This window comes from Pteronotus mesoamericanus, unplaced genomic scaffold (genome assembly GCF_021234165.1).
Source record: "Pteronotus mesoamericanus isolate MK-2021 breed Mesoamerican mustached bat unplaced genomic scaffold, CSHL_Meso_final scaffold_31, whole genome shotgun sequence".
NCBI lineage: Eukaryota > Metazoa > Chordata > Mammalia > Chiroptera > Mormoopidae > Pteronotus > Pteronotus mesoamericanus.
Window position 1 is genome coordinate 5035044 of NW_026555312.1, and position 266763 is coordinate 5301806.

The 266763-nt window shown below is 36.5% G+C and overlaps 1 protein-coding gene and 1 pseudogene across 4 annotated transcripts; one reads left to right on the forward strand and one right to left on the reverse strand.

Moving 5' to 3' along the window:
* Positions 1-13850: 13850 nt before the first annotated feature.
* On the reverse strand, positions 13851-234793 carry EVI5 (ecotropic viral integration site 5). 4 transcript variants are annotated; one of them, XM_054592134.1, is made up of 20 exons: positions 234518-234793; positions 202822-203051; positions 171267-171456; positions 170400-170624; positions 169518-169592; positions 163504-163629; positions 161424-161567; positions 160388-160477; positions 160175-160272; positions 150590-150650; positions 141936-141989; positions 139870-139902; positions 139179-139325; positions 113756-113890; positions 112043-112183; positions 110808-110966; positions 100144-100290; positions 93085-93180; positions 64282-64377; positions 13851-16965 (listed from the first exon to the last, which is right to left on the reverse strand). In XM_054592134.1, the coding sequence occupies exons 2-20, from the start codon at positions 202968-202970 to the stop codon at positions 16651-16653; spliced, it is 2481 nt and encodes an 826-aa protein (XP_054448109.1). In that variant the 5' UTR covers positions 202971-203051; positions 234518-234793; the 3' UTR covers positions 13851-16650. The 4 variants fall into 4 exon arrangements, with proteins under 4 accessions (XP_054448109.1, XP_054448110.1, XP_054448111.1 ...); XM_054592135.1 differs by lacking the exon at positions 234518-234793 and adding an exon at positions 233976-234103; XM_054592136.1 differs by lacking the exon at positions 139179-139325.
* Positions 229221-230445, forward strand: LOC129085760 (elongation factor 1-alpha 1-like; annotated as a pseudogene).
* Positions 234794-266763: the final 31970 nt, after the last annotated feature.

A 266763-nucleotide genomic window follows, 5' to 3' on the forward strand; every position in this document is an offset into this window, starting at 1 on the left:
AATAAAATGGCAATAAATATGTATCTATGAATAATTGAATCTAAAAGACAAACTAAGCAAACAAGAAGAACAGAGACAGAATTATGGATACAGAGAGCACTTTGGTGGTTGCCAGATGGGGTGTGGGGGAAAATGGGTGAAGAGGTGAGGAGATTAAGAAGTGCAAACAGGTAGTTACAGAATAGCCATGTGGATGTAAAGGACAGTATAGGAAATGGAGTAGCCAACGAACTTACACGCATGACCCATGGACATGAATGATTATAGGGGGATTGTCTGGGGGAGCAGGGGGTGCTGGGCAGAGAGGGGCAAGGGAGGGAAACTAGGACAACTGTAATAGCATAATCGATAAAATATAATTTTAAAAAAAGAGAAAAAAAAGCACACTCACAGACCACACACATTCACATTCCTATACATGACCCCCAATCCCTGTCTGATGAAAGAATGAGCAGAGCTTCTGTGCAAATCAGGGATTTGCTTGTGCACCTCACAGTCTTTTTGTTCACTAGTGGGAGAAAGAATGTTTGGGCGGCAACAAGGAAACGCAAGGAACAGCACCAGAATGAACTCTGCCCCAGGCCGCAACCCAGTGACCACCAAGGAGGTTGAGGTCAGAGGCAGCCGCTGAGGCCAGAAGGATGCAAAGGCCTGGTGCTGGCACTCCGGTCCCACAGAGGGAGGCGGCGTGTGGACTCCATTGTACAATTCATTTTGTTTCAACAAATATTTACTGTACACTGGTTGGACATCACATGCCATGCCTCATGTGGGGTACAGAGATGGATATGGGGGGGGTCTCTGCTTTTCTTCAACCAACCGAGAAATGAATACAACAGGAAGGTGCAGAAAGGAGACAATTAATGAATGAATAACATTTTTCTCCAATCCCAGGCCTCTGAAATGCCATCTGACCTGACATACAGGCACTTTTGACCAGTGTGATGATTAATTTTATGTGTCAACTTGACTGGGAAGGGATGTTCAGGTAGCAGGGAAAACATTATTGCTGATTGTGTCGGTGGGGGTATATCCAGGAGATATTCACATTTGAATCAGTAGACTGAGTAAAGACGATCTGCCCTCACTAATGTGGGCTGGCATCAGGGCTGGATTCATCCAATCTATTGAAGCCTTAATAGAACAAAAGGAGGAAGGTGAATTCATATGTCCCACTGCCCCTCTTGATCTGGGATGTCCATCCTCTTTCCTGCCTGTGGACATTGGAACTCCTGGTTCTGAGGCCTTTGGACACCCCTCGCCCTCCACCGCTTGCCCTGCCCTCATATGCCACGGACTGAATTATACCACTGGTTTCCTAGTTCTCCAGCTTGCAGATGGTGGCACTTTTTGGCCTCCATGACCACATAAACCAATTCCTATCATACACCTCCCTCTTACATACAGGGTCTGGCATGAATAATGTCCCCTTTTTTATTACAAAATCATAAGCATATAATTCTGTAACATAAAAATATCATTCAAGCACACCATATAATATTTTAGGTGAACTGTTCAAATTAAAACTATAAATTATCATGATATTATTACCCTACCAACCACACTCAAGCAGGCCTTACTTTCTGCCAGACCCTGTGTATCTATACCCTGTTGGTTCCGTTTCCCTGGAGAACCCTGACTGATACAACCAATCAGCACAGTTTCTGCTACAGACCTGAAACTCATGTAATATGAGGCTGGGGTTAGGGTTTTGGAGCATCAACATATTCTACCAATTGTAGAAGTGGTCTGTCTGCTTTTTGCACAAAGACATCTGCTTCCAGTTTGGGAATCATTTTGCAGCTTGGATTGAAGAAAAAGGCATTTGATTTTGGGATATCCCATTAGTTTTCTCTACTGAAAACTTCTGCTTGGCTTAGGATTCTCTGAGAAAAGAAGTCAGAATGGGTAGGTGGGAACGTTCTCTCTTCCTCCCTCTGTCCTTTTCTCAGTCTCCCTTTTTCCCTTTCTTCCTTATCACAAAGTTGAGACTAACTATTACCATTAACTACTCTTGGTACCAAGAGTAGATACAGTATTTCTCTCTGGAATCCTAAAAAGTGCTATTGTGTGAAAGAAATGAACAATGTTCTCATACCTCCTTAAAATAAATGCAACAAAAGTTGCTGTTTCTTATAATACTCAATATACATTGTTGACATTCATATGAAAATACAATTTGGTAAAAATTATACTTTGGGAAACTGGCACTATCTAGCAAGATACCAGCTGTCTATTGATCTGGTTCAATCCATGGAATATGTTTTAGAGTAGACTGCCTGAAAAAGTACATAAGCTGATGTGTGCTTCAAAAAATCATTCCTAAAAATTGCTTCTCATTACTGAGTTTTAAAAAATAAATATTGGATGACAAGATAAGATTATACTCCTGGCCAAATCCTGGAGTGCAGCTACTCTGAGTTGCCTGAATTCAGACCCATAGCTCTTAATAGACAATGTTTTCTGTTCCAGTTGAATGTGTATTTCTTCCTTTTGTTCCAAATTGTTGATTTGAGTCCTGGCTTCCTTCCCTTAACTGTTGGTTCCTTGTATATATATATTTTTAATTCACTTAGTATAACCTTCACTTCTTCCTTTATTTTGCAGCCATACTCAACCATTTCTGTGAGCATCCTGATTACCAGTGTTTTGAACTCTGCATCTGATAGTTTGGCTATCTTCTCATCACTTAGTTCTTTTTCTTGAGTTTTGATCTGTTCTTTCATTTGGGCCATATTTCCTAGTCTCCTCAACTTGTCAGCACACCTATTATGTTGTAAGGTGTGGAACCTTAGGTATTCGTCAATGTGGAGCAACTTGCTTCATTGTGCTGTGGTGCTATTTAGGGGGAGGGGTCAGAGAGGGAACAATGCCACTTGCTTGTCTCTTGCCCTGCTTTCAGTCACTTCCCCCACTTTCCACAAGTGACTGGTACCCTTCCAATTGCTGTCCTGGTGCTAATTCTTCAAGTGGGTGGGCTTGTGTATGTTCTTAGGATCCCATGGGCCCTTCAAACAGACTCTTCTGAGAGAATGGCAGTTTCTTTCTCAGGCACAACCGCCACAGGTTCTTATAGCCAGAGGTTATGAGGTTTTATTTTCCTGGCGCTGGACCCCTGGGTTGCACAGTCTGTCCTGGGCTGGGATTGCTTGCTGCCGGTTTTTATCTGCACACAAATGTGGGACTGCCCAGGCCACCAGCTTCTATCTGGCTGCAAGTCCTCTCCACCCCTGGCTGCCTGTCTCTGCCCCTCCTACCAGTCTGGATGAATGTTTCTTCTTTAACTCCTTGGTTGTCAGACTTCCATACAGTTCAATTTTCTGGCAGTTCTGGGTTTTTTTTTTTTGTTTGCTTTTAGCTTGGTTGTTATCCTTTTTTCCATTGTGCGAGGGGGCAAAGCATGTCTACCTACACCACCATCTTGACCGGACTTAATTTATCATAACATTTCTTAAAACAGCTCTAGAAATAGTCTTGGGTGTGTTATTCTCTTTCATAAACTTGTACTGATATATAATTTATATACATACAGTAAAGGTGCATAAATTTTAAGAGTATATCTTGGTTAACTTTTTGACAGATATTCACCAAAGTTAACATCTAGAATATTTGTAGCACTCCGGGTGCTTGATTGAATTTGTATTTTTTAAATGAGTTGTTTAATATGGGAGACCATTGCTGAGCTCTGGTTAGAAATTGGCTTGGGAGCTATAAAAATCTAGGCCATTGATCATTTTTTGTAGAGTCAAGTGAGCCTTCCATGTGCCAACTCAAAAATGGGATGTTATCTGGCCTTGGAGACTGTTCAAATCACCAGATCTAAGGGTCTGAATCCATTTTCCCACAAGTTCATAGCAACAGAGGTTTTATTGTTTTTTGTTGTTGTTGTTTTCCTGGAAAATATCAAACATACATAAATAGAATAGCAAACTATACCCCGTGTACCCATCACCCAGCTTCAACAGTAAATCTATGGCTAAACTTGTTTCATTTATCTCTCTATTCACTACTCCCTTCTTCCACCTGACTATTTTGAAGAAAATCCCAAATATCACATCATTTCTTTTACAAATATTTCAGAACGTCTCTATAAAGAATTAGGACTCTTGTTAGCAACAGCTTTTGAGGCAAAGAAAAATTATAAAAGATTTTAATTTTATAAGGGTTATGTGGCCGTTCCAAATTTTTCATTATTCTTACTAAGGTTTTCTTGGCTACCCAGCAGTCCTTTACAAATCAGGTATTAAGAAGGTGATACCTTCATTTTCAGGAAAAACTGGTAATGAGTTTTCTACATTTAAAGCAGCTTATTTTAAAGTCAGCAAATGATAAATCACCGGGCCTTTGAAAGCTCTCAGCCACCCTACTTTTCTCAGTGCTCTGACCACCCTAACCTACCATGTGTTATGGCTTTAGGACTGGTAGGCCCTTAGGTAAGTCAGAGAAAGTATAACTCTGTATGTATTCCAGACTGTTCATTCTAAGGATGGTTGGAAGCATAATAGCAAAAATATATGAATAATATACATGAATGTGATAATATACGAAGCTATCACTTAGATTAGAGAGGACAATTCCCTCATACGTACTTGATATCACAAGCTTCCATTTGTAATGACATACATCTTTAGTTTAGATTATTTGTTTCCAAATGTATGTTCTATGGGAAAAAGAAGTCTTTTAAATTACTAATGGGAATGTTAATTTGTGGAAGGTATATTTTAAATATGTATCAGAAAAAAGTATTTAAAATATATGTACCCTCTGATTTGGGAACTCTACTTTTAGTCATATATCATGAAGAAATAAGGATGTGTGTCACAATAGTGAACACATTGCCAACAGTAGAATACTGGTTAAATATATTAAAGAATGTCCATATAATGTACTGCCATTAAAATATGTAGGAAAGAGTAAGTTCAAAAAAGCAGGCCACATAACAATGTGTACATATATTCCAAATTTTGAAAAACTAAATAAATAAACAGGTAATGAAAACAGGAGAGCCCGGGCAGAGCGGCTCAGTTGGTTGGCACGTCATCCACGATGCCCTGGGACTGCAGATTTGGTCCCAGTTGGGGCACACGTGGGAATCAGCCAGTGAGTGCACGTCTGGGTGGAGCAACAGTCGGTATCTCTCTCTCAAACCTATTAGTCAATTAAAAAAAATTAAAAACAGGAGAGAAAAAGACAAAATTGGAGGAGCAAAAATCCAGGGGACCCAACATTTCACTAAGAGGATGAGAAAGGAAATAATCACAGAAATAAAAAAATATTTCCAAATCTAAAGGACATAAATCACCCTGTTGAAAGGATCCAGAGAAGGCCCAACCCAATGAGTAAGAAAAAGCCCTATGAAGGGACATCATTGTGAAATTTCAGAAGCCAAAGGTAGTGGGGGGCATCAGGCAATGTCTGCCATACTGTCTGAACTATTGATAAAATAGAATAAAAACATGTTCAGACTACCAACATATCACCATATTTAACTCCCATGTATCCTCCTTGGGAGGCAATAAGAGGATGTAGTGGAATTTACCTAAAACTTGGGATTATTGATGAGATAAGAGCAATTCCATCACTTACTGGCTAAGTAACGTTTAGCAAGTTACTTAAACTCTCTAATGCCTTAATTTCCTCATCTGTAACGGAAAGATATTTATATTGTTGTGAGAATTAAATGTTTTAATATATAAAAAATACCTAGCTAAATGCAATGTGGTATCCTGGATTAGACACCGGAATAGATTAGTGGGAAAACTGTTGGAATCTGAATAGAGTCTGTAGTTTAGTTAAAACAATAGTACTACTAATAATTTCTTATTTTGACAAGTGTACTATGGTTATGTTAGACATTAGGGAAGTTAGGTGAAGGGTGTATGGAAACTATACAATCCTTGCAGCTTTTCTGTATGTCTAAAATTATTCTAAAATAAAAATTTGTAATGTACTTTGTCCCTGTCTTACACTGTATTAAAAAAATGGAGTATTAACCTAAATGTAAAAGTTAAAATTATAAAACTCTTCGAAGAGCCCTCTGGGGAGCAGCCTGCACTGTTCCCTTTCCCCGCTTCTTTCCTTACTTCCTCTTCCACTTCTTCTCCCACGGGCACACATCTCCTAAACTCTAAGGGCCCCCACAAAACTTGCAACCAGGGGAGCAATGTGCAGTGGCATCTCATCCTTGGCTGACTTGCTGAACCAGTGTCCAAAGCCCCCCTTTTCTCTGACTTCCAAGTGAGCTAAGGTAGCCCAGCCGAGGCTCTCCTGTTGCTTCTTCTATGCTAAGCCCTCCCTTAAAAAAAAAAAAAAAAAGAAATATAAATAAAACTCCTAGAAGAAAATATAGTGACCTTGAATTAGGCAATGGATTCTTGGATGTAATACCATGTGCACACGCAACCAAAGGAAAAATAGACAAAGTAGAACTTAGTCAAAAGTAAACACTTCTGTGCTTCAAAGGACACCATTAAGTAAGTGAAAATATAGCTAATGGAATAGGAAAAATATTTGTGAGTCATATATCTGAGAAGGGACTTCTATGCAAAATACCTAAAGAATTCTCACAATTCACCAATAAAAAGAAAACAATTAAAAATGGGCAAAGATTTAAATAGGCATTTCCAAGGAAGATATGCAAAGGGCCAATAAGCACAAGAAAATATGGTCAATATTGTTAGTCATTATGAAAATGCAAAACCACAATGAGATACCCCTTCACACCCATTAAAATGACTAATATAAAAGGACAGACAATATTAAGTGTTGATAAGAGTATGGAGAAATTGAAACTCTCATACATTGTTGGTGGTATTTTAAAATACTCCAGACACTTAAAACAATTTGATCATTTATCATATGAAATTCTACTCCTAAGTACACACCCAAGAGAAGTGAAAACTTATGTCCACATAGAAATGTGTACACAAGTGTTCATAGCAGTATCATTGGCAACAGCAAAAATCTAGTATCAACTCAAATGTTTATCAATTGATGAATGGATAAACGAAATGTGGAATTCGCATATACTGGAATATTATTCATAAAAAAAAGGAATGAAGTAGTAATATGTGCCACAATGTGAATGAGTCTCAAAGATGTTATGCTAAGTGAAATATACACAGAGGTAACGAGTCATATAATTCCATATATATGAAATGTCCTGAATGGGCAAATCCACAGAAACAAAGTAGATTAGTGGTTGCCTAGTAATAGTGAGAGCTGCGGGGAGGAGAGAGAATGACTACTAATGGATATGCGGTATTTTTTTGGGGGGGGTGGTGATGAAAATATTATGATGTTGATATGAATGGTGTGAACTATTATCACTAACAGTGATGGCTGCACAATTCTGTGCATATACTAGGAATGATATAGTCATATATCTTAGAAGGCTGATGTTATGTGAATTATATCACAATAAAACTGGAATTTTAAAAATGTACTTAGAAAAGTTAGTTATTGGCACAAAGTTAAGTACCATGTTTCCAAATATTCATTTCCTCTCCCTGGAGCCTTAGTCATGTGACACACCTCAGCCAATGAAATGGGCCTGGAAGTGATGTATGCACACAAGTTCCTTGGAGCCAGCGTGCCATTCAGCATATTGCTTTCCCTTCTGCTATAATAATCAGCAATGCACTCAATGGGTTTCAGAATAAAAACAATGTAGAGTAGAGCAGCCTCCAACTTTTGATGGACATGTAGCATGAGTGAGAAATGATGTTGTAAGCCACTGAGAGTTAAGGATATATGATGATAGTAACAGCAGCTTGGGCAAGTCCCACCACTGGCAGAAATTAGGGGCTAGATACTGTCGTGCCATCCCCTCAGACAATATATTTATGTAGAAATACCATGTAGACAGTGGAAATATAGGACTGGAGTGCAGACGAGAAGTTAAGGCAGGAGAAGAAATATTCGAACCAGTAGCCGTTCGCCGAGTGGCCTGGACTGGTTCTGGGGATTCAGAGGGGCAATGCACAAGTTCTCTGTTAGCTAACATTTATTGAGCACTCACGAAGTACCAAACCCTTCCGTGCTCTGGTACATGTGCTGTCTCTAGTCTTGCCAAAGAGCGGTTTGGTGATGAACAACAAGCTTCTCCAATTTTGACCCACAGATAAACAATTCTATTTTAGAGAAATTAGTGAAGCAAATGAAAGGCTGTGGGATCCGTTTAAAATAGCTACAGAGTGTCAAGGGCTGTGAGCCAGACCAAACAACGCAGGGACCCACATGCCCCAGTTGGGCCTGCGATTACTCAAATCCCAGCACTGGCCAGGGGGCTGCCGGCCAGGAACATCCCTCAAAGAACACAACTGGGAGGCCACTGGCCAGAGAAGGGGAGAACTGGGCCTGGCCTTAGTCTTTGAATTGACTCAGACTTACCTGGGGCGAAATGTGTGCTATTTTTCTTTGTATTTATAAATTGATGTTTTATACCATGACTCCCCACCGTTTGGTTTTCCGGTTCCTCACCTGGAAGTTTGCTTTTGCAGTTTTGGTAGCAGCTCAGCCTGGCTCAGGAGGCTGGGGAGAGGGATGTGGCTCAGAGTCTGCCTTAGGCAGAGCAGCCTGAACCTGGCCAGCAGCTTATCTCGTAGTAAGGAGGCTGCAGAGACAAACATTTGTTCATGCACCAGAGGTTTTAAAATTCTTTGTAAGTAGAGCGTGATTGGTCCACTCCTGAGCTCTAAAGAAGGGCACGGGGACAGAGGCTGGACTTTGGGACACATAAAACAGAAGGGATTATGCAGGGCCGTGGGGAATAGATGTCTCTTCTACCCACTGGGGAATCAGCCTGGTCAGGGGTGGCAGGTCCACACACAATTGCGCCCCGAAGGCAGTACAGCAAACACCCAATTGGGGCACCCAGCCCAGTCTTAGAGTGTGAAGAGCAGAGGTGACACCACTGGCCAGAAAAGCCTCTGCCTGGAGAGGAAGAAGAGCCCTTGTGGGGGAGGAGACGAGGCTGGAGCTCAGTGAGTTGACTGGCTGCTCTGCGGGGAGGGCCGTGTGCAGCGGCTGCCCCTGCCACCCCTTGAAGCAGAGGCAGGGAGCAGTTGGGGCTCCCAGGTGCATCTCAACGGCCGCAGCATCTCTCTGCCTTGGAGTCTGTCATGTGTACAGCATGCATTTCCTTTAAAAAAAAAAAATCATAGAAACAACATCTTTAAAGTCAACTAGTCTCTTCCCACCTGCCCTGCTCTCTCCTGTTACTGAGGGCAGCCTCAGAGAAGACCCTTTCCAACCTCCGAGAAGGTGGTCAGCCCCGGCTGACGACAGGGCGAGGACACAGTAGCAGCGACCTTCTAAGAATCAATCCAGGAGGATAGAAAAAGCTTCTTCTGGCCTAAAATCCTACACACTGTTTTATGATGCTTCATTTCTAGACATCTTTGGTAACTTATAGAGTGATGGAGAGATGTAGCCTTACACCCAAATCAGGAGACATTAGCGCTGTGTAAGAGCAGGCCATTGGGTAGGAGACAATGGGGCAGACAGAACGGTCAGACGGGGTCACAGTCCCTGCCCTGTTGCATGGTGGGCAGGGAAGAGGGAAGGGGACAAAAGAGGCCCTTACCCCAAGCTGAATATAATCTCTGGATTCTCACAGCATTGCATCTGTGTCCTGTATGTCTCATTCCATGTGTGAAGAAAGGAGTTGGCCTGGTCCATCTTCGCCACCTCAGCAGTTCCTGGTTGATATCTTGTGTCAAAGCAGAATTCAGTAATAGAGGACTCTGGAGCTAGATTGGTGCATTGAGAGTCTAGGTTTTCCACTGACATTTGCATTTCACAGATGTTGTTTATCCCATTTTAATGGTGAACAAACCGAGGTACAGTGATTTGTTCAACTACTCATTCACTCATTCAACAAATATTTATTGTGAGCTAAGGCACTGTTCTGAATACTGCTGGTAGAGACAAAAATTTTAATGCCTGCATTCTGGTGTGGGTAGACAAAAATAAATGAAGATATAAAATGCATAGCCTGTCAGGCAGTCATCAATGCTGGGGAGAAAAATAAAGCTGGGTAGGGGCTTTTTAAAAGGAAGGGTCAGCCTGCCCAGGTGGCTCTGTTGGTTGGAGTGGCCTCCCGTACACCAAAAGCTTGCACGTTCGATTCTGGGGCACATACAGGAGGCAACCGATCGATGTTTCTCTCTCACATTAATGTCTGCCTGTCTCCTCCCTCTAAAATCAATAAACATATGTTTAGGGACAACTGTAATAGAATAACAACAAAGGATTTTAAAAACATTTTTAAAAATTAAAAAAGGAAGGGTCAGAAAAGTCTTCCTGTGCAGGGGATACTTGTGTGGAGACCAGGAGTTGGGAGCTCACCTAGTGGGAAGGTGGCGGAAGGCCTTTCCAGGAAGGACAGGGCCCTGGGTGGGAGTCTGGTGAACGAGGAGGAGCGAGGAGGCCATAAAGTTCTTCTGTGACTTGTCCAGGTTTCCTCGATACAAAGCTTGAGTCCCAGTCTAGTGCCAGAATTCTAACCACCCCCAACAAAAAACTGTTTTTATTTCATGACCAAATACAATGGGTATATTTTACAACTTTTTGGGTTTTTTTCCTTTTATATCTTTGTTTGAACATATTTAATTTATATGCTGATGCTAAGTTCTTAACATGCCTTTTTTTCTTTAACCATTTTTAAGTGTGAAATCCAGCAGTATTAAATACATTGTGTTGTGCCACCATCCTCACTATCCATTTCCAGAGTCTCTTTATCATACTGAATAGAAGCTCTGCATCCATCAAACAATAACTTCCTTTCCCTTACACCCTAATTCCCCGCTAACATCTACCATATATTTCTGTGAATTTACTATTCTAGGTACTTCCTATCAGTGAAAACATACTCTGTCTGGCTTATTTCACCTAGCATATTTTCAAGATTCATCCTTATTGTAGCATGTATCAAAACGTCTTTCTTTTTCATAGTTGAGTAATATTCCATTACATGTACAGGGTGGGGCAAAAGTAGGTTTACAGTTGTTCATATGGAAAAAAACACAATAATTAGTAAATAATAATACAAGAATAAACCGAGTTTTGTGTACTCAGAATTGTAAAACTCCTTTGCCATACCCTGTGTATACTGCCTTGTATTTACCCATTCATCTGTTGATCATTTGTTGCTTCCACCTTTGGCTCCTGTAGTGCTATTATGAACATTGGCATACAAATATCTGTTTGAGTCTCTGCTTTCTTTTGACTATATATCTAGAAGGGGAATTGCTGGATCATACAGTAATTCTATGCTTGGTTTTTTTGAGGAACTACCAAAACTTTTCCACAGTGGCTGTACATGCCCCGCAGCAATGTACAAGGTTTCAATATTTCCATTATCAATTTTTACTTATAAAAACTTGTCATTTTGTTTTGACTAGCCACTCTAATAAGTGTGAAGTAGCACCTCATTGTGGTTCAGGTTTTACTTTTCTCACTGACTCCAAATTCGTGACCCATCTTTAATAGGTATATGCATTCTTAGTTTTGGTCCTACTGGCTCTTTGGTTTTCTGACCCATTCTCAATTTGTATGAGATTCTCAACCAGGGGCAATTTTCATTCTCAGTCCTTCCCTACCAAGGACATTTAGGAACGCCTGGAAGGAGACATTTGCAGTTGTCATGACACAAGGAGGGGGCACGACTGTCACCTGGTGGGTAAAGGCCAGGAATGCTGCAAAACATCCTACAATGTACAGGACGCTTGCTATCATTTGCAATAATTTGCAACAATCACTTGCAATAATTTGGCCCCAAATATCAGTAGTGCCAAGGTGGAGAAACCCTGGATTATAACTCTTGTCATATTTCATGTACCTTTATAAAATACCTTAAATTCTTTTGGGAATAAAGCAGAATATATAGTGAACTACTGCTTTAAACTAAATGATACTAACATTGTGATAAAGATGCAGAAGGCATGAATTTCTTTCTATAGTAGCCTCTGTATGTACACTCAGAATATATACATTTGAATATATTTATTGAATTGGTTGCTAATTCAGTAACCTAAAATACAGTGAGATGAAAATATTGCCATTAATATTTTCAAGAAATTGGTATGTTCCCAAAGGAAATAGCAAATTTAGATATCTGGCCTTTCATTAAACTGCAAAATATCACGTACCAGCCTCACTGTTTGGCACTAATTACACATGGCTGGACCAGGTGGATATGGTCCCAGTACCTATGGAGCACAAACCTCACTCTATGAATATCTGATGTTAGTAGGCTAAGCAATTTTTTATTGTTTTTCATCTTGTTGAGTGTTTTTCAGAACTGCAATCTTGAATTCTCTCATTTAAGTCACATATTTCCATATCTTTGAGTTTATTTTCTGGAGGTTTTCCACTTTCTTTCTGAGATGCCTCTTACCTTGGTTATTCATGGTATTTGATGGATTCCTTCTCTGATTAGGCATCTATGTATGAGTGGTACTTTTATTGTAGAAATGTTTTGATGCATCTCCCAAGTTGAATAGTTTAAGGAAACAAAAATTCTTATAAAATGAAAAACTTTAATTGTTTAAAGCAAAGGCACAAGTAAATATTTCAGGTTATCATGTAACAATAAGAAATTCCAACAGTAAAATGAAATACATTATAATTTTGCATCTCATTGGATACCTATTATATTATTCTATCATTTATTCTTTGGAGAGAAAAGAGAGGATAGGTAGATTGATGGATATGACGTAAAAACTTGGATTATAGTCTCCATTTTTAACCAGGAATTTTATTTCAATAGAATGAATTAAATTTAAATTAATTTAAAAACTTACTGCTTTGATAATGACAGAGCAACATAACTTTCTTGCTAAAGATCATTGTTTTAATAAAGTAAATCATTGATTTCTGAAATGTTATTTGTCAATGTCTGGTACTGCAATAATCAAGCTGGCCGTAACAGGGCTTTACCAAAACACAATTCATATACTTTCCTTATTTAAATCTGGAAATTATACTTCAATATGTAAAAGGTAAAGGAGAATGAGGAATCAAATAATTTCTAATGTAAAAAAAATACTTAAAAAGCTCTAGGCCTTGTTTTCAATCAAAGGCACTATCTGGAGAGTAATAAGTTGCATCATGAGCCAAGAAAAAAGTTTTTTTCCTTCCAAAATAGCCAGTCAGTTAGTTGGGATTTGATGTCTCAATTAGTCATCAAACATAGAGTGCCTAGTATTTATCAATAAAAAGGGTAGAAATTGTGTAAAGTTACATCTTTGATTTCTTTTTCCAGGATGAAAAATTACCACTAATTTTTAAAAAGGCTGTTGAAGTATTTTCTTGATCTAAAAGGTCTGTTTCATTACTTCAATGCAATTTCCATTTTATTCAGATCACTAGTAAGCCTGTACTCTGAGCCTTTCAATCCAAGAGGGCAACGGCACTAAGAAGGTGACTTGCCCAAGGGCGTAAGTTTTTTGAGTTTTAAAAATTTCATTCACTTCCTCCCTGCTCCAATATTCCTCAACTCTATTTAACTAAATAACATTTGAATGACACAAAATACCAGAGACTAATTCAAATCTATCAAGAATACATTGTCCAATGTCTCAAAGTCTTAATTTGAATAAAGTGGAATATAACCAGAGCATAATATCCTATTGTATCCTAAAGGTCAGGAAGATTTTTAACTGTTCTAAGGAGTGTTTGAATCAAAGATGTTGAATGAGAAGATTGTTTCTTGTTTTTCATTGTCCAAATTACAAGAGTACTGATGGATTAAGGTTTAGTTACCATAATTCTTTTAATAGCTAATTAAACAGTATTTAGGAAATTCTCTTAACAATATTTTTAAAAGTTTAGAATTAAAACACAATTATAGAAAGACATTCTTTCTTTTAAAGTCAAATTATAATATTGATTCAATAAAGCATGCCCAAAAGGTCAATCCTACATACTTTAAAGAAAAGTGCTGTGATTCTGGAATTCTTTCTTTCTCCATGTCCAAAGGTACAGATATCCTTCCAAATTTGCCTATGGTGTCAAAGACTTCATGATATAAAATAGCTGGCACACTTTCCATTTTGAATAGTTCTGAGCACGAGATTCACCAGGAAATTTTAGGTTTCCAAACTATTAGCTCAACAGCAAAAACAAATGGTTCAACCTTCCACTGAGACAAATTGAAGAAGCAAGCCTACATTTTAGAGTATCTAAATCAAGGGTCAGCAAACTTTTCCTTTAAAGAGCCAAACAATAGATATTTTAGGCTACTTGACTTTGCCACTGTAACACAAAAGCAGCCATAGACGATATAATGGGTAAGCATGAGTATCCAATAAAACTTTATCAACACTGAAATTTGAGTTTTATATGATTTTCATGAGACAAAATATTCTTTTGATTTTTTTCCTCAACTATTTGAAAATGTGAAAAACACTGTTGGCTTGTAGGTCACATAAAGACAGGTAGTTGGCTGGAAACTGGCTCATGGGTGTAGTTGGTGACCTCTGGTTTAGATCATTCAGATTTCTTGATGTGGGTGTCAAAGCAATCATAAAACCATTACTCATCTCATTTCACTTGGGCATCAACAGCCTCCCAGGCTGACAGTACGGAACCCCCAAAGCACCAAACAATTCTGGGAGTAGTATCTACGCCTGTAAGCCATGAAATGTGATTTAAACTTACTTAAAATCATATTAATGGCAAGAAAAGGAGGGCATTAAGAAATTCGTTAGCTGAAATTTTTTCAAATGCTTTGGTGTCAGAAAGATCTGAGTTAAAATCTTGGCTCTGTTACTTACTAACATGTAAGTTACTTAACCATTAGCATTTAGCCTGGTGCTACGGACAGGGCAGGCATGTTTTCAATCTCGTTTCTCAAACAGCTACAAAGGGCTTGCTGGAAAGGCCTTGTCCATGGAGATGCATAAGGCTTAACTCCTGGTTTTACTTTTTATATATTTCAAAATTTTTTTGTCCTTACCCAAGGACATTTTTTCATTGTTTTAGAGAGAGAAGGAGAGAGAGAAACATCAATGTGACAGAGAAGCATCGACTGGTTGCCTCCCATATGTGCCTGGGCCGACCCAGACAGGGGATCCTCGGGACCCCGGGGATCATACGTATCCAGACCCAGGGGTGCACATGTCCACACCCGGACCAAAGATCAAACCCACAACATATGTATGTGTTCTGACTGGGAATTGAACCTGTAACCCTTCAGTTATGGGATGATGCTCCAACTGACTGAGCCACACCAGCCAGGGTTCCTGGTTTTAGATAGAAAACTACTTTTGTCTCTTCTTCTCCATTCTGTAGTACATATATTTTTTCATGCATGCAAAATACGCTGCAAAATTGTATCTCTATATATACTGAATGTACCTTCCCTTCTTATCCTTGAAGGCTGTTGATGAAAATAAGAGTGGAAAGCATCCAGTCAATGCATTCTTGCTGTTTTTTCATAGTGTAAGTGTAATTTGGGTGTCTCCTCCAATTTATCAGTGATAGATACTCAATTTCCAAGGAAAAATAGTCTAGATGATAAAAAATGAAGAACTGGTAGGAAAGAATTCTTGTGGCTTCATAGATTAGTGATTAGAGAATCTGAAGATAATGCTCATAGATTTATTTGCAGATATTGTTGTGTATCTTGGACTTAAGTCCACTGCTTAATTTATATTAAGTAAAATATTAGCTCTAAGTAATGTGTGCTATAACCTTTTGAATCATGGACAATTTATTAGTTACATACATATGAAGCAAAAGATCTCACCAATAGTATTTCTGAACAAGCATCAGTAATGAATTTGCTAGTGGTGAATGCTAAGCAAAATACTAAAGCTATTAAAATATTAGTGTTTGGTTTTATTTTCAATTTCCTTTTAACTTTTTATTTACAGAAGTCCTGTTCAAATGCTGAAGGCAGTCATTTTGCAACATGTACATTCTCCATATAAAATGGTGTTTGATAGTGGGTGAGGCTTATTTATAAATTATGTACAAAAAACAACATATTTGTAGTTAACTTACTTCTCTGACTGGTAAGCAATATATGGAAGTATCATATGCACATAAAAATTAATTCAAATAAAACTTAAAACTCCCAAGAAAGATAACCATTAATTTGTATTTATAAAATTATATGGGAAAAAAAACCCTACTGTGTTTGGGAACTTTCAGTAGCCCACTAATAAGGCAGTGATTTCAATTGAAAAAAAAAATACCTCAAACACAAAAGAACAAGATAAATCAGATGCATGTCTTGGTTAAATGTTTGTAGACAGCTGCTCTGATAACAAATTGATAAACATAAATATACAATTTGTTTACTGAGCATAAAATATTGCACAAGAGCAGTTTTGTCAGAAGAAAATTAAATTTTCCATAATTTTGAACTTCAAAATGGTTCCCACATATAGATATAATTGTATTTTCTACACAAGAAACATTTAATATTCAGTAATACTGTTAGAACCTTATTTATCATGTTAACCATATTCCAGTCTACTTTATGGCAATGCTAAGTTAGCAGTGAAGGTTTGGCAAAGATAAAAAGGCAGATAAGATCGAAAAATATATATATGTACATATGAAACAGATATGTCCCCAAAACCCTTAATTATATAACTGATCCCTTAAAAAAATCCACAGTCTAGTTCACAGTGATGGTCAGACAGTGGTTGAGTACGATTCTCTTTTCCTTGGGGGTCGGTCCTTTCGAGCCACTTGATTGCTCTCTCTGGTCTCCATCACACTGTCCTCTGTTTCACTTTCACTACCATCTGCCACAGCGGGGTCCAAAGACATGGGGCCAGATTTTCTGTGCAAAGGGAAACCAATGCCGCTCTCCTGTAAGGAATTATCTATAAAATCTTCATCAGAGGAATGGAATGATTCGTCATCTCCTATCAAATGGTTGACAATGTGGATTCCATCAAAAGGGGGTTGGCCTGAGAAGCCCCTCTGGCCTTTTAGGCACCTGAGCTGTCAAAACAAAATCCAAGTTAATATACTCAACTGGGGGAAATACACACACAGCCCCACCAAGAAAGTAAACATTTCACGTTTAAGGAAGATGATACCTTGATTTTCCCATTTATAGATATAATAGTAACAACCAATTTTTGAGTGACTCCTGTGCATTATGTAATAGACACGTTATTTTATTTTAATCATCACAACAGTCCTGTATGGTAGATTTTATTATCCTCACTTCAGAGATTAGGAAATAGACTCAGGTAGAACAACTTGCTGAGGACACATAGCTAATAGTAAAGTTTAAATTCAATGGAACTTTCAGGACATCTGGCCAAGACGGAGGCATAGGTAGATAGATATGCTTTGCTTCCTTGCACAACCAAAGTAAGGATAACAACCAATTTAAAAACAAAAAACAACCAGAACTGCCAAAAGATCATACTATGGAAGTCCGACAACCAAGGCGTTAAAGAAGAAACATTCATCCAGACTGGTAGGAAGGACAAAGATGGGCAGCCGGGACAGACAGGATGCTTGACAGAGTGGCGGCTGGTGGACCGGGATATCCCACATTTGCATGCAGATAAGCCGGGAGAAACAACTGGGGAGTGAGACAAATCACGCAACCCAGGGTTCCAGTATGTGGGAAATAAAGCCTCAAAACCTCTGGCTGTTAAAACCTGTGGGGGTTGTGGTGGCGGGAGAAACTCCCAGTCTTACAGGAGAGTCCATTAAAGAGGCCCACCAGATCCTAGGACATACACAAGCCCACCTACCCAGGAATCAGCACCTGGAAAGGCAGAGTCTGACTGTGGGAAGCGAGGGAAGTGACTGAAAATGGGGCAAGGGCCTAGCAAACTAGCAAGTGGTATTGTTCCCTCTCTGACTCCTCCCCGACATATAATGCCACAATTAGCAAAGTGGGTTGCCAGCCCTAGCGAATACCTAAGGCCCTGCCCCTTACAATATAACACAAGTGCAGAGACAAAGAAATATGGCCCAAATGAAAGAATGGATCAAAATTACAAAAGAACTAAGCGACAAAGAGATAGCCAATCTATCAGATGCACAGTTCATAACACTGGTAATCAGAATGCTCACAGAAATGGTTGAGTATGGTCACAAAATAGAGGAAAAAGTGAAGGCTCTACAAAGTGAAATAAAGAAAAATAGACAGGGAACCAACAGTAAAGGGAAGGAAACTGGGACTCAAATCAACGATTTGGAGCAGAAGGAAGAAATAAACATTCAACCAGAACTGAAAGAAGAAAAAAGAATTCAAAAAAATGAGGAGGGGTTTACGAACCTCTGGGACAACTCTAAACCTTCCAACATTCGAATCATAGGGGTGCCAGAAGGAGAAGAGGAAGAGCAAGAAATTGAAACTTACTTGCAAAAATAATGAAAGAAAACTTCCCCAATCTGGCAAAGGAAATGGGCTTCCAGGAAGCCCAGGAAGCTCAGAGAGTCCCAAAGAATTTGGATCCAAGGAAGCACACACCAAGGCACATCATAATTACATTACCCAAGATTAAACATAAGGAGAGAATCTGAAAATCAGCAAGAGAAAAGGAGATAGTTACCTACAAAGGAATGCCCACAAGACTATCAGCTGATTTCTCAAAAGAAACCTTACAGGCAAGAAGGGGCTGGAAAGAAGTATTCAATGTCAAGAAAGGGAAGGACCTAGATCCAAGATTACTCTATCCAGCAAAGATATCATTTAGAATGGAAGGGCAGATAAAGTGCTTCCGAGATAAGGTCAAGTTAAAGGAGTTCATCATCACCAAACCCTTATTATATGAAATGTTAAAGGGATTTATCTAAGAAAAAGAAGATAAAAAACTATGAACAGTAAAATGACAACAAACTCACCATTATCAATAACTGAACCTAAAAGACAAAAACAAAAACTAAGCAAACCACCAGAACAGGAACAGAATCACAGAAATGGAGATCACATGGTGGGTTATCAGCAGGGAGGTGGGGAGGGAAGAGAAAAGGGGGAAAGGTACAGGGAATAAGAAGCATAATTGGTAGGCACAAAATAGATGGGGGAGGTTAGGAATAGTTTAGGAAATGGAGAAGCCAAAAAACTTACATGTACAACCCATGGACATGAACTAAGGGGGGAGATTGCTGGTGGGAGGGCGGGTGCAGTGTGGAGGAGGATAAATGGGAGGGAAAAAATGGGACAACTGTAATAGCATAATCAATAAAATATACTTAAAAAATTGAATCTTCACTTTACTAGAGGTAAATACAATGAGCCCTATGTACCCATCATTTCATTTCAACAACTAACACATCATGGATAATCTTGTTACATTATACCTCTCTAGTCCCTAGATTATTTTGAGGTAAATCTCAGACATTCTATCGGTTCACCTATAAATACAGGGTCTGGCAGAAGTACTGCCACTGAGTGTGGTTGGTAGGGTATGTGATTGTCTCACACGAGATGGAGAGCAATTTGAACATTTCACCTAAAATGTCATATTGTGTGCTCGAGTGTAATATTGTTATGTTACAGAATTACATGCTTATGATTTTTGTAATAAAAGATTTTTATGTAATAAAAAGGGCATTATTGTTCCGGACCCTGTATTTCAGTGTTCATCTCTAGAAAGTTATGGACTTAAGGACCATACTCCAAACTATCAGATACACTGTCTTAAGAGTATGTCTCCCCAATTCAGTGAATGATGAAAATGATTTATAAATCATTAAAATTTATTTTAATGTCTTGTTATAATATTCTAAGAACCACCATACCACTATCACTCTATGAGGGTAGGAATGCTTCACTCAGGTCATTTCCTTCAGCAGTGCTTGACATTTTTGCCTTCTCTCCCCTACTCCTTCCCAGGAAGCGTGGCTTCTCTCACCACGGCACAAGAGAGAGGAACTGCATGTAATGCTCAGCTCTTTCTCCCTCTCTGTCTTTGGGAACCAGGCTTTGATTCTCTATCCCTGGAGGTTTATAGGTCATGACCCTCAAGGGGGAAGGGCTGTGGAGATCAAATGCTATGTTTCACTGTGTGGGCAAATCTGCCTAATTCTAGAATTAGGTATTGGAAAACCCATTGTCATATATCTAAGCCATATTCTCCAAAACCAGTTTTATCAGAATTAAGGTTATTTATTTTCATCATTTGTCACTTCTTTGCCTAAGTTCCCTCAAATTCCCAAACCTACCACCACGAATACCGCTACTTGCACTATCGTATAATTAAGACATTAGCCCTGTCCTATGGAGTTTATATTTTAAATATAAAATTTAATGTTGATATTGTCAGGTGTTAAAGAATACAAAACAACAAAAAACAATTACCAAAATCTGCTTTGATTATGAAGAATTTTGCTGAAATGTACCCCATGTCTCCTACTCTTATCATTACTATCAATCTTCAGTTTTGTTTCTCAGGGATAAATTCACGTACAAGCATTATCTTTCAAATCTTGAGATAAAGGCAATGTGAAATATTCAGGAAATATTACATACACTTTCAAAACCAACGGTTGTGGAGTAAAGACATTACAGCTTTGCTATAACACCTCCCAGCCTTCCTACAGACTTCCAGGAAGACGTGAAGAAACCTTAACACTTCCCTGCTGGTGTGACAACAGGAAACAAGAGGGATGCTGGGACGTACTTAGTACCATGATGTCTGCCTGAGGCAAACTTTCAACCATCAACCATAAAGAAGTTCCTGTGCTGTAGGCCAAGAGAACAAAATTATAGTGAGGTACAATGTAACTGAAATGACACCCTTCTCCTTGGCAGGGCAAGAAGGGACACAAACTTGGAGTTGAATCTTTAGGGAAAGGACACAGAGCACCACAAAGCCTCCCCATGATTGTGATACCCACTAGCATTACAACTGCCACGTTCTGATGCAACATCCTATCACCACATTGCAACACATAATTTATAGCTCCAAGTGTCAAATTATGTCAGTTAATCTCTTCCTTTCTCTCTTTTCCCCAGGCCCTTTAGAAGAAATGATATGGAACACGTGCCTTCCTCTTTCCTGGCTGTTCTAAAGGAGGACAGCAGAGGAACCACAACTTCCCAATTGCTTGGAAAGTTATAGCTTTCCTCTGCCCTAACAAAACTTACTGCAATTAAAACCCTGCAGCCTCATATCAGATGTTAATAGCAACCTCAAATATTGCATAAAACTATGAGTTGAGGGGTCATTTCCTCAATGTCAAAGGAGATGCAATTAATGCTTCTTTATCTGAGAAATAACATAGAGTGGCAAAGGCACAGAGGAATTTTTTGGTGGATAAAAGAAAAAGTTGAAGGTAAGGGACTATTTAGTAAAGCTGAAGCTATTACTGAGTCATCCCCTGGACCTAGGAGGAAAGGGGACACTGGGCGAGAACTTCCGGTGTACTGAGTACCCAGAGTATGATCTGGCAGGGGGCTGGACTTTAGGCAGGCATGTCCTCTGGGGCTACTCATCCTGTGAAGTGGGATTTGGCTGGAGGAAGACCAGAGCTGGGACCTCTAAAGTACAGTCTTGGAGCCTAGATTGAAGAGCTGTACTGCTTACTGTTACTACTATACTTTTAGGAGCTAATTATATTTTAACAATCACAAAATGCAGATAATTAGACTTCTCAGCCCAACCACCCCCCAAAACTTTCAGGCATATTATTGAGAGTAAACTTAGAGTAGCATATCTCAAAAGATGGCCACCTGATCACCTGCATCAGGATAACGGAGGATGCCTATTAAAAATGTAGAATTGTTTCCCAGGTCTAAGGAATCAAAACTCAAGAGCAAAATCCCAGAATCTACATTTTTAACAAGTATCTTAGGAGATTTTGAAATCCTCAGTCTGGTGACCACTGCGGTAGAGCCTCTGTCCCAACCAAGTGGGACTGAGTCAGAAAGGAGCTGACTTACCCGAAATGGAACACTTAATTATTTAGGACAAACATGCTTTTGAACTAAGAACATGTCCTTACAAATGTGGTGTGTGGTATATACAAATGGACGCCATCTTTCAGCAGCACAACCAAGCTGGACTAACTCCACCAACCAGTTGGGAGCAGTGAGTTTAAACATCTTTTCCTGAAACTTTCTCCTGGTTGGGTCTAGGAATGTGTTTGTTCAAAAAAAACTGAACAGTTTTGATGCACAGCCCAGGGTAAGAACCGCGGCTCTACGAAGTGTTTTGTTAGTTTGTTGGGTTTTCTTTGCCATCCATTTTGTGTCAAGCACAGGAGCAGAAATCTGACAAAAGCTACTAACTCTGTCTTGAAAGGACACATACACATTTTGGTGTACCCTTTGGGCTCACTCGGTTAAAGACTATAGGAATAGCTTCATGACACTAACAATGACAACTTTGTAAAATGCTAGCAATAAATTCAGATCATGGAAAAGAAAAAAAAAAGTACTGTTTACCCTGGTGAAATCAGACATAGGTTTTAAAGTGACTGAATGTGCCCAAAGTACTTTTGAGATTCACCAAGGAAACAAGAGGCACCAGGCCTTTCTGGAATTGTAACTGAAGGGATTCTTCTCTGGTGCATATTGGAATTCCTTACAGAAAGATCTCAGCAAGACCACGCCACAATGACAATCACAGCACGCCCTACCCAGCCATTCAGAACTTCCTGTGAGCTTTGTAAGTTCTCCACTCAAGGTTTGAGTAGAGTCCAATATTACCAGACACTTGAGGAAAGCATCCAGGAGAAGCCAGAAAAAAGGCGACTAGGAGGAAACAGACTATCGAGGGAGAAGAAAACTTTAAAAAATCATTTATTCTCTCTGAAGAGACTGCATCCACGTAAAAAGAACAGGACACTCTAAAAAAGAGATCTTAAAAAAACAAAACAAACACACACACAAATAAAAAGATATCTTAGACATAAACTTCTCTAATATGAAAAACATGAGCTTTGAGGTGAAAAAACCTATGAAGTATCCAGCACAATATATTAAAGTGAACCTATACCATGTTATATCACAGTAAAATTTCAGGACACTGGGCACAAAGAACAAAGCATCCAGCCCAAAACAAAAATATGTTTTTCATTTTATATAAAATATTAAGAACAGACTTCAAAATTCTGAAAAAAAACAATTTTTAATCTAAATTAAAATTATAATTATCTTAAAATTCTTTATTCTTACTCAAACTATCAAGTAAGTGTGAGGCTAAAAAGTGGTTCAAAGCTGCAAGGACTTAATATCTCCCCCTCAAAGACAACCCTCTTTTGGGTGAACCATGAGAATCAAAATCAGATACAACCTTTTTATGGTTTATCTCCCATAAATCTTTCTTTCTTTTTTAAGAAAGATAGGTGATTGGCTCCACCAAATTAGAGTACATCAAGAAGAAAAAGGCATCCTTTTGTTTTTGATCCAGGAAAAAGAAAGTCCAATACAAAAGTGAAGCAAAAAGAATTGCTGTGAAGATGAAAAAGCTCCCAAGATGACAGCTATGCAGGAGGCCTCGGGGCACCTCGTGCTCACCAAAGTAGACTGGAGCATGATGGAAGATTTCTTCAACAAGGTGAAATTAATAGTACGACTAAATTGTTTGAATAGAAGAGATGAACTCATAATGGGATTTACATGAAGCTAGGGGAGGGTTACACAGAAGAAAACACATCCTAAGAGAAAATGGAAAAAACAGGCAATCATTTGAATAAATGTGTCATGTAGAATAATCACATTAAGACATTCTTGCCATACAATTGAATGCTATTTGGCAATAAAAAGGAATGAAGTACTGATACACGGATGAACCTCAAAAATATTAAGTGAGTCGAAGATGCCAGATACAAAAGATGACTCACTGCATGATTCCATTTACATGAAACGCCCAGAATGGACAAGTCTATAGAGACAGAAAGTATATCAGTGGGTGCCTAGGACTGGGGGAGAAGGGAGGATAAAGGGAGTGACTGAAAATGGACATGAGGCTCCTTTATGGGGTGATGGAAATACTCCAAAACTTAGATTGTGGTATGGTTGCACAAATGCACCAAAAGCCATTGAATTTTACACTTAAAATGGATGAACCTTATTTGTAAATTTTATCTCAATAAAGCTGTTTCAAATAGAGTCAGAAAAACAGATTACTTACTTCATTGTACCCCGCCCCCCCCCCCACATTATTTTCCAAACTTCCCTGATAAGACCATCTTGGAAACTTATGAAAACCAGACTTCCCAGGCCTGCCTTCGGTCTCCACTGCAGAGGAGAGGCCTGAGAAGCTGCACACTTAAGCACCTGTGTGCTTGATGTTTCACTGTAAATTTATATAGACTTAATAATGTAAATGAAAACGAATGGTGTTTATCCTGAATACTAACACAACCAAAATCCTTTGCTTTATAGCACTCACAAATACTGCATTTTTTACAAATCAATGGTTTGTGGCAAATCCTCAGTGAGCAAGTCTATCAGCACCATTTTCCCAGCAGCATCTGCTCACTTTGCGTGCCCGCATCACATTTTGGTAATTCTCACGATATTTCAAACTTTTTCATTACAGCCACGTGCTGCAACTATGTACTGCATATAAATAGGATGGAGCTGAAAAATTCTTATCGCCTAGTGTATGTTGTAGTCACTGTAATGCCGTAGTGCAATACAATACTTGTGTTTGTGGAATGCTGGTGTACAGTGTTTATATAAAGTTTACAGTAGTGTAATGTCCTAGGCCTTAACATTCACTCACCACTCACTGACTCACCCAGAGCAATTTCCAGTCCTGCAAGCTTCATTCATGGTAAGTGCCCTATACAGGGGCACCATGTTTTATCTCTTATACTGTATTTTTACTGTACTTTTTCTATTTTAAGATATGTTTAGATACATAAATGCTTACGCTGTGTTACAAATGCCTGTGGTATTCAGTACAGTAACATCCTGTACAGGTTTATAGCCTAGGAGCAATGGGCCATATCATATAGCCTAGGTGTGTAGTCAGCTCTCCCATTTAGGTTTGTGTAAGTGCACTCTATGATGTTTGCACAAAGACAAAATCACCTAAGGATACATTTCTCAGAAGGTACCGCCACTGTTAAGTGATGCATGATGCATTACTACATTTGTTGTGGTGATCTTCGATCAGTAATTTTTTTTTAATCTTCACCTGATGACATTTTTTCATTGCTTTTAGAGAGAGAAAGAGACACAGAGAAACATCAATATGAGAGAAACATTGACATGAAAGAGAAACATGGACTGGTTGACTCCTGTATACACTGTGACTGGGGACTGAATGGGCAACCCAGGCACAGGCCTTGACTGAGGATCGAACCCAGAGTCGTTCAGTTTACGGGACGATGCTCCAACCAACTGAGCCACATTGGCCAGGGCTGTGATCAGTAATCTTTGATATTACAAGTAATTTTTGGGGGAGCCATGAACCACACCCATAATTGGTAAATGTTGTGTGTTATGATGGCTCCAACTGGTTGTGCCTCAAACCACTCCCCCCAAGTTTCTCTCCCTCTCCTCAGGACTCCTTATTCTCTCAGACACACAATATTGAAATTAGGCCAATTAATAACCCTACAATGTCCTCTAAGTGTTCAAGTGAAAGAAGTGCTGCATGGCTCTCACTTTAACTTGAAATGTGGAAATGATTAAGCTTAGTGAGGAAGGCATGTTAAAAGCTAAGACAGGCCTTAAAGCTAAGTCTCTTGCACTAAACAAGTCAGTCAAATTTTGAATGCAAAAGAAAAGTTCTTGAAGAAAATTAAAAGTGCTACTCTCATGAATACACGGATAAGAAAGTGAAACAGCCTTACTGCTGATATGGAGAAAATTTTAGTGGTCTGGATAGAAGATCAAACCAGCCACAACATCCCTTTAGGCTAAAGCCTAATCCAGAGCAAGGGCCAAACTCTCTTCAATTCTATGAAGGCTGAAGGGGGAAGGGAGCTGCAGAAGAAAATTTTGAAGCTAGCAAAGGTTGGTTCACGAGGTTTAAGGAAAGATGCTGTCTCCATAATATATTAAGTGCAAGGTAAAGCTGCAAGTACTGATGCAGAAGCTGCGGCAAGTTATTCTGCAGATCTAGCTAAGATAATGAAGGTAGCTACATTAAACAACAGGTTTTCCATATAGACAAAACAGCCTTGTATTGTAAGAAGACGCCATGTAGGAAGGACTGTCATAGCTAGAGAGTAGAAGTCAATGTCTGGCTTCAAAGTTTCAAAGGACAGGCTGACTCTCTTGTTAGGGACTAATGCAGCCCATGGCTTTAAGTTGAAGCCAGTGCTCATTTACCTTTCCAAAAATCCTAGGGTCTTTAAGAATTATGCAAATCTACTTTGCCTGTGCTCAGAAAAAAAAATATCTTTCAAAATATTACTGGTCATTGATACTACACCTGGTCACCCAAGAGCTCTGATGGAGCTGTACAATGAGATTAATGTTGTTTTCTTGCCTGATAACACAACATCTATTCTGCAGCCCATGGACCAAGGAGGATTCTGACTTTCAAGTCTTCATATTTAAGAAATACATTTCATAAAGCTATGGGTGCCATAGACAGTGATTCTTTTAATGAATCTGGAAAAATAAATAGAAACTTCCTGAAAAGGATTCACCATTCTAGATGCCATTAAGAACATTCATGATTCATAGGATGAGGTCAAAATAACAATATTAACAGGAATTTGGAAGAAGTTGATTCTAAACCTCTTGGATGACTTTGAGGGATTTAAGACTTCAGTGGAGGAAGTAAATGCAGATGTGGTGGAAAGAGCAAGAAAGCTAGAATCAAAAGTGGAGCCTGAATTGCTGCAATCTCATGATAAAACTAATAAATGAGGAGGTGCTTTTTATAGATGAGCAAAGAAAGTGGTTTCTTAAGCTGGAATTGACTCCTAAAGATGCTGTGAAGATTGTTACAATGACAACAAAGGATTTAGAATATTATATAAACTTAGTTGATAAAGCAGTGGCAGAGTCTGAGAGGACTGACTCCAATTCTGAAAGAAGTTCTATTGTGTGTAAAATGCTATCAACCAGCACTGACTGCATGCTACAGAGAAATCATTCCTGAAAGGAAGAGTCAATTGATACAGCAAACTGCACTGTTCTCTCACTCTAAGAAACTGCCACCTCCGCCCCAACCTTCAGCAACCCCCAGCTGGTCAGTCAGCAGCCATCAACATCAGTGGGCTGCCTGCCCAGCGCAGTCCCCACCGTCAGCAGCCCCGTGGCTACTGCAACCACATGGCTGTGTCCTCAGCAAGTTCTACCTGAGTCTCCACACTTCCATCTGATACTGAATACATTTTTGTGTGATAATAGTAACTCTGATTTTATTAGATGTTGCCTTAAAACTAATTCTTTTAATTATTATATCAAACCCCATGATATTGCAATTTTTGTAAGTGAAATTCAAGTATCAGCAATTTCACTTGATTTAATTAACTTAATATTACGTTATTTTTGTATTACAAGTATTCATGCAAACTCCTTCAAAAATCTGCGGGAAACAAGGCAAGATATAAACCTGAAAACAAACATTTCCCACTATGCCTACTGAGTTTCTGTTATTTGTTTAGTTGTCTCACAAGAATAAGGTCATCAATAAAACCTCTAAATTGTGCTTCCAAATTTATTTGTAGCTCAGTCAGTCATTCTGATAATTAAGTAATTACACTCACCAGAATAAAACCCCCACCTAATCCAATAACAACATAAAAACAAAAAATTAAACACTTCTTCCTTTACTTTTAAAAACATTTTTTGTTTTTTAGTATTATTTTGATATTAATAGTTTAAAACATTAGCATTTTAATAAAACTTTTTATTAAATGTTATATAAAATGTTATATAATTTTTATAACATTTTAAATAAATCAACAGCCATAAATAATTTCATGAATACTTTAATATATTTTATTGATTGATATACACATATATGAGGTCTCTCCAGAAAAAGTCCAACCACTGTTAATATAATGAGAATGGTTTGTGTGACATCGACACAACCTGGCAGCCAAGGCGAGTGAACTGGGATGCACATATGTGAACAATGATGATTTCATTGTACTAGTCAGTGGAGGGGGTAGATATCACTGAGTGAGCAGGTGTACTGTGTGGCCTTCACATTCAAAATGACTAAGTGAGTAGGGCAATGAATCTGCATCAAATTTTGCTTTAAGCTTGAGCATTCGTCTGCGGAAACTATTTGGATGATTCGGAAGACCACAGCTATGGGCAACTGGTGACTGGCAGCTTCATAACGATAATACACCTACTCTTGCATCACGTCTTATGCAGAGTGTTTTGGCAAAACACCAAATCACCCAAGTGACTCAACCCTCCTACAGTCCAGATTTGGTGCCCTGTGATTTCTGGCTTTTCCCAAAACTAAGATCACCTTTGAAAGGGAAGAGATTTCAGACTGTCAATGAGGTTCAGGAAAATATAATGGGGCAGCTGATGGTGGTTCAGAGAACTGTGTGAGGTCCTAAGGTGCCTGCTTTGACAGGGACTGAGGCATCATTGTCCTATGTACAATGTTTCCTGTATCTTGTATTTTTCATAGTACATGGCTGGATATTTTCTGGACAGAGCTCATATATTTGAATGTATTATTTATAGATAGGTTTTTTCAAATTATATGATTTAACACTGGAATTAAATATTTAAAATTAGCACTGCCTGGAAAAGTACGGAACAAGTGATTGCTGTACATATACCCTACTTCTTCTTTTAGCCCCTGCTGGTGGAAATTGTTTCTTAATCATTTCTGTATCCCAGAACTTAGCATTCTGACTTGACAAGAGTTGGAACATAATAAAAATTGATGAACTACACTGAAGAGATGGCAGGATTCGTGAAGAAAGTCCTCAGGTACTGATTAGTCATCCCATCCTCTTAAATGCTGAATCAAAATATTAATAAACAGACAGATGGGAATACTAACATATATGTAAGATCCAAATAATGTTCTGTTTCTTACCTGATGAGGACTGCTTCATCATGTTATGCATTAAGAGACAGTAAAAAAAAAGTAAAAACATGTAGAATTTATTTAGATAATACTGAAGATATTCTAACATAGTCATTACAATTTAACAAGTTAACAAAGTCATCTCACTATCAACAAAGAGATGAGACTTTAGGATTTTTCTGCATGGATAAACAATGCTGACCTAAGAAAACATTTAATAAATAGAAATGGAAAGTGATAAGCTAAGATATTATGTAACTTTAAAGAATAAAGCACAAAATATAGTATAGTTAATAAGAAAACAGGAAACTGTCATGTTCATAGTCTGATGAACATAGGTTTTGACAGGAAACAGCAGAGTTTCTAACTGCATGATGGTAAAATTCAAACACTATAGAAGAGCATTAAAAACTATTACAGCTATTTTACAGTAAAATTATCATTAAAATTTTAAAACAGGGAGAACAAGCAAGGATGAATATTCCCAAAAGACTTCATAATCATTAAGGGTACATAAGTGTTGAAAAATTTCTTTGTTAGTCTACTTCATTAGCTAACCTAAACCACTAAAGGTAAATACAGAATTTTCTTTTCTAAAACAGAGAAGCGTCATAGTTTTGGAGATTTAATGACTTTAAGTATAACTTAATAAATAATAGAGAAATCTATGCTAAAAAAGTTGATCACCTGAGCTAGTGTCCATGTGGACAGAGGACAGATGTTCTCTATGTGTTTGCTTTCTTTCAGCACATTACAGAATACTGGTACTCAAAATTAAGTTAGGGTTGATCTTTAAGTTGGTTTTAAAGAGACACAACAGGTTATTCTTCCTAAACTTTAATATGTTAGGGTACTAGAATTAATAATAAACCCTTAGATATAATGTTAAATGAAATAAGCAAGTCAGAGAAAGACAAATGCCGTATGATTTCACTTATATATGGAATAAAAAAAATATAAATGAACAAACAAAATAGAAACAGACTCATATATAGAGAACAGACTGATGGTTGCCAGAGGGGAGGGGGTAAAAGGTGAAGGAATTGAGAAGTACAGATTGGTAGTTACAAAACAGTCACAGGATGTAAAGTAGAGCATAGGAAATACAGTCAATGATATTGTGGTAATTATGTATGGTGCCAGCTGGAAATATGAGGGGGAACAGTTTGTAAAGTATGTGATTATCCAACCCCTATGCGGTACACCTGAAACTAATACAAAATCATATCTAGTGTAAACTGCAAGTGAAAAATAAAATTAAAAAAATAAACCCTTTGATTTACATGATGCTTTACAGTTAAAAGTACATCCATGCATATTCCTTCAAGTTAACATTTTTTAACATTCTTCTATGTGTGATCAGAGGTTGAATAGTGCAACTATTACTTTCTCAGATTCAAAAGAGTAAGAATAAGAACTGCACTGAGTGTTCTGAAAGACTATCAATCCACAACAAAGTGGAAAAAAATCATCCACACACCAAAAAAAACCCCTAACCAAATGAACTTTGATCACTACTAGACAGGGTTTGAACCACTGAAGTGAGTCATGTGATACCACCAAGCAAAGTGCAAAACAGTTGCAGTAAGTTTCCAAGACTGAGTCATATCAGATTATAAAAGCTCCTACTTGTACACTGAGGTTTGTAAAATCAATCTGTAAAATACAGAGTTATATAGCTTTTAAAGCTAAATGTAATATTTTTGGTAAGTACTGTACAATATATAAAATTGTTAAATAACTAAACACTATACTTTATATGGACATGAAGTCCAATAATCATCTAGATTTGTATTTCTAAGTTCTAGAGGCTTTATTTTTCCTCTGAAAATTTAATCAGTAATTTTCTTGAATTCTTTACAGAATAGTTTTCTCAGTTTTAAAATTTAAATAAATGAAAATGGGAAGTGATATGCTAAATTTGTTCTCAATTATCAGCTTCTTTAAAAACGAAATTATACATATGATGGAGATTAAAACAAGCACACAAACCAAAAGATTTCCAGAGAATCAGAACAGGAAACCAATAAAAATGATCAATTGGAGGTCATGACTTTTTGATCACTGCATTACATAGACAAGAGCCAAAAATTAGACCTACGGTACTTAAAAGGTTGCTTAAAAATTCAAGAATTTTATTGAAATAATATAAAATAGAACATGCTAAAAAATGTTTCTGGCTTTAAGCTAAGTAAATCAATCTTTAAAACCTGAAAATACAATTAAAAATTTTTAAAAAGTATAGACTCTATGTTAAATGTATAAAATGCAACAATGCAAAATGTATAAAATTAAAAACTAATTTTTAGAAGCAAAGGAAAATATATACCCACATTAGTAAGTAAAAAAAGGGGGAAAGGAAAGTTTGAAACTGAAGAAACTGACACTATCCATTTATTACCAGAGAAGAGGAGAGGGGAAAGAAAGAAGTCATTTACAAAGAACTCTTAGTCCTTCTATAGTGCATTTTTAGATTTATCCAGTATACTTGGTCAAACAAATCAAGCTACCATTGTCCTCTTTCTGGCAGCTGACATATTTTGATAAAATTGAAACCATTAACACTATTTAGATGATAGTCTAATGTCAATGGTGATGAGGTTAGGAATATATGAGGCTCTATGTAAATTTATGACCAATTACAGGAAATAAATCACTTCACACTTGTTTCACTCTGAACTTGTAAAGCTACATCAAAGCACCATGTACATTTCATCTGATTTAACCTTTAGCCGAAGCACTGAAAAAATTCAAACCTTTACAACAATATCCTCATGAAAATGAATCATAGGTTTTATCAGTTCATCCAATCACTTAACCAAATTTTAAATCATTTACCTGATAAAGGACTTGAAGCTAAAATATATAAATACCTCTTACAACTTAATTATAAAAAGACAACTCAATATGATGTGAGCAAAGGATTTGAACAGATATTTCTCTGAACATATAAATGGCCAATAACCATATGAAAAGTGCCCTATATCAGTGGCCATCAGGAGAATACAATTCAAAACCTAGATGAGGTGACGTTCACACTTACTAGGATGGCTACAATAGAAAAGAGAGATAGTAACAAGTATTGGCAAGGATGTTGAAAATTGGAACCTTTGTATGCAGGTGGTAGTAACGTACAATGATACAGGTGCTTTGGAAAACAATATGGCAGTTCCTCAAATGGTTACACATAGAGTTACCACATGACCCAGCAATTCCACTAAGAATATATTCAAGACAAATAAAAACATGATTAAAAAGAAATCTGTACATCAATGCTCACAGCAGGATTATTTATAATAATCAAAATGTGGAAACAAAAGTCCATGAACTGATGTATGGATAAATAAAACGTGGTATACCTGTATGACGAAATATTACTAGGAAATAAAAGGAATGAGGTGCTGACACATCCTATAACATGGATGAACTTTGAAAATATTATGCTAAGAAAAAGAAACCAACCACAGATGACAACATGTCATATAATTCCATTTCAATGAAATGTCCAGAATAAGGAAGTCTATAGAGATAGAAAGTAGATTTTTGGTTGCTTAGGGCTAGATGAAGGAGGTTTGGGAGGAAGGAGGAATGGCTCCTAATGGAAGTGGGATTAATTTTTAGTTTGATAAAAATGTGAATATACTAAAAACCACTGAATTGTACACTTTAAATGGGCGGGCTGTACTGCATGTGAATTATATGTTAATAAAAATATATACTCATATACATATGTGTATATAGCTATTCTGTGGGTATATTTCCGATGAAGATATTATAAAACTGAAAATAAACAATTTTCTATTTACGCAATGTAGAAAATTTAATTGAATTTTAAAAAGGCACCAATAATGTTAATTTTCAACATCCAGTTTTTTCTTCAAGAGAAAAATGGTGGCTACTGTCTACAGCTTCATTTAAATAGGCAGAAAATATTCATAATAAAAATGTAATGTTTTTGATTAAGTAAAAAGAAGATAGATGCATTGTAGTATTTACTCTTTTCAGAAACTAACTCCTGCTAAAAAAAAAAATTTAAAAAATGCATAACATACATATATAACCACACACACATTGTGTCAGAGAACACAAAATAAACTTTCAAACAGACAAGGTCAGTATCCCCCTCTTCCTCATTCTGAGTGTTCACAGGCTGCTTAGTTAAGATTGGGCACTTGCAAACCACACGACCTAATGAATGCTATCTTATCATATCACAGGTTCCTCAGACTGACCACAACCACTTAAATCAGGCAGCAAAGTAGCACTAAGTCTTTGACATGTATTACTGGTATGACACTTCAGCTGTCCAGCTTGTAGGGAGTGAAAATCTGATTATCTCATGTCCAACTGCATCTGTGAGATATGGTTCATGAAAAGCACATGATTTACTGCACTACAGACTTCCAACCACAGTGTAAAATTTTTAGTATTTATAAATCTGAGAGAGCTAGCTATTCATTTTTTATCAAATCTCCTTTAATTGACACAGTAAATTTGTGGAGCACATTTTCCAATGTTCTTACTTTGAATATTATGTTACTGTTTCTTTTTTAAAAAAACCTAGCATTTGAGGATTGCATTACTTGATGCAAAAAAATAAGGTTGTTCAAATGACTGACTATATTTCAAAATCCTGGTATAGTTGAAGAAAATGGACTAATATTTAAGAATATATAGAACTAAAAAACAAATGTTAAGTGTTGGGTAGCTTGGTAAATAACAGCAAAGGAATATCTAAATTAGGCTGAAAAGATTAAAATTGGCTCTGAGATGTATAATTTGGACTCAGGCTTTAAAAGGAATAAAATTCAAAATATAACCAAAGACAATTATATTTTATCAATTTTCTCTTGTTTAAGAAAGCTTTACCCTCATTCATCAGATCAATCTCTATGAATGCTGTTTTCAGCAACATACACTACAAACGACCTGATCAGGAAAGTCTCTCTGGTTTCAGAGATGCTCCCCTCTACTGATTTCCCTCCTACCTTTTACAGCTGTTCCATTTTCAGTTTCCTTTGTGAGCTCCTAACTTGCCTCCAAACCTCTGCATATGATTGCCTCTCTCCAAATACCCTTATACTCTCTTTTTTCCTGGCTATCGTCTATTTCTTCAATACACACCAAGAGACTTTTCGACATGTTTCTAGGCCATGGTGCCATGTGGTTCTACCAACAGCACTGCCCACACTGACTGCCTCCCCCTAGGTTAGGTCTGAATTCCTTAACAACTGGGACTATTAATTTTATATACTTAGTACAGGACTGGGATGGACAGGGCTCAGTTTCTGGAATGCAGAAACTGAGGCAAGGCCTTAGGATGCTGGGAGCTAAAGGATGTTCAAACGTGCGCTGACTGAATTAATATATGAAGTAAACTGGCATCCTGAGGTTGCAGCTAATCAGGGGCAGAACTAGGCCCCACTTGAGGTTCCACTCTTCTGAAGATGATAGTTTCTCAGCCACATAGACACAGACACAAAATCCAGAAACAAAACTAAACTCTTCAAGAGAATAAATAAATGAAACAAAACAAACAACAACAAAAAAACCTCAAAAATCCAGAACTGTTTTATTAAGAACCTCATAAATTACACGGATATCTACTTTCCCCCCCTCTTCTCCATTCTATGGATGTGTTTAAAAGTTCATACTGGTATGATAATGAAAGGAGAAAGGCAGAAGTTAGGAGTTGGATGCAGATAATCAGGTTTTAAATAAGTAAATTTTAAAAATAAATACCCAATTGAAACCTGAGTACATGAGTAAGTTCACCAGACTTTAAAACTGTAGCTTATTTTGATTGTCCATATCACGCTAAATGAAATCTTCAAGCACATCCTGGTAGTTAAATCTAAGAGTATGCTATTAGATGGTCTATTCACGGGAATGCTAAAAAAGAAAAAGCCTTTTCCACCTTTACTGAGTTAAATTTGCCTAAGAACTACTATAAGTCATTATAAAACCTGTTGCTATAGGCTTTATCATTACCTCCATTTCCTTTTGACGATTATCATCTGCCTCTATTTCTTATAACTCAAGTGGTATTTGGCCCCTAGTTTCCCTTGAAGTGGTTATTTATGACTTCTGTTTCCAATCTAATTGTCATACAGTAATTGTTGGGACCATTTATGAAGTACTTTGTAAGGTCAGTACTAATAAGCACCGTTTTACTACTGTACTATTGAACATCTAGGTATACTCATTTGATGTCAAGTACTATTAAAAATTTGTCACCCTGTCCTGGCAAGGTGGCTCATGTGGTTGGAGCATCATCCTGTAAACCAAAAGGTCATATGTTCGATCAACTGGACAGGGTGCATACCTAGGTTGTGGGTTTGATCCCCGGTTGGCGTGCATATGGGAGGCAACTGACTGATGTTTCTTTCTCACATTGATGTTTTTCTCTCTCCCTCCCTCCCTCTCTCTCTCTCTAAAAAAGAAACAAAACAAAACATAACCTCAGATGAGGATTAAAAAAAAAATTGTCATCTAGTGCCAGAAAACACAGAAATGCTCAAACTACTTAAAGAAAAAAAAAAATTGATGCTAGCTTGAAATGAGTTCCCACTGGTCCACCTGAGGACAATTTGAACACCAAGAGAACTGATTGAATCTGTGAGTTTATAGGACTGAGGACTTTGGAAAGACTCTAAGGAATATGAGGCTAAATAAGACAACATTTGCCATCAAGACATTTACAGGTTAGAGTGTTCCTAAGCATCAAGGAGAGTATAAGAACCATTAATTAAAATAAATGAAATTAAGTGCTATGTTATCTCTCATTTCTGAAACACTAAGTACTCACTATCAGTAACAAGTATATAGCTTTTATTAAATTAACTATTACATTTTTCCCCATTAGATTATGAATTCCTACAGTGTAGTGACAGTAACTACACTGTACTTTCAACAGTGTCTGGCACAATCTCAGAAAAAAATCCTTTGTGGCACAGCTTAACATCTAAATCTGACTTTCCAGTTCCGACTGGTCCTGTTCCTTGGCCAGGGTGATATTATCTCCTGAAGGTATTTACTTGGTCCTATACGTCTGAGCACCAATTCCAAATCCCTAGTTTCAAACTGATTCTGCATTCTTTAAATTGGCTGCTCACCCAGATTTTATCCTAGAAATCCCTTAATAAACCTTCTTTAGGTATATACTACCTTAGTCAATATTTCTAAGAGGCTTCTTTCCTTGGTATCTTGTCTTAAAGGTTCTAATTCCTTTCCTCCTTTTGTTTTTTATTTTTTACTTTTCTAAGTGATTTCATTACTTCACCTTACCTTCTCTTTCCAGGCCTTTTGTGCCATAGTCTCATGATTCAACTCCAATTCCTTACTGAAATTACCATTATTAGAAACATATATTTTCACTAAGAAATTAAAAAATCTTTTTTACTTATAGTAGGAATAGGATACATAGATGCATATACTGGGTAGAACACCCATTTTTTTTTATCAATATGACATCAAACTAGAAAGTGGTCTAAAAGTCTTGAATAAAAGTAATGTATCCTTTGTGGTATAACTGTAGTTTTTCTTTGAATGTGGCATATTATATATTCTTTTTGAAGGTAAAGAATGAATGGAAAGAGATATAGCCCTGGAGATTAAAAAAATTAATCTAGAAACAATTGCTGGAAGTTTGGTAACCAGTTAAATAGTGAACTCTTGAAACAGAATGTATTTAATAGTTGAGCTAATTTATGTCATCTGGTAAGTTTGTATTTTTTTAAAATAAGAGGTATATATGAAATTGAGTTGACTATTTTTATCTAGTTTTGTTTCTGGAAAAGTCAAATTTGGCTAGAACATCTCAGTTGACTATTTTTAGAAAATTATCCAGTACTTAAAAGCTAAGAATTTAGAAGCATAATGTGAAGGAATAAGACCAATTTCCCAGCTTCAAATAGAAAAGATGTCCAGAATCTGTGCTGGCTGATGTCGCTCAGTGGATTGAGCCCCGGCTGGCAAACCGAAGGGTCACCGGTTTGCCAGTCAGGGCACATACCTGGGTTGTGGGCAGGGTCCTGAGTTGAGGACATGCAAGAGGCAATCGATCAATGTTTCTCTCTGATGTTTCTCTCCCTTTCTTTCTCCCTCCCTTCCCCTCTCTCTAAAAATAAGTAAATAAAAAAATCTTAAAAAAAATAAAAAAGGAGGTCCAGAACCTGATGCTGAAAGAAAAGTACAGAATACTAGGTTAGAGTAGATTTTTAGTTACTAGACATTGGGTTTTCATCTGACATAAGTAGTTAATTTTGATTCAACTAAGCACTTTATGGAACTCCTACTATATCTGGCATGAGACAGTTAAGTGGGTTGGCAGGATTGTGATAGGGCAGTGGGATATAGTACATCAGAGGACAGAATGCCTGGGCGGTAGTTCCGTCTCTGCCGCGAACTAGCTGCGTAATTCTGGGTAAGTCCCTTAACTCCTGGGCCCTCAGCTTCCTCATTTATCAAGTGAAAAATTAGATAAAATTTAAGAACATGTATAGCTTTATATATATATATGTATATCAATATACATATATAAAAATATATATTGATATACATATATTTATATATGTATATTTTTATATATATCAGATTTAATTCTTTTACATAGTGATATTATTCCAGATACAAAATATTGTACATTGTATAATAATCGCATGACTTCAAATAAGATAACTGCTTATCCAAGATAAAATGGAACATATAAGAGAAAGAGAAGTAATAACACTCATTTAAATAAGTCATTAATGGAGGTTGCAAAATTAAATAACAGTGCTAGACATTTTATTCAAGGGCCTTAAAGCAATATTTGTAGTTGTACAAAGTAAGACCTCTCATTATGTACATGGGACCTTTGGGCAGCAAAGGAAAGCACTTTGTACTGAGGCTTCTGTGAGCTCTAGCACGGTACTTTACATTTCTCTAAGTAGAAAAAGAATAAATGTAAAGGAATGACTTAATTTGTTAAGAATCTGCCACTCAGGGGAACCAAGCAGTCTATACTGTAGAAACGTATATGAAAACTTATAACTCCATGTATTGAAATTTTTCTTAAATAATTCTAAAACTAAAGTTCAATTATCAACAACCATCAGTACAATTAGAAAACACTACTTTTGATTCTTATATCTGTCTTCAGACGTAGGCTGTTGCTATCAATGCAGTTTGTGAGTAAGAATGTCAGTTCTATTCTAGGTTACCACTCTGTGAACTAGGTAATATACTTGGAGCACTGCAAGATTTAAAACAAAATAAAGAATAACAGTCAGTTAGAATAAGCATCCAGTTAAAAAACAAACAAACAGAGTATCATTCAGTTTGAAATAGAAAAATTAGCTGCCAATAACTTCAGAGCCAAATGACTAAGTTCTTTTCAACCTTTAATACTCTGGTTTTTGAAGACCAATGTTGAATGAGTCTTTATAAGTTTTCTTTAAAAAAATTCAAGTTCAAATAATTTCATTAACTACTTTTAAAAATTAAAAAAATAATCTTCACCTGAGGATATGTTTACTGACTTTTTAGACAGAGAAGAAGGGTGTGAGGGGGGCGAGGGAGGGAGAGTGAGAGAAATGTCATTCAGTTGCCTTCTGTACGTGCCCTGAACCAGGAACTGAACCTGCAACCTTTTGGTGAATGGGATGACACTCCATCCAACTGAGCCACCTGGCCAGGGCTATTAACTACTTTTAAACTGAAGAATATAATTTCAAGGGGGAAAAAAAAAAGATAGCCTGTCATTTGATTCTTAAAGTTCCTTACTTCAAAAATTCTAATTTAATAACAAAATAAGAAAAAAGTATATAAACACATTAAGAATATTTAGGACACTAAAATACTTTTTTTGCTAGATATTTAATTAAATCCATAGCTCAGGTATGCAGAAACAGTTATCAGAATTAACAAGCTTAAAGAGTACATATATATGTGCTCCGGCTGGTGCAACTCAGTGGATTGAGCACCTGCCTGCAAACCAAGGGGTCCCAGGTTCGATTCCTGGTCAGGGCACATGCCTGGGTTGTGGGCCAGGTTCTGCAGTTGGGGGCGTGCAGGAGGCAACCAATCAATGTATCTCTCACACAGTGATGTTTCTTTCCCTCTCTTTCTCACTCCCTTCGAAGAAAAAAGAAAGAGTACATATATAAATATTTTCTAAACCAAACTTCAGTAAGGACTTTGTCCATATTTCCTTTTATTTACTCAAACTCCTAATTTTGTAATTGTTTGGTAGAAATAAGATTCTTGTGCCATGTGATGACAGCTTAAGAGTCTGCCTCCTCAACAAAGGGGGCAGGATGACAGAGTTTCCGAGTACTGGGAACCAGCAAAATGGCTATCTTTAGAAAGAAAGTTGATTTCACCTACATGGGTTGCAGATTGTTTACAGCATCCTCTAATAGGTTTTTGTTAGTTTGTTTTGTTTGTTTGCCAGTCCTGTCCTGATATAGCTTACATTTCTCTAATTTCTTAGTGCAGGGGTCTCAGTAATTGTTAAGTGACAGACCATACCTCCTTTCAAATTCTTTCATAAATCATCCACCATCCTCTGACAAATGGCAAAAAATGCTGAAGAAATCTTTTAAAATAAACTTGTCCTTCAGAAAGATCAGGGAAGTGCTAAGTATAATCAAAATAAGTTGAAATGTTCCCTTCTTGAAAGTCTTCTTGCTAGGGGCTCCTGTGTCTCTACACTTGCCAGTTTCCTTCCTATCCCATTGGTGGTTTGGTCTCCTTCACTGACTTTAAGAGGTCAGGAGAGCCACAAACTTGCCCTGGACCCCGTTGTATTTATCCATGTATGCCATTTATATGCCAATGACAACTAAACTTATTTTTAGCCCTGAATTCTTTTTAGAACCCTGTACTCACATGTCCATTGCCTACCTGGTATTTTCGTTTTAATGTTTAACAGAAATCTCAACTTTAACATAGAAAAAAGCTCTTGATCTCCTACCCTTCCCCAACCTCAATAAATGGCACCAATCATTCACTCAATTGTCAAGTCAAAAGTCTCTGGAGTCACCAGTTTGGTTATGCCTTCTTTTATATACCTCACACAATCCACCAGCAAGTTCTCTACCTCTAAAACATCTCTCTAATACATCCAGATTGCTGACACTTCCACTTCTCTCATCCTTCTAAGCCACCTTTGCTCTTACTTGGATTATTTTAACAGTCCCCTAATGAGTTTCCCTGTTTCCATTCTTGCTCTCCTACAACTAATTCACCATACAGCAGGCAAGGCAAATCAGATCCCATCACTCTTTGCTTAAAACCATCCAAAGACTTCCCACTAAACCAAGAATTAAATCCAAACTACCTATTCTGGCTTCCAAAACACTATGACCCTGTCTACTTTTGTAGCATTTATGCACACCATTTCCCCCACCATCCACTCTACTCCAGCCACATTAATTAGTATGGTTTCTCAACAAGTCTACTTCATTTTCTTCTAAGTTCTTTGTGCTAGTTCTTTCTTTTGCCTAGAATGTTCTTTTGATGGATTTTTGCACAAGAGGAAGCTTCTTAGCATTTAGATCACAGCTTGTGTATTACTTTATCAGCAAAGCCTTTCACGATTATTTAGTAATTAACACACTTTCATGGAGTGCCCTACTACATGCTGACACTGTTCTAGATGCTGGGGGGAAGGTACACAATCTTATTAGTAATAAGTGAAATACACATTAAAAGTATAATGAGAAATCTCTTCACAGCCAAAGAATGACTAAAATTAGATATGGACTGACAATTCCACATGCTGATGAGTATGTAGAACAGTAAGAATTGTTTTCGCAGGGACCTAATGCCAAAGATTGATATCTTGTTTGTGAATATTATACAATCTAAGCATTTCCATGGCCTCTAACTTCTTGAGGTCATTGTTTTGCTTAATATCAAAATGAAATGACTTAAGTAGTCATAATAACAGAACCTAGAACCTAGAAGAAGGGGTTTGCTTTCTTTTCCTCAGTGTAACCGATGACTGTCCTCTGACTTCAAACCACGACTCCTAGCTCTACGTTAGCTCCCCTTGCTTTCCTGAAATCATACAATATGAACGTCTTTGTTCCCCCAAAGAGCTGCTGGTGTTACAAAGTTAAGGAGTCACAGAAGGCATTACCATATAATTTGCAAACACTTCACATTTAATGTCAGACATCAATGCTCCCTTAAAGTTCCATTATTTGCCACACAAAAACTGTTTTATAACCAGGTCTCTCCATAGGGCTGGCTTTCTATCATGTTTCTAGCTAGCCCTCCCCATCCTCACCTCTCTAGACCCTTCCATTTCTTTCTTCAGGATCCCATCCCCCCATCCTGAGATGCCAGGGAATTACTCCTATTCCTGTATCAGGCAGAATAATTTCACTTTTTTAAAAAAAGTTTATATTTCTTCCATCTCAAGCATTCTGAGAAGAAAGCCTGGCCTTTCAAAACCAAATGGGCCGATGGATGCTGATTTTCAAATTCAAATTCAAAATATAACATTTTCAGCATATTATGTTTTATTATTTCAAGAAAGATTTCAAAACTGAAACAAAAAAAAGATTTGTGCAGTGTATGGAGAAGGTGCTGCGACTGACTGAAGGTGTCAGAAGTGAAGGTTTGTGAAGTTTTGTGCTAGAGATTTCTTGCTGGATGACGCTCCATGGTCAGAAAGACCAGTTGAACTTGATAGTGATCAAATCGAGACATTAATTGAAAACAATGTTATACCATGCGGGAGACAGCCAACATACTCAAAATATCCAAATCAATAAAGTTATTGGTGAAAATGAAAAAAAAAATTGCTTTCGTTCCTCACAGGAGTATAAATTGTCATAACCACTTGCAGCAATGTTCATAACCAAACTGGAAATAATTCAAAAGTCATCAAAAGAAAAAAACAAATAAATTTTTGTATATTTATACAAAGGAAATTTATACAACAATGAGAATGAATAACCTACAGCTATATTAAAAAAATGGTTAAATCTCACAAAAGTTTGGCACAAAGGAAGCAAGACATAAAATACATACTATAAGAAGCCATTTATATAAAATTGAAAAACTTAAACTACTGTATTAGAAGTAGAGATCATGGTTATCTTTGAGGAGGAGGGAGTGAGTAGAGACTGGGAGAGAGAATGAATGGCGTTCTGGGGTCTATTCCATGGGTGTGATGACTTTGTGATATTTATTGTGCTGTAAATTTGTCACCTGAGCACTTTGCTGTGTTACATTTCTAGAGAAAAGTTTCTACACTTCTACAGAAGAGTTTCTGTTCTTTAAATTGTTCAATTTTTATGACTATGAACCCATTCTATTATAGAATGTTAAAGATAATAGCTGGTGAACTCATACTAGAGGGTCTCCTTTATGAAAAAGCAGTGAAGAAATTGCTGTTTGGTTTTAGTACCAGGAATAGTTGTAGCTACTCCAACCAGTTGATGTTTTTATCACATAGACATTCTGAAATGCTGAAAGTGATCAGGTTTCCCTTTTGTGTTGACTGTTGACAACCTTAGAGCCAAGTTTGAGGCCCACTTACAAGAAATATACAGATACTTTGTGGTATGCATTTTTATATTGGAATATAATATGGCTCCACATTATATTCCTATAGTTTTCTTTCCCTTTTCTCACAGAACTGTAGTTTGCTATTTAAAAAATATATATTTTTTATTTATTTATTTTTAGAGAAAGGGGAAAGAAAGGGAGAGAAACACTGATCCGCTGCCTCTCGCACATGCCCCAACTAGGGATGGATGCACAACCCAGGAATGTGCCCTTACTGGGAATTAAACCTGCGACATTTCCCTTTGTAAGAAGATGCCCAACCAACTGAGCCATACTGATCAGGATGCAGTTTACTATTTTGTATCATTTGCAAACTTCTCTTAACCTGTCTGGAACAAGGCAGGGTATTAAAGAATAAACATGCTAAATCTTCACCCAAGGATATGTTTATTGATTTTAGAGAGATGAAGGGTGGGAGGAAAGAGAGACTGATGCGCGAGAGAGAAACATCCATTGGTTGCTTCCTGTATGCACCCTGACCAGGGATCGAACCCACAACCTCTTGTATAGGACAATGCTCCAAATAACTAAGACACTTGGCCATGGCTCCCTTTTTTTCCCTTTTAAAAATACATAGCTTGTTTTGGTTTTACTTCATTCTAGTTTAGTGCACTGTAGTTTGACTGAAAGTTCTGATCCTACATTCCAGCTTCTGCCGCTTACTAGTTATGTAACGTTGGACATATTATTTAGCCTCTCTGAACCTATAAAATGGAAATAATAATTTTCATAGGATAATCGTGAAGATTAAAATAATTATCCAAAAGATCTACATGTGATTTAGCAACTACTGCATAAAAACTTAATAAAAGCAAGAAAATTTTGCTCTATTTAGAAAAGACACTGGTCTTCCAGTCAAGGTGGTGAGTGGGTAAACACTGTATTGACCCCCTCCCATGACCACATCAAAATTACAACTAAACTACAGAACAGCTATCATTGAGAACCACCTGAAGACTAGCTGAACAGAAGTCCCATAACTAAGGATATACAGAAGAAGCCACCTAGAGACCTGTAGGAGGGATGGGATACAGAGCAGGCAGGCCCCACACTCAGGCTGAGGAGGTCCAGCCTCCCCCCACCTTGTGAGTGAGGGGTGCCAGCTCCACACCAGCCTCCCAGCCCAGGGTTGCAGTGTCAGGAAGATAAGTCCCCATAACTTCTGGCTGTGAGAATCAGTGGGGATTGTGGAGGGCTGCTGGAGTTCCAGACATTCCCTTAAAGGGCCCACGCAAGGACTGATAGACTCATTCTCTCTGAGCTTCAACTCTGGAGTAGCAGCTTGAAGTGCCAGGAACTCCATATGGGAAGGCAGTGAATTGTCTGGCTTCAGAGCCCGGACTGGAGGGGCAGCTTTCTCTCAGACAGAAGTGCCGGCAGATGCCATTGTTCCTTTGTTGAACTCTCCCCCCACAGAGCTAGTGGGCACAGGCAGGTGTCAAGTCTGAGTCTTGTTCAACCTGGTTTGTACCACCCTGGTGAGACCCAGCCACACCCAACTTTGGGGCCCAACCAAGCCGCTTACAGTGACCTTGTCTTGGCTCCCACTATGGACTTTCTTAAAATCTCTCAAAGGTTTGCAAACTACAAAGAGGCAATGTCTACCTTCAGTGTGTCCTGTACATGCTAAGAGGTCCCAAGCCCAACACTAGTGGCAGCCAGCTGTTGTTCACAGCCTAGCCTCCCCAGGTACCTACAAGCCCAGCACAAGTGGCAAACATATGAAAATCACTTTGTACCTCATACCAGTTGTCCCCAGGCCAGGCACAGACAGTAACCGACCTTGGCATGCACCAGAACCCTGTCAAGAGGTCCTAGAGCCGATATACCCAATGGCCAGTTTCAGAGCACATCAATGTACTACCCAATCACCTCCACAAACTACATACCCAAAGGGCAGACTTGGTAGGCACTAGAGCCCTGCTAAAGTGAACCTTGCTTCATGGAGTCAGCCCCTGTATAACAGCTCCTCTGCTGTAGTCACAACCAGTCCTCACACCCGATCAGCCTGAGTGTCAGTCCCTCCAAATGATGTGCCAACAGCAATCAAGTTCAGCTACAAGAGGAGAGCACAAACATCCCACATAAGGGACACAATGAGAGTCGCCTGCTTAGGTAAACAATGAGACTATGCCACTGGGCCCCATAGGGTACTTACTACATAAAGCTGCCCTCCCAAGACTGGGAAATGCAGATTTACCTAACACACAGAAACATATACAGGGAGTTAGCCAAAATGAGGAGACAAAGAAACATGTCCCAAATGAAAGAACAAAACTCCACAAAAAGAACTAGACAAAATGGAGATACGCAATCTACCAGATGCAGAGTTCAAAACACTGGTTATAAGGATGCTTTATGAACTTAGAGGAAGGAGAGATGAACTCAGTGAGAACTTTTTAAACAAAGAGAAACATAAAAGCTGAAATAGAAAACAATAAGTAAAATGAAGAATGCATTAGAGGGAATCAACAGATTAGATGAAGTGAGGATCTAAGCAGTGACTTGGACAATGTACCAGAAGACAACCAACCAGTACAGCAATAAATACATAAAATAAAAAAAAAAATAAAGAATATGAAAATAGTTTAAGGGGTCTCTGGGACAACATCAAGCATACCAACATTAGTATCATAGGGGTACCAGAAGGAAAAGAAACAGGGCAATAAATTGAAAACCTGTTTGAAGAAATAATGACAGGAAGCTTTCTTAACCTATTGAATAAAATAAACATAAAAGTCCAAGAAGCGCAGGGTGTCCCAAACAAGATGAACCCAAAGCAGCCCATACCAAGACATATCATAATTAAAATGACAAAAGTTAAAGATGAAAAGATAATCTTTTTTTTTGAGTCATAGTCTTATTACACTGCACTGTACTTAATTATTTTTTTAAAATTTATTGGGATCACATTAGTTCACAAAACTATACAGGTTTCAAACATACACTCAATAAAGCATCATCTGCACACTCCGTCATGCACCCATCACCCCAAGCAAAGTCTGTTTCCATCCTCATTTTCCCCCTACTTTGCTCACCTTCACCTACTCAACTCTCCTTTCCTTTTGGTTATCACCACTCTGTTGTCTGTGTCTTTGTGTGATGTATGTATGTGTGTGTGTGCATGTGTGTATTGTGTATTTGCTTAATCTCTTCACCTTCTTTTATCAAGGTCTCTAACTCCCCTCCCCTCTGTACTGTGCAGCTGCCATCTGTTTCCTGGGACCATGCCCAAAAAGAGAATCTTAAGAGCAGCAAGAGAAAAGTAGTTAGTTACCTACAACGGAGCTCCCATAAGGCTGTCAGCTGCTTCCAGCCAAGGTGGAGGCATAGGTAGATTCACTTTGCCTCCTCACACAACCACAAGAAGGACAAAAACAAATTTAAAAACAAAAAACAACCAGAACTTCCAAAAAAGTGAACTGTATGTAAGTCCACCAAGGAGTTAAAGAAGAAACATTTGTCCAGATGGGTAGGAGGGGCAGAGACAGACAGCGAGGATGAAGAGGATGAGCAGCAAGGTGGTGACTGGAGGACTGGGTGAGCAAGATGATGGCTGGCGATACCACATTTGCATGTGATAATCTGAAAGGAACCACTGGGGAGCAAGACAGACGGCGCAACCCAGGGATCCAGCATGTGAAAAGAAAGCCTCAAAATCTCCGGCTGTAAAAATCTATGGGGGTTGCAGTGGCAGGAGAAACTCCCAGCTTCACAGGAGAGTTTGTTGGAGAGACCCACAGGGTTCTGGAATGTAAACAAACCCATCCACCCAAGAATCAGCTCCAGAGGGGCCTAATTTGCTTGTGGATAGCAGAGGAAGTGACTGAAAGCCTGCCGAGAGCCAAGCAAGTGGCATTGTTCCCTCTCTGACCCCTCCACCACATATAGCACCACAACGCAGCAAAGTGGGTTGCCCCACCCTGGCAAATACCTAAGGGTCCTCCCCTTACAATGTAACAGGTGTGCTGAGACAAAGAAATATGTCCCAAATGAAAGAACAGATTGAAACTCCAAAAAAGAACTAAGTGACAAAGAGGTAGCTAATCTATCAGGTGTAGAGTTCAAAACACTGGTAATCAGGATGCTCACAGAAATGGCTGAGTATGGTGTCAAAATAGAGGAAAATCCAGGAAGCTCAGAGAGGCCCAAAGAAGTTGGGCCCAAGGAAGCACACACCAAAGCACATCATAATTATGTTACCCAAGATTAAAGATAAGGAGAGAATCTGAAAAGCAGCAAGAGAAAAGGAGACAGTTACCTTCAAAGGAGCTCCCATAAGACTATCAGCTGATTTCTCAAAGGAAACCCTGCAGTCAAGAATGGGCTGGAAAGAAGTATTCAAAGGCATTAAAGGGAAGGACCTACATCCCAAGATTATCCAGCAAAGCTATCATTTAGAATGGGAGGGCAGATAAAGTGCTTCCCAGGTAAAGTTAAGTTAAAGGAGTTCATCATCACCAAACCCTTGTAAGAAATGTTAAAGGGATTAATCTAAGAAAAAGAAGAAGATCAAAAACTATGAAGAGTACAATGATAACAAACTCACAACTATCAACAACCTAAAAAACAAAAACAAAAACAAAAACAAACTAAGAAAACAACTAGAACAGGAACAGAATCACAGAAATGGAGATCACGTGGAAGGTTATCAGTGGGGAAGAGGAGGAGGAGAATGGGGGAAAAAGTACAGGGAATAAGAAGCATAAATGGTAGGTACAAAATAGAGGTTAAGAATAGCATAGGAAATGGAGAACCAAAGAACTTATATGTACACCCATGGACATGAACTGGGGGAGGGAGGGGATGGTACTGGTGGGAGGGTGCTACTGTAATAGCATAATCAATAAAATATACTTTAAAAATGACCAAAAAAGACAGTCAACTGATTTCTCAACATTAACTATGCAGACCAGAGGACATTGGCACGAAATATTCAGAGTAATGCAAAAGAAGGACAAACAACCATGATTACTTTAACCAGCAACGGTATCATTTAGAATCGAATACCCTTTCCAGATAAGAAGTAGTTAAGGAGGTTGTCACCACCAAAACAGTATATTAAGAAATGTTAAAACGTCTTCTTTGAGAAAAAGAAGAAAAAGATACAAAATATGAATAATAGTCCTGGCTGGTGTGGCTCAGTTGTTTGGGCATAGTCACACAAACAGAAAGATGGCTGGTTCAAATCCTGGTCAGGGCACACATGCCTTGGTGGTGGGTTTGGTCCCCCATTGGGGCACATGCAGACGGCAACCAATTGATATTTCTCTCTCACATTAATGTTTCTTTTCCTCTATTTCTCACTCCCTGCCCCCAAAATATGATTAATAAAATGACAATAAATACATATCTATCAACAATTACTTTAAGTGCAAATGGATTAAATGTACCAATTACATTTTATTGGTACACAGGGTGCCTGAATGGGTAAGAAAACAAGACCCTTACATATGCTGTCTACCAGAGACTCACCTCAGATCAAAAAACACACACAGGCTGAAAGTAAAGTGATGGAAAGAGATATTTTATGAAAATGTACATTAAAAAAAAAAAAAGCTTGGGTAGCAATACTCATGTCACATAAACTAGACTATATTTTTTTGGAAACATTGTTAAAATAAAGTACAAGAGATATCCATTAATAGATATCTCAGTAATATAAAGTAGGTAAACTGAATTTTGACATTTAATAATTTTTATCTAACTTAGTAAAATCTAAAGTTTTAAGTTACCAAATGATTTTGGAAAATTATGTTTAAGCGCGCGCGCACACACACACACACACACACACACACACACACGCTACATAACATATAATTATTACTAAAAATTTTTACCTAAAACTTTTTGTTTAACTCTATGAGATTTTATTTATTTATTTTTTATTATGTTTATAGATTTTAGAGAGATAGAGAAAGACAAACGTCACTGTGAGTGAGAAACATCAAGCAGCTGCCTCCCATATGCGTCCAGACTAGGCATCAAACCCGCAACTTAAGTACGTGCCTCAACTGGGAAGCAAGTCCCCAACCTGGAATTGAGCACCCAACATTAATGGTGTATGTGGACAACGCTCTAACCAACTGAGTCACACTGACCAGGACAACTCTATGAGATTTTAATGTCAATTGTTATCCAAGCTATTTTCCTGAAAAATTTGTAACAGAGATAACATGAATTTATTTTTGTAAACCCAAGTAGAACAAAAATATATTTAAAGTTAATAACTTTAAAAGACATGTCTATAAAAACTAAATTTAAACTAACTTTAATATTAAATATTTTCCTAGATTCACATGATTCTGAAAATAAGGGGTTAGTTTTTAATGTATTTTTAAGTTTATATAAGGCAATTAAATATTAAAATTAACAATACCTTCTGGAGGTAAAAATAGAAAACTATACCACATATAAAACATACAAACACTTTTTAGTTTGATGTAGTCTCATTTATTTTTTCTTTTGTTTCCTTTGCCTGAGGAGATATATCAGAAAAGATATTGCTACAAGCAATGTCCAAGATTTTACAGCCTATGTTTTCTTTTAGGATTTTTATGGCTTCAAGTCTAACATTTAAGTCTTTAATCCATTTTGAATTTATTCTTGTGTTTGGTGTAGTAAGAAGGTGGTCTAGTTCCATTTCTCTGCACATATATGTCTAATTTTCCCAACACCATGTATTGAATAAACATTCTTCAGCCCACTGTATGTTTTTGCCTCCTCTGTCAAATATTAATTAGCTATAAAGCCATGGGTTTATTTCTGGGATCTCTGTTCTGATCCACTGACGTATGTGTCTGTTTTTATGATACATCAAATTAAAAAGCTTTTGCACAGCAAATGAAACATCTACAAAATGAAAAAACAACCCATTGAATGGGAGAACTTATTCACCGATACATATTATAAGGGGCTAATCTCCAAAATCTGTAAAGAACTTACAAAACTCAACACCAAAAAAAAAAAAAATCCAATTAAAAAATGGGCAGAGGACCTGAATAGATATGTCTTCAAAAGGGACATACAAATGGCCAATACACATGAAAAGATGCTCAGCATCACTAATCATCAGAGAAATATATATTAAAACCACAATGAAACCATCAGAGAAATGTATATTAAAACCACAATGCAATCATCAGAGAAATGTATATTAAAACCACAATGAAATCATCAGAGAAATGTATATTAAAACCACAGTGAAATATTACCTCACACCTGTTAGACTGGCTATCATCAACAAATCAACAAACAAGTGCTGGCAAGGGTGTGGAGAAAAGGGAACCCTTGTTCACTGTTGGTGGGAATGCAGATTTGTGCAAAGCAGTATGGATGTTCCGCCAAAAATTAAAAATGGAACTCCGTTTGGACACAATGATTCCACTTCTGGGAATTTATCTGAAGAAACCTGAAATGCTGATTCAAAAGAATATACGCATCCCTATGTTCATTGCAGTGTTATTTACAATAGCCAAGACTTGGAAGCAGCCCAAGTGTCCATCAGTAGAGGAGTGGATAAAACAGTTATAGTAGATTTACAAATGGAATACTACTCAGCCATAAAAAAGAAGAAAAATTTACCCTTTGCAACAGCATGGATGGACCTGGAGAACATTATTCTAAATGAAATAAGCCAGTCAGAGAACGACAAATACCATATGATTTCACTTATATGTGAAATCTAATGAACAAATTGAAGTAACAAACAAAATAGAGACAAACACATAGATAGAGGGTGGGATGACAGCTCTGGGTACAGAGATTTGGGAGGTGGAAGGATCAAGCTAAAAAGAAAAAGAACTCATGGGCACAAACAACAGTGTGGTGAGTGTGTGGTGGGAGGGAGAGGGGTGAGTGGAGGTTGATGAGGGTATAAAGGGGCTAAGAGGTAATGGAAATAAAATACAATAAAAAATAAATTACTCAAAAAACATACAAACAAAACCAGATCACAGAGAGATCAAAACATCAAGAGAATTACTAATAATTATAGAAAAGACAAGAGATTTTAAAATTTTCTCTTCACAATTTTTTTTAAATTTTATTTTTAAACCATGTTTATTCTATTACAGTTGTCTCATTTTTACCCCCTTTGCCCTCCTCCACCCACCCCACCCCACCCCCCTCTCCCACAGTCAGTTCCCACTACGTTGTTCATGTCCATGGATCATTCATACATGTTCTTTGTTTAGTCCCTCCTCCTTCTTTCTACCATTGTCCTCCTTCCCCATCCCCTCTGGTCACTTTCAGTCTGCTCCATGTTTCCATACCTGTGGTTTATTTTGTTCATTAGTTTACTTTGTGAATAGATTCCACTTAAAGGTGAGATCATACGGTAATTGACTTTCACTGACTGGCTTATTTCACTTAGCATAACATTGAGTTCCATCCATGTTGTTGCAAAAGGTAGGAGTTCCTGCTTTCTTTCGTTTTTCATTTTATGCAGATTTAATTAATTAATTAATTTAAGTGTCAAAATCCATTATAAAATATTTAAAAATTTAAATCCATTATAAAGTCTCAGCAATTAAAACATGACACCAGCACAGAAATAATCAAGTAGATCAATGAAATATAATGAGCATTCTAGAAACAAACATACATATCTAACAATGTAATATATGATTAAATTGGCATTTTGATCAATGGGGAAAATAAGGCTTATTCAACAAATAAGGTGCATGGGCCACTGTTACTTGAAACAAAACAAATAGAGCCCTATTTCATACATTAGACAAAAAATACTCAGGTGAGTTAAAAATCAATATGTAAACTCTAAGGAGTTTTAGGAGAAAATACAAAATAATATTTTTCTTACCCTGAAGTAACATATTCAAACACAGAAGCTATAAAGTAAAATATTGACAATATGACTGTATGAAACATTAAAGACTATAATGTAATATACATATAAAAAAAAGTTAAAAGACACGTATTAGAAAAAGAAAGTATTTGCAACACATCTAAAAAAGGGTTAATAGTTTTTTTTTTTAGAAAAAATTCTACAAACATTTAGTTACAAAATGGATAAAGAATACCGGGAAGTCATTTAGAGCTTTTTAAAAAATAGTAGAAATAGGCAAGAAACAAACAAAACAAGTTTAGTTTCAACAAATAATAAAGTCAATTAAAATAACACATCATTGTCACAATCAGATTATTAAGTATTAAAAATATTGGTAATATCAAGTATTGGTGACTGTGAAAGGAACTGGGTATTCATAGACTCTTTTTCTTCATCTTCTTAAAGCAGTTCCTTTAGCATATTTTGCAATGTTGGTTTGGTGGAGGTGTATTCTTTCAGACTTCTTTTGTCTGAGAAGTTCCTAATTTCACCCTCCATTTTAACTGAGAGCCCTGCAGGGTAGAGAAGTTTTGGTTGCGGGTCTTCACTTTTCATGACTTGGAATATTTCTTGCCACTCCCTTCTGGCTTGTAGTGTTTCTGTTGAGAAGTCAGCTGCTAGCCATATTGGGGCCCCCTTGTATGTTACTACCTCCTTCTCCCTTGCTTCCTTTAGGATTCTCTGTTTGTCTTTGATATTTGCCATTTTAATTATGATGTTTCTTAGAGTGGGCCTCTTTGGGTTCCTCTTGATTGGGACCCTCTGTGCTTCCTGGACTTGTATGACTTTTTCTCTCCTCCAATTAGGGGAAGTCTTCCATTATTACTTTTTCAAACAGGTTCTCTATCCCTTGCTCCTCTTCTTCTCCTTCTGGTATCCCTATTATATGGATATTATTATGCTTCAGGTTGTCCTGCATTTCCCTCAATGCCTCTTCATTCTTTTTGAGTCTTTTTTTATTTCATTTTCTTGCTCTTTCTGGGAGCTCTTTTTTACCTTATTCTCCAGCTTGCTGATTCATTCCCCTGCTTTATCTAGCCTGCTTTTGATCCCTTCTACTGTGTTCTTCAATTCAGAAATTGTATTCTTCACTTCCTCTTGTCTCTTATTGATAGTTTCTATGTCCTTCTTCATGCTGATATAGTTGGCAGTAAGTTCCTCATAGTTTCCCTGTAGTTTTTGGTAATTCTCCCTGAGCTCAATGAGTTCATTGAGCTTCCCTAGAACTGTTGTTTTGAACTCAGTATCTGATAGTTTACTTGCCTCTATTTCATTTAGTTCTCTTTGTGGGGATTCCTTCTTTCCCTTCGACTGAGGGGTGTTTCTTTGACTTCCCATTATTTGTGAGACTCTTCTCTTTTGCTTCTGCTTGTTAAATTCATCTGTCATGATTTCCTGGCTTTGTGGTATGAACTTCTATTGTAGGAGACTGCTGGGTTTTTTTTCTTTCTGGATCTGCCTCTGATGAAGTCAGATGTTGTCCCTGTCTGACCTTAGGCAGTCTATTAGAGACTTCCAGGAATCTACTGTGGCTGTCTCCTTCATTTGTTGACCTAGTCACTACACTCGGCAGGCCAGCTTAGAGACAGAACAGGGTGGGGCTTAGTCCCTGCTTAGGGTGGGGTGGGAGTCCCTCCTTGGTGTGTCCTCTTACACTGCTGCCGCTCAGGGGAGTGGTCTGCCTGAGCCAGATGGCTGCTACCATATGGGGGACGAGTCAGCACTATGATCCTGCCAGCTACTCTCTCCCCAAAGCCTCCATCTCCAGTCTCTCCTCAAGTGTCTCTAGACCACTCTGCGCCCCCGTTAGCCTGGGATTTACTATCTGTGTCTGTCACTTTGTACTCAGCCATCAGGCTTTAACACTATCAGGCCTGGGCAGAGCCTCCTGGCAGTGGGGCTATTGAGTCCTCTCATGCTGTTGCTGCTCAGGGAAGTGGTCTGCCTGAGCTAGCCAGCTGCTGCCATTTGGGGGATGAGTCAGCACTGGGATCCTGCTGGCCACTCTCTCAGTTCTCTCCCAAAGCCTCCTTCCCCAGTCTCTCTTCTGGCGTCTCTATTCCACTATGCCCCCACCTTTGCCGAAGTCCAAGGTAAGTGGCTGCAAATGAAAATTCATGTGTTGGCCCTTTAAATGGCTCTTTGCATCTCCAGCCTCCTGTCTCTGGCAGAGAGCAACCCTGTCACTTTTCACAGCTGGCTGTTATCAGCGTACTTTTTGGGCTCTGGTGCTGTAGGCTGGAGATCCCTGTTTATGGTTTAGACCCCGCTCTTCTCAGGGGAATCCCAGTGGCCATTTCAATATCCTTCGGGTGCTGCCACCCATGGGTGCCCCGCCCACCTTCTGGAGTCTCTACTGCACTCCTTACCAGTTAGGTTGTGGTAAAGCTGATTTTCCTGTCTGTCCGAGGTAATAAGGCTCCTCTCTCACTATTCTTCAGTTGTTTGTTCGAGGTGATCTCTCCACAATTTAGTTGTAATTCCAGGTTGGTCCTGGGAGGAGGTCAGTGTGACTTCCACTCACTTCTCAGCCATCTTGATTCTCTCTCTCTTCATAGTTTTTAAGGAGTCTTAGGTAAAGGGTTATCAGGCATGGAAGACTTGAGACACTTGTGCAAAAAAGACTTTGAAACAAAGGCTGTATCAAGAGGTAAAAAAAGGACCCAGCGCATCCACTTCTGGGTGTTTATCCAGAGAAACCCAAAACACCAATTCAAAAAGACATTTGTGAGGAGATTCAACATGGCAGAGGAGTAAATAGAAGCTACACTAACCTCCTCCCAGGACCAAGCTGGAATTAAAACTAAATTGTAGAGAAATCATCCTGAATAACCAACTGAACACTAGCTGGAAAGAATCTTACAACCATGGACAGAAAGAAGAAGTCACTTCACCACAAGACTTCTTGGTAGGGAGAGTGACAGTGACATAAGAGGGCTGGTTGGGCTCCCATGGGCAGCAGCTGAAGTCCCAGAGGGATATTTTGGCAGCTGGGGTTCCTCCTGAGAACTGTGGTGCCTAAACTCCAAGCTGGGCTCCCCGGTCTATAGCACCAGAGCCAGAAAGGAACCCAGGTAGCATCCAGCTGTGAAAAGCAGTGGGTTTTCTGTTTGTCAGGGAGAGACATAGAGATTCAGAGAATCTCTTAAAGGGCCAAAACAAAATTTTGTTTGCAGCCACTTACCCTGGGCTCTGGCAAAAGGAGGACAGAGCATACTAGGGACCCTTGAGGAGAACCTGGGGTTGGTGGTTCTGGAGAAGGAACTGAAGGCATAGCCACCAGGATCTGTGTGTTGAGCCATTCCCCATACTGCAGGAGCCATCTTTCTCAGGCAGAATACTCTTCTCTTAATGGCATCAAGCTGGGGGGAAGCAATAGCCCTGCCTACAGGAATTACTCTGCCCCACCCTGTGAAGCTTAAGCAGAGCTGCTGATTACAGCTTGAGACTATATCACTAATTAGTTTAACAAGTAAGGCAGATCTTTGAGACTTCCCTCTGGAAGCTGACCCTCCCTGGGCCTGGTGCTGATAAAAGCTGAACTTGGTGTGCACCCTGGTTCTTTCTGTAAACACCCATGCCCAGCAGAGGGAGCCACATGCAGTGGATCACTGATAACTCAAAACAGGTTGCCCAGGGCCAGTCACAAGCAGTGTCTGACAAAGGCCCATTCAAGTGTCTTTGCAGATCTATCTAATATAAAAAACAAATAACGAAGAAACAGCCAAAATGGGAGGACAAAGAAACAGGTCCCAAATGAAAGAACAAGAGAATTCTACAGAAGAAGAGCTAGATGAAATGGAGGCAAGCAATTTACCAGATAGAGAGTTTAGAATAATGATTATAAGGATACTCAGCAGCATGAGAAAAAGACATAGAAAACAAAAAATAACCATTCAGAAATAAAGAATGTAATATCTGAAATAAATAATATCCTGGAAGGAATAAACAGGTTAGATGAAGCAGAGGACTGAATATGTGATTTGGAAGACAAGGTAGAAAGAAACACCCAGACAGAGCAGCAAAAAGAAAGAAGAATTTTTAAAAAATAAGGAGAACTTAAGAAACATTTTGGACAACATGAGGCATAACAATGCCTGCATCATGGAATACCACAAAGAGAAGAGAGCAAGCAAGGGATTGAAAACCTATCTAAAGAAATAATGACCAATAACTTCCCTAATCCGGTGAAGGAAAAAGACACACAAATCCAAGAAGCTCAGAGAGTCTCAAAGAAGTTGGACCCAAAGAGGCCTACACTGAGACACATCATAAGTAAAATGAAAAGCTTTAAAGACTTGTCCTTTTAACCCTAAAAGCCACAAGAGAATCCTAAAAGCCACAAGAGAAAAGCAGGTAGTTACATACAAGGGAGCACCAACTAGACTGTCATCTGATTTCTCAACAAATATTTCAGGCCAGAAGGGAATGGAATGAAATATTCAAGGTAATAAAAATCAAGGCTACATTACACAACAGAATATTATTTAGAATTGAAGGAGAAATAAGGAGCTTCCCAGACAAGAAAAGCTAAAGGAGTTTATTAACACTAAACCAGTACTGCAACAAATGTTAAAAGGCTTACTTTAAAAAGAAGGAAAGAAAGAAAAAAATAGAGGAAAATAATCTAAAAATAAAATGGCTCTGAATACATATCTATTGATAATCACTTTTAAAGGCAAATGGCTTAAATGCTCCAACCAAAAGACACAAGGGAGCTGAATGGATAATAAAACAAGACCCATATATATGATGCCTCCAAGAGACACACCTCAGATTGAAAAATACACACAGACTAAAAGTAAGGGATGGAAAAAGACATCTCATGCAACTGGAAAGGAAAGAAAAGCTAGGGTAGCAGTACTTACATCTGAAAAAATATACTTTAAAGTCAAGGCTACAGTAAGAGACAAAGAAGGACACTATATAATGATAAGGGAACAATCCAACAAGATGACACAACCCTAGTAAACATTTACGCATCCAACATAGGAGCACTTAAATATGTGAAGCAAATCTTGATGGACATAAAGGGATAGATCAACAATAGTTGGTGATTTTAATACCCCACTGACTTCAATGGATAGATCTTCCAGACAGAAAATCAACGAGGAGACAGTGGCCTTAAATGACACACTAGATCAAATGGATTTAATTGATATCTTCAGAGCATTTCACCCCAAAGCAGCAGAATATATATACTTTTCAAGTGCACATGGAATGTTTTCTAGGATAGACCACGTATTAGGACACAAAACAAGTCTCAATAAATTTAAGATTTAAATCATTTCAAGCATATTCTCTGACCACAATGCTATAAAACTAAATCACAAGAACACTGAAATACACACAAAGACATGGGAGCTAAGTAATATGTTGTTAAACAATAAATGGGTCAACAACGAGATCAAGGAAGAAATCAAGAGATACCTAGAAACACATGAAAATGAGGACACAACAATCCAAAATCTGTGGGAAAGTAATCCTAAAAGAAAAATTCATAGCATACAGGCCTATCTCAACAAACAAGAAAAATCTCAGATAAACAATCTAACTTTTACACTTAAAGGAACTTGAAAAAGAACAACAAACAAATCCCAAAGTGAGTAGAAGGAAGGAAATAATAAAGATCAGAGCAGAAATAAGTGAAATAGAGTCTAAAAAAATGATACAAAGGAAAAATGAATCCAAGAGCTGTTTCTTTGAAAAGATAAACAAGATTGGCAAACCATTAACCAGACTTATCAAGAAAAAAAGAGAATGGACCCAAATAAATGAAATCAGAAATGAAAGAGAAGTACAACTGACACAAAAGAAATACAAAGGATTGTAAGAAAATATTATGAACAACTATTTGCCAACAAACTGGACAACCTGGATGAAATGGATAGATTCCTAGAAACATACAATCTTCCAAAACTAAATCAGGAAGAATCAGAGAACTTGAATAGAGAAGACTACACCTACTGAAATTGAAGCAGTAATAAAAAAACTCCCAACAAAGAAAAGCCCTGGACCAGATGGCTTTATAGGTGAATTTTACTAAACATTCTGAGAAGAATTAGCACCTCTCTTTCTTCAAATATTTCATAAAATTCAATAGGAGAGAAGGCTCCCAAACTCATTTTACAAGGCCAGCATTACCCAAAACCAGATAAAGATACTACAAAGAAAGAAAATTATAGGCCAATATCCCTGACGAACATGGATGCTAAAATCCTCAACAATATGTTAGCAAACCGAATACAGCAATACATCAAAAAGATCATACACCATCACCAAGTGGGATTTATCCTAGGAATACAAGCTTGGTACAACATTCGCAAATCAATAAATGTGACAGACCACATAAACAAAATGAATGATAAAAACCACATGATCATTTCAATAGATGCAGAAGAAAAATTTGATAAAATCCAACACTCATTTATGATAAAAACTCTCAGCAAAGTGGGATTAGAGGGAATATACCAAATCATAATAAAGGCCATATATGACAAACCTGCTGCCAGCATGACACTCAAGGGGCAAAAATTCCAAGTGTTCAACTTAAGATCGGGAACAGGACAGGGATGTGCACTTTCACCTCTCCTATTCAACATAGTATTGGAAGTCCTAGCCACAGCAATCAGACAAAAATAAATAAAAGGCATCCAAATTAGAAAGGAAGAAGTAATACTGTCTTTACTTGCAGATGACATGATACTGTACATAGAGAACCCCAAAGATTTCACCAAGAAACTACCAGAATTGATAACTTAAGCGAAGTAGCAGGATACAAAATTAATATCCAGAAATCAGCTGCATTTTTATATGCCAATAATGAACTAACAGAAAGAGAAATTAAGAAAACAATCCCATTTGCAATTGTTACGAAAAGAACAAAATCCCTAGGGAAAAAACCTAACCAACAATGTAAAAGACCTGTACTTGGAAAATTATAAGACACTTAAGAAAAAAACTGAAGGAGATATAAATTGGAAGCACATACCGTGTTCATGCACAGGAAGAATTAACATCATTAAAATGTTCACACTACCCAAAGCAATCTATAGATTCAGTGCAATGCCAATCAAGATTCTAATGACATATTTCACAGAACTAGAAGAAATATTTCAAAAATTTGTATGAAACCACAAAAGCCCTCCCATAAAAATAGCAATCCTGGAAAGAAGAACAAAGTTGGAGAAATCACACTACCTTATATCAAACTATATTATAAGGCCATAGTAATCAAAACAACATGGTACTGGAATAAAAACAGATACACAGATCAATGGAACAAAATAGAGAGCCCAGAAATAAGAGCCCACACCTTTATAGTCAATTAATATTTGACAGAGGAAGCAAGCACATACAGTGGGCTAAAAGCAGTTTATTCAATAAATGGTGTTGGGAAAATTGGACAGATTGTGCAGAAAAATGAAATCAGAACACCTTCCTACACCACACACAAGACTAAATTCAAAATGGATCAAAGGCTTAAACGTTATACCAAAAACCATAAAATCGTATAAGAAAACATAGGCAGCATAATCTTGGATATTGTTTGTAGCAGTATTTTATCAGATATATCTCCCCAGGCAAGGGAAACAAAAGAAAAAATAAACAAATGGGACTTATTCAAAAAATGTTTTTCTACAGCAAAGGAAATCATCAACAAAATAAAAAGACAACCTACAGAATGAGAGAACATATTCACTGGTACATCTGATAAGGGGTTAATATCCAAAATTTATAAAGAACTTACAAAACTCAACACCAAAAGAATAACCAAATTAAAAAATGGGCAAAGTACCTGAACACTCTCCAAAGAGAACACACAGATGGCCAACAGACATATGAAAAGATGTTCAACATCACTAATCATCAGAGAAATGCAAATTAAAATCACAATGAGATACCATCTCACACTCATAAGAATGGCTATGATCAATAAATCAACAAACAAAAGTGTTGGTGAGGGTGCGGGGAAAGTGAAACTGTTTACACTGTTGGTGGGAATGCAGACTGGTATAGCCACTGTGGAAAGTAATATGGAAATACTTCAAAATATTAAAAATGGATCTGCCTTTCGACTCAGCTATGCCACTTTTAGGAATATATTTGAAGGAACCCAAAACACTAATTTGAAAGGGCATAAGCATTCCTATCTTCATTGAAGCATTATTTATAATAGCCAAGATATGAAAGCAGCTCAAGTGTCCACCAGTAGATGAGTGGACAAAACAACTATGGGACATTTACACAATGGAATAGTAGTCAGCCATAAAAAAGAAAATTTTACCATTTGCCACAGTATGGATGGACCTGGAGAAAAGTATGCTAAGTGAAATAAGCCAGGCAGGGAAAGACAAGTATCATATGATTTCACTCATATGTGGAATCTAATGAACAAACTGAACAAGGAAAATGTAGACAGGTTCATAGATGGAGAGCAGGATGACAGTTGGGAGGGGAAGGACTGAGCAAAAAGGAAAAAGGACTCATGGACATGGACAAGAGTATGGTGACTGCTGTAGGGAGGGCGGTATAGGAGACTAAATGACTATGGAAAAAAATACTATAAAGAGTAAATTTTTTAAAAAGCCATTTGCATCCCTATGTTCATCTAGCATTATTTACAATAGCCAGGATGTGGAAGCAACTTAAGTGTCCATCAACAGACAAATGGATAAATAAGATGTGGTACATATATATAATGGAATATTCCTCAGCCGTTAAAAAAAAAAAGAATGAAGCCTTGGCATTTGCAAGAACATGAAAAAAACTAGAGGGTATTTGCTAAGTTAAATATGTCCACCACTGAATGACAAATGCCATATGATTTCACTCATATGTGGAATCTTAAAAAAAAAAAAAGAATAAAACAGAAACTAACTTACAGATACACGGAACATTATGATGGTTGCCAGATGGGAGGTGGGAGGTAGGTGGAGTGGGTGAAAATGGGGAAGAAATTACTATTGTACATTGTAAATTACATTATAAAAACAGTCATGGGGATATAGAGTACCACAGGGAATACAGTCAATAATATTATATAATAACTACGCATGGTGTCAGACGGTACTAGATTTATTGGGGTAATCACTTCCTAAGTTATATAAATGTCTAATGACTGTGTTGCACTCCTGAAGCTAACATGTGTTAACTGTAATTGAAAAGTAAAAAGTTATTGAAAAAAAAAAAAAGCTAGGGAAATCCAAGATGGCAGCAGACGAGGTGGATGTTACACTAACCTCCCCATAGGACCAAATTGGAACTACAGCTAAAATATAGAACAATGAACCTGAAAAGCCAACTGAAGACTAGCTGAAAAGAAGTCTTATAACCAAGGAAAAAAAGAAAACCTATTAAGCAAATAGAACTAGAAATACATTTCTAACCTTTTAAGAACATAATGCACATTAAAATTATTTTATTAAGATATCATAACATTCATCAAAACCATTTAATGGAAAAATTTATTTTTTAGTATAATTGAACTATCTTTAATCTGGAATAAATTTACCTATTCCTAGAAAATCCATCAGAACACATCACCACATAGAACAAGTAAAAACAAATAATCTGTATTCCAAAACATTTTTCAATCAGTTATTTCACATGCAATTTCCCATGAAACACTACTGTAAATAGTAGCAAGGCTTGAAAGGACCCAGAGAAGTTTCGTCAACTGGTAATTTGGCTGAACTATAGAACCATACTTCTCAATATGTCTTGCATGATTCTTGCATGCATTTCTTTTGGCTTATAAATGAGAATAAGTTTCTACCTCCTTCTGTCTCCCTTTCCTGGCATTTAGAAAATAAATATTCTTTGTCTTCAGTGGTTAGCAGCAGTGAGAAGACAGACTTATGCTGTAAAAGGAGATGACAGATTATTTATTCCTGGTACCTATAATTGTTTGTTTAGATGTTCCTGATGCTCAACTTGCCTGAAAGTTTTTTTCAAAACCCAGCCCAGATGCTGTTACCAGCTTACATACCCCTGTATGTTTCAAAGGAGGCTATATAGCATGTGGTAGTTAAGTGCATTGGATGGGCTTGGCGTCATATGCCTCTGAACTAGCATCCTCCCTCTATCACTGTCCAGTGTATGACCATGAGGAATTATTTAATACTCAAGAAGTTCATTTTTATTATATGTAAAATGTGAATAATAATGATGTTACCTACTCATAGGACTGTTGTGAAGCTTAAAAGAAATAATGGAAGTATAACTCTTAGTACCGTGTCTAGCAGAGAATGACTGTTAAATGAATAATAGCTACTATAATGCTGTACTTCTCATTATAGACTGTAAGCCCCTTAAGGCTATGGATTATGTTTCAATCTTCTTTATCTTCAGTTCAAACCCCAGTGCCTAGTATATAGTGGGTCCTATGATAACAGACAGGTAGGAAGGCGGGATGTGGAAGATGGGATAAGGAAAGCACTTGAATTGGGATCCGGGCTCTTTTCTATGTATGCAACAAGGACAGGATGTAGAGGGGGGAGGGTTTAACCACAGCTTTTGCCAGGTCTGGGGCAACAAAGATTTCCAAAGTGGCTTCTGTGAAGATCTTGGCAGTATATAAGAAGCTCCAAATTAAAAAATTTCTATGAAAAGGAGGTATATTAGGGACAAATTAGTTAGGTGATGAGAGTAGGAACTGCAGAGCTTGGAAGTTGAAAGCCAAAGATTTTGGCAAAATCTAGCATATGGGCAAAAGTTATGTTGGAAATTTTAGACTGATTTTGGTTATATATATATATATTTTTTTATTGTGAAGTGCTGTATTACAAGAATGGGGTGGTCATTTTTGAAAGTTATATAAATATCTAATAACTATGCTGTACACCTAAAACAAACATAATTTTGTATGTCAACTGTGAAAAAAAATAAATGAATAAAATGAAAAATGTGGCCTTATTTAATTAACCCTCTTAAGAAGCTGGTCTAACCAATAGTAATTTTCATAATACTGCAACCAGTATCTTGGATTAAACTTTCACTTGTTATCAATTATCCTTTCTTTAGTACTAAAGCTTCAAAACAGGTAAATGTAACATTTGCTCAGAAAACATAATAAAAAGGAATCTCCAACTGAAGACCTATAATGATTTCATATTATTAAGTAAATTTAATCTCTTCTAGCTTTGAAGATTCACCATAAACTGGTTCTATTCAATCTACTCTTATTTCCCAGAATTTAGTCACGTGAATTCTTAATCAAATCTGGTCTTCCCTGAACTCCCAACCTCTGCACTCTCAGCTCACTCTCACCTCCGAGCTCCTGGGGTCCCCAGCTGCACTGTACTCACACTTTCCTCCTTCCATGTTTTCTAACTGGCGCCTGCTTAAGCCCAGCACTTTGGCCTACTCTGAATCATACAATTAGCATTTCATCACGAACTGTTTTAGCTTTTAATTTGCACAATCTAGCTCTTTAACAGTAGAAAATTCAAGCTGTTGATTAATTTTCTTTGCATGTTTGTATAACATAAAAGATTGTTTTCACAGGCCACACATGAAAAACTGATGTTAAAGGTAAGCCTCCCCCGAACTATTTTCTGCTAATCCTGATGAGAGTATCATTTTTTGTCAAGGTACATGACAGGCAAATTTAATATTCGCTGACTGATTTTTAGGCTAGTTTTAGAAACAAACTCAGTCCACATACAAATTTTTTATTTCACCAACATTAAGGCCTCCTTGTCACTAGAAGTCAAAATTATAAATGGAAGATTGTTTTATTTTAGTCATAATTTCCTTGAGAATACCTTTTCAATGCAAAGAATAATACTTGGGTTCTCAAAAGAATACGGATTTCTGGAACAGGCTTATTTGTAACTTGTTTTTTTCATACTTGGCTATTAGATGAGAAGAAATTATTAAAAAATGCACACAAATAAGTAAAAATTATACATAATCCTGAATCCCTCAAATGGTATTATGGCTGAAAATCAGTATTTACAGGAATGACCCCCAACATTTTTAGACAAATTAAATTAAACTATATCTAAGATTCATCATTTTTCTTAGTGTTTTGTTTCTTCATTCAGAATTTACTTAGATTGACTACCTCCAGGAGGTATTATTCAAAACACTGAGACTTTAACTGAAGAGTGTAATACCACAAAAGGGTAATGTCCAAACTTTTTCCTTTGAGGTTTTAATTAACTTAGTGGCCAAGATGAGTTTTTGCCTTAACAAAGAGGTTTATGTTGCCCATTCAAATCTCATTTACTCTGAATGAACATTATTATACAAATAATTCAAGATAAGATAAGAAATGTGCTTTTCCATTCATGTTTAGAAAGGTATTTATCATTAGAAAATAATAGAGGACAAGGAGATTGACCTAGAGCAACATTAACAAAAAAGTATTTCCCTAATCAAAACACATTGGTTAAAATTAATTAATTACTTAATATAGCACACTAGTAAAACGATCTGAATTTCATGAGTCGAATCTTACAGATTCAAGGTGGTGCCAGTTTAAAAGTATTCAGATACTAAGAAATCTGTTAACTGATATTAGGCAAGTATCCTTTTTTGCAATCTCAGTAATACCACCATGCAGAGAAAAAGAAGAATAAAAAAAGACTTCCCTCTCTCCACAACGGTAAATACCACAAATTTATTGGTATAAAAAATTAGTTTAATTGAAATCACTTTGACACTTAAACTATCAGGGGTTCTTAAATTATAATAAAAAATATTTTTATGCAAATATTAATTGACTATTTTAGATCATGATTAAAGAGGTTTGAGGAAAATAAATCCTCAATATTGGAACAGAAAAAAATCTTGTTAAAAAAGGACAATCATTTAAAATAGAATTATGATCAAGAATTTACAGAAAACATTTACCATGAAAGAGTCAGTCACAACCAGTAATAAAGTGTTGTTACAATACAGAGGAAGGAAGAAAGAAATATGTGAAGATCAAAATTTATCACTTACCTCATGATTCAGCTCTGCTATCTGATCTTTCAGTTCCCTAATATACTGGTTAGAATCAGACTTGTTAAGCTGTCCTTGAAGCTTTCCTTCTTCTTTCTGTTTTGTGACAGCAAAGCAAAAACAAAAGAATTTTCACAGAATGTACTCAAATATTTGAAAATATAGGACAGCATAATGGCATATCCTTTAATTGGCTAAATTCTGAACAATTTTTTTCTCAAACTATGTCTAAAAAATGATTCATACTAAGCTATACTGAATTATTTCTATATAATGCTTAATGGAACTGTTTTATAATAAATACAATTTATCTTTTGAGAGGCTCTTACAAATCAAGAGTTAAGTGGATCTACTAGTGAAAAAATTACCCTAGAATTTCAAAGCCATTTATCTAGTTATTTTGAGGGCAAATGATTTTCTCTCTATAAGAGATTCAATGCTTAACTTGAGAACACGGTGAGCTTCCTATATCTAACGTGGGAATCTTCTTTTGCTTAGGGAACAGAAAAGGAGAGAAAAAAAAAAAAAGGTCTCCAAATCACGCTTAACGGGGAGGACAGCTCGTAATCTCTTCTGTTCGATTAGCTGAGGAATGTGTGCTAGGAGTCCTAGATAGGGCTGATTAAATGTGCACTCCTAAAAGCTAGTTCCAGAACCTTGTAGGGACAACTTTCCAGGGATATGGGTTGGGAAGGGGAGGAACTGCCTCTTTCTTATGTCACCTGAAAACAAATGTGAACTTTTATGATAAAGGGCTTACTAGAGAATGAAAACAGGATTGCTTCTTATCTCTGGATTATTTCTAATTAGGAAGGCGCATGTGATGCTTACAGTAAGACGCTCTGATCCAGAGACATGTACTTAAACTACGAGTAACTCCTGAAACCAGAAAAGCACTGGGTTACTTTTAGCAGTTACCACTGCTCATTTCCTTCCACAGAGACAACCACTTGTTAACAGATTTTTAGTGTAGTCTTGCCATGATATTTTGTACACACATAATCAAACATACATGTATACACATACTTCTCCTTGTACTATAGATACTGTACACACTGTTCTACACTTGCTATTATCTCTCAAGAATGCAATTTGAAGATCACGCAGTGTCAGTTTCTGTAGAGCAGCAAGATATACATTTTGATTTGAATTTTGAAAATCCTCTAAAATGTATCTTAGCGGTATCTGAATATTTATAGGATTTTTTAAAAAGTAGGTTCTAAAATGTACTTTAGGTCCTGGACAATTACCTTGAGAGTAAGGAGTTGCGGTGAAGAGCATTTTTCAGTGCAGAGACAGCTACTGCTACCTTTCCATTTACAGGAAGAAGGGCCTTAGACATCACCTGGCTTTGTCCTCTGACTGCAACCAAGACTCCCCTCTACTTTCGTTCTACACACTTTCCCTTAACATCCGTGTCGGAATGAGGAACTACTTAGAGCTACTCCAGCAACAGAACGGGTAGCTCCTCTAATGTAGTCGAGGTGTAATTCCAACACGAATGCTCTTCTGCACTAATTGTCCTTGCCATCTCAACTGAATTCTTATGTACCCTGCCTATTCCTCAAATCCTTTCATCAAGTTACTGCTATGAGCCAGTGACTTTCAACCTTTTTCATCTCATGACACACATAAACTAATTATTAAAATTCTGCAGCACACCAAAAAATATTTTTGCCAGCCTGAGGAAAAAATAGGTATAATTTTAATTTATTCACTCTAAACTACTATTGCTGTGTTGGCTATTGTCATTTTCTTGACAAAGGGAAAAGAGGTCAGTGCCCCTGACTATATAGTAGGGTATCGTATGTTTTAAAAATTCTCGCAGCACACTGGCTGAAAAGTTCGCTGCTATAGCCCTTGCCCTTGTTGTTGTTGTTGTTGTTGTTCTTCTTCTTCTTCTTTTGGCAATATGCCTTAAAAACCTTTTGTGGAATATGGCCTGCTCAAGCAGTTTGATGTAACTAATATTGTATAGCAATAAAAGAATAATTATAATTTCTACAGGCTCTAAAACTTTTCTTATATATTTGAAGACATATATATCACCTAAGCAAAGATCCGTTTTAACAAGTTCTACATTACAAATATGCTAGGCTTCTTAAATATATATAAAAGATACCTAAGAACTTTAACCAGAAGGCTGTATTTAAGAAAAAATATATTTTGAAGTTTAGTTAAAATATTATTTGTTTGGTCAGGGAAGGGCAGAACCAACAGAAGAGTAGAGATACCACGTCAGAGTACCAATTAAATCATCTCTGAAGCCTTTGCTATCTGTTTTTTTTATCTGTATGAACCAATTAAGTCCCTTTATTATATGAATCAGTTTGCACACAGGTTTCTGTCAGTTGTCACTATAATAGCTTGAATATTTTGAACACTTATCTGACCTCCTGCATTGAGGTTCCCCAAATGAGTTGAGCCCTAATTCCTAAAAGCATCATTATATGTAATGATTTAACTATCCTCCCAAATTCAGTCTGTTTCATGACTATCTCATCCTAAGATGTTCCTTGGCTAAACACTTATTCCATCTAAGTCCTGTAAATCCCAAAGTGGGAAAGGATGAGTGAAGCTGAACGGGGTAAGTAGTGAGTGAGTGAAGTGAGAAGAACAAATGTAGGAAAGAGAAAAAAATATATGAAGGAGACTATTCATTGATGTAAAATAAATGAAACCATTATTTTTATAAAATGTATTTTACAAGTACCATATGTAACACAAGAAATGTCAGCAGCAACTGAGTAAGTATATATACTCCCAAAGAAGACTAATTTGATAAGAATTACTCATTTGGATACATGTGTTCAGCTGTCCTTTTCGATGGCTTTTAATTTTAGCATCACATCATAGCAATTCCCTTGAAACGGTTGATTAAATAGAAAGTGTAATCTACTACTAGGAAGAAATCCTTTAGGATGAGATGGAAAGGCTAGATATCTGCAGTTTGGAATCAGACTTGGAGAAAGATACCTTTAAATCTCATCCTCAATAAAGGCAAAATTCTTGAGGATTTGGAACATCCCATAGCAATGATGTCATATGGGATACAATAAAAATTTCAGGACAAATATTGGATTGGCCAAAAAGTTCATAACGTTTTTTCCACAAAATAAAAGACACATTTTTCATTTTCTCCAATAACTTTATTGATTAGGATATTTTGAGTATCTCCTGATATTGGCTTCTAGTGGGTAGAGGCCAGGGGTGCTCCTAAACATTTTCCAGTGCATAAGACAGCCCCACAGCAAAGAATTATTGGCCAAAATGTCAATAGTACAAAGAAACTTCACAAACCACTTTTGATACATTTGATCAATCACAGCACCTTCTCTATACGCTGCATAAATCCTTTTTTGCGTTTCAGCTGTTTTTACCTTTCTTGAAATAATAAAGCATAATACACAAAAAAGTTGCATATTTTCTTCCATTGTCAATATTAAAATGGCTACACACAAATTCACCAATTTTGGTAAGTTTTTTTTAAACACACGCTGATGTGACAGCTGTCACAATACAATGTAACAAAATTGTTTCGAATGAAGTTCAAGACAACTAAGTGTCAATAAAGCCATTTTATGGAAAAACCAAACTAACTTTATGTCCAACCTAATAAAATGACAAAGCCTGGGGTAAGCTCTAATGTTGTAAGATAAAGTTCAACAATGTAGAAATACTAAAGTTTAAAGAATATAAAATAACTAGTAACAATAATTAATACCAATTCTTTACTATAGGGAAACTTGCATGAAAAAAGAGTTTGTCAAGATAGGAATCAGCCCTGGCTAGTTTGGTTGAATAGTCCTGTAAACCAAAAGGTTGTGGGTTTGATTCCCGGGCAGGGCACAAGCCTAGGTTGCAGGTTTGGTGCCGGTTGGGGCATGTGCAAGAGGCAACTGAGGGATATTTCCCTCTCACATTGATGCTTCTCTCCCTCTCCCCCTCCCTTCTCCTCTCTCTAGAATCAATAAGCATGTCCTTGGGTGAGGATAAAAAAAATTTAAAAAACACAGGAATCATTAAATCTGTTTTTGCAAAAAGCGAGCAAGTGACTCCAAAGAGCTGTTTCCTCCAAAGCAGGTCTTAGAAAGGTTTAGCTAAAACCTTTAGGCCCTCTTAGGTTTTATGACTAAAAAAACCCCAGATGTTCCTTGAATTTCCATTAATTATAATAAAAGGTCAGAATTTCAGAGAGAAAAACTTTATATATTTGATTAACTCCAATTGTATATAATTGTTCTTTTAAGATTTCAATATAACTTTATAAAGCTTAATACTTGGTTTCTTCTGCAAAACTTTTACATACAAGAAGTCAGACTGATGCTCATTAAATCATTGTTTCTCTGGATTTAACCCTCCCTCCTCAAATAACAACTTGTAGGGCACACTGGCTACACTGAGGAAAGAGGAAGGGTGATTAAGCAGCTCCTCCCTCTAGCAGTGACCCCAGAACAAGACAATCACCACTCCAGCACACTCTTCATCGTACATTAGTAGCATATCAGTGTGACAGACACACCAGCTGGAAAGCTCTGCAAGGAGTTATTCATTCTGATTCAACAGTCTGCTTAAAGGGAAAATAGCTATTTCAAAAATAGAAGTGAAAAGTGAGAGATGTTGTAAATACTACTTAATAAATTAAAATGTATAGCTGACTTTTTATCTAGAAGTCTGGGATTTTTATGTTCTACAAATGGGCTCTCATTAAAATGTTAATTCAAAGTCTTTCAAGGACCCTCTTTAAATGTGAACTGGCCCTGGCCCTGGCCCTGGCCTGGCTGATCAGTTGGTTGGAGCATCATCCTGATATAGCAAGGTTCTGGGTTCAACCTCCAGTCAGGACTCATACAAGAATCAATCTATAAACGCATAAATCAGTGGAAAAATAGATCAATGTCTCTCTCTCCCTTTTGCTTTCTCTCTCCAAAAAATCAATAAAAATGTAAAAAATTAATAACTATATATTTACCATACCCATAAAATCTAATTAACTATTATATTCTAAGAAGTGGGTATCAATTTAATTTCACTTGTGAGACAGCTCATTCAATTATTTAATATTAAGATTTTTTTGCAAGTATTCTTAAGCTTTCTATTTCCAGGCAATGTCCACATTGTTCTTTCTGATAAGCAGGTGGGAAAATGTCAACTACACTAATAAATTACCAGGGACCTGAATTTTCCTAAGTTTTTTTTGGGGGGTGGTGCTAGCTGATAACAACAGATTGCCAGTTAACAGGTTTCCTAAGCAAAACTAATTAGGTAAGTAACAAACTTAAAGAGCTCCAACATATTAACAATTTTGGTATTCCGTAATTTCACTGAAAAGACCTTAAATACATTCTGTTTTGGCACACAATAAAAGAAACTTTATATTTAGAGGGCATAAAGTAACATATGAAAAAGGTCTAAAGTACATTTTACCTTTGGATCTACCATTGAATAATTATTTTACCAATTACATTTTGATATCTATAATAATCTAATTCATATTAAGGCCTTAAACCATAGAGCTTTGTACATAAGCCTCTTAATCAAAAGTTCATCATCCATAACTCTAGTTAGTAATATTCATGTTTAAGTGACTATGGGTAAAGTATAACAAGTTTGTTACTACGAAATGCATAAAAAAATAAGGTAGCTAGAATGGTAGATAGGTGAGTATCTGATAAAGCAATACATAAAACACATCAAAATACTAATTTTAGAATGGAAGTGGTGAGTTTATGATGTTCACCATATAATTCTTTCAACTTCTGTATGTTTGAAATTTTTCATAGAGAAATGTGGGTGGGAGAAGTCATCAGTAAGAACAATTCATTGTCTCTCCCTCCCATAAGCCAAAAAAGTAAGCACTTGGTCCACACCGTACTTCATTTACATATGCGAAAAGGTATCTATGACCAAAGGTTAGTGATTCTTCATTTAAAGTCTACCTTTTGTTGTAGGAATGGTTACAACTTTCTTCACATTTTATTGGAAACTTAAGAAACTAAAAAGTAATATGGTTAAATCATAGAAATTAGTACCTCATTAGAATATAATTTTAGAGAGGGCAAAATATCTCTATAATATTTTGGAGTAGATTTTACCTCAAGAACCATTCTCTCTCCTTCCTTATGCAGTGGTATTAGGATTGGTATTATCCCCATCCTTAACCCCATTTGTAGGCCCTGATTGTTAGGGTTTAAAACCAACAGGATAATCACACTTGTGTTGCACAGTGATTGATGCAGGGGTTGTTCAAACACTGTGATTTTCAAAAATTTTTGCTGGAAATTATGGGGTACGGTATTTTATTCTGGAAATTATATGTGGGTATAAAGCTCACCTGCTAGTCATTTTAACCCAATAAGGAAAACCTCCTGAGGAGAAAAATGATAAGGACAGAGCCTTGGGAATCACGGTTAAATGCAACAAGTTCGAACCCAAATCAAACTTCCTGCAGCAATCATACTTTTGACCTTTTCAGGTACATGAGCCCATAAATCCCTTTTGTTATTTAAGCCATAAATAAATTCAGAATTAGGTTTTCTGTTATCTGTGAAAACATCCTATTTTAAAATATTTAAAAATATGGCTAAGTAAATAAATACAAAAAATATAAACAACATAATCTAGGAAATGCTTAAAACAATAATTCCCAAAGATGATTACAGAGAAAAATCACTTTGGGAGTTTTGTAAACAAGTAGATTAAAAGAACCCATTTCTGACCTACTGAACTGGTTTCTTGTATCTGGGAACGGGGCTTGAAAATCAGTATATTTTGAAAGCTACAAAGTGGTGATTATGATATAGCTAGTGTGTAGACCTATACTTAAAATGCCCTGGTTTGAATCACCTTTGAAAATTAACTATTTTTTTAACACAAACTCAAAAGTCTATGCATGTGATAATTATAAATTACTTTAATCTTATTTCCTAGGGATCTCAAATATTTTATGAGTTTATATTCATTATAAAAATTACTTAGTATAATCTTACATATAAAAAAGAGAAATACCACAATAGTAAATGTGGTAAATGACCAAGACTCATAACCTTATTTACAAATAGTCTCTACATTTCCAGAAAGAATATATTTAAAAACAAAAATAGAGGAAAATTGTCAAGGGTTTTTAAATTAATGTCTTTCAATTCTGCTATCAGTTTCACTTCACATTATTTCTATGTTAGTTTCAGCTGGTCAGTTCCCTGTCTACAGAGGTTGGTTCAATTTTGAACTCAAATCCCTTTCTTGGTTAACCTAGCTCTCAAACAGAAAATAATATTTTAAAGTCTAGTAATATATGATGAGGAACTAAATAAAATGTTCAGGATCTGAGAAAATTCCACACGTATGACCCTGTGACTGAAAACTAAGATAACTGTTCTAAAGAATAAAGAAACACCAAATATTTGAAGACCAGCAAAATGATTCTTTAAAAACTTAAAAATATCAACGTCTATGAGGAGATATGGCAATGAATAAGGGAAATAGGAAGTCCAATTCTCCAAACTTTTTATTAGGTTACAGGTTGATATAATCAAACAGCTATGCCCTTTAATATAACATATAAATGTGTGGAGAGAAATATTTTACTAAGAGCAGTGATTCTGGTATTCAACTACTTACAACAGTTTATTAATGACTTTATGTATATACACTCACCTATTTTCTCCCTGCTACCGTGGGAGCTGTAATCAGAGAAAGGATGAGGTAGAGATGGAATGAGCCACATATTCTGTTACAGGATATGCCACATATTCTGTTACAGCTGATTGAAAAATCAATAAATGCTGTAGTCAGTAGGAAAAAATGACTATGTATTTGTGCAGTGTGTAAAATGGTCACTGTAGACAGTGGACATTTTAATCAGAGATATCTCAACGACATCTACTGTATTCCCATATACCATTTAGAAAGTTGAATAATTACATGTGGTTGTTCCTCAAGCCAGGAACTTGAAGAGAAAATGTGAAATGCCTTCTCCATAGCTCTAAGCAGCATGTTTTTACTTGTTGCACTAAAACTGAGATGAATACATTGTTAAATTGCTTGGAACAAGTGTTTGGGAGGAAACTGGGGTTTAGTAGTATATAATCTTTAAAAAATATTGTGGAGGTGAGAGAAGAAGAGACAGGGGCCAGGTTTGTTTAAACTCACGAATTTAGCCTCATTTTTTTAAAAAAAATATTGTAACAGGCATGCCTAGAAATCCATTCTTATTTCTTTATCTATGCTTTTAATGCTGGTTATAACTTACCCTATCGTGCCATATGAAGGACACTTCCTTAGACAGGAAGATAGCAGATTTTAAAAGCCATTGTTACAAGCCATAGGCATTTTTTTTTAAAGATTTTATTTATTTATTTTTAGAGTGAGGGGAAAAGAAGGAAAAAGAGAGGGAGAGAAACATCAATTGGTTGCCTCTTGCATGTACTCCGACCAGGGACTGTACCCCACAACCCAGGCATGTGCCCTGACCAGGAATTAAACCAGTGACCCCTGTGACCTTTTGCTCTGTGTGAGGACACACAACCAACTGAGCCACACCAGTCAGGGCTCAAGCCATAGGCTTTTTAATACTCTCTACAACTTGATAATTTACTTAGAAGTTCTTGGGGTTTTTTTTCAGAAAATTTAACCAATTAACACCCAGTTACTGTACTACATAGATGGATGAGGTAGTTGCAAGCACCCTAGATCAGGATGCAAATATAAAAGCATCTTGTATATTATTTACATCTTACAAAATATTTCTCTAGCCTTTTAGTTTTCAAAATTTTCAAATTTGCAGATCTAAAATAACAGTGCAATATCCACATGCCCTTCAGCTATATTCACCAATTACTATATTTTGCACCATTTGCTTTCATTCTATTTATGTATATCTTCTGAAGCATTTGAATGTAAATTGCAGATAAGACATTTCACTTAACTATTTTAGTACACATCTTCTTAGAATAAGGAATGGTCTTACATTACCAAATTCCATTATAACACCTAAATTAATACTAATTCCATAGTATATTCATTGAACATGTATAGTTCCTATTCAAATTTCCCTAAAAAGGCCTTAAATGTTTATTACTGTCCAGAACCAAGGTTAATAGTTACACTTGGTTATGTCTCTTTAGCCTTTTTAAATCTGCAATAGTCACTCTGCCTTTTTTTCCCATGACATCATTAATATTTTTGAAGAGGTCAAATCTAAAAGTTGTGTTATTACTCCAAGTAAAGCACTGTTTTTATTTCCTTTTTCGAACCAAGGAGGCATTAAGTAAAACTAATATAATGTATATTTAATGGGTGGTTGAATCAAGGGAGTAAGTATAGACTAAGACATTTTTGCCTCTTATTAACGGACTAACCCATAGGTTTAACCATGAGGTGCAAAAAGCTCTCTCTATATTTAACATCACTTTAAACATACACAAAGCCTTTTAGTCTGTCATTTGTCTCTTCACAAAAATATTCTAAAAAGTAGGCAGATGACTTTAAATTCTGGGAAAAGCACAGGGTTAGTCACAAGGAAATCTCTAAGAAGGAGAAAAGACTTATTAAAGAAAGCATCAAATAGTCACACATTAAACTTCATCTTGCTCATTGAGACAGTGCTCAGAGCTTAAAAAAAAACAAACCCAACTCTGTAGCTAAAGAAAATGTGATTAAGTGATTCATCTTCTGGATAGCTGCAATGGTCCTATTTAACATCCTCACATTCCATGTCATAGGGGGTCATCATCTCAGTGAAAGGCTCATCTCCACTTTCTTGGCTTTGTTTTTTATGCTATGAACTAAGCTATTTAAGGGTGCACTGTTTTTTTGGTTTTGATACCACAAAATAAAAACTCCAAATAGGTGCTCTTGTGTCGTGTGCAGCAGCTTTTGCCTCACTTCTTCCCCTCTGAGGAAAGGGCAGAGGGCAATACATCCCATTTACTAACGATAAACAGTGTCATTCTAGGCTGAGGTAACACCCAAAAAGACCTTTGGGGAATGCTGCCTTGGGATACCAAGACTTTTGAAGAATTAGTTCCAAAAAGCCTTTCTAGACCTACATAAACACTATTTCATCTTTTTGTCATTTTAGTACCCATCACTGTTATTTTCCTAGATCCTCTTCTCCCAGCTTGATGATTATTATGGTCTAGACCTACTGTTTCCATACTCTGGATTCTTACCATCATTTGTTTCTCTCTTAGCAGGATTCTTCCTACTTTGATAAGCTAATAATAAGTTCTCTTTTTTGGCATAGCCCCTTTATCTGGGCTGTCCTCATAGATGGCTTGACCTAAGCCCAACCTGGCTCCAACAGCACCAGAGGATTAAACCAGACCCAGTGGCTGGCTAACTTACCAGGGGTCAAATGACTAGTTAGGAAAAAGCCAGGAGTAGAAGTCATCTTAGTCCCATACTTGTGAGACAAATCACAGCAGGTTATGTGCTAAAATTGTTTTTCTAAAAATGGTGTCACTTCTTTTACATTACTCATGTATCTTTCTCTATTTTAATTTATTCAATATTCATCACCCATCTTTTCAAAAAGCATCTACATTTCTTAGTTCTTTATTTTGACTTGTTTTAAGCTGGATTTCACTATCTAGTTGTTTTTTTTTAAAAAAAGGATCATGAGAAGAGTATCCCAGCAGTCCTTCCACACTGGAAAATGCCAACGCGTTTTTTCAATATATTATTTTAAAGATATCTTTGGCTATAATACTTTTGGGTCACACAAAGTCAAACTTTTGTAGACTAACACTAAGAGAGCTTTCTGTGATAATGGAAATACTGTCTACCTGTACTGTCTCATATGGTAGTTAGTAGCTACCATATAATATGAGGCTATTGAGCTACTGAAACTGAAGAACTGATTTAGATTTTGTTTAATTTAAATTACAACATGTGGCTAGTGGCTATTGTATTGCAGAGTGCAGCATAGCCATTGCTTCACTGTCTCTGGCATTGAACATGCTATGAGAAATCCTGAGGACAACTCTTTATCTTCCCATACAAGTTTGTAAGAAATTTGTTCTACGAATTTATGGAGCACTTTGTATCCAATTTTCCTAGAACATAGGGTGGGTGTTCTTTTAATTTGAATATCTGAATCTTCCTTAATTTCAGGGATCTCTTTTTGTTTATGGTTTTGAATACCTTCTTTCTATTTGTTGTGGGACATCAATTTTCCTTCGTATTAAATAGTCTGTCATCGGTACCTATTCGCTAATACTTTTACATTCTTAATCTCTACAGTCACTTTACCTCAAGTTTCTCTTCCATGTCTCTATTCCACTGTTTAGCATTGTCTATTGAATAGACTATTCTTTCGTGGTTTTGGCAATGATGGATTAGACTTCAATTTGTTTCCTTAGTGGTACAATCTTCCTTCCCACCGCATTATATTTTTTTATTATCTCTCTTTTGATCACTTAATTTTACTGAATTCATGTTTAGTTGTTTTATAGTGTGAAGCAATTTAATTTCTCTCATCCTTGAATTACCTTTTGGGTAGGGATCTCTTTGAATGATGTTTCTTTCTCTTTTTCTGCTCTAATAATATACAAGTTGCTGTGCCATTTCTTCTCATCATGCTCAGGGCTAGGTGATTGTCTAGATATTCCAAATGCTTTAACAAATAAGTTACTTATTAATGCTCTTTCTACCATATTTAAAAACTAGTTTCTTTGCCCTCCAGCTTAAGTTTGTTCTCAGTTTTCTATAGCCTGAGAATTAGTATGGGGCAAGGAAGAACCTAGCTAAACAAGAGCTCCACGAGTTCTGCGATTTTGTTAAGTATCTTGTAATACATAACTAGGGGATATGTCAAAACCTGGGTTTTAGAATTCAGGTCATTTCCCCAATTCACTGTGTTATCCCAGGGCTTTTATTTTAATTAAAATTTCTAATCTCTTTCACTGGCTGTTCCTTCCAGAAGTTTCTACATCTCCTCAGATGGGAAATTACACACTCATTTTCCTTCTTTCCACATTTGGGATATAAATAAATATTTGGGGGATTTTGCTGATTTGCTATATGGCTTGGTGAGTGGGACAGGAGAGGGGAAACAGTTGAGGTTAGCAGCCAAGCCCTGGTAGGCCTCTCTGCTGTAGTCTATTTCTTTCCTTATCTGTCACTTTTATTTTATTATTTCATTTTTAAAAAGATTTTATTTATTTACTTTTAGGGAGGGGAAGAGTGTGGAAAAAGAGAGGGAGATAAACATCAATGTGTGGTTGCCTCTTGAGCTCCCCCTTCTGGGGGCCTGGCCTGCAACCTAGGCATGTGCCCTGACTGGGAATCGAACTAGTGACTTTTTGGTTCGCAGGCTGGTGCTCAGTCCGGTGAGCCACACTAGCCAGGGCTTAACTGTCATTTTTAAAGTTTACTGCATCAGGTCTTGCTATTTTCTTTTAAGAGAAAATAATAACAACTATTTTTTACTATTGCATTGGCCAAAAAGTCCGTTATGTTTTTCTTGTAGTGCTTATCTTTCTTAAACTCCATTCGAAACAATTTTGTTAGATTGTATTGTGACAGCTGTCACATCAGAATGCATTAAAAAAAGAACTTATAAAAAAAAAAACCCTTATCAAAATTGGTGGATTTTTGTGTAGCCATTTCAATACTGAAGATGGAAGAAGATAACGCACCATTTTTGGCATATTTTTATTATTTCAGGAAAGGTAAAAACACAACTGAAATGCAAGAAAAGATTTATGCAGCATATGGAGAAAGTGCTGTGACTGATCAAACATGTCCAAAAGTGGTTTGCAAAGTTTTTTGGTACTATTGCCATTTTGGCCAAATAATTCTTTGCTGTGGGGCTGTCTTATGCACTGGAAGATGTTTAGCAGCACTCCTGACCTCTTCCCGCTAGAAGCGAATAGCAGGAAATAGCTGACATGCTCAAAATACCCAAATCAATAAAGTTATTGGTGAAAATGAAAAATGTGTCTTTTATTTTACAGAAAAAAAAAACCCCACAACAAAATGTTATGGACTTTTTGGCCAACCCAATATTTTGTTAGATGGCTGGGGCAGGAAATTATGGGATCAGTTTCAATTTATCTCTATGGCTGCATTTATTTAAATAAGTGAATCTTTACATATAAAGTATTTAGAACCTGCTACCTGCTTATTATGGCATACAATATTAAACTCTCTTATACATGACTATTTTCTGCACCTTCAATTTCATTCAGCAATTATTTTTTAAGCACTTGTTATGTGCCAGGGCACAAGGTATAACACAGCAGTAAATAAGACAAATAAGGTTCTAATATATTATATATGGGTATGAGTTCATTTTTAAATTGAGGATAATTTCAGGCACTGATAAGAGATATTGAAATAAAAACAATGATGATAAATAGAGTATGAAGGAACTGCTTTAAGAAGGTGCTACGGAATATTTCTATGCTTTGGTGACTTCTAAGTTAAACTATAAATAATGAGAAGGACCCAGCACTAGGCAGATCAGGAAGAAAACACAGTGTTCCAAATGTAAGAAAGAGCAAGAGCAAGAGCAAGAGCATTGATGTAGAAATGAATGATCTTTATTCAAAAAACGAAAAGATGGTTGATGTTGCTAAAGCACAACATGTGAAGGGGTGTGTTGTTTATGATGCAGTCAGAGAAGGAGGTAGGAGCCAGATAACTCAGGGACCTTAAGGCCAGAGGAGTATGTGGCACTTTTGCTAGGTTGACCAAGTCTTCTTTGTTACTATTTTCTATAATTATTTCAAATTCCTAATTCTTATTTCTATTCTAGCAATAGTTACTTTAAAAATTATTCAAATGTATGTACATTTCAAAAATTACAATGGTAATCATGTAAATTCATATAGTACAAAAAGTAAACTCCTGACCCTTACTCCTTTGCACCAAGCCCTTTCCTACAACTATAAACAGTTCTGACAGGTATGACAGCTGACATTCCAATGTATTTAAATACTTACATACACACACACACATGGATACACACATAATACATATGTACACTTTTGAAACACAAATGTAATTATGACATATATCCTATTTATGATGTTTTTCTTATTTAACAAATCTACAGGCCTTTCTTAATTTTTCTTAAAGATTAGAAACAAATTTAAAAACAAGAAATAACCAGAACTGCCAGAAAATCGAACTGTATGGAAGTCCAGCAACCAAGGAGGTAAAGAAGAAACATTCATCCAGACCAGTAGAAGGGATGGAAATGGGCAGCCAGGGAGGAGAGGCCACACGACAAGGTGGTGGCTGGAGGACCAGGTGGGCGAGGTGGTGGCTGGTGGACCGGTCAGTCCCACATTTGCATGTGGATAAACCAGAGGAACAGCTGGAGAGTGAGAGAGACCACCTATACTTATCTGGCAGGGGAGATACCATGATCATGGAGAGAGACCACCTGATCGAGAGTTCCAGTGCAGGAAAAGAAGGCCTCAAAACCTCTGGCTATAAAAACCTGTGGAGTTTATGGCAGCAGGAGAAACTCCCAGCCTCACAGGAAAGTTCGTTGGAGAGACCCAGAGGGTCTTAGAACGTACACAAACCCACCCACCTGGGAATGAGCACTAGAAGGGTCCACTTTGCTTGTGGCTAGCAGGAGAAGTGACTGAAAGCTAGCGGAGAGCTGAGCAAGCAGCATTGTTCCTTCTTGGACCCGTCCTCCACAGATAACATCACTACTCAGTGACCTGGGTTGCCCTGCCCTGGCAAACACCTAAGGCCCTGCCTCTTCCAATCTAAGAGGCACACTGAGACAAAGAAATATGGGCCAAATGAAAGAACAGATCAAAACTCCAAAAATAGAACTAAGCTATGAAGAGATAGCCAATCTATCAGATGCAGAGTTCAAAACACTGGTCATCTGGATGCTCACGGAATTGGCTGAGTATGGTCACAAAATGGAGGAAAAAGTGAAGGCTATGTAAAGTGATATAAAGAAAAATATAAAGGGAACTGACAGTGAAGGGAAGGGAACTGGGATTCAAATCAGCGATTTGGAGCAGAAGGAAGAGATGAACATTCAACCACAACAGAATGAAGAAACAAGAATTCAAAAAAATGAGAATCTTAGGAACCTCTGGGACAACTTTAAATGATCCAACATCAGAATTATAGGGGTACCAGAAGGAGAAGAGGAAGAGCAAGAAATTGAAAACTTATTTGAAAAAATAATGAAGGAGAACTTCCCCAATCTGGCCAAGGAAATAGACTTCCAGGAGATCCAGGAACTTAGAGAGTCCCAAAGAAGTTGGACCCAAGGAAGCACACACCAAGGCACATCATAATTACATTACCCAAGATTAAAGATAAGGAGAGAATCTGAAAAGCAGCAAGAGAAAAGGAGATAGTTACCTACAAAGGAGTTCCCATAAGACTATCAGCTTATTTCTCAAAAGAAACCTTGCAGGCAAGAAGGGTCTGGCAAGAAGTTTTCAAAGCATGAAAAGCAAAAACCTGCATAAAAGATTACTCTATCCAGCAAAGCTATCATTTAGAATGGAAGAGTAGATAAAGTGCTTCCCAGATAAGGTAAAGTTAAAGGAGTTCATCATCACCAAGCCCTTATTATATGAAATGATAAGGGACTTATGTAAGAAATAGAAGATGAAAAACTATGAACAGTAAAACAGAGGGGAAGGTGGGGGGAAGAATGGGCGGAAAGGTACAGGGAATATGCAGCATAAGTATTAGATACAAAGTAGGCAGGGGGATGTTAGGAATAGCACAGGAAATGGAGAAGCCAAAGAACTTTTATGTACGACCCATGGACATGAACTAAGCTTGGGGGTAGGGCAGTACAGAGTGGAGGGGAATAAAAGGGAGGAAAAAAATGGGACAACTGTAATAGCATAGTCAATAAAGTATATATTTTAAAAAATCTAAAGTAGAAATGAGGAAATAATAAAAACAAGAACAAAAAAAAAACCCAGAAAAAAGTGGTGGCTTATTGTTTAAATTTGCAATTGTTAAGCAGTACTGTACTGGCCAGCAGTATTAGAAGTATTGGCTACCAGAAGTACCATTGCTTTGTCCTTTCTTGACTGCTTTACAGATGTCTAACATATCACCCAATTCTCAACTGAAACTTATAATTAGTTAATAAATTTTTAAATAGAAAGTTTAGAATTGGAAATCAGTACTTTGACATTTTAAGCCTGACAACCTAAAACTTAAAACACAGTTTACAAATAGACATCACACCCTTAAAGGAAATAACAGAAACAATTAGTAATCTCTCTATACTCTCTTCATAGAGATTTCAAAATAAATCTAAGGTTATACATAGGATGTGGGTTTTTCACTGGGAGTAGTATTACAGAAGGTTTGTGGTATTAGAAGGGTCATGACACAATGCAGGTTGCTTAGTCTTAAATGCAAGTGTAAAGCTTACATTTATTTTAAATTATACCCAGAGATGAAAAAATGTAGCAAAAAGATTATGCTACAGAAAGATATATCCAACCTCTTACTCCTCTATAAAAGTTAAACTATTTAGAGACCATAAAAAGGCAATTATCTTGACTGTGTTAAAGGTTAAATAATACTCTTTTTCAAGTCTATATTATGAAACTATGTTCAACGGTCACAGAGGCAACCGTATTAACTTGCAGCAGGGGCCCAATTTCTAAATCCTAATTTGATATTTTCAATTCATATACTAAAGCAAATATATTAAGAAAATTATAATTGCCTATGAAATTACAGTAAAAGAAAACCCAATGATTTGAGTAAATTCGTGACAGCTGATTATCGTGATTAATCAACATAACCTTCCTGACACATCAATAGCAACTTCTAAGCTTTTATTACTGATTTGTACTTTGCCCTAAGCCAAATTAATCAGAATAGTAAATGTGGTAAACGGTAGCCTCTCTGTGACTTCAAAGTGACTCATTTGAAACATCTAAAAACAAATCATACTCATATCATGTACTATTGGTAAGTTTCTAAAACAGTTTCCTGTAATTTAAAGTCATGGCCAACAGATAGGAAAAGATACTCAACTTCACTAGCTTTTAGGGAAATGCAAATCAAAACTACAATGAGATACTACCTCACACCTGTTAGAATGGCTCTCATCAACAAGACAAGTAATATCAAGTGCTGGAGAGGCTGTGGAGAGGCTCTGGAGAGGCTGGAGAGGCTGGAAGGGAATGTCAACTGGTACAGCCACTATGGAAAACAGTACAGAGGGTCTTTAAAAAATTAAGAATAGAGTTACCATATGACCCAGCAACCCCTCTTCTGGGTATCTATCCCCAAAATTTTAAAACATTTATTAAAAAAAAAATGCACCCCTATGTTCACTGTAGCATTACTCACAGTTACCATGCCATGAAAACAACCAAAGTGTCCTTTAACAGATGACTGGATAGAGAAGATGTGGTACATATATACAGTGGAATACTACTCAACCATAAGAAAAAATGAAATATTGCCATTTGTGACAACATGGATGGACAATAAGAATATCATGCTAAGCAAAACAAGATGGCCAGAAAATGCTAAGAACCATATTATTTCACTCGTATGTGGGACATAAAATTGACATTCATAGACACGGACAACAGTATAGTAGTTACAAGAGGGAAGGGGGGATGGCAGTAAAGGGTAAAGGGTCCCACATACATGGTGATGGAAGATGATTTGACTTTAGGGGTTGGGCACACAGTGCAGTATACATACTACTATTCATAGAAATGTACACTTGAAACCTATACAATCTTATTAACCAGTGTCACCCTAATCAATTTAATAAAAATAAATTGACTGATCTTAATAATCATGTAGCCCTAAAAAAATCTTAGCAAGCAAGAAAACAACAACAACAACAACAACAAAAAGAAAAACAAGTCATGGGCAAAAAGGTTTGAATATTCTTTGGGTAACTAGAAAAAAATTAAAATACATATAAATATTTTAAAGAAAATAACATGGTAAGTTGAAAAGTATGGAAAAAAGAATATAAATTTTTTCTCAGTGCCAAGGCTGATTTAATTCTTTTCAGAAGACACACAAACACACACACATTTTTAAAGTGATTTCTTATAGCACTAGCTAAGGGCACACATGAAAATTCAGCATTTGTACAAGGTCTAAAAGCTAGAAAATATTTCTTATACATTATAATTTAATTGAATATAGATCAATTTTGTGACCAATAATTAAAATTCTATGTAATTCCAGGAGTTCCCCCAAACCATGGAATTACATAAACTATTTTTTATAATAGTTTTTTTTTTTTTTTTAGGAACTGCTTTAGATTTATAGAAAAACTGAGAACATAAACAGTTTCTATTTACCCCCTGCACTGTTTCCCCTATTATTACCTTCTTCCATTATGGTCAGTTTGTTACAATTAAGGAACCAACATTGATACAGTTTTACTAACTAAAGTCCATACTTTATTCAGCTTTCATTAGGGTTTTGTTTTTTGGGGTTTTTTTTTTCATTTAATGTCCTTTTTCTGTTCTAGGATCCTATGCAGGAAACCACATTGCATTTAGTTGTCATGTCTCCTTATCACATGGTTGTGATAGTTTCTCAGACTGCTTGTTTTTGATGACCTTGACAGCTTTGAGGAGGACTGGTCAGGCGTTCTGTAGAAGGTTCTGCTATCAAAGTTTTTCTGCTATTTTTCTCCTGGTAAGATTGGGGCTCGGGGCTATTGGAAAACCAGAGAAGTATAGTGCCATTTTTATCACGTCATATCATGGGTACATACTATTAATGTGATTTATAACTGTTAATGTTGACCTTAATCATCTGAATGAAGTAGTGTTTATCAGGATTCTCCACTATAGAATTATTCTTTCTTTCCTGCCTTTTCTATACTGTGCCCTTTGGAGGGCAGTCATTGTGCATATCATAGCCCACACTTCAGCAGTAGGGATTAATGCTTCCCCTCCTGAAGGCAGAGTATTTGGAATTCTTCTGCATGGAGATTTATCTCCTCTCCCCCATTTATTAATTTATTCAATCATTATTTATAACAGTATGGCTTCATCAATATTTATTTATACTTGGACTTATAACCCACTGCTACTTTAAATACTGTTCTAACCTTTAACAATTGAGAGCTCTTTCAGTTGGCTTCTCTCTGTTCATTTAACATACTTCTCTTAATGTAGAGTTTTGTTTTGTTTTTGAGCATTTCTTTACTTTCTGGCATTATAAGATGCTCCAGGTTCATCTTGTATTTTTCTTGTTTCAGTCCTGGAATCAAATATTTCTCTGAGAAGCCTTGGTTTCTTTTATTCAAAATGGTATTAGAAACCAAGATCTGTGTGCTAGGTGCACATAAACTAATTTTTAATATCACTAAGACAATCACTGGCATTATAGTACTTAAGAGTCTAACCTCCCTTTACTAATTTTCCAGATGATACTATGAGTTGGTTTGGAGTGTCTGAAAAATATCCCTCATTTCAAGAAACAGCAGTATCTTAAAAACCTCTAGATACTTAATCCTTTTGTATTTAACTGCATACTAAAGTTGGATACCAAAGAATCATCTCTGAGCACGTTAGTAAAAAGAAAATTTTTAACTGAATTTTATAGTACAGTGTAGTATCTGGGTACTCATTGTTAATTCATTCTGGAACTTGTGATGAGTGCCAAAACTGAGAAGCAGAGCTGCTCATGAGCTGCCATGAGACTGATGTCAACCTCAGTTTTATCGCAAGAGAGGGGAGCTGAGTGCTGAAACAGTTCTTTTCTCGCCAAAATGAGACGTGGACAGGGTTCGATGAGTTCTGAAGTCTATAAGAACTGCAGTATGATTGCACCTCATGACTAGATAGTAAGCTAAGTAAAAAATCCTATATACCTAACTTCCTTTGTTGAGAATTCGTGTTAAGACTAGGTAAGATTATAGAATAGGTATTTCTAATTTAAAAATGCTTAAAATTTTGAGAATTGTTAGAGAAAAATGAAAAAAACTTAATATTTAAGTAAGTTGCTCAAAACAGAAAACACTGTGTTTCAAGGGGGAAAAAAACCTTCCAAAAAGAAGTTTGTTAGCCAGATTGGCATGTAAGCTACCACCTGTTATGAAACTAGCAAATTAGCACAGGAAGTTGGAAAGCATGATTACAAAGTTTTATGATAAACTCCATCATTTAGTAATGTCATGGTAATGTAACATTATTAAAATATATACTATTTTAAAGTTCAATAGTAAAGATTTTATCACTTCCTCTCCATCTCTGTCAAAACTACATACTGATCTGGGCACACTGATTTAAACCTAACTTGATGTCAGAACAGAATTTTGAGTGGGTGTTTTTAAGCCAAGAGTGGTTGGGGTATTGCCCATCTGAGGCATCCCTAGAGGTTATCTGCTGGGCTAACTAACCAAAGTGGGTAAATGTGACTGGGTACCAGGAAAAGAACAAAAAGTTGGATTTGAGTAGAACTAAACCGTTTTAAATGAAAAACTTTCCATTATTCAGAACAAAGCAGAATTAATTTCACAGCCTACAGAAGCTTTTAATATGGTAATGACAAATTATTATACAGGGGTGTGTAAAAGTAGGTTTATTTTACAGTTGTGAGTACATGAAACACAGAGTTTAAACAAATTGTTTAATTTTCCGTATGAACAAATGTTAACCTACTTTACCCCACCCCTCTATTTATCTTTTTATAATAACCAAAATATAAACTTAACTCCAGGTTGAATACCAGAAGGCTTGATTTCAAATCCCATCAATTTTCAACTAACTGAGCAAAATGAACTGTTCTGAGTTTTGTTCCATAACCTGGAAATTGGAGAGTTCTACTTAATATTTAATATGTAAAAATAAAGTCCTCAGCTATTAAATAACCTGTGGATCTCTATAATAAAGGTAGAAAATTCCACTAAGAGAAGGAGGAAACAATTTTTAACCACTACTTCCTTGCTCCTAAATACTATGAATTCTTGTAATCATTGTATTTTGAATCAGTTCAATCTTTTTAACAAGTTAAATGTCATCTAAGTGATCACTCATAAACTCAAAACCCTCCAATGACTTTCCATCTTACTCAGAAAAAGGCCTAAATTCTTAGGCCCTACACAATCTGCCCTATTTACCTCTCAGACTTCCCCTACTTCCCCTTTGACTCCACCCAGAGACTCTACTCAGACAGACTCTATGCCTTTAGGCTCTTTGGCCTAACTATTCTCTTACCAGGAAACCCCTTCCCCAAATCTGTATGCCTCACCTGCTTCAAATCTTTGTTTATATCAGGTTCTAATGAGCCCTTCCGGACCACATTCTTTAAAATAGCAATAGTACCTTACCCTCAACACCCCAACCCTCTCTCTCCCCTACATTTTTTCTCCATTGTATTCATCATCTTCCTAATTAAACCCTAAACAATTCATTTTCTTTCTTCATCTGACTTCTTCTACCATAAGCTGGATGAGAAAAGGGATTTTTTTGTGAGTTTTGTTCACTAATTTTTCTAAGTTTAGAATAGTGACTGGCACATAGTAGGTACTCTATAAATATCTGTTGACTGGAAACCTATATCCAATTTAAATTCATAATTTAATCTTCTTCACATGTGGACTTTTAAATAAGAATGATTAAAATAGTGTGAGATGGTGTGAGAGAGGCCTGTAACAGAATGTCAGAGGAGCAACGCAACAAAATGGGCCCAGCTGGCATCATCAGGGGACGATCACAGCAGGTCAAACTTCGGCTGACCTTTGAAACGGTAAATTCAAAGGAAGAGAGAAGAAAAACAGAGAGTGAATCGGATGACAGATGTGAAGGATTCTTAACTAATTCTGACTCAAGAACAGTTAAATACTGAGAAACGTACGAAATGAAGCTGGGAAGGGAGACAAGAATCAGAGCAGGAAGGGTTTTTTGAGGAGAGGCAGAATTTGAACTTTGTCCTGAAAGCCATGGGAGCTACTAAAAGATTTCAAATGATGAACAGGGAATGAGTAGAAACTAGTAGGAACTATAAAATAAGCAGAGTTATAAGAGACAGTTGATCTGCTATTAAGAAAATTCATAAAACTACCATGACAGCATTTTTAATATTAAAGAAAAAAATTTCATTTTAATCCCAGAAAGAATTTAAGTTACAGAGTAGGTTCTCATAAAAACAACAAAATCTCATTTTAAAATCTCTATGCTTCAATTTCCTCAACTATAAAACGGAGATATTAACACTACCTACTGTCATATGGTTTTTCTGAAGACTAAATAAGTGAATATACTTAAGTTGCTAAGAATACTGCGTGACATGTTTTAAGCAATCAACGATGCTAGCTATTAATACTTTTATTATTTGTATCATGGAAAAATTAAAGTTACAAGTAATAAAGTCTATCTTCCCCCAAACGGAAAATATTTAAAAAATAAAGAGTAGGTTAAGTAACAGGGCTTATAGTGGACAGAAATAAGTTCACTCAAGTGTACATTTTAGAAAAAAACAAAAAGTCAAAACAATTCTTAATTTGATATTATATACAATTCTTGCAAAGGAATAAATTCATTATCTAGGTTGAATAAAAACTATCTTAAAGGGAATTCATATGCTTTCTACATGAAATTTTTGGAATCCTCTAGAATGTTGAGTATGATTTCTTTTTTTTATATATAAGGTCATCTATGAATTTTTCTTCCTGGAGACTAGATAGGGATGAAAGAACAGTTTACACATGCTTTCTCATTTAATCTCAACAATTTTAAGATAACTGTAGGATCCCCAATTTTGAATGAGTGAATAAAAAATATTAACTTGTTAGATAGTTAATAAGAAGTTTGACTTCAAAATCTATACTGTTAACCAATAAAAAATCTCTAGCAATTAAAAGAAAACAAAAAGACAAAGAGTTGTGGCCATGAATTATTTAGGATTCTGAAATCCTCTTGTTCTTGATAATAATTAAATTTTTTGAAGCTTTCTATTCTGATCAGGGCATATCATAATTATTTTTGCAGACTATTTAAAGAAATTCCATTAGCATGAGACATTCAACCATAAAATTAGCTTGTAAAGTATATGTGCAGATAGCCAGGAAAAAAACAAAATTTCTCCTTTCAAAGATAACTGACATTATTTTATATGTAATTAAAGCCATTAGCATGAACAATAAATGTACCTGAATTTTCAGAGGTTTAAATTCTATACAATGACATTTCAAAGAAGGAACTCAGGGTCAGTAGTTCCTTTGTATAATGATAAATGAATGCATTTAGGTAGAGTCTGAATTCATTAAACCTTCCTAACAAGTAGTGACCTATTGATAAAAGAATGTATGCAAACTGATGTGTGCACATTCACATGTGTGAATATAGTGATAACCTCTGAATTTTAAGCATTTGAATACTCAAATTACAAACATTAAAAATCACTTATTGGAGAAACAACAGCAGATGAGTGAATTATTGTATTCCTTTAATTTCTTCAAATACAAATATTTGAGTGGTGGCTATATACCAGGCATTATATATACCAAGCATGGAGGAACACAGAAATTAAATAAGACAAGCAAAAATTCCCCTCATGAAGCTTCCATGCTGGTGGGAAACGTGAATAACAAAAATGTATCATGTATGGCAAAAAAATTGTTTTGAAAAAAATACAGAACAGCATAAGAGTACAGTGTTTAGAATAGGAATCTTATTTTACATAGTAATTTGGCCAAAGGAGATTTATCTAAGAAAATAATGGAGATCTGAATGTGGTGAAAGGATTATGCAGTTATTTAAACTTCATAACAATAACTTTGAATTGTAACAAAACATTAAAGTGATACACATTGGAACCTTAGAATTCAACCCAAATAGGCACTATAGAGTAATGGTGACTAAAATCCATCAATAAGGTCTATTCTGTTTCAGAAGGAAAAAACCTAGGTGATAACTTTTACAAACAGTTCTAGGATAATGGCCAAAATTTGAAGGCTGCCACACTTAGAGATGGCACTGTGAGACCTTATATAAATAGTTCCTCCAGACTGAGGGTGGGATGGGGAGCATTATCATAAAGAATGTTAAATATATTACAGATGCAGTTATCTCAGAATAACAACATGGAAAGACTTCAAACTTTAAATCATAAAAGTGTTAAGTTGACTAAAGAATCTTTTAACCAAATTAAATAAATTTCAGCCTTATAAGTATATCTACTACATAATGCTACAGTATTTATAAAAATGAGTATTTCTTTCCTCATCTAAATAGGCCTTTTACAAAAGTATAATTTTCATAACTACAGTTAAAAATTGTCTTTATTATATCAAAGAACAGATTATATAATATTTTATTAAATGAAGAGTTTGAAACATTTTATTCACAGGAGAGTAACAGTAATTGAAAGGGCTGGTCTGAAGAGATTTGAAGTATAAAAATGTTTGACTAAGTTGAGTTCTCCCCCTAGTGGAACTTGAAAGAGATCTATTTCCTTTACTAAGAATAACCTAAAATGTATTATTCTTAGAATTAAAAAAGGAGTTTCAGGTTTTAACAAAAGATCTATTTATGGATCTTAATCTGCATGTAATAAATAAATGAGTAAAAGCTGAATTATTAAGATGTTTACTGAAAACACATTTCCTAAGTATTAATAGCAAGCTAGCCAAGGAAAATTTAGCAGAAATACCTCAAAAGCAGAGGACTAGAAGGTACAGAAAATTACAGCAATTTATGAAGGTAGAGCAGTGTGTAGAATGGTAGAGAATTTTGAGAGAATATGAAAATTTTGTAAAGAGAATGTATGTGTGTAGGAGGTAGAGAGGAAGCATGGGGAGATAATGTTGACAGATGAAGTTAGAAATGCAGTTTGGGCAATAAAGAAAAGATAAGCATTTTATGCTAAGGAGCATTAATGTGATTTGGTAGGTAAAAGCAGCCAATAAAAGTTTTTATGATTTACAAAGACAACTCTGGTAGCTTTGTGCAAGAGCTGAAGCTGCAGAAAATGAACCTGGATAGGAAGTTACTAGATAGTTGTTGGGGGCAGATGAATTAAGGGAGTGGTGGAGGTGGAGAGGCTAAGAAAGGCTAAGAAAGATTTTTAAAATATCTTTGAAATAATTAAAATTACCTTTGATTTAGTTTTAGATTTACTCAGGATTTTTCTCTTTTGAAGAACTCAAGAGCTGGACTTTAATCTGTATGAATTATTAAGAATTTGAAGGCAAATTTACAAGAGAAGGTGAGGAGGTCAAATGGTGGTGGGAATGTTAACTAGCACAAGCACTTGGTAAGATAATTGAGTATTATCACGTAAAGTTGAAAATTTGCACACTCTATATAACAGTCCTTGTATAGATGGTACAGGGTAAGAAAAGCATTAAGTGAAATTCCTACTAGTTTGAATAATTCAATAATACATTATACCACTGATTAATACATGAGATACAAAAAAAGAAAACATTTTGGTTGGAATAGGAACACAATTGATTTTAAACATGTTGAATTTGAAGTGTCTGTACAATTTCCATGTGGAGCTGTCTACTGTCCATTAAAATTATTGGTCTTTTCATCAATAGACCATAAATACCATAAATTTAAAAAAAACAAAAAAACACAAAAGACAAGTCAGAGAATGAGAGTAGAAATCTGCAAAACATAATGTCAGTATATAAAGAACTACATCCATAAGAAAAAGACTAGGCAATTGAAAAATATAGTCAAAGGACTTTAATAGGCACTTTACAAAAGAGGTAATCCAAATGGCCTTACTTATTAGTATCAGGCCAATGGTAATTAAAACCACGAAGAAATATCACTGCAAAACTCTCCAGATTGGCAGAAATCAAAACATCTGACACTACCAACTGTTGGTGGAGGATGTGGAACAAGAACTTTCATATACTGCTGTTGGGAGTTTAACCTGTTGCGCTTTGGAAAATAAAGTTGAAGATGTGCATGCTCTCTGACCCAGCAATTTCACAACTTGGTATACATGCCAGAGGAACTTGGGAACAGATAATCAGTAAAGTGCTCATAATTACAGCATTGTTCATAATAGTTCCAATCTGAAAATTCCCAAATGACCACTAATATTAGAATGGATAGTATAATACATTGTGACGTATTCATAAAATGGAACATGTACAACAATAAAAATGATGACTCTTACTAAAATAATGTTGAACAAGGGAAAAAGAGACAAAAAATTAAAATATTCAATGTGACTACACAAAATTCAGAAATTGGCAAAATGAAACATTGTGGATCAGAGATGCGTACAAAGATGATACAACTATAAGGAGTATGATGGTAACCACCATAAATTTTAGGATTTTCATAAAATTCAGGATAAGGGATAGGGTGTGATTGGGTTGATTTCTGGGGTATAGGCAATATTCTCTATAGTGGCCATATGGGCAATATTTTTAAAGATATATTATAATTTTGCTTCATTTACGAACTTCTCTGTATGTTGTTAATAATTTTTTTTTTTTTTAAGGCATAGAAATTACTGATTAGGGAAAACATGCTAGGGGTGAAGACCTAGAAGGATTCACTTGTAAAGATGGTTCCTGAAGCCACATAAGTGAGACTCAGGGGAGAGAGAGTGCAAAGAGAATGAGAGGCCAACAGTGACAAATGAGGTACATTTGAGCAAGACAAAGACCGAAAAAATACCAGTGAGTTTGGCAATTAGGATTCCAGTGGTCACTCAAGTGCCATTTGATGCTAACATACTGCTATTCATAATAAAAATTTCATGCATTTCCTGTTCTATTTTTCAAAAATAACATGCCATATTCCATTTTAAACAAACCATGCATCACACCAGGTTCTTCATTTCAATAAGTATTTCAGACTCAATAAAAAAAGTGATTTAAATCTTGCTATTTTGTAACTAACAGGTATAGAAATGTAGCAAAATCTTATCATTTTGTTGATGTTAGAACAGTAGAAATTAAACTAGAATTGCACATGACAGTATGATTTAAATAGCTGATTACAAATATATTATGCATGTTCTAAGTTTTACTAAATATGTGATACTTTATGGGGAATATTATCAACAGAACATAAAGAATACCTTTTTATAAACTCATACAAATCATAACGTGCTGTGATTACTTTCGACCCAGATCAAAAAAGAGATTGTAATATAATATATAAGTCTTAGAAAGTCACTGAATTTTGAATTGAAATTTAAGGACAAAAGGATTTTTCAGGTGAGGAGAAAACTGTACTTATGGCTTGGAACAGAACAGAAAAAAACTGTGAAAGAAGTAAGATTTTAAACATAATATTTTGCCTATATCAGAAATGTACCTTGTATTGTACAATAAGAAGTAGGATATGAGTGACATTTATTTTTAGAAACTCTTTTTTTAAAAATTTATTGATTTTTGAGAGAGGGAGGGAGAGAAAAACATTGTTTTGTTTTTCTACTTATTTATGCGTTCGTTGAAAACATGTTTGTTTTTAAAGTTTTGAATTTTCCTTTGAAAATAGCTTTGACAATTTAGAAATGCGATAAATTATCATTCAAAAATGGACTTGGAGCACGGGCAACAAAGGAAAAAACACATTAATAGGACTTCAAAAAAAAAAAACAACTTTGTGCATCAAAGGCAAATAACAGATCAAAAAGGTAACCCATGAAATGGGAGAAAATGGTTGTAAACCATTAAATGAGAGAAAATGGTTGTAAACCATGCATCTGAACCCTGGCTGGTGTGGCTCAGTTGGCTAGAGCATAGTCCCTCAAACCGAAAGGTCATGGGTTCAATTCCCAGTCAGGGCAGATGCCTGGGTTGAGGGCCAGGTCCCCAGTAGCGGGCATGAGAGAGGCAACCACACATTGATGTTTCTCTCCCTGTCTTTCTCTGTCTTTTCCCCTCTATAAAAATAAGTAAATAAAACCTTTTAAAAAAAATGGGCAAAGACTTGACGTTTCTCTAAAGAAGGTATACGAAAGGCAAATAAGCACATGAAAAGATGCTCAATATCACTAATCATTAGGGAAATGCAAATTAAAAGCACAATGAGATACTAGTCACGCCCATTAGGATGGCTGTTATTTAAAAAAGAAAACAAAATTAATAATTATTGGGGAGAATGTGAAGAAACTGAGACCCTTATGCATTGCTGGTGGGAATGCAAAAGGCTGCAGCTGATGTGAAAAACAGTATAGCAATTTCTCAAAAAAAAATTAAACATAGAATTGCCACATGGTCAAGCAATTCCACTTAGGGGTATATATCCGAAAGAAATGAAAGCAGAGGCTCAAACATACTTTTACACTATGTTCATGGCAGCATTATTGACAAGAGCCAAAAGGTGGAAGCAATCCAAATATTCACCAAAGGATAAATCGATAAACGAAATGTGGCACATACATATAATGGAATATTATTCAGCCTTAAAAAGGAAGGGAATTCTGACACATATTACAAACATGGATGAACCCTAAGGATATTATGCTAAGTGAAATAAGCCAGTCACAAAAAGACAAATACTGAATGATCTTACTTATATGAGGTACCTAAAGTAGTTAAATTGAGAGCCAGAAAGTAAAATGGGTGTTTTGCAGGAGTTGGGGGACGAGGAGAACAAGGAGCTGTTTAATGGGTGTAGAGTTTAAATTTTGCAAGCTGAAGAGTTCAGCAGATTGGTTGCACAACAATGTGAATTCACTTAACGTCACCTTCAAATGTGTTATGTGCATTTTACCACAATAAAAAAAAATGGACTTGGAAATGAATAAATGTTAAAAACAGAATCACAGTCACTTTTTGGATGAAGATGTAAGTCACTGTTTGGGTGCAGAGGTAACAGAAAACTATTGTGTTCTTTTTATATGTACTTTATTATTTTCATATAGTACCTGGATTTCAAGCTCAGCAATGTGCTGCTGTAGTTCAGCCACAGCAGCTATGCTGTCTGCTTCCCGGAGTCTCACAGCCATCACTTCTTCCTTGTTCTAGGGTGACAAACAAAACAAACCAATAATAAACCAAACTAATAATAAACTAATAAAGCATAAACAATGTCACTTATTTCAAAATTTAGAAAATAACAAATAAGCCCATGAATAAATGAGAAAAAAGCCATTATCTCCTAAACTTGATATAAAATGAAGACTATATAGAACAGCATTCCATCTTTAAATATTAAGAAATGCCATTCATATAAATAAATATCACTCAAGATCTTTAAATTAAAAATTAAAAGTATTAAAATTACTGGTGACTGTGAAAGTTAAGTTTTTATGAAAGAACAATGATTGAAAATTTTCAAACACTTAAGTAGGATGACAGACTAATGGAGAACATGGATACTAACAGAGTATGTTAGCTAGATATTTTAAAAGTTATATTATTTCTGAAGCAATAAATGTTAATGAATATTTACGCTGTACTACGAAGAATAATATTAAAATATACCACAATTCTGCATAATATGTACCCCACCTCAAAATTTCACAAAAGAAAAATTCTAAAAACATATTCTACAGTATGTATGAGAAATGCTAATCCAGAAATAACAATGAAATATAGAGGAAAAGTGTATGCAAAAATATTTTGCTCTCCCATTAACTTCAGCTGAAATATATCAATCATTTAGGATTAAAAATGTGTAGCATGGTGATCATATAATATTGACATTATAATATCAGAATGTAAAAAATACTAAATTTTATAAAAGTAAAATAATTAAACTTTTAAATAAAAATTTATATTGCCGTAAACTGGAAGGTCATGGGTTCGATTCCTGGTCAGGGCACATGCCTGGTTTGCAAGCTAGGTCCCTGGCTGGGGGCATGCAAGAGACAAGCAATCTATGTTTCTCTCCTTCTCTTTCTCCCTCCCTTCCCTTCTCTGTAAAAACACATAAATAAAATCTTTAAAAATTTATATTTATTTTGTATCTCAGATACAATATTGGGACTTCAAGCAAATACTATTTTAAATATTTTGTAAAGTTGCCTATGGCCAAAACATGTAGTCTCTGCACCCAATGTTGTGCTGATGTTTAACAACCAGCTTCCGTGGACGTTTGTGTGTGTGTGTGCGCGCATGCTCATGTGCACATGCATATATCTGTGTGTGTGAAATGTGTTTATGCATAAGTATATATTTTAATATTAACTGATATAAAGGATGTATAGTACAAAACACTAACATAATAAGACATTCAATACTCATTATTGTAAATTCTATATAGTCAGTATGTTCTCACAGAATACTTTGACTTATTTTTGCCAAACTCTTATATCCATAAGCCACCTATGGTTGAAACTGAGGAACAAATGAAGTTTCAATATGTACACTGCTTAATTATTTTTGTTTATGTTAGAGATAAGATGGAAGTGAAATTAGGAGGATATGTTAGAATTTCACTTATTTGTCAATGAACAAGTTTTTGCTGATTCTAATAATAGTAATTAAGTAGAAGAAAATTTCCTTAATATTGTGTGCTAGTCACAACATTAAGGCTGAACATACCACAAACTTCTAAGCTTTAATCTGCATAATTAGTTCACAGCAGGAGTGAAAAACTTTCCCTTAAAGGGTCATATAGTAAATATTTTCGCCCTGATGGCCATGCAATCTGCCACAACTATTTTATCTGCCACTGGAGCATGAAAATGGCCATAGTACATTCCTGAATTAACAGGCTGTATTCCAATAAAACTGTATTTACAGAATCAGGCAGTCAGACAGATTTGGGCCATGGGCCATAGTTTGCCAAATCCTGGTCTAGGTTATCAAGCCCTGATATGTAGTTTGCCAACTTATGTGGTGTAAATACTTCTACTATGGCTCCTTTCAAGCTGCCAACATAACATGACAAAAACACAGAGCTGGGATGAAATGTGCAGTAGCATGCTATTGTATGGTGTTTCCACCACCTACAGCTACAACTGGTATAAATAACCTCAAAAGCACAGATAATAGTAAAATGCAAAATAATTAGGAAATGATGTTTGAGTGTTTGTTACCTTTGTTCTACTATAATTTAATTACATTAAATAAAAATTTTAATATGGTTGTTTAACAAACGTGTCATAAAATTCTCAAAAATTTAATAATCGGTTCTTGCAAGCTTTTACTAGTTGGCTCCAGCACACCACTGTGTCTATGTTTAACAAAATTCATATCTGGTTTTGTCGCCCCCTTATTTTATTTATTTTTTTAAGATTTGTTTATTTATTTATTTTTAGAGAGAGGGTAAGGAAAAGAGAAAGAGGCAAGAAACATCAGTGTGTGGTCACCTCTCATGCACCCCCTTACTGGGGACCTGGTCCGCAACCCAGGCATGTGCTCTGACTGGGAATTGAACTGGTGAGCCTTTGATTCTCAGGCCAGCACTTAATCCACTGAGCCACACCAGCCATAGCTACATTTTAAGCACATTAAAGGCATTCCACTGATCTTGAAATAATGTTCCAGGTCCTTTATGGGTAACCAAGACTATATGATTTGGCTCCCCCTTTACTGTCCTACCTTCATATCTTACACTATTCCTCACCTCCCTCTCCAGCTAATATACTTTTTTTAATTCAACCAACATGTTGTTCTTTTTTACTTTTGCTCTTCACACATGCGATTCCCTTTGCCTATTGACTTCTGTTGCCTTTCCTTGAACTAACTCCTACATATTCTTAAGGTCTCAGCTTAATCATTTCTTAGTTGGCCTTCCTTGAACCATGACTCTTACAATAAATTCCTATTATGGTGCCCTGTATGCCTCCTCAGTCATAGCACCTGTCATTGTGTGTTACTTGCTTATATCCTTTACTAAGAGAAAGCCCCTTGAGAACAGTGATCTATCCCATACTCATCTCCACCTTGTAATGGATGTGAGTGATCCACCTAAAATTCCCTATCTTCTCACTTCAGTTAAACAGATGGCTGCAGCCTCATGAGAGACTAAACCACAACCACTTAGCTAAGTTGCTCCTGAATTTCTGACCCATGGAATCTCTAGGATATTGGTGCTGACTGCCATTTCAAGCCACTAAGTTTTAGAGGTAATTTATTCAATACCAATAGATAACTGATATATTTATACTCTACTGATTTTAATTAGTCTGTGTAAAAATGTACAAGTATAAGAACAAAAATTTAGGCTTAAATTTCCCCTAATCTCCCCCCTCACCAATATACCTACTTACCAAATAGATGTTGAATTGATGTATTTCTCTAGTTTAACTGCCAATATCTGAGCCCAAGCTAATGCCTCTGTCCCGTACTATTATTACTTGATGATCTCGTATCAAATCTCTCTCCAACCCTACTCCAAACCCATTTCCACATATAGTGGCATGTGGTTCTTTAAAAAAATTAGTCATTACTGCAAGCAACATCCCCTAATAAGTGCTAAAACGCTGTAACCCTTTCCATACAGGGGTCTTCTCCTGACTCTTCATTAAGGTTGATTCTTTCTTACTCTTTAGGTCCCAGCTCTGATACCTCCTTCTGGCACTGGATCTTAATTACCACTTGCCCTTAATTCCCAGTCCACAGTAAATCATTAGTAATGATCTTATGTATTTTCACTTATTATCTCACTAAACACTACATCCACCTTCTTCAATACTGTATCTCCCCAGTGCCCTTCAAAATAAGTGACAAATAAAAGATGTCCACATATTTGATGAATACATAAGTAGTTGCCATCATTCTTTGAAGTCTCACAATGTCAACTCCCAATCCTATTTGAGAATCACTGTCCTAGAATATGTAAATGACATCTATTTAAGATGAAAAGATTTGCCTACACACTTTGTAATAACACGACGAAGAAACAGGAATTATAATGCCCTGCTGGTCAAAGTATAAAATGATGCAAACCTAGGAGGGTAACTTGAAAAAGATCTATGAAAAGTACAAAAATGTATTTACCATTAACCAAACAATAAAATTTATAGGCATTTATCCTGTAGGGATGTGTAGATATATTTCTATATATCTGAAATTATGTATGTTTCAAAGTTGTTCACTATACCCTGTTTATGGTAGCAAAACACTGGGAACAACCCACGTGCCCGTCAATAGGGGCCTACTTAAGTATACTACGGTACAGCCATGAAATGGAAAACAATGTACTTTGGAAACTAATGGGAAGACCCTTCAAGGACTAATACTTAAATTCTACAAAACATATCATTAAAAAAAAAAAAAGCAAAAAGAATATAAAGTGTGCTAACATTCATGTGAGAGAGAAAAAAATTAGGTATTTTACTTAGTATTTGTCTAAAACAGCTCTAAAAGGATTTATCAAAAAATAATAAAAGCATTACATGGAAAAAAAAAGAGATATGTCATAGGGTCAGGAATAGAATAAGATAGAAGGGAACAGGGATGTTACAATACTAGCATTATAATCATAGTAAAATACTTTGATTCACTTTCTTCACTTAACATTATTTATTTTGTAATTTTACAAGTCTGTATATAAATTAATATACATTTTCTCATGGAGATATATATCTCTGTATGTAGAACTAGAGAATATAAAATTCTCTACATAATCTCCAAGTTTCAATTTATGCAGAAAATCCCATAATATCATTACTGAAATCTTGGGAACCAGATGCGTTATGAAATTTCAGATTTTTTAGATTTTAGAAAAGTAATATGGTGTATAAACCATATATTAGTCTTACACAGTGGGATCTGAGGCAGCACCCATAATGAAACAGTATACTCAATGCTCAACACAATAAAGCAGTAAAGTATAAATACCCACAACCAACTGAGATATTTTAAAATGATAAATGACCATATCTCAATTCAAATCAGGTTTCGCTTCCAAATCAATCTGCGTAAAATTTATGAGAAAAACCTTTGAGTTTACAGTGTTTAGGATTTTCATATTGGGGATCATAGACTTGTACTATTTCATCTTTAAGTAGGAATGTTCAAATTCAGTTACAGAAGGAAAATAACACTAATGTCAAAACAGCACCCTGACATTTTAAATAAATGAAAAATGAAATGAACTTTAATAATTACTTATCAACAAATAATAAGCTATAATCATATAAAACTAAATGAAAATTAGTTGGATTCATGTAATTGAAGGACTGGCTTCCCTGGAAGTTAGATTTGTCTTTAAATTGGTCCAACATAACAAGGTAAAAACACATACACTTAATCAGAATGTACTAGGAGCTGGAGTGACAACACACTGGTCACTTTTGAAATCTGCAAAAGGCATTATAAAAGATTAAATCAATCAATATAAAGCTTAAACCAGAGGAGAAACCAGAATCAGCATCTGTAACATACTTCACAGGGGTATTAATGAACAATTGTTCCTTTTTTAAATCTCAAAACAGTTCTTAAAATTCTCTGAAATTCTGAATCTGAGCCCATTGCCCAGAAAAATTCAAAGAAAACAATTATTTTCATTAACAAATTCCCCAAAAATTTATTTCCAAAAAATAATTTACTTAAAAGGCATCTGAGGATCAATACTAAATGCAGTAACAATGTTATCGACACATTTTTAAGGAAAGCTTACACCGATAATGAAAAAGATTAAATTTTGTTCTTTATTAAAAATAAGTCAGCAGACAATATAGCATCCAAAAAACTGGATCAGATATTAGTATAACAAATCAAATTGATATAACCTCATGCTATATCATTTTATTTTTTTAAGATTTTATTTAATTATCCACAGAAAGAGGGGAAGGGAGGGAGAAGGAGTGGGAGATAAATATCAATGTGCAAGAGAAACATCGATCAGCTGCCTTTTGCATGGCCCCAACCAGAGACCTAGCTGGCAACCCAGGCAAGTGCCCTGAGTGGGAATCAAACTGGCAACCTTTCAGTTTGTGGGACAATGTCCAACCCACTGAACCACACCAGTCAGGGCCACATCATTTTATTTCTAAATTAGTATAGTCATATCCTTCAAGAGGGACTATTCTTAAATTAGTACAAATTTCAGTACTGCCTACAGATTTCTGTCAGTGTAAATTGTAACAGCCATGCATATTAATTAGGATGTAATTTCATCTCTGGATTTCAGTGACACTGATAAACCACTCAAGCTTCACTCTTGGTTTTTAATGACACCAGAACAAGTTGATGGAATTACAGCTTTATATGTGCCATTGAAAGTCTTATTTCTTTTCATAGAATAACAGGGCTGGAATCTTTAAAGGACATCATTCCTACTATCTCATCATGGAAGATGGATGTCTAGTTTATTTTTAAAATCCTATAGCTTGCCCTCAATAATCCATTCTAATGCTCAGACCACAGTCATCTCTTTAGTTATTTCCCACACACACACCCTCTCCTCCCATTCTGCTCCCCGTCTCCTCTATCACCACTACAATACTGTATATTTATTTCAGGAAAACATGTCCTTGCATTTAAATACTTTCATGCTTTATGAATCTAAACACTTCACAAGAAATAGAAAAAGTAATTAAAATAATGAGAAATGTAGAAAATTTCCCCAGTCCATTGGAACACATAACACTTCTTTTGCTCTCTACTCTATCTAGAAAACATGTTGATATTCACAGTTCACTAATAAGGTACCTATCAAAGCAGAGTTGCCCTAACCTCTCTAAATTCCCTGTCTTGTCAGTTGAGACCTTAAAAGCTTTGGTTTAAAGGGTTACAGATCAAAAAAAGTTGTAAAGAGATAACATATTAACCCCTTAGTTACCTTGATTTCATGTACTGGCATGTGGTTGAAAATGAGGTTTTCTGGTGAAATGCACCCCAGAGCAAGATATGCTAACGTAGTCTAAAAGCAACCACCAAACCAAGTTCAGAGAAAGTGGGGAATAAAACTAGCTTCTTATGGCTTCATTTGATTTTAAGACAATGTAATCAATGCTGAGATAAAACCAAAAAAAAAAAAAATGCATTTTTATATTGACAAAAACAAACTAGCTAGTTGATATATTTACCTTGCATTCAATCTCAGCTTGTTTGCGTTTCGCTTCACTTAACTGAGTAAGTAAACCTTTGTTCTGCGCAGAAAGATACTGCACCTTCTCCTGTAGACTGATCACCTCTTGTTCTGCTCTTCGAAGATGATTACTATTAATCTGGTTCTAATAATAAAAAAAAGTAAATATTCAGATTATATAGAAAAAAGGCCTGAAAAAAACTTACAAATTTCTACCTGCCCATTTCATAGAGCTTACACATTATAAAAAGTGTTATTACTAGTTATAGGTCAATTTTATTCAACAAATACTTAAAAATGAAAAAAAAAGGATTTATAAAACTGCTTTAAAAATCAAATCATCTAAAATAATACATAAGGTCCATATTAGAAACAGTCATAATAGTCCACTTTATCATTTATATAATAAATACCTACAAACTATAAAGATTTTTACACAGAACTTGAAGGTATTAATTTCTGAAATAGGCAATATGGTATAAAGTTTCCAATCCTCTTTCCAGTTCTCAGAAGAAAGCACAGACTGATTGAAGGTACTATTACCATTTGCTGGGCTGTAAACCTGATGTCACAAAATATGTCATGTGCATGCCTACGTTCCTCCGATGTGCAGCACAGTTTATTTTTATGGAACAAAGACTGATTCTGAATTCTGGCTTACGATTTGGTAATAAAGCAAACTAGTTAATATCTCTGAGTCTCTATTGCCTTATTTGAAAAATGTATGTAAAAATACTGCCTATTTCTCATTTGGTTGTCTTCAGGATTAAATGAGATAATATATGTAACAGGCTTAATAAAGAATAAGAAGTCAATAAACACTAGCTACTTAAGTATTATAATTATAGGACATGCTAAAAAAAATAACATAGACCTTGAATCAACTGACTTGAGGTAGTTTTTCCCATCAGGCTTGATGCAGCCTGAATTTCCTCAACCCCAAATTATTCTATCAGGGGCCTGAAAGAAACAGTAAGAATTTTCATAATCAAAGACAAGTAAAATCTGGCTCCTCAATGAACAGTTCTTTAACCTTGGTCAATCTCATTATCTAATCTCATCCAATTTCAGTTCACTGGTATAAGCGTAGATTTACCACAGCACTTGCCTTTCAAGGCTCTGTTGTGAGAACGACATGAGAAAAGTTTATGAAAGGAGTCTCACACAATGCCTGAAATTTAACAGATACTTAATAAATGCACAGCTGTTGCTATAATTATACCTCTTCACCTGACTCTCTGAAAAGGACCCTGCCTCCAGTTTTCATAAAATATATGGATCATCTAATAGATATAAGCTCCAAAACTTTCTACCACTTCTGGGTTTCTTCATCTTCGTATTTACTTGTCTTTCTGACTCACAGAAGAAATTCCTCCTTTCTAAGAACATCTTCTATATTACTCTCTTCTTTATTATTTTCAAAGAATACTATCTGTCTACAAAATTATTTATAAACTTCTTAGTATTGTATTGAAAATGTTCCATAAGCTTTTTTACTGTCTTGCCTTCTACCATTAAAACAAATAACTACACTTCAGAGGGACATGTCTTTGATATAAGCTCCAAAGAACTGCCACAGGTAAAACTCCAACTTTTACCCCTAATTACAATTCCATGATCCAAAATTACAAAACACACATAAACAAAACTGAAAAATTGCCAATGAATGAGAAATAGTAGATAAAAAGAGAAAAATAGATTTTTGAGAACTCTAGATAAAATCACAGGGACTTTATATATAATTCAACATTACTAGACATAAAAAGAGGGAGCAAAAACATAAGCAAAGCACAAGTCACTCTCAAGAAAATTCAGCAAATTTAAAAAAATAACCAAATACAATTTCTAAAATTAACTACTGATATTAAAATCAATTAAAGGGTTAAACCGATTAAATACCATGAAGAAACAATTTGTGCCCCAGAAAGAAGTCAAGAGACATAGAAAAGAACATGAGAAAGTAAAAAAACCCTGCCTAATAAGGGTTGTAAGATAAAATAGGAAAAAAAGGCAGTGAGAGATGGTCCAAGACAGCAACTTTCAACCTTTTTCATCATTAGTTATGGCACACATAAACTAATTACTAAAATTCTGCAGCACACCAAAAATTATTTTTTATTTTTTGCAGCTCTGACAAGAAATAGGTATAATTTTGATTCATTCCCACTGGACAGATACTGTTGTATTGGCTGTTGTCTTTTTTTCATCTGACAGTCTAAGGGAAATGAGGTCAGTGCCCCCGACTAAATAATCAGGTACCATATATTTTAAAAATTCTGTGGCACACTAGTTCAAAATCGCTGGTCTAAGAGATGATAATAGTTAAGAATTTTTTATAATTAAAAAAAAAAACGTATAAATCCACATGAAATTCAGGAAGCATAACTAGTCCCAAACAGGACAAATAAATTCTTACCAAGACACAATGTAACCAAACTTAGAATGTTAAACAAAAGAAGAGGCAAATCAAGGAAAAATCTGAGTATCTATGAAGGGGGAAAGTGAAATATCTGGCAGACATATTAACAGGAAAAACATGTAGTATTTAAACAAATAAATTTCATCCTACAACAGTATTCAGCTAAACTATTTTACAAGAGTGAGAGAAAGCATACTTATTTTCAGAAAGTGAGAGTTTATAGCACTTGATAGAAATTTAAATAAAAGAAAGAATAGAGAGCAAAAAAATAGGTAGACAAATCCAAACAAGCACTGACTCCATAAACAATAATAATGTCTAGTAATTTGGAAGTATGAAAGTGATGTGCAATAACAGTAAGATGTAAGATTAGAAGATAGAAAAAGAGCATATAAAGTTTGTATAATGCCCTTAATACAGTTTGGAAGGAAGATGGAAATAATTACTAACTTTAGACTTTGTTCAATCAGGTAAGTAAGCATTTTTAATTTTTTTCAAGTAACAAACACTAAAGGCAAAAAACATTATGAAAGTCAAACTAGTAGAGAGAAAGAGAAAACTAAATTAAGCCAATAAAAAGCAATATAGGAGGAAAAAGCAGAAAAACAAAGACATGGAAATGACAAAATAAAACAATTTCAAATATTTTAAAATAAAGACTTGATTTCTGGTCAGGGATGTAGAGTCAGAAAAAGCATTGCAACCACTCTTTCAATTAAAAAAGAAGAAAAAAAAAAGCCAGTCAAACTCTAAGTTCATGACTTTTGTTGAACCCAGAGAGGTGAGGTCAGAAGATAATCGACCAGCCCCAAATCCAAGAAGAGACAAGAGTAGAAGCAGCCAGAAGCTGTTAAGCATATTTCAGCTAGAATAAATATCAAACTGGGAGAGGCCAAGTGTAGGGTAGCTAGAGAATGAGGAGCCCAGGATAGCAGAAGAGTTCACAAACTTCTTCATGGACCCCAGCAGATATACTACAAAAAGACTGATGAGAGTCTTAAGAAAGAGAAGCCAATGGTACAGAACTGAGAGAGGGGAATAGCAGCCAATATGGGAGGGGCACTGACTCTTGCTTTCTAACTGTTCCAGGTAATAAAAGGTTTAATCTGCTTGGAACACTAATCTCCTTGGGGCACTAGGGAAATCTTTGTATCTGAGTAAGGGGAAGGACTATGTTTTGGCCTAGGACTATAGCTGAGGGTAGTGCAGGAGCACTAAGAAAGCCAAATACTCAGATCCAGGGACAGTACAGCCTAAGACTGAGGCTTTACCAGAACAGGGCCGAGGTGTTTTCTGCCCTGCCAACTTCTCATAACAAGTAAGAGGAGAATACTGCTGGAGACCAACCCTCTCTGAAGTGCTCTGTAAAGGGAAGACCTAAAGATAGTGACAAAACCCTTTGGCAAACCAGCCCCCAATCTAAAAATAAGATATTGCTAGAGGAATTTGAAGCCTGTGGTGTAATGAGGGTAACCACAAAAACAACAAACCTCAAACCCAACCCACCTCCTGACTATATTAACTCAAATCCCCCACATTAAAGTCCTAGCAGGAGGAAAGGTGTGCACATAGTTTTATCCAGGCACAAAAACTATTTACCTTAGTCTACCATCCTACACAAGATATCCAGTTTTCAACAGAAAAAAAAACAAAAAACTATAAAGCATAGGACAAGGTAAGAAAAAAACTAAGCACAACCTAGACACAAAACAATCAACAGAACCAGCTTCACATATGACACATGGAATTTAAAATAAAGGCTCTAAGGAAAAGGTGAAAAGCATGTAAAAAATCAGATAGGTAATATCAGCAAAGAAATGAAAACTAAGACTCAAACAGAAGTGCTAGAAATGATAAATACAGTAATTGATGTGAAGGATGCCATCAATGGCTCATCAGACAACTCAGAAAGTGGAGGAAAGAATCTGTGGACTTAATAATGCTAATAGAAATATTTCAATCAGTAAGAACTAAAACATGAAGAGCAAAATAAAGGGGGAGAAGAACAGAGCATCCAAGAGTTGCTGGACACCAAACAATCTAACACATATGTAACTGAAATGCAAAAAGAAGACAGTATGAAACAGAAGAAATATCTGGAGAAATAATGACCCAGAATTTTCCAAATTTTATGACAGACACAATTCCACAGATCCAAAAAGCTCAGAGAAATAAAAAGGCAAAAAACACTCAATTCATATCACATTTCCCAAAACAGACTATCCATTTGATCTAAATTCCAAATTTCAAATATATCGCTTAAAGTTATTCCAATATTCGTTTTGAAAAGCATTTTCCCTGGATGAGGCAAAAGGAGGCTTACAACTGTATGTGAAACACAGAGTTTATTCTTGTATTATTTATTTATTATTATATTATTTTCCATATGAAAAACTGTAAACCTACTTTAGCGCCATCCTGTATTTATATTTAGCGCCACCCTTTCTTTTTTTATTATTTTATTTATAAATCATGTTAACTCTATTACAGTTGTCTCAATTTTTCCCCCTTTATCCCTCTCCACCCATCCCACCTCCACCTCCAACTCCCACAGTCCATTCCCACTCTGTTGTCCATGTCCATGGGTCATTCATACTTGTTCTTTGTCTAGTTCCTTCCCCTTCTTTCCACCATTGTCCTCTTTCCCCATCCCCTCTGGCCACTTTCAGTCTGCTCCATGTTTCCATGTCTGTGGTTTATTTTGCTCGTTAGTTTATTTTGTTGAATAGAGTCCACTTATAGGTGAGATCATATGGTAATTGTCTTTCATCAACTGGCTTATTTCACTTAGCTTAATATTCTCCAGTTCCATCCATGTTGTCGCAAAAAGTAAAAGTTCCATCTCTCTCTCTCTCTCTCTCTTTCTTAAATGTAGATTGATTTTTTTAAATGTCAAATTATAAAATATTTTTTAAAAATTTAAAACCCTTATAAAGTCTCAGCAATTAAACCAACATGACACCAGCACACAATAATCAAGTAGATCAATGAAATATAATGAACATTCTAGAGACAAACGTATATATCTGATTAATAGATGTATGACTAAGTTGATATTTCAAGTCAATGGGTAAACTAAGGCTTATCAAACAAATATGGTACATGGATCACTATTACTTGAAATAAAACAAATATAGAGCCCAATTTCACACATTATACAAGAAATATTCAGGTGGGTTAAAAAGCAAGGTCTCATGGACAAAACCAAAGGGGAAGGATTGAGGGAGGGAGGGTAGGAGGGGGCAGGGGAAGATGGTGGGGGGAAGGCAGAGACAAATGTATTTGAAAAAATAAAGAAAATAAATTTTTTAAAAAAAGAAAGAAAACATAATCAATATGTAGAATCTAAGGAGTTTTAGAAGAAAACAGAACTAATATTTTTCATGACCTGAAGTAAAATATTCAGACCCAGAAGGTATAAATATTGACAATGACTATATTAAACATTTAATTATATAGTAATATTATGTCCCATTCTTTATTCCTAATAGTATATTTTGTGCCTTTTTATTTTTCTTCTTTAATTACATTTTATTGACTACACTATTACAGTTGTCCCAATTTTCCCCGTTTGCCACCCTCCAGGACCTCCCATATCTTCAGGCAATTCCCACACCTTTGTTTATGTCCCTTAGTCATGTGTATGTTCTTTGGCTACTCCATTTCCAATACTTTACTATAGGCTATTCTGTATCTACCTATGTACTTCTTAATCCCCTCACCTCTTCACCCATTTGCCAACACCGCCCCCCCCCCCAATCTGGCAACCATCAAAATGCTATCCATATCCATGATTTGGTCTGTTGTTCTTGTTTGCTTAGTTTGTTTTTTAGAGTCATTTGTTGATATATATGTATTTATTGCCATTATATTGTTCATAGTTTTGATCTTCTTTTTCTTATGTAAGTTCCTTTAACATTTCATATAATAATGGCTTGGTGATGTTGAACTCCTTTAGTTTATCTTGTCTGGGAAGCTCATTATCTGTCCTTAGATTCTAAATGATAACTTTGCTGGGTAAAGCAATCTTGGCTGCAGGTCCCTGCTTTTCATGACCTTGAATATTTCTTGCCAGTCCCTAATAGCCTGCAAAGTTTCTTTTGAGTAATCAGCTGATAGCTTTATGGGAACTCCCCTGCAGGTAACTAACTTCTTTTCTCTTGCTGCTTTTAAGATTCTCTATTTTTAACCTTTGGCATTTTAGTTATGACATGTCTTGGAGTTGGCCTCTTTGTATTCATCTTGTTTGGGACTCTGTGCTTTCTAGATTTGCATCTCTATTTTCTTTACCAAGTTAGGGAAGTTTTCTTTCATAATTGTTTCCAATAGATTTCCAATTTCTTACTCTTTCTCTTCTGGCCACTCCTATGATGTGAATTCGTTGGAATACTTGAAATTATTCCAGAGACTCCTTACAATATCTTCATTTTGGGAGATTATTTTTTCTTCTTCTTGTTCTCATTGGTTGTTTTTTGCTTCCTTATGTTCCAAGTCATTGATTCGATTCTCAGCTTCATCCACTCTACTACTGTTTCCCTGTAAATTGTTCTTATTTCAATTAGTGTATCCTTTGTTTCTGACTGGGTCTTTTTTAGGCTGTTGAGGTCCTCCCTAAGTTCCTTGAGCATCCTTATAACCAGTGATTTGAACTATGCATCTGATAGATTGCTTTTCTCCACTTCATTTAGCTCTTTTTCTAGAATTTTGATCTGTTCTTTCATTTGGGCCACATTTCTTTGTCTCCTCGTTTTGGCAGTCTTCCTGTGTTTGTTTCTTTGTATTAGGTAGAGCTGCTCTGACTTCGTGACTTGGTAGTGTGGCCTAGGTATCCTGTACGGTCCAGTGATACAGCCTCCCTTATCACCCAGGGTGGGTACTTGAGGTGCCCTTTGTGTGGGCTGAGTACGTTCTCCTCTTGTAGTTGAGCCCTGATTGCTGTTGGCAGGTTAATGGGAGGAATTTACCCAGGCCAGTCAGCTGCAAGGAACTCTAACCACCAACCTCCACCCTCTATGGAGGATCAGCTGTATAGGGGCAGGGTAGCTGTCGACTAGGATGCACAGGCTCTGGGGTTTCATGGGTGGTACAAACCAAGGTGAGCCCCTTCCTGTGTTCTGCCTGGTGCCACCCTGTCTGAGCTGTAAAGCAATCTGAGATGATTGCTACTTGTGCTGGCCTTGGAGGATCCCAGGCTAAGCAGCAAACCTAGGCTACTGCTATGCCAGGCCTGAGGCCACTTAGCAAGAGATATAGGGGCTGGGGGCTCACTGAGGCTGGCTGTTGTGAGATAATTTAGGAAGTTGTGAAGTATGAGCCAAGACCAGCCATTCATATGGAAAAACCAGTTAACAGCTTGGGTGGGCTGGGAAGTTTGGTGGGTTGGAACCTTAGGGGATCTCCAGGAAGAGGCAAACACTGTTAGCCAGGTCAACAGAGTCTCAGATTTGTCACCTGCCTGCTGGCTCTGTGGCTTCTTGTCGGGGAGGAGGATCTAGAAAAGGAGTAATGGCCACTGCCTGTTTTCTGTATGGGAGAAAGCAGTCCTCCAGCTCTCACCTTGATGCCAAACAGTTCAGTTCCTCCCTGTTTTCCACTGTTGCCATTCCAGCTGCTACCCCAGTGCTGGAGCGCAGAGGGTTGAGTCTGAGTAAGTCTATGGGTGAGTTCTTTAAGAAGAACTGCTTGGGGCTCCAGAAGTTTCTTCCAACAACTCAATCCCCACTAGTTTTTGCAGCCAGAGGTTATGGGGACTTATCTTCCTGGCATAGAATCCTGGGCTGGGAGACCTCACTCCCAAGATATCCATTCCAAATTTTTATCCACCACACATGGGTGAGGGACCAGCCTGTTCAGCATCTCTGCGTCTCCGCGACTCCCACCCGTCTGGATGGATATGGTTTCTTTAGTTCTGTAGTTGTTGGACTTCCATTCAACTCGATTTCTGATGGTTCTATAGTTTAGTTGTAATTTTGATGTGATTGTGTAAGGAGGCGAGCCATGTTTACCAATGCCTCCATTTTGACAAGAAATCTGTCCTTTATTTTCTTGAAGTTTGCCTTATCTTACTAAACGAGATGTAAGAAGACACAGAAAACCTGAAAAGATCTACAACCCTTCAACAACTTGGATCAATAGTTACTATTCTCAGAAGACAAGAGTGTTTAAAGAAATAAATTCCAGCAAATATTGAGGTAATGGGCATTTCCAATCTTACATAAAATTTCTGAGAACAGAAAAAGATAAAATAAAACCCACCTCATTCACCTTGGGACAAAAATCAGGAAACAGTCTTTCCAAAAAAGGAAAATATAGTACTAACTTAGATTAAAAAAAAACTACAGTATTAAAAACTTGAATCCAGCAATGGAAGTATGTTGATTAAGTGGTCACAAACTTGTTTGCCTTTTAGTACTTTAATAACCGTATCTCAGTGTAACTGGTTTGCTGTACAATCCTATATATTTTACTTTATGCATTAAAAGACATTATTTTGAGGGGTCCATAGTCTTCAGACTGCAAAAGGGGTTCACAGCACAAAAAATAATGAAAACCCCTGTACTGAAGAAACTCTTAGAGATATACACTAGGAAACATGTGCAAAAATGTTCAGAGCAGCACTGATTATAATAGCAAATTTGGTACAAAGACAAGTGAGGCTCAATAAACCAAGATATACTCACTAGGTAGATTTTTCTAAAAGTCATTAAAATGAAGGAACTGGAACTATATGTATCAACAAGGACATGTGTCTTAATCTGGGTGCTAGATATATGGGTGTTTGATATAAAACTCTTTGAATGACTAATAGACGTTACACCACAAATCTCCAAGGACACCTTCACCCAAACCACCTAGCTGGAATTAATTCCCCCTTCTAGTCTCCACAGCAATTTCTTTCTCACTCTCTAATTACCATGTTTCTGAATTACATATTTTTCCAGTTGTATTAAGATATAATTGACATATAGCACTATATAAACTTAAAATGCACAACATAATGACCTGACTTACATATATTACTGATTACCACGATATTTAGTTAACATCAATAATCTCGGATAGTAGATTGTATTAAATATAGTTTGTGAATGCCTGATTCCTCAAGGATAAGTTCTTTGAAGGCTAGACAGTACTTTGTTATTCCCATGTTCTCAAAACCATGTTTGTTGAACTCACCTACACCCAGTCTGAAATAAATCCTGAACATGATTTAAAAGCTGTGTTTGCATTATTTAGTATATACACTGATAAAATTTATTATAAAAATAAAACTTCCCATTATATATTTTTACTTTCTATAATGTTATTTTTAATCACAATGAAAAATATAAGAAAATAACTGAACAATGTAAAACAAAATATATTTATTTTAAAGGATTTACATACTTATGTTATATTCAAGTTGGAATGATCATTTCTATTTTTGCACACAGACATACAGAATGATACATGAGTTAACTATGCCCCCTACTGACGAATAAGTATTTTTTGAAAATGAAATAACATTACAGAGAAGAGAGAACATGATCTCTACACAAATGCACAACATAAAAACCAAATGTATCTTTAAAATACAAATAGATTTCAAAAAAAGGACCTTTCATATCTTAAGTATATTTAATATAGAGTTTATTAGAGCAAGGAGGACTAGAGGAAAAAGAGTTGTAATTTTGGAATTGACTGCTGAGAATCCCCATTACACTATTTTAGGAAGCATTGTTCACATTATATTCTATATAAGCGGCCCTCAACCAGGGAATATTTCCAGGGACGTTTGACAAAGTGTAGACACATTTTGGTCAGCACGACATGGGGTGGGTGACAGGGAGGCAGTCGGTGCTACTGGCATCTAGTAGGTAGAGGCCAGGGATGCTGCTAGTCATCCTAAAATGCACAGCACAGTCCCCACAATAAAGACTTATCTTGTCTAAAATGTTAATAGTGTTAAGGTTGAGAAATTTTGCTCTACATGAATATTCCTTCTTGAGTTGTGTAACACGCACCAAAGTCAAATGGAGTACTATGATTTGCTTAAACGTTGTTGAATGTGTCAAAGAAGTTAAATCTCTGACAACAACAACAAAAAACCCAAACAATTTTAGCCCTTTTTATTTGGGCTACAAAATTGTAGTCTAGACAGTTTAGTATGTCCACCTTTTAGCTCTATTCTAGAGATGATACAATCTGTGCATAAACTTTTGATCTGCTAATATTTTTTAAAGCTATTAGGCTTTCCATCATACCTGTGTTTCCATTTCCATCATCCTTTGTTTTATTTCTCTTATTTCTGCCTGTGTTTCTGCTTCTCTAAGTCGAATGGTCATCAGTTCATCTTGTAACTCATTCACAGCATTTTTCTTAGGTGGGTCTTTCCATCTCCCAGTAGTGCGAGCTAAGTGGCGCTAAAACACAAAAAATTATATTGCAACAAGTATTCCCAGTATCAAAATAAGAGCTAACTTTACTGAGCAACTATGTCAGATCCAGTATTATATTAAGCACTTATATATGTTATTTTATTTAATCTCCAGAAAATCTAAACAGGCACTATTATCTTCACTATACAAGTATGAAAATGGAAATTGTGATTAAATAACTTCAAAAAGTTCACACTGAAGATCTCATTGCCAGTAAGCTGCAGATTTTGGAAAATTCAGATATAGTTCAATTTTTTTTATACTGTGAATTACTATGAATACAAATTTTACCCTAAGTTTTTAAATGAGATTTTCCTATTTTTTAAAACAAAATCCGAAGAAAAGGAAAAAACATAGGGTTATTCATGAACTCAGGAAGCAATATTAGAAGTTAAGAGCAGTGTTCTCAAAATACCCATGGTGAAGGTAGGCATATGTTTGTTTTTAATTTTCAGTTTATTGCTTCCTGATACTTTGCTAGATGCATCACCTATCTCAAATTCAAACCAAGATCACTATCCTGAAATGCTGTCTAGTTTTGGTTTTCTTCTCTCTCTTTCCTCTGTCTTACAGATTCTGGTTTTTCATTCCTTGTAAATAGTTTCCTTCATATATGAATAAATTTGTTGGCATATAACTCGCTAAATGTCTGATTTATTTTGTGAGACACCAATTTTCAAAAGAAGTTATAAATTTGTATACAAATTTATATTTGTGTCAGCCTTCTATTATTTCATACTGAAAAATGGATGTGAAATTAACAGAAGAAATATGTATATAAAGAATTATTAAAGTTTTTTCAGAAAAAGTTATATGTTACAATGGTATAAATAAAAATATGAGTTGATCTCTAGTTTATATTTTAATTATAAAAGTTAAAAAAGGGAGAAACAGCCTAAAGATAGTTTCAATTTATAAATGCTCTCAGTTGTAGATTATACAGGGTCTTTCATACTTCAAACTCAATCCTAGGGTTGGTCATCAACTACTTTAAACTCACACAAATTAAATATTCAAGTTGTACCTTCTTTTTAAAAAGTGCACAAAATACATTGATATACCTGCCAGTGCTCCTCTAAATCTCTGACTTGTTGTCTAAGTTCTTTCAAACCCATTATAGCTTCTGCTTCTCTCAGTTTCACAGCAATGAGTTCTTCCTGAAGCCTTGCAATGTTATTCTCATCAGGAAAGGAGTTGTTTCTCTAAAGCAAGAGAAAATTTAATTTTTAAATTTAAAGTATAAAATAAAGCACATAAAATAAGAGCTATTTTGCCCCATATGTAATTATAGTTATTTTTATACTATTTTATTGAAATATAATTCACAAACCGTAAAACTTATCCTCGTAATATATACTAGTCAGTAGTTTTTAGGAGTATTCATAGGGTTGTGGAACCATGATCATGATCTAATATCAAAACTTTTTAATCACCCCCAAAAGAAACCCTATACCCATTACCAGTCAATCCACATTTCCCCTCCCTCCAGAATATCCCCTCCCCCCAGAATATCCCTTCCCCCCAGCCCTAGGCAACCTCTACTGTACTTTCTGTCTCTATGGATTTGCCTATTCAGGACATTTCATATAAACAGAATCCTACAATATGTGGCCTTTTATGACTAGCTTCTTTCACTTGGCATGTTATCAAAGTTCATCCCTTTTTATTGCCAATTTATGTTACATTACATGAATATACCACATTTTATCTATCCACTCATCAGTTGACAGAAATTTGTGTTGTTTCCACATTTTTGGCTAATATAAATAATGCTGCTATGACTATTTATGTAAAAGTTTTTGTGTGGACCTATGTTTTTAATTCTCTTGAGTATATATCAAATAGCAGAACTGCTGAATCAGATGGCAATTCCACATTTAATTTTTAAAAAACTGTCAAACTTTTCCAAAGCAGCTGCACTGTTTTACATTCCCACAGGAATGTGTGAGGGTTAACTACTTAATTTTGAGAATGCAGAAAGTCTAACTCTGATTTGTTTAGTAAAATATTAATCAGTGTTACAAAGCAATAGGAAAAAAATGGTTTCAACACGGCAGTAAGTTGACTAATCTGTGATTAAGACTCCAAATGAATCATAAACATCATTTTTATTTAAAGACTTACAGAAAGAATAGTCTAAAATCTCTGTACATTAGTCACTATTTATGTTAATAGTCACAAAATTAATACCAAGATGATCTAAACATTTGTTTTAAGGGTACAAGATTTAGATTACTCTCCTACCATACTGAAAGGCTCACCTTAGGATATACAGTATCCCTGTATTAAACCACTCTGGGAGTGATCAAGAGATCCTAAATTAGACCTCCAGTAAAAGCTCCTGGGATGGCTATTGCAGCTTGGAAAATTGTAAGTTACACCCAGATGAAATTTTTCCTGAAATATTTATGTATTAATCATATTCAACCTCTTACAGATGAAGATATTACAATATTTGAGGACAAGAGTTAATTTCTATCCCCTAAGTTTCTCTTCTCCAGCATTTAAATAATATTCGTATCAAAATTATCTTGGTTGTTTTCCTCTAAAAGGACTCTTATCTCCATTTTATCCTTAAATATGGGGCTTTGAGTAGTATGGCAACAAGAATAATTGGGAATCTTTTTTTTTCCTGTCCCCTCTCAGTAACTAATATGTAAGGTTTCTAATGTGTAAAAACACCAAGTCCAATTTAACTGCTCAATAAGTACTTAGCAAGTATCTATCACATGTCCTGTCTAATTTGGGTGTAATAGCATTTGTGTTGTTCTCACCTTCTCTAAATCCAGGACTTTATCCTGCATCTCCTTTAGCGCACACTGAGATTCAGCTTCACTCAGGCGGGCTTGAACCAATTCTTTCTCTAGTTGTAGCACAAAATCTTCATTGTAGTTGGAACTGCATTTATGCTACAAATTAGAGAATTATAGACATACACTCAAATTTCATGAAGCATGAACATACAATAGAAATAAATGCAATTGCACAATACAGTGATTAAGGGCAACCAAATAATAAAAGTTCCACCTATCCAACATTTTCAGTATATCTCCTCCAATTAACTTTCCAGTGAATAGAGAAGTCCAGGTTTGATTTCCATAAAAATGATCACATTATTGGGTGTTGGTAACTAGCTATTATACTAATCAAATCAAGTTTACAGAAAATAAGTATCTCCTTATCTTTCTTTCCGTCCAGATACTAAGAATTTGTTCTGACTCTATAGACCTTCACTATACAATAGCAGAGCCATGTGGCTACCAAACACTTGAAATGTAGCTAGGCCAAATAAAGAAAAGCAAAACACTAAATGGATTTTGAAAATATGAAATACAAAAGGCAAAACATATTATTAATAACTTTTATATTGATAACCCATTCAAAGTATAGCTTGCTTGACTGTGGCTGGTAGAATAAGTGAATGTCTTGCATGAGATGGACAGCAATTTGAACATTTCACCGAAAATGTCACATGGTGTGCTTGAATGTGTTATGTTACAGAATTATATGCTTAAGATTTTGTAATAAAAAGAGGCGTTAATTGTGCCAGACCCTGTTTATTGAGTACACTGAGTTAAATAAAAATATTAATGTTACCTGTAATTATTAATTACTACTTTTAATGTGGTAGTTTAAATTCATATGTGCTCACATACTGCTACTGGACAGTACTGTTACAGGCTACAGAAGACAAGTACACGTTTACTGAAAATTCTGTTTTTATCTAATAGAAATAAAAACAAGGGATTCACAATAACATGAACCATACTAAATCTCAGCAGAAAAATGTATTTCCTCTTAGAAATGTAGATCTCTTTAAAGATATGCATGAAAATGATTGCTGGGAGCAGAGAAAAATGCAGATGCTGCATGAACACACTGACCATGGAAGGATGAAACCTTCCTATCTCCCCTCCTACTCTGTAATGTGACCAGTGCGGCCACTTATGAAATCACTTTTAAACCAGTTTCTATACACAAGTTTCTCTAAGAAAGCAAAAAGATATCTAATTCACTACAATAAAAGACTTCCTAAAATAAACTACCACTTCACATTTAATTCATGTAGTACAGAAGAAGTGGCAATTCAAAATTTCAAAATATTTAAAAAGTAAATAAATTAATTTAAAAAAATAAAAAAATAAAATAAAATAAATAAAAAATAAAAAAAAGAAAAAAAAACAAAATTTCAAAATAAAGTCAGAGAAAACTGAACTAGCTGAACTAGCATGAGGAAAGAAAAGTTTCTTTTACTTTTCAGTACATTAGAAACAAAAGAGATGTCAAATTAAAACTCTGTTTAAAAACTATTAAGTGCTCAATTAAAACATATGGTAATCCCTTGCCCCAGTTACCCAAAAAAATGTCATTTTTAAAAAGAAACAGCTTATGAAACAAATGAGGACTTTTTAATTCAATATATTACATATTATTTTCTCCTAGTAATTTTCTATTAAAAGATTTTAATACAAGTACAGCTAAAACAGGTGCATCACTCTAGCAAATACTTACCTTACCAAATAGCGGAAAGGCACTCTTTTGGAATGACCAACTGCAGGTCCCATAATTTTTGTTTAATGATATCATAGTTATTTTATAAATAATACTAGGTTGTTTTGCCCTTAATCTAAAGCCCTGAGAAGTGCCATTCAGGTTTGTTTGCCAAGATTCCATATTAGGAGATCCCCAGGAAATACATCAAACACAAATGGCCCATATGAGAATGGACTCATTGATCTGGTATAAACCAAATGATCCAACCAAGCACCAAAACAAAACAAGACAAAACAAAATGACAACAAAAAAACCCCTAATATTGGAAGATACTTTTTCAATAAAACTTACAAAACTTCTACTTGTCCTCTACTGTTCAAGTGATAAATCCTAAATTCCATAGTTTATACATTATTTCTCATTTCATACTTCCCATTTGTTCCCCCAACACACTGCAAACTAGCTTTAGTCCTTGATAAAACTTCTCTAAATACCAAAAAAACTCAATTAAAGCCATTTTATTCCACTCTTACCTTCACTAGTCAATGACTACTCTTAATTAAAACCTTCTTTCTCATAGATTCTGTTATTCTTCCATGGTTTTCCTATCTTCTCTATCTCCTCTACCAATTATACTTCAAATAGGTGTGTGTGTGTGTATATATATATTTTTATATATATAATCACTTCGTAGTTCTGGGGTTTTAGTATTGTTTTCTCTCAATTTCTCTATTAATCTTATTTTGTAGATCCACCCTACATGATTTCATCCATTGTCTATACAGTCTGTATGTGTAGGCAGTATCAGAAACTGTCTATATGTATCAGGTATTGTCTTTACAGAGTCTACTTAGTGAATGAAATTACCACGGAAAGACCTATAAAATAGCAAAATGGGGACGGAAGGGAAAAGAGACAGGCAGAGGAAGAGAACACATACAATGATGGAACTCTAGGGATGACTGACTGAGAGATAGACACAGATAGGATTCTTAAGTCAATATCTCCAACCCAGATCTTTCTATTAAGCTAGATCCATATTCACAACTTCGTTTTAGTCTTCTGCAACTGGTTGACCTCATAGTCACCTCATGTTCAACATGTTAAAACTGAACTCCCCATCTTTTCCTCCTAATGTATTTACTATTTTGCTAAGAATCCCACCATCTAATATCTGATCAAGTCAAAACTTTCCCTCTTATATTCAACCCATACCATTCAATCACAAAACCTGAGTAACTTTTCTTCCAGATAGCTCCTGAATTTGTCTGTTCCTCTCCATCTTTGCTATCTTTGTTTTTATTCATGCCTTCATCTCTTTCTTTGGATCACTGCAATAGTCCTACATATATCCCCCTCCTGTTACAGCTGTTACAGTAGGTGGGTATCATTAGTTAATATTTTATGTTACCTTTCACACTAAATTGAAATGAACAGAAGGCATTTTTACAGTTCTTCCACCTGGATCCTACTGTTTGGAGCCTAAGGAAGTTTTGATTCCACACTATTAATACAAACATGCTACTGAAAATGATACAAATATTGATATACTTTTAAGTAGTATTCACAATGAATCTAACTCCACGAAGCCAATTTCACCCTGGCCAATAATATTCACATGCATTTTTGTTGGACAAAAAGTATTTTCACTGTAATTAATTCTTAACATTGATATGGTTTCACTATACAGAGGTCCTGCAGCTTAGTATTGCAGCTTGGAGAGTTAGAAAAGGCTCCAGCATTTGTTTAGCTGGTTGACTGAAACATAAACCAAAAGGTGACCCTGGACTGAATGAGTGAACTGAAAATGCTGGCCATACCTTGGGTTTAATGTAGAAGGAAAAATTGCTGACAAAGAAATTTGGGGAAGCTGTATATAAATAGTCCTCTCTGAATGGGCTAAAAACGTGAAGAAATTTGTGTCCAGTGTAAATGCTCCCTGAAGAGTGGGCTCAGTAGAGGATGATTTTAAAATCTGTTGGACGGGATGGCCCATTTTGTGGATACCAGTAAGCCTCCTTCCCAGCTACCCCTGTCATCGCCTAGTAACAGGCTTATGAACAATGTAGCCATGGTGACAGGGGTGGAAGTTGTGCATGTGCTCAGCAACATGGACTTCCACTCACCGAGGCTATAGCTACTACTGAATGTCTAATCTGTCAGCAGCAGAGACCAACACCCAGCCCCTGATATAACACCATTCCCTAGGGTGATCAGCCAGCTTCCTGGTGGAAGGTTGATTACACTAGATGGTTTTCATCATGGAAAGGGCAGTATTTTGTTCTTACTAGAATAGATACTCTGGATATGGATATGTGTTCCCTGCATGCAATGCTTCTATCAAAACTACCATCTATGGAATTACAGAATGCCTTACCCACCAGCCTGGTATTGCACATAGCACTTCTTCTGATCAAGGAAGTCACCTCACAGCAAAAGTGCAATGATGGACACAACCTCATTGAATTTACTCATCATGTTTCCTGAAGCAGACAGCTTGATAGAACAGTGAAATAGCCTTTTGAAGACTCAGTTACAGTGCCAGCTAAGTGGCAATACCTTGCAGGGCAGGAGCAAGGTTCTCCAGAAGTATGAATATGCTTTGATCAGCATCCAATATATGGTGCTGCTTCTCCCATAATAAGGACTCACAGATACAGCAATCAAGAAGTGGAAATAGGAGTGATACCATTCATTGTTACCCCCAGTGACTCACCACCAGCAAGATATCTGCTTTGAGACTTTTTTACCCTGTTGGTCTAGAAATCTTAATTCCAGAGTGAGGAATGCTTCCACTAAGAGAAACAACAATAATTTTACCTAACCGGAAGTGAAGACTCAACTGGCCATTCTGGGATGCTCATGCTCCTAAATCAACAGGCCAAAAAAAGAGTTACGGTGCTGGCTGGGGTGACTGATCCTGACTACTGAGGAGGAACTGAACTCCTATGCCACAACAGAGATTAGGAAAAGTATGGCTGGAATATAGGATACTCTTTAGGGCCTCCTAGTATTATCATGCACCATGATTAAGATCAATGAAATATTATAAAAATCTAATCTAGGAAGGATTACTGAGGGCCCAGACCCTTAACAAATGAAGGTCTGAGTCACCCCCTACCCCAAAAGGTAAAGAACCATGACCAGCTGAGGTACTTGTTGAAAGCAAAGGAAATACAGAGTAGATACTGGAAGAAAGTAGTCAGTCATAAATAAATACTAGCTAATTCCACGTGACCTATTATAGACATCGGGATGGTAATTATCATGAGTAGTTCCCTTTAATTTTGCTATGAATATGTTTGTGTATCTCTGTCTTCTTTTCTTTTACTCCCTTATGTAATATAAGATGCATTAACTTTATATCACAGCACTTACTATTTAAGTATTGTTAATTTCACATCATAATATTTAAGTTACAGGATATTGAGAAATATCACTCAAGGACTTTAACTCCTCTTCCAGGGAAGGTATTAGTGTATTTTTGGTTGTGTGCAGAGCTGTATCATACTAGGCAGAATTATGACCTCGTTATTCTTATTGTCTTATGTGGAGATTAAGAATGGTTTAAGGAAATCTACACGGGCATGAAGTTGATAAGGTCTGGACTTAATGATGGTTAATTTTGTGTCTACTTGACTAGGCCATGGGGTATCCAGATTAAACATTACTTCTGGGTGTGTCTATGAGGGTGTTTCCAGATGACTCAGTAGACTGCTCTGCCCACTGAGTGGGCACCATCTAATCAGTTGAGGGCCTAAATAGAACAAAAGGAGAAGGAAGGTAAAATTCATTTCCTTTCTGCCTGCTTGAGCTGGGATATTTGGCTCCTCCTGACCTTAGACTGGGTTTTATACAATTGGCTTCCTGGTTCTCAAACCTTCGGACTCAGACAGGAATTATACCACTGGCTTTCCTAGGTCTCTGGACTGCAGATGGCAGACTGTGCAACTTCTCAGCCTTCATAATGGCGTGATCCAATTCCTCATAATAAATCTGTGTTTGTTAGTCCCGTTGGTTCTGTTTCTCTGGTGCACCCTAACTAATATATGGTAAATTAAAAAAAAAAAAAGATTAAGTTTATTGACTAGGAGTTTTATTGTTGTTTTTGTTTTTGGTCCATTTCATATTTGACCCATTGGAGCCTCTACTTTTGAATTTTCTTTTTTGGTCATTATTTCTTTCATTTTAAATTTTCCCTGTTTAAACTTTTGCAGATCTAAATTTTGTCAGGGAAGTGACACTTGTGATACTTCTGTCAATATTTAGTCTATTAAAAATTTTACCTTAACAATTTAAGCTCTTTGTAAGTTTGGTTTTTTATTACTAGCAGTCCAGCTATTGGCTGAGTAGGCTGGTAGAATCAAATAATGGAATAATGTTAATACTAATCCTGATAATAGCTACCATTTATTGAGTACTCACTACGTACCAGGCATTATTCTAGAGTACAAAAATTCACTAAGTCTCAACAACACTCTCTTATACACAGGACAAACTTAAACACAGACAAGTTACCAGTAAGTAATTTGTCCAAGGACCCACAAGTTAGTGGTAGGATTGGCGTCAAAGTGACCATGTTAAAATATGCTCTGGTGGACTTTAAACTTTGTTTTTCCCACAGGGAAAAAAACGTATTATTTATAAAACAGATTTTAAAGTTTATAGTGATAATGACAATGATGATAGCAGCTAATATCTAGTGAGTACTATTATGTGCTACACAAACGCTAAGTGCTTTGTATTCTCCTTTAACCCCCACCACTTCTTTATTTTAAATTTATTATGTATTTAAAGTATTAAAGTTGACATACAATATTATATTAGTTTCAGGTGTATAACATAGTGGTTTGGCATTTATAAATCTTACAACGTGATCACCACAATAAGTCTAGTAACCATACAAAATTATTATACTACTATTTTCCCTATGCTGTACATTACATCCCTGTGACTTTACTAATAAGATAATTCAAAAGACTCAGCAAGGTCAAACAGCAATCAGCAGTTCTGTTAATTGGGACTACAAGCTACAGAGCCTATGTTCTTAGCCTCTAACCCATATAAGGATTGAAATAATACAGAGTAGGTTTACAGTTGTAATATGTGTGTAAAACACTGAGTTTATTCTTGTATTATTATTAATTACTGTATTATTTTCCACACAACTATAAACCTGCTTTTGCCCCACCTTATTTTAATGAGCTTGATAGCTGTTAATGCACTGTTCTAAGAATTAATGGTATAATATTTGAAATCTAAGGCATCTAAAAAAATTTACACATCCTCATATAATGTTCCTGTAATAAGAAATTCTTAGAAGAGTACACAGTCATACCTCAGTTCTTGTCGGCTTCAGAACTCATCAAGCCCTGTACTCATCAAATTTTGAAGAGGAAAAATTGTTTCAGCACTCATTGGTGCTTGCTCGGGACCTGTTGCACTTGCTAGAACTTGTATGTCATGACATTACCCCACAAGAAAAAATGCTTCATTGTTGGGTACTCATCACTTTCAGCACTCGTCCCAAGTTCTGGAATGAACTAACAACGAGTACCTAGGTACCACTATACTTCACATTCAAATTAGTAACTTGGATGAATATACAATTTGGTCTACCAGATGACAACGGCCACAATCACGATGACTGATAAGTCAGCAAGGGGTCATTTATTTAAAAGTCTATAAGTAACAAATGACTTCCCCACACTTACATCAAGTTCACTTTTGTCAATGAATCTCTTAATGTTCCTGTGATACCAGCAATCCATTCTAATGGTATTGACACAAAACAAATTTTCTAGTAGGTGGAGTCCCTGCTTTTCAATCCCATATTCTTTTCTGGTGTTGCAAAAGTTACAAAGGTAAAGATAAGCTAGAAAGCCCTTAGTAATCTTTCTTGCTTGTGTCTTGAGTAAAACAAAAGGAAGAATTATTAAATTCAGTGCTTGAAGGACATATGAGTGATACAATGAGCAGCAAATATTTGAATTTAAAAGAGGTATCTTGTATTGTTAAGTTTAAAAAAATGCAAATTGGAAAAAGAATTATTTATACATATACATCAAATAATGCCTAAGTTTAATTAAATATTAAGCAACTAAGTTTAAGACCTGACAATTGTATGTCCTCTTCAGGAACTCACACATTTCATGAAACTCGGTATTCCTCTCTTTTGTGGCATTTTTCACAACACTAATTAAATAATTAACTATGGATTTTTTTTTTAATTCTATCACTATATACATTATACAAGCATGCCAGGGATAGTATGAATGACTGATTTACTACTATACTGTCAGAACTAATCTGTGCTTTTCATAGTAGGTGAGCAAACATTATTTACTGAATAAATCAGTCAACTTTTGTCTAAAAAACAACAACCACAAAACCCCTCAATTACATACTTTATATTAAACAAGAGGAGAGGGAAATGAATGTTGCAAAAGTAACATACAAGATCCATTTGTTCCAAAAATAAAATTTATAGTAGTGTGGAAATATGGTACATTTCTAATGTCACATCTAAAGCATCTAAAATTCCAAGTATTATGGATGTATTATTTAAAGATTTGCCACACTGAATTTTTTTTAAAAATTGGTACATTATTTTTAAATAATTTCTTTCCAAAGTCTGAAAAATTATATATATCCTTTAAGATCCAAGTTTTATCCTAACTGAAAGATTTCTTTAATGTTGAAAAATGTTAAAACAATTACTACCATTATAGTGAACCCTCATTTATTATTTTATATTGAAAAGAAAAGGTGATTACATATGAATGTAAAACATCTAATCTTAGACTGAAATCAAAATTAGTCTTGGAATAAAACCTCTGTCCAGATTTATAGACATATTATCAATAGCCTAAGAGTTTATCAAATTCTTAGATCATAAACTCATCACTCTACTTTGGATTTTTAGAAAGACATATCAATTTACCAATAATTACAAATTAAATGACTTTTTCTTTAAATGTCACAAAAGTAGAGCTAAGCAATGTTATAATACAGGAAGAGATGTTAAACTTTAACTTCAATATTCATAAAGAAAAACAAAACCACTAGTTAAATCAGGTGTAGGGTAATTCTTAAATGCTGCTGAACAAACACATTTTCTAAAATAGATTATCTAGAAGATTTCACAACTTCCACCGACAGATCGTTTTTAGTTTAATAAAGTTTATTCATGAGTTTAATCTAAGTAAGATTAGTTTTTATTTCTCACATCAAATCCTTGAAGGTATCACATAATTCTTTCATATTTTCCTGTAGAATTATAGGAAACAAAAGGAAGGTCAGAAGAAATCTTGTCCATCCTCCCCTTAAGTACTTCCTAGTACAAAGGTCCCAAGCACTTCAAAAGGCAATCATCTGAGTATTAGGCAGTCTTAACTGTTATAGTCCTTATTCTTTACGCTGAACCTAGCCAACAAACTGCTGGACAAAACTGTTTATTCAGGGTACGTGAATGATAAGCAGTCATGTGTAGGCAAAAAGCTTTTAAACAGATCAGACAAGATTCTAAGACAGTTCATCTCATCAGGAAAAACTGTCCAACATAAAACACTCAAAAGGGAAAGAATCAGGAGAGGCCACTGTATGATATTATTGGATCATTTATTGTATCATTTCTACTTCTACAGGCTTCCTGGAAAAACTGACACTGAATATGTAAAACCAATACTTAAAGGGACAGCTTAATCTTAATGCTTGGTTTTACCTTATGCTTAGTTTAATGTTTATTTAATTTAAAATCTAGTATTTACTTAGCATTTATTGTATATACTGTGTATTAAATACTAGTGTATATATATTTATTCAGTGTATGCATATATTTAATGCATACAAAATTTACTAAATACCAAATTCAGTAAAAAATTAGCTCAATCATTTTTGCAAAACAACATCAGGTACAAACTATCAAGGTCCAGCATAAAATATAATCAATAGTCTGTTAAAGACAATTATTCAATAACCATATAGCAGAAGTGCTTTATAAAAAACATGAATATCTAAAATTAATTAAAAATAAAATTTACCTTTTAAAAACTGCTTTGGAAATGTTTGATACATTACTATAAAAACTATGGCATATTATTGTACTAACGGCATCAAAAACCATTAAAAATTATATAAAACATTAAATAAACAATCTGGATCCATGAATCTGGAGTGATACAGAATAGTTCATGGTAAGTAAAAGAGACTAAAGGGGAAAAAAAGAGACCAATCTCTTTACAGAAATGCATTAGCTAATAAATGTAGGAAAAAATGAGAAAATATGAAAATCATCATTTTGGAAGCCCAATCAGTAGGTGCTAAACCCATTAGGTAAAAGATCAATGAATAGAATACAGGATATTTATTTGGTACAAAAATGTTTCCCAACAGATTACTTAATAGTTGCAAAGAAGGAACCATACCTTTACAAGGGAAACAGTCTATGGTAACCAAACTTTGCATGATAATCAAATTCAGCATCATTAAATAGTAAGAATAACTTATGTGCTTCCTGATTTAAAGCAAAATAAAGTTCACAACATCATCTATCATCTAAATGTTAAAAATGATTAACTGAATCTAGTTTACAGGAAATATGACACCATGAGGAAGGAATCAAATTCAGAATATGACACACAACAACTTGGCTACATCTGTAAAAAGTCAATGTCAACTTCCAGAGAATGGCTTTGAGAGAAAAAAATGGCGGAGGAGTGAATGGGAGTCACATAGACCTCCTTCCAAGACCAAACTGGAATTGTGACTAAACAGTGGAGAAATCACCTAGAAAACAATGGAACGATAGAGGGAGAGGAGGCTTGAAGCTGAGGACAGAGAGTGGAATCAGCTTTCACACATCCTAACGGGTGAGAAGTGCAGGGGCGGCTCGAGAGGGTGGGCTGAGCGCCCACGGGGACCAGCACCAGAGGGACATTGAAACGACCAGTTGGATCCCCCTGAGAAGAACAGGGACCCCTAGACTACAGCAACTGAAACCAGGAACGCACACAGACAAAACACAATCCCGAAAAGCTTAGGGATGCTCTCTGCCAGAGACAGGTGGCTGGAGATGCAAAGATACAATTAAAGGGCCAATGCAAAAATTTGCAGTGGCAGCTGCCTTCCTTGATCTCTGGGTAGAGGCGGCAGGAGAGTGGGCTGGTGCCTGAGGAAAGATTGGTGAGGAAAACTTTGTGAAGAGAACTGAGATGGTAGCCAGCGAAGCCCCAGTGATAACTAACCTCCCACTCTGCAGCTACCATCTCGCTCAGGCATAAGGGAATCATTTAACCAGCCTTTTGTGCACTCTGCACGCAGCTTGTGCACATGTGGGCTGGGGGCTGAGTGCATACTGGCTGGAAGAAATAGAGGATCCTGGCCAAAGGGGACACACAGCTGCATAGAAACCCTTGAGGAGAGACTGGAGACGGAGGGGCTGGGGAAGGAACTGGAGGATTATCCGAGATTCCCAGAGCAGACTCCCCCCTCCCAGTCCATAGTCCCCATTTTGCACAGGGAGGCCACGGCCCCAAAGAGGCAATAGCCGGTGCGCGAGTTAGAGGTGCGCGATTACAACAAGGTCCGCAGAAATAGTGGATCTTTGGCCGAAGGGGTCACAGAGATGCCCAGAGACCCTCAGGAAGAGACTGGAGACAGGATTAACTGGAGAGTCTCGGAACTGACTCCTTCCCCTTTCCGTAGTCTCCATTTTGCGCGGGCAAGGCCACGTATCCAAAGAGCCAAAAGCAGGAAAGCACACAATAGAAGACCCTAACCTGACCAGTGCCAGAGTGCGCTCGCAGGCGGCTGGTGAGTGTGGGCTGGCGAGGGTGCCAGCGCCGGCAGGGGCTGTACAAGTGAGCCAGAGTGCAAGTGTAGAGTGGTCCGCAGAAACAGTGGATCTCTGGCTGAAGGGGTCACAGAGCTGCCTAGAGACCCTCGAGGAGAGACTGGAGACAGAGGCGTTTGGGAGTCCCGGTGCTGACTCTTCCCTAGCCCATGATCTACATCTTGCTCAGACGGACTACTCCCCTGAGTGACAGCAGCCTACAAGGGCACGATAGTCCAGCCATCAGGAGGCACAGCTCCACCCTGTGATGCGTAAGCCTGAAAGATGAGGACAGAATGACCAGATTGACAATCACAGGAGACAGACACAGACAGTAGATTCCTGGAAGGCTCAAATAGACAGCCCAAGGTCAGATAGGGTCAACAACTGACACCATCAGAGGCAGACCCAGAAAGAAAAGAAGAGATAAATAAGTAAATAAATAAATAAATAAATAAATAGACCCCCCTACTACCATAGAAGTTTAATCCACAAAGTCAGGAAATCTAGATGGATCAATTGAAGCAGAAGGAAAAAAAAACAGACTCTCACAAAAATGGGAAGAAAAAGAAGTTCCCCCCAAATGAGAGGAAAGGAGGAATCCCCACAGAGAGAGCTAAATGAAATAGATGCAAGCAAACTATCAGATATTCAAAACAATGGCTCTAAGGAAGCTAAATGAGCTCAGCCAGCTTAAAGATAACTATGAGAAATTGCAGAGAAACTATCAGGAACTTACAGCAAACTATATCAACCAGGAAAAGGACATAGAAACTATCAAGAAGACTCAAGAGGATATGAAGAATACCATTTCTGAATTGAAGAACATAGTAGAAGGAATCAAAAGCAGGCTAAATGAGGCCGAGGATCGAATCAGTGAGATGGAGGATAAGGTAGAAAAAAGCTCCCAGAAAGAACAAGAAATGGAAGAAAGACTCAAAAAGGATGAAGAGGCATTTAGGGAAATGCAAGACAACCTGAAACGCAATAATATCCGCATAATAAGGATACCAGAAGGAGAAGAAGAGGAGCAAGGGATAGAGAACCTCTTTGAAAAAATAATGATGGAAAATTTTCCCAATTTGAGGACAGAAAAGGTCTGACGGGTCCCGGAAGCACAGAGGGCCCCATTCAAGAGGGACCCAATGAGGCCCACTCCAAGACACATCATCATTAAAATGGCAAATAGCAAAGACAAACAGAGAATCCTAAAGGCAGCAAGGGAGAAACAGGGAGTGACATACAAGGGAGCCCCGATACGGCTAGCAGCTGACTTCTTAACAGAAACGCTACAAGCCAGAAGAGAATGGCTAGAAATATTCCAAGTAAGGAAAAGCAAAGGCCTACAACCAAGGCTGCTCTACCCAGAGCAGTATAATTAAAATAGGAGGGGAAATAAGGAGTTTCCCAGACCAAAGAAGGCTAAAAGAATATACCTCCACCAAACCAGGACTACAAGCTATGCTAAAGGGACTGGTTTAAGAAGACGAAGGAAAAGAGTGAGAAAGAGAAAAACACAGGTACAAAGAGAAAAATGAATAAGTTTCTACCAATAATAAATCTCAATGTAAATGGACTAAATGCCCCAATCAAAAGACATAGGAGAGCTGAAGGGATAAGAAAACATGAGCCACAAATATGTTGTCTACAAGAGACCCATCTTAGAACAAAAGACCTACACAGATTGAAAGTAAAGGGATGGAAAAAAATATTCCAAGCAAATGTGCAAGAGAAGAAAGCAGGGGTAGCAATACTTGTATCAGACAAAATAGATTTTGAAACAAAGCCCATAAAAAGAGACCCAGAGGGACACTTTATAATACTTAAAGGAAGAATCCCATCAAGAAGACATAAACATTGTAAACTTATATGCACCCAACACAGGAGAACCCAAATATATAAGGAAAATCTTGGACGTCTTCAAAAAAGATATGGACAGCAACACACGGATAGTAAGGGATTTTAACACCCCACTTTCAAAAATGGACAGATCTTCCAAACAAAACATCAACAAGGATATTGAGGAGCTGAATGACGCACTGAATCAAATGAAAACTGACATATATAGAACCTTTCATCTCAAAGAAGAAAAATACACATTCTTTTCAAATGCACATGGAACTTTTTCAAAGATAGACCACATGATAGGATACAAAGCAAGCCTCAGCAAATTCAGGGAAACTTAAATAATATCAAGCATTTTCTCAGACCACAAGGGCTTGAAACTGGAAATCAACCTCAAAGAGAAATCTCAAAAACTTGCAAACTCATGGAGACTGAACAGTACACTATTAAACAATGAATGGGTCAATAATGAGATAAGAGAAGAAATCTATAAGTTTCTGGAAACAAATGAAATGAACATACAACAGTCCAAAACCTATGGAACACTGCAAAGGCAGTCCCGAGAGGGAAGTTCACAGCAATACAGCCCTACCTAAAAAAGATAGAAACATTTCAAATAAAAGACCTAACACTACAACTTTAAGAACTGGAGAAACAACAACAAATAAATCCCAGAGCAAGTAGAAGGAAGGAAATAATCAAGATCAGGGCAGAATTGAATGACATAGAGATGAAAAGAACAATTCAAAGGATCAACCAATCCAGGAGCTGGTTCTTTGAAAAGATAAATAAAGTTGACAAGCCTTTAAGCAGACTCATCAAGAAAAAAAGGAAGAGGACCCAAATAAATAATATCAGAAATGAAAGAGGAAAACTAACAACTGATACCACAGAAATACAAAGGATTGTCAGAAACTACTATGAACAATTACATGCCAAGAAATTTGAAAACCTCGATGAAATGGACAAATTTCTAGAAAAGTATAATCTTCCAACACTGAAGGAGGAAGAAACAGAAAGCTTGAACAGACCGATAACAGCTGGGGAAATTGAAGCAGTAATCAAGAAATTCTTGGCACACAAAAGCCCTGGGCCGGATGGTTTCACAGGAGAATTTTACAAAACATTTAAGGAAGAGCTAACCCCTGTCCTTCTCAGACTATTCCAAAAAATCCAAGAGGAAAGACTCCCAGACTCTTTTTATGAGGCCAGCATCACCCTAATCCCAAAGCCAGATAAAGACCCTACAAAGAAAAAAAACTACAGGCCAATTTTGCTGATGAACATAGATGCTAAAATCCTCCACAAAATATTGGCAAACCACATCCAGCGATACATTAAAAAGATTATCCACCATGATCAAGTGGGATTCATCCCAGGGATGCAGGGATGGTTCAATATACACAAATCAATAAACGTAATACATCACATAAACAAAAGGAAAGAGAAAAACCAAGATCATCTCGATAGATGAAGAAAAAGCATTCAATAAGGTACAGCACTCATTTATGATCAAAACACTCAGCAAAATGGGAATAAATGGGGCATTCCTCTATGTAATAAAGGCCATATGTGAAAAACCTACAGCCAACATCATACTCAACAGGCGAAAACTAAAAGCTTTCCCACTAAGATCAGGAACACGACAAGGATGTCCGCTTTCACCGCTTCTTTTTAACATCGTATTGGAAGTCCTAGCCACAGCGGTCAGACAAGAAAAAGAAATAAATGGCATGCAAATAGGAAAGGAGGAAGTAAAACTATCATTATTTGCAGATGACAACAGTGTACATAGAAAACCCTGCAGACTCCAACAAAACCTACTCAACCTAATAAGTGAATTTGGCAAAACAGCAGGATACAAAGTCAATATTCAGAAATCAAAGGCATTTTTGTACACCAGCAATGAAATAGAAGAAGAAGAAATCAGGAAAAATATACCATTTAATATAGCAACAAGAAAAATAAAGTACCTAGGAATAAATTTAACCAAGGGGGTAAAAGACCTGTACGCAGAAAACTATACAACATTGAAGAAAGAAATTAAGGAAGACACAAATAAATGGAAGCATATACCGTGCTCATGGATTGGAAGAATTAATATCATCAAAATGTCCATACTACCCAAAGCAATTTATAGATTCAACGCAATCCCTATTAAGATACCAATGACGTATTTCACAGAAATAGAACAGACATTTCAAAAATTTATATGGAACCATAAACGACCCCGAATAGCCGCAGCAATTTTGAGAAAGAAAAACAAAGTAGGAGGGATCACAATACCGGACATCAAACTCTACTACAAAGCCACTATACTCAAAACAATCTGGTACTGGCACAAGAACAGACTCATAGACCAGAGGAACAGAATTGAAAGCCCAGAAATAAGCCCAGGTCTCTATGGGCATCTAATATTTGACAAAGGGGGCAGAAGCATAAAATGGAGCAATAATAGCCTCTTCAACAAATGCTGTTGGGAGAGCTGGACGGCTACATGCAAAAAATTGAAATTGGATCATCAGCTGACACCATACACAAAAATAAACTCAAGATGGATAAAAGACTTAAATTTAAGTCGCAATACCATAAAAGTCCTAGAGGAGAACATTGGCAGGAAACTCTCAGATATCCCACGCAGCAATTTTTTCACTGATATGTCTCCTAAAGCAAGGGACATAAAGGAAAGAATAAACAAGTGGGACCTCATCAACATAAGAAGCTTCTGCATGGCGAAAGAAAACATCAGCAAAATGAAAAGGGAACCAACCGTATGGGAAAATATATTTGCTAATGATACATCAGATAGAGGTTTGATCTCCAAGATACATAAAGAACTCACTCGACTCCACTCCAAGAAGACAAACGATCCAATCAAAAAATGGGCAAAGGACCTGGGCAGTCGCTTTTCCAAGGAGGAGATACAGAGGGCCCAGAGGCATTTGAAAGGATGCTCAGCATCACTAGCCATCAGAGAAATGCAGATCAAAACTACCATGAGGTACCACCTCACACCGGTCAGAATGGCCATCCTAAACAGATCAACAAACAATGGGTGCTGGCGAGGCTGTGGAGAAAAGGGAACCCTAGTACACTGTTGGTGGGAATGCAGACTGGTGCAGCCACTGTGGAAAGCAGTGTGGAATTTCCTCAAAAGCTGAAAATGGAACTGCCTTTTGATCCAGTGATTCCCCTGCTGGGACTATACCCTAAGAATACCAAAACGCCAATACAAAAGAACCTATGCACCCCAACATTCATAGCAGCACAATTTGCAATAGCCAAGTGTTGGAAGCAACCTAAATGCCCATCAGTAGATAATGATTGGATCAAAAAATGATGGTACATTTACACAATGGAATACTATGCAGCAGAAAGAAAAAGGAACTACTACACTTCATGACAGCATGGATGGTACTAGAGAGCATTATGCTAAGCAAAATAAGCAGGGGGCGAAAGACAAATACCATATGATCCCACCTATAAGCAGAACCTAACCAACAAAACAAAGATGCAAGGAAAATAAGACCAGAAACACTGAAAGAAAAAGAAAGCAACAGAGACAAGAGGGAAGGAGGGAGGGGTGGGTGGGGGAAAAGGAAGGGAAGGGGCAAGTCAAGGAACACATAGCAAGGACTCATGGACAAAGCCAATGTGGGGAAGGATTGAGGGGGGGGGGGAGCAGGGGAAAGTAGTCAGGGGAAGACAGAGACAAATGTATTTAGAAAAATAAATGAATTAATTTTTTAAAAATAGTCAACTTCCAGTCAAAATGGCAGTATAGGCAAACACTGTTCATCTCTTTGTACAACCAAATCAAAATTACAACTAGAAGAGAGAAGAACCATCACTCAGAACCATCAGAAATCGAGTTGAATGGAAGTCTGACAACTATACAATTAAAGAAACCACATCCATCCAGACTGTAGGAGGGGTGCAGACACGGAACAGAGCTGGTCCCACATCCACCTGTGGTGGATAAAAACTCAGGAGGGATATCATGGGAGCAAGAAGTCCCAGTCCTACACCAGGCCCCCACATCCCAGGATTCCATGTCTGGAAGATAAATCCCTACAACATTGGGCTGCAAAAACCAACAGGGAGTGAGTCAGTGGAAGAAACTTCTGGAGCCCCAAGGAGTTCCTCCTAAAGAACCCACACACAGACTCATCTACCCACTCCTTTCTGAGCTCCAGCACTGGGGTAGCAGCTTCAAAGGCACAGGTGGAATATGGGGAGAAACTGAAGAATCTGGCCTCAAGACAAGCAGAAGCCTTTGTCTCTTTTCTAAACCCTCCATAACAGAGCTGGCAAGCTGGTGCCATATCTGAGACTCCATCAACCTGGCTAACACTGACCTCCACTTGGAGATCCCCAGATTCTGACCCACTCAACTTACAGGCCCACCCAAGCTGCTTTTCGACATGAATGGATGGTCTTGGCTCATGATGCACAACTTCTTAAATCTTCTCAAACGAGCAAGAGCTGGCCTCAGTGAGCCCCAGGCCCACCACTAGGCAGCCAGCCTAGATCCACAGGCTGGTTTCTCCTGGGAATCTGAAAGCCCAGCACAAGTAGCAGCCATCTCAGATTGCTTTACAGCTCAGGCAGGGTGCCCCAGGCAAAAGACAGGTTTGGGCTGATCTTGGTCCACACCATCCTGGAAACCCCAGGGCCTGCGTGCCCGGTGGACAGCTACAGACCATGTTGGAGCACCAGCACACTGCCCCTGTACAGCTGATCCTCCACTGAGGGCGGAGGTTACAACCTATCCTTGCAACTGACTGGCCTGGGTAAATCACTCCCATTGACCTACCAACAGCAATCAATGCTCAACTACCAAGAGGTGGGTGTACTCAGCCCACACAAAGGGCACATCTCAAGTATCCAGCCTGGGTGATAGGGGAGGCTATGCCACTGGACCCTAAAGGATTAGGCCATGCTACCAAGACACAGAGTCAAAGCATCTCTACCTAATACATAGAAACAAATACAGGGTGATAAAAGGAGGAGACAAAGAAACATGGCCCAAATGAAAGGACAGATCAAAACTCCAAAAAAGGTGAAAGAAATGGAGATAAGCAATCTATTAGAGGCAGAGTTCAAAACACTGGTTATCAGGACACTCAAGGAACTTAGGCCCTCAAGAGCATAAAAAAGATCCAGTCAGAAACAAAAGATACACTAATTGAAATAAAGAACTATTTACAGGGAAACAACAGGAGAGTGGATGAAGCTGAGAATAAAATCAATGATTTGGAACGTAAGAAAGCAAAAAACAACCAATCAGAGACAACTTCAAGTGCTCCAACATTCACTTCATAGGGGGTGCCTGAAGGAGAAGAGAAAGAGCAAGAAACTGGAAATCTATTTGAAAAAATCGTGAAGGAAAAGTTCTCTAATTTGGTGAAGGAAATAGGCATGCAAGATCAGGAAACACAGAGTCCCAAGCAAGATGGAAACAAAAAGGCCCACTCTAAGACATATCATAATTAAAATGACAAAGGTTAAAAATAAAGAAAGAATCTTAAAAGTCGCAAGAGAAAAGAAGTTACCTACAGGGGAGCTCCCATAAGACCGACAGCTGATTCCTCAAAAGAAACTGCAGGCTAGAAGGGTTTGGTAAGAAATACTGAAAGTCATGAAAGGCAGGGGTCTACAGCCAAGATTGCTCTATACAGCAAAGCTATCATTCAGAATTGAAGGGCAGATAACAAGCTTCCCAGACATGAAAAACTAAAGGAATTCATCATCGCCAAACCATTATTATATGAAGTGTTAAAGGGACTTATTTAAGGAAAAAATGATCAAAGCTATGAACAATAAAATGGCAATAAATACATATATATCAACAATTGACTCTAAAAAAACAAACTTAGCAAACAAGAACAGGGGCAGAATCATGGATACAGAGAGCATTTTGAGGGTTGCTAGATGGGAGGAAGGTGTAGGGAAAGGGGTGAAGATGTGATGGGATTAAATAGGTAGTTACAGAATAACCACGGGAATATAAGATACAGTATAGGAGTAGCCGAAGACCTTATACTTGTGACCCATGGACATGAACAATGGCAGGCGTTTGCCTGAGGGAGTGGGGGGGGGGGGCGCTGAGTGGATGGGGGCAACGGGGGAAAAAAATCACAACTGTAACAGCATAATCAATAATAATTTTCTTAAAAGAGTTAATGTCATCCCTGACATTGGTTATTTCTCCTCTCTTCAGTCAGTCTAGACAGAGGTTTATCAACTTTATTAATCATTTCAAAGAACCAGCTTTTCGGGAGGTTGCTCTGTATTTGTTTTGTACTGTTTTAATTTCATTGATTTCTACTCTATTACTTCTTTCTTCTACTTGTTTTAGGTTCAATTTGCTCTTATATGTCTAGTTTCTTAAGGCAGAATCTTAGTTCATGGGTTTGAAACTTATTTCCTTTCCTAATATAAGCACATTCAATACTATATCCATACTGATTTTCCTCCTATTTGTTTCATCAATTACTGAGAAAGGCATATTAATGGTCCACTTCACTTTTCACTTCTATCAGTTTAGCTTCATGCTGTATGTTTGGAGACATAAATTCCTAAATACATACAGTCCTAAATAAGACTGTTATGTGTTCTTGTCACAAAATGTCCCTTTACACCTGAAACTATCTTTTGTTCTGAAGTCTACCTTATATGACATGAATATATAAACTCCAGTTTTCTTTTGTTTAGTGTTTGCATGGCGTATCTTTTTCATCTTTCTACATTTTTCTTCCCAGTATAATTAGTACATTGTGCCCAACAGTTGTAGGCAGACCACCTTGATCCTTCACTCCTGGAAATTCACTGGGAGGTGGAGATCACCCTCATTAGCTATAATACTATGCTATCCTCATTTTCAATATCCATGTAACAATCTACTTGTCTTCTGTTACTCTTTAACTTTTATAACTGAGGCTACCTCAGGTTCACTGATTCTGTGAACAACCTTATTTCTAGGTAAATGAACATTAAAAAAAACAAAAAACCCCACATCTGCTCTACTCCGACACATTAATGGAGCTAGCCTATCCAAACATCGCATCCTCCCACATCATTTAAATTGTAGCTGTTGTTAATAGTCCCATAATCAACACTTCCCAAAACTGTTCTCCCATTAGTCCACTAATCCTGATATTTCAAATTCTTGTATGTCTTAAACCTCTTGCCTTTGGGCTATAGTTCCTTATAGGTCATTGGTCTAACAACTTGTTTTAAGTCACTTCTCCAGTTGCCACCACTGATCTGTGCTTTACTTTTCACTCCTCCTCTAGTCTCAGCGCAAACCACAACTCTGAATAAGACATTCCTAACCCCAGGCCTGAGGGATCTCCTACTCCGCTCAGGTGCATCCTACAAGCGAGCCTACTCTGGTCCTACCCTGACCTTTACTAATGGGTTCCAGCACTGGGATGTTTTATGTTCTCCCTTCTACTACGATCATTCAAACTAAATTTGTTGTTTCCTTGAGTCTTAAACCTTAATTTCTTTAGTCTTTGCTAAAAAGTAACTTACTGAGGCAAATTCAAATGATTTTAAAGTGAACAACAATTCAGTGGCATTAGTATATTCAGAATGTTGACAGCCATCAATTCTGTTTAGTTCTAAAACATTTCCACCAGTCCCATGTATGATCCCTTACATATTAAACCGTTTCTTACCTTTTCCCCACCCCCCCACCCCCACCTTCTGGCAATCACCAACCTGCATTGTCTCTATAGATTTATCTATTCTGGGTATTTCACATAAATGGAATCATACAATATGTGATCTTTAGATCTTTTGTGTCTGCCTTACTTCAAGGTTTTGGAGGTTCACCCATATCACAACATGTATCAGTACTTCACTCCTTTTCATGGCTGCACGGTATTTCATCATGCTTTTTTATCCATTCTTCCATTAATGGACATTTGGGCTGTGTCCATTCTTTTGTGAACGTTACTACAAAGGTACTACATATTTGTTTGAATACTAATTTTCCATTCTTTTGGGTATACATCTAAGAGATGAATTATGGATCATATGTAATTTTATGTGGGTCATATGGTAACTCTATGTTTAACTTTTTGAGGAATCACAAAACTGTTATCCACAGCAGCTGACCCTTTTATATTTCCACTAACAATGTACAAGGGTTCCAATTTCTCTACCAATTTGCCAACACTTATTTTCTGTTTGGCTTTTTTTAATTAGGGCCATGTTAGTAAATGTGAATTGGCACCTCATTGTGGTTGATATGCATTTCCCTAAAGACGAAATATGTTGGGTGCCCTCATGCTTTTTGTCCACTTGTATATCTTCTTTGGTGAAAGGTCTATTCAAGTCCTTTGCTCATTTTTAAATTGGGTTGTTTGTCTTTTTGTTGAGTTGTAAGAGTTCTTTATATATTCTGGATGCTAAATCCTTGTCAAATACATGATTTGCAAATATTTTCTACCATTCTGTAGCCTGCCTTTTCATTTTCTTGATAATGTCCTTTAATGGCAAAAGGTTTTAATTTTGATGAAGTCTAATTTAACCATTTTTTCCCTTCATTGCTCACGCTTTGGCTGTCAGAGCTCACATCTAAGAATCCATTGTCAACACCGACTTCATGAAGATTTACACCCATGTGTTCTTTTAAGGGTTTTTTTGTTTTGTTTTTGTGTTAAAACCATAAAATCTCTGTTTAGATCACTGTTCATTTTGAGTTTATTTTCATATACAATGTGTAGTAGAAGTACAAGTTCATTCTTTTGCATGAGGATATCTCGTTTCCCTACCACTATTTGTTAGAGTATTCTTTCTTCATCAAATGGTCTTGACACCCTTATCAAAAAACAATTGGCCTATTATTTATATACCTTTGTATACACAGTTAAATGTGTATATGTCATTTGTCATTATCATACAATGCATTTACATCAAAATTTTTTATGAATTATTTTGCGAAATAAAATTCTTTATTAATTAAAAAAAATCAATTGGCCTCCCTGACTGATGTGGCTCAGTGATTTGGCCATCTTCCCACAAGCCAAAAGGTCACAAGTTTGATTCCTGGTCAGGGCACATGCCTGGGTTGCAGACAAGGTTGCTGGTTGGGGGCAAACAAGAGGCAACTGATCACACATCGATGTTTCCTTCTCTTTCCCCCCTCCCTTCTAGTCTCTCTAAAAAACATATAAATAAATTTAAAATATTTTTAAAAAAATCAAGTGGCCATAAATGTATGGGTTTATTCCTGGACTCTCAATTTCTATTCTATAGGTCTTTTTTTTTATTCTATATGTCTATTCTATCCTATATGTCTGAATAAATGGATCATATATAAAACTAGCAAAGTCTATATGTCTATCATCAAACTATCAGTTTTGATTACTCTAGCTTTGAAGTAAGTTTTAAAATCAGGAAGTGTGAGTCCCCCAACGGCATTCTTTTTCAAGATTATTTTCAACACTGAGAACTCCTTGAAATTCCACTTCTGCAGAACACTGTTGAATTTTGATAGGGCTGACAAAATCGAATCTGTAGATCATATTGGATAGTGCTGACATGTTAACACTACTAAGTCTTCCAATCTGTGAGTGTGGGATAGCTTTCCATTTATTTATGTCTTGTTTAATTTCTTTCAACATGATGATGTTGAATATTCTTTCAGTTTTGATGATGAATGAATCAATCATCAATATATACTTTTCAGTGTATAGGTCTTTCATCTTAAATTAGTTCAAGGTACTTTATTCTTTTAGATGCTACCGTGAATGGAACTGTTTTCTTAATTTTCTTTTCCAATTGTTCATTGCTACTACATCTTTTTACTTTTAACCTACCAAAGTCTTTGTATATAAAATGAGCTTCTTATAGACAGGTCTTGTCTTTAAAAAAAAAAAATTATTTATTTTTAGAGAGGGGAAGGGAAGGGGAAAGAGAGGATGAGAAATACTGATGTGAGAGAGCAACATCGATCAGTTACCTCTCATATGTACCCTGATTGGGGGACTTTGTCTGAAACCCAGGCATCTGCCCTGACTGGGAACTGAACTGGTGACCTTTCACTCTGTAGGATGATACACAACCCATTGCACCAAAGCAACCAGGGAAGGTGTTTTTTTTTTTAAATCATATCTTTTAATTGGTATGTTTAGAATACTTGCATTTAATGTAACAATTGATATAGTTGAATTAAAACCTATAATCTTGCAAGTTTTCTATTTGATTTATTCATTGTTCCTTTTTTCTTTATTTTCTGCCTGGTTAAATGGTTATTTTTAAGTGACTCCATTTTACCTCTGCTATTTGCTATTTATTTAGACATCTTTTTAAAACAATTTTTTAAAGTTTCCCTAGAGTTATTTTCTAATATCCTTCAAAAGCAATCATATTTCTATGATCATTTTGTAAAGTCCATGAATATGTACTTTGCTTTAAAATTGGAAATTTTACTAAGGCTCTGTTACTTTTACCTATTTTGTGCATCTCTGCTTTATATATGTTTTACAGTTTATTCTAAAGGAGAATGTCTGCTTAGTAAGAAAAAACTGGAAACAAAATTGCAGTAGGAATTTGCTTTCTTCTCAGTATATCTTAGCTTCACACTGCGGGTCTATCTTGTCCTTGGGAGAAAAACACAAAGACTCTTTTTGTTACACTTAATTTCCAAAAGCTTCAGTTTATTCTGGCTGTTTTTGTTTACCCACTTAACTTTTTCAGTATAAACTAACATTCTATATTTTTTATACATTATCTACATATTTGGATATGTACATAGCCAATGTTGGAAATCCATTGTTGGAAAACAATGGAAAAAGACTAATAATTCATGATTCTAATATATATGGCTGTAACTTATGCTTAATGCAAATATAATACTTATTATCTATCCTTATAACAAAATCACATTGCACTGATAACTCAGTTCAGCTTAATTGCTTACATTACCCCCAAATTTGCTTTTTCTATTTTTATACTTCTATATTATTGACATTTCATACAAAGGCAGAGTAAAATATTTGAGTTCCTATCTTTCAAATATTCTTTACTACTCTCCTATTCATTTTTCTTAACCATCTTAAAAAATATAATAGAAAATAATTAATTGATTTTTTTCAACTTTGATTTTTTTTTTCTTTTCATTTCTAGTTTTCCAGATGATGCTGTTTCTTAATTTTATGGAATAAAAGTAATGTCCACTTTGAAATCATTCTGTTTGCTTCTCAATCTGTACAGAGTTGTAGGTTTAACAACTTTTTCCTGCCTACCCTGTTACAATCTAACTCCTTCCTACTTGAAAACCAAAAACTGAAACAAGAAATACCTTTTCAAATATTTAAAGGTGACTTTTCTTTTTAGCACTCATATTCTTGATTAAGATCACAATAGTCTGAATTTGCCAATGGAAAACAGTATCTACATGGCAAAAGACACCTCAGGATAGCTGTACAATAAGTATTTGTTCAGTACCCTACGTTAGGTAACATAACTTTTGTAAGTTCATTCTTTTGCATTTTAACAACTTCTCTACTTTTGAAAAAAATGTAAGCATATACCTTAATCCATAATTTAATGTTTTAAGGTAGGAAGTTAAGCCTATAGTATTTCATAAGACATAAATCATCACATATCCAAAGTTTTAAATGAGATAATTACATATATACTACATTGGATAATATTTCGTCAGCACCATTAACAAAAACTAGCTGAAGTTATGATTTAAAAATTACCCGTGGAAAAATACCTATTATGAAATAGATTTCTAAAACCTGAAAAGCAGGACTGACATACATCGCTTATTTTCTATGACTGAGAACATAATGAAACTATATAGACAGAAAAAAATATTAGAAGGGGGAGTCTTTAGGCCACAATAAGACTACTAAGTATTATGGAACATAAATATGATTAAGAATTTAATTAAAATAGAAAACAAAATTATTTATAAAAAGAGCACAGAAGTTGTGCTTTATAAAAAGGTTTAAAGGAAAGGGGATGAGAAAGGTGAGAGAAAGTACTACCAGACTCCTTACCCATTGCTGTTGGTGCTGGAGCTTCCTGATGGTATTCTCAGCCTGCTCCAGTTTAGCACTGGCCTCATCACTCTGCTGTTTGATGGTGGCCAGTTCCCGTTTTATGAGGTAGTTTTCCTCAGCCTCCTGGGCTCTTGTCACTTGTCCCTTAGGACATAATTTTTGTGTGTGTAAAGCAACTTAGGATAGAGTCAAGAAAGACTGCCTTTGTGAGGTTTAGTTATTTACTTTCTCCTATTTTTAAAAAATCACCTCAGAGAGCAGAACAGCCTAAGCAATTGTTAGCCAGCAGCTCATTATTGCTCCATAAATTTGGGGGAACTAAATGAAAAATTCATCTGACAAGAACAATTCTTCTTTTAGTCAATAAAAATTCAATTCATGCAATATTGTTGAATTGTACATGCAAAACTAAAATTTCAATGAATAAGTAGTTAATTTCACAGAATCCACCGATTGCCATTCTGCAATACTTTAAAATAAGGTTAGCTTTAAAACGTGCAAAAGGTGCTAATTTTAATCAGCCACAATAACACCCTGTTATCAAAAATAAATTTACACCCATATATACCACCCAAAAAATTATTTCTGGGAAAATGCATGTAAAATTGCATGCATTAAAATACAAATTTCTACATTTAAGACTTTTCTTAGAAGTTAGAGAAAATGCTTAAAAAAAAAAAAACTATACCTGTATCAATCTATCTGCCAAGGAAGCACTTTCCTACAAAAGGAAAAATTCAGATAGAAATGTAAGAGAAAGAAATAAAATAAAGATGGTAAAATTAGGAATAAAAAGAAACAAAGCATACCCAAATTCCACCTACTTTTCATGTAATTAAAAAGACATGTAGATTTTAAAACTATTTTTACTAAATGTGTTTTTATTCTTAAACCTTGAAGAAATATATATATATATTAAAATAAGAATAGACTGTAGAAAATCACGTCCTTCTAGAAAAGACAAACATAAATTCAAGGAGGTTTTTTATTATTTGGGACAAGCAAATATCTTCTTTGTTAAGACCAGTTTTAAATCTTTATTTTTAGGGTCAACCATGTTGTCCAACTGCTTACCGGTATATGAAAGGGAGAAGGAATTTGAGTAAGCAATTCCACTTACAAAGTATGACAGTAATTTTTGCAAACCCCAACTTCCAAAGACATAAAGCAAGAAAAATATTACAAATGAAACTAATTAGCTCAACCTTCATACTCTCTAGCAAAACTAAGTAAACTTTTCATTGAAGATTTAATGGATACATATGTATTTACAGAATTCTAAGTGCTAAAGGACACGAGTAGACTATCCAAGCCAGTAAAAAAGGTACTTAGTCTTTAGGATCAAAATCCAAGCTTAACACTTTCTTAACAGCACCTTTATCATTCTGAAAGTTCAATGAAATAGAAATGCTTTCTCTGTGAAAATGTCTCATTTCAAAGATCAAAGACCACCTAAGAAGATGTGTAAATGTAAACTTAGTATTTAGTGAAAAAAGTATATAATTAAAACAATAAAAACAATTAAGCCCAACCTTTTTGCACAGTCACCAAAAAAGTAGAATTATCATCAAATCAATTTTAATAAGATGAAGGAAAATCAGGAAAACTATTTTGGACTTAATATAATAAACCTGTAACTATTATACAACAAAAATAGACATGTAGTAAGCATTCTGGTCCTTGTGTAGCACTATTTCACATAAAACCATCAATACTTTTAATCAAAAGACAAATATGCAAACTATCCATTTTTTATTTATTGCTTTCTTGAATATGCATCTATAGGTTTTCAGGGAAGATTTTAACATACTTTCTCTCATATTTAATTAAATCTTTTTTTAAATTAAATCCAAAACACCAAGAGACTTTGTAAATTCAGATGTTTTTCTTAAAATAAACAAAACTCTTATACTATACTTTTATTACTCAATACATTCTTATAGCATCAGAAACAAGACTATAAAAGACATTATATCAAAAGCATAATATAAGAAAGAGTGCAATATTTCTACATTTTCCCAGTTGTTTTACAGGAAGCATAGAGGGAGAGGTAACAAGTGGTAGCAAAACAATTTTAAGAACCAAAAGTTTAAGCACAATTCCTCTGTGTTGAAAATCACTTTGGATTTTCCAAAAGATTTTGTTTATTTATTTTTAGAGGGGGGAAGGGAGGGAGAAAGAGAGGGAGAGAAACATTGATAGGTTGCCTCTCACATGCCCTCAACTAGGGACCTGGCCTCAACCCAGGCATGTGTCCTGACCGGGAATCAAACTGGTGACCTTTAGGTTCAAAGGCTGGAGCTCAATCCACTGAGCCACACCAGCAGGGCTCATGTTGAATTTTTATATAAGAAATTAGCCACTTTGACTAAACTTAAAGGAATCCCTAGCTAGGCCTAACACGAATCATTGCCACATTTAATGTGTGGCTAGAAAGGGCAATATTTGAAACTCATCTTTAAAATACTATACAGAATAGATTTTCAAGTAAGTTACCTCTAAAGAACATATATTTTAGAAACTATATGTAGAGATTATAATAATAATAATCTTAGTTAAAACTTTATAGTTCAAGAACTAGTGGTGATCAATTATTACTAATGACAAGTCATTTAGTTAAGTAGTAAGATTAGCAGTCAATACCAGAACTTCAGAGTCACATATGCTATTAGATTTCTTGAGCCTTTATATAAAATAGACCAAAAAAAATTCTGTGTATGCATCAGAAGCTTCCATAAGCAGTCATTTACTTACTTTTTCTAATGTTTCAATGCGCTGCTTTAAAAGTCTATTTTCTGTGCGTAACCTCTGGGGGGAAAAAAGAAAAAAGAAACATACAAACAAGAACAAATAAAGGTTTGTTTGCAAGCATTCCTGAGAATAGTAAAATACCTAAATCGTAGTCCTTAAAAATGTACCACCTTTTATAAATAAGAAAGGAGACTAAGGAATGATTATATTATCATCCATCAAATTCTTAAAGGCTCAGAGTAAGAAATACATGGCAAAGAAACTGACGACATTTATTATTCCACCTGTGACTGAATTTTAAATATATGCTAGAGTACACATAGAAATAATCCCTTTCTTTTCTGTACCTATCACAATGGCTCTTAATATCCCCATTAGATAGAAAAGGGTGTAGTTCATTTATCTCCCAAAAAGCCTATCTGCATAAACAGTATTTAAATGTCTATCAAATAAAGAAATTTGGAATACACATGCTCATAGGATAAATATCAAATTATCAGTTATGAATGAGACCAGGCTCCATTTATAATGCATTATATGTGCCAAGTTGCAAAATTCTTTACATTCTGGAAATATAAAGAATGAGTTGTTTTCCTTGAATGAATTGTTCATCATGAGTTGTTTTAAATGTAGGAAAATTAAAAACTCCAATTAATAGCACTTTTCTCATAGTTCAAAAAGTAAAACCAAATTTTAAAACATCTTCACCTAATTGTTCAATGCCTGACTACCCAAACCTTGTCAAATCGCTGCCATCAAGTATTAAATCTAAAACACCCTACGTTAAAAAAAAATTTTTATGCATACATCCCCTATATAATTTCATATTAATCCCCTATATAAATTACTACTTCATTATAGAATCTGCTAAATGTTATCCTGTTTTGCCATCACTCTAATTTCAAAGTTCCCCTTACCTTTTTGTACGAATTTGTTCCACAATTCAATCCAACCTTCTTTAAACCCTACTTTTCCTCAAAGTTCCTGCTAAAAATGTATTCCTCAGAAAATTCTTGTCAATTCAATCTAGTATTTTGCCAGTAAATACTAAAATATAACAAAGTCTCAGACCAAGAAAATAAACGACTCTATGAATTACTCTATCTTATGGACACAATAAGTGGACCACAAATTAAAATAAATAAATCTTACGAGTTACTACAAAGATACTATGCAAATTAAATTTTCTTGTTCTAGTCACTAAAACATATTTAGATTATCTGAAATGTGTGATCTCAGATTACAAAATAGCATGGTGGTCTACACAAGTAAGCAATAGTTAAATTCTGTTAAAGTCTATGAATCCAAAGCAACAAATGTAATTCTCCAAATGTTCTCAACATATTTCATCAAAATAAATTGTAACTTTCTGTTTATCCTAAAAGATTTAGAAAGTTAAGTTCAACCAGACAATTGAGTGAATAAATTAATGTTACAACAAAATGTTAAAATAATAAAATTAAAAAAAAAATTCACCTGGATTTCCTTCCCATCCCCTTTAAGTTGTCTAAATTCTGCTATAAATAAAAATCTAAATTGATTTTTCCTCGAACATCTACCCCAATGTCTTAATAATTTTTAAAGAAATCAATTCCTCATTTGTGTGTGATATATACTTCATAATGAACTGATAACTATAACAGACTTTATCAGTTTAAGTAAAGACTATTTCAGGATTACCTATTAAATTTCAAATGTTTGTCTTCTTCTTGGACTAGTATCACAACTTTCAGTAATTACATAGCTTTGTAATGCCTTTAATATCTGGTAGAGCTAATTTACCCCACTATTATATTGTTTTGTTTATCCTCCCCAAGCCTTAACTATTAGTGTATTAAAATTAGTAAAGAGACTAGACTGGGTTTTAAAGCTAGGAAGATTTAGTTTCAAATCCTCATTCTTCAATTAACGCCTGTGCATGTCATTCAATGTCTTAGATTCTCCATTTCCTCATCTAGAAAATTAGAGTAATAACACCTACAATGATATTACAAGAATTAAAGGAAATAGCACTGTGCTTAACAGAGATCAAACACTTGGTTAGTGATATAAGCATTGCTCATATTTTTAAAGTTAGGCATGAATATTATTTTATTACTTTTGTCTATTTTTACAATTATTCTTTAGATTTTTTTATTTCTCTGGAATATTGCAAGGAATTAAATTTGGGTCTGTTAATGTGTATTTTGTGGGAAAATTCGTGTGTTTATACAACATATAATTATTTTTGTCTTTACCTTTTATTCATCTTTTTAAAATTCCTATATGCAAAGTTTTTCTTCCTACTTTTCATTAATGTTATTCCAGGATATGCTTTTATTTTTACTTTAAATGAAACATCTTCAAAGATATTTTTGAAATGTCTATTGCTGATACATAGGAAAGTTATCACTAAAATGTATCACTTGCCTGATTTCTCACAAATTTTTGAGCATCCTTCTTTTTAATCACAGTTTTTGGAACTAATTAAAAGAATATTTTCTAAACTTTTAAGTTAAAACCATGAAGAGAAATACCAGTAAACATGTATACTTAAAAAAAAAAAAAAAGACTTTTTGACCACCAAGTTAGAAAAGAAAAACTGAGACTGAAAATGAGAGCAAGAATGAAATACCTAATGTTAGCAAAGTATTAGTGACATAGAAACTCTCTGCTAAGAAGGATATACTCTGGAAAAATCTTTAGGAAATTCACTTAGTACCTATCAGACATCTTAAAAATACTAATGTCCTACAATTCAATAGTTCCACCTTTTACAACTGGCTATGGAAATTCAAGGTGCCAAAACTGTTTATACAATACGCTAACTATAAACATATTTTTAATAATGAAAAAAGTGAGAAACAAATATCCCACAGTAGGAAAATTCTGGTTCCAGACAACCCACTTGTCAGCCATCATCTCCTATTCTTTTCAAAGTACTTAGTTTATGACAGAGCCCAAGTTCAACAATCCTCCTTCTCATAGGGACAATCCAGTGATCTTATCAACTTTTCATTGTTCCTTACTCCCTGTTGTCCTCTCTTCCCTCTTTACAAAGCTTAAGTCCCAACCATTATAGACTTTCTCATGCTTTTACCCCACCTACCGCACCTCTTTCTTAGTAGTTACTGTACTTGCATGATGAAACCACAACTCTGGGTCAACATACTGATAACTCTGTCTCTGCACCTATACTGGTAAATATGACTAAATAAAAACCATGATGCTTATTTAAATTAACAATCACTAAATTCATTTGGACTCTTAATGCTTTCCTAGCAATATATGTACTTAGTCCATTCCTTCTCCCCCTCTCTTAGATCACTATTTCAACTTACTCCTCTTTCTTCAAACCAGCAATTCTCTCACCCACTATCAGATGATAATCTTGCTTAGTATTTCATTGAAAACATTAAAGCAGTCAGAAGAGAACTTCACAAGTTCCCACAACCACATCCTACATTTTACCAGCGTTTTTGCCCACAGGGTCTGGCACAAATACCGCCCCCCTTTTTTTTAATCACAAAATCTTTTATTACAAAATCATAAGCATGTGATTCTGTAACATAACAATATCACACGCAACCACGCCATACGGCATTTTAGAGGACATGTTCAAATTACAACTATAAATTATTACACCCATATTATTACCCTACCAACCAATCTATGTTTCTCTCTTACATCCATGTCCCCCTCTCTCTCCCCTCCCCCTCCTCTCATCAATAAACATCCTCAGATGAGGGTTAAAAAAAAAAAAACTGCCCTGGCCAGTGTAGCTCAGTTGGTTAGGCGTCATACTGCAGACTGAAAGGTTGTAGCCTCTATTCCCCATCCGGGCACATGCCTGGGCTGCAGTTCGGTTACTGGTCAGGCTGTGTGCAGGAGGCAACTGATTGATGTTTCTCTCCCTCTCTTCCTCCCTCCTTTCCCTTCTCTCTAAACTCAATCAATCAATAAATCCAAAAAATAAAAAATAAAAAACAGCCCTGGCTGGTGTGGCTCAGTGGATTGAGCCCTGGCCTATGAATCAAAGGGTCGCTGGTTCAATTCCCAGTCCGGGCAAATGCGTGAGTTGCAGGCCAGGTCCCCAATGCGGGGCGCGTAAGAGGCAACCACACATTGATGCTTCTCTCCTTCTCTTTCTCCCACCCTTCCCCTCTGTCTAAAAATAAAATCTTAAAAAAAAAAACTACATGTTTATTTACATCTTAAAAAAAGAAAAAGAAAAACTCAACATAACTACCTTCTACTCTTTTCTCTGGACTTCGAGGACACTATGCCTCCCTGGTGTTTCCCTGCTTTGCTGCTTTGTCCTCATCTTCCTAACATTTAAATGTTAGAAGGGCTCACTTACTCTAAGGCTCAGTTCTTGAACCCTCTTCTCTCTTTTATCTGCTTAAGAATTTCTGGCCTTTACAGGGGGTATAAATAAAAGTTTAAGGTACATATAGGAATTTATATAACCTTTAAATTGAAAATTTACCTGTTTCTCTGGAGAGAAGTTAAAAACTGTAACCTTTGCTTAGTGATAATGAGATTCCCCAGGTAATCTCATTCACTTTCATGGTTTTAACACCATCATTGTGTCAATACTGCCAATTTTATATTTACATTGAGTCTTTCTTTTTTTTAACTCAAATTCCAAATACTCAAGGAGCTACTCAAACATCTCCTAGGCACCTCATCCCTAAAAAATATGCAAAATTAGGCCCCCGTCATTCCTTCCTAAACCAGATTCTCCTGTAGTTCTCACCATCTCAGGTAATAGGAACTCCATTTTTCTAATTGCTCAGATAAAAATGCTTGATTCCTGTCCCTCTCATATCTCCACATTAAATCTGTCAGCTTTACCTTTAAAATCTTTTTAGAGTCCAATCACTTCTTACCACCTCAGTCCAAGCTGCCATCATCTCTTGCCTGTACTACTTCATCAGCCTTTTTCTTAGTCTCCTTACTTCTCTGTTCTTCCCCCTGACAACCTGCTCTCAGCGCAGGAGCCAGGAAGATTCACTGAACACTTAAGTCTAATCTTTTGCTTCTCTATTAAAACCCCCAATTGCTCACCAGAGCAAAAAAAGCCAAAATCTTCACATGGTCAACAACACCCTAAACTATCTGCAATGTGCAGTATCTTACCTCCTATCACTTTTCTCATTCATGTTCTTCCATCCACCATAGCCTCCTTGCTATTCCTTGCCAGGCACACTCCTGACCAGATTCTGCTCTCCTTCCAGGTATCTATTTATCTAGCTCACAAGTAGCCTGGTCAGTTTCTCCAAATTTTCAATTCAAACACTACCATTTTATTTTCCCTCCCTTATGGAATATTGTTCTACTTAACACATTATCTAAAATACTGTACATTTTACTTTTCTGTTTATTGCCTGACTTCTGTACTACATTGTAAACTCCATGAGGATAGGAACTGGTTTGTTTCAGAAACACATCTCAAGTATCTAGAACAAAACTTGGACATGTAAGTAGACACTATAAATATGTTCAATGAATGACAGTAAATAAAATATGCTATTGCACCCCCACTAGATATCATTATTCAGTCATTAGTTTTTTAATGAAAAGTTCATAATACCATAGTAAAACAGGTATGCAAATCCTTCTTACATTACCAATACATTAAACTCTCTTGGAAAGCAGTACAGTGTATATACACTGAAGAGCCTATATGGGCCTTAAAATAACACAAATCAGAATTCAAATTCTTGACTTTTCCATTTTCTAGCAATGTGACCACTAGCATATTATTTGAACTGACAGTTCGTTTTTTTCATGAAAAGATGGGGATAAGAAACTTTTTAAAATACCATTCTAAGAATAAATGTAGGTAATGCATGCAGATGACCCTTCATATATTAAGTGCTGAATAAGTGTGATTGTCAATACTATTACCTCACATTGCTAAAAATAATTACTGAGTGATTTAGGTATTTGTCATGATTTCTTTTTTCAATGCCAGGCAAAGGATACACAAGTGTTTTTATACTGTTTTCTGTTTTTCAACATACCTGGAATATTTAATTTTAGAAATATAAAAAAAATAATTTCTGAATAAAAATAAGTCAGAATTTCTAACAACTCCTATTTGCAGGGCTTTTGACCTCTATGCCCCAAAGAATAAATTTAAATATAGATATTAGATTATCACTTAATATGTTTGTCTTAAAATGGGGGACGAAGAGTTTTCTTTTTAAAGGATTTGTGGGTTACACTAATATAAGTTAGAATTTTAATATTTCATACCTCCTCCCTGTCAGGTGGAACAACAACAGATTGGAAGAAGATACTGATAAAGATGTTTCTATTAACATCTAATTTCACACAGTAATATGTAAGATTCTCCGTATGAAAGCATTATTATAAAAATTTCCTATATATAGCACTTTCAGAGAAAGGGTAGAAAATACTTAAAAGTCACATCATGATCAGGGAGGTGATCGGAGATATAACTCTTAAAATAAAAGGTAACCAACTCAAGGTCTTAGAATTTTAATTACAGTAAAAACAGTGGAAACTTTAAACATACTATATAATATCAAAGGCTGATTTTTTTTACTTCCATATCAAAACATCAAATAATTTGATGATCATACTATGTGCTATGTGCTTGTGTAAAGAACAGTACAATACTCTGCCCCTGATATTTTTGAGAAGAATCAAGGCAAGAAAGTATTAATTTAACAAAATTCATTCCTTCATAAAAAGGACCTTTATTGGAAGGAAAAACACTGGGTAAGAAAGCGGCACATCCCATTTTAGAGAAAGGCTCAAAAAATACCTGGCTAATTAATTTTAAGTAATGCAATCATTTGATAATAACAGATGCTATAAACAAGGTGATCATCTGATTATGACTGAGATTGAGTTGCGAGGTCCAAGTCTAAAACCACACATACCCAAACTTAAAGTGAAAAAAAGTGCAGTTGCATAGAAATTGTTTGGCTTTGTCTTTTGGCGGTGGTGGTGGCGGGGAGGGGAGGGGAGCAGGAGGAGTAAAAAAAAGAGATGGATATGGTACAAGAGTGAAAAAGAACTACAGGGAAACAAGATATTATAAAAGGAATAGACTACCTTTGATATCAGCATACTTTCTTTACCTGACATGTTCCACTAATATTTTTAACTTTCTTTTTTCTCTATAAATAACTATGCCGTCTGTTTTTTGCCTAAGACACATGGAGCTGGCAAGCAAAAGTATTTTGTGAGTTAACTGAACTAAAACTTCTCCCCTCCAAAAGTTTTTGGAAAAAAGACTGCAAATATAGGCTAAAATCTGCTAAAGACCTTTTCGAAAAGACCTTTTGTTATTCCTACATTCATGTTACTTAATTTTATAAAAAAAAAACTTCTTCAAGAGCAAGAATTTTTCATAGAACTCAGGTTTTTGTTTTTGTTTTTGTTTTGGCTTTTGTTTTCTCCAATAACATAGCATGGTGAAAGGAACAGGATGGCTTCCCCATCCTCAGATTCTTGATTTGCAGTTCCGAATATTCCTGGTATGCGATAACCCATACTCTCTCCCCACTCATCAGGATGACGTACTTTTTACTTTCAGTAGGTTGAAGTGGAGGGTATGATTTAATGTTACCCTTACTCATGGTACCTAAAAGAAAAGCAAATGGTAGAGCAGCAGTTGGGTGACAGAATTTTAAAAAGGAGGGAAAATATCCACAGGGATCTATCTATCTTACTTTCCCTCTCTTTCTTTCTGAAAAACGTAGAAGTATCTATTTCCAATTGATAGGAATAGGAGACAAAATGAAAATAAAACATCTAGAGGAGGAGACAGAGTTGATGAGAGGTCACATAGAAAAACAGGGGAGATCAGACAGACACACCCAAACACAGAATTTTAAAAAAAAGAAGTTCTAAAAAAATATTGTTTTATTTTTCTTTCTTTTTTGAGGGGAAGCAGATTAACAGGTAAGAAATTGGATCAGCCGGTCACTGAGTTCCTTCACTAACTCATGCTCCTACTCATCACTCCCATCCTAAAATATCTGCATTAAAGCTAATACAACTTTCCTTAACTCCCAGGACAAACAATGCCAAAGATCCTCAACTTAAGAATTTCTGGCCTTACAGGGGTTATAAATAAGAATTTTAAGGTATAGGAATTTGTATGTCTTTTAAATTGAAAATCTGTTTCTCTGGAGATTAGTTCAGAAATATAACCTTTGCTTAGTGATGAAATAATTGAATCCAAAGTTTCCTGCATCTCTAAAGCAGCCATAATTAGTTATAGTGCAATGATTTGCTCTATTTGGTCTACCTAAGACTATACGGCTGTTAGTCTCAGCATGCTATACATGATCTTTTCTACAACATTTAAAAATATGTTTAAGTGGAATAATTATCTTCCCCATAGAAGTATTTTCTCCTGATGAACCACCAACATATCTAGGAAAAAAGAAGAGCTCCTCTCTTTTATACTAGAATGAAAACCACTCTGGTCACATTATTCTGGTTTCTGAAATATTTATTTTTACCTATAATTAGTGGGAGGGCAAGTAAATTTATCCATAAATAAGTACAAACATCATTGCTAAATGTGCTATAAATAGGTAACAAAATATCAACATAACCTGACATCTATTGCCAAATACTGACTTCAATCAATGTATGTACAGCACTTTTAAAAGTCCTGAGGTGCTTACTTTAATTTCAACTTGCTCTTCCATTTCTTTAGTTTTTATTGTAGTGTATTCTTTTTCAAGCCTAAGAAGAAAAAAAATAAAGGTGTGTTTTCATTCAAAAGTAGTTATTAAATTATAAAATTTAAAACTATATGTTAACACAATATAATTTCATTAAGTTCCCCAACTTATAACTTGAGATATTTGATAAAAGAAAAATCATTCAAGTAGTTACATGAATTATTACCAAAAAAATTACTTCACAAACAATGAAAGCAAATTTTAGAACAGAGATTTTGAATCTTTTTCATCTCATGACACACATAAATTAATTACTAAAATCCTGTGACATATAAAAGTTATTTTTTGCCAATCTGACAAAAATTGGTATAATTTTAAAGTCAATATTCAGAAATCAAACGCATTTTTGTACACCAGCAATGAAATAGAAGAAGAAGAAATCAGGAAAAATATACCATTCGATATAGCAACAAGAAAAATAAAGTACCTAGGAATAAATTTAACCAAGGGGGTAAAAGACCTGTACGCAGAAAACTATACAACATTGAAGAAAGAAATTAAGGAAGACACAAATAAATGGAAGCATATACCGTGCTCATGGATTGGAAGAATTAATATCATCAAAATGTCCATACTACCCAAAGCAATTTATAGATTCAACGCAATCCCTATTAAGATACCAATGACGTATTTCACAGAAATAGAACAGACATTTCAAAAATTTATATGGAACCATAAACGACCCCGAATAGCCGCAGCAATTGTGAGAAAGAAAAACAAAGTAGGAGGGATCACAATACCGGACATTAAACTCCACTACAAAGCCACCATACTGAAAACAATCTGGTACTGGCACAAGAACAGATCCATAGACCAGAGGAACAAAATAGAAAGCCCAGATATAACCCCAGGTCTCTATGGGCATCTAATATTTGACAAAGGGGGCAGAAACATAAAATGGAGCAATAATAATCTCTACAACAAATGCTGTTGGGAGAGCTGGACAGCTACATGCAAAAAATTGAAATTGGATCATCAGCTGACACCATACACAAAAATAAACTCAAGATGGATAAAAGACTTCAATATAAGTCGCAACATCATCAAAGTCCTAGAGGAGAACATTGGCAGGAAGCTCTCAGATATCCCACGCAGCAATTTTTTCACCGATATGTCTCCTAAAGCAAGGAACATAAAGGAAAGAATAAACAAGTGGGACCTCATCAAAATAAGAAGCTTCTGCATGGTTAAAGAAAACATCAGCAAAATGAAAAGGGAGCCAACCATATGGGAAAATATATTTGCTAATGATACATCAGATAGAGGTTTGATCTCCAAGATATATAAAGAACTCACTCGACTCCACTCCAAGAAGACGAATGATCCAATCAAAAAATGGGCAAAGGACCTGGGCAGTCGCTTTTCCAAGGAGGAGATACAGAGGGCCCAGAGGCATTTGAAACGATGCTCAGCATCACTAGCCATCAGAGAAATGCAGATCAAAACTACCATGAGGTACCACCTCACACCGGTCAGAATGGCCATCCTAAACAGATCAACAAACAACGGGTGCTGGCGAGGCTGTGGACAAAAGGGAACCCTAGTACACTGTTGGTGGGAATGCAGACTGGTGCAGCCACTATGGAAAGCAGTGTGGAATTTCCTCAAAAGCTGAAAATGGAACTGCCTTTTGATCCAGTGATTCCCCTGCTGGGACTATACCCTAAGAACACCAAAACGCCAATACAAAAGAACCTATGCACCCCAACATTCATAGCAGCACAATTTACAATAGCCAAGTGTTGGAAGCAACCTAAATGTCCATCAGTAGATGATCGGATCAAAAAATTATGGTACACATACACAATGGAATACTACGCAGCAGAAAGAAAAAAAGAACTACTAAACTTCGAGACAGCATGGATGGAATTAGAGAGCATTATGCTAAGCAAAATAAGCCAGGGGGCGAAAGACAAATACCATATGATCTCACCTATAAGTGGAACCTAACCAACAACACAAAGATGCAAGGAAAATAAGATCCACAACACTGAAAGGAAAAGAAATCAACAGAGATAAGAGGGAAAGGGGGGGTGGGGAAAAGGAAGGGAAGGGGAAAGTCAAGGAACATATAGCAAGGACTCATGGACAAAACCAAAGGGGAAGAGCTGAGGGAGGGAAGGAGGAAGGGGGCAAGGGAAAGTGGTGGGGGGAAGGCAGAGACAAATGTATTTGAAAAAATAAATTAAAAAAAGATTTAAAAGAATATTATAATAAAAAAATTGGTATAATTTTGATTGACTTACAAAAAAATAGTGATTACCTACATTTTTTGCAGCAAAGTGACTTTTTAAGAAATCAAGTGCCTACACTTACATATAAGGATTTCTAATACCAAGAATTATACCTTACTATGAAACGTGACCAACAAGATGCACCTCTATTATATGACCTATGTATTTATGGTTCAAGACAGGGCATTCCCACCAGATGGCTATCAGTGTGTCGGCTGCTGTCATTTTTTTATTTGGTAATCTAAGGGAAAATAGGTCAGTATCCCTGATTAAACAGTCAGGTATTACATGTTTTAAAAATTCTCATGGCACCCTGGTTTGTGTGGTTTGGTGGGTTGAGTGCCAGCCTGCAAACCGAAAGGTCACCAGTTTTATTCTCTATCAGGACACATGTCTGTGTTGTGGGTCAGGTCCCCAGTTAGGGGCGTGCAAGAGGCAACCAACTGGTATTTCTCTCGCACGTTGATGTTTCTCTCCCTCTCTTCTCCTCTCTCTGAAAATAAATTTAAATAATCTTTTTTAAAAATCCTTGTGGCACACCAGTTAAAAATCGCTGCTTTAGAGAGTAAAATATATAAGCCACTGAAGAGAACTAATTTTACAGATTCTATTCAGCCCTAAACTGTCAAAAGAACTACCCATCCTACTCTCCTCAAATTAAAATACATCTTAGAGTTCAAAAAAGAAAAGCTTAACGAAAGACATACCTTACATTCCGAGAAATGCACTGATGCATTAGGCAATTCTGTCATTGTGCAAAAGCTAAGGAGCCATGCAAGCTCTATCTGGAGCACACCCATTCCTTTTCTAGGGCATGAACTTTTAAATTTCTTTCTCCTAAACTCTAAGGGACCCAATGAGACTTGCAACCAGGGGAGCAGCAGGCAACAGCAGCTCTTCCCAGTCTTACCCCCTGGACCTGTCTCCAAGGACCCCTTCTCCTCTGACTTCCCAGTGAGCTAAAAGCAGCCCCACTTTGGCTCACTTCTCTCACTTCTCTCCTATAGCAGCTCCAGGGAGAGCTCTTGTAGCACTGCTTCGGCTCCCTCCTGTTACTTTTTCTACCCTAAGCCCTTCCTCAGTTTCACTGTGTCCAGCTTTAATAAACATATTCTCAGGAAAAAAAAAAGCTTGTAGCCATGAAGAACAAACATAAGATTAAGTCAAACACAAGAGAAAATGATGCAATCAAGAGAAGCAGTATACATAAGATGTATGAGGCTGTTGCAGAGGCGTATGAGGCGTGACATGGCATGCTGTTTTATGGCAAGCTTTTTTTTAAAAAAATAAGTAGAAAGCATACATTCTAAAATAATGAATAAAATAATAGAGCAAATATATGAACCAGTAATATAGTCATTTATTATCATTATCACTTATTATGTACTGTACATAATTTTATGTGCTATACTTTTATAAGACTGGCAGCGCAGTAGGCTTATTTACGCACATACGTGGGTGATACATAGCACTATGACATTACCATGGCTACCACACCACTATGTGATTAGAATTTTTCAGCCCCATCATAATCTTATGGGGCCACCTTCATATATTGTCCGTCGTTGACCAAAAAAAATTACAAAAAAATGACTAGTAAAATTGTCTAACATTTATAATGGGGAAAAAGGGACAACTATTTGTAACAGCATCCCAATTAATAAACATAGAGGAAATAAGGCAAATATGAAAAGCCCTGGCCAGGTAGCTCAGTTGGTTAGAGCATCATCCCTATATGCCATGGTTGCAGGTTTTTGATCTCACATCAGGGAAATTACAAAAAGCAAGCAATGAATACATAAATAAGTGGAATAACAAATCAAGGTCTGCCTCTCTCCCCCCACCATCAATAAATAAAAAATTAAAAAAATAAAAATCATCATTAGAACTTCACAATAGTAACTGCCATAGGCAAGAAAAATCAATGGATTCTAAAATTAATGAATAAAAGTTTAAGCATAGTCTCAAAGTATCTCTTCCCAAATAGTTAGCAATTACAAAGGGAAAAATAGTCAATTTATGGTACAGAATCCTAGCAGGCAACATCTGAGCCAACTGACCAAAGCTATCACCAGTAATCATATTAACATAGGATGTTCTGAAAAGGGCACCACCTCGCTTCAGTGGTATCCTTTCCAGTAATGCATATCCTCAATGTAATCAAGAGAAATCATCAAACAAACCCAAATTTAAGGACATTCTACAAAATAACTCATCAGTTCACTTCAGAAGTATCAAGGTCATAAAAGACAAGAAAAGACTGAAGCACTGTCACCAACTGTAGGAAAGTAAGAAATGACAAACAAATGAGATATACTATTTTTGCAACTCTAATGTAAGTATAAAATTATCTTTTAAAAATTCTTAGGATATACAAAAATTAGTCTCAACGAGGTATTTTTATATCTTGCTCTTGACCAAAAATATCAAGTTTAATGATTCCAAATATTAATACCACCAGGCCCCAAATACTTAGAGCTCCTTTTAAAACTTAAATTCTCCCTCAAAAATAAAAACCTATTATTCTCTACATATACAAAATCTCATTTAGCTCACAGTAATTTTTATTGGGGTAAAATACATAAAACATAAAATTTACCAATTTAACTCTTTTTTGAGTGTAAAGTTCAATAGTATTAAATACATTCATAATGTTCTGCAGCCACTGCCACCAGCAAGTCCATACCACTTTCCATCTTACAAATCTGAACCTCTACTCCACAATACAATAACACCTCATTCTCCCCTTTCCTTAGACCGTGACAACAACCATATTATGTTCTGTGATTCTAACAATATTAAGTACCTCACATGAGTGGAATCATACAGTATTTGTCCTATTGTGCCTGGGCTATTACTTTTAGCATAATGTCCACAAGTTTCATCTATATTATACCTATGTCAGAATTGACTTCCTTTTTAAAGCTGAACTGTCTTGTATTTGTTGTAAATACAATGAATTTCATTATTATTTATACACCACATATTGTCTATCCATTTATCCAGCAATTGACACTTCAGTGGCTTCCATGTTTTGGCTAATACGAATGCTGCTGCTATGAATATGGGTGAACAAGTATCTTTTCAAAACGTTATTTCATTTTTTTGGAGTATATACTCAGAAGAGGAATCACTGGATTATATGGTAATTCTATTGTTATTTTTTTGAGGAACCGCCATAACGTTTTTCATAGCAGCTTTACCATATTTTATTTCCAGCAACAGTGCACAAGGGCTCGTATTTCTCCACATCCCCAGCAGCACTTGTTATTTCCTGTTTTTGTGATAGAAGCCACTGTAATAGGTGTCAGGTTATCTCACTGTAGTTTTAATTTACATTTCCACAATGATCAATGATGTTGAATATCTTTTTATGTGCTTATTTCCTTGGTCGCCTGTATATTTTCTTTGGAGAAATGTCTATTCAAGTCCTTTGCCCATATTTTAAATCTGCTGTTTGTTTTTTGTTGTTTTTGAGTTTTAGCTATTCTCTCTGTATTTTAGATATTAATCCCTTATCAGATATTATTTGTAAATATTTTCTTCCATTCTCTGGGTTGCCTTTTTACTCTCAAAAGTGTCTTAGTTTGCAGAACATTTTTTAAATTCATGAAGTCCAATGTGCCTTTTTGTTGTTGTTGTTGTTGTTGCCTGTGCTTTTGGTGTCATACCCAAGAAATCATTGCCAAATCCAACATAATGAAGGCTTTGCCCTATGTTTTTCAACTAAGAGTTTCATAGTTCAAATTCCTACATTTAGATCTTTGATCCATTTTGACTTAAATTTTGCATACGGTGTTAGGTAAGGGCCCAACATCATTCTTTTGCATGTGAATATATGCATGACCATATATGTGAGGACTTATTTCTAGATTATCTGTTCCACTCCCTGTGTCTATATGTCTGTCTTTATTCTAGTACAATGTTTTGATTACTATAGTTTTGTTGTAAGTTTTGAAGTAAGTATGAGTCCTCCAGCTTTGATGTTCTTTTTTTAAATAACTTTTTCTTTTTCAATTACAATTGACATACAATATTATATTAGTTTCAGGTATAAAACATATTAGACATTCATATAACTTATGAGATAATCACTCCGATAAATCTAGCACCCCTCTGACACTATAGTTATCACAACATTACTGACTATATTCCCTACGCAATACTCTATATTCCCATGAGTATTCTGTAACTACCAATTTGTACCTTCTAATTTCTTCCCGTTTTCCACTGATCCTCCCAACCCCTCTCACCTGGCAACCATCAAAATGTTCTCTGCATCTGTGAGTTTGCCTCTGTTCTGTCTGTTTGCCCATCCTGTCTTTCAGATTCCACACTTGAGAGAACTCACATTGTATTTCTCTTTCTGTCTGACTCACCTCACTTATCCCAATACCCTCTTAAGTCCATCCATGCCATAACAGATGGCAAGATTTCATTCTTCTCTATAGCTGAGTAATATGCCATTGTATATGCCACCTCTACTCCATCCTTTCATCCATCGATGGACACCAGGGCTGCTTCCATATCTTGGCTACTGCAAACAACACTGCAATAATATATGGATGAACATATCTCCCCAAACTAGTGTCCTGGGTTTCTTCAGATGAATACCCAGAAGTGGAATTGTTAGGTCCTTCTTTGTCTCTTGTCATAGCCTTTGTCTTAAAATCTATTTTGTCTGGTATAAGTATTGCTAACCCAGCTTTTTTTTGTTTCCATTTTCATGAAATATCTTTTTCCATCCCTTTACTTTCAGTGTATATGTGTCTTTAATCTGAAATAAGTCTCTTGGAGACAGCACTTGTAAGGGGTCTTGTTTCCTTATCCATTCAGCTACCCTATCTCTTTTGATTACGGCATTTAATACATTAACATATAAAATAATTGTTGATAATATGTAGTTATTGCTATTTCATTATTCATATTTTAGATCTTTTCTTTCTTCTTCTTCTTAAAGGAGTCCCTTTAACATTTCTTGTAATACTGGTTTGGTTGTGATAAATTCCTTTACCTTTTTCTTGTCTAGAATGGTGTTCTTTTTCACAATTTGCTATTCAGGGTTCTTTGAGATTCTATATGAATTTTAAGATGGAGTTTCCAATTTCAGCAAAAAGTGTTGTTGGGATTTTGATAGGGATTTCATTGAATCTGTAGTTCACTTTAGGTAGTATTGACACCTTAACAATATTAAGTCTTCCAATCAATGAACAAAGAATGTGTTTTCATTTATTTAAGTCTTCTTTAGTTTCTTTCAGAAATGTTTTACAGTGTTCATTATACAAGTATCTCACCTCCTTGATTAAGTTAATCCCTAAGTATCTTACTCTTTTTGATACTATTATACATGAAATATCCTTTCTGGATTGTTCATTGTTCATGTATAGAAACTCAATTCATATTTGTGTATTAACTTTGTATCCTGCTACTTTGCTAAATTCATTTATTAGCTCTAACAGTTTTTTGGGGGGGTTTATGGTACAATGTTTTGATTTTTCCACATACAAGATCATGTTTCTTGTCAAAAGACATAATTTTACTCTTTAATTTGGATGCCTTTCTTTTCCTTGCCTAACTGGCCTGGCTAGAACTTTCAGTACTGTTTTGAACAGAAGTGGAAAAAGGGAGTATCCTTACATTGTTCCTGATCATAGAGGAAAAACTCTCAGTCTTTTACCATTTGGTGTGATATTAGCTGTGGTTGTTTTGTTTTTTTTTTCATACATGGATTTTATTAGGTTGAGGTAGCTGCATCACAATCCTAGTTTGTTTAGTGTCTTTTTTTTTTTTATTATTATGAAAGGGTACTGAGTTTTGTCAAATGCTTGTTCTCCATCAATTGAGATGATCATGTGGTTTTTTTTCTCCTTCACAGTTCATGTGGTGTATTGCGCTGACCAATTTTCATATGTTGAACTATCCTTGCATTCGAGGAATGGAATAAATCCTATTTGGTTGTGGTGTATAAGCTTTTTTAACATGCTGCTGAATTTGGCTTGCTGGTATTTTGTTGAGTGTTTTTGCATCAGTGTTTAGAAGGCATGTTGATCTTTTAGTTTTCTTGTACTGTCTTTATCTGTCTTTGGTATCAGGGTAATGCTGGCTGGCCTCATAGAATGAGTTAGGAAGTATTCCCTCCTCTTCAACTTTTTGTAAAACTTTGAGAAACTGACAGTAGTTTCCTCTTTAAATGTTTGGTAGAATTAACCAGTGAAGCTCATAAATTGACATGCTTTTCCAACAAATTTTAATAACGTAATTCTCAACTCACATTCTAATATACTTCCTGGACTGGGAAGATCTATAGGAGTATGTCCTATGTATTAATGTAATTTCATGTTGAAGCAGCAAAGATACTGAGAACTGCCGACATATACTACGGTTATCATTTTAAGCATTTTGTAATCATAGAATCTAGTGTAAGGAATGCTAACTATGACTTCAGGCTAAAATTTGTTTAAGTACTAAAAGCTAGAAAAATAAGAGCTGTGATTCTTAATTAAAGTCTTTACCATATTTCAAAAATTAATATTTATAAGCCAAGACTGCTTATCTTGAACTTTTATGAAACATATACCAAGAAAAGTTTCACTAGAAAGTAACATACAAAAAACAAAAATATAAGTTCAGTTCATAATTCATACTTCATGACTTTCCTTCTGATTGTGCTAATCTTGAATTTAACTCACTGATCCCCAACCTTTTTGGCACCAGGGACCAGTTTTGTAAAAGACAATGTTTCCATGGACCAGGGGTCAGGGAGTGTGGGTAGGAGATAGGAGACAGAGCTCAGGCAGTAATTCCAGTGGTGTCCACAGACAGGGGTAGAGAGGTTGGGGACCCCTTATTAAGTGATACTCTGGGGTCAACTGATAGGAAAAGAACGTCAGTGAATTGAACTGTCAGTAGGTTCAGGAAACAAGTTACATAAGTAAAAGAAGAGCTCTTGGAGCTTAGGAGAGGGAAAAATGTAGGTAACACCTGGGAGAAAGAAGAGGGAGATGGGACAGAAGAGGACATGCTACCGAGAGGGAGAGCAAAGGACAACATGCACAGGAAGTGGGTAGTTTTAACAATAATCCACAATGGCCCCATGCACTATCAAGAGCAGTATAAAATTCCAACATTTAATTCACTACTGTAAAAACCATTACCACCAAATAAAACACTATAGTTGTATACACTGAGGAGGAAAACTGCTCTTATCAGTAGAATACTTGCCACTTCTATTTAATTTCTTACATGCTTCAGAAAATCCCTATAACTAAGAACCTAAATATACAATACTTACTTTTTCATTTTTTTTGAGTTATACTTGACTTGGTAAGCTGCCTGGATTAATTTGTCTGGACCTCCGTCAAACTGATGTGGGATGACCTTCTGAAAGTGCTAAGAAACAATAAAAGAAAAACATTCAGAGCTACGTAGTGCCTTTGCTATTAATTATTATTAACTCATTAATAGCAAAATCTAAAGGCATTCAAGAAATCATGAACTGACTTACCTGTAACATCCCTTCCATGTCGAGTTGCATCAGTTCTGCCTGATTCATTTGAAGAAGTGCTAATCCTACTCGAAACACTATTTCTAAACCCTGAGGAAACAAATTAAATAAAGCCAAATTTGTCTTACTCTTCCATCAACAAAAACTAATTATTCAAAAGAATAATAAGATAAATATTTAGGGATCTAAACTAGAGCTTAGCCAACATTTTCCATAGAGTTAGATCTTTTAGAGTAAATATTTTAGGTTTTATGGGCCATATGGTCACTGTTACAAATATTCAACTCTGCCACTGTAGCCCAAAAGCAGACATAGACAACACATCAACAAATGGGCATGGCTTTGTTTCAAGAAAATTTTATTTACAAAGACAAGTGAAAGGACAGATCTAGTATATGAACCAGTAAACAAATCACAGTTTGCTGGTTCCACATTAAACTACTTTAGCTAGGTAATACAAATTAACCTTTCTAAGACGTAATTAATAACAATACTGGGTTTGATTAAGATGTAATTAATAACAATAATACTTTCAAGTGCTATCTACCACTGATCACCTATCCTTGCCTTCCTACCTTCTCATCCAAAATAGAGAAGACAAAGGATCACTACTGCATGCCAATGACAATTACAAAGACTACCTATAATGTGTTCCTAGAATAGAAGAAACTAAATTAGATTCATTACTTCTGTCTTTGGATACCAGATGCATTGCAACATATTAACTGTAAGGCAAATTTTCTTTCTCACTGATTCTCACTAAATCAATCAGGAGGTGATGCTGAGGTTTAAGGGCATAGGTTTCAGGTTTTGATTGCCATAGACAAGCTAGGTACTTAATATTTCTCTAAGTATTTGGCTTCCTCATCTATAAAATGGGGAAATGAACAGTATCTGACAGGGTTGTTACAGGTTTAAATGACATCATCCATATAAACAGTTTAGCATGGGACACATGGGTCTCCTTTATGGTTCTCCTCACAGCCCTGCTCTAATTAATTCACTGATTCCTTAATCATTCTGCCCATTAGCTTACCTCAGACATAAAGATATCAAATATCCTTGTTGCAACTGGTAGTGGAAAAGTCGTAAGAAAGATAGTCAGAAACCAGGATGATGCATACATTGAGGTATGAAAACTCTGAGACTGAAAATGTACAAAGAGCTCTGGAAGATGTTCCTAAAGAGAAGAAAAGAATTAGTCAAAACACAGTAAAATCGATTATTAAACCAGACTGCTATATATACACTAGATTAGCCTATACCAAACACAAAGATAAGATCAGGCATCACAAAGAAAAGTTAAGAAATGGAAAATGATATGTTCAGGATAGTGGTGAATTACTGCCCAAAAGGGAAGAAAGGGAAAATTATGTAGAGTTAGGTTTTGGCTGTATTCATAACATTTGATTTATTAATGAAAAAAAAAAAAAACAACTAAAGCGAGTAAATAAATGCTTTTTTAAGATTTTATTTATTTTCAGAGAGAAGAGAAGGGAGAGAGAAAGAGAAGGAGAAAAACACTGATAGGTTTCCTCTTGCTCGCCCCCAACTGGGGCCCTGGCCATAACCCGGGCATGTGCCCTGACAGGGAATTGAACCGTCAACCTTTCAGTTTGCAGGCCAGTGCTCAATCCACTGAGCCACATCAGCCAGGGCAGTGAGTAAAATTTTCGTATTTGTCTAACCTTGCTGGTGGGTAGATGTGTCTCTGATATTTTCTATAAACTACAATATTTCAAATTTTTTAAAAGAGGAAAGAAATGTTATTTTGAAATATTTTCAGGTGCTATCTACCTTTGGTCACTTTACCTTCCTACCTTCTCACCCAAAATACAGATGCTTCAGCAACTCTAGTAATTAAAAACATAAATGAAACATTAACTGAAAATAAACCAAGAGCATTTAAGGGTTGATTAAAAATAAGCTATTTCAAAAAAAGAATTTAAGGATCATCTCAAGACCTACTTTGTTTTTAAAATGTACGAACATTAGGCCCATCCCTTCCTCCTTCCACACACAGAAAAGATGGGGAACTTAAAAATTTCTATGGGTAAGGCTGCCAAAGAAAAGGAGCCTTTTTGATTCCTTTTCTCTTCACCCTCATTCAGTCACTAGACTGAGTCTTAATCTAGCAACATAAAAGAACAGAAACATTATTTTTTTAAAAAATATTACTGCCCCTGAATGGTGTGGCTCAGTGGATTGAATGCTGCCTTGTGCACCAAAAGGTCGCCAGTTTGGTTCTCAGTCAGGGCACATGACTGAGTTAGGGGCATGTGAGAGGTGATTGATAGATGTGTCTCTTGCACATTGATGTTTTTTTTCCTCTATTCCCCTCTCTCTAAAAGTAAATAAACAAAATCCAAAAAAAGAATAAATATCACCCACAGTGCCCTGGCCTGTGTGGCTGAGTTGGTTGGAGCATCCCCCCATAAACGGAAAGGTCGCAGGAGGTCTGATTCCCAGTCAGATTAGCCTCGGTTAATCTTGATTCTATTTCCTCGGTTGTGGGTTTGGCTCCCAGTTGGGGTGCTTAAAGAGCCAATTAATCAATATTTCTCTCTCACATCAATGTTTTTCTCCCTCTCTCCCCCGCTCCCTTCCCTTCTAAAATCAGTAAGTGTGTCCTCTGGTAAGGATTTAAAAAAGAAAAAGATTACCAGCTAACGTGAGATAAAAAGAGAAAGGCAGGGGAGAGGACTGAAAGGGACAGGAGAGGCAGTCTCAAAGAAAACGGCTGACATCATAGTGCCATGGGCTCCTGTAAGAGAGCACAGTCTGCATAACAACATTAGGCTGTAATAGGGCATAATAAGAAAATTCATGCATTTAGGCAATGGGGTTATGCTACATTTAGCACAGGTGCTTAAGGTTTGAATATGAAAATTGCAGCCAAGTTCCAGACTGTGATAACGCAGGTATCTGCAGATAGTGCCTAAATGGAAAGTAGGTTTAAAGTGAGTGTTAATCAGCTAACAAATGAATGTGTGATCAAAACATTATTTTTAAAAATTGTTATAATGCTTTTAACACTAAATTTGCTTAGCTGTCACTAAAACCAGGATGACAAAAATAAAGGCAATATGCCTTCTTTTTAAACATTACACTTTTACCTGTATCATGCATTCAAACTGGTACATACAAAGGCCCAATTCTGCCATACTTGGTTTAAAAAGTTCACGAAGTCTATAATCTTGCATTAATTTAACAAATACACAGAAAGCTTCTTCTTCTGGCATCTACATTAGCAGAAAAAAAGCAACATAGGTTAATTAGCAAAAAAAAAGCAACATAGGTTAATGTTCTGCGATATACAAATAACTAAAGTATAATTAAACTAAGTACCCATCCAACTATAAACACTGTTTTGAGTGGCCATGTGATTCAGTGTTAAAAGCAGCAGACTAGAAATCAGGTTTTAATCTCCCATTCCATCACAGCAAATAAAAAGTAAGACAAATCTAACAATCTCTGAGACTAATTCTCTCACTTGCCTAATTCATTAATTCAACCAATGAATATTCACTTAGAGCCAGATACTTCTCTCTCTCTCTAGGTATATACCAAAATAAACACAAATCTCTACCTTCAAGGAGTTCATACTCTCTAGTGGGGGGACATAGACAATACATGAAAAGAAATCAATTACTATTATGTGAGGTGGTGATGAGTCCTACAAAAATAAAAAAAAGTAGGGTCACGGAATGCTGGGGAAATCTATTTACACAGGTAGGTCAGGGAAAGTCCCTTGATAACATTTGAGCAAAAACTGAAGAAAGGAAGGGAACAACTGAGGAAACAGTTCTGGGGGAATAATACGAAGGCCTTGAAATAGAATCAAGATTGGTGTGCTCAAAGAACAGCAAATAGAGGACTACTAAATTAGGAGCAATGTTACAAGTGGTAGCTGGTTATGGAGGAGAAATAACAGGCAACTAAATTACACAGAGCTCTGGAGGCCACTGTAAGGATTTGGACTTTTTCCATAAGTGAGATGGGAGAGAAGTCTTTGAACATTCTGAGCAGAGGTCATGTGGTGGTGTAATGTGTTACAAGAACTTGTAAAATAAGTTTTCAAAGAATCTGTAATTTGTAACAACTTCACATTTAACATGTAACTAACCAGAAAATTACATCAAATAAGATAATGTAAAAGCTCTGTAAAGAGCTACATGGATATTCATAATACTTAAGCAAGTAATATTTATCTAAATTATTAAGTCATCTTTCTCAAAAAAATAAAATTTCCTAATACTCATTCACTCACATTATACCAGTGTGTTTCAAAAGAGAAAACCTCAAAGGATCTCTAGGCATTCTTCTAACTGAAGACTGCTTCTAATAGCAACATATTTTTCCCGGCCTTGCAACGACCATGACAGGAGCCAAGAGTAACTCTTGGCAAGATCTGTCCTTCCTTCTTCTTTCCTTCCTTCTTTCTTTCCTTCTTTCCTTCCTTCTTCCCTCCCTCCCTCCCTCCCAACACACATAGCCACAATTCTGCCGTGGAAATCATCCTTATTAATTCTATTAAGCCCTGCAACCCCATTGATGAACCTCATCCTATGTGATTCTATTCCTCCTTTACTCTAACCCTACATCCAACCTTCCCAAAATCTTTTCTGGAACTCATAAGCTGCCATCAGCAAAATATCCTGACTATATCCTCAATCCCTTTATCAAATGTTCTTTCGCCTTCTTCCTCTAACTGAAATCTGGCTTTCCCCTAGGAATTGTTCGACACAAAACCTGGCTCTCCTCTGAGGTGTTTTCTCTCTCTCAGCACAGGGAGAAGCCAGGGAACAGAGAGGTGTATGAGGTGTATGTCCCTTCTTGAATCTCATTGCCAATTCCACAGCATTAACTCCCCGTTCTCTCTGAAACACATACCAGCAGATATTACCCATTACTCTTCTTTTTGCAGCATCTATAAACCTCATTTTCATGAGGATTAAAATTCCCTGACCTAGCACATCTTTGACTTCCTTTGCTCCAATGATCTTGGCAGGCAGTTACTAGTTCAGGTTCTACAGCCACACCATCTAAGGTTCAAATACCACTAATAGCTATATGACCTTCTGCAAATTATTTAACTTCTCTGCTGCTCAGTTTTACCACCTATCAAATGGGTAAAATAATAGCATTTATTTCACAGGATGCAATGAAGGTTAATATACATAAAGTATTTACAATGACCTGACCTTGCAGTCCTCTCCTTTTTTTATAGAACACTACCTTAACACTGTTCCCAACTCTCTCCTGTGCTCACTTTGCTGTTATATGTATTCACTCACTTAAATCCACAATTACCTCATCTTCTCCCTCAGTTATAATTCCAGCTGCAAAAGTCCACCTTTGGATAAATTCAACTCTATACTACATTTACAGAGCAAAAAGTGGTTCGGTAAAATAAAAACACTTAACCATGCTGGCTGGTCTCACTTTGAATTCAGAACCCCAAATCTCAGTGGATCTTTAATGCTGTCTGGTATATTTTATTTCCCTAATTCAATCACTCATTCTAGACCATTTCAAACTTCCTTCTCTGTCCTCAAGCTTTCAACACCTCCTCCCCATTCATCTCTAAGTGCCTCTAAGCTAACGTCCTTGTTTGCTATTTCAATTTTTTTAATAGAAGCAATTAAAAGACAATTACCCCATTCTCGCACTCCCACACCATTCTACCTGCATCTGCACCCATTTTTATAGCCTTTAGTCTCTCTCCTCTGCCTATCAGCCTGGACTTTTCCCCCAATTCCCATCTCAGACTTCCACCGGTCCACTTACATCTTCACTTGGATCTCAAACAGACAGCTCAAACCACACTCCTAACTTCCTTCCCTGCCATCTCTTGCCCCATACTCTGCTCAAAAACCTTACGAATCACCGTTCCTCCTTTCTTTTACTCCACATCCAATCTATCAGTAAATCCTGCTGGCTCTATGTTCAACATACTTCAAGAATCAACCACTTTTTACCATAACACCTACTCCAAACCACCATCAAGAGAGTAGTCCATTGTTTGGGCAACTTCAAGAGCTTCCTCACTGATCACTCTGCTGCCTCTCTTGTACTTCCTTCCCAACAATCTATTCTCCATACATCATGGAGCTGCCAGAATGACCCTTTCAAATCATCATTTGGATCATTTCACTCCACTGCTCAAAACAAAAAAACCTCTCTAGGTGGCTCTCCGTATCCTCAATAAAAGCCAAAATCCTTACAAGGTTCTGTATGACGTGACCCCTTACTACTTCTCCAACTCCATCTCCTACCACTGCCTTCCCCTTTCCATTTCTCTCCTGATCCCTCATGCCAGTTTACAGTGGGAATGACTCAATTAATCTCCCTTTTTTTGTCTTACAAGAATTTCTTCTCTTGTAAACATATCAAAAGTTTCATGCCTCTCCTCTCTGTAACAGCACTGATATAGGATATGGGGGAGGTTTAAAAAAAATGGTGATTTAAAATAAGTCAAAGTGATTGTATAAAAGACCAAAAGGAGATAGGGGAAAAAAAAATCACTGGGTCCTTCTCAATAAGATTAAAACAATGGTCACAAAATGAAAAGAAGTGTGACACCAAATAAAATATAAATGTGAAGACCAATCCCCCAGTTGTTTTATAGTCATTTCTTTCTATCAGAAAGAAATCTGAACACTTGAGTCACAGTACTGTGCTGCTGTATACTTTCTCTGTGACAGTTAATAAGAATCCATGTTTTCTGAAAAAGTCTGATAAGGACAGTAGCTACCTAACTTAATAGGACTACTAAGATATACACAAAATACATACAACAAGGTCTGTCCAGAAGGTATCCAGCCATGCAATATGAAAAATAGAGACGTTTATTAAAGGAAATACAAAATATAAGAAACAGTGTATACAGGACAATGATACCTCAGTCCCCTTCAAAGCAGGCACCTGGGGACCTCACACAGTTCTCCCAATTGCCATCAGCTGCCCTGTTGTAGTTCCCTGAATCTCATCAATGATCTGAAATCTCTTGCCTTTCAAAGGTGACTTTAGTTTTGGGAAAAGCCAGAAGTCACAGGGGGCTGAGTGACCTGGGTGATTTGATATTTCCCAAAAAATTCTGCATGAGACGTGATGAATGAGGGGGCACGCTGTTGTGACAAAGCTGCCAATCACCAGCTGCCCACAGCTGTGGCCTTCTGAATCATCTGAATCGTTTGCACGGATGAATGTTCAAGCTTAACACAAGATTTGATTGCAGACTCATTGCTCTTCTCACTTAGTCATTTTGAATGTGACAGCCACACAGTACACATCCTCACTCAACAGTGTCTACAGCCCCCACACATGTGCATTCCAGTCCACTCTCCTTGGCTGCCAGGTTACATCAACATGAGGCAAACCATTCTCCTTATATTAACAATATCTGGACTTTTTCCAGACAGACTTCATATACCCAGAACTTTTACCTATTTTAATACAACATGTACTGAATAAACTAATGTTGCAAAAATGTTTCTAAACTAGTTATGGGAGGCAACATAGCATAGGGCATGAGAGAAGAAGCTTTAGAAAAAAAAGAGGGATTTTTGAAGCTGGTTACACTACACTTTCAAGCTTGTGGCCCTGAGCTATTAAATTAATGGTATGGTAGGTAGTATATGAGCTGCCATTGAAAACAACAGTAAATCAATTATTGAACAAAAGTGAGTATCACTCTCAGCACTACCTGCGGTGTCTTGAAGGAAAAAGTGTGATGGCCCTCCTGTATTTCCTAGAGAGCTAGGTCAGCTGTTGTAAGATTCATAGCTCAAGAAGAGAAAAATTACTCTTTAGATGCTCAACAGAAATGTTATTTTTGAGCTAATATGAAGGCAAAAGAAATAGAATTGTGACAAAAATTACTGGATTGATAATAACCAATACTAACCAATTACAAATTAGGAAAATCACAATTTTGTAAACAGCTATACTCCTAACATTAATATTTCTAGTTTTTTTAAATCATTGTTTATAACCTAATGTTAAAAATAGACAAATGTACTGCAATAGCAACTTCTGGCAGTTCTTCTATTACAAAACAAAGTAAAAATCAGTCATTTGTATTATAAACCAGTGTCTATGACATCAGGTTCTTGACACCCAGAAAAGAAATGTGTACATTCCTAATACTTACAGAGCTTTAATACTCAGGTAGAACTGCTGGCTACTTGAAGTAAAGCATCACTAAACACAGTTCCTGATTCCTACTCTGCTTTTATCTACCACGATATGTGACCTTGGGAAGTTACTAAACTTTTATTGCCTGTCTACTGCATGCCAAACACCATGCTAGGCTTTTACATGTATTATCTCATATAGCCTTCACAATCTGAAAATAGACAATATTACCCAATTAAAGCCAGAGAGAGGTTAAATAATCTAACCCAAGTTTATAAAACTCATTGTAGAACTAAGATGAAAAAGCCTACATAATTCAAATCAAATTATTTCCAAGGTTTCTTTTCAGACCATATTTTAATCTGAAACTAGGTACAGAGTATGATGGACTTTTAAAAGAAATTTTTTTTTTAACAAGACTGAAGAGATAATGCTCTATGGCATATCCCTTCAAAGCTGACTGACTACTGAAAACATCCCATCCATAACTCACTGCAAAATCAGTCACTGTCAATGGAAATATATATTATAACCCTGGGGTGACTGAGTACCACATTTTAGAGCCTATAACAAGCCCTCAGCTACATGACAAACAAATTTCAAATATAATTTCTAAAGACATGGTACAACATAAGACTTCATACCAACACTTTAATCATTTCCTCCTTGGTTAAAAAAAGATTACTTCTCCTTAAATATTGACATGTAAGTTAAGATTTAAAAGTAGATACAGGCTTGAGTAAGTACTGTGGTCCAAACGTAAATATCAAAAAGCTGAAATTTCATTTAGTGGCAGGATATAATTGTATGTTATTTTCAACACTTTTAGTAATCCTTTAAAGTGCAAACTAACTATTCCTAGTTAAATTATGCCTAGAGAAAAATACCCAGTATCAACTTACACTTAATAAAAATAAGGATGCTTTTTAAACTTTCCAATCCAACTTTAATAAGGAATTTAATTGAACATTTAACACTTGTACTAACTTACCTGCATAAGCAACAATCCAACTATAAATGCACTTCCTTGACAGTAACCAACCTCACGATCCACTAAAGAATATGCCTAAAAAGTAAAAAAATACTTTTCAAAATGCACATGATATATTATACCTTCTCTCTCTAAAAACCTAAAGATAATGAAACAAGTAAATTAAAGACCATGTATTATTTTAGAAAAGTTCTTGCTTGCTGTAGATGTTATCCTAGAAATATTTAAAAAGCAAAAGATTTATTACATAAAATTCTCTTGTGACAATTTCCCAATTAGAAATTAATAGCTCTTAAGAACAAAAAAAAGAAAGAAATTTGTACTTGAGAAACTAACAGAGCTTAAAAATCATTCAAAATGTATATCTGATAAAGATAAAACCAGAATAGGTTAATATAAAGAAAGCACTGGCAAAAATGAAATGGTTTAACAAGAAATCAATTATTTCACAGAGGTAACTAGAAGGTAAAGAAACTACAGAAAGGGAAAAGGAAATATTGAAGGAAAAATTACGGTTGTACACACTTTCAAGGGCTAAGAGCTCTTAACAAAACTCACCATAACAAGTAGAAAAATCTGCTCCCAGACTGTGAAATTCATAGAAAGTGAAGTATTCATTTTTATACAGGATCTCTCAATGTATAGTGATTACTATGTTATTTGATTTTGGCCAACTAACACCAAGCAATGTAATAAATCTTCTAATAAGCTCTCTAGATAGTAACATAGCATCAGAATTAAAGCAAAAATTATGCTAAAGCCAAATTTATTGCCAAAGCAACCGATTATTGAGGTGAGAGTGCATGCTTCATTGTGGAAATTACATAATTTCAACCTTCTGAGAGTTCACTTCATTTCAAAAAGTAAATAAATAAAACTTACCTTCATTACATTAAATAAAACCTCCTGTCCAAGGCTATCTTTTTCCTTAAAAAAATTGTGTTCAGGATAAGTTCTAGCAATGTCCCTTCGGATCAATTTTTCACAAGGCGAAGTCATCTTCAGGAGTTCTGAATACTGATCCTTAATCGGCATGCTTTGTGCACTGCATAAAAGTTGCCAAACTATTGCTCTAAAATGGTGGGGTATCCCTTTACGAACAAGTTCCTAAAAATAAAAGTAAAATTTTACAAAATGAATTAAGTTTCCCTACCTTGAAAGCCAAAGAAGACTTAACTGGGGGTTGGAGTGGAGTGGAAGACTTTATCAAATTTATAATTCACAATGCTACTTATATAAACTAGGGAACATTTTAACCAAGGCTAAGATTTGGCCCTTGATGCATCCTGTTCTGGTCAGGAGAGGAAGGGCTACAATATTGCAGACAAATTCTTGAAATCTCACTCAAAGTATGCCCTCTAAAGGCACTAGGGACTTGATAATCTGCAGAGCTGTGAATGGCAGTACAGTAATCATCAACTTACAAAGGGCTGTTATCAGGCAAAAAAAAAGGTAAAATACTGATAATTCAAGGATGTAGCATGTCACAACTTCATTTCTGAATCTATAAAATGATAGAACTTAATTTCTAAAATAATTTTTACCTATGTATTTCTACAATTACACCTCTATAACAACTGATATATACAAATCAAAACCTCTATGGACACAAATAAATGAAAATGTATAAAGGACACTTCTTTATTATAGTAGTTGGAAAGTACTTGAATCTGATTTTTAATCCACTACCAATCCATGCCCAATACCCTCTAGGATAAGGGGAAGAACTTCTGCAAAGAATATGAATACCTTAACTTGCTTTTCCTTCTTTTTGCGTACATCTTCCCATTCATTAACAATTCTTCCCCAAAGTATCCAAGAATCTTCTTCAAGGTGGCTGAGGTTGCTGGAGGCTGATGAACTTGATACAAGGGAGGAGCCACTGTTTCTTCTTGACCCATTTACAGATTTTAAAGACTTACTATCCGTCTCTAACAACCTAAAACATAATTAAAAATTGCTCAAGATCTAATCTCACAGTGATACTAAATGAAGTAATGACAATAATTAGAGCTTTGCTACAGCAATTTAGCCTGAGTTTTAAAATATGCATAATTTCAATAATATTTGGCTGGCATCTACAAAATCACTGCTGTATTCTCTATCTAAGCATAGTACTTTCAAAATCTGAAATAGTAAATTATGTTAAATATTTTAGTCTCATTAGTCCCATCATAATTTCCCTTTATCTCCACTGAAAATTCAAATTGGGAGAAATCTGATGAGACAAGTGGTTGGGAGGGCTTCAGGAAAAAAAGAAATTACTTGTACTTGGAAGAGTTGTAACAAATTCTATTGAAGAACTAATCCCATTATATTTACAATTTGTCCAGAGCTTAAAAAGTAAGGAAAGCCACACAAATTAACCAAATCCCTTCTCTTTTGTTTAAATTTTGCTTCACCTATGCATAACAAATCTGCCTAAAACAAAAAGTGTTTTGTTTGGCCCATGCAGTGTTTGTATAAAAAACTGATCAATACTAATACTAAAATTGGAAGATTTAATTTACTTCCTTATATACACATATACTTGTATTTATTTATAATTCTGGGTTCTCTTGTAAAATAAGATAGGGCGAAACTGGGCCCATATTCCTGCACAGAACAATAGCGTGTATGTAGTGAGTAGGAGCTAAAATCCACTCGGTCTCCCAAAACTCATTCCCACTAACAGCTATAATTTATCAATGGGCTTGCACTGTTAAACTGAGACCTCTCCCTGCTGGCCTTTGACTTTGCAACCCCGTTTTTGGTCTCTTTCTTATCTGTACAAAGATGGGAGAAGATAATTTAGAGATCCATTCCATGACTCACCACAATATCAAATCCATTATTTCTTTCACATATACACAAACTATAAAAAAACACTGGAAAATGTGGCTCTATCATTATAAATATGTAAATTGTTTGTCATTCAAAATAAGGGCTCTAAAACATCTATTTGTGTATTGCTCATGGCTCCTACTCACTTCCAGTAAGTCCTTCAGAAAGTGACGTGTGTAGGGTACAAGAAACACTATACTTATTTATGCTATATTAAAAAATAGAACAGAAAAAAAGAATTTGGGTCCAACACTATTTAGCAGATTACACAAAGAAATATCCTTTGCAAGAGAGATTTGTATCTTACTCATCTTTATGTCCCTAAAAGCATTTAGCTCAGTGTAAAGTACATAAAATATTAACTGAATTGAAATAAAATGAAAACCCCCATATTTAAAAAACCTCCAAATTCAAGATACGTCATATTCAATAACAATAATATGAATTAAACAACTATTATCCTTATTCCTGGGGTGCTTTGATACATTTTCACAGCAACAATAATTTAAATATAAGTAATTTTATATATAATTCTAAACCCTAAGAATTCCAAATGGAATAGAGAAACTGTAGTAAAATAACCTGAACCCAAGGTCTTCATTTCATTTATTTAGTGAAATCTTGCTATATGTCAAATAACTAAACTGTATCAATTCCATTAATACAGAGACATTCAGTTTAAAAGAATATAATGATATTTCTTAATCTAAACCTAAGTTTGAGATAAAATGGGCCTACATAAATGTAAAGGTACTTAAAGAGAAGGCTTTTAGGGAGTCAGAAAGGTCTCAGATTGCCAAATTACAACTCTCAGGATAAACAAGAAATCCCAAGTGAAAATCACGTGTGGATTAGAGAAAAGGGTTAAGCAATTCACCTTCAGAGGAAACTGAAATAACATATAGACATATACAAAACCATGAGAAATATTTACAAATGAAACATTCCAAGACATCACATTAAAGATATTCTCCCTGCCTTAACTCATTTGTGTCACTTAGACATAAATGACTCAAAATGGGTAATATGACTGTATATAAAAACAAAAACTATAAAAGTCCTTGAAAAAAGCAAGAAAAAGTCTTCATATTTTGAGAAGACAAAATTTTTTAATGGGACAAAAGGAAATACTAACCAAAAAAGAAAGAAATTGTTTAAAAATTAATTGGACTTCAGCCCTGACTAGGTAACTCAGTTGACTGGAGCATTCTCACAGACACTGAAAGGTTCTGGGTTTCAATCCCAGTCAGGGCATGTAGCTAGGTTGCAAGTTCAATCCCCAATCAGGGCACATACAGAAGGCAAGTGATCAATGTTTCTTTCTCAAATTGATGTTTCTCTCTCTCTCTCTTCCTCTCTCTCTCTAAAATCAATAAACACATCCTTGGGTGAAGATTAAAGGGAAAAAATGGACTTTGAACTTAAAATACTCTGTCCTTCAAAAGATACCACTAAGAAAATAAAAAGGTGAGCCACAGACTGAAAAAATATATTTTATATAATATATATAATATATATATATATACACACCTATACACACACATACACACACATATATATATATGACAAGATTGGTACCCAGAATATATGAAGAGCTCTTTTTTCCCCAAATATTTTACTTATTTGAGAAATAAAATGAAAACCCCCATATTTAAAAAACCCATTTCATTTTATTGAGAAACGAAGGGAGGAAGAAAGGGAGAGAAACACAGATGTGAGAGAGAAACATCCAGTGGTTGCCTCTTGTACGGAGGCCAACCAGGGACCAAACCCGTAAGTCTTACAACACATATAAGACTTGCATCTAGAATGTATAAAGAACTCTTACAACTCAATAATAAAAAGACAACTCAATTTAAAAATGGGTAAAGAATCAGAACAGGCATTTCTCCAAAGAAGATATACAAGTGGCAATAAGCATATAAAAAGATACTCAACATGATTAGTCATTAGGAAAATGCAATTCAAAACTGTAGTGAGCCACCACTTCACAACCACTAGGATGGCTATAATCAAAGACAAATAATAAGTACGGGTGATAACAGGGAGACATACAAACCCTCAGACACTGCTGACGGGAATGTGAAATGGTAAAACCACTTCAGAAAACAGTCTGGCAATTTCTTATATGGTCAAATACAGAATTACCCTATGAACCAGCAATTCCATTTCTGAGTATATAGCCAAGAGAAATTAAAATCTACACAACAGAGATTCATGGCACCATTATTCATAATAGCCAAAAGGTGGAAACTACCCAAATATCCATCAACTACTGAATGGATGAAAAACACTGGTAAACCCATAGAATGAAATATTGTGCAGTCATAAAAAGAAATTAAATACTGATACATGCTATAACACAGATGAACCTTGAAATATTATGCTAAGTGGAAGAAGGCAGTCACAACAAGAAACATGTTATGTTAGTTCAATTATATTAAATATCTAGAACACAGAAAATAGATTAGTTGTTTCTGAGAACTGAGTGGGAGTGAAAAGGAGCAAGGAGGGAATGGCAGTGGCTGCTTATAGATACAGTTTCTTTTAGGGGGTATGAAAATGTTCTAAAATTGCTTGTGGTGATGGCTGAACAACTATGAATATATGAAATACCACTGAATTGTACACTTTAAATGGGAGAATTGCGTGGTGTATGAATTATAGCTCAATAAAGCTGTTATTTTTTTTAAACAAAGGCAAAATATGTCTATGGCAGCAATTTCCAATCAGTGTGCTGCAAGAATTTTTAAAATATGCAATACCTGACTAATTAGTTAGGGGCACTGACCTCTTTTCCCTTAGACTGTCAAATAAGAAAATGACAACAGCCAACACAACGACAGACGTCCATGTGATGAATCAAAATTATACCTATTTTTTATTAGATCAGCAAAGAATGTATTTTTTTTGTGTGCCACAGAGTTTTAGTAATTAGCTCATGCGTGCCGTGAGATGTAAAAGGCTGAAAATCACTGGTCTATGGCAATAAAAATCTGAAAACAGGTTTCAGGAGTAGGGTTGCTAAAAAGGACACAAATGAATTTTCTCAGATGATGGGAATTCTCTAAGATAGAAACTGTCTACATGTTAATAGGCATATGGGTTATAAACAGGTATATAGGTATTTGTCAAAACTAAAACTGTACACTTAAGAATTGTGCATTTTTCTGATTATAAACTACATATCAAGTTTATAGAAATTTATAATAAATATTTCTCTAATGACACAAGGGTAGTGAGAATTAGGTGAAAAATGACTGCTTTTTATTACTGTAAGTCTTTAAGAACTTTCTGAAAACCAGGACTACTACTTTGAAAAGAACTGGTGTTTTTTTCTTAAATATAGTAAGTGTATACATTTTGTTAAGAAGAACGGTATAAACATTACTTCATTCCTTCTTTTTAAAATTTTTGGTCATTCTAGCAAATTTTAGAATTTCCTAAAGAAAAACTTGGAAATTTTTTTCAATGTTATATAGATATATAATGAAGTCCTGTCTGAAAGAGTTAGAACATTTTCCAGTAAATGTTAATTCTTGAATTGATACAACAAATATCTCCCCAGTGAGCTACTCAGTCATGGTGTGCCATAAAAGAATTCACATATTCATTAAGAATATAAATAAACATATTTGTATTTATAATTACACATTCTATAAACTCTATACAGTTTTTTTAATATAGGAAGTGTATAGTTTATAGAATGTATGGTTAGAATCATGTATTTTTATTCCTTATTGCTAAAAGCTGTAATGAAACAAATCAGGAAGACTCCTAAAGAGACTGTCACTTAGTTTCAAAATAATTAAAATATTCCGACATGGTAGTAGAGTGTGCACACTGCCTGAAAAAATTAACAGTCTCCAAAAATTTGAGCCTGGCAACTGGGAAAACGTTAATGCAGCATTACCGTTTATTAGCAATGAGGGCTAATAAGTTTATTCAAGACTTAACTTATTTTCCTCTTCCCAGAGCACATGTGTTCACTGACTTGCATGGATTTATTATGATAAACCTACCTTCCTGCCTCATCACAATTTCCTTATGACTAATACAAAAAGAAATGTACCAGATTAAAGGAAAAAATGCTGACACAGAAGGAATAGTCTATGATATAATAAAAGGCATTCCCATAAGTTTATGTGGTCTCCTGGCCCTTTCTTACCTGCCACCGTTACAAATAATTGATAAGTCCAAATTTATTCACCCTCTCAGAATACTGCCATACTAAGTAAGACAGCAGAGGCTGGTCTGTTAATTGCAGAATACATAATCCTCAGTCTCCTCACTAAGCAACTCCAAGTTTCTGTGACAGTAGTTCCAGCTATAAGGATAACACTCTAAATGGGTACAGCCGCCCATTATCTGAGATGGGAATGCTAAAGGCAATTATTGGGTGGACTTCAAATAGTATCAAGAATAAAGTCTAGGATTGGTTGCTTCCAGAAGCTTAGAAGACTTGGCAGAGAGAAGACATTTCTGGTTCCCTGAGGGATAGGACTAAAGACTAAACTGATGACAAGGGAATATGCCACCACACACAGTAGTTTGGGTCTTACCTTAGATTACCTTTACCATATCTTTGCTAGTGGTAACTGAACATTCTCCTCCCCAAGGGGAGGCCCTACATAAGGAAAATGGCAGAGTGTGCACTTCATGATGGGCATATGAAGAAAAAAAAGACTGGCTTGTGGCAACATGTATTTGATAAATATCGAAGAAAAAGCCTCCCTTTCTACAATACTATGATTGAAAAATACAAAGAGGAAGAGGAAAAAGAATGAGTTCTCTTTTGGGTATCTGGAGTTTGAAGTGGTCGTGGAACAACCATGTAGATAAGAAGCACAGGAGATGAAAAGATGAGCCTGAAGCTCAGAAGAGAAATGAAGGTTACAAATAAAAATTTGGCAATTATTTATGAAAACTTGATAGTAAACTTTCTAAATACCCTATTGTACTCAGCATAATGCTTTCCTATGGATACCAGAACTAAGAGAGAAGGACAAACAGTGACAGGTTAACATCCCATTTGGTAAGGTGTCAACTGCTAAGATAATTTATGAAGAGCTAAGGGAGTATCTAAGAGAGCTAAGGAAGAAAACTGCTATATGAGAAAAACACTTGGAAAGCTAAATACTCTGGCACTTACTGCAGAGGGAGCAACTTTTCAAACATGGAGTTCAAACATCCCTTGTAATATCACACCAAAGACACAGGATATGAATGTGCTGGGAAAAAGATAGCAACTGGCTAGCTCAAAGAAAGACAAATCAGTAGCAACAAAATACATGCCTGAGTCAGAAAGGAGTCACAGTCTTTTCACATCAACATCGTCAAGCCCGAAGTTGTGTCTCAGAGCAACAGACAGAAAGTAAGGAGAATTAAGAAAGCACTAGGAACTAGCACTGGAAACAATTCGGTGAAAACTGATGAGAGAAGTAACTAAGTGAAAGGGATCTCTCAAATCTGAAAGCACTACAGTTTTTCCTTTTGGTTTTGTTTCTTTAAGATGAGATCGTAGAGAAGGTGAAAAAAATGCAACCTATAAGCCCCCTCTTCCAAATATTCTGATCAGAAACTGATGGTTTAGAGATAACTTTACACAGACATTTCAGACAGACAATTCAGGGCATACTTAACTTCTTGTTCTTATTTAAAAAAGAAAAAAAAAAGATGATCTGAGGCTAAGCTAGTTGCAACAAAAAGAGTAGTAAAATAAATTCTTTTAGTTATATCATCAAATTACTCAGGAAATCAGACAATTGATAAAAATTTTAAATAATCTTTGGGGAAAAGAAAAATACAGTGTTTGAGTGAAGGTCTAAAGGCCTCTCCTATGATTAAAAATACATGAATTTTTAACACAGAGGCTTGTAAATTATCTGTTTTTAACTTCCTTATGTTCACAGGTATGTAATAGAGTGTATCCTCAGGAAAACTGAAGTACCAATACTGTGGTGGTAAAATTATAAACACTAAGATTAAAGATTACTTAGATTGCGTATTGTCCAACAGAAATATAACACAAACCTCTTATATAATTTTAAATGTTCTAGTAGCAGCATTTAAATTAAAAACAGGTGCAATTAACTTTAATATTTAATCAAATATAGTCAAAATATCATTTTAACATGTAATGAAAATTTTTTAATTAATGAGATAGTCTTTATTTTAAATCAACTCTTCAAACTCTGATGTATTATTTTACACTCAGAGCACACTGCAATTAAGATCAGTCAAATTTCAGGTGCTGATCTGCCACATATGGCTAGGGGCTACCATGACTAGTACAAAGATACATAAATTACAGTTTCAAACATTCCCGTATACCATAACAAAATAAAAGGTACAAAGATATAAATTAATGTTTCAAACATTCCTGTTCATCATATCAAAAAATAAAATACAAGATGGATCAAGATGGTGGAGGAGTGAGTAGAAGTCATGCTGACCTCCTCCCAGGACCAACCTGGAATTACAACTAAATTGTGGACAAATCACCAGGAACAAACAACTGAACAAGAATGAGAGAGGAGCCTTGTAACCTCGGAGACAGAAGAATCAGCTTTAGCATAAGCTAACTGGTAAGGAGTGTAGTACAGACCTGAGAAGGCAGACGGGGTGCTCAGGGGCGGTGGAACCAGAAGGATAATGAAACAGCCAGTTGGATCCCCCTGAGGAGAGCGGGGTCTAAACCATAAGAGGGGATCTCCAGCCTACAGCACCAGAGCCCAAAAAGTGCACAGAAAAGAGCCAACTGCGAAAAGTGGTAGGGTTGCTCTCTGTCAGAGACAGGCAGCTGGAGATGCAAAGAACTGTTTAAAGGGCCAACACATAAATTTTTAGTTGCAGCCACTTACCCTGGTCTCCAGCAAGGTCGGGGACAGGGTGGGCTAGAGACACCTGAGGAGAGACTGGGGAAGAAGGTTTTGAAGAGAGAACTGAGAGAGTAGCAGGCATGATCAGTGCTGACTCATCCCTCATGCACCAGCAGCCATCTTGCTCAGGCAGAGACCACTCCCCCTGAGCAGCACCAGCATCAAAGGACCCAATAGCCCCGCCCCCAGGTGGGATTCCACCCCACCCTGTGCTGTCTAAACTGCCTGCTGATTGCCGAGGTGCAGCCACAGACAGTAGATCCCTGGCTAAAGCGGGTACAGAGAGGTCTGGCAACACTTGAGGAGAGTCTGGGGACAGAGGCTTTGGGGAGAGAATGGAGAGAGTAGCCGGCGGGATCCCAGTGCGGACTCTTCCCCCAAATGCACCAGCATGAGAGGACCCAATAACCCCGCCCCCAGGAGGGACTCTGCCCCACCCTGAGCTGTCTAAGGCGGCCTGCTGAGTGCAGAGTGACTAGATTAACAGCTGAAGGAGACAGCCACAAACAGTAGATTCCTGGAAGTCTTGAACAGGCTGCCTAAGGTCAGACAGGGATGACATCTGATATCATCAGAGACAGATCCAGAAAGTAAAAACAGCAGTCTCCTACCATAGAAGTTCACACCACAAAGTCAGGAAATCAAGACAGATCAACTTAAGAAGCAGAAGCAAAAGAGAAGAGTCTCAGAAATAATGGGAAGACAAAGAAATACAGCACACTCAAAGGGAAAGGAGCAATCCCCAGAAAGAGAACTAAATGAAATAGAGGCAGGTAAACTATCAGATGCTGAGTTCCAAACAACAGTTCTAAGGAAGCTCAATGAGCTCAGTCAGCTCAGAGAGAATTACCAAAAACTACAGGGAAACTATGAGGAACTTTCTGCCAACTCTATCAGCATGAAAAAGGACACAGAAACTATCAATAACAGACAAGAGGAAATGAAGAATACCATTTCTGAATTGAAGAACACAGTAGAAGGAATCAAAAGCAGGCTAGACGAAGCTGAGGACTCAATCAGTGAGCCAGAGGACAAGTTAGAAAAAAGCTCCCAGAAAGAGCAAGAAAATGAAAAAAGACTCAAAAAGAATGAAGAGGCATTGAGGGAAATGCAGGACAACCTGAAACATAATAATATCCGGGTAATACAGATACCAAAAGGTAAAGGGGATGAGGAAGTGATAGAGAACCTGTTTGAAAAAGTAATGATGGAAAACTTCCCTAACTGGAGGAGAGAAAAAGTCACACAAGTCCAGGAAGCACAGAGGGTCCCCTACAAGAGGAACCCAAAGAGGCCTTCTCCAAGACACGTCATTAAAATGCCAAGTATCAAAGACAGAAAATCCTAAAGCAAGCAAGGGAGAAAGGTAACAACATATAAGGGAGCCCCAATAGGGCTAGCATCTGACTTCTCAACAGAAACACTGCAAGTCAGAAGGGAATGGCAAGAAATACTCCAAGTCTTGAAAAGCAAAGGCCTGCAACCAAGGCTGCTCTCCCAGCAAGGCTCTCAATTAAAATGGAAGGCAAAATAAGGAGTTTCCCTGACAAAAGAAGGCTGAAAGAATACACCTCTACCAAACCAGCACTGCTATATATGCTAAAGGGACGGCTTTAAGATGAAGAAAAAGTTTCTGTGAATACCCAGTTCCTTTCACAGTTGCCAATACTTGATATTACCAATATTTTTAATACTTATTAATCTGATTGTGACAATGATGTTATTTTAATTGTTCCTTCACTATTTGTTGAACTAAACCTGTTTTAGTATATTTTTTGCCTATTTCTGTTTTTTTTTTAAAGCTTTAAATGACTTTTTGGTATTCTTTATCCATTTATTGATTAAAGGTTTGTAGAACTTTTTTCCCCAAAACAAAAACAAAAACAAAAAAACCTATTAACCATGTTTTAGATGTTACAAATACTTTTCTATTATATCCCTTGTTCTTTAACATTTTTTGTATGTATATTACTATATAGTTAAATGTTTAATATAGTCATATTGTTAATATTTATAGCTTCTGGGTTTGAATATTTTACTTCGGGTCATGAAAAATATTAGTTCTATTTTCTTCTGAAACTCCTTAGATTCTACATATTGATTTTTAACTCACCTGAATATTTCTTGTATAATATGTGCAATAGGGCTCTATATTTGTTTTATTTCAAGTAGTAGTGGTCCATGCATCTTATTTGTGAATAAGCCTTATTTTACCCATTGATTTGAAATATCAACTTAATCATATATTGTTAGGCAGATATATACGGTTGTCTCTAGAATGTTCATTATATTTCATTGATCTACTTGATTATTGTGTGCTGGTGTCATGTTGGTTTAATTGCTGAGACTTTATAAGGATTTTAAATTTTTTAAATATTTTATAATTAACTTTGACATTTAAAAAATAAATAAAATCAATCTACATTTAAGAAAGAAAGAAAGAATGAGAGATGGAACGCCTACCTTCTGTGACAATATTGATGGAAATGGAGAATATTAAGCTAAGTGAAATAAGCCAGTTGATGAAAGACAAATACCATAGGATCTCACCTATAAGTGGACTCTATTCAACAAAATAGACTAACAAACAAAATAAACCACAGGCACGGAAACATGGAGTGGACTGAAAGTGACCAGAGGGGATGGGGAAAGAGCACAATGGTGGAAAGAAGGGGAAGGGACTAGACAAAGAACAAGTATGAATGACCCATGGACATGGACAGCAGAGTGGGAAATGACTATGGGAGTGGGCAGTGGGAGGGGGGATGGGTGGAGGGGAGTAAAGGGGGAAAAACTGAGACAACTGTAATAGAATAAACATGATTTATAAGTTTAAAAATAAATAAAATAAATTAAAAAATACATTTACTTCAAATTAAAAAACGCTTTCCGTTTCCTCATTCTCATATCTCAACCCCCGAATCTGCTAAAAGGCAAAATCTGATAAAAACAATAGAATGTAAAAGGAAACAAACATGGTTGCAATGCCAAACTTTTAAATCATGCAAACAATAGCTTACTCAAAATTTAAATCAGCAACATTCACGTTCTTAATTAAAATGCACTGCTAGTCCACTTGAACCATACTTTCTTAAATTCATCTCAGCCAAAGTTGAAAATACATTTTTGTATTTTGAAAAAGAAACACAATAAACTGTTCCATTTCAACTTCAAGGCTATGAATTATTAACCTTCATCAAACAGAACTTTGACATTGCATTGAACCGTATCTTCACATCTTTCTGGACTGTCACATGCACTTATTTTTCAAAAGTGTTAACTGCAGTAAAATTATGGGGGAAAAAGGTGTTTTTATAGAATAGGTATTTTCATTTTTCTCAAACTTTAATTTTCTAAAATATTGACATTTTTATACATCTGAATCAAAGAGAGTTATGTAATATAACAAAAGACTCATCTATATTTGAGGAGGTGAAAGAATAAAACTAAAAAAAAAATCTCCACTGTTACAAGTCATAGTAGTTGTGTCTCAAAAGAATTTATTTGAGTAAAATGGATGACATATGCTGGGAAGAAAGGTCTCAAACACTCCATTATTATTATTATTTTTTTTAACTAGAGTCAGAGGGATATGTTTTCTCCACTAGGATTGTTCTCCTAAGGCCAAAAAAAAAAAAAAAAAAAAATTAACTACATTCACCCATCTCTAAAATCCTTCCCCACAGATTCTGAGTTTCAACTGAAGGTGTGGGGAGAGTAGAAGAGGTGGGCAGAGGGAAGGAGAATGAGAGAGAGAGAGAGACAGTCTTTTTTAAAAAATTATTATTATTATTCTATTACAGTTGTCCAAATTTTTCCTCCTTTGCCCTACTCTACCCACCCCACCCCCCACCCTGCTCCCACAGTCAATCCCCACACTGTTGTCCATCATGTCCAAAGGTCATACATGCTCTTTGAATAGTACATTCCCCTTCTTTCCACCATTATCCCCCTCCCTCTGCCCCTCTGGTTAATGTCAATCTGTTCCATGTTTCCATGCCTCTGGCTCTATTTTGCTTGTTAATTTATTTTGTTTATTAGATTTCTTTTATAGGCGAGATCATTTGGTATTTGTCTTTCACCACCTGGTTTATTTAATTTAGCATATTATTCTCCTGGTCCACCCATGCTGTTGCAAAAGGTAGGCATTCCTTCCTTTTTTTCTGCTACATAGTATTGCATTACATAAAAGTAGCACAGTTTTTCAATCCACTCATTTACTGATGGGCACTTAGGATGTTTCCACCACTTGGCTTTTGCACATAGTACCGCTATGAATATAGGGGTGAATAGGTTATTCTGAATTGGTGACTTGTGATTCTTAGGGTATATTCCCAGCAGCAGAATTGCAGGGTCAAAAAGCAATTCCATTCTTAGTTTTTTGAAGAAATTCCATACTGCTTGCCACAGTGGCTGCACCAGTCTGCATTCCCACCAACAGTGCACTAGGGTTCCTTTTTCTCCACATCTTTGACAACACTTGTTCGTTGATTTATTAATGATAGTCATTCTGACCAGTGTGAGGTGATATCTCATTGTGGTTTTAATTTGCATCTCTCTGATGGTTAGTGATGTTGAAAATCTCTTCATGTGTCTCTGGACCCTGTGTATGTCCTCCTTGGGGAAGTACCTATTCAGATCCTTTGCCCATTTTTTAATTGGATTGTTTGCCTTTTGGTGTTGAGTGATATGAGTTCTTAATTTGGAGAGCAAACCCTTGTCTGATGTATCACTGGTTAATATGTTCTCCCATAGAGCCTGTTCCCTTTTTGTTTTGAGAATGGTTTCTTTAGCTGTGCAGAAGCTTTTTAATTTGATATAGTCCTATTGATTATTTTTTCTTGCATTTCTCTTGCCCTGAGAGATATATTGGCAAAAATATTGCTACATGGAATATCTAAAATTTTACTGCCAAGGTTTTCCTCTAGGACTTTTATGGTGTCATGACTTATATTTAAGTCTTTTATCCATTTTTAGTTTATTCTGGTGTATGGTGTAAGTTGGTGACCTAGCTTCTTCTTTTTTTTTTTTTTTTTGCAGGTACCAGTCCACTTCTACCAACACGATTTATTCAAGATGCTCTTTTTACTCCACTGTATGCTCATGCTCCCTTTGTCAAATATTAATTAACCACAGAGACATGGGCTTATTTCTGGGCTCTCTATTCTGCTCCATTGATCTATGTGTTTGTGCTTATGCTAGTTCCAGACTGTTCTGATTACAGTGGCTTTGTAGTATAGTTTGATAACAGGTATTATGATCCCTCCTACTTTGCTCTTCTTTCTCAAGATTGCTGAGGCTATTCGGGGTCTTTTTTGGTTCCATATAAATTTTTGAAATATTTGTCCAAGTTCTGTGAAATATGCCATTGGTATTTTAATAGGAATTGTGTTGAAACTATAGATTGCTTTGGGCAGTATGGACATTTTAATTATGTTTCTTCCAATCCACGAACACGGTCCATGCTTCCATTTATTTGAATCTTCCTTAATATCTTTCTTCAGTATTCTATGTTTTTTGAGTACATGTCTTTTACCTCCTTAAATTTATCCTAGGTACTTTATTTTTCTTGTTCCTATAGTAAATAGGATCTTTTTCCTAGTTTCTCTTTCTGATATTTCATTCTTGGTGTACAAAAATGCCATCAATTTCTGAATATTGATTTTGTATCCCACCATTTGCCCAATTCACTTATTAGGTTGAGTAGTTTTTTGGTGGAGACTATAGGGTTTTTTAGGTACACTATCATGTCATATGCAAATAATGAGTTTTATTTCCTCCTTTCCAGTTTAAATCCCTTTTATTCCTTTTTCTTATCTGATCACTGTGGCTAGAACTTCCAGTACCATGGTTGGAAAAGAATGGTGAATGCTGACATCTTTGTCTTGTTACTAATCTTAAGGGGAAAGCTTTAGGTTTTTGCCCATTGAGTATAATGTTGGCTGTAGGTTTCTAGTATATGGCCTTTATTATGTTGAAGTATGCTCCCTCTATTCCCACTTTCCTGAGTGTTTTTATCACAATTGGATGTTGGGTTTTATCAAATGCTTTTTCAGCATCTACTGATATGATCATGTGATTTTTTCCTTCATTTTGTTTATGTGGTGAATTACGTTTATTGATTTAAGAATTTTGTACCATCCTTGTAAGGCAGGAGACAGCATAGGAAGAACTTTGAGAGTGCACTGCTGTTACTGGCCAGAGTCTAGCATCCTGGTTGCCAGGAAACATCTTTTATCACCTACATAGAATGCATAGTGAACCAAGGCAGGGAGGAGGAGGAAGGCATGTTTCACCCACTAACTCAGCCATCCTGAGCCTGGTCCGATAATATTGCCAGGTGTTCCAACATCACAAGAAACATTATGTTAGCAAAGAAGGAGTAAAGTCCTTGAAATTCTATGTAGCATTTCCACTATCTGGGAAAGAAGGCCTTGAAACTGTGCTTTCATCCCAAGGCCTTGAATGTGCGAGAGGGCCCACAGTGCCCAAAGAAGCAGGCCATAAATAACTTTGGGTAATTGCCCCAATTTTAATTAACTACCTCTTGTCTTGTATCTGTTTCCCAATAAGATGATCAAATGGAGTCTGGAGCTAGATAAGGATTCAGGCTAGCAAAAAGTTTTGTTAGTTACATCCCCCCAGGAAAGCTGACAACATACTTACCCATTAATCAATATGTAACATTTTTACTCCCATTCCACCAACTACATAAGTCCTCAGAACAAAAGACTCGCTCTCTTGGCACACTGGGTGCTCATGGTGCTCTGCGTGCTCTTAGCTCTCTGGTTGCCCGGCCTCAGGCCTCCCAGGGGCTTGCCACACAGGCCTTCAGCTGTTCTTACTTTTGCCGCCCTGCTTTGCCCTGAACCTCTGCCTTTCACCACTCCCAACCCCTGATCTGAGCTAGACCTGTTTTCTTCCATGGGAATGGGTCACTAACTCTGATTGCACACTAATAGATTCACTGATGTGATATTCTTTACATGCATCAGCAAGAAGAACCAGGTCTCTCCCATCAACACTTGCATCCCTGGGATGAATCCTACTTGATCATGGTATATGATCTTTTTTAATGTATTGCTGGATCCAGAGCCAATATTGTGTTGAGCATCTAATTTTAGCATCTCTGTTCATCAGAGATACTGGTCTGTAGTTTTCTTTCTTTGTTGTGTCTTTACCTGATTTTGGAATTAGGATAATACTGGCCTCATAAAAGGTTTGAAAGTATTCCCTCTTCTTGAATTGTGTGGAAAAGTTTGAGAAAGACAGGAGTTAGTTCTTCTTTAAATGTTTGGTAACATTCACCTGTGAAGACATCCGCTCCAGGGCTTTTGTATACGGGGAGTTTTTTTATTAGTTTCAATTTCACTAGTTGTTATTGGTCTATTCAGATTTCTGCTTCTTCTTCATTCAGTTTTGGAAGATGTTATGTTTCTAGAAATTTGTCCTTTTCACCCAGGTTGTCCAATTTCTTGGCATATAGCTGTTCATAGTAATTTCTTACAATCCTTTGTATTTCTGCAGTATCAGCTGTAACTTCTCTTTCATTTCTGATTTTATTTACTTGGGTCCTCTCTTTTTTTTATGCATCTGGTTAGAGGTTTGTCAATTTTGTTTGTCTTTCAAAGACCCAGCTCCTGGATTCACTGATCCTTTGAATTGTTATTTTAGTCTCTGCATCATTTAATCCTGCTCTCATCTTAATTATTTCCTTCCTTCTACTCACTCTGGGCTTTGTTTGTTATTGTTCCACTAGTTCTTGTAGATGTAGGGCTAGGCTGTTTATTTAAGATTTTTCTATCTTCTTCCGGTAGGCCTGTATCGTTATTAGATTTCCTCTTAGGACTGCCTTCACTGTGTCCCATAGGTTCTGGGTTGCTGTTTGTTCATTTTCATTTGTTTCTAGACACTTTTTGATTTCTTCCTTGATCTCATTGTTAACCCATTTATTATTTCATAATATGTTATTCAGTCTCCATTTATTTGAATATTTTTGAGTTTCTCCTTGAGGTTGGTTTCTAGTTTCAAGCCATTGTGATCCAAGAAGATGTTTGATATGATTTCAATTTTCTTGAATTTTTTGAGACTTGTTTTGTGTCCTACCACATGGCCTATCTATGAAAATGTTCCACGTGTGTTTGAAAAGAATATATATTTTGCTTTTTGGGGGTGAAAGGTTCTGTATATATCAATGAAGTCCATTTGATCTAGAATGTCATTCAATGCAACAGTGTCCCTATCAATTCTTTGTTTGGAAGATCTATCCATTGTTGGCAGTGGGGTGTTAAAATCCCCTATGATGACTCTGTTGCTGTTTATATCTTTCTTGAAGTCCTCCAAGAATTTCCTTATATATTTAGGTGCTCCTATGTTGGGTGCCTATTTGTTTACAAGGGTTATATCCTCTTGCTGGACTACTGCCTTAAGTATTATGTAGTAACATTCTCTGTCTCTTGTTATAGCCTTGGTTTTGTAGTCTATTTTGTTTGATGCAAGTATTGCTACACCAGCTTTTTTTTCCTGTCCCTTTGCATGGAATAATTTTTTGCATCCTTTCACTTTCAGCCTGTGTAGATATTTTGTTCTGAGGTGGTTCTCTTGTAGACAGCATACATGTGTGTCATAATTTCTTATCCATTCAGCTACACTATGTATTTTGATTGGAGCATTTAACCCATTTATATTTAAGATTATTATTGACAGGTGCTTAATTCACTGCTATTTTTTCTTTTTGTAGCTGCCTTCCTCTCTTTTTCCTCACCTTCTTAAAACAGTCCCTTTAGCATCTCTTGCAATGGCTGGTTTGGTGATGTACTCTTTTAGCCTTTTTTTTTTTTTTTTTGTCTGGGAAGCTCCTTATCTCACCTTCCACTTTAAATGAGAACTTTGCTGGTTAGAGTAGACTTGGTTGCAGTCCTCTGCTTTTCATTACATGGAGTATTTCATGCCATTCCGTTCTGGCTTATAGTGTTTCTGTTGAGAAATCAGCTGATATCCTTATTGGAGCTCTCTTGTATGTTATTATCTGTTTCTCCCTTGCTGCCTTTAAGATTCCCTCTTTATCTTTAAATTTTGCCATTTAATTACGATGTGTCTTGGAGTGGGCCTCTTTGAGTTCATCTTGATTGGGACCCTTTGTGTTTCCTGGACTTGAATGACATTTTCTCTCACCAAATTAGGGAAGTTTTCTGTCATTACTTTTTCAAACAGGTTTTCTAGCCCTTGCACTTTCCCTTTTCTTCTCCTGGTATCCCTATGATATGCATACTATTACATTCCATGTTGTCCTGCAGCCTCCTTAAACTATCTTTGTTCATTTTCAGTCTTTTTTCATTTTTTTGTTCTGCCTGGGTGTTTTTTTTTTCTATCTTTCCTCCCACAAGGCAAAGAAACAACGCAAAGAAAGAAAAAAAAATTACATTGTAAGTAAGAAAGACAGGGAAGAAGGCAAAATGGAGTAATAAAAGAGAAGCATATAATATGAGGGAAAAAAAGTGAAAAAAATAGGGACAAAATTGGAAAAAAAATCCACCAGAGCAATATCAATGAAAAATGAGCAAAGATTAATACAGGTGGAAAGGAAATAAAAAGGAAAAAAGAGAGGGATAAAAGACTATGTGATGTCTAAAGAAAGAAAGTGATTTTGAGAGGACAGAGGGAGAAGAAATAATAAGAGCAAGGAATGAAAATCAGGCTAAGAGAGGGAAAAAATAAAATTTAAAACAAAAAAAAAATAAAGGGCAGGAGGAAGGCAAAATGGAGGAGAGGGGTGCAGTAAAATTTGAGATTTGAAATACAAAAAGAATGAACCACCAGGAATAAAATTGAAGAAATGCATCAACGACCATCATATTAACAATCAATGAGCAAAGATTTTAAAAGCTGGAGAGAGAATAAGGATGTTATAAGAAAGGGAGAAAGAATATGAGATGACTAATGGCAAGAAAAATGATTTTGAGAGGCTGGAAGGAGGAGAAATAGTAAGAGTGCAAAATTGAAAGGGAAAAAATAAAATTTTAAACAGAAATACGAAGAGGAAGGAAGAAGGCAAAATGGAGTAAGAGAAGAGAGGAGTAAAATATGAGACTTGAAATAAACAAATTTTAAAAAAACAGTGGAATAATAGGAATAAACTGGAAGAAAAATGAAAATCTGTTAAAAAAAAATATGCAGGAGAAAAAATAATGCCAATAATGAAGAAGACCGCAGTGGAATTCATCTCAGCAGAGTCTAGTGTTTGCCACTGTCTTCTCTTTCTGGATCTGCCCCTGGTAATGTCAGATGGTGTCCTAGTCTAGCCCTAGGCAGCCTGTGGGAGACTTACAAGCAGTCCATAGTCTGTGGCTGTCTCCTTCAGGCTTGGCTGGTCCCCACTGTTCTGCTCTTCTGGCTTTCCATAAGCACAAGGCCCAGCAGTGGTTCATCTAATGTCGGAGAGCACTGCCAGTACCACCTCCACCTGACTCCAGAGGGGTCTTCTGGTGCAATGAGGAGGGTGGAATCCCTGGGTCACTCCCAGAGGGCGCCGTTCAGTCTTCAGGGAAGATGGTGAGAGTGTTTCCCCCTGCCCCCTCCCACCACACATCTTGGTCTGTGCCAGATTATTTCCAATAATGTATAGTGTCTGATGAATTAGCTGTCCATTTCCTGTGAGGGGCCAATTTGCATAAAAGGGGCAGCTCTTTCCTGCTTGGCGCTAACGGCAACTCTATATAAGAGCTGAGGATGGGCAGGGCCCTGAACATCCCTTGTTGCACTTGTCTCTAATCTCTCTGCTCTGGTGGTTTCAGTGGATCAGGGCCTGAGGAACCAGCGTAGCTCATTGTGCCTGATAGGAGTTCAGAAAAGACCCTTTCAGAGCTTGTCCTTCTTTCCCCTGAAGATATGCACCAAGCAGGAGGCAACTGAGCCTGGCCCCCCTGATCTGCAAAGCCTGCAATCCCGCAGTTGGGGATTGGGCATGCCTGCCTGAGGGGACCTGCATGGCTGCAACAAATCTCAGGCATTCAGCCCCTGGCCATCTAGTCCCCAGCCTGCCACTCTAGTAGGAGACTCAGGCCCGAACTTTCTGCTCTGCATAGCCCCCTGCTTGTCAGCCATGCTGGGTCAGGTCCCATAGTCCCTTCAGCGTGACACTTTGTTTTCTTCCTGGGCAGCTGGACTAGTGGGACCAACTGCACTATCACTCTGATTTCTTTATTGGCAGAGACACTGAGCACGTGTGCAGGGACCCTGCCAAGGCTCACTTCAGCTCCTCTTTTAAAAGAGTCTCTTGTGGCCCCTACACTGCACCAAGCCCTAGGCCAGTTCTCCACGTGCTCCACCTCCCCAAAAAGCACAAATTCTCTTTTAGTCAGGGCTGTCCACAGCCTGCCAGTACCTCCAACAATTTTAGGAGATAGAGTTTCTCTATGGAACTCTTCCAGTTGGTGCTACAGCTATGGGGATGCTGCCTGCTGTGTGTGTGTAGCCAAAGTCTCCCAGACTTTGTATATCCTTCCAAGTCTTTCCCCATTGGGACTGGTGGTTTCCCAGTGTGGGACCATGGCCTCCCTTCAAGAGGGAGGGAGCCACTGAGCTGCATTTTCTGTCTGATCCCTCCTCTGCTGCCAGTGCCTTGTACAAGGTAATTCCCTCTTATAAGATCTCTTACTGGATGGTGCAAAGCATCCTCTGTACTCCCTGGCTTCAACAATTCATATCCAAGAGAGACTCTCAAAATTCAAACTCAAAAAACTATGTATTTTCTTAGTAATTCCACACAAGAAGAAAAGGTGACAACATCCTGCTCCTGTTATTTCTTCTAAGTCTTACTTGTGAAAATCTCTTTACTGATCATCTTTAAATAACTCTAGTAATTATTCTTTAATTATCATATATGCCAAACACATGTGGTATTCTGAAGTAAATTGTGAACTACTTGAAAAAAGTCAATCTATACCCATCAATTTTTAATATAGTGCTTTGTATATTTCCATTGTGCTGTAATTATTGCTCACAACCACTTACAAACTCAGCACCAAAAGTTATCTTGCATGCAAAATATTTTCCATGAAAGAAGCAATTCAAAAATTAAAAATTCCTAATACCATTTTGCACTCTCTATAAGGCCTCTGACTTTGCCAGTTCTTCCCTAGGATGATATTCCTCTAAGTTTACCATGTAATACTTTCTTTTATTTTCCTTAACAATACCTGTCATTTTCTTTACTCTGAGGATCTATCTATTCATTCATAACTTCCTTCACATAACCTAACATTCCACTTTGTTCTTTCATAACCCTCTGCCAAATTCATCTTATCCAAACAACTTTGCCAATCTACATATTATGTTAGATGACTATATCCTCCCAAAACTTCAACCAAAAGATTTCACTCAAAATCTTTCATATGTAATTAGCAATGGGGCAAAACGTTAAACCAATACCTTCATGCACAAGAAATCCTAATTCTAGCCCTAAAAACAAGGATGTCTGTTCACCAATTATATTCAAATTTATACTGGAGGTACAAATAGCCAGTTGCAGTAAGGCAGGAAAGTGAGAAGACAGACATCCAGATTGTAAAGGAAAAGAATTCAAGTGCTTTTTACTCACAAACATGCTCAACTATATAGAAAATCTACTTATTTATATCTTCTTCAATTCTTTCTTCAGTGTCTTATAATTTTCAGACTACAGGTCTTTTACATTCTTACTTAGGTTTATTCCTATGCATTTTATTCTTTTTGAAACAATTGTGAATAGGATTGTTTTCTTAATTTCCCTATTAGTTCATTATTAGCATATAAAAATGCAATTGTTCTCTGGATATTAATTTTGTATCCTGCTACTTCGCTGAATTCATTCATTAGTTCTAGTAGTTTCTTGGTGGAGCTTTTGGGGTTCTCTACGCACAGTATCATGTCATCTGCAAATAAACAGTTTTACCTCCTCCTTTCCAATCTGGATGCTTTATATTTCTTCTTCTTGTCTGCTTTCTGTGGCTAGGACTTGCAGTACTATGTTGAATAAGAGAAGTGAAAGCGGACATCCCTGTCTTGTTCCTGATCTTAAAGGGAATAATTGTAGTTTTTGCCTGTTGAGTATGATGCTGGCAGTGGGTTTGTCATACGTGGCCTTTATTATGTTTAGGTATGTTCCCTCTATTCCCACTTTGTTAAGAGTTTTTATCATAAATAGGTGTTGGATTTTAACAAATACTTTTTCTGCTTCTATTGATATAGGATCATGTGGTTTTCATCCTTCATTTTACTCATATGGTGAATCTCACTTATTGATTTGTGAATGTTGTACCAACCTTGCATTCCAGGAATAAATTCCACTTCATCATGGTGTATGATCTTTTTTGATACATTACTGTATTTGGTTTGCTAATATTTTATTGAGGATTTTAGCATCTATGTTCATCAGGGACATTGGCTTATATATATTTTTTCTAGTGTCTTTATCTGGTTTTGGATAATGCTGGCCTCATAAAATGAGCTTGGGAGCCTTTCCTCCTCTTGAATTTTTAAAAATAGCTTGAGGACAGGTACTGGTTCTTCCCAGAATGTTTGGTAAGAAAATAGTTGAAAAAGATACAAATAAGTGCAAGTACAGACCGTGTTCATACATAGGAAGAATTAACATTATTAAAATGTCCATACGACCCAAAGCAATCTATAGATTCAATGTAATTCTTACCAAAATTCCAACGATGTATTTCACAGAATTAGAACAAATATTTCAAAAATGTACATGGAACCACAAAAGACCTCACATAGCAACAGTGAAACTGAGAAAGAAGAACAAAGTTGAAAGAATCATACCACCTAATATCAAACTACACTATAAAGACATAGTAACCAAAACAGCATGGTACTGGCATAAAAACAGACACATAGATCAATGGAATGGAATAGAGAGCCCAGAAAGAAACCCACACCATTATAGTCAATTGATATTTGACAGAGAAAGCAAGCACATAGAGTGGGCTAAAGATAGTTTATTCATACCAGTGTGAAAAGATGTTCAATGTCACTAGTCATCAGAGAAATGCAAATTAATATAACAATAAGATTATCATCTCATACCTGTTAGAATGGCTATATCAATAAATCAACAAACCACAAGCACTAGCGAGGATGTATAGAAAGTGGAACACTTTGCACTGTTGGTGGGAAGGCAGATTGGTGCAGCTATTGTGGAAAGCAGCATGGATACCTCAAAAAATTAAAAATGGATCTGGCTTTTGACCAAGCAATCCCACTCCTGGGAATATATCTGAAGAAACCCAAAACACTAATTTGAAGGAACATAAGCACCCCCGTGTTCATTGCAGTGTTACTTGTAATCACCAAGATATGGAAGCAGCCTAAGTGTCAATCAGTAGGTAAGTGGATAAAACAACTATGGAGCATTTACACAATAGAACACTACTTAGCCATAAAAAAAAGATGAAAAATTTACCTATGGTGACAGTATGGATGGATGTGGAGAACATTATGCTAAGTGAAATGTCAGTCAGAGAAAGACAAATACAGTATGATTTCGCTCACAGGCAGAATCTAATGAACAAACTGAACTAACAAGCAAAATAGAGACAGACTCGTAGATAGAGAACTGGATGACAGCTAAGGGGGTGGGAGGAGGTTAGGGGGTGGGAGGGATTGAGAGAAAAGGAAAGAGGACTCATGGACATGGACAACAGTGTGGTGACTGCGAGGGTGAGGAGGTATAAGTGGGCTAAATGGTAATGGAAAAAAATACAACAAAAAATTGTTTTTAAAAAAGAAAATCTAACAGAATCTAAAACAACAACAACAAAACCTACCAGAATAACAAGTGAGTTTAGTGACAACAAGTGAGTTTAGTGAGGCAGCAGGATACATGATTAATAAAAGAAAAACAATTGTATTTGTATATGCTAACAATGGGTGAAGGTGGATGAGGGTATGGGGGGATAAATGGTAACTGAAAATACACAATAAAATAAAAAAAATTTAATTTACAAAAACAATATGCACAAATAATAAGTAAATAAGAAATATATTGTATTCACAGGTGAAAGACAATATTGTCAAAGTTTTTTTAAGATTCTATTTATTCATTTTTTTTAATTTCTTTTGGACAAAGGGAGGGAAAAAAGAGGGAGAGAAACTTCAACATGTGGTTGCCTCTTGCGCGCCCCCAACTGGGGACCTGGCCCGCAACCCATGAACATTTCCCTGACTGGGAATTGAACTAGTGACCCTTTGGTTCGCAGGCCGGCGCTCAGTCCACTGAACCCTGCCAGCCAGGGCTAATGTTGTCAAAGATTTAATACAATTCCAATCAAAATCTCAGCAAGTATTTTTATAGACATTTACAGCTTGATGTAAAATTCATATGGGAATGTTAAGAACCAAAGATAATCAAAATGAAGGAATGATGATGGAGGATTAACATTATGTGATTTCAGTATGTGTTATAAAGCTACAATAATCAAGACAGTATTATGTCCGCATTAAGCTAGACAATAGATAAATGGAACAAACCAAGTCCAGAAACAGGCCAATACACACACAGGCAAAAGTGCAAGAGTAACTAACTAGAGAAAGAATGGTCTTTTCAACAAATGATAGGAAACAATTAACTATGCATATTCAACAAATGAATTTTGATCTATATTTTGTTCCATATACAAAATTTACTCAAAATGGATCATAGACCTAAATGTAAAACTTAAAACTATAAAACTTCTAAGTATAACATAGGAATCAATCTGTGTAACCTTGAATCATTGAAAGCACAATCCATAAAAGAAAAATTTCAAAATGGACTTCACCCAACTTAAAACTTTTGCTCTTCAAAAGATACTATTGTTATAAGAATAAGCAACAGGCTAGGGAAAAATAGATTTGAAAAGCGTATATCTGATAAAGGACTTGTATCCAAAATATACAAAGAATTCTTGAAATACAAAAAAAGAAAACTTTTTTAAATGAGCAAATATTTCAAACATTTTATCAAAGAATATATATCAATGGCAAATAAGCACATAAAAAGATGATCAATGCTATTAGAGAATTGTAAATTAAAACCACAAGATACCATCCACTCCTGAATACTCATCTAATTTATGGTAAAGGAAGTAAGGATATACAATGAGGTAAAGACAGGTGTTGGGAAACTGGACAAATATAGGCAAAAAATGAAACTGGACCACTTTCTCACAAGAAATACAAAAATAAACTTAAAATTAAGACTTAAATGTAAGACCTGAAACCATAAAACTCCTAGAACAAAAAACGCAGGCAGTAAACTCTTTGACATCACTCTTAGCAATATCTTTTTGAATATGTCTTCCCAAGTAAGAGAAATAAAAGAAAAAAATAAACAGAACTACTAAAAACTTTTGCACAAGAACAAGAAAACATTTTTAAAAACACAGAAAGACAACCTCCTGAATGGGAGAAGATATTCACAGATGATATATCAGATAGGAGTTAATATCCAAAATATATAAGGAATTCTTTCAGATTAATACCAAAAATGAGCAAACAGTCTGTTTTAAAAATGGGTAGCCCCGGCTGGTGTGACTTTGTGGACTGAAGGCCAGCCTGAGAACCAAAATGTTGTCTGTTCAATTCCCAGTAGGCACATGTATGGGTTGCAGGCCAGGTCCCCACTTGGGGGCATGCAAGAGGCAACCACACACTGATGATTCTTTCTCCCTCCCTTCCCCTTTCTCTAAAAGTAAATAAATAAAATCTTTAAAAATTAGCAGAAGACTCAAATAGGCATTTCTCCAAAGAAGAGATACAACTGACCAGACAAACAGGTGAAAAGATGTTCACCACTAATCATCAGGGAACTATGAATGGCTATCATTACTAAACCAACAAACAACAAGTGTTGGTGAGGATTTGGAGAAAAGGGACCCCTTGTGCACTGTTGGTGGACTGAAAATTGGTACAGCCACTATGGAAAACAGCATGGAGTTTCCTCAAAAAATTAAAAATAGAACTACTATATGATTCAGCAATTCTACTTCTGGGTATATATCTGAAGAAATTCAAAAACTAATTAAAAAAATATATGCACCTCTGGCTGTGTTCACTGCAATATAGCCAAGATATGAAAGCAACCTAAATGTTCATTAATAAATGAATGGATAAAGAAGACTGATAACCTATATACAATAGAATATTACTCAGCCATAAAAAAGAATGAAATCTTACCATTTGTGACAATATAAATGGATTTACAGGTAATATGCTAAATAAAATAATTCAGACAAAGACAAATACCATATGATTTCGTTTATATGTGGAATCTAAAAAAAAGTAAACAGGCGCTAATCGATACAGAGAACAAATTGATGGTTGCCAGATGGGAGAAGGGTTACAAAGATGAGTGAAAAGGGAGAAGGGATTAAGAAGTACAAAAATCCAATTATAAAAATAGTCACCGGGATATAAAGTACAGCTTAGAAAGTATAGTCAATAATATAATAACAATTATGTATGGTATCAGACAGGTACTACTTATTGGGGTGAGAACTTTGTGAGGTACATAAAAATCTAATCACAATGTTGCACACCTAAAATTGATATGATATTGTATATGAACTGTTATTAAAAAATAACTAAAAAAACACAAGATACCAATATCTACTAAAATGGTTAAATTTAAAAGACTGACTATACCAACTGTTGGCAAGACTGCAGAGGAAACATTTATAAACCAATGGTGGGAATGTGAAAAACTACAGGCCCTTTGGAAAATGGTCGCACAGTTAAATGTACACTTACCTTGTGTTGAATAAATCAGCTATTGATCACTAGGTATGGGCTCAGGAGAAATGAAAGCATACATTGATACAAAAGTTTGTACACAAATTTTTTTAACATTTATTTTTTACATTGAATTTACTGGGGTGACATTGATTAATACCATATTGTGTGTTCACCCTCTCTAGTCAAGTCTCTTTCCATCACCCTTTATTCACCCTTACCTTCCTCTACCTTCCCCCATTCCCCTATCCCTCTAAAAATCCCCATAGTGTTGCCTGTGTCTAGGAGGACTTTTTTTAGTTTAATCCTTTGACCTGTTCTTCACCCAGCCCCCCAAATCCTCTCCTTTCAGACAGCTGGCAGTCTGTTCTCTGTATCTGAGTCTCTTTGTTTTGTTTATTTTGTTCACTGGATTTCACATATAAATAAAATAATATGGCATTTATATTTATCTGACTGGCTTGTTTTACTTAGCATAATACTCTCCAGGTCCATCCATGCTATCACAAAAGATAAGATTTCTTTCTTTTTATGGCTGAGTAGTATTCCATTATGTAAATGTACCATAGCTTTTTTTATACACTCAGCTACTGATAAGCATTTGTGTTGCTCCCAAATTGTGACTATTGTAAAGAGTGCTGTAATGAACATAAGAATGCATATATTCTTTCGAACTCATGTTTCAGGTTTCTTCAGATATAGTCCCAGAAGTGGGATCACGGGGTTATAAGGCAGTTCCATTTTTAATTTTTGGAGGATACTTCATACTGTTTTCCACAGTGGCTGGACCAATCTGTATTCCCACTAACAGTCCATGAGGGTGCCCTTTACTCTACATCTTCGCCAGTACGTGTTTGTTGATTTATTGATGATGGACATTCTGACAGGTGTGAGGTGTTACCTCATTATGGTTTTAATTTGCATGCCTCTGATGACTAGTGATGCTGAGCATCTTTTCATATGTCTACTGGCCATCTGTATGTCCTCTTTGGAGAAATGTCTATTCAGGTATTTTGCCCATTTTTTAAAAATTGGATTGTTTACTGAGTGTTGAGTTGTGTGAATTCCTTATAAATTTTGGGTATTTAACCCTTATCAGATGTATCATTGGCAAATATGTTCTCCCATTCATTGGGTTATCTTTTCATTTTGTTAATGGTTTACTTTGCTGTGCAAAAACTTTGTTTCCTGTAGTCCCATTTGTTTATTTTTTCTTTGTTTACCATGTCTGAGATGTATTAGAAAAAACATTGCTACAAGAAATGTCTGAGATTTTAGTTCACAGGCCAGCACTCTATCCACTGAGCCACTTCAGCCAGGGCTCTGAAATATTCGAGATTTTATTGCCTGTGTTTTCTTCCAGTATTTTTATGGTTTTGAGTCTTACAAATTAAGTCTTGAATCCATTTTGAGTTTATTCTTCTGAATGGTGTAAGACGGTGGTCAAATTTCTTTTTCTTTTTTGCACGTGTTCAATTTTCCCCTAACCATTTATTGAATAGACTGTCTTTGCACCATTATATGTTCTTGCCTCCTTTGTCAAATACTAACTGACCATAAAGGCATGGGTTTATTTTTGGCTCTCAGTTCTGTCCCATTGATCTATATGTGGATTTTTATGCCACTACCATGCTGTTTGATTACTACAGCTTTGTAGTATAGTTTGATATCAGGTAGCATGATTCCTTGAACTTTGTTCTTCTTTCTCAAGATTGTTGTGGCTATTCTAGGTCTTTTGTGGTTTCATATAAATTTTTGAAATATCTGTTCTAGTTCTGTGAAATATGCCATTGGTACCTTGATAGGAATTGCATCAAATCTATACGTTGCTTTGATAAAGAGTTCAAAAAAAATGGTTGTAAAGATGCTCAAGGAACTTGGTAAGAACTATAACAGCATGGAAAAGGACACAAAAAGCATAAAACAGAATCAGTCAGAAATTAAGAATAAAATATCTCAAATGAAGAATACACTAGAAGGAATAATAGTAGGTTGGATGAAACAGTGGATCAAATCAGTGATTAGAAGACAAGGTAACAGAAAACACCTAATCAGAGCAGCAAAAAGAAAAAAGAACTTTAAGAAACAAGGGCAGTTTAAGGGAACTTTGGGACAACATGAAGCATAAAAACATCCACATCATAGGGGTAACCTGAAGGAAGAGAGAGACAGCAAGGGGTATTTGAAGAAACAATGGCTGAAAACTTCCATAACCTGGTAAAGGAAAAAGACACACAAGTCCAGGAAGTACAGAGTCCCAAACAAGATTAAGCCAAAAAGGCCCACACCAAGACACATCATAACAAAAGGGCAAAAGGTAAAGACAAAGATAGAATCTTAAAAGCAGTAAGATAAAGACAGTTAGTTACCTAAAAGGGAGGTCCCATAAGACTGATTTCTCAACAGAAACATTTCAGGCAAGAAGGGACTGGCATGAAATATTCAAAGTGATGAAAAGCAAGGACCTTCAACCAACACTATTTTACTCAGCAATTCTAAGGAAAAGGTACTCATGAACATGGACAATAGCATGGTGATTGCTGGGCAGGAGAAGTATATAAACTGTAATAGAAAAAAGTACAATGAAAAAATAAAATAAAAAATAATTTTAAAAAATTGAAGGAGAAATAGAGATACCCAGACAAGGAAAAGCTAAAGGAATTTGTTACCACCAAACCATGTTAAAGGATCTTCTAGAGGAAAGGGAAGGGGAGGAGAGGAAGGGGGAGAAGGAGAGGGAGAGGAAGAGAAGAACATTGTTAAAAGAATAAAATGGCAATAAATTCATACATATCAATAATCACTTTAAATGTAAATGACTTAAATGCTCCAATCAAAAGACAAAGTTAGCTGAATGAATTAAAAAGCAACACCCATATACTTCACATATGCTGTCTACAAGAAACCTACCTCAGAATGAAAGATACACACAAACTTAAAGTAAAGGCATGGAAAAAGATATTTCATGCAAATGGAAATGGGAAAAAACAAGTGGGATAGCAGTACTTATCTCTGACCAAACAGACTTTAAAACAAAACTCTGCAGTGTGCAGACGATGTTTTATTGAGTTGTACACTGGAAACATGTATGGTTTTGTGAACCAATGTTGCCCCAATAAACTCAACTTAAAAAAACTTAAAAATAAAAATAAAACAAAGGCTACAGTAAGAGACAAAAAAGTCTACTACATAATGAAAATGGGAGCAATCGAACATGAAGATATAACCCTTGTAAATAGGTATGCATTCAACATAGGAGCACATAAATAAGTGCTCCTTATTTCAAGATAAGCAAATATTGAAAATATAAAGGGAGACGTTGACAGTAATACAGTCATAGAAAGGGATTTTAACAACCCATTGATATCAATGGATATACATCCCAGATACAAAATCAACAAGGAAACAGTGGTCTGAAATGACACACTAGAGCAAATGGATTTAATTGATATCTTCAGAGCATTTCGGCCCAAAGCAGCAGAATATACATTCTTCTACAGTGCATAGGAACATTTCCTAGGATAGACCACATGGTAGGACACAAAATAAGTCTCAATAACTTTAAGAAGCTTGATCATATCAAGCATCTTCTCTGACCACAATGAATCTAGAAATCAATCACAAGAAAAAAAGTGAAAAACATGCAAAGACATAGAGGCTATAATAACATGTTGCTAAACAATGAGTGGGTTAACAATGAGATCAAGGAGAAAAAGTACAAGAGAACTTGAAACAAAGGAAACTGGGAACACAGTAACTCAAAACCTATGGGACACAGCAAAAGCAATCCTAAGGAAATTCATAGCATTACAGGCCTACCTCAAGAAACAAGAAATATCTCAAATAAAGAACCTAACTTTACACTTAAAGGAACTAGAAAAAGAACAACAAACAAAGCCAAAAGTGGGCAGAAGAAAGAAAATAATAAAGATCAGAGCAGAAATAAACAAAATAGTGTCAAAAAAAATAGTATAAAAGATCAATCAAACCAAGAGCTGGTTCTTTGAAAAGATAAACAAGACTGACAACCATTAACCAGACTCATCAAGGAGAAAGAGAAACCAAATAAATAAAATCAGAAATAAAAGAGAAGTAACCACTGACATCAAAGAAATACAAAGGACTTTAAGAAAATACTATGAACAACTATATGCCAACAATTGGACAGTACAGAGGAATCAATAAATTCCTAGAAATGTGCAATTTTCCAAAACTGAGTTAGGAAGAATCAGAGAATCTGAATAGACCAATTACAACTTGTGAAATTGAAGCAATAATCAAAAACTCCCAACAAACAAAAGCCCCAGACCAGAGAGCTTCACAGGAGAATTTTACCAAGCATTGAAAGAAAAACTAATGCCTATCCTTCTGAAACTATTTCAAAATATTCAAGAGAAAGGAAGACTCCCAAGCTCTTTTTACATGGCTAACATTGTCCTAATTCCAAAACCAGATAAAGACACTACAAGGAAAGAAAAGTATAGCCAATATTCCTGAAGAACATAGATGCTAAAATCCTCAACAAAATATTAGCAAACCAGATCCAGCAAAACCAAAGGATGCTTCTCTCTCACATCAAAGTTTCTCTCTCTTTTCCCCCGCCCCCTCTCAAATCAATGAACATAACCTTAGATGAGGATTAAAACATATATATATTTTATATATATATTTAAATATTTTTATATATATTAAATTTAACCAAAAATGTAAAAGACCTATATGGGAAATTGTAAGACACTGATGAAAGAAAGTGAAGATACAAGTAAGTGAAAGCATATACTGTGTTCATGGATAGGAAGAAATGTCCTTACCCCCCACAGCAATCTGTACATAAATGTTTATAGCATTTCCTAACAGGTGAGTAAACTGTGATACACCCATACAATGGAATACTACTAAACAATAAAATTACAACATGCTACAACATGGATGAACTTCAAAATAATCTTGTTGAGTGAAAAAAATTCACTAAAGAACAGTATATACTGTATGATTCCACTTCTATAAAATTCTAGAAAATGCAAACTAATCTAGTGGTTGAAAACAGATCAATGGCTTCCTGAGGATGGGAAACGAGATAATGGACATATTAATTTTCTTGATTCTGGTGATAATTTCACAGATTATATGTATGTAAAACTATCAAATTACATACCTTATTAACTATATGTATTTTTTATTATATCAATTATACATCAAAAAAGCTGTTAGAAATTATCTCTTATTACCCTTAAAGCGAGTGGTGGTATGTACCTTGACTGAACACAAAAGGATGCTCTTCCAATAATTCTTTTAGCTGATGCCCTAAAGAGCTTTGGATAATAACACAGTAAAGGGGTACACCGAGCCCAGACACACATTCCCAACAGAGTAAAACACTATTTCATAACCATCAACAGAAAAGGATATTTGCCTTCCATAAATAAATTTATGAAGAGATTTCTCATTCTAAAGCACAAATCAGACATCCATACTAATTATTTTACCATTTAATCAAAGGGGATTACTTAAGAGAGTTTAAACAAAAATGGTGGTTTCATTTGCCTTTAGATTTTTTTCTAAAATTCTTGAAGAATTTAGGGAATATTCTATATTAAGAAAATGAATATCTAAAGCTATCTGAGCCAGAAAATTTTAGTCCAACTTTACTTTTAAGGCTAACTCTTCAAAAAAGACTTGAATAATGTTAAGTAACTTTGATAAACAATGATCCAAAAGCCAGAAAATAAAATTCTAAGTTTGTGTAAATATTTAAAAGTTTGATTATGGTATGTATGCATATATGAATAGATGTGACTGTATGATAATTGAAGAGAGAAAAGCCAAAAAACGTCACTCACCTATTTTGTTCCTCCAGTTTAGCCAGGAGTTCTAAGTCATCTGGACTCAACTGCGACGGGGATGAAGGCGAAAGGGCTGGCGTTGACAGCGTGGTAGATGAGGCTGTAGTGTGTAATGAAGCAGATGGACTTGCCACCTGACTTGCCATCTGACTGACAGTATATGATACTGTGTTCTTCACCCATGAGAGAGTAGAACTCAGCTTTTCTGCAACCTTGTCTGTCGCCACCTAAGGATAAAAATAAAAGTTACATGTATTTTAGTTTTATGGCATTCATTACCAAGAACTTGATAATCCTGTTAACTTTTACTTATAATCACCATCAGATTATTCTCTTTGAGGTGATAAAAGTCAAACCTGTTTTAGCAATAATTATCCTAACTAACAACCAGCTTTTGGAATGTTCTAGTTCCACAGCATGAACAAACTAGAAGTGTTTTCCAAAAATATAGATTAAAATCCATCAGGGAGTGATAAAACCAATTTCACAGGTAACACTAGCATTTTTTTAAAAAATTAAAAAGAACAGAAAATGTTAGTATAACGATATATTGCCTTATGAAAATTTTGTTTCAGTTACATGTATTAGAAATACAGTGGTACCTCGGTACTTGCCGTTACTGAACCCGTGATGAGTGCAGAAACCAACGAGCACCAAAAGGTCGCAGGCCGGGGCACACGCCTGGGTTACAGACCAGGTCCCCAGTTGGGGGCATGCAAGAGGCAACCCATCATGTTTCTCTCCAAGTCAAAGCTTCTCTCCCTCTTTTTCCTTCCCTTCCCTTCCCCTCTCTCTAAAAAAATTAATAAAATCTTTAAAAAAAAGCCCACTAACACATACACAGAAACAAAAATCCTACCCACACTATCTTGGCAGATACTATTATCCTTGTGGGTTGCCCAAGGCTTTCCTCCTCACTTCAATACACACAGAACTCTCTTTCTTTCCCTATTTTTTATTAATGGCATTTTCCTATAAATTTTACATAGCTCTTCTGTTTTAAAATATAGTGTACTTTCCACCATGTGACCATGACAATTCAATGCAGGAAAAGGATAACATGGAAAAGAGATGCTAAGGTCATAGTTATGCAATTCAACGTGAAGCTGAAACTGTAAAGACAAAGATTTAATTACAGTGACCTCAAGAAAGGACATGGAGCCTCACAGGACAAAGCTGTTGGAGACAAGCACACTGAAGTTACCCACGCAGGGGCCGACAGATGGTATTTCGGAGTGCTAAGAGGAGAGAGAGTCTAATTAGCCTAAGGATAATTTTATTTTCATTTTCAATTCCTTTGCCCTTTAGAACTTACTTCCCTTGGGAATGGTATTATACAGGGATCAGGGCGCTCTTATGGAAGAACCCCCAATAAACACAAAAAGTATGAGACCCAAGGAAAAGAAGCTAGGGGCAGGTCATGTAGACTTTCAGGTAAAAGAAGTCCTCATCAATACCTATAGTCCAGTAGCAAAGTTCATCAGGGCAAAAGACCAGATACAAACCAAAGAATAATTTACCCAGAACTATCTTTATGTCAGGAAATGGTCAGACCATGATAGACAGTAAGATAGCCTACTGTGATTTGTTACCCTACTGATTTTTTCTACACAATCACAACTACAAATTCAATTGTGAAGATGGCACTAATTTGTATTTTAAAAGTACACTATATTTTAAAACAGAAGAGCTATGTAAAATTTATAGAAAAATGTTACTTTTTATTAATACCATTAATTTAAAATATACACATAACTTTCAAGAATTAGTGCTTTAAATTTGCATTATATAAAAGCCCTCTACTCAAGATAATTGGAGCAAAGGCAAAATTCTTTATTATAAAAACAAATTTAATTTGTTATTAAAACAAATAAATTTATCATACCCCTCCTGCATAACGCAGCAACAGGCTTCCATTTAAAGAGTTAGAATAACCAAAGGCACAATCTTGACATCCTTTCAACCTTGCTACAATAAGATTTAGTCTATAACTATTGAGGAAGGCTAACTACCCATCTTTAAATTTTAAACTCTTAAATATAACTGGAGTATTTAATTGCAGTTGCACTTTAATAAAGTTTAATACCCATGGTACTAGAAATCCCACAGGACTGAATTATTTTTTATATATCATCATGTCCCGTTTTTCTTTTACTCTACTTTTCCAAACCACCACTCTGCTGCCTCTAGGTCTCCTCTTTCCTTCATCCTATGGTAAACTGGGGTCATGAAGATATAGCAAATCTCACAATGCCATTATGTCACAAAGTTCCTATCTACCTCACAGAAGTGTTATGAATTTATTTTTAAACAGTAACATACTTTGAAAATGTTAAAAAATATTATTAGTAATCAGACACAAAAGGCCACATGTTGTATAATTCCATGTTAAGAACAGGCAAATACAGGGGCAGACGTTAGAATAGTGGTTTCAAGGGACTGGGGAATGAAGAACTGGGGAATGACTGCTAATGGGTATGGGTTTCTTTTTGGAGGGATGAAAATGTTCTGGAACTGCATTCTAGTCATGGTTATACAACTTTGTGATATTCCAAATGCCACCAACAGTACACTTTAAAGGAGTGAATTCTATGGTATGAGAATTCTATCTCAATTTTAAAAGGGCTTAGTCAATCTGAAAAAGCTACATAATGTATGATTCTAACGAACTGACATTCTGCAAAAGGAAAAACTATGGAGACAGCAAAAAAGATCAGTGGTTGCCAAGAGCTGGGGAGAGAGAAGGAACAAACAGGCAGAGCACAGATGATTTTTAGGGTAGTAAAAATACTCTCTCTGATACTGTAATGATAAGTACTTATTACTAAACATTTGTACAAACCCATAGAACGTACAACATCAAGAGTAAACTGTAATATAAACTATGGACTTTGGGGATTATGATGGGTCAATGTAGGTTCATCAATTGTAATATATGTAACACATCGGTAGAGGATGCTGAGAAAGGCGGCGGGGGGGGCTGTTGGGAAATCTCTGTACTTTCCACTCAATTTTGGTATGACATAAAACTTCTCTAAACAAATAAAATCTTAATAATAAAATAAATATAAAGTTTAGTAAAAGCCTCAGATATTACTGTAATATTTTAATAAGATCTCCCATGAGAAATAATCACATTTCTTTTATTATTTTCTAATTTATTAAAACTTAACAAGGATACTTTTAACTCCCCAAAGGACTGCTTTTAAAGATTCCAATTTCTAATCCAAAATCTAAAATAATCTAAAAGAGGTGTCAGTGTTTTCCTCATTTCAAAAGTGAAGAAATGATGACACAGAGAAGTTATACAACTGTATACACGGTCAGAAACAAAATAAGATTCAAACATACAGTCTGGTTTGAGATTCTTTCTCCTTAACCACTGTAAGGAGTGAGCAAGACCACAACCTGGCAATGAATATGGTCACTAATGATCTCAGTGAGTCCATTTCCCCATGAAAAAAAGAACCATGTTATAGTATGTTGAGGAGCATCTGAGAAACAAAGAATTAGGAGCTGCACAGTATTTCCATTCACCACTATGACATTTACTTTTGAGACTTCTTGATTCAACTTCTTGATTCAGCCTTTGAAGGCTGAAGTTTCCAGAAAGTTGGTCAGGATTTTACTGTACATCAAGACTTAACTTTCCAAAAATGCCTTCAAACAGATTCTAATTTCATTTTATTTTTATTAAAAAAAGAAAAATCACCCTGGCTGGTGTGGCTCAGTTGGTTGGTGTGTTGTACCATAAACCTAATGGTTCAACTCCCATTCAGGGCACATGCCTACAATGTGGGTTCAGTTCCTGGTCAGGGCACCTACCAGAGGCAACTGATCGATGTTTCTCTCTCACTCTCCCTCCCTTCCCCACTTTTTAAAATCAATAAGCATGTCCTTGGGCAAGGATGGATAAATAAATAACTAAATAAATAACCTGTCACACTTCCAATAAGTAAGCTGTTATGGGTTATTTTTGTTTGTTTTAATCACTGTTGGGTTACCTTGTTTTATAATATCAAGGCTGATTCAACAATTTAGCTTTTTTTCCCCTTAGGATTTTCACATCACTTATTATTAACTCACTTACTGCTCACAGTTGTGTAGGACAGGTAACATCTTCATTTTAGAGATATGAAATCCAAGGTTAGATCCTTTCAAAGACCTCTTAATTCAAAATGCATCAAAGACCTAACCATGAGAATGAAAATTATAAAACTCTTAGAAAAAAGAAAAAACAGGGGAAAGGCTTTATGACAATGATTTGTCAATGATTCCTTAAATATGACACCAAAAGCACAGACAAAAAAGAACTTCATCAAAATCAAAACTTTTGTTCATCAAAGGACACTAACAACAGTGAGAAAAGGCAACCCACAAAATGGAAGAAAGTACTTGCCAATCACATATCTGTATGGGATTATATCCAAAATACATAAAGAACTAAAATCAACAATAACAATAACTAAAACAACCCAATTTAAAAAATGGGCAGAGGACTTGAACAGACATCTCTCCAGATATACAAATGGCCAATAAATAAGATAAGCATACAAAAAGATGCTCGACATCACTAATCAGGGAAATACAAGTCAAAGTCACAATGAAATACTACTTCACACACATTAGGATGGATATTATTAAAAAAAACAAAACAAAATAGAAACAGAAAATAACAAGTGTTGGCATTACTAACTGGAATGTAAAATGGTGCAGCTGCTGTGGAAAACAGTATGATGCTCCCTAAAAAAGTTAAACCAATAGAATAGAAGCTATAGAATAATTTTAACAACATACCTGTAGCAGACTGTATTTTGCAAAGATGGCCTGTAATAGTTTCCTAAGGCTTCTAGTGTTTGGCTAGCAATTCTTAACATTTCCTAGCTTGTAGTTGCAGCACTTAAAGCACTTCTCTCTGCCCCTGTTGTCACATGGCATTTACAGGTCAAGTGTTTGCGTCTTCTCCCCAGTTATATTTGCAACAATCCTATTTCCAAGTAAGGTCAAATTTCAAGATACTGGGGGTTAGAGCTTCAACATATCTTTTGATGGGACACCATTCAACCCATAACATGGCCACACTGCCTATCCCACATCTTCTCATTGAATGGTGGAGTCTATGCCCCCTCCTTTTGAACGTGAGCAGAGCTTTTTGACTGCTTAACCAATAGTGTATGTCAAAAGTGATTACCAAGGCTCATTCTTGGAACCCAGCCTCCATGTTGTTAAGAAGCCTAAAAAAGCCCACAAAGAAACTACATAGAGAGGCCAAGTGTAGATATCCTGGCTAACAGTCCAGCTGAGGTCCCGGCATCAACCACCAGACATAAATGTGAATACACCATCAAATGATTCCAGCCCCTACATAAAAAGCCAAGGCCAAGCCTCAGTGTCTTCCCAACTTCTAAGACTCACAGGAATTATGAAGCAGGGTCAAGTCCTCCTCATTATGCTCTGTCTAATTTCTGAACTACAGAATCCATGGACATGCTTAAATAATTGTTTTAAGCCACTAAGTCTTACAGTGTTTTGTATGCAACTATAGGAACTAGAACACTGTCATAGTATCTCACAAAACAAAATTAAAAACTTTTCCACAGTGGCTGCACCACTCTGCATTCCCACCAGCTGTACACACGAGTGTCCTTTTCTCCACATCCTCACCAACACTTGTTGATTTACTGAGGATAGCTGTTCTGACAGGTGTGAGGTGGTATCTCATTGTGGTTTCAATTTGCATTTCTCTGATGATTAGTGACATGAAACATCTTTTTATATGCCCATGAGCCATCTGTATGTCCGCTTGGGCAAAGTGTTTTACAGTTTTCCTCATATAGACCTCACACATACTTTGTTATATTTATATCTAAGTATTTCATCTTTGAGTTACTATAAATGGTATTGTTTTTAATTTCAAATTTCACTTGTCCATTGCCAGTATGTAGGAAATCAATTGACTTTGGGTATTATAATCTTTTTTTCCTGTAACCCTATGAAAATTGCTTATTAGTTCCAGGTTTGATTAAATTTAATCTTTCATATTTTCTACATAGCCAATCATGTCATGTGAACAAGGGCAGTTTTATCTTTTCCCTTCCCAATCTGTATACCTTTTATTTCCTTTACTTATTTCATTGCATTAAACTAGGACTTCCAGTATGATGCTAAAACACAGTGGTGATAGGAAATATCCTTGTCTTGTTTCTGATCTTAGTGGAAAGGTTTCAAGCTTCTTACTGTTGAGTATCATGTTAACTGTACATAATTGTATAGGAGGATGGACCCCACCAAAAGCAGAACTATCTTCTGGAGGGTGGGCCCATTGTAGTACAGGGAAACCTGCTAGGTGAGTGTTCTTGGAACCCATCTGTACCCGGGTCAGTGTACTAGCTGGTATTGTGAGAGGCTGAGTTCAGCTTCAGTGAATTTTTTCTGAAGACTCTTTCAAAGTGTTTGCCCATTTCATGGCGGGTGATTTACCAGCACACCTGCCCAAACTGCACTAAGTATAGAGCAGTTTTTGACTAAAAATGGCATTATCCCTGTGCCCCACCCTCCCTATCCACCCAGTCTTGCCCTGAGCCACTTTTTCTGTTTCCCCAGATGAAAGAAGTCCTCAGAGGAAAACATTTTGCCAACATGGAAGAGATGAAACAAAAAAGCAGCAGAAGCACTAAAAGGCATCAAAATCGACAAGTTCAAAATCTGTTTTGAGCAGTGGAAAACAGGTTTCAACAGGTGTATTGCATCAAACGGAAAGTACTTTGATGGTGACTGAAGTTTAAACATGTAAGAATAATACACAATTTTTTATAAATTCCAGGTTTGGGGGGTCCCCCCTTGTATATTCTTTATAAAGTTGAAAGAGTTCCCCTCTATTCTAGTTTGCTGAGTTTTTATCATGAATGGGCATTAGATTTTTATCAAATCCTTTTCTGCTTCTATTGACCATGTTACTTTTCTTCTTTAACCTGTTGATGTAATGAATTATATTAATTGATTTTCAAAAACTTAAACAAGCCTTTCATACCTGATATAAATTCCACATGGTCATGAAACATCATTCTTTTTATTCATTGTTGGATTCAATTTGCTAATATTTTTTTGAGAACTTTTATCTTATATTCACGAGAGATTTAGGACTATATATTTTTTTCCTTATAATGTCTTTGTCTGGTTTTGATATTAGGGTAATGTCAGCCTCACAGAATGAGTTAGAAGTATTTCCTCTGCTTCTGTCTTCTGAAGGAGACTGCAGAGAACTGGTACAATTTCTTCCTAAGTGTTTGGTAGAATTTTCTAGTGAATCCATCTAGGTGTAATACTTTCTGTTCTGAAAGGTTATTAATTTTTAATTCAATTTCTTCAGTAAGATACAGGCCTATTCAGGTTGTCTATTCTTGTGTGAGTTTTGGCAGATTGTTTCTTTCAAGGAATTGGTTTTATGGTCCAAAATGTGAACTTTCCATGTAAGCTTGAAAAGAATGTGTATTCTACTGTTGTTGGACGAAGGAGTCTATAAATGTCCATTATATCCAGTTGATTGATGGTGTTGAGTTCAGCTATGTCCTCATTGTATGCTGGATCTGTCCATTTTTGATTGAGGGTATTTATCTCCAATTATAATAGTGGATTAATCTAATTCCCCTTGCAGTTCTATCAGTTTTATTTTTTCCTCACCTAAGGACATTTCTTTTTCATTGCTTTTAGAGAGAAAGGGAGAGAGAGAGAGATATCAATTAGAGAGAGAAACATAGATTTGTTGCCTCCCATACACACCCAAGCCAGGGACTGATCCGCAACCTAGGCAGGTACACTAACCAGGAATCGAACCTGCAACTGCTCAGTTACAGGACTATGCTCCAACCAACTGAGCCATAACGGTCAAGGCAGTTCTCATCAGTTTTTGCCTCATTTACTTTGATGTTCTGTTTTAGGTGCATACATATTGACTATTATGTCTTCTTGGAAAACTGACCCTTTATTATTATGTAATTCCCCTCTTTAGCCCTCATAATTTTCTTCAGTCTGAAATCTCTATTAATACAACTACTCCTGCTTTCTTTTAATTACTGTTAGCAATGGTATGTCTTTTATGTCTTTCTCCATCAATTTATTTTTAATCTATTTGTATTCTTATAAAGTAAATTTCTTGTAGACAACATAGTTGGATGTTGTTTTCTAATACACTCTAACAATGTCTTCTAATTTGTGCATTTAGACCACTGATGTTCAAAGTGATTACTGATATAGCTGGACGAGTATTTCTACCATAGTCATTAGTATTTTCTATCTGTTGCCCATGTTCTTTGTTCCTATTTTTCTCTTCCACTCTTTTTTTTTCCTGCCTCTTTTGGTTTTAATTTGAGGGTTTTATATTATTCCATTTTCTCTCCTTTCTTAGTATGTCAGTTATACAGTACCCTCCCCTTATACACCATGTTACTTTTCATGGTTTCGGTTACTCCTGGTCAAGTGCAGTCTGAAAATATGAAATGGGATATCCCAAAAATTAACAATTCATAAGTTTTAAATTGTGTGCCATTCTGAGTAGCATGATGAAATTTTGCACCATCCCACTTCATCTCACCTGTGATGTGAATCATCCCTTTGTTTATGCTATCTGCCCATTAGTCACTTAGCAGACATTTGGGTTATCGGATCGACTATTGCTGCATTACAGTGTTTATGGCTAAGGTAACCCTGATAGTAACCTTAATAGTATGTTACAATACCTACATCATTCACCTCATTTCATCACATCAAATGGGCACAGTATCATCTTACATCATGTTAACAGTGAATACACTACAGTAAGTTATTTTGAGAGAGACCACATTCACATATTTGTATTACAGTAATTGTTCTTTCGTTATTAGTTACTGTTGCTAATCTCTTACTATGCCTAATTTATAAATTAAACTTTATCTGGGGCGGGGGGGCGTGTGTGTGTGTGTATGTGTGTGTGTGTGCGCGCGCGCGCATGTAGTAGAATAATAGAATATACAGGGTTCAATACTATCCAGAATTTCAGGCATCCAGTGGGGGGTCTTGGAACATATCCCCCTTGGATAAGGGGAGACTACTTCTCTTTCTTACTTTTCTTAGTGGAAGCCCTAGAGTTTGCAATATACAATTACAGCTAATCCAATTCTGCTTTCAAAAAACACTATACCACTTCATGGGTAGTGTGAGTGCTGTATAATAAAATAATCATAAAATCTCCCCCTCCAACCATCCGTTGTACAACTGCTGTCATTCATTTCACTTATACATCAGTATACATATATACATAAGCATACATTATCAAATACACTTTATGTTATTTTGAGCAAATTGTCATCTATTAGATCAATTAAAAATAAAAAAAATAGGACTCTGGCCAAGATGCAGGCATAGGTAGATAAAATTTGCTTCCTTGCACAACCAAAAGAAAGACAACAAAAAATCTAAAAACAACCAGAACTGACAGAAAATCAGTGTATGGGAGTCCAACAACTAAGGAGTTAAAGAAGAAACATTCATCCAGACTGGTAGGAGGGGCAGAGAAGGGCAGCTGGGGTGGAGAGGACACGTGGCGTGGCAAGGCAAGGGACAGGGCAGGAGAAGCGGTGGCTGGAGGACTGGGCGGTCCCACATTTGTGTGTGGGTAAGCCAGGAGGAACAACTGGGGAGTGAGAGAGACAACACAACTCAGGGTTCTAGCAGGGGGAAATAAAGCCTCAAAACTTCTGGCTATAAAAATCTGTGGGGGTTGAAGCAGCAGGAGAAGCTCCTAGCCTCACAGGAGAGCTCACTGGAGAGACCCAAAGGATCCTAGAATGTACACAAACCCACCCACCCGTAATCAGCACCACAAGGGCCCAACTTGCTTGTGGGTAGCAGGGGAAGTGACTGAAAGCAGGGCAAGAACCAAGCAAGTGGCACTGTTCCCTATCTGACCCCTCCCCCACCTACGGCACCACAATGCAACGAAGTGGGTTGGCCCACCCTGACAAATACCTAAGGCTCTGCCCCTTACAACATAACAGATACACTGAGACAAAAAAATATGGCCCAAATGAATGAACAGATAAAAACTCCAGAAAAAGAATTAAGTGATGAGGCGACAGCCAACCTATGAGGTGCATAACTCAAAACACCAGTAATCATATGCTCAGAGAAATGATTGTGCATGGTTGCAAAATAGAGGAAGAAGTGAAGACAATGCAAAATGAAATAAAGAAAAATATAAAGGGAATTAAGAGTGAAGGAAAGGAAACCGGGACTCAAATCAACAATTTGGAGCAGAAGGAAGAGATAAACATTTGACCAGAACAGAATGAAGAAAGAAGAATTCAAAAAAATGAGGAGAGGCTTAGGAACCTCTGGGAAAACTTTCAATATTCCAGCATCTGAATCACAGGGGTGCCAGAAGGAGAAGAAGAGGAGGAATAAATTGAAAACTTATTTTAAAAAATAATGAAAGAAAACTTCCCCAATCTGGCCAAGGAAATAGACTTCCAGGAGATCCAGGGAGCTCAGAGAGTCCCAAAGAAGTTGGCCCCAAGGAAGCTCACACCAAAGCACATCATAATTACATTACCCAAGATTAAAGACAAGGAGAGAATCTGAAAAGCAGCAAGAGAAAAAGGGAGACAGTTACCTACAAAGGAGTTCCCATAAGACTATCAGCTGATTTCTCAAAAGAAACCTTGCAGGCAAAACGGGGCTGGGAAGAATTATTCCAAGTCATGAAAGGCAAGGACCTACATCCAAGATTACTCTATCCAACAAAACTATCATTTAGGATAGAAAAGCAGATAAAGTGCTCCCCAGATAAGGTCAAGTTAAAGGAACTCTTCATCACCAAGACCTTATTGTATGAAATATTAAAGGGACTTATCTAAGAAAAAGAAGATGATCAAAAGCTATGAACAGTAAAATGACAACAAACTCACAGCTATCAACAACTGAACCTAAAACAAAAACAAAAACTAAGCGAACAACTAGAACAGGAACAGAATCACAGAAATGGAGATCACATGGAGGGTTATCAGCAGGGAGGGAGAGGGTGGAGAAGGTGGTAAAGGTAGAGGGAATAAGAAGCATATAATAGTAGGTATAAAGTAGACGGGAAGGTTAAGAATAGTATAGGAAATGGAGAAGACAAAGAACTTGTATGTACAATCCGTGGACTTGAACTAAGGGGGGAGAATGCCGGTGGGAGGGGGGTGCAGGGCAGTGGGGAATAAAGGGGAGAGAAAAAAAGGACACTGTAATAGCATAATCGATAAAACATACTTAAAATTAATTAAAGTTAAAAAAAAAGATGTAAAACTGAACTAGCCACAAGCTCTTAAAGGTTCCAAACAGACTGTTTCCTAATTGTGGTAAAAATATATATTAAATGTAAGTTTTGCCATTCTAACAGTATTTAAGTGTGCAATCATTGGAATCAACTGTACATTCATAATGTACAACCATCACAACTATTTCCAAAATTTTTTATCACCCAAAGCAGAAACTCTGTATCCATTCTTTCTTCTCCCAGCCTCAAGCAAATTCTAATCTACTTTCTGACTCTATAAACTTATCTATTCTAGATATATATACATATGTGTGTATATCATACATACAATATCTGTCCTTTTGTATCTGACTTATTACATTTAGCATGTTTTCAAGGTCTGTCCATGATGTAGCATGTATCAGAACTTCAATTCTTTTTATGCCTGAAAAATATCCCATTAAATATATTTCTCTCATTTTTCAAGGTGTTCGAAACTCTGAGCTCATGAAAAACTTGACATACTTAATGTTGGAAGATTATATATGTATGCATCTTCACTCATCTATAGTTTATCCATTTATCTGTTGATAGACATTTGGGTTGTTTCCAAACTTTTGGCTAATGTAATTTATACTGCTGTGAGCACTGGCATACAAGTGTCAAGCAGATTTTTTTTTATGTCAACTTCATAAAGTTTAATATTCATCAATTTAAAAATTCACTATATTTGTTTTTTCACTCATCTGACCTTATTTTTTAAGTTTTTTAAATTTATAAATCATGTTTATTCTATTAGTTGTCTCTACTTTTCCCCCTTTACCTTCCTCCACCCATCCCACCAGTACCCCCCAGCTCCTACAGTCAATTCCCACTCTGTTGTCCATGTCCATGGGTCATTCATACATGTTATCTAGTCCCTTCCCCTTCTTTCCACCATTGTCCTCTTTCCCCACCCCCTCTGGTCACTTTCAGTCTGCTCCATGTTTCCGTGCCTGTGGTTTATTTTGTTCATTAATTTATTTTGTTGAATAGAGTCCACTTATAGGTGATATCATATGGTATTTGTCTTTCATCAACTGGCTTATTTCACTTAGCTTAATATCTCCAATTCCATCCATGTTGTCGCAAAAGGTAGAAATTCCATCTCTTTTTCTTTCTTTCTTAAATGTAGATTGATTTTATCTATTTTTTAAATGTCAAAGTTAATTACAAAATATTTAAAAATTTAAAACCCTTATAAAGTCTCAGCAATTAAACCAACATGACACCAGCACACAAATAATCAAGTAGATTAATGAAATACAATGAGCATTCTAGAGACAAACGTATGTATCTGTCTAACAATACAATATATGATTAAGTTGATATTTCAAGTCAATGGGTAAAATAAGGCTTATTCAACAAATAAGGTGCATGGACCACTATTACTTGAAATAAAACAAGTATAGAGCCCAATTTCACCATTATGTAAGAAAAATTCAGTGAGTGAAAAATCAATTTGTAGAATCTAAGGACTTTTAGGAGAAAACACAAAATTATATTTTCCTTACCCTGAAGTAAAATATTTCAACACAGACACAATAAAATATTGACAATATAACTATATTAAACATTTAAGACTCTATAATAATATATGTATAAAAAAAGTTAAAAGATAGGTAATAGAATAGGAAAGTATTTGCAAAAATCTAAAAAAGGGTTAATTGGATTTTTTAGGGAAAAAAAATCTACAAACATTTGATCAAAAAATGGATAAAGTATACCAAGAAAGTCATTTAAAGCTTTTTAAAAATAATAGAAATAGGCAAGGAATATACAAAAACAGGTTTAGTTTCAACAAGTAATAAAGGAACAATTAAAATAACATTGTCACAATCAGATTAATGAGTATTAAAAATACTGGTAATATCAAGTATTGGCAACTCTGAAAGGAACTGGGTATTCATAGACTCTTTTTCTTAATTTTCTTAAAGCAGTCCCTTTATCATATTTTGCAATGCTGGTTTGGTGGAGGTGTATTCTTTTAGCCTTCTTTTGTCTGGGACACTCCTTATTTTGCCTTCCATTTTAATTGAGAGGCTTGCTGGGTAGAGCAGTCTTGGTTGCAGGCCTTTGCTTTTCAAGACTTGGAGTATTTTTGCCATTCTCTTCTGGCTTGCAGTGTTTCTGCTGTGAAGTCAGATACTAGCCACATTTGGGCTCCCTTATACCTTACTAACTCTTTCTCCCTTGCTTACTTTAAGATTCTCTGTCTTTGATATTTGGCATTTTAATGATGATGTGTCTTGGAGTGGGCCTCTTTAGGTTCCTCTTGAATGGGACCTTCTGTGCTTCCTGGACTTGTATGACTTTTTCTCTCCTCCAATTAGGGGAGTTTTCCATCATTACTTTTTCAAACAGGTTCTCTATCACTTCCTCATCCTCTTCGCCTTCTGGTATCCCTATTATAAGGATATTATTATGTTTCAGGTTGTCCTGCATTTCCCTAAGTGCCTCTTCATTCTTTTTGAGTCTTATTTCATTTTCTTCCTCTTCTGGGAGCTTTTCTCTAACTTTTCCTCTGGCTCACTGATTCAGTCCTCAGCTTTGTCTAGCCTGCTTTTGATTCCTTCTACTGTGTTCTTCAATTCAGAAATGGTATTCTTCATTTCCTCTTGTCTGTTATTGATAGTTTCTATGTCCTTTTTCATGCTGATAGAGTTGGCAGAAAGTTCCTCATAGTTTCCCTGTAGTTTTTGGTAATTCTCTCTGAGCTGACTGAGCTCATTGAGCTTCCTTAGAACTGTTGTTTGGAACTCAGCATCTGATAGTTTACCTGCCTCTATTTCATTTAGTTCTCTTTCTGGGGATTGCTCCTTTCCCTTTGAGTGTGCTGTATTTCTTTGTCTTCCCATTATTTCTGAGACTCTTCTCTTTTGCTTCTGCTTCTTAAGTTGATCTGTCTTGATTTCCTGACTTTGTGGTGTGAACTTCTATGGTAGGAGACTGCTGTTTTTACTTTCTGGATCTGTCTCTGATGATATCAGATGTCATCCCTGTCTGACCTTAGGCAGCCTGTTCAAGACTTCCAGGAATCTACTGTTTGTGGCTGTCTCCTTCAGCTGTTAATCTAGTCACTCTGCACTCAGCAGGCCGCCTTAGACAGCTCAGGGTGGGGCAGAGTCCCTCCTGGGGGCGGGGTTATTGGGCCCTCTCTCACCGCAGCCCTATGGGGAAGGAATCAGCACTGGGATCCCGCCGGCTACTCTCTCCATTCTCTCTCCAAAGCCTCTGTCCCCAGACTCTCCTCAAGTGTTGCCAGACCTCTCTGCGCCCCCTTTAGCCAGGGATCTACTGTCTGTGGCTGCCACTCTGCACTCAGCAGGCAGCTTAGACAGCATGGGGGCAAGGGATGAGGGGGTGGAATCCCACCTGGGGGCGGGGCTATTGGGTCCTCTGACACTGCTGCTGCTCAGAGGGAGTGGTCTCTGCCTGAGCAAGATGGCTGCTGCCGCATGAGGGATGAGTCAGCACTGAGATCCGGCCAGCTACTCTCTCAGTTTTCCCCCCAAAGCCTCCTTCCCCAGTCACTCCTCAGGTGTATCTAGCCCACTCTGCCCCAGCCTTTGCCAGAGACCAGGGGAAGTCGCTGCAAAGAAAAATTTTGTGTTGGCCCTTTAAATGGTTCTTTGCATCTCCAGCCATCTGTCTCTGGCAGAGAGCAGCCCTGCCGCTTTTCATAGCTGGCTGTTATCTGTGTACTTTTTGGGCTCTGGTGCTGTAGGCTTGAGATCCCCGCTTTTGGTATAGATCCCGCTCTTCTAAGGGGGATCCAACTGGCCATTTCAATATCCTTCTGGTGCTGCCACCCATGTGTGCCCCACCCACCTTCTCAAGTCTGTACTGCACCCCAGTTAGATGCACTAAAGCCAATTCTTCTATCTCCCCCAAGCAGACTTTTAATAATTTGCCCTGGCCGGAAGGCCAGCTGACAAACCATAAAGGAAAACACCAACCAAAGCAGCCAACAGCAATTACCACAACAGAGCTGAACAGAATATAAGACATTAACTATATGGTTTTAATATTATTCATATTCTAATTTTTCCAAATCTTATTCAACAAATATGTGTTATTTACATAAGTGAGGGAGAATCATTTTTGTAGAGTCCTTAGTTATGACAGAATATATATGTTCTAACCTGAAAAACAAACAAAAAGCAAATAAAAGGGAGAAAGAAACACTTTGCTGATACAAGGAACAAGAGATCATTATGGAGGTCGGAATTGCACATTAGGAGCACTGCTGAGAAGGGAGCAGAGTTTCAGCCTGGATGCACATCTTGTTTTTCTATTCTCACCAAAGAGAAGGTACTACTTTGCCTTCCATAACATCTGGCCTATAACCTGGTATATACATGAAACTCAACAACAAAATTTCGCTGAAAAAATAAAAAATAGATAATTCTATAGATTTAGAATTTTTAATTCTAAGCTCTTTCACCTATATCATATTGTGTTTATTATTTATACTGAGTCTGAATTAAACTATTACAAATGTCTCAAATTTCACAGTAAGTTTATAGGAACCCATAATTTTAAGGGAAAATTGACAGACAGGTAAATGACAAGAAATTGTATTTTGGGGATCATTATTTAAACTACAACCCTGACTGCTTACACAAGGGTACAAACCCCCAGAGCTCACCAATTAACAGCACCACATATTTTTAGTGGGTACCTAAGTGTTTGTAATGCCAATGAAACCAGAGAGGTCTTTTCTTATTTGCTTCCAAAATAAACAGGAATGTATCAAACTTAGAAGTACATTCTAAAATGTCTGCTCAAATTTCAAAATAATCTACTTCGATGTAAATATTTAAAAATCATTACCTTGAATAGCCAAGTGCTAGAAGCAACCTAAGTGCCCATCAGTGAATGAGTGAATCAAAAAATTATGGTACATTTAAACAATGGAATACTACACAGCAGAAAGAAAGGGCTACTACCCTGTACAACAGCATGGATGGAGCTGGAGAGCATTATGCTTAGCGAAATAAGCCAGGGGTGAAAGACAAATACCATATGGTCTCACCTATAAGTGGAACCTAATCAGCAAAGCAAGCAGGCAAGGAAAATATGACCAACAACACTGAAAGAAAGAAGAAACCAACAGGGATGGGAGGGAAGGAAGGAGGGAGGGGGATAGTGGGGAGAGAAATGGAAAGGGTCAGGTCAAGGAACAGGTGTGAAGGACACATGGATGAAGCCAAGCTGGGGAAGGATTGAGGGGGGGAGGTAGGGGTGGGTGTGGCAAGGGAAAGTGGTGGCGGATAAATGGAGACAAATGTATTTGAAAAATTTAAAAAATTAAATTAATTAGTTTTTTAAAAATCATGAACTTGTACCTGTACACATCATTATTTCTCCCCATTCTTCAAGGTGTTGGAACTTCTGAGCCCATAAAAAAACTTAGTATACAACTGAATAAACATGTGGAAAACAAAATATATATATTTATATATGTATTTATGTATTTATGTATACACACACACACTCAATCTTGTTCCAGTAGGATTTGGGGTGGTTCAAATTAATATCTATCTTCAATATTTTAAGTAAGTTATAAGAAATTATTGTTCCAACTCTGTAAACATAAGTATAAACAACATTATTATATAAATAGAAATATCCTGCATACTTTGAGTATTATCAATAAATATGGAGTGTAGGTTTTAACACATAGCTTGTAAATATCCACAAAGAATAATTACAGACTTTTTCCCTGAAGTCAACAGCTGTCGGAGATAGAAGAAGGAAAAGTAAAGAGCACTGGCTTCAACAGGAATAAAAAAAATAGAACAGGAATTACAGTGAAAGGGAAAAAACAGGAAATAAAGGCAACATTGCTGACAAGTCTCCTTCTTCTAAATGTTTGTATGACAAATTTCTCTGAGTTAATTTATTTTCTGTAGGCATACAGCTCATTCCCATCTCTCTCTGATCCTTCACACCTCTAAAGCTAAATTTCAAGACGGCAAAACTTGTATACAATGATATACTATTGCTACTGCTACAACCACTACCTAGTGTTTTACTATGCAGTCACATTCATTATCTTATTAATCCTCACAATAACCCTGAGATATTACTGAAGTTTATGGAAGTTAAACAATTTTCCCAAGACCCACTAGTTAATAAATGATGGAGCCAGAAAATTAAACATTCAGTCCCAAAACAAAACATCCTAACAAGTATAAATCGCTGATAGCAAGGAGAGCTAAACTTAACTGTAGAACATAAAAGTGAAAACATAGCAAACACATCAGAGTATGTCATCACACTGAGGATTTTATTTGACAGACCAATAGGGCCTGCCCAAAACCAATCTAATTCCGTATTTAAGAAATTCAACTAACTAAAATATTGAAGTGGAAATTATATTTCAAAATAAAACTGTCAACATATCACATAAAAATTCCTATCTCCCTGAAAATATCCTACCTATTATAGACTTTATTTAATCTTTAATCCATGTAAATACTAATGTAAAACGAAGTCTCAAAGAAAAGAAATCCGAGAAATAAACCCACGCCTCTATAGTCAATAAATATTTGAAAAAAGGAGACCAAACCATACAACGGCATAAAAAAAGTTTAGTCAATAAATGGTGTTGGGAAAATTGAACAGATAAGTGCAAAAAATAAAAAATAAAACTAGATCACCTTCTACACCATATACAAGAATAAACTTGGAATGGATTAAAGACTTAAATGTTACACTTAGAACCATAAAAATCCTGGAGAAAAACACAGGCAGTAAAGTCTCAGACATTTCTCATAGCAATATCTTTTCTGATATATCTCCTTGGGTAAGGGAAACAAAAGACAAAAATAAACAAATGGGATTACATCGAACTGAAAAGTTTTTGCACACCAAAGGAAATCATCAAAAAACGAAAACACAACCCACTGAAATGGGAGAACATATTTGCCAATGATCTATCTGATAAGGAATTAATAACCAAAATTTACAAAGAACTTATAAAACTCAACACACACACGCACACGCGCGCACACACAACAAATAATCCAAATAAAAAACAGGCAAAGGGACTGAATAGAGTTTTCCAAAGAGTACATACAGATGGCCAACAGACATATGAAAAGATGCTCAACATTAATAATCATCAGAGAAATGCAGATTAAACCACAATGAGATATCATCTCACACCTGTTGGGAACCATCCTGCCTGGTTTCAGGGACTATAGCCTTGACAACAGGTGAGAGGGCCCCAAGGCTGGAGCTGAGCAAGGAGGCCTTGGGGAAATAGGCCACTGAGAAAAAAAACCTGTCCTGCTGGCAGAGGCGCAGCTCCTGCCTCCCTCACATCACCCTACTTGGCCCTGGAAGATGGCTGGTTAGTCAATGACAGGTAAGACCCTTCGATGGCAAGGGCAACCTAAGACAGGCACATTTGCTTGGGGGCCATCAGGGAAGGGCTTAGCGGACATGGAGAAGGTGCAAAGGACCCTCACCCCTCAGCGTTGTAATGGCCAGACTCCTCATTCTTTCTGAAAGAAGTCTCTTTATCTTAGTTGCTTTGCTCCACCCACCTGACCGGGTCAGTGAAACAGCAATAAAGGCAGGTACAGCCCTAAACCGGATCAGGCAGTTCCCTGGGGCAATTAGGCCTGAAAAAGGAATGCATTAAATCCCATGAAAACTACTTTGCTAAGAATGCCCTTGAGTTAATGAGTACTGATGTTTGGAGCTGGAGCATAGAATGAAATCAGTTTCCCAGGTTTCAGGGTCAAATGGATGTCACCCTGTCTACCAGACGCTGACCTGAGGCAAATCTCTGTGTTCCTTCAATTGTTATCTATGATCTCTGTTTTCTGTAAATATAGCCTGTAGGCATTGATTGATAAGCTTTGCATATATGCTGTATACCCCTGCACAAATTGCTCTCAATAAAAGCTACTTCAAGAGAAGGGCTTGGGGCACTCTCCACTAGAGGGAATCACTACCCTCTTTTCCTGGCCAACCGAGAGTGTCTAGAATGACATTTCCTCATCCACTGCAGCCAGGGGGACTCTGTGGGACAGGATACCCTTCTCACACACCTGTTAAAATGGCTATTATCAATAAGTCAACAAACAAGGGCTGGCAAGGACATGGAGAAAAGGGAACACTAGTACACTGTTGGCAAGAATGCAGATTGGTGCAGCCACTGTGTAAAACAATATGGAGTTTCCTCAAAAAATGAAAAATGGATTCCGCTCCTGAGAATATATCCAAAGAAACCCAAAACATTAATTTGAAAGAACCTATGTTCACTGCAGTGTTATTTACAATAGCCAAGATTTGGAAGCATCTCAAGTGTCCATCAGTAGATGAGTGGATAAAAAGGCTATGGTACATTTACACAACAGAATACTACTTGGTCATTCCGTATGTATTATCTTCAATTCTATTTGCACTTTTCTGCATTTTTAGTCTCTTTTAATAATATAATCACAAAATCATAACAGCTGCTATTTATTTTGGGCACCAAAACATATGCCATGCACTGCTCTAGGTACTTGACATTTTTTACATTCCTCATTGACCAACTTTTCACATTAAATATCAAAATATACGTTTTTCTGATAAAGAAACCGACCCAGAAAGGTTAAAGGACAAAGCAAAATGCTGACTCTTTCTACTACACCATCCTATTTTTTTTCAGCCGTCAGATATTATAAATAGATTTTTGCAAAACAGAATTGTACTAGATTCTCAACAAAAACTAAGGTTGTTCTCCTTCAAAGAGATAATTATTATTATATGCAATATTGTATTACATTACTGACTTACTGATGTAAATTTCCCCACAAATACTTTCATATTAAAACTGGGAAAAGAGAGCACTATCTAAAATACATTAAATAAGAGCACTAGATAACTACAATTTGATCATATGAGCTTGACCTAAAATTGCTATAGCTAAGGTGTTCAAAGTTCATGGGTAAGGAGCTAATAAACCTAATCCCTAACTTCAACGTTCCATTGTTACAAACATAAAAATGCTGTTTTTTTAAAAGGCATATCCATATACACATTTTTTTCCTGGCAGCAACAAGAGTACTAAAATGCCTGTTTCCCTATGTTTCAATCTAGTCTGAAAAAAAGCACAAATTCAAAACATTATCTCTGAAAATATATCACATATTACATGAATTTTATATTTAGTATACACAATATATCAAGCACCGTGTGAAGAAGTGTTAAGGACTTTCACTCCATACACAATATGAAATAAAAATGAATTACCACTGTTTTGTAAAACCCTAAAACGACAATAAGAATCTTCAACATAATTTTCCAAAAGGGCACACAGTGCACAAATAACAACAAAGGCCTAAAAATTTCATTTTAATGCTAGTCATTTTAATTACTTTAAGTATACTGACTCTGGTAAAGGAAGAATGATTAAATTATAAGGAGGGAAATATCTGTTAAGGAATTTGGCAGGTGTGATTAAATTAAGTATCCTGTGATGAGGAGGTTATACTGAATTGAATTATTTGTGTTGGGTCCATCTAAAGATGCTATGCTGTTGGCCTTGAAGGTGAAGGAAGGGGCCAAGAAATACAATGCAAGGAATAGGAAGGATGCAACACTAACAGCTGGAAAAGGCAAGAAAATTGACTCTATCCTAGGAACCAGCCCTGCCAATACCTTGACTTTAGCCCAGTGAAAACATCTGTTTTAAGCCACTAAGTTTGATAGTTTATTACAGCAGCAATAGGAAACTAGTACTGTGTGTTAGTACCACATTCCATTAACTGCATAGCATTCTATCATATGAATGCACCATATTTTATTTAGGCAATTCTCTACTGATGGACACATAGGCTGTTTTCAAATTTTTACTATTTTTTAATCATGTTAACATTCAACCCCCTCCCTCCTTCTTCAAAGCTCTATTCTTTCAGCTTCTGTTAAATCACTTCCCTGGTTTTCCTTCTATAGCAGCTACTACTCATTCTGTTCCTTTGCAGACTACTCTTCATCAGCTCATTTCGTAAATGTCAACGGCCCCCAAAGTTTCAATTCCACCCTGGGCTGCTCCTCACTACACACACTTCCAGAGTTATCTACTTCCTTCTGTCCCTATTATTATTTACAAACAAAACAGAATTATTACCCCCTTACCCTCCAAAATCTGCTCCTCCACTGTGTTCCCCCTATTAATTATTGACATGCTAATATCCAGCAGCCCATGGATACATGGGGGTCAGCTGTGATGTGTGCTCACCCAACACATCATAGGTCTAGAATCTTTAGGATTCTCTCCCTCCCTATCAATTGCTTAGAACAGGAATACATCAATTTTCAGCTATATTACTATATTTTCCCAATTTCAAGTCTTGTATCCATTCAAGACTTTCAAGAGTCTTTCTGAAATTCAGTTCTGATCTGCCATAGATTGCTGATTGGAATGTAAAATGATATAACCACTTGGGTTATTGGGTTAAAAAAAAATTGTTTTTGCAATGTTTTCTAAACATACATCTACCCTTTGACCCAGTAATTCTGCCCCTAATTATTTAACCTAGAAAAACAAAAATGTATGTCCATAAAAAGACTAGTAGCCAAGTGTTCACAATAGCTTTATTCGTAGTAGCCAAATAGGAGAATGTATAAACAAATTATGTTATAGTCATACAATGCATTACTACACACCCATTTAAAAGAACAAACTACTGATATGAGCAACAACATGGATGAATTTCAAAAACATACGTTGAACAAAAGAAGTCAGACAGTAAAGAATACACACTGTATTATCCTATTTATGAAGTTCAAGAACAAGAAAAACTAATCAAGAACATGAGCAACAACATGGAGGAATTTCAAAAACATACGTTGAACAAAAGAAGTCAGACAGTAAAGAATACACACTGTATTATCCTATTTATGAAGTTCAAGAACAAGAAAAACTAATCTGTGGTAAAAGATATCAGGAAAATGAGGACTAACTAAAGGAACCATAAGGGAGAGATTCACACAGGCAAATACACGCATTAAAATTCAGTCAACTATATATTTAAGTTCTGTGCATTTTTCTGTATGTAAATTTTACCTCAAAAAAATTAAGATTTAAAATTTTTACTACACTCAGCATCTTTCCTTAGTAGTTTTTAAAAAAAGTCTCAAGTTTTAAGACAAAATTTATCAATAAATAACTTTCTTACAAAAATTATCTCACTCATAAACAAGATTTTGACAACTGTGTCTTCCCCTGGTTTGTAAATTTTATGAGAGCAAGGATTTTGTCAATGCAGAATAGATCACCATTACCTTCCCAATACCTGTCATTATATATGACATATAGAAGATGCTAAATATGTTTTTTGGTGGTTCCTAATGACTTATGAACAATGTTTATAACTTCATTAAACTTCTAGATCATTTACTGACTCATTTTTCTGATTTTATATGTTAAATGTAAATGTAGCATCATGCTTGACAACCTCTATAACCTTGTTAATCTGGCAGTAAAAAAAAATAAAAAATTATGCTCCTTCACATTTTCAAAACAGCCATCAAGTTAAGTCTTGTGCTCATCTCTTACATGTATTTCAAATAAATATTCAAAGGCATTACATTTTTCATGAGCTTCTTCCCTAAAATTAATTCTCAGTTTACTTTGCAGTCCATCTTCTCACCATCAAATTCTGGCTCAGTCTTCGAAACTCTCCTAGTTTCTGGTATGGCTGAAGACACTAAATTTTTCTTCTTTCTCTCACACAGTTCATTAAAATATAGTATATTGTGTTGGCCAAAAAGTTCATTTAGTATTTTCTGTAAAATAAAAAGATACATTTTTCATTTTCACCGGTAACTATATTGATTGGATATTTTGAGTATGTCAACTATCTTCCATGTGGTATAAGGTTGGGTGTTCTCAATTAATGCCTCGATTTGATCACAATTAACTTCAAATGCTCTGCCTGACCATGGAGCATCGTCCAGCAGGAACTCTCCTACGTGAAACTTCACAAACCACTTTTGACACATTCTATTAGTCACAGTGCCTTCTCCAAACACTGCACAAATTCTTTTTTTTTTTTTTGTTTTTACATTTCAGCTGCATTTTTACCTTTCTTGAAGTAATAAAGCATAATATGCTGAAAATGTTGGTTATTTTCTTCCATCTTCAATATTAAAATGGCTACAGAAAAAGTCACCAATTTTGATTTTTTTTAAATGCATGCTGATATGACATCTGTCACAATACAATCTAACAAAATTGTTCCGAATGAAGTAAAGACAACTAAGAGCTACTAAAGCCATCTTACAGGAAAAAAACAAAAAACTTTTGGCCAACCCAGTACAATTGTTCATATCATATTATACATTGTTCATTAAAGCTACATTTTCATCCAGTAACTTAATACTACTCTAACAAATTCATTTGTGGCATAGCAAAAGAGCTGTATCAGGCCGAAAAGAAAGCGCCTAATCATTTGAGCACCAACTCAAAGATAGAACAATATCCCCATCTTCACTTCTATATCAGTGCTTTCCCTTTCCTATGAAGGGGGAAAAAAAGAGCAACAATCCATAATAAAGCCACTTCTGCTCTATTGCTCATCAAGGCCCCTTACTAGAACACAGACAGGGGTTAGCAAAATCATGAACTCAAAAGACAATGAATAGCAAAACCAACAATGAAGACCCAGATAATAGCCAGTTTAACCAGCTTTAATAAACACTTTGCAGAGTACAACTGTGAGGGCTGGATCAGTACAAAGAACAATTAACAAGTGCTAAACGCTCACTGTCTTTGGCCACTTCAATAATAAAATGCAAATAGCACTGGCACGGAGAGCTCTTTTGAAGTAAATAAACACTAGTAAACAGCTGGAAATGGCAACAAATAAACACACCAGGCAACTTGTAATAATGAGAAACCGGATGACCCTCACAGAACAAATACACAGGGCCACAGTCAACAGGTTCAAACCACAAAATACCAATTAGTTAACCCACATGTTTCTAACGAGAAAGAACTACCACACCACCAAGAAAGATAGTAATAACAGCAAAGATTATCTTTGATTGATATCTTGAATTTTATATACAAACATAAAAGTAAAATAATTAATTTGTGGACGAGTGAAAAAAGGCTGGAGGGAATAGTATGCAGTGATAAGTTCCTATTTTATTAACCCCATCAAAAATTAATTGAAGAGCAACATTGGTCTGACAGCTTTATATTTTACCAAATAAGGACATTACAGAAAACAGAAAAAAGGCCCACCCAATATCTAGCATCACAATTTTCATGTAAAGTAGGACATTGTAATACAGAAAAGGAGGACATAATTTAAAGGTAAATGTATTAAATTTTATAAAATTAGCCTAAAAGAAAGCAAATCATATTGAGAAGAGTATTTTCATTTCATCATGAACTTTACAGTAAAATCTTTATCTCAAAGAGCATTTGGAAACCTAATGCCTTAGTATTTTAAGAAAAAGAGCAAAAAGAAAAACAAAGCTATTAGAGGAGCTTAACATAGAGGCTTTAATGGTTTGTTATAATTAATTTATCAATTTATGTTAACTATAAACTAAGATCTCTACAACTTTATCTTTAGCAATAGTTTTCAATTTTTACTGGCAGAAAATCCTTTTTCAAAATAAAAAAATTCTGATTATCTTCTCCCATGACCATAGTTGGATTTAAGTATTATTGACCCCATGATTTTTAAAATAATTTCATGTTAAAATATATGAGATTTATTACTTATTCTTTCAATAGTAATGTTTAATGCACATGTGGATTTTCAGACCCTTGCAGAGATCCCTAGCCCAACTGGCTTCTCTAGACAGTCATCTCTTTACTATGAGTGTCCCATTACGGAAAGTATCAAACAGCTCAACTGGCTGGCTTAGCTTTAAAATGATTTCTAATTCTGAGATTTTAAGATTCTGGGACAATGAGTACTTCTCAAAAGAATTTTGGGACTTCTAGAGAAATGACAGTTTGATCCAATATTTAGGTGATCTCCCTCCTGACATTCTACTTAGATTAACAGTAAACAAATGTAAAAGCTATAAACACCACGGGAAGGAGACAACAGTGGAGGACAAACGGGGATTTGAATAATGAAAAGCAGATGATGGACTCCAGGTGAAGATAGCAGATGGACACATATACCTAATTTTGCTCCCTCCCAAAACTCTAGTAAAACAAGGATAAAGATAAACTTCTGTTGTTCTTTTGTTCTGTTTTTAGAACACAAACCATAGGTCAGAGAGAATGGAAAAAGAGACAACAGCAATACGATTTTGGAAGCTGGAAGGAAGATGGATAACTGGTAAGCGACTCGTGAAAGACAGTCATCTAAGTCAGTTCTTAGTTCTGACAACTAAGAACAGACCCAGTTTACACTACAGAATCCTCAAAAGGCTCAGGAACTATCAGAACAAAGAGGGGGAGGGGAAACTAAACTAAGAAAGGACCAAGTCAAAGTTTTTAAAATATTTTAAAAGTCTATACCCCATTCTTCCTCCAAGTTGCTGCCTGGTCCACCCTCTGTTGTCAGTTGATTGGAGATTTATTCTCTCAAGAGGGTAATCCACACATGGTGGAACACGCCTAGGTATCCTAACAAAAAGAAGCAAAAGCTATGTGATCCTATATACTAAGTGCTCTATGGCTCATTACCTAGCCCTCTCTTCCTGAATTCCCAAATCAATGGCAACCAGAACTATGCCCTTCAAGCAGAAAACTAGAAGATACGCTCTGGAAAATCAGACCAAGACAAAAGGAAAGACAGAGACACTGGAGATAGCCTCAAACATATAGTCCACCCAACCAATAGTTTCATCTTGGCCATAATGGAATCACTCAGGCAGTTTTAAAACAATGGATGCTTTTTCCCAAGGGGTTTGCCGCCACAATATAGGTGTTCCATAAACCACCACTAAATCAACATCAAAATGGGAAAGGAAAAAACTCATACCAACACTGTGGTCACTGGACACGCAGATTCCGGCAAGTCTACTGCTACTGGCCATCTGATCTACAAATGTGGTGGGACTGACAAAAGAACCACTGAAAAACTTGAGAAAGGAGGCTGCTGAGATGGGGAAGGGCTCCTTCAAGTATGCCTGGGTCTTGGATAAACTGAAAGCTGAACTTGAGTGTGGTATCACCATTGATATCTCCCTGCGGAAATTTGAAACCAGAAAGTATTATGTGACTATCATTGATGCTCCAGGACACAGAGACTTTATCAAAAACATGATTACAGGCACATCTCAGGCTGACTGTGCTGTCCTGGTTGTTGCTGCTGGTGTTGGTGAATTTGAAGCAGGGATCTCCAGGAATGGGCAGACTCACGAGCATGCCCTTCTGGTTTACACACTGGATGTGGAACAGTTGATTTTTGATGTTAACAAAGTGGATTCCACTGAGCCACCCTACAGCCAGAAGAGATACAAGGAAATTGTTAAGGAAAATTGGCTACAACCCTGACACAGTAGCATTTGTGCCAATTTCTGGTTGGAATGGTGACAACATGCTAGAGCCAAGTGCTAACATGCCTTAGTTCAAGGGATGGAAAGTCACCCGCAAAGATGGCAGTGCCAGTGGAACCACACTGCTTGATGCTCTAGATTATATCCTGCCACCAACTCATCCAACTGACAAGCCCCTGCATCTGCCCCTCCAGGATGTCTACTGAATTACTGGTATTGGTACTGTCCTTGCAGGCCAAGTGGAGACTGGCGTTCTCAAACCTGCCATGGTGGTCACCTTTGCTTCAGTCAATGTTACAACTGAAGTAAACTCTGTTAAAATGCACCAGTAGGCTTTAAGTGAAGCTCTTCCTGGGGACAATGTGGGCTTCAATGTCAAAAACGAGTCTGTCAAAGATGTTCATCATGGCAATGTGGCTGGTGACAGGAGAAATGACCCACTGATGGGAACAGCTGGCTTCACAGCTCAGGTGATTATCTTCAACCATCCTGGCCAAATCAGTGCTGGACACGCACCTGTTCTGGACTGTCACACAGCTCATATTGCTTACACTTTTGCTGAGCTGAAGGAGAAGACTGATTGTCATTCTGGGGAAAAGCTGGAAGATGGCCCAAAGTTTCTGAAATGTGGTGATGCTGCCATCGTTGATATGGTTCCTGGGAAGCTCACGTGTGTTGAGAGCTTCTCTGACTATCCTCCTCTGAGTTGCATTGCTGTTTGTGACATGAGACAGACAGCTGCTGTTGGTGTCATCAAAGCAGTGGACAAGAAGGCAGCTGCAGCTGGCGAAGTCCCCAAGTATGCCCAGAAAGCTCAGAAGGCTAAATGAATATTATCCCCAACACCTCCCACCCCAGTCTTAATCACTAGTAGAAGAACAGTCTCAGAACTGTTTGTTTCAATTAGCCATTTAAGTTTAATAATAAATGACTGGTTAGTAATTACAATACATCATAAAACCTTCAGAAGGAAAAGAGGATGTTCTGTGGACCATTTGGGGAGGGGCGTGTGTGGGGGGGCGGGGTGGCAGTTTTTAAAATCAGTACTTTTTAATGGAAACAATTTGACCAAAAATCTGTCACAGAATTTTGAGACCCATTAAAACAAGGTTTAATGAGAAAAAATAAAAATAAATTAAAAATAATAATAAAAAATATGGATGCTAATCCATGGTGGTAGGAATCAGAAATCTGGGCTGGGAGTGGGAAATGTAGAACAAAGGAATACAATGGAATTTTCTAGGGTTTTCACAATGCTTTTTATCATCACACTATACACTTAAAATCTGTGTATTTTACTGCACGTAATTACACCTAAATTTTTTAAAATTATTGTTATTTCGGTCCTGCCCCTAGAGATTCTAATGTATTTGGTCAAGCAGCATGTGTGTACATGCATATGAGTGTGTGTGGGTTTTAAAGCTCCCCGTGAATTCTAATGTGCAGTCAAAGTTCAGAACCACTGTTTTAGACTCTGTAGAGTCTAATTTCTCAAACAGGTAAGAAAAGTATGACATCCATGAAACAAAAGAGATGGAGGACTACATAACTAAATAGAGGAGAAAAGTTAAACCTACAGATCTGAAGAAGGAAATACGGTCAAGAAGTAATTTGCTTCACTAACAAAATCCCAATAAAGCTCAGCACTTGGAAGTCGTAGGTATACAGTCAGTGGGGGAGAGGTATGAGGCTGAAGAGCAGGTTAGTCATTTAAAGTTTGTATGAAGTCTGTACAGAGACCCTCCAGTTTCCCTTCTCTACTATTCGCATCCTCTCTCAAATTTAATTTCTAGAAACAAAGAGACTCCAGGCTCAAGGAGAGAAAAGTGATGCTCAAGGCTGAAAACCAAGGAATTAAGCAGAATTACAGTAGTACCCCCCTTAGCCATCTTGCAGTTTCAGTTACCTGCAATCAACTGTGGCTGAAATTATATGCAAAATTCCAGAAATAAACATTTCATAAGTTTTAAATTGCATGCCATTCTGAGTAGTGTGTTGAAATCTTGCACCATCCCACTCTGTCCACTCCATGAATCATCCCTTTGTCCAGCATATTCTTGCTGTATACACTGCTCAACCGTTAGTCACTTAGCAGGCATCTCAGTTACCAGATCAGATGGATTATGAAGGTATTGCAGTGTCTGTATTCAAGTAACCCTTATTTTGTTTAATAATGGCCCCAAAATGCAAGAGTAGTGATGTTGGCAATTCAGATAGAAGAAAGAGAAAGCATGAAGGGCTTCCTTTCAGTGAAAAGGTATGTATGTGTAGGAAAAAACATAGCATATACTGTATAGGATCCAGTACTATCTATCCATGGTTTCAGGCATCCCCTGGGAAGTCTTGGAATGTATCCACTGTGGATAAGAGCAGAGTCCTATATGTATAATAAATAGCAGCCACCACCCACAGGCCATTTCTTTTGCCTAGCTCTCAGAACAGTGAAAGCCAGGTTTATTACCTCTCCCCAGTTTGATTTGAATGTCCCTTTGCATGCAGCCAAACCACTTTTTATCACAGCGTTTTTCCTAGTGAAGGACAAAGATCTTTTCTAGAACATCTACAGCATCCCTAAGCTCTAGTTTCTGAAGGGTAGGGGCAACATATTAATCAGCATTGTATCCCCAGAGCCTAAAGCAGTGATTGTCAATATACTAAACACTCTATATATCTTTAATTGGTCCTAGACACTGGAGATACCAGGGGGAAAAAAAAAAAGCCTTAGAAAACTAGAACGTACGAGGTGTATATGGACTAGGTCCTACATGAAGATTAAAGACTTAGAATTTATTAATGAAATGATGCCTGGGAATTGTTTTTTAACAATCCCAGAGTCTTCCCCCTGCCACCTTCCAACAAAAATCAGTTTTATTTCTGTATACTGGCCACAATTGTTTTAAAATTATGTATAATGATGTCAAAAAATATCAAATACCTAAGTATAAACATCAAAAGGACATGCAAGATTTTTACACAGAAAGCTAGAAAACATTCCTGAGAAAAGTTTTAAAGACCTAAACAAACAGAGGGATGTATCATTTTCATAAATTGTAAAACTCAATATTGTTAAGATGTCAATTCTTTCCAAACTGATACACAGATTCAATTCCAATTTCCAAAATTTGTAGAAATGAACACGCAGTCAATGAAAAAGCACCACACATTGCAGAGGGGCAAGGAAAGTATTTTCAATAAATGGTGCTGGGTCAAAAAAGATACCCATATGGTAAAAAGTAAATCTGGACCCCTACAACCCATTTGTAATTTACTGTAAGGTACACACCTTAAATGTGAAAAGTAAAACAAAATGAAACTCCTAGAAGGTAACACAGAGAAATGACTTCATATTCTTAGGCTAGGCGTAGATTTCTTAAACAGGGCACAAAACATAGTAATCATAAAGGAAAAAATTAAGTATATTTCATTAAAATCGAGAATTTCCATTAATCAAAAAAAGAGCATTAAAAAGAGTGAGGAGGCAAGACAAGATGAGAAAGAAAAACTTTACATATATGCTAAAAAGGACTCATGGGAGATACGCAAACACATACACACACACTCAACCATAATCATCAAAACAAATACAAAATAAACCCACACTGATATATTACTGTACCTCTATCAGAACAGCAAGTTTTAAAAAGTGATAAGCATCAGGAAGGATGTGTGGTAACTGAAATATCATTCCCTGCTAATTGAGAAAATGACTTTGAGGAAATGTTCAACAGTATGTAATACTGAGGTTTTATCATTCACATACCTCACAAACCAACAATTCCACCACTGGGTATAAATCCCAACCAAGAAATGTTCTGTTTCTTGATCTGTGATGGTACACTTGGGAAAAATTCTTTACCTGCACACTTAGGATTGTGCACTTCTCTGCATACCACACTTCTAAGTTTTCTAAGATTTTTTTTAACACAAAGTTCTCAGAGACCTAAGACTAGTATTTTAGAATAGAAAAGGAGCTTCTGTTGCAGAAACTTTACTAAGAAAACTAAAAAACAAAAATAGCTACTAATGTATCAGCCCAGAACAAAATTAAAAACTACCAACTGATAATTTTTCTTGATCTTCAAGAAGCACTGGATTTTTTTTTCTTTCAGCAAAGAAAGGAGTTTATTATTCTACACTGTAACCCAAAGAAAAGATATCTGTGCAGGAAAATGCTGCTTTTCAAAATCACCTCTAAAGCAATGGATGAGAGCAAAGCGAAGGAATCGTTCCAAAAGTTTTGGTTAACTCTTAGGTGAAAGGATGTCAACTAAGTTGATCTAAGACAACCAAACGACAGACAGAAAAACACAAATAAATCACAGCAACTATAAGCGAACACCAACACTACAATCCAACCTACCGGAAATTCTGCGGTTAATTTAAGGCTTGCCCCGCTTGTCCTAAAGTGATTCAGTCAGTGACGGCTACAACCGCTCCCCAAATGCATCCTTGGGAGTCATCTAGCACACCTGGCTTGCCCATCACCTGCCTGGAGACACGGCCTTGCGCAGAACCCCGGAGGCCAAAAAAAATGACGCTAACTTTACAAGGGGTGCGGGCGGTCTAGCCCCGTCAGGTCACCCAAAGGTAAAAGATTTCTGGCGTCGACGGCCGGTGTGAAGGGTCAGTATCCCCCTCAGGATTCACGGGGAAGCGCACCCAAAGCTGCCCCATCCCTCCACTTCCCTGGAACTCTACTGGAAGATCCGCTGACGAGTTTCTTCCCCAGAGCCCAAGGGCCGCAGGGGCCACAAGGAACTTAGGCCCCGGCAGTGCCGGACGCGCCCGCCCCACTCTCACCGCAAGTTTGGTGGCGGACCCCACTCGCCGCGACTCGGCCTCGCCGTGCGCCCCGCAGAACCCAGGCTCGCGGCCAGCCCGGCCTGGCAGGGCGCCTCTCACCTTGGAAACGTTGGGTGGACTCCGCCGTAAACATTAACTTCCCATGCAGCCCACAGCCGCGCCGCCGCGTCTCTGCGCCTTGGCCCCGCTCCCGGCTCCGCGGGCCGCTCTCCCCGCCTTCTCCGCCGTCACTTGAGCGCCACGCTCACTCAGGAGCTCAGAATAGTGCCGGACCCTCACCCACCCCTCTGGACGCCGCTGCTGTCACAAGCACTCCGCGACCCCTAGCCTGCCCGCCGCTGGGTTTCTCCAGGGTCCGGCCGGGCCGCGTCAGGAAAGCCCAAGGCGCAGGCGCGGCAGGGCCTTAAAGAGACCGGGCCGTCTCTACCGCATAATGGGTCGGAGCAGGTTAGGGGCCGGGCTGGCCGAGAAAGGAGAAGCCGAAGCGATTGGACTGTGGGGAACGGGGGCGGAGAAATCCCTCTTCCCTCCTCTGCCTCTTTCAAAGCAGCAGCCCTTGGCCCTACAAATTGCTGACTTCCTCCTCTCTTAAAATGACCCTAGCATGTGAGAGCTGCACCAGACACCACCCCCCGCCCCGCTCCCGGAGCTCGAAGAGACCCCGCGCTTGGCGCTGCGGGCCTTGCACTGCTGCAACGCCGCACCGCCCACGCGCCTGCTCCCGAGTCGTGGCCACCGGATGCAGACGCGCAGGCTTCGAAAGGCTGTCTGAGCTCCCCGGGAGATGACCTAGGTTTCTCTCAAAAACAATAATTAATTTGTAAATGTCACATGTGATTGCAAATGACTCTACCGTCAGTCCTCTCAACACACCGTCCATATGCGGAGTCCAGCAGGGGGCAGAACCTGGGCACAAATATTTGAGGTGCCGCCATCCAATATCAACGAAGAAATTCTTAGAAGGAAAGTACTTAGTTTGGGAAAGAAACAATTAGTAGATTCCGGCCTAATCCCAACAAAAACAGGAAAGAAAAATAATAAAGGCAATATAAATTGCTTTCATTATACACTTAGAAGTGACAAAATGATAGTAATTATCAGTACCAAAAAACTCCAAAATTATTTGCCCAGAAATCAGATAACCCTGGTTATTTTCAAATTTAAATGTATAATCTCCAAAGGGGTTCCACTGTAATAAACATTCAGAGAAATAAAAAGCTTTCCATTTTTTAAACAAGATTAGAAAGTACCAAAAAATAGGCAGTAGATCCCTGCGTTCCACCAAGCCACAAAACTTTGAAACCTTGAAATTTTGTGAAGCAAAATTTTGCGTAACTTTAAGGCATGCCATTATTTGAAGTTAGTTTTAATTAACAATGTTATTGCAAATGAATCCATGTTGCATAAGAAAGCTGAGACATCTCTATAATCTATCGTTCCCTCCTATATTTCATCTATCAGCAAATCCAATTGATTTTATACCTCCCAAATTTTCCTTGAATCTGTCCTCTTCTGTCTTTTCCATCACCATACTAGTCTAAGCTACCTTTGCGGAGTGAAGGGGGGATACTAAAGTAGTCATCTAATTGGTTTATCCACACATGCGCTTTAGCCCTCTTTAATTTCTTCTTCACATAGGATATATAAGGCAAGGCGACCCTATCACTTTCCAGCATAAACCACTTTAACAGGTTCCCATTCTCAGAGACAAAACCCCTTAACTACCAAGCCCTCGCCTAGTCAGGTGACTTGCCCACCTCCATTTCTCACTGCTCAGACCACATTCCATCCTGCTGTCTCTATTCCAGCCACTCTGGTCCCTTCTAATCCTTCAAAGCTTCCTCCTTCCACAGAGCTTTTGCACAGTGCTTTGCTCTGTGCCTGAAAAGCTCATTCCCCTTATCTCAACTCTAATCTCTAACTCTGAGAAGCACCTTCAGACCCCCCTACCTTGGTCCCTTCCTACTACACTGCACTGAAACTGTTATTGTATGATTATTTTGATGAATTTTTGTTTCCCCCACTGAACTACTACCTCCGTAAGACAAGGAGCTTGGTTTTCTTTGGTTCATGGTCGTAGTTCCATAATTGTTCAATACAAATTTGTTTAATAAATGAATGAGGCTCATAGACTGCTAGAACTTAAACAGATGTGACTTAAGTGTTACCTAGGTCATTTGACATTTGGAATCAGACTCTAAAAAGAACTCCAGCTTTTTTAAAACTGACTTTATATTGTTTTAGCTGAGCTGTCACAAGATTCTTTGGGTAACCACAGTCCTCAAAACTCAGTCCTTTGGGAAAACTCAGTCCTCAGAGCACCTTGTATAAACCCCTGAATGTGATAGCTATGGGATTGGCCCACATGAAACTAATAACATTGGTTGCTTCAAGGTAAGAAGTCTCGGTGACTAGGGGATAGGGCTGGGAAAGAGGCTTGACTGCCTGCCCTTTTGTACCTTTTCAATTTCAAACCATGTGACTATATTACCTATTTAAAAATAAATAAATAACACAAAGTGCACACTGTATGATTCTACCTGTTGGAAATTCTAGAAGATGCAAAACTAATCTGTGGTGGAAAAAAATCATAACTGGTTTCCTGTGGCAGGGAATTGACTGGGAAGGAACATGAGAGAACTTTCTGGGTGTTAAAATGGTCTATATCTTGATAGGAGTGTGAATAAAAGAGGTGTATTCACTTTGTCAAAAATGTACAGTTCACATTTTATTTAGTATAAATTTTACCTAAAAATTGTATAAAATAAATGAAATTTATTATTTTTAAAGTAAGTTAACACACAGTTGAGGCTCTCTCTGTAGAGTATTGGCTAAAGGCTATACATACATTATTTCTTTTAGTCCTCATACTATCCTCATGAGGCAGATATTATTATAAGCCCCTCGCATATGAAAAAAACTAAAACTGAGTAAATATCAAGTAACTTGTCCCTATTTATATAACTGGAAAGTGGTGGAGCAGGGCTTTGAACCCATCAATCTAATGCCAGAAGTGGTTTATATATATTACTTATCCACTAGATACAAGAACTTTGTAGTGAATGAAATCGTATTTTGTCTTGGGCTCCTCAGTGGAACCCAGCACTTCACATAGTACCTGTTCAGTGTATTTGAATAAATGATAAAGAACAAACTTGGTGTTGACTTTATTGGTACTATGGGCGTGTAGTCTAAATAATCTAAATAATCAGCACAGCTGTGCTCAGTTCCTGAGATGTATTATCTCAAATGAGGTTGTTGGCCTGAGGAGACAAGCTTGTATTATTGGCTCTGAGCTTCCAGCACTGTCCCCTGTTTATTCCTTTCCTTCGCTCACCCTGAGATCATCAACTTATTTGATGAAAACAGCTTACACTTTAACTTTTTACTGAAATAGCTACATCTAACCAGAGATATAGCTAATTCCAACCTCTCACGAGTGCTTGAGCACTTGCGTAAGTGAAATTCCACTGTGCGAATTCCCCACCACCACCTCTGCTCCAGCTCTCTGCCCCTCGGCTGTTCACACTCTGGAACTTTAAACTACAGTAAAAGAAAGAGGCAACATGGATGCAGCGAGCAGTGCCACCCTCCTCAGAAAAGTTTAAGGTAAATTCAGTTAGCAATTCAAAGTTGCCTATGTTCAAATGCTGCACACACTTAGCATTGATTTGTGTCACTGTCACAGAGATGAAGGTCTGGGCTCTATCCTCTGTAAATCTGGCAAGGGTTAAATCTCAGAACACTGTGCTTTCAACTGCCAAAGGTGTTTTATAAGTCAGCCACGTGAGCCTCATTGCTCACAGAAAGGAAAAGCAAGAGAGGCGTTCCCCTGATGAAAACTGCCCAGGGTACTGGAGAGTCACTCACCAGTGGAGTTAAACCCACTGATGAATAACATCCAACCCTTACTCTGGGCAGTTGGTATTTGGGGCTTTCTTAGAGAACCAGGACAACTAGTTATATTCTAGGATTGTGCTGTCCAATACAACAGCCAGTAGCCACATGTGACTATTTATGTTTAAGCTAAAATTAAATTAAAATTTCAGTTTCTTCATTGCACTTACATATTTCAAGTCGAGTGCTCACCAATACAGAACACTTCCATCCATCAGAAAGTTCTCTTGGCAGCAATATTCTAGAAAAAGGAGAAACAACACTCTTTTGAAACTCCAAGCTAATGTTCAAATATTTTTTCCTTTGGGAAAATGAAGGCTCACGATGAAATAGTGAAACCTATTACACTTGGTGCACTGCCTTCCACAACACAAAATCAAAAGGCACTCAAGCTCAAAAGCTGTGTGGCTTCTCCATGTACTGAGGAGCTAAGAATGGCTCTAACCTCACTAGTTTACCTCCATTACACTCTGCTGTTTGCAAGGCACATTATCTTAGGAAAGAACGTTGTTAAAGAGGCACACAATTCTATTGCCACCCCTTGGCACTTGTGCACAGGTGGAAACTAGATCTGCCACCGTTGTGGTAAAAACCAGCTCTCTGGCTCTAGAGTTTGAACATGGTTTCTATGTGTGATATTAAAACATTCACACTATCAGTCCAACAGCAGCTTTTGAAAATCGCACCACCAAAATGGGATATCAATGAATTGCCAATTTCCACACCACCCACCAGAAGGAGAAGTCCATTGTTTTCTTGACTTTCTGAAATATCTGTTTTAAAGCAAGGTAAATACAATGCAACTAGAGTAGTAATTCCACTTAAACTATTTAATTATCTGGGAGCTAGTAACCTCTATATTAATGCAAATGACTAGATTGTGACTTAAATTTCAAATTGTTTGCCAAAAGTATGCTTAATCTATTCAAGCTCCAATCTTTTCATCCATAAACTGGAAATAACAATAATAACATCTACTTAAGCACTGAAGTGACAAATGAAATAATATATTCAAGGCACATAATAAGCATTCAAAAAATGGCAGCAATTATAGTTGCTATTATCAAAGCCAAAAAACACCAACATGCAAAAATAAAAGACAGATTTTTTTAAAAAGACTGAAAAATCCCTTCACCCTAAAAAATTCTGACTCTACCATCTGCTCATTGTCTGGCCTTTAATCTCTGTAAGCTTCAATTTCTTAATCGGGCAAATAAGGATAGGAGTGCTAACAATAGATGTGTTGGTGAAATGTGTTATTTCATGTGAAAATGATTTAATAACAGCAAAGTACAAACTTTTGCTAATGTTAATTAGCACTCTGTCCCAATTCCATTTAAAAAAAAAAAAGGATGAGGAAACTATTCTAGGAAGGTGTTGCTTTACAGTAAAATTAATTAGCTTTTGTAACGTGACTGGGAAACAACCACTGATAAAGTCATCACTGAAAGGCCACACAACCATCAACCCTGCCACCAAATAGAATTTGTGAGCTAATGCTATGGTAACCAGTCATCTTCCTCAGCTAATCTTTTTTTCTCCACATGAGGAATTTAAAGCCTGTACAGACATATCAGGTCTCCTCTGAGAATGTATGTTCACAAAAGATAGCCAGCAGCCAATTGCAGCAAAGAGAGAAATGGTACAGAATTACAAAAAGTCAGTTACTAATAGACCTTCCTTACAGGTGGGGAATTAAACCTAACGCTTAATAAATTCTTGTTTATCACTCAAATGGCCACAACACCATGAGATAATATTCTTAAAATAAAACTGAAGAAATGTTAACAAGCTGTTTCCTGTGTTTTGAAGATAAAGCAAAGCATATAAACCCTAACTCAGTAACAAAATATTTTCTGTTACAGTAATTACTTTTTATGTGTTAACAGAAAATTAAACATTGTTTTAGACATTTACCTGTTTCCCATTAGAGTTTCTAAAGGCAGCAGTCATTTTGGTGGTAACCATTATAAGCAGAGAAGACAGGGAGACAGGGGATTTGAATTGAATTTATAGCTGACTCATAGGGAGTGTTTACAACGACAGTGCTGCTGGGATCCACCCATTTAACGCCCTTTCGTTTCCTCCCTATATATTTGTTAGGCAGTACCTTTAGGAGAAGCTGGGAATGTGCAGGACGATGCAGTAACCAAAGTTGTTTGGTCTTATGAGTGCTAAGTGATTTTGTTTTTCTTCCACCTTTCATTCTTCCTTCCCTCCTTCCTCTCCCCTTTTCTCTCTTTTTCCTTCCTTCAGTGACCTGATGTCTCAGAATGACAACTCTACATTAACTGTTAATGTGTTTGGGGTGCTGCCTCTGAGGCATTGGCTACAAGTTTCTATATATTAGGTGGTTTCAGCTCTTGTAATTTGATGCTAGACAAAATTATTAATTAGACAGGACTTAACTTTTTGTGGGGTTTTTTAAAACTCTTTAGCTGAGGTTATAGGATACTGCAAACTATTGTGTTCTAGAAATGGATGTTGCATTTGTATTACTCAGGGCTATTGAGAGTTTATTATGAAATACAGAAACAAGTGAGAGATAGCTAAATAGCACTCTTCCATTCTCCATTATTCTTTCATTTCCTTGAAAGAGACCTGATATATTAGTTTTAAAAGATTATCTCTCTAATGATAGCTTTTTAAAAGTTTATTCATTAATTTATCATTTTTTAGAGAGAGGGAAAAGGAAGAAGAGAGAGAGGAAAAGAAACATCATTGTGAGAGACGAACATGAATAGGTTGCCTCTTGTACGTGTTCCGACAGAGAACCAAACCTACAACCTAGGCAAGTGCCCTGACTGGGAATCGACACTCCAACCAACTGAGTGACAATGGCTAGTAGGCTAGTTTTTGGTTTTTTTGAAATTCCTTATTTTACAATTATTGTCAAATTTATTGGTTAATAAATTATATAGGTTTGAAGTGTACAATTTTATGAGTACGTCATCTGTATATTGTATTGTGTTTTCACCACCTAAAGTCAAGTCTCTTCTTGTGATCATTTATCCCCCCTCTACCCTCTTCTACCTTCCCCTCTTCCCCTCTGGTAATCACCATACTGTTGTCTGTGTCTGAGTTATTTTTTCTTGCTTATCCTTCATCTTTTTCACCCAGCCCCCAACCATCCCCTCCTCTGACAGCTGTCGGTCTATTCTGTGTATCTATGAGTCTCTTTCTATTTTGCCTGTTTATTTATTTTGTTCATTAGATTCCACATGTAAGTGAAATGATATGGTATTTGTCTTTCTGACTGGCTTATTTCACTTAGCATAATTTTCTCCAGGTCCATCCACGCTGTCACAACCGGTAAGATTTCCTTCTTTTGACCACTGAGTAGTATTCCATTATATAAATGTACCACAGCTTTTTTATCCACTTATCTAGCGATGGGCACTTGGGCTGCTTCCAAATCTTGACTATTATGAATAACACTCAGTGAACATAGAGGTGCATATATTCTTTCGAGTTAGTGTTTTGGGTGTCTTTGGATATATTTCCAGAAGTGCATTCACATGTTAATAAGGCAGTTCCATTTTTAATTTTTTGAGGAGACTCCATACTGTTTTCTACAGTAGCTGCACCAGCCTGTATTCCCACCAGCAGTGCACAATGGTGCCCTTTTCTCCACATCCTGGCCAATGCTCATTTGTTGATTTTCTGATGAGGGTCATTCTGACAGATGTGAGGTGATATCTCACTGTGGTTTTAATTTCCATTTCTGTGATGATTCGTGACATTGAGCATCTTTTCATATGTCTAAGGGCCATCTATATGTCCTCTTTGGAGACGTGTCTGTCCAGGTCCTTTGACTATTTTTAAATTGGATTGTTTGTTTTTTTGGTATTGAGTCTTATAAGTTCTGCGTAAATTTTGGATATTAACCCATTATCAGATGTGTTGTTGGCAAATATGTTCTCCCATTCAGTGGGTTGTATTTTCATTCTTTTGATTGTTTCCTTTGCTGTGCAAAACCTTTTTAGTATGATGTTGTCCCATCTGTTTTTTTCTTTGTTTGTTTTATTTTGCTTCCCCTACCCAAGGAGATATATCAGAAAAACTATCACTACGAGAAATGTCCAGGATTTTACAGCCTATGTTTCCTTCTAGGATTTTTATGTCAATAAATCAACAAACAAGTGTTGGCAAGGATGTGGAGAAAAGGGCACTCTCGTACACTGTTGGTGGAAATATCACCCCAATAAATTCAATTAAAATTTTAAAAAAGAATGAAAGCTGCTATAAGCTTTTATTACAGGAAAAGGGAAAGTATGCATGCCCAAGAAAACTATTAAAATAAATGTGAGAATTATAACAACATTCAGGCTAATATTTTTTTTCCTCTGGGGAGAGAGGCAGGGAAATAACATAGAAGAGGAGTGGCCCAGGTACAAACATACTGGTGGTAATGTTTAGTGACCAGGTAAATGTCTGGGTTAAAGTTCTCTATTTTAATTGTTGAATTTCATCACATAACAAATATTCTTTTTGCGAGCAAATGTTACTAAAAATTTTAAAAGAAAAACCCTGTAATACTATTAAAATTCCAATTTTAGGGAACAAAAGTATTTAATGAATTTTCACTCTCTTTCAAAGAAAATCCAAGAACCGAGGATTCAAGGACTGGGAGCCTCGAGCCCTTGGACTTTTTCACTGTACTCCCCCAGGAGACTGCCCCTGAGTCTCAGTCACGCAGGGCCTGGGAAATATAAATATGTCCCATCTTGGACAATGTAAACAAGTTGGCATATTTGTTTACCAAGGCCTCTTCTTTCCCACCCCTAAAGAACTGCTTCAAATATGCATGCCTCTCATTATTTTCAAAGTGTTCTGATGCTTAGGGTGGGAAAATAATATTTTAAAGTTTATTGGGTAGTTTCTCTGTTTCCCTCCAGCCATGCATCCTTCTTTTTTTAATCTGATTACAGAAACATTGCCCTTTAATTGTATACAATGCGATTACAAAAAAGAACAGAGACTAAAATCAATTGTAGTCTCATTACCAAATGATAATTACTATTCTTTTTTTTCTGGTCTATTTCCTTCTTGTCTCATTTCTGAGTATATGACTACGTACCTATAGTTGATTTGTTTATTTATAAAAAATGGGATCAGACTTACTAATGCATTTAAAACCATGAAATTGAATGAAGGGAGTGAGTATAAATGAAAAAGAGAAGAGGCTCAAAGACTGCATCTCAGCTAGGGCACAGTTAGAGGTTGGGGAGAAGAGGAACTAACAAAAGAGACTGAGAAAAAGAGTAGCCAATGAAGTGGAAGGGAAAACAGGAAAATGTAAAGGCTGGAAAGCCAAAAGAAAAAAAGTATTTCAAGAATACTGAGACAGTTGCTACTGATGGGTCCAGAGAAATGACCACTGGATTTGGCAACATGAAAATCATTGGTAACCATGAGCTATTTCCACAGAACAGTGTAAAGTTAAAGCCTGACTGGAGTGCATCCAAGAAAAAAAAAATAAGAGGAAACAAAGTGGAATCAGAAAAACAGACAAATCTTTGAAAGGATTTTGCTATAAAGGAAAGGTGAAAAATGAAGAACTAGTTGAAGAAAGTGTTTTTGTTTTTAGAATTATTTACATAACATTATGTTTGGATGCTAATGGGAAAGATCTATTAGAGAGAGGAAATTAAAGATGCAGTAGAGAAGGGGGAGAATTACTGCAGCAACAGCACAGAGTAGGCTGGAAGAGATCTGGTGCCAGAGCTGAAGAGTTTGCTTCGTATGGAAACATGGACAATTACTCCATTGTGTCAAAAGAGCAGACAGGGTATATGTCCACAAAAGCATGTAGCTGTGTAGGTATGCTAGGAATTTGTGGACATTCTTTTCAGAATGTGCTTATAATTTCTCAGTGAAACAAGAAGAAATGTCATCATCTGAGAGTGAGAGTGGAGAAAATATTGGCAGTTGAAGAAGCCAAGAGAAGGTACAAAATAGTTGTCTAGGAGAGTGAAAAAATATCTTCATTAGAGAAATAGAGTATTACTGCCAGGCATACCAATGACCCACTTCACGTTCATGGTCACGAATTTAAAATGTGAGCACTCAGCATGGCTGTGCATTTTACTCCAGACACGTTGAACCACCTGGATACAGACACAGAGTAGGCAGAGATAAAAATGAGATGAAAAGTCAGGTTTTGGTCAAATGAACAACACTTTTCCTCTGATTTTCAGCTATATTCTTCTTTGCATTATATCTTTTATGGAAAATAGGATGAAACATATCTCTACCAACACAAAATTTTACCACTACCTGCCCAATATTTACCTCTTCATTCTAGTCTTTCAGTTCATGGTCATCAGCTGCACTATATACCCAATTCATCCTTACCCCTCTATTTGGTTCCTAAGTAGATCCTCCATGATTTTATCAACAGTTTCACTCGTTGCTATACTCCTTCCCATCACCATCTTTTTGTTTTTCTGTCTTGATAAATTGTTGGGTACCCTAAGGATCACACTCTTCCCTGCTTAATCTTGTGTGCACCCTTTCCCCTACTCCTGAATAGATCTAGGAAACATATGAACCCCAGATAGAATGTATTTAGTTCCTAACTTAGACCAGACTTTTTCAGAGGTAATTTGTTCAAATGATGGTATAACTTCCAATAAATATCTACTGACATAAATATCTTCTTGCTTCATCTTTAGAAATACTTTTTATATGGAAAGAAAGTTTCATTGAGTTTTAATCAGAATATATAAATATATACTACTGTTTTATGTACTTAAATTTAAATTAGGGGAAGCTCATTATTAATCATGATCTGATAAACCTGGAATTTCAGGAAGGTGAAGCTTAACATAAGCATATGGAGAATAGATGAGGGGAGAAAATGCTGATGATAGGTTAAAAAGTCACCCGTGGTTAAATCCTTCCCATTGACCTGCCAACAGCAATCAAGTCTCACCTACAAGAGCAGGGAGTACTCGGTCCATACAAAGGGCGCATCTCAAGTACCTAGCCTGGGATATAGGGGAGGCTGTGCCACTGGACCCCACAGGACACCTACTACTTTAGGCCATGCTACCAAGACAGAGAAGTCATAGCAGCTTGACCTAATACATTGAAACAAACAAAGGGAAGCTGCCCAAGTGAGCAGACAAAGAAACATGGCCCAAATTTAAGAACAGACCAACACTCCAGAGAAAGAACTAAACAAAATGGAGATAAGCAATCTATAAGATGCAGACTCAAAACCCTGGTTATAAGGATGCTCAAGGAACTTAGTAAGGACCTCAACAGCATAAAAAAAGATCCAGTCACAGACGAAGGATCATCCAATTGAAATAAAGAACAATTTATAAGGAAACAGTAGTGGAGTGGATGAAGCCAAGAATCAAATCAATAATTTGGAATGTAAGGAAGAAAAAACCACCAATCAGAACAACAAGAAGAAAAAAATCCAAACATACAAGGATAGTGTAAGCAGCTTCTGGGACAACTTCAAGATGTCCAACATATGCATCATAGGGGTGGGAAAAGGAGAAGAGAATGAGCAAGAAATTGGAAATCTATTTGAAAAAATAATGGAAGAAAAATTTCCTAATTTGATGAAGGAATTAGATGTGCAGGTCCAGAAGGCATAGACAAGCCCAAACAAGATGGATGCAAAGAGGCCCACTCCAAGACACATCAGGATTAAAATGCCAAAGGTTAAAGATAAAGAGAGAATCTTAAAAGCAGCAAGAGAAAAGAAATTAGTTACCTACAGGAGAGTTTCCAGAAGACTGTCAGCTGATTTCTCAAAAGAAACTGCGGGCTAGACAGCTACATGCAAAAAATTGTAATTTGATCATCAGCTGACACCATACACAAAAATAAACTCAAGATGGATAAAGACTTAAGTCTTAAGTCACAACACCATAAAAGTCTTAAATATAAGTCACAACACCATAAAAGTCTTAAATATAAGTCACAACACCATAGAAGTCTTAGAGGAGAACATTGCCAGGAAACTCTCACATATCCAACGCAGCAATTTTTTCACCGATATGTCTCCTAAAACAAGGGACATAAAGGAAAGAATAAACAAGTGGGACCTCATCAAAATAAGAAGCTTCTGCATGGCTAAAGAAAACATCAGAAAATGAGAAAGGAGCCAACCGTAATGATACATCAGATAGAGGTTTGATCTCCAAGATATGTAAAGAACTTACTCGACTCCACTCCAAGACAAATGATCCAATCAAAAAATGGGCAAAGGACCTGGGCAGACGCTTTTCAAAGGAAGAAATACAGAGGGCCCAGAGACATTTGAAAGGATGCTCAGCATCACTAGCCATCAGAGAAATGCAGATCAAAACCACAATGAGACACCACCTCACACCGGTCAGAATGGCCATCATAAACAGATCCACAAACAACAGGTGCTGGCGAGGCTGTGGAGAAAAGGGAACACTAGTACACTGTTGGTGGGAATACAGACTGGTGCAGCCACTGTGGAAAGCAGTGTGGAATTTCCTCAAAAAGCTGAAAATGAAACTGCCTTTTGATCCAGTGATTCCCCTGCTGGGACTATACCCTAAGAATACCAAAACGCCAATTCCAAAGAACCTATGCACCCCAACATTCATAGCAGCACAATTTGCAATAGCCAAGTGTTGGAAGCAACCTAAATACCCCTCAGTAGATGACTGGATCAAAAAATTATGGTACATTTACACAATGGAATACTATGCAGCAGAAAAAAAGAACTACTACACTTCGTGACAGCATGGATGGTACTAGAGAGCTTTATGTTAAGCAAAATAAGCCAGGGGGTGAAAGACAAATACCATATGATCCCACCTATAAGCAGAACCTAACCAACAAAACAAAGATGCAAGGAAAATAAGATCCGCAACACTGAAAGAAAAAGAAACCAACAGAGACAAGAGGGAAGAAGGGAGGGGTGGGTGGGGGAAAAGGAAGGGAAGGGCAAGTCAAGGAACATACAGCAAGGACTCATGGACAAAGCCAAAGTGGGGAAGGATTGAGGTGGGGAGAGGGAGGAGGGGGCAGGGGAAAGTGGTGGGGGGAAGACAGAGACAAATGTATTTGGAAAAATAAATTAATTAATTAAAAAAAGAAACTGCATGCTAGAAGGGATTGGCAAGAAATATTCAAAGTGATGAAAAGCAGAGACCTACAGCCAAGATTGCTCTACCCAGCAAAGATAGTATTTAGAATAGGTCAGATAAAGAGCTTCTCAGACAAGAAAAACTGAAGGAATTCATCATCACCAAACCACTATTATGTGAAGTGTGAAAGGGGCTTATCTAGGAAAAAAAGATCAAAACTATGAACAATAAAATGGCTATATACGTGATATAAACCAGGAAAGATTCCACTCTTAAAATCCTTAGAGGTTTGAAGGAGATTTCTATTCCCATGCATTTTGTTGCCACTTATCTTTCGTCCAGAGCTGCTAAGGAATAGGAGGTTGGGAGGGCCAGTCTTCCTGTGTTGATTCTGGGACATCACCATTCAGTCTTCAGTCAAACTATAAAGTCCCTGAGCCATGAGGAAAGAGACACCTCTGACAGCCCTTCTCAGTGAATTCCAGATGGACACAGAAGAAAGGGTGTGGCAGAGAACTCAGTTCCCATTGGAAGAGGATCCTCAGCAAGAGTGAAGCAAAAGTTCTCCGTGAGACCAGACCCAGCTTTGTGTAGACACTTCGGGTTGCATATTGGTTGAGGGACTTCCACTTCCTCTGGAAGTTCCAATTGGGTCTAGTGTACTGTTAAGCAGATCTTATTATTTTTAGAACCTCTCTTGCCCTATCTCCTTCCTTCCGCTCTATTGATTTTTCTATAATTCTTGTGTTGATCTATGCCCAAAGTATACCTCATCTATCAGTCAGGGTTTGCCAGAGAAACAGAACCAATCGGGTACAAACACAGACACAGACAGACAAACACACATACACACTTCATTTTATAGACTTAACTCCTGTGGTTTTGGAGATTGGCTAGGCTGAAAGCTATAGGGCGGACTGACAGGCTGGAAACTCAGTCAGGAGTTGATGTTGCAGTCTTCAGTTGAAATGTGAAGGACAAACTGGAAGACTAAAAACTCAAGGAGGATTTTATGCTGCATACTTGAGGCAGAAGTTCTTCTCCAGAAAACCTGTTTTTCCTCCTAAGGCCTTCAACTGATTAGATAAGGTCTACTCACATTATAAAGGGTAATCTTTTCTACTTAAGGTCAACTGATTATATACTTTAACACATTTACAAAATACCTTCACAGCAACACCTACATGGGTATTTGATTACATAACTGGATACCATAGCCTAGCCCAGCTGACACATAAGACAAACCATCATTCTCCTTCATGAAAATGATTACAAAAATAGCTATACTTTATTGAGCACTTACTACGTGCCAAGTATAATACTAGGTATGTATCATATGAACTATATTACTTAATACCGTAACAACCACATGAGATATTATTAGTCTTATTTTACAAATGAAGAAACTAAGGTTTAGAACAGTTAAACAATTTGCTTAAATTCACACAATGAGTAAGCCATTGAGTCAGGACTCAAACCTAAGCCTGTCTAACTCCCGGTAAGTACATATTCCAGGAAATCCCTTTGGTCTCTAACAGGTCTTCTGCACTTGCTTAGTCCCCAAGTCTCTACTGATCATGGAAACTAACTACGTCAAAGGTGAGAGTCATAGGTCTGAGGGTGGTTGGCACATTCACTGTGATCATCAGTTCTAGCTCCCAGTTTCCAAGACCACACAAATTTCCAAAGAATTCCAAGAGTGTGGTTAAGAAACATAAGAGTGAGATGTGGGTAGACAAGCCTATCCACTCACTCTGGTTTAGAAAACAACACCCTCAGACTGAAGTTTACACTCTCCATGTTAGACAGACATCTAACATGGCCCAGATTCATAACCTACTACAATATCAGGACTTTGCAGATGGACTCTCCTAACTAATAACATTTCAGTCACTGAATCCTTCCAGTTTTGTCTTTGGGACCCACCTCTTCTCAATTTTTTAATTACTTCTCTCTTTCTATGACTATAAGAAGTCCATTGCTCCCATATTTTCTCCTCCATAATCGCATTTAAAACTCCTTTTCTTAGGAAAAGAATATTTAAATTATTCACTCCAACATTATCTTTCCCAGTAGTATTGATATTTACATATGAATGAAACCTTTACAAAAATGACTAGATTTCTAATCATAGAATATTAGCCAATAGGTGAGGAGACATTTAGTAGCTATGGAGCCTTCCACTTGCGTTTTTCTGAATAACCTCTTGTTGTCACTTGCGTGCCTTGTTTGTGTCTAGCCCTATTCAGGAGAAACTCCCTTGGTGTTCAGGTCCTAACACTTTCCCTGTATCAGTTTCTAGAGATAAACCTGAAAACCGAGAAGATTATGGAACAAGGTAACCAAGAATTAGGCTTATATGTATTTCTGCCAGTACTGCTAATAAGAATGATCACTGGGTATTTCTTTAATCCTCACAGTAACTCTGGGAGGCAGGCATAATTATTTTTGCCATTTTACAGATAAAAAATAAAGTGTTAGTGAGTGGTGGGGCCATGTTAAAGTATAGAACCTAGTCACTGTAAAGCCCAGGCCTTAACAAGTGCAGCTAAACATCCATTCCAGAGAAACAGGGAACAAAGAAATAATGCGTGAAAGCAACGAAATCAGCTCTGAGGAGATTTACCAAAGTTGACTCTTGGGTACATCAAAATCCCAGTCTTAGGTTCCAAATTCTAACTGTTACCCTACTTTAAAAAATGATATATGTTTTTGCAAAATTTGGGATTGGGAGAAGGAGTTTTTAAAAAACCCAACCAGTAACTTCTTTAAGGTAATATAAAAAGTCAATTTATATAATATGGGTTTTAAATTTTCAAATTATAAAGTTAGACAGTAGTTACCTTCCTTTCAAGGCTTGAAGATTTGTGTTAGGCAGTGCTTTACTTTCCCAAAAGAACTCTCTTTGAGGATTATTTCAGATGTCGGCTGGGGAACCCCCTTTTCCCACAGAGAACTCACTCCCCAGTTTCTGAGATTTGGGCTCGCTGTTTTTGTTCCTCTTTCATGAATGCCTTCCCAGAACTCAGATGCTCATGAGTTTTCATGAGAAATTCAGTTCCACCACCATTTTGTGAACTTTAGTAGACATCACTGAAGATATGTGCGGTCATGCAGAGGGGGCCACTTCAATGACTTCACACTCCTCTCTTTCCTTATCCCTTTCTCCCACCCACCATATTCCTTTTCAGAAGCAAAGCAAATTCTTCACCTGGTTTTCTGCAAAGCAATTTAGCAAGCTTGCTGCTTGACTCCTTCACACCAGCACTTTATCCAAGTATTTTCTCCAGCAAATACTATGCTCTCCTTGAGAGTATTTCTGGTACGAAAAAAAAGTATCTATTGTTGATACCTTTGTTGATACTGAAAAAAAGAGACTATTGTTGAGAAAAGTCTTACATAGTTCTGGGTAAAAGGAGTTATTGTTTGACTTTTTAAACAAATGTATCTGTCTAGTAATGGTGACAGCAAAATTTTAAAAATCTCTTATCTAGAAAGTCCTGTTAATTTTATACTTCTGTTGGATGAAAAATTACTCCTATTTGAGTGGTTTTAAAAACAAAGAGTCACCTTGGAATTATTTTTTAACCTGGGCCTTTACTTATGATTGGGATGACACCGTGCTTTAATGATTACTTAATAATTAAACAACCAAAGAAAGGACACACATTGAACTAAAGACAAACATTTCAGTTTAGTAGAGAAGTTAGTACTACACCTATTTGTGCTCCTATTAATGCTGACCAGAACCTGTTATTTCAATGTAAACATTCCAACTCCACAGGTGAAACTTGAAGTTGGTCAAGGTTCAAAGGCTCTCAATTGTACCTACTCAAAAACTGAAGATAGGACTGCAAACATCAAGCCAAACCAGGAAGCCGAATGTTGTGGGTCACAGCAGATAACCAAGTGATGGTTGTGGCATTCCTAATAGCAGAGGCAAAAGACAGCTTTTTGGGAGGGAAAGTAGGTGAGGGAACTGGTCTTGAAGCTGCACTTATGTAGCACTTTACAGAAACTGAGTAAGTACTAATTGTCTGTATGAATGGCTGCAGTGCTAATGAAGTCTGCAAGGGTACCAAATCCCATTCTCCCTCTTTGATGCTACCCTGACCCTGAGGCTTGAAATGGTCTGGAGTCTTTCCCATTTGTTGGGTTTGAACTTGAAGCCATTCAAGGATTGATCCAGTTTCTTAAGGCCTTCAGAATATACAGATTCACTACTATTGAAACCCAGTAGCAGTTATTAATGGCAGCAGTTATTAATGGATTAAAGAGAGAGGGGCAAAAATTACGAGACTGTGGGACAAGGAGATAAAATCAATCCTTGCTGAAGGGAAAGTGTCCATCTCTGTATTATGGAAGAGTGAAATACAAAGGACAGTTGTCCCACACTATGGGTCGTCCCATATTTTAGGGTCAAACTCAGAAGTGTACATGAATTCACCTATTTAACATCCCTGAGCGCCTGTGCTTACTTGCTGGTTTTAGGATAAAAAAACTGAATTGTGAAGTCTCTCACAGATACCTACTGACTTTGTCATTAACCACCTGCTCCTCTGCGGCATTTTCCCCATCCCCAGAAACTCACACATAATCACACAGACATGCACTCAAACTGACCTGCTCATGCCCCTCCGTTATGGGAAATAAAAGGACTCTTTACCGACTTCCCCAGCCTTTCAGCTATATCCTCCTCCCACACTTCCCAATTTTGGGGAGAGTAGCCTATAGCTGTGCCACTCTTCCAGTACATCTGGATGGAGAGGAGGAGGTCATTTGTTCATTTCCCCATTTGCCTTATGTCTCTTGAAATACAGCTTTATCTTCTGGCAGTTTTCTGACTGCGCTACTCCTCCTGGTGCACACAGGCACTGCAAGCGATACCGAACTACGGATAATGAACCATAAACTTACGTATGTCAAAAAATACCACACATAAATTAAAAGGTAAACTAGAGCCCACGGGGAAATAATGTTATTACTACATAAAGAACACCTCCAAGTCAGTATGCAAAGAGACTACTAACAAGCCAATAGAAAAACTGACAGGCCCTGGCTCGATAGCTCAGTTGGTGGGGAGTGGTCAGAGCATATAGGGCTTCACAGAATGTGGTAAGAACTTTGGCTATTGGAGGGTTTTGAGAACAGAAAGACATGATCTGACATATTTTTAAAAGATCATTCTAGTTGTGTGGATTTGATTCCTGGTCAGGGAACATACAAGGATCAACCAATGAATGAATAAATAAGTGGAAAAACAAATCTCTCTCTCTCTCTCTCAAATCAATAAATACAAAAATAAAATAAAATAATAAAATAAAATAATATAAAAATAATTTTTTAAAAAGAGAAATTGATGGATTGCAAACAGGTAGTTCCCAATGTTCACTCAGGTTGAATTAGCAAAGACCAGGATTTTAATACATGTTTATCTAACTCCACAAAAGGAGGAAAATTTGCAAAAGAAGTAAGTTAAGAATTAGAACATTTGGGGTATGTGGTCAGAATGCAGTTATTGTCTACTTTATCGGTATTTTTAAATATATTTGCTTTATAGTTGTGGGGAAGAAAAAGAGCAAGAATCAGTCCTGGTTGAAATTCCTTTTGAAAAGTGGTTATAGAAGCCGGAGAAGAGGTGCAGGAGGCCGTCCCAGAGGTAAAGTCCAGCGAGAAATGGAGTTTTTTTTCTGAGATCCTCTAAGCATACCTTTTTCACATGAGTCCCAGAAAAGTGCAGGTATTATGTAGCACAGTTTCATACATGCCAATGTATTTGTTGTTATAATTACATTACAGTTTCTCAAAGATTGGTTTAATCAGCATAGAAGATTGTATTTTTAAATGATGGCTTCACCAACATCTCCCATTCGACATGCGCTTCTAGAACCATGCTACCCTCCCATGAAGAGGTGAAATCTATGTCTCTCCTCCTTGTGGGTGAGCCTCTGTGACTGCCGTGACCAGTAGGGTACTGTAGAATTCACTCCGTGCCGTGGTGCACTTCTACCTTGCTCTCTTGGAACACTCAGTCTTAGAGCCTTGCCACCACTCTGCAAAGAAGAAGCACAAGATGTCACAGAGAAGAACCAAGCTCCTACACAACAGCAAGCTCCAACTTACCAGCCATGTGAATGAGCCTTCTTAGATGTGGATCCTTCTGGCCCCAGGTCAGCTGCTTTAGCTGGTCCAAATGGAGAAGAGATAAGCCATTCAAATTGAGCCCTACCCAAATTGCAGATTCCTGAGCAAAACAAATGAGTATTATTATTATTTTCAGCCTCTGCATTTTGAGGTAGATCATGATGTACCAATTGGTAAATGAAATGATTAGAATAACTGAACAGGTTATAGTGTGCCTATTATAACATTGCACTCATTTCATTTACTCATTCAATTTACTTCATACCAAGATCTGTTCTTTGTGCTGGGGATACCACAATGATTGCGACAGGTAACGTCCCCTCCCTGCCTTCATGGAGTGCTTGAAGTAGGGACTATACTCTAAACTGACAGGCTATAAACAAATTAACAAATAAATTTATACTTGCTGGGTGGTAGTAAATGCTGTGGATTTTTAAAAAGCAGGATATGCGTTGTCCCATTTGTGATGGAGTGGTTAGGAAAATGCCTTTCTGAAAAGAAGATAATTGAATAGAGATGCGAAACAAGTAAGGCAACACATCAAATGACCATCTAGGGGATGAGCTGTGAAGACAAAGGGAAGAGTTAGTGCAAAAGCTCTGAAATGGGAGTGGCTGAGAGCCCAGTACTTTAGAGAAGATTGGAGAAAGGATAAAATGAGAAGAGATGAAGTCAGAGGAACACGGGTAGCGGGTGGTCAGAGCATGTAGGGCTTCAAAGAATGTAGTGAGGACTTTGGCCATTGGAGGGTTTTGAGGACAGAGGCATGATCTGACATATTTTTAAAAGGTCAATCTGGTTGTGTGGAGAATAGATTGTACGGGTACAAGATTCGAAGCAGACAGTACTGTTAAGAGTTTAATGCAATGATCCAAGTCACAGATGATGGTAGCTTGGACCAAGGCATGAAAAGTGGTCAGATATTTTGTGTGTGTATATATATTTAAAGGATAGCCACTGGGATATGAACGTGGGACTTGATTAAAAGAGAAGCATCAAGTATAACTCTAAGGTTTTTGGTGTTATTTTCTTCATAGCAAGTACATTTTATGTAACTATTTGTCCTGTTCCCTCTGTTAGAGATTCAGAGTTGTTCTGTGTATTCAAACACTCATATAATGGATATGATGTCAGTACCAAGTACCATTCAAGACACTGTGCCTTTAAGCACAGGCTCTCCAAGATGCTGACTCCACACAGAAATGCAGGAATGACTCAGCCTTGTGACTGTCACTTTGAAGTTGTCTTTAACTACACTTTTTTTTTGTTTGCAATATTCCATTGAAAAGTTGACCCAGGAGACAAGGAGAATCCAGAAGTTGGCTTTACTGGCATATGCTAAGGGGAGAATCAGCCACAATAATCTATGTTGTTTCTCCCAAAAAACTTGATGGGCTTTCATGTGTGTATCTTGGGTCCTCCCTATATGCCAAGAGTAACTGAAGAGGGAGACAAATATTATCAGTGTCATTTAACAAGTGGAATCTCAAAAGGATTTACGGAGTTTATATTTTAAGCAAACCAAAAACAAAATATGACTATAGTCACTTTTGATGATTCCAGGAAAGATGGAGAAATATAATTTTAATTCCCAGGTAGGTTTCTTACCATCTACCACACTCTTAGCCAGCTACTTCTTTCCCTTTACGTATTTCAGAAACCCCTTAATGTTGTGGCAATAAGAGATTTCGTAGGCAAGCAGGATGGATGATGATTGCCTTTAAAGCAGAACTGACTTATGAGGTTTAGCAGTCTTTAGACTTTTCTAACTTTTTCTTAATGACTCACTATAAACCTAGTCTCCAGGAAACCATGTAAATATTACTGAATCATTTAAATATTTTCACTTTCATATATTAACCATCTGATAAAAAGATGCTGAACTTCCCAGATTTGTCCTGAGACTGCCTTCTTTAGGTTTCAAGGGCTTCCCTCCTATATCTAATAATAGGGGCTTCATCTGGCGAACAAGACTGTGTCTCTTACTTTAACTGATAGATTTCGCAAGCCTTCATTTTTTGGAAGTTTGTAATGTTTCAGGTTCAGTCTGATGACTTAGGAGATAACAATCTGTTTTCTAGCTGCAGTTCCACCTCTATTTTTAAACAAAGTTAATTATAGTTAGTCTAAGCCAACGAATTTACATCTCGGTCCACCGAAAATAAATAATGGAATATCCAAAGACAAATATGCACACTCATGAAATTTTTATAGAGAAAGAGGCCTGTCTTTCAGCACAGTGAAGGTAGGCTCAGACGTGAACATTGCACTGATAACAGCTGCCTGTCCACTGTGACTGGTTGTGGCATCCATTTCTTCATTTGTGAATCAGGGATAGTAATATTATCTACTAGAGTAGTTTTGAGATTAAATGAGACAATATAATAAATGCTTAGCATAGACTCTGACGCATAGTAAGTTCTCAATAGATATTTGCTGTTTCTAACAGAGAAATCCTGAAGCCCATTCTCTTTTCCCCATTCACTGCCTCCTTGGTCAAGTCTGTCAGATTAGTGCAACAGAGTGGTCTAACGGGAAAGGGGCTGAAGTCTTGTGATCTTTGGTGGGTGTGAAGTTTCCTGGAAGGACCTCCCTCTGACCCAGGCAAGAGGTATCTTTGCCCTGGCACTGCACTTTATAAAACCCTGCATATCACAAACACACTAGAAAGTAAATGTATTCAAGATGCACGGCTACAGCTCCCTCTGTCACTTAGGACTTGGCATTCAGATCTGGCCAGAAACACTAAGCATCTGCCCTGGTAATCAACACCTTTCAGGTCCCAGGGAAATGTTACTCCACATTTTTTGTGCTCTGCTCACAAAACAAAAGGCAATTGTGTCTAAATGTCATGAAGGTTGTGGTTTTGTGTTGCTGCTGGTATTTGAAATGGACACTGCTTTGGAGTGCAGGAAGATTTGAGTTTAGGTCATTTTTTAGATAAGAAGAACATAAACAAATTAACTTGACAAATTCTTTCTGATAATATGTAAATGCAAAAGATTCTTGAATAATAAATTTTTATGTCTGAGAAGAGCCAAATTTCCATTTTCTTGCCTATCTTTATGTTCCTGTTCCTTGTTCCAGAGGTGTTCATCATGTTAAAACAAATTTGATTTAGACAAGATAGGAGAGGCTGTAGGAGAATAAAGTAAAACAACAGGAGGTGATCAAATAAATAGCAAATCAAAACCTGGCAGAAAAATGAACTTTGAATTTGTGCTATCCAGTTATTTGATACATGATATTGCTCACTTTTAATAATGTTAGTACAAGTGTTCAAAACCCAAACGGGTGTAAATTATTTTAGGATTAAAATTTTGAACAACATTTTTTTTTCTAAATTGAATGAAGCCATGAGAAATAGTCAACAAATGTAACATTTTAACTAAATATAAGAATATTAGAACAAGGAAACAAAAAAAGTTTGCATGATTGTGAAAAAAAATTCACGTACAAATAAACCTAAAACTAGGACTTCAGCCTCATGGTGGAGTGAGAAAACCTCTAAGTTGCTTCCATTAAAGTTACAACAAGCTGAACAACTATAATTCAACAAGAATTCCTTGCTCAACAAACATGTCTAAGAGATCCATGCACTGAGACAGCTGAGGAGGGTGTACCAGAGCGAACAAGGGAGGCAGGAGCAGGGAAGGGCAGAGATGGAGCAGCAGATGCAAGCCTGTGCTCACTGTGGCCCCAGCCCTGGCAGTGGAGCATCAGGTTGCAACCACTCCTCAGCAGCCCAAAGAAGGCCAGAGGGGCAGCATTTCTGCCTGAGAGTAGCCAGTACATATTGGGGCTGAGACCAGTGACAGGTAGGGTAGGGGCTGCAGCGGAGCAGCTGCCCTAACCAGAGGGCAAAACAAAGCTGCACACGGGCAAACCCACCCAGCACATGCTCCTGCGGCCCATCCCACTCCAACTGAGGTAACAGCAGTAGAGGTGTCAGATTACAGTCCTCACTGCACAGTCTGGCAGAGAAGGACAGAGGGGCAAAGGCAACGTTTCAGCCTGACCGACAGGTACACATTGCAGCTAAACCCAGTGGAAAAAACAAAGCCACAAATGCACAGAAGTGCTTGCTCCTTCCTCCCCTCCCCAGCCCATCACAGCCAGAGCCCAATAGAGGCAACAGGGGCAGCTCAGATAGTACAAATCAGCTGGCAGTCTCTGGTTGCAGTGAACTTACAGGCCCAGAGCCCCAACACCTGCCAAATCCCAACCACAAATATAGAGACCAGAAGACCCTTTCATGGAGAGGATGCCCACCACTTTGCGGAATATGGGACCTTTTCTATCACAATAACCCTGCCCCACAGAGATCCCAGAACTCCTAGTAGTGCAAGTAAGAGAAAAGAACTTGCATTATACCACCATCTACTGGAATTCAGAAGAAAGACTTCTAGCTGTCAACCCATTGACCACCGGTTAAAGGCAAACAGAAAGATTTCAGTTTCTCAAATGCCCAGTCAGAGAAATAATCCACCGGGTACTATAAATACCACTGTAACAAGGTTGCTCAGAGGCAAAATGACAAGTCTCCAGAAAATAAACTCAAGGACATGGAAGACTATCACTTAAATGACAGAGAATCACAGATTACAGTTCTGAAAAAAAGAAAAGATGCAAGAAAACTCAGAAAGGCAGTTCAATGAGCTCAGGAACAAAATCAACAAACAAAAGAGGTACTTTACAAAACAGATCAAAACTGTGAAAAAGAACCAAACAGAAAGGACCAAACAGAAGCAGAAGAACTCAATAATGAGATGAAGAATGAACTAGAGAATGTAGGAAATAGAGGAGACCAGATGGAAGAAAGAATTAGTGATCTTGAAGATAAAAATCTAGAAATGATGCGGGTAGAAGAAGAAAGAGAATTGCGGGGCCGGGGCGGGGGGTGGTGGCGGGGGAGAGAGAACTGTATGAGAACTATCTGACTCCATTAGAAGAAACAGTTTAAGAATAATGGGTATACCAGAAGGAGAAGAGAGAGAGAAGGGAACAGAGAGCCTTTTCAAACAAATAATTGATGAGAACTCTCTAAACCTATAGACATAACTGGACTCTTAAATACAAGAAGCTAACAGAACACCTAATTATCTCAATGAAAAAAAAAACCTTCTCCAAGGCACATTATATTAAAACTGTCAAAAGTGAATGACAAAGAAAAAATTCCAAAGGCAGTCATGGGGGGGGGGGCGGGGAGGAGACTGTAATATACAAAGAAAACCCCATTGGATTGTCATCAGATTTTTACACAGAAACCATACAAGCTAGGAGAGAATGGTATCAAATATTCAAAATATTGAAAGTGAAAAATCACCAGCTGAAAATAATATACCTAGCAAAGTTATTCTTTAGAAACAAAGGAAAAAACCTTTTCTGGACAAAGAAGAGCTGAGGAAATTTACCACCACCAGACCTGTATTGTAAGAAATACTGAAAAGAGCTGTGCTACCTGAACGGAAAAGACAAAAGGATACAAAACTGTTACTATGACAAAAAGAGGACAGAAGCAGGGAATTGCAACTTTTTCAGAAGAGAGTATTAAATACAAATATAACATAAAAGAAAAAGACTATAGCTTCTGCAATTTGAAATGAACACACAGCATTAAAAGGGGTAATCTAGGACAAAAAAAAAAAACACAAAAGGGGAAAGGGGAAAGAACTGAATTTGCACAGATCAATGAAGAAAAGATACAATCAGAAGCAAAAGGACTATTGCACATACGAAACTTTTTTGTATAAACCTAATGGTAACCACACACACACACACACACACACACACACACACATCTGTAACTAAGACATGTAAAATTAAAAAAAGAGTAAACAGAGAAAAAAATCATAGAATACCTCCAAACTAAAATAGCAGACAGAAGCACAAGGGAAAAGAAGCAATGGAAATTATACAGACCACCTGGAAAATAAAAGATAAGATGGCTGTTGTAAGTCCTAATACATCAATAATCACCCTAAATGTAAATAGACAGAACTCACCAATTAAAAGGCACAGAGCATCAGGATGGATTTAAAAACAAGACCCAAAAATATGTTGCCTTCAGGTGACTCAGCTCAGCTACAAACACAAAAACAGACTCAAAGTAAAAAGGTAGAAGATGATACTCCAAGGAAATGACATCCAGAAAAAAAGCAGGTGTATCCATACTTACATCATACAAAATAGATTTCAAAATGAAAAAGGTAACAAAAGGCAAAGATGGACATTTTATAATGATAAAGGGGAGAATATATCAAGAAGACATAACATATGGATACATATGCACCCAATCAAGGAGCACCAAAATATGTAAAAGAATTACCAATAGACCTAGTGGGAGAAACTGATAAAAGCACCATTATAGTAGAGAATGTATATACTCCATGGACAGCAATGAATAGATCATCCAAACAGAAAAATCAATAAGGAAATATCAACCTTAAATTACATTTGATCAAATGGACATAATCAGTATTTACAGAGCTTTCCATCCCCTCAAAACAAAATATACATTCTTCTCAAGTACAAATGGTACATTCTCAAGGATATACCACATATTGATGAATAAAACTAGTCTAAATAAATTTAAGAAGATTGAAATCATACTAAACATATTATCCAAACACAACTGTATGAAACTGGAAATTAACTACAAGAAGAAGGCTGAAAAAACCACAAATATGTGTAAACATGCTACTGAACAAATTTTGGGTCAAAGAAGAAATAAAAGAGATCAAAAGATTGACAGACACAAATGAAAATGACAATATGACATATCAAAAATTTTAAGATGCAGCAAAAGCAGTAGTAAGAGGTAAGTTTATAGCATGACAGGCCTACAATCAAGAAACAAAAGAACCTCAGTCTAACATTTCACCTTGAAGAACTACAAAAATAACAAAAACAAAGACAAAAAACAAAAAATGAAGGTCAGTACACAGAAAGAAATCATAAAAATTAGAGCAGAATTAGCCCTGGCTGGTGTGGCTGAGTGGATTGAGTGCCAGCCTGCGAAGCAGGGGGTCACTGGTTCAATTCCAGGGCACATGCCTGGATTGTGGGCCAGGTCTCCAACTGGGAGCATGCAAGAAGCAACCAGTTGATGTTTCTCTAACACATCAATGCTTCTCTCCCACTCTTTCTCCCTCCCTCCCCTTTCTCTAAAAATAAATAAATAAAATATTTTTTAAAAATACCAGTGGGGGGTAGGACAGTGGAAAAAGCTGAGGGATTCTCAGGCTTCTTCTCTTAAAGAGCCCAAAATAAACTTAGGACTTACTCAGACTTACTCCACCCTAGGCTCCAGCACCAGAGCAGCAGCTTGAAGAGCACCAGTCACATACAGGACAAAACTGAAGCATCTAGTATCAGTGTGAGTATTGGGGTACAGCTTCCTCCCAGACAAAACTCCAGAGGCCAGCCAGCATCCATTGTTTCTATTTGAAGTCCTCCCCCACACAGAGCTACAGAGCTGTAGCACCTGGATAAAGATGCCATCAACCTGGTACACAGGTTGCCCCACCTGGTGATTACCTAAAGCTCCGCCCCATCCAGCTTAGGGTGTGCTTTTCTACATTAGGCCACGTTACTAAGACAGGGGGTCAAAGTAGCTCTACCTAATACATAGAAACAAGCACAGGGAGGCTGCCAACATGAGGAGACAGAGAAATATAGCCCAAAAGAAAGAACAGAACAAAACTCCAGAAAAAGAACTGCACAGAACAGAGATAAGCAATCTATCGGATGCAGAGTTCAAAACACTGGTTATGAGGATGCTCAAGGAACTCATTGGGTACTTCACCAGCATAAAAAGACCCAGGCAGAAATGAAGGTTACACAAAGTGAAATAAAGAAAAATTTACAGGGAATCAACAGTGGAGTGAATGAAGCCAAGAATCAAATCAATAATTTGGAACATAAGAAAAAAACATTCAATAAGAACAGCAAGAAAACAGAAGTATCCAAAAAAACAAGGATAGGGTAAGGAGCCTCCCCGGACAAATTCAAACATACCAATATTCAAATCATAGGGGTGCCAGAAGGAGAAGAGAAAGAGCAAGAAATTGAAAACTTATTTGAAAAAATAATGAAAGAAAACATCTCAAATTTGGTGAAGGAAATAAACATACATGTCCAGAAAGCTCAGAGAGTCCAAAACAAGATGGATACAAAGAGGACCACTCTGAGACACGTCATCACTAAAATGCCAAAGGTTAAAGATAAAGAGAAATATCTTAAAAATAGCAAGAGAAAAACAGAGCTACCTACGAAGAGGTTCCCATAAGGCTGTCAGCTCATTTCTCAAAAGAAACTTTGCAGGCAAGAAGGGACTGGTAAGAAGTATTCAAAGTCATGAAAAGCAAGGACCTACAACCTAGATTACTCTACCCAGCAAAGCTAGCATTTAGAATAGAAGGGCAGAAAAAGTGCTTGCCAGGCAAGGTAAAGCTAAAGGAGATCATCATCACCAAGCTGTTATTACATGAAATGTTAAAGGGACTTATTTAAGAAGATCAAAGTTATGAACATTAAAATGGCAATAAATTCACAACTATCAACAACTGAATCTAAAAAACAAACTAAGCAAACAAGCAGAACAGAAACATAATCACAGATATGGAGATCATTTGGATGGTTACCAGAAGAGGGAGAATAGGGGAAAAGGTGCAGGGTTTAATAAGTACAAATGGTAGGTACAGAATAGGCAGGGGGATGTTAAGAACAGTATAGGGAATGGAGTAGCCAAAAGCTAATATGCATGACCTATGGACATAAACTATGGAAGGGGAATTGCCTGAGGGAGTGGGGTTGCTGCATGGAGGGGAAATGGGGGAAAAATTGGGACAACTGTAATAGCATAATCAATAAAATATATTTAAAAATAATAAGGCATAATAAACTGGGGAAAAAACTCTAAAGACTATACCACAATACTATTAAAAACAATAAACAAATACAGTGTAGCTGCAGGATATAAAATCAATGTACAAAATCCATTGCATTCTTGTATACTAACAGTGAAATATCAGAAAAAGTGAAGAAAACAATGCCATTTGCAACTGAAATAAAAGAATAAAATACTTAGCAATAAATTTAACAAAGAAATGGAAAGACCTATACACAGAAGACTATACTACCTAATTGAGAAAAATGGAAGAAAAAAAGAAATGGAAAGATAGTCTGTAATCAAGGATAGAAAAATCAACATTTAAAATGGCCATATTACCTAAAGTAATACACAGATTTAATATAATCCCCATCAAAATCCCAATGGCATTTTTCAAAGAAATAATACAAAAAAATCCTCAAAATTGTGTGGAATCATGAAAGATCCCAAACAGCCAAAGCAATCCAGAGAAAAAAATAACCAAGTCAAAAGTATCACAGTGCCTGACTTCAAATTATACTACACAGCTACAATAATCAAAACAGTATGGTATTGGGAAAAAAATAGACACATCGACCAATGGAACATATTTGAGAGCCAAAATATATACTCACACATGTATAAGCAACTCATTTTTGATGAAAGAGCCAAAAACATGCAATGGAGAAAGGAAAGCCTCTTCAATAAGTGATGGTGAGAAAATTGGAAAGCCAGAAGTAAAAGAATGAAACTATACTGCTATCTGATATCATACACAAAAATTAACTCAAGATGCTTTAAAGACTTAAAGATAAGACCTTAAACTTAAAATCCACACAAGGAAACATAAGCACTAAACTTATGGACCTTGGTCTCAGAGAGGTTTTTGTGAACTTGACCCCAAAGACAAGAGCAAAAACAAACAAACAAAAAAAAGCAAAAACAAATCAATGGGACTACATCAAACTAAAAATCTTCTGCACGGCAAAAGAAACCATCAACAAAACAAAAAAGCAACCACCCAATGGCAGAAGATATTTGCAAAAGTTATCTCATATCATCCATTATCTCTAACATCCAAAACACATGAAGAGCTCATAATTCAACAACAACAAAAACAATTTAATTAAAAATGGGCACAGGACTTAAACATTTTTCTATAGAAGACATACAGAAGCCCTGGCTGGGTTGTTCAGTTGGTTACAGTGCTGTCTCGATACACCAAGGTTGTGGACTCCATCCCTGGTCAGGACACATACAAAAAGCAACCAATGAATGCATAATAAGTGAAACAACAAGTTGATCTCTTTCTCTCCCCACCCTCTTTTCTTCCCCTCCTTGCTTTTTCCCACTAAAATCGGTAAAAAAATTTTAAAAAAAGACATGCAGATGGCCAACAGATATAGGAAAAGGTGCTCAAATTCATTAACAATAAAGGAAAGGCAAGTCAAAACCACAATGAGATACCACCTCACACTTATTATAATGGCTTCTATCAGTGAGACAAGAAATAACAAGTGTTGGAGAGGATGTGGAAAAAGGGAATCCTTGTACACTACTGGTAGGAGTGTAAACTGGTACAGCCACTATGGAAAACAGTATGGAGGTTCCTCAAAAAATTAAGAATAGAGCTACCATATGACCCAGCTTTCCCTTTTCTGAGTATCTACCTGAAAAAAATGGAAAACAGTTATTCATAAGAATGTATGTACCCCTATATTCAGTGCAGCATTATTCACAATGGCCAGGGCATGGAAACAACTCAAGTGTCCTTCCATAGGTGGCTGGATAAAGAAGATGCAGTACAGCCCTGGCCAGGTAGCTCAGTTGGTTAGAGCATTGTCCTGATACACCAAGGTTGTAGGTTCAATCCTTGGTCAGGGCACAAACAAGGATTAACTCATGAAAGCAAATTTCTCTCTCCCCCTTCCTCTACCTAAAATCAATAAATTAAAAATTTTTTTTGAGAAATAGTACATATATAAATGGAATACTACTCAGCCATCGGAAAAGATGAAACACTTGCTCTGACCAGCGGGGCTCAGTTCGTTGGGCATCGTACGGCAAAGGGAAAGGTCGCTGCTTCAGTCTCTGGTTAGGGCACGTGCGAGAGGCCACAAATGGCCTCTCTTGTGTTTCTCACATCGATGTTTCTCTCCCTCTCTTTCTCCCTTCATTCCCCTCTCTCTGAAAGTAAGTAAATAAAATCTTTAAAAAAAGAGGCAAAGATGAAACATTGCCTTTTGTGACAACATGGATGGATCTTGAGAGTATTGTACAAAGTGAAATACATTAAATGGAAGACAAGAACCATAGGATTCACTCGTATATGGGAAATAAACAGAAAGCCACAAATGAAGAACAAACAAATTCATAGACACAGACAACAGTATAGTGGTTACCAGAGCGGGAGGTAGTGGCAGGTGGATGAAAAGGATAAAGCGGGTCAAATATATGGTGATGTAAGAAGACTAGATTTTGAAACTGTATATCTGAAGCTAAATACCCATTAATAACCAATGTTACCTCAGTAAATTTAATTTAAATAAGTATATAAACCTAAAATTAATTTCCACTAAGATTTTTTTCTGACCCTGACAGACCATTGTATAGTCTGATAGAAAAGACATTTGAACAAATTGAGTAACATACTGCTATTTTTGTTTCCTTTACCACACTCTAGCATTTAAATATTGGGAGAATAACAAAACCTGCGTCGATGCGCAGACTATTGTAAGAGAGATTGAAAATATCAATGCAAGTGATAGTGATTTATATGACTATCAAATATCTAGTAATAGTGTCTATGAAAACAGCAACTTATTATATATGACCCTGTTACATTGTTTGAATTTGATATGGAAAAATTATAGTTCATTTTCAAATCTAAGTACTGCTTTATGAATTTTATTTAAAATTCCAGATCCTCTTGCTTCAGCACAGCAAATCTTCTCCTAAATGAAATTAATAAAAATTATTTAAGAACCACAATGACCAAAAAGTTTGACCAATTTGGCAGTACTATCTGTAGAACATAAATGATGTGGTATCTTGGTGATAACAGCATAGAGGTTTTACTAAAATGAAGATATGAAGAGAAACTTTTATGAAGTAAATATAATATAATTTATGAATTGTGTATATTTTTATCTTGTTAGTCATTCAGACATCAGTAGCCTATGAACAGAACACCCAGACATGCTCAATCATAATTATGTTGGGTTGTCCTTGATATATTTTTTACTCTTGGGCCCATAAAAACCATATCTTTACACACTTTTTGTTTAATAAACAAAGATTATTCTTTCATTGAAGGCTAATTTTTTTCCTCGACAAAAAGTATAAGTTTAAAATGTTTAAAATTTTTTTAAAGGATTAATGTCAATAAAGGCGATCCAACTGTAAAGTAATTCACCCTATTTGCTACCCTTCATGAATAATCATAAACTAATGTAAAGCAAAAAGCAATTGCAAAGAAAAAACATTTTAAAATAACATGATACTTTTAGATAATAATCATGAAAGTCAGTGGTTTCCATATAGACCCTGCCGATTAGAGCAGTAAGTAGGTTCCTCAAAACCATAATATGTGGGCAATGTTATAGAAATCTTTTCATATTTTGTTAAATTATTACCACGAGAACTAAAAGTTGCTGACTTATATTCTATTTATAATATATGTTTGATATATTTGATAAAACTGAGTTTACTTTCATTTCAAATAATAAAATAAATATTTTGCATTCCACCAAGGATCAATGTTTTATTTTTTTACTTTGAAATAATTTCAAAATTACAAATTGTTTATAAGAATAGTACAAAGAATTTCCATATACCCTTCTCCTTGATTCCCCATTGTTAACATTTGAACACATTTGCCTCATCATTTTTTCTTTTTACACACTTATATATATGTATTCTTTAGTCATTTTTGAGAATAAATGGCAGAAATAATGCCCATGACTCCAAAAGAGTTCAGAGTGCATTTCCTAAAGAGCCCTCTCATCTATAACCATAGTGTACCTATCAAAATAAAATTAACATTGATCTATTACTACCATCTAATCCAAAGACTCCATTCAGATTTCACTGATTGTCCTGAGAACATCCTTTGTACAAAAGAAATAAAAAGCCTTCCTTTTTCTTTTTTTGTCTAGGATGCAATCTAGGATCTCACATTGTATGCAGTTGTCATGTAACTTTGGTCTCTTTCAATCTGGAATATTTCTTTTGTCTTTCCTTACCTATCACGATTTTGTCATTTTTTGAAGAATACTGAACAGTTACTTTGTATAATGTTCCTCAAGTTGAGTTTATATGCAGATTCACCATGTATCAGATTA

Bases quoted from the DNA above. Each gene is read 5' to 3' on its own strand.
- EVI5 (XM_054592134.1), bottom strand. From the start codon at position 202,970: ATGGCAAGTCAGGTGGCAAGTCCATCTGCTTCATTACACACTACAGCC. The intron at 139,326-139,869 runs GTATAGTTTTTT...TTATGTCCTAAG, and splicing joins TGGCAGATAGATTGATACAG to GGACAAGTGACAAGAGCCCA. The intron at 113,891-139,178 runs GTAAGGAGTCTG...TCTAATTTGTAG, and splicing joins TCCAGCACCAACAGCAATGG to CATAAATGCAGTTCCAACTA.